The sequence below is a fragment of the Ursus americanus genome, chromosome 1 (genome assembly GCF_024610735.1).
Source record: "Ursus americanus isolate L20-20 chromosome 1, mUrsAme1.1.p, whole genome shotgun sequence".
In the NCBI taxonomy this organism is placed as follows: Eukaryota; Metazoa; Chordata; class Mammalia; order Carnivora; family Ursidae; genus Ursus; species Ursus americanus.
The window spans coordinates 48,907,920-49,196,277 of NC_142127.1; the positions used below are offsets into that span (position 1 = coordinate 48,907,920).

Sequence of the window (288,358 nt, forward strand, 5' to 3'; positions counted from 1 at the left end):
TGACATCGCTCAGATGGTGACCTATCCTCGATCTTGTTCTCATAATTAGGAAGGCAAAAATAGAAACAGAAAGTTTTCCTTTATGAAATTGAGTTAGGTGAGCGGATGCGGGATTCAGAGAGGCACCATCACCTTCTCTACAATCTGGGACAAGACCTATAAACATGGAGAACAGAGAGCTGTTTTTACCCATCCCTATTCTTTTCAGTAGCAGCCCTTTCCCTGACACTGGCCACCAGGGGGAGCTACGACAAAGCAATCGTTCCTTCGGGCGAGCGGGAACGCGTCTAGATAAAGTTTGTCCAACCCAAGGATCCGTAGCAAGATGCCGAGGCTGTACGAACTGTATTTCTGCTGTTTCGCGAGCACGAGTAAGCCCCTCCCCGCCCGCGCGTGTTCAGGGCCCTTCCGGTGATTTGCGGCAGGTGGCGCTGTCTGCGGCGTCGCAGCGGCCGTGGGTGCCGCGGCGACGCTCTCCCGGCGGGCAGTGCGGCCCGGCTCTCCGGCGGCAGCGAGTGCCACGTCCCAAGTGCTACGCGGAGGAGCGGAGCGGACGGTGCGCCGGGGGCGGGGAGCAGCTCGGATCCGGCCCGGCCGCACTGATTGCCCGCCGCCATGGGGTCCTCGCAGAGCGTCGAGATCCCTGGCGGGGGCACGGAAGGCTACCACGTCCTGCGGGTAAGGGCTCCGACACGGCTTAGGAAAGGCGGGCTGGAGGCGGGGCCCGGCCGCAGGGAGGCAGAGGCCCCGACGGGCCCCTTCCCGGGACAGCCAGGCCCGACCCCGAAGGAGAGCGGCGACCGCCGGCGCTGCATTAGCCGAGGCCGGTTCAGGAGGCCTCTCGCATCCCGCCTTCCCGGAGCGCTCCGGGCCCTGGGTGCGCCGCCCTGGGAGGACGGGGTGGAACCGGGGCGACAGCCGGCCACTTAATCGGGGGGCGGCCCAAACATGGGGGGCGAGGGGACAACATTTTTCTCCTCACGGCCTTCTCTGTTCCCTCTCTCTTAATTCTTAGCTTACAAAGTTAGGAAAGGCTTGGGGGCAAAATCTGCAGAAGAGGTGATGATAAAGGTAGCATTTGAGTTTCCTGAGAAAATGAAGCCTGGAGCTCGCAAGCTAGAGGCAGGGGATGCGACGGCAGGTGTTTATTCGGCGCTGTCTGGATGTGCGGAAAACCAATTAGGCAAACAGAAAATGAAATGGTCCAGAAGTAGGTTTGACGGACTTAAATTTACTTGATTTTGCAGGAGTTTTTCCTCTCCCGGGTCGCTCCTGACCTTTCCAACCCTCCTTTTCCACATTTCCTGGTGGGGGGGAACTTCCGTTCTGTTCTGAGACTGCTCAGGGTGTGGTGGAGATTAAGGTTTAGATCCACAGTGGTAGAGGTAATGGAGAGGAACGTTGAAAAAAAAAAAATCTAGGTAAATAAAGGAAAGCAGCCTCAGTCACCAGAATAAAAACATAGTGTCTCAAAAAGCTTTAGGTAAGCCCCTGCTTATGAGCAACCTAAGTTGTTGCAAAGCGTGTGGTATACTTACAGAACTGGAAGTCTTTAAAAGTAGCATTGATGGTTATGTGCTGTGACACCTGCGTGAGGGCAACATGATGGATTGTCAGCAAAGTGGCCCCAATCTGTTGTACCATTTCAGGACGTAATAGAGTGTCACTAAGTAGCTGTTCACAGGCAAGAACATTTTCACTGAAAGTGAGAACGTGTACTTTCTGGTGAGTATAGTCATTTTCTGCCTTAGAGCCCATGTTTTAGGTGAGACAGCATTCTTAAAGTGAATTACCCATATATGGGTGTGATAGCACTGTGATCGATCACCTTTCTCATCATCAGGATTAGCATGTCTTGTCTCTCCACTCTACTAAAAATCTCTCTTGAAGCCACACTGTTGGTAGGAAAGGATGATTTTCCCAGAAGATAAACAAAGCATATTTCCTTCAGCTAAGCCAACCCCAAGAGCCGCACGGATGGGAGAAATTGGAGGAGAAAGGTCAGATCCAAATGTAAAGTGAAAGTTAGTGGCAGTATTTTTCTATCATCTGGTTTGATTTTGAGTATTCTACCCTGGGGCGTGATATCCGGTATTACCAGCTGATTCTCACCGTGGCTGATTGTGACCATGAATCTTTGGAGATTCATGATATTTTAATGATACATGCACTCAGTAAAACAGCATAATTGAGTTTTAAAAGTCTGTTAGAAAGATGTACACATCAGAGTGGTTGCAGTTGAATGACTTCTGTTAATGACTGTGCTCCATGTAAAATAAGTTGAAGTATATTTTCTTTACATAGGAGCACCTCAGTAATTCAGCACTCCTACATATTCAGTAGTGCAGATGTGTTATTAATCTATAAATCTGATTTTCAGAAGCACTAGGGACTACCTTAGTTTCCAGTCTGCATCTGGAGCATAAATGTTGCAAAAGATGAAATCTTATTCAGGTTTTATTAGAGGGAGCTTTAAAATAGTAGTGACCATCTAACTTAGGAGAATTTTTAAAATGTTTTTGAGTTCCTAACCCACTCTGTCCCTGATTCTGTAATTGGTTTCCAGTTACCTTTGTTTTTAGAGGGGAAGTACTGTGTTAAATCTGAGCATATAGAAAAATCTTCCTTTCATTTATTATGGCCTAAATATACAGTGATATATTCCACTGCTGGATTACTGAGCTAGTAAACTAGAATAAATATGGTAAGATAACCTTGGAATAAAATCACTCATGTTAACAAATTCTAGAATGATTTGATGAGCTGTTTGTTTTCTTTATTAGTTGATTCCCTGGCCATTTCCTTGTTAGTAATTAAAACTTGTTTGGGTTTTGAAATAACAATTACAGTGACACCCATATTCACTGCTGTTTTATTATTGTTTTTTTCCAAGTCCTTACAATTCACATAGATTGAACTTTACATTTTTTCTCTTTTCCATATCCATTAGTAGATTCTGCTTTTAAAATTTTTTAGGGGACAACCTTGAAATAGTTTCAGATTTTCTGCTGTGAGGGGTGTACTTTCCTTTTTACGTATTATGCATTTATGTATTAATGAACTTTTTCAGGTTGTGATCATACTTTATATCCAATTCCCCATTCTTACCCTAGAAGTAACTACTATAGTTTCTTAAGTATCTTTTCAAAAATGTTTTATGCATGTAAAAAGAATTCTGCTCCCCTTTACTCTTTCTGTTTCATATTGTAACTGTTGGAATCATAAGATACATACTGTTACTCCCCTCTGGTCTTCTTATTTGATAATCATCTTGGCAGTCTTTCCATAGCAGCACATAGAGATCTGCCTCTTGGTTTCACTTAGCTCCGTAGTAGTTTGTTACACCATAGTTTAGTTAAACAGCACCTCCTGGTGATGGACATTTGGTTTTTCTAGTCTTTGCTGTCACCAGTACGTGTTCACCTTAACTACCTTTGTTTTCACTTAAAATACATTTTCTCAAGTTATTGAATCTTAATGTTGTTTATTTATACAAACGATCTTCATTTTAGTAGATTACTACATTGTTTTCTGATCAACACCTGTTCATTACAGACCTTTTAAATAAGTTAAAAAAGTATAACAAAGAATCTAAATTATCTGTAATTCTGTCATCTGAAAGTAAATACTGCTAATGTATTTTTCCTGTGCCTAATCTTGCCCCTTACCCATTTTTCACAAAGATTTTGAATGTGAGACATTTCGAGTACAGTATGGTCTGAAGTTTTATTAAGATGTTGATTACTACCTAAATATCCAGTTGCTGAGGAACTGGTAAATAAATCAGGCCCTAACCGCGATTGGAATGCTATACATTCATGAAAACGGTGTTTCAAAACACTCCGTGGCCGTAGGTACCTCTCTGTGTAGGTGCATGTACAGTTGAGTGTCCAGGAAAATAAAATGGAAAGATAATCAGCCAAGATATTAAAAAGGGTTATTGGTGAATGGTGACATTTTTATATTCCTTTTAAACTTCAGTATATTTTCTAAAATTTCCACACTGGTCATGAAATACTTGTATATTCACAAAAAATAATTAAAGGATATTTTTAAAAGGTGGACTCCTATTGGAAATTTTTAAATTTGTTCAGAAGCCTTTTTTTAAAAAAAATTATTTATTTGAGAGAGAGAGAAAGACAAAGCATGAGCAAGGGGATCTGCAGAGGGAGAGGAAGAAGCAGGCTCCCCACTGAGAAGGGAGCCTGATATAGGGCTTGATCCCAGGAACCTGAGATCATGACCTGAGCCAAAGGCAGACGCTTAACCATCTGAACCACCCAGGTGCCCCCAGAAGCCTTCTTTTAAAAATAGCATCGTATTTCAGATTCTCTTATGCAGTAAGTCCAATTGCATGTTCATCATGAGTACCACTTTTATTCCCACTCTCCAGTCTTAACATTTAGGCAGGAAAAATGTTAGCCAGGGCTTCTTAGATTTGTTAGAAGTTACTGTAAGTTACTGCAGTTGAACTATGTTGAATACAGAATTCTTGCCTAGGTTCTCTCTTAATGACCAAGTAAACCGCACAAGGTCATTTTCAGAATTACATTTTTGGAGTTGCCTCATTGATGCCCATTATAAGATTTGTTTCTAAATTTAAATATTCAAATTAGTTGCATTCTACACTTAATATTCTTTGAGATGGGGTTATCTGAGGAAATTCTGGAACCAGTGTTCACACCACTAGGGGGACATGGAAAATGTCATATTCACTATTCCTTGTCATTTCCTTCAAGAGAGATTCTGAGTGATGGATGTTTTGAAGGAAAGGCCATTGAGATGAAGTATGTCTCCAGTGTAATAATAGGCCTTTATCTCCAGAGCTATTTGATGCAGACTGGGCAGCATTAAATACTCTTCTTAGAGGAGAAAGTGACAGTAGAATTATTTCCATAGAATATGGAGGGTGCCTGAGTAGCTCAGTCTGTTGGGTGTCTGCCTTTGGCTCAGGTCATGATTCCAGTGTCCTGGGATGACTCCCATGTTGGGCTCCCTGCTCAACATGGATTCTGCTTCTCTCTCTCCCTCTGCCCCTCCCCCTGCTCATGCTTCCGCTCTCAAATAAAATCTTTAAAAGAAGAGAAAATGGGATACTTAGAGCTACTGTTACATGGATCTGTCCTTTTTTAAATGGTGCGTCACTAATCTACGTGAAATCCTGTAGGATTTCAACTTGGTACTTATTTTGAGAAAGGGAATTCCTAATATTTGATAGTCATAATTTTTTCTATTAACACACTGTTCTCGATCTTTTTAAATTCATTCCCCCATTTGAAAAACAAAAGTCTCACTACCATGCTCTTCTCTCCTCACTCATTCTGAAAACAGTGGGTATAAAAAGAAAACAGGTGGGTTATTTGATGTTTTTCAAATACAAAGTTATACTCGAAAAAGCTTTGTAAACACTCACCTAAAGATAATGATCTCCCAAAATTGATCTCTCCTACTAAAAGACTGTGAATACGGGTACCTGGCTGGCTCAGTCTACAGCATGTGACTCTCAATGTCAGGGTTGTGAGTTCGAGCCCCACGTTGGGCAGTTAGGGCACCTGGCTGGCTCAGTTGGTAGAGCATATAACTCTTGATTCTGGGTTGTGGATTTGAGCCCCACGTTGGGTGTAGAGATTACTTAAAAATAAAATCTTTAAAAAAGACTATGGAGTAGTTTAATAACCATTCTTTGAAATTCCTTTCAAGTGTAGGAATCAGATTATTTCAGTTCATAAATGCCATGGAATACAATGTATGTGAACTTTACATACTTTTAGGAATTGTAATTATCATTGAACATAAACTTTTCCTGATATTAATAGACCTTGAACAAATCAGTGTTAGACTGTTTATTACACTTTCATATTTTGTGATGAAGTGTGTTTTAATGTATGGACTGTCATCCTCAGGATCCTTACTTGGGGAAACCCGTTGGTGTGTAATTACAGTTTCTGTTCTGGTCAGTAAGTAGTAGAGTGCACAGCACTGGCTGTAGTGTTTTCTGGGTCAGATAGTGACAGGGCTTTTTTTTAATAATACCGCTGAAATTTTCATAAGAATAGAACATAGGGAAAAAAGAATTGACCTTAGAATAACCATTAATTTCAGTACATTTATTTTGCTGGCTTTAATACTGTGCTGAAAGGATTATGTTATTTTGATTGATTCACTAATACTAGTTAATCTAAACTACAAAATATTTATCTCTAAAGGTTTTATATGCACTTCAGTATATAACTGTAGATTGCCTTCAGAGGTGTGATTGAGTAAGATGACTTTTTTTTTCCTCCAAACAGCAGGCAGAACCAAAATAGTTACTCTCAGAGACTGTACATTGTCCCTCTTGGCATTGCAAATAAATTTACTGCAGCATGAAGAGAATGATGCAAAGGATTGTTTTTGTTTTAAGAACCAATGAGAGAGCATTCCAGCACATTATCAGCAATAAGGAGCCTTGTCATCTGGTAGACATGAATATATTGAAAGACTTCAGAGTACACCACCAGTGACTACTCTTGGGAATCACTGGATCCTCGTTGTCAGCTCCATCACTGTGTTTTCTTGGGCAAACCTTTGAACTTCTTTGAGCTCTATTATTTTTATCTGAAAGTGAGGGTAATAGTAGTGCCTCCTCCACCTTTTGTACTAAAAACCATATTAGATATTGTATATGAAATATTTTGAAAAGAATTGGGTACAGTAATTTTTTTTTCTTGGCCTGCTGCCACCTTACAGAAGGCCTAGCCCTTAAACTTCTTTATTAAAACAGTGCTGTCACTGGGTATTATATAAGACTGATGAATCACAGACCTGTACCTCTGAAACCAATAATACATTATATGTTAATTAAAAAATAAATAAAAATAAATAAACAAATAAAAAGTAAAAAATGAAAAATAATTTAAAAATTAAAATAAAATAGGAAAACGTGAAAAAAAATAAAACAGTGCTGCCTACCTCATTGGTTATCATCCCAAGGATTAAATGAGATATTCCATAATAAAGCATTTAGCATGTGGTCTGGAATATGATAAAGACTCAATAAATGTTAGCAGATGCCGTTATTAGCATCTGCATTATTGTATCACCCATTGAGAACCACTGTTGTAGTGGCAATACTAGTTAAAATAGGCCTCCAAGCATACTAGGTAGCATATACATTTACTTGATAATTCAGTAGCTGCTTCTTGTTTATGTACCTAACCCTGTACTTTACTGCTCAAGTTTTGGGGCACCTGGCTGGCTCCAGTTGGAATAGCATGCAACTCTTGATCTTGGGGTCGTGAGTTTGAGCCCCACTTGGGGTGTAGATATTGCTTAAATAAATTTTTTAAAAACCTGAAGCATAAGTTTGGGATCATATCCGACCCATTGATTTTATTAATGTGCCTGCTAATTTTTAAGGATCCTCCTTTTTTAGGAAATTTTGTCTTTTTTAAAAGGGAGGTGGGTACCAATGTCCCTTTTATTGCTTAGCATCACAGCGATGCTAAACATGTTGATTAAAGTGCCTAAAAGAGTCTGTGTAATGAAATACTGTTGTTGGGTTTGATGTACACCGAAGCTGTAGAAGCTGTAGCTAGCAGCATTTAGACTTATTTCATGGTGAGTCATTCAGTTTTAGAAACTGTCTTGTCAACCTCCTCACTTTACAGCTAAATGAAAAGGAGCACAGAAGGATTATTGCCTAAGGTCACGAAGCAAGTTTTCTTTCCCTAAGAAACAAATACCTAAGTTGGTATTTGAAGATTATAAAATTAGGTGACAGGTTGTCATAATTGTTGCTTCTTTTGGAGCAGACTTCAGTTTCTTTCAACGTCATTTTCCTGATACACAGACCTTTTCTAAGAAGGTACTGTATACTGATAGGTTTTAATTTCCTTTATTTACCATTAGAATTTTATTTCAAATTGCTTCATATGTTATAAATTACATCATAGGGTCAGTAAGAAAAACATGCTCTTCGAATTATTTTGGGAAAACATTTGAGAATGTTTTAGCAAGTAAAGCTTCTACTGCAAAATAATTTCCACATATTTGTGTCAAGTCCCAGATAGGAAAACTGGCCCTTTTCAGACACAGAAGAACACCCCCACCCCTCTCCAAAAATGCCTTTTTTTTTTTTTTAAAGATTTTATTTATTTATGTGACAGAGAGAGACAGCCAGCGAGAGAGGGAACACAAGCAGGGGGAGTGGGAGAGGAAGAAGCAGGCTCATAGCGGAGGAGCCTGATGTGGGGCTCGAACCCAGAACGCCGGGATCACGCCCTGAGCCGAAGGCAGATGCTTAACCACTGCGCTACCCAGGTGCCCCCAAAAATGCCTTTTTTTATAACTGAAGGATTTCGGGTTTATTTTTATTATATCACATTCCCAAGTCTTTTCCCGTCATTTTGATCACCCAAGCATATACATATAACATGAGGCTTTATGTGTGTAGTTGGAATGAGTCATCATTGATACTTGGATTGAACTTAATTTTTAGTCTTATTTAACATCTCTGCTGTTTTTAAAAATAGTACAAAAGTGAGTGTTAACATTAAATTGAGAGCTAGAGAAGATGATGGTGTAGACAGAAAGTCATTCAGAGGTACTTAACTACCTTTGATGTGTGAAGGAATTGGTGGTGCAGTAATAAAGAGGAGACAGTTACACATTCCACTGAGCCCATTTTATGGAAACATCTCCATGGTTAGAGAACTTAAGAGAAATAATTCACATAGTAGCCAGAAATGTGGGTAAGCGTATCTTTGTATATCACCTTATAAAGTGCCTACTTTGATGATATCCTGTGTCCAGGAAGTAGCTTTGCAATTTCCTTTCTGTGTTACATTAAGGTGGCAGTTCTGTACTCCTCAGCTGGAAATATGTAAATGACCGATGGAGTTGGGAGAATGCCTTCCCCTGACTCCACCCAAACTTTTCTTCTCTGCTGTTGCTCTGTCCCCAAGCCAAGATTTAAAAGAGAGGGTGGTTCATGTGAAATAACCCAAACCTAGTAGAAAGTACTATTGCACTTTTAATCCCAGAAGACGAGATGGATGCTTCACTGGAAAGCAACCAGTACAGAACAGTTAGGTCTGTACACAGAGAAAACATGCTAAATCTGGTAATACTTGCTAATGATGCAGGATCAGAAGGTGGGAGAAAAGCCAAAAGTTGAATTGCGTTTAGTATCTGGAGGTTGTTTGGACAAAGCAGTTAATGGCTGTTTTTCAAACTTTATTTTTATTACAGATCAAAGTAAGCAGTTTATTTTCCCTTGCAACTAGTGTGTCCTAGTACATTTCACGAAAAATAATGACTTATTAAGTCATGAGTTTTTTACATTTTATCTATTCTGATATTTTCTTATTTTGACATTTGTTTTATAATGACCCACTAAATTAATTTCAGAACCCACTGAAACTCCCTGTAGTTGAACGACACCACTTAAAGAAGAATTTCTATATAGTTGGTGATTCCAAGTCCAGCTTCTAATCATGGTTGCTAATTTCTTTTTATGTAATGAGGATGGATACCCCTTCACTGTGTAGTTTCTGCCATAGGTTCTCATTTTTTGCTTCTTGAATAAAAGTCTCACAGATTTTGTCTTGCTTATTGTAGCTGTTTTTGTCTAGAGTGTTTATGGAAGAAGTATTTCTTTCATATTGTGATTTTTATTTTGGTAAGATAACCTCCATATGTAAAGTTCAACTCCTGTAAGTGCCAGTAATTGTGTTTATAGTTTATTCTACCTGTCCATGTTTTGGTAACATTTATTTTTATCATTCATTTGTAAGCATAAGTACTCTTTAGTATTTTTAGCTGCTGCATTGTATTTCTTAATTGTTCAAAGTAAACCATGAGGCCTGAGAAAATTGGAAAAAATGGAACTTCAGCATGCTTGTTCGAGCTCTCAGGGAATGGATTTGTGTAGAGTCAATTTCTTACTTAAAATGGATTATTTACTGCCTTCAGTATCAAGAATATGTCATATGCAAGCCTATTTTTAAAATGTATTTCATGCTTCCCAGCACCATTGACAGATGCTGAATATATTTTAGCCTTTTCATATCTTAATTGTTGTGATAACATCCATATGCTGTATTATATTTGTATTGGAATACAAATCATGTGCTTATGACCTAGACTTTTGGTGTCTAGTATGGTAGCCTCTAGCCACATATGGCTTTTTAAACTTAGATGTAAATTATTTAAATTAAATGAAGTTAAAAATTCAGCCCCACAGTCACACGAGCCACATTTCATGTGTGACTAGTGGCTCCTGTATTTGGACCACACACATACAGATTTTTATAATTGCAAGAACTTCTAAAATCAGCTTAATTGCAGAGACCTTTTTTTTTTAATCTTTGCATTCCCTACAACAAGACACAATCACAACTTTTTTTTTTTTTTTTAAGATTTATTTATGAGAGAGAGTGTGCCCACGGATTGGGATGGGGAGAGGGAGAGAGAGAATCTCAAGCAGGGCATGGAGCCTGACACAGGGCTCAGTCTTACAACCCTGAGATCATGACCTGAGCCGAAATCAAGAGTCAAACACTTACTCAACTGAGCCACCCAGGCACCCCACAATTACACCTTTTTCATAAGTGCATAGTCCATACTTACTATATAGAATTTGGTAAATGGCTTAATGCTGGTGCTTTTTTCTTCCTTTTGGTTTTTGATTTTTGAAATTTTTGTTCTCATTTTCTGCCAGCTGTCATTTTTTGCTATAATCAAGTGGCAGTAGAACCTCTTTCAATTCTTTTGGCTCATCTCTGTTTATTGGTGGCTTGGAAATCAGGTAGCCAAACCATATAAATGTAAATAGACTATAAGAGTGGTCCTGAAACTAAAGAGCAACCTACTAAAGAATGAATGGGTCAACCAGGAAAGTAAAGAAGAATTAAAAAAAAAAATTCATGGAAACAAATGAAAATGAAAACACAACTGTTCAAACCTTTGGGATGCAGCAAAGACAGTCCTAAGAGGGAAGTATATAGCAATACAAGCCTTTCACAAGAAAGATCTCAAATATACAACCTAACCCTACACCTAAAGGAGCTGGAGAAAGAAAAGCAAATAAAGCCTAAACCCAACAGGAGAAGAAAATTGATAAAGATTACAGCAGAAAGCAAGGAAATAGAAACCAAAAGAACAGTAGAACAGATCAGTGAAACTAGGAGCTGGTTCTTTGAAAGAATTAATAAGATCGAAAACCCCTGGCCAGACTTACCAAAAAGAGAAAAGACCGAAATAAATAAAAATCGTGAATGAAAGAGGAGAGATCACAACCAACACCAAAGAAATACACACAATTACAAGAACATCATGAGCAACTATATGCCAACAAATCAAGCAATCTGGAAGAAATGGGGACATTCCTAGAGATGTACAAACTACCAAAACTGAAACAGGAAGAAATAGAAAAGCTGAACAGACACAAAAACAGCAAGGAAATAGAAGCAGTAATCAAAAATCTCCCAACAAACAAGAGCCCAGGGCCAGATGGCTTCGCAGGGGTATTCTACCAAACATTTAAAGAAGAGTTAATACCTGTTCTTCTGAAACTGTTCCAAAAAATAAAAATGGAAGGAAAACTTCCAAACTCATTTTATGTGGCCAGCATTACCTCGATCCCAAAACCAGACAAAGACCTCGCCAAAAAGGAGAATTACAGTCCGATATCCCTGATGAACTTGGATGCAAAAATTCTCACCAAGATACTAGCCAATAGAATCCAGCAGTGCATTAAAAGGATTATTCACCATGAACAAGTGGGATTTATTCCAGGGCTGCAAGGGTGGTTCAACATCTGCAAATCAGTCAGTGTGATACACTACATTAATAAAAGAAAGGACAAGAACCATATGATCCTCTCAATAGATGCAGAAAAAACATTTAACAAATACAGCATCCTTTCTCGATTAAAACTCTTCACAGTGTAGGGATAGAGGGAACGTACCTCAAGATCATAAAAGCCATATATGAAAAGCCCACGTGAATATCATTTTTAGTGAGGAAAAACAGAACTTTTCCCCTAAGGTCAGGAACACAGCAGGGATGTCCACTCTCACCGCTGCTGTTCAACATAGTAGTAGAAGTACTCAGCAATCAGGCAACAAAAAGAAAGAAAAGGCATCTAAATCGGCAAAGAAGAAGTGAAAATCTCACTCTTTGCAGATGACATGATACTCTGTGGGAAAACCCAAAAGACTCCACCCCAAAATTGCTAGAACTCATACAGGAATTCAGCAAAGTGGCAGGATATAAAGATCAATGCACAGAAATTCGTTGCATTTCTATACACTAACAGTGAGGCAGAAGAAAGAGGAATTAAGGAGTCAATCTCATTTACAATTGCACCCAAAACCATACAATACCTGGGAATAAACCTAACCAGAGAGGCAGAGGACTGTACTCAGAATACTATAGAACACTCATGAAAGAAATTCAAGACACAAAGAAATGGGAAAGCATTCCATGCTCATGGATTGGAAGAACAAATGTTAAAATGTCCATGTTACCTAGAACAACCTGCACATTCAATGCAATCCCTATCAAAATACCAACTTTTTTCAGCTGGAAAAAATAATCCTAAAATTTGTGTAGAACCAGAAAAGATCCCGAATAGCCAAAGGAATGTTGAAAAAGAAAACCAAAACTGGTGGCATCACAATTCTAGACGTCAAGCTCTGTTACAAAGCTGTGATCATCAAGACAGTATCGTTTGTACTAGTACAAAAACAGGCACATAGATCAATGGAACAGAACAGAGAACCCAGAAATGGACCCTCAACTCTATGGTCAACTAATCTTTGACAAAGCAGGAAAGAATATCCAGTGGGAAAAAGTCTCTTCAACTAATGGTTTTGGGAAAATTGGACAGCCACACGCAGCAAAGGAAACTGGACCATTTTCTTACACCATACACAAAAACAGACTCAAAGTGGATGAAAGACCTAAGTGTGAGACAGGAATTCATCAAAATCCTAGAGGAAAACACAAGCAGCAACCTCTTCAACCTCGGCTGCAGAGGCTTCTTGCTAGACACTCTCCAAAGGCAAGGGAAACAAAGGCAAAAATGAGCTATTGGGACTTCCTCAAGATAAAAAGCTTTCGCACAGCAAAGGAAACAGTTGACAAAACCAAAAGACAACAGACAGAATGGGAGAAGGTATTTGCAAATATCAGATGAAGGACTAGTATCCAAAATCTATAAAGAGCTTATCAAACTCAACACCCCAAGAACAAATAATCCAATCAAAAAATGGGCAGGAGGGGCGCCTGGGTGGCACAGCGGTTAAGCGTCTGCCTTCGGCTCAGGGCGTGATCCCGGCGATCTGGGATCGAGCCCCACATCGGGCTCTTCTGCTATGAGCCTGCTTCTTCCTCTCCCGCTCCCCCTGCTTGTGTTCCCTCTCTCGATGCCTGTCTCTATCTCTGTCAAATAAATAAATAAAATCTTTAAAAAAAAAAAATGGGCAGGAGACATGAACAGACATTTCTCCAAGAAGACATACAAATGGCCAACAGACATATGAAAAAGTGCTCAACATCACTCGGCATCAGGGAAATACAAATCAACAAGTCAGGAAACGACAGATGTTGGCGAGGATGTGGAGAAAGGGGAACCTTTTACACTGTTGGTGGGAATGAAAGCTGGTGTAGCCGCTCTGGAAAACCGTATGGTGGTTCCTCCAAAAGTTGAAAATAGAGCTATCCTACAACCCAGCAATTGCACTACTGGTTATCTACCCCCAAAGATACAAATGTGGTCCGAAGGGGTACCTGCACCTCAGTGTTTATAGCAGCAATGTCCACAATAGCTAAACTATGGAAAGAGCCCAGATGTCCATTGACAGATGAATGGATAGAGAAGATGGAAGTATTATGCAGCCATCAAAAAAAAAAAATGAAATCTTGCCATTTGCAACGATGTGGATGGAACTAGAGGGTATTATGCTAAGTGAAATAAGTCAATCAGAGAAAGGTAATTATCATGATCTCACTGATGTGGAATCTAAGGAACAAAACAGAGGATCATAGGGGAAGAGAGGAAAAAATAAGAAAACCAGAGAGGGAGACAAACCATAAGAGACCCTTAAGCATAGGAAACAAGCTGAGGATTACTGGAGAGGAGGCAGGGATGGGGTAACCCTGTGATGGACATTAAGGAGGGCATGTGATGTGATGAGTACCGGCTATTATATAAGACTGCTGAATCACTGAACTTTATATGTGAAACTAATAATACATTGTAGGTTAATTAATTGAATTTAAATTTTTAAAAAATGATCCTCAAATACTCTGAAGAAGAATGAGCATTAGAGTAAGTTACTTTGTGGCCTTTGCACTGAGTACTCAGACTTCTTTTAGATTCAATTGCTGGCTTTCAAACTGTGTTCTCTGTAGGTGAAATATTGGGTATATTCTTAGGTTGTAATTTCATTTCTGCTTTTTGGATAGAGGGAGTATGTATATGTTAAAGCTTGTTAAAGTGCACGTAAGTGTACCGCTTGATGAATTTTCACAAACAACATTCTTCTGTAACCAACATCCATCCCTTTCCAGGCACACTGACTACCCACCAACCCCCCAGAGAGTATACTGTCCTGATTGCTAACATCGTAGATTAATTTGACCTGTTCTTAGCTTTATATAAATGGAATCATATGTACTCATTTGTGTCTGGCCTCTTTTTCTCAAATACTGCTTGTGAAATGTGTGTTGTTGTAGGTCTCTCGTTTTATTAATGTATTTTATGCCATTGAGAGAATATACCAGGATTTATTTATGTATTTTGCTCAACATTGTATAGTTTTTAGTTCAGGGCTAGTACAAATAGTGCTGCTGTGAACATTAACTGTGTTGGAGAACATATGTGTACCCATTTTTCTTGGGTATAGTAGAGTGCAATATTTGGTCAAATATTTCAATATTAACAGATACCGCCAAATAGTTTGCTCATGTATATTCCCACCAGCAGTAATTGAGGTTTCCAGTTGTTCTGTATCATCACTAACACTTGGTATTTTCCGTCTTTTTTATTTTGGCCATTCTGGTAGGTTTGTAGTGGTATCACATTGTGGTTTTAATTTGCTTTAATTTTCTTGATGACTATTGAATTGAGCATATTTTCATATTTATTGGCCACATCAATATCCTTTTTTCTTAGGATCAGCTAAACTCTTTCTCTGTTTCCCCATTAGGTTATGTTTTGGGTTTGTTTGTTTAGCAGCTTCATTGAGATATAATTTACCTACCATTAAATTCAACCTTTTAAATATAGTTCATTGTTTTTTTAGTGTAGTCACAGTTATGCAATCATCACCAATCGTTAATTCCAGAACCTATTTATTACCCCCAGAAAGAAACTCTGTACCCATTAAGCTACTTCCCATTCCTCCTACCCCTAACCCCCAGCAACCACTAATCTACTGTCTGTTTCTGTGGATTTGCTGCTTCTGGACATCTCATATAAATGGAATCATACAATCTGTGGTCTTCATGATTTAGCGTAATGTTTTCAAGATTGACTCATGTTGTAACATGAACACTTCATTCCTTTTTATTGCCAAATAATATTTCATGGATGTACCACGTTTTGTTTATTCATTCATCAGTTAAGGGACATTTGGGTTGTTTCCACTTTCTGGCTGCTATGAATAATGCAACTATGATATTTCTGTACAGGTTTTTATGTGGACGTGCTTTCATTTCTCTTGTTTATATATCTGGGAGTAGAATTGTTGGGTCAGGTGATAACTTGTTAACATTTGAGGATCTGCCAAACTATTTCCACAGTGACTGCACCATTTTACATTCCCACCATTAATATATGAGGGTTTGTTTCCAACCTTTGTTATTGTCTTTATTTTAGCCAACCTTGTGGATGTGAAGTCTTTTTTTTTTTTTTTTAAAGATTTTATTTATTTATTTGACAGAGATAGAGACAGCCAGGGAGAGAGGGAACACAAGCAGGGGGAGTGGGAGAGGAAGAAGCAGGCTCATAGCAGAGGAGATGATGTGGGGCTCGATCCCAGAACGCCAGGATCACGCCCTGAGCCGAAGGCAGACGCTTAAGGACTGCCGCCACCCAGGTGCCCCTGAAGTCTTATCTCATTGTGGTTTTACTATCTCTTTCTTAGTGATTTGCAGTAGTTCTGAATCTGTTCTGAATACAGTTCCTTTGTTGGGTGTGTATTGTATCTTGTCAGTGTCTTAATTGTGTCTTTTGACGAGCAGAAATTTGTAGTTTTAGTATAGTTCAGTTCATAAGTTTTTTTAGTTTATGATTAGTGCTTTTTGTATCCAGTTTAAGAAGTCTGTTCGTATTTGAAAATCTGAAAGATATTCTCTTTATGTATTTCTCTAAAGGCTCTATCATTTTACCTTTATGGTTTTATTTTTTTATTGTTCCTTTTTGTTTTATTATTTGATCTTCAAATCTATTGTCCATCCGGAATTGATTTTTGAGAGATTTATTTTAAAAGATGTTTTTTCTCCTCTTGCTAGTTAACATTTTATGTCTTTTTCTTTTTTTCTTTAAAGGGGTGAGAGACAATTAATACATGGTTATAAAAATAATGTATTGTCCAGGAATTCATTGGTTATAAAGATTTGCCCTCAGATGGTGATTGCAGAGTTAGGAACAGGAGTTTAAGATTTGTAGGACTCCGGGGGTGCCTGGCTGGCTCAGTCAAAAGAGCATGTGACTCTTGATCTTGGTGTTGTGAGTTCCAGCCCCACGTTGGTGTAGAGATTACTTAAATATAATAAATAAACTTAAAAAAAAAAAAAGATTTCTTCCAAGCATCAAACATGCCAGGTACACCATTAAAAAAAAAAAAAAAGGTTTGTAAGACTCCTATCATATATCAGAGTCTTAGCTCAGCGTTTCGTAATCTCATTCAATCTCTACAGTATTCTTGTGAAGTAGATGACATTATCTTTTACTTGCAAATGAAAAAACTGAGGCCCAGAAATATAAATACACTTTCCCAAGCTCACACAGCTAGTAAGTAGGTAAAATCATGCCTCAAAACCAAATCAGTCTGGCTCTGGAATTCTATTATCTTTTCATTGTGCATTTTTTCAAAATCTTGTAAAATCTTAACTATTAAACTTTCCAGTTTAACCTATTCATCTTAAATTGCTGTAATATTTGGCCCAATAATAAATGCTAATGACCTGTAGAACCAGGTAGGTTTGTAGATAGATAGATGGGTTTTTGTTTAAGGTGGTTTGAAGGAAGCTGGCAATGAATCAACAATTGAGAGATCTTAAAGTGGACAGAAAGAATTGAAGTAATAATATGATGCTTGAAAGATTAGGTGCCTAAGAGATTCTTGTCAGTGGATAATATTGCCAGAGAAACTTACCTGTGTGGGTGTTTAATTTGCTGTGTTGTAGGTCTTATTTTCCATGCTATGAAATGTAGGAAATTTCCTTTATGTATATTAGGGTCAAAGAGAGCATTTTCTAGGGCTTCCTCTGCTGGCTTTCTATTAGTAATTAAGATACCCAGTTGCCAGAAAAATGCTGGTACTAATGATGTAAATAATTTAGGAAAGAAATTAATTTCAAGGTCCAATAGCGGAGATCAATGTTTGTAGCAAATGCAAATAGAAAAATAGAGAAAGGATTATTTAAGCTTACTTTTTTATTTTAGAATTCCTATTTGGCTATTGAATCTCTTTTGAGTTATGGGGAAGAATACTTCCAATGGTACTGGAAACTTTCCATTTCAGACAAATAGTAGTAAAACTTTATACTTGGAGGGGGGCATGATAAGCATTGGTGTGTGAGATCAACTTTCTGAGTTGGTGATAACATTACAAAAGTACTGTCTTTGGCCTTTTTTAACTAAGAGATAAACTCTTCGCAGCCTCAGTGGAGAATTCTGAAACTGATCAATGGACTGGTTGGTTTCTAGAGAAAATGGTCATTTGGAAATATTGAGAGAATTAGATGATTAGATAAGGACCTTACTAAATGAGAAACTCCACGGTGAGGGGGCTCCATGGGTCTATGGTAATTATCCTCTTTTCACACCCAAGGCATATCACACCTAATTGCTAGGCACCTAATAGTCATTTCACACCTAGTAGATCATGACTCTTCCCTAGCGAGTGGTGACTTGACCTCACTTTTCTTCTCATAATAGCTCCAGACAGCTACCGTTTGCCTTTCAGAGTTGCCTTTTGAGGAGAAATCTGTCTGCCACTTTGAGTTCTAGACGTTTTGCTTGGTAATATGTAGAATATAAAATATCCCCCATTTAAGAAGACTGAGTATAAAGAAATGAAGTGTGTGCTGATTACTTTCATTAGAGCCAACACTTGTAAATAATAAATCTCTTCGATGTTTAACTTTAATTTACAAAGGTGATGTAGTCCCAAATTCGCAGGAAAATTTGTGTAAAGCAAGATGAAACAGTTATAGTAAGTTGAGCTTTGAACCATCTTTATAATGGACAACTATTTCTTACTGTGACAAATGAAGAAGACCTAGTTTTACTCCTTCAGAAGCAATGACCATATAATCTGGTTTTAAATAAATAAAAGGTAGCATTAGTCCAAGAAGTAATAAATGTATTATTAATCCAAGATCAAGTATCATTAGTCCAAGAAGTCTGGTATTAGAGGGACAGATTCTGGGAACAATCTGGGTTCCGTTTTGAAAGCATTAAAATGATTTGTTACTGTGTAGATAGCTACAGATTTATGTACAGATGAATGTGTGTATCATTTGCATAACTTCAGAATGGACTATTAAAACTGTTAGGACTGTTATAGATCAGCAGCCTGCAAGTGTCAAGGCAAACCTCATTTTCATAGGATAGTTTTGACAGTATAAAATAACGTCAGTTAGAATTAAAAAGTCCCTAAAAGGTGAAAATATTTTAGAGGAAATGCAGAGTGTATTGTATAAACTTTTTGCTGTTCTGTCATATTACTACTCTTAATAGATCCTAATGTTTTTATTACTGTAAATTTAGAAAATTTAATAGTTAATTTTAGTTTATTTCAAATTTAGGATGCCAGACATTTGCGTTGTTGAGAGTCTAAGTAATTTTAATCTTCTATTTAAAGTCCCCTGTAAGTCTGGCTCCATGTTTTCTTTCCAGCCTTCTTACTGGACTAATAGTTGTAAGATACACTTATGAGTTTAACCTCTCCCATGAGCCAGCAGGACCATAGGTAAGTCATGGGATGGTTTCTTCCCCTGTAAATAAAAGAACTACACAAAATCTGTGGTTTTAGCACTTTATTTGGAGAAACCCTCTGAGAATCTAATGAAAGCTGTGGATCTTTATACCCAGAAAACTGCTGATTCATATGAAGTGTTGTGTATAACTTCAGGAGCTGCAGTGTTCTCTGAAGCCATCCACACTTGAGTTTAAAGATCCCCTGGATTGTAGATTTTTTGATTTTCAAAATATGTAATTCTTTATTTCTATCCTACACAATCCTGTTGTCTAGCTATACTATATTATAATAATATACTATTATACTCATTATTTCAGCTTTCAGTGTCCTTTCGTAGCCCCTTATCCATCCTCACCTTTAAAACCCTTGACTTAAAGCACAGTTCAGATATCTTTTTTTTTTTTCTGTGAAGCTTCTTCAGTCAGAATTAATTTTCTCCTTAGAACTTTGTACGTCCATTATAGCCCTTAAACTCGTTGGTCTTGTATTACAGTTATTAGAGGGCTGTGTGTCCTCTGTCTTCCCTTCCTCTTCTTATCTGTTCCTTAACAGATTATGACTATCTTGACATCAACAGCTATGTTCCTATTAGTTTTGTAGTTGAATGGTGCCTTACTAATAGTAGTTGTGGAATAAATGCTTGCTAAATTAATTTGAATTTGTCACTCAGTTGTGATGACTGTGTGTTACGTTATGTGCTATATCCTGGGAAAGTTGCCCCCGCCCCCTAAAAGTAGGTGGTGTGAAACAGAAGCATAGAGAAAGAACTTCATATATGGGATGAATTTAAAGAATGGATAGAATTTAGGGAGCTGCAAGGGCATTATCTGGGAGAGATGAAGAGAAATGAGAGGACTTGTGTGTTTTACCTGTATTTCCTCAGCAGTGAAATTAGTGTATTTTTACTGAAAATAGATAGATATTAAAATTTAGCTTACAGTTTTTAATTAAGCTTTGTATTTTACATTTTTGGCACTTTTGTTTTTATAGGTTCAAGAAAATTCCCCAGGACATAGAGCTGGACTGGAGCCATTCTTTGATTTTATTGTCTCTATTAATGGTTCAAGATTAGTAAGTTTAAGCTGTTTGTAGTTTCAACTAATATTTTGTAATCTTTTGAAAATATAATTTTTCAGATTATTTGGGGTGGGTGTTTATTCAATAGTTATAAACATTATATGGAGTATGATACCAGTTTATAAAAATTATGTTAGGAAACATGAAAATGTCAAATACAGAATACTATACTTCAGTGATAATCTCAGGAGAATAAAATAGCTCCCAGTGTTTTTATTAAGAGACTTTTATATGTTGAATAATTTTTTTAAGCAGAAATAAGATGAAGAAGTTTGCCTTTTCAATGATTTCAGACCTTTGTACATTTGGATTAGTAAAGACTCATTCTCAAATAACATCAGTTTGCTTGGAGCTAAATTTCATGATACATAAACAATGTTTTTAGAACTAGATAGGTAAGTCCCAAAAGTACAGAATTAAAACCGCCTTGTGTAAGTTGCTTTCAGTTTACTTATAGTAAAGTCTTGAAGGAAAAAAATTATAATTTCAGCAAAGGAAATTCTTATGACAATGGCTGTTTGGTTTTTTTTTCTCACAGCAGTTTTAAGTTTTTGTTTATTATTTATCAGCATCTTCTACATAATGGCCTTTATTCATTTATGTAATGAAATATTTAATATGCTGCTTCCGTTTTTCTTTCCTGCCAGTTCCTAATAAATAAATAAGATGTATATTTAGGAGTGCTGACCAGAATTAAACCACAACCTCAGCAAATGTTCTAGATTTTAAAATCAAAGTCATACCAACTGTGTTAATAATGTGACTTCTTGTGGAGTATTTTGGTTTTTTAACATTAAAGCCCTAGAGCACTTCAAGTAATGTAGGGTTGCAAAATCCATAATCCATAGTCAGCTTTTAGAAAAAAGTCTGAAGTTGGAAACGTAAGAGTTGTTCTTAATATTCAACATTCTTTCACTTCAAGGAACATTTGAATGTAAATGACAGCTTTACCTGTTGGATGTTTCATTTATGTTAATTATTAATATTACTCTCGTAGGGCCATAGGATGCTTAAGCTAAGATAATTAACATTAATTTTTTATTTATTAAGAAAAATGATTTCTGTGTGTTCACAGAATAAAGACAATGACACTCTTAAGGATCTACTGAAAGCAAATGTTGAAAAGCCTGTAAAAATGCTGATCTACAGTAGTAAAACACTGGAGCTGCGAGAGACATCCGTCACACCCAGCAACATGTGGGGCGGCCAGGGCTTGCTGGGAGTGAGCATTCGTTTCTGCAGCTTTGATGGGGCAAATGAAAACGTTTGGCATGTATTGGTAGGTATTAACTGTGAGCTGTTACTTATAGGTTTTGAAACGATGTAGAAGGATGCTGTCTTCATCTTAGTTGGATTGTAAAGGTGTTATTAGGCTATTTTTAGTTTCTGAAAATTAGAATTCATTGCTGTGGGTTAATAGATTTTAAAAGTTTAGGAAGAGAAGCAAAGATAGATGCCTAAGAACTATTGTTCTAGTGATTCATCCATTAGAAGGAGAAATGTCAAAGCAGATAGCTACAGATAGCTAAAATAATAAATATTTTAAATTTTTATTAAATATGTGATTTTTATGCTTGCGATTTAAATATATATTCTATAGTTTCTGATACATGTCTAACAAGATAGAAATACAAGGGTTTTTTTAAATCACTAAAATTAAGGACTATGAACTGTAAAATTTGGAAGATTATTTTATATACATTAATTTTGGGGTGTGTTTTTGTGTTATTCTAGGAAGTAGAATCAAATTCTCCTGCGGCACTGGCAGGTCTTAGACCTCACAGTGATTATATCATTGGAGCAGACACAGTCATGAATGAGGTAATTGGTGTGTTTATTAATAATGAAAGTTATAACATTTTCTCATTCATGTTTAAGTTCAGAAGTATATTTACATAGTTTACATTTAGAGTTGAGATTTAGGTGTTTGTAATCAAGATAACTGACGCATCAGGGTGTTAAACAGAACATCTGGGAGGTGGCTTATAAGGTGGAGCTGTAAGGAAGAATCCATACCGCATGGCAACGGCACAGATTTGGTGTATGAGCTACAGAAATCTCCCACAGGAGCAGCTGGGTGGCTTGGTCAGTTGAGCGTACAGCTCTTGATTTTGGCTCAGGTCACGATCTCAGGTTGGTGGGATGGCGCCCCAGGGGGTCCCTGTGCTCAGTGGGGAGTCTGCTTGAAGATTCTCTCCCTCTGCCACTCCTCCCACTCTTGTGCGTGCATGTGCGTACAGCACGCTCACTCTCTCTCGAATGAATCTTGAAAAATAAACCAGTCTCATATACCTCTAGACTAAATCAGATGCTCATTTTGGTTATTGATTTCATTTTCTCTTCCCCCTTTTAAGGGAACAAAATTGGCTCAGCTATATTAGATCCTTTTCCTTGTCTGTTAGCTAGTGGAAGTATATATTGCTAAATCGAAAACGAGAGAAAAATGAGAGACCCAGATAACCAGGTCTTAATAATGAAGAGTAGGGGCACCTGGGTGGCTCATTTCCATTGAACGTCCGAGTCTTGATGTTGGTTCAGGTCATGAGATTGAGCCCTGTGTCAGGCTCCATGGGGAGTCTGCTTGAGATTCTCTCGCACTCCCACTCCCTGTGCACGCTCACTCGTGCTCTCTCTCAAATGAAGAAATAAATGTTTAAAAGAAGATAATGAAGAGTAAAAGCAGAATATATAGAATTTGGGTGTAGAAGAGTTTTGCTAAAATTGCTGACTAGGTCTTAGGGAACTAGAGAGAAAGCATTGCACGTAGTAGATGGGTAAAATATTTGAAATCTTGTTTGGAGTATTGGTTTTAAGGAATGAATTTTATGTCTAGCAGCAGGGCCTACAGTTTGTACTAATTAACAGGTTTTCCAGGTGATTCTGATATTAGCCAGGTTTGAAACCCACTGTTCTTAAGTCCAGTAATATGAAAATGTTTTCCTCCTATGATGCTTTTGCAGTCTGAAGATCTGTTCAGCCTTATTGAAACACATGAAGCAAAACCATTGAAACTCTATGTGTATAATACAGACACTGATAACTGTCGAGAAGTGATTATTACACCAAATTCTGCATGGGGTGGAGAAGGCAGGTAAGGTCATTTTTTAGACTGTTATGATTGCTTAAACTTACCAGTAAACATTGTAAACATCATTGCTTTTATTTTGAAACAAGTTATTTATTATAAGACTTCTCTTGTGAAAAGGGAAGAGCTAACCTGGAATATTGAAACCAGTAATCCATTTTTTTGAAGCCCATATTTAGGTAGTATGGGGTGTGTGTGTGTGTGTGCGTGTGTGTGTGTGTGTGTGTGTGTGTGTAGTCCTTTAATGATCTAAGAGCAAACAGCCTTGTTTGATTTTGTTATTTTAATAAAATAGTTTTCAGTTTTATTTTCCCAGTTCCCTTCCCCAACAGTGGGACAATACAAGTGTAACTTTCTCTAGCTGTTGGGGAAATTTCTTAGCATTTTGTGGAAACTGTTGGCTTTCAAAAATGGACAGACTGATTTCAACCAAAAGTTAGACAAAATTGCAACAACAGTAAAAAGCAACTTTAGAGGGGTGCCTGGGGTGGCTCAGTCGGTTGTGTCTGCCTTCAGCTTGGGTCATGATCCCGGGGTCCTGGGATTGAGCCCTGCATCACGCTCCTTGCTCAGTGTGGAGCCTGCTTCTCCCTCTGCCTGCCACTTCCCCTGCTTGTGCTCTCTGTCTCTCTGACAAATAAAATCTAAAAAAAAAAAAAAGGCAACTTAGAGAGATTATCAAGCCAAGTAGAGAACAAACTGTAGAGAATCAGTTTTCCAGGATTGTTCAAGTCAATTCCCTAATTTCAAAAAGCCAAAGTAAAGCATGCAGACTTAACTTTGCTTCTTTAGGTCTTTCAGCTGTTGTTTAAATTGTACGAGTTTTTCATTATTTTGAAAGCCTTGTTTAATTGAGGAATTCTTGAGCATAAGCCATAATTACAGGAAAGCCTAGGATTTGGAAACTTTTCTAAATATTTTGTAAAAGTTCCAACATTTGCTGGGAAGAGGATGACTTAGTTGAGGCAGGCAGAGAAAGACCCTATGTGTTCATAATATCTTTCCCTATGCTGCCTGAGATTCTATAGCTGACTATATATTGCAACCAGAATGCTAGCTTGCTGCAATTTGAGAAAATAGAGGTATCACCTTAGAATCTGGACTGTCTGGGCAGTTCTTTTTTTTTTTTTTGAAGATTTTATTAATTTATTTGACAGAGGGACAGCGAGAGAGGGAACACAAGCAAGGGAAGTGGGAGAGGGAGAAGCAGGCTTCCCGCCAAGCAGGGAGCCCAATGAGGGGCTCGATCCCATGACCCTGGGATCATGACCTGAGCCGAAGGCAGACGCTTAACGACTGAGCCACCAAGGAGCCCCTGTGTGGGGCAATTCTTGGTCAAGTTATTGTCCAGGTTTGTAAACACGCAGAAATATGATCTTCTCAGGGCATTCAGAATTGACTCATTTCAGAAGGACTGCCTCATATAAACTAAATTTGTAGAGAAGCTGCTGTATTTATTAGAATTGCAAATTTTTAGTTTATAATAGAAACATTTCCCCTCTCCAGATAGAAGAATACTCAGGTCAGATTAGTATCACAAGAGTACTTGGTAAACACAGAATCGAAGTGCAAGGAAGAGATTCTGCTAATGGTGAAGTTCAGCTGCAAAGAACATCACTAATTCTAATAAGAAACTTGTTTTAAAATGCCCCTACCTCTGAAAGGCTATCATTGATCAGTTTAAATGATTTAATCTTACTTTTTTCCCCTAAGTCTGAGATCTAGTTCAGTGAGGATTGCAGATTTGATGGTACAAGGGACGAAAAGTAAGCCAAGGAATAAGTAATTTTGTAATACGAAGCATCATTGTAAAATCAGATTTGGATTAGAAAGAGCTGGAGTTGGCCACTGCTTGCTCTCCCAGCTTTTGGTGGTGGTAGTATCCACAGAAATAATAGATGCCTTGTCAGGAGAGAGGCACAGAGATAACTGTGCGTGGCCTTCTCAGAAAATATCAAGTAGTTTGGGAGATAAAAGCAATCACGATGGAAACCCAAGGTGGAATCATTGTGAAGGGCCTTACCATGGTCGAAATTTGGGTACACCTTGGGCAGTGGGACTGTGAAACACTGGACCCGTGGGGGCGGTCGCTGGTTCCAAGCAGTAGAAACCAACTGTTGCTGTCATAAGCAAACATGAATTTATTGCTGTGGAGTTGCTCCTATAATCAGAGAAACAGCTAAAGAATCAGACATGGGAAAGACAGGACTTAACACCATTAGGGAGTTGGAGAGGAAGGAAATTAGCAGTTTTTATTAGTATTCTACTGAAGGGATGAAGCCATTTCTGTTTTTTTTCTGTCACTCCCAAGATTTGCAGCCATGGGCAAGAGAGGTGGATTGGCCTGGTTTGGGTTATGAGCCATTCCTTGGTTTGGACAAGGCCTCTTGATGGACAGTCCCACCAGCACTGTGCACAACGTGGAGAAGTAATTCTCTAAAGGGAAGAAGGAAAAAGAAATATTGGGAGGCCGGCAGACTATGAAAAGAAGCAGTGTGATTATGTCTTATTAAAAAGATGCCTCTGGTGGCAGTGGGAGGATGAAGTAGAAGGAATCTGGATTAACTTGGATTGATTTGTGTCAGGTTCTGAAATAGAACTTGGGGCTGTGTAAATGACATCATCGTACAGAAGTGCGTGGAGTTCTTCAGTGGAAAGGCCATATGTCACTCGTTCAGCTAATAATTATTAAGTGTCTGCCAAGTGCCAGGAACTATTATGGCAGTAAACAAAATGAGGTCTCTGCCCTCAAGGACCTTAACATTTTATTGGGGGAGACAGAAAATAAATAAATGTGCAGTGTGGTAGATGCTGATAAATGCTTGAAGAAAAATAAAGGATAGTGTCTGTGGTGGAGGTCCGGGCGCTGTTTTATAAAGGGTGGTCAGAAGAGACCTCTGATAGGATGACATTATTTAAAAGAATGGAAATTGGTTTTGTATTTCAAAACCTCAGAGAAATGCAAGCTGTGATTGATGATAATAACTTTAAGAAAAAAATATTTTCGTAGCCTAGGATGTGGCATTGGATATGGTTATTTGCATCGAATACCAACACGTCCATTTGAAGAAGGGAAGAAAATTTCTCTTCCCGGACAGATGACTGGTACACCTATTACTCCTCTTAAAGATGGGTTTACAGAGGTAAGATAACTTTACTACCGATGACATCATACGGTTTCCAGTAAAACAAATCACGTGTCAGTGTGTGTGGTGGTAGCACTCGTGGAGACAGGGCAGGTGATGAGTTGAGTGTTGACCGTGATGAATTTGAAGTTCCTGTAGGATATCCAGATGAGTAGCCGATGGGCCTGGATTTCAGGAACAAGGATAAGGCTAGAGATACAGATTTGGGAATCATCAGCAAAGGGAAGGTAATTTAACCTAATCAACAGTTATAAAAATTTTCAAGGATTGGGCCTTAGTGGGTCAGAGGACTGAGACTGGAATCTTGAACATTCCTAATATTTAAATGGATGGGCAGAAAGGGGATCCAGCAAAGGGAGCACAGAAGCAGTCCAAAGGGAAGACAGAGCTTCAAGAAGAAGGGCATGTCGACTGTGAGGTACTGAGAAGGCAGGTGGGGGAGTGAGAAGCACGTGTGCTGGGCCAGAGCATTTCAGAGACTGGCGGGGTGCAGGTTCCGGTCACGGGACAGAGGGTAAGCAGTGGGTGACAAGGTGATGATGAGAGCTGGTGCTTACTATTTCCAGAAACTGCACTGGGAAAGCAGAGCAAGATGCTACGTGGGAACTGCTACAGGATCAAAGTGAGGCTTTTTAAGGAATAAGATGTTTGCACAGGCTTATAGGCTTTTACCAGGTTTTCTGTGCAAGCCTCACGGGACAGTTAACTCTTGTCTGCGTGAATAAGTAAAAACCAAACATTCAGAAAGAAAATGTTACAGTTGGAAGGGCTGCCACCACTGTCATTTTATGGTACACAGTTTGGCCATCCCCAATTCTAGAGAAAGTGAAGAGGAGCTAGAGAAGTGGAATATTTCCGCACTGTCCACCGCTGCCATTGGCCGATGGCCAGAGCCCATGTCATTACATGTTTAGATTCTTAACGCCATGTCGGCTGCTCCTCATCAGTGGTTTCTGCCCCAGATAAGCCTCTCTCGGCAGTCTGAGAAGACCAGAGGGTGAAATGGCAGCTAGGGAAAAGGGCCAGAATACAGGTTGTGTTGGAATGGCCAGAGGGCACTGGAGCCAGCAGAAGTTGGAGTTTCCAGAGGTGAAACCACCCAGCCATAGAATCCATGTAGACTTACTTATCCCTCCGCGACCCCGGAAGGTTGAGGTCTGGCTGCCACCTTCACTCACTGATGAGTAAAGATAAGATGGACTGACAAGGTTAGACATCTTGAGAAATGTCTAAGGACTCTATCATATTATGAAGACTTCGAGCTGATTTCTTCCATGAACAATGAAAGTTAAAAACTGGCTAAGAACTCAGAGAAGAGGAAAGGCGGAATAAAATGATTTGGGGACAGCTACAAAGGAGGAAAGGTAGAGTCTCCTCCTAGAACAGTGTGTGTAATGGGGGAGATGCCACGTGGCAAGAGACTGGAAGCAACAGGATAGGGAAATGTTTACAGCGCGTGGTCCCTGACATGTAACAGAAATAGGAAGGGGTGTCTGAAGGCAGAAGTGCCAGATGAAAACTTTTGACAGCTAATATGATCAAAAACGGTATCTGTTAAAAAAATAAAACAAAGGAGCAAACAAAAAGAGAGAGAGAAAGAGGCAATCCAAGAAACGGACCCTTAACTATAGAGAACAAACAGATGGTGACCAGAGGGGACGTGGGTGGGGGGGTGGGTGAAATAGGTGATGGGATTTAAGGAGGACACTTGTGATGAGCACCGGGTGATGTATGCAAGTGTTAAATCACTATTTTGTACAACTGAAACTAATTTCATATTGTATGTTAACTAACTGGAATTTAAATAAAAACTTTTTTAAAGAAGGTATCTGTAGGACCAGTGAGAGGCAATAGCTGTATGTTCTTTCAAGTAAACTTGAGTAATTTTTTCTTTCTTTCCTTTTTGGCAGGTCCAGCTGTCCTCAGTTAATCCCCCATCTTTGTCACCACCAGGAGCTACAGAAATTGAACAGGGTCTGTCTGGACTTTCTATTAGCTCAACTGCACCAGCTGTCAGTAATGTTCTCAGTACAGGTGTGCAGAAAACTCTACTCTCTTCAACCTACTTTGTTTTATATGATACAGATTTCTCTTTCTCAAGCTATAGAATTTTAAAAACTAATGCCAGTGTACTTTGAAAACTGTTCATATGCTCTGCATTTAAACCTCTTCTCGGTGTATTTTAGAGTCTAGGCTTCATTCAGCTTGGACATATTGTAGAGTCAGAACTCCACCTTTAAATTCTGTTTAATTGCTCTATTTTCTCAACAACTGTTTGCAGTATCCCCTAGGTAGTAAACACTGCAGATACAGAAGTGAGCCGGACATCATTCTCTTCCTAGGGGTTCGGTCTTGCTCAGGGGACACGTGCATGTCTTCCTCCCTTTTCTTATTTCTTGTTCTAACGAGTACTGTCCTTTTTTGTTCTGGTTTTTTTCCAACAGCTTTATCGATACATAATTCACATACCATACAAGTCACCCATTTAAAATATATAATTCAGTGGGATTTTTTTCCGTGTATTTGCGTAGTTGTGCAGCCGTGGTGTTGGTCAGTTTCAGAACACTGGATTACCCCAAAAGAAACCCTTGCCCTACAGTCACTCACTGTTTTTCCCCAACCCCTCAGGCCTAGACCATTCCTAATCTTTCTTTTTCTGTGGATTTGCCTAATCTAGACATTCCATGCAACATGCATGGTGTCTGTGACTGACTTTTTTCACTTAGAATGTTTTCAAGGTTCATTCATGTGGTAGCATATACTAGTACTTCCTTTCTTGGCTAAGTAATGTTCCATCATATGGACATTTTATTTACCCATTTTATTTATCCATTTATCAGTTGTGGGACATTTAGGTGGTTTCTACTTTTTGGCTTTTATGAATAATGCTGCTACAAACATTTGCGAACAAGATTGTTTTGCATGAAACTGTGTCTTCATTTTTCTTGATTATATTCTTAGGCCTGGGATTGCTGGGTCACATGATATAGATCTTAACTTTGTATGTTGGTAGAGTTCATTTTTCCATTGCCTTTTTAAAAACCACGTGTTTTCTGGTTTTGTTCCTTCATAATATACCAAGAGTATATAATTACTCAATAAATGTTCAGTAAGTGTAAGAAAAATACTGACATAGTTTAGCTTTATTTCATTAATACCTTTTATTCTTGAGCTCCTTTTAATATTTATGTTCACATTCCACTTTGTCCTGGAATGAATTTAAAATAGATGCATTCACCAAGATGCAGTTAAGGTCAACAGTATGATTTTTGCACTTGGTCCCCTCGGTTCAAATCCCAGCCCTTTTCAGAGTCTTAATTTTCATTCCCAAAGGTGTGTTTTTCTAGATCAAATTTAAAATTTTAGTTTTTTTAGAATTAAAAATTTCAAACATAGCCTAAAGTAGACGGCATGGTATTATGAACCCTCTCACCCCCACCCAGCCTCACTAGTTTGCACTATGGTGACCTGCTTCTCTACCCCTTGCTCTTTGCTGTGTTTTTCCTGGTATTTTTGAAATATAATTTGCATACCATAAAATTAAGTACTGAATGTATACAACTCCATGATTTCTAGTAAATTTATGGAGTTGCGCAGTCATCACCACAATCCAGGTTTAGAACGTTTCCTAGATGAAATACTAATGTCATCAATATTAAGTCATAGATACAGTTGGGAGGGAATTTAAAGTCCGTTTCATATGAGTAGTGTTGGAATCCTTTTTTATATTGTGATATTTTTCTTGGATTCCATCAGATGGTCTTCTAGTTTATTCCTGAATAGACTTAGTACAGGTGGGCTGGTGTAACGCCCACGGCAGCAGACCGTTCTGTGTCTACATAACTCTTTCCTATTTTAGAGTAAGTGTTCCAGTGCCATATCAGAGCTCTTCTGATTTTGAGATAGCTGACATCTCTCTTCAAATCTCAGTTTCTTTTTGACATTTTAAATCTTCCCTCATTACATTATAGTTATACTTGTCTTATGAGCACATGCACTGAGATCCCTGGCCTTGTTATACTGTAGAGAAATGGCTTCTTGAATATTAAAAGACAGAAATGTAAATCAGTTGCTCAGAAGAGACTGAAATCAACACTTTCACTTTGAGAAAATCAATTTAAAAATTGAATATTGCAGCAACATGACATGTGAGAACCCACTGTTTTTTTCTTACCTGTCTTTGTTTTTCATAAATTGCTGCAGAGTGGCCCAGTTAGTAACTGTAGAAACGTTAAAAGTATCTTAAAAAATATTTATATATGGATTTGAAAATTTGGGGATTATAAAATTTTAGAAAGTGGATATATCCTTTTGAAATGACATTAATCGGTATGACCTTTTTGATACACTCCTTTATGTTTCCTGTCCCCTCCGCTGCTTGATTTTTCTGCAGAGAACTCACACCATTCTACAGGCTGTGTATTTTACTTGTTCAGTATCAGTCTCCCTTTTCTTGCCCCTCATTAGAATATGTCCTCCAGGTAGTGATTTGCAATTTCTTTATGCTGTAGAGTGCATCCATGCCTAGAACAGCGTCCAGCATATAGTAGGTGTCCCCAAAAACCTCGATTGAATGAACGTAACAGTTACCCAACTTCTTTGAGAATCTGATGAAAGCAAAGACTCCTACTTTTACATGCCTCCAATTTCTGCAGAAAAGTAAATACATGAAAAAAATAAATAACTATCTGAAAAGGGTTGCTTCTTGTTTTTAGGCACAACTCATCCCTGCTACCATATTTAAGCAGTTTTCTAAAAGACAATCTGGAATCCATGTAGATACATCGTTACTATTATTTGGACAGCAAAACCTCTCGCATGAGTAGGTGGTAGACATTAATAGATACCCTTTATTGTGTAGTATCCTGAGTTACTTGCATTTGAAGAACATAACCTCCTCAAGCTAGCATCAGTAAAAAGGCTTCAAAGGAGAGTCAGGAACCTGTCCGTTTCCTGTCAAAAGGAAATGGAAATTCAGGAAGCCAGGTCATTCTCTCCATCTCTGGAGGCCCACGTATTGTCTCTTTCAGGCCATTTGCATCGCTCTCCCCTTTCACAGACCAGCATTCATGGACTCACAGGGCACATGCCCCCTTAACCCCCAGCAGCCCTAGGTTTATGTGGTGTGTAGTTCAGGAGCCTAATAGACATTGACTAGAATCCTTGAGTTGCATTTCTTTCTTTCTTTTTTTTTTAAGATTTTTATTTATTTATTTGACAAAGAGGCAGCGAGAGAGGGAACACAAGCAGGGGGAGGGAGAGGGAGAACCAGGCTTCCCGCTGAGCGGGGAGCCTGATGTGGGGCTCGGTCCCAGAACTCTGGGATCATGACCTGAGCCGAAGGCCAACACTTAATGACTAAGCCACCCAGGCGCCCCTTGAATCGCATTTCTGAACTTCTAAAACAGTTTTCTAATCTAGCTCTGCTTAGGTCAGATGTAAAACTCTTGTCCAGAAAACTTACTGGGGTGGGTTTGCAGAGCCTCCTACCCCGTTAGGCCAGACTCTGCTACAGTCTTTGTTAAAGGCCACAGGCAGAGTATGTAGACCAGCCAAGGCAGACGCTGAAGCAGCTGGAAACCAGGACTGAAATTAAGGCCTTCCCGTGGTGAGGAAGGAGGGGGCAGAAGACTGTTCTAATAAAGTCTGTCCGTTCTTTGTCAACTGAATTCGTTAGAAATTGTTTTAAAGGTCGTGGTTTTGTTTCAGGTGTCCCAACAGTACCATTATTGCCACCACAAGTAAACCAGTCCCTCACTTCTGTGCCACCAATGAACCCAGCTACTACATTACCAGGTAAGCAGCAGGAGACGAGGGATGGGTGTAGTAATAATAGCATGACTAATATTGTGCATCTTAAAAAAAAACAATGAAAATAATCTTACCCCTTTGTGGTGACTTTTTATGTCTGTTCATCTCCTTGTATCTTTGCTGTAACTTTGTGATCAATGAGAGCAGATGGCAACAGCTGTCAGTTACCGGCTGTTAGCTGCTGAACCTCTGGCTCCTTACCGTCAGCCAGCTACCCCTCAGATGCAGCTGAGGCAGGGAGAAGCAGTGTGTACAAGTGTGTCCTTCAGGGCTTCCCGAACTAGGGCTTTCTAGGAGTTGTTTCTGTGACTAGATGTTGTGTCCTGAAAGAGAGCGTTCCAGGTCTTCAGAAGCTCTAACATTCCGTTAGACTTTTGTTCATTTTTCTTACTATTCCTAGTAAAGACCACGTGTCTTTATCCATTAGATAACAATCAAATATTATTTCAGGGATCGAATATACTTGAATTGTGAGAACCTTTAATTGTAAGACTAAGGCTGCCATTACACAGACGTACTAAGCCATTAACCAAACATGTACACACACACATTGGTGAAGAAGTGTGGTAAAATGTTGACATGCGGGGAATTTGAGTGAAAGGTATATATGGGGTTTCTTTATATAAACTACTTTTGCAACTGTAAGTCTGAAGTTATTTCAGGGAAAAAAAATGAAAAAGCTGGAGGAGGGACTGTAAACCTCCGCCATCAAAGAGAAGTTGAGTTGCATTTACTCCCGCACTTGCTGAGCCCTGTCAGCCCTTTCTCCGCAGCGCTCAGGCCTTCGTCGTTCTGGCTCTCAGGTCTGGAAGTACTCGGATGGGTTTTAACCCTTACCTACTTAGCCATCTAGTCACGTAGGTACAGAAAGATGGTTCGCTGAAGTGAGCTGTTTTGCTCTTTTTCTTGTTAATGTGAGGACACAGAGCTGCCGCCCAGTAAGTGGACTTCTGGTGTTCTCGCTTGGACGTGGGTAGTATTTGTCTCAGAACACAAGGATGGAATGTGTTCCCCAGAGGAAGTGGCTTACCTTTTGTTCTCGGCCTTCTCTCTAGGTCTGATGCCTTTACCAGCAGGACTGCCTAACCTGCCTGCCCTCCCCAACCTCAACCTCCCCACACCGCATGTCATGCCAGGCGTCAGCTTGCCGGAACTCGTGAACCCGGGTATGTTGCCCATCCTGCCTTCCTAGACTCTAATAAAAAGCTTTTATCCAGGAAAGCAAATCCTCTATTGCAGTTTTTTCCAGAATGGGCAGATCAGTTTACAAATTTCAGCTGCTTCAAATAAATATTAATCTTTTTTACTTAGAAAGCTTAGAAAAGAAGAGGAAGAAGAATATTTTTGTGATTCTCCTCTGCTTGGCCGCCTCCCCTCCATTTCCTCTCCTTGCAGCCCGACAGCCCGGTAAGGGCCGGCCGCAGAGATAGAGAACAGTGTCGCGGCGCTGTCGGAGCTGGCTTGCTTGGGTGGAAGGGGTACAGTCCCCCCAGTGGAGGTGAATGAACTCACCGCCATTCTCCTGGCGCGGGTGGCTGCCACCAGCGGTGCTTGTTTTGAGTAGTCAGGCCCAGGACTTGGGCTGTGAAACCCTCATCCTTGCTCAGCTGGCTGCGTTGTTACTTGATAAATATTCTCTGTTATTAACAGATGTTTTTATAATAAAAACTGTTGAGATTTTAGCTACAAATAGTTAAGCTAGCTGATGTTCACTTCCACTCAGATTTTATCTGCTCTTCTAGTTAATGATTACCCACGTTACTTTTAACTTTGCGATGGCCACAGGTCAGGGCTATTAATTTCTAGTTTCTGTAGTTAGGCCCATGGGTGATGTCACTGAGTGTACGTTGTCATGTTTCTGTCTGGATCATAACGGCGCCTGCTGTACCACCCCCCTCTGGGTGTATTCATTATCTGTCCTCATGAACCCATTTGCTTTTCAGCACAGTGGTTTAAAAAACAAAGGAAGACTGTAAACTCTAACGTTGACCTATCTTAGCACTCCCTTTGTTTTTTTTCTTTTATGCCCTGTCCCTTTTCCCTAATTAACAGACTCTAATCTAAGCGCATTGAGGGTTTCGCCAGCCCAGGGGTTGCTCTGAACATGTACCTTCTGCCTTGCCTTTCTTAAAGAAGTAATACTCCTTCATTCTGCATTTTGAAATCATCACAATAAACCCACCAAGTGTAATGGTTACCAGCCAGTCACAGGGCTTGCAAGAGGCTGGGTACTTACAGTGGGGCTAATGCAGGGGAGGGGGAGCCTACACGACAAGCCGACAAGCCGCTCCCTTCTTCGCCTTCAGGGGAGGGCTGGCCCGTCTCCTCTTGCTGCTGTCTGTCCAGAGGGCCGCTCTGACTCGCTTGTCCCTTGCTGTGGGAATGGGAGTGCCCCGTCCAACGCCCGTGTAGCGGCATTGCCTGCTGGGTGGGCTTCTGTCTGTCCTCAGTGAGGAAAATCTCTTCTCTGAACTGGCTGAGTCACAGGGAGGTTTTGGAGTCTAGAAGCCCGGAACTTTTCCTCCTGGCCAGCTGGTCTGGCAGGGGGTGTTTAACTCTGTCCTGGCCTCCACCTGAGGAGAAGCACGGGTTGTGATGTGTGTTGCCCTTCCTGGGCTTCAGTTCCCTGGTGAAATGCAAATACGGTCATGTGATGATGACTGCTGCCTTTTTAGTGCTGGGAGGATGTGTGATCTGTGCCATTTTTGTCCTAGGTTTGCCACCTCTTCCTTCCTTGCCTCCCCGAAACTTATCTGGCATTGCACCTCTCCCCATGCCATCCGAGTTCCTCCCGTCATTCCCTTTGGTTCCAGAGATGTCTTCCGCGGCAAGCTCAGGGGAGCTGCTGTCCTCCCTCCCACCCAGCGGCAGCCCACCCTCCGACCCTGTCACGACCGCTGCAAGGGCAGACGCTGCCTCCGCACCCGCTGTGGATGAGACACCCCCCACTCCCAAGGCCCCCGCCACTGTTGAGGACAGAGTCTGCGGATCCACCCCAGCCAGCGAGAAGCCTGTCTCTGCAGTTCCAGATGCAAGTGCCTCCGCGTCACCCTAGCTTTGAACCGGTCTTCGGAGTCGGCGTGGTGGGCTTATTTAACCACGGGAGCGTGTCTGAAAATGCAAACTATCATTAATTTCATACTAGTTTGTACCGTATCTGTAGGCATCCTGTAAATAATTCTAAGGGGAAAACTAAGGAAGAGGACGTGGGCTTGTATCCTGCCAAGTCGGGGCGGGGCTCACAGGCCGGGGAGGGAAATGTCAGAGAGTGCTTGTATTTTAAAACAACCAAAAAGAATCGTAAGAGTGGCTTGCTGCCAGGTTTCCACTGCCATTCTTGGGGGTATACATCTTTGGGAAAGGGGGTGACGGGGCATCCACTGGGCTCCCTGTCCCCCTGCTGCTCCTTCTGTAAGAAAACGAAATATTTTATGCCTAGTACTCACACGCAACATTTCTTGTATTTTGTAAATCGGTTTTGAGAATGCAGACCACCTCACTAAATCGTGAAAGGAAAAACTATTTTACTTTTGGTCTCTGAGTCACATCTCTCTAAAGGTTTACACGAAAATCCCAACCGAAGATGTTGAAGTTACACAGTGTGCGCTACTAACTGACCATCTTATTCAGCCTGTACACAGATCTCTGTTTAGCGCTCTCAGAATTACTCAGACAACAGTTTGTAACTGCTGCTGTTGCTTTATACGCCCACCATAAAATGGCATTTAAAAAGAAATAAAGGAGATGTCGCACAGTTTTAAACCAGAAGGTGGCACTTTGTGGCTACTTATTCTAGCTCTGCTGGAGAAGCATAGATACAGCAATAAATTACGGTAATTTTATTTTTCTTCTTGCGGTGCATTTAAATGAGAACTAATTAACATGTATGTACTTGTGACTCTCCAGGATGTCGCACATCTTTAATGTAATTTTTCATGTCTTATGTTTGCTTTTTCCTAAGTTTTCTAAGAGATGGTAAGTTAAGTGGAATTGACTTATTGAATGAAATTAAATGCATATTATATCTGTTTTTTAAATAAGACAAAAGAGGTTCATTGGTTATTGACCTGGCAGTAGCATGACTGTTGCTTGGGGAGCAGCACATGCGATTGGGCTTCACCTCCTCAGCCCGAGACCGGGCGTAGCAGCACCGAGCCAGTGCATCTGATAGAGGGCCCAGTGCCAGCCAGTAGTTCGGTTATATCCATGTCTGGAGGGGTTTGTCCTTCAAGCTAAATGATAAAAGAAGGCTCCAGCTCTGAGCATAGCTTCTTCTGTTTGTGTTGTAAATATTTCTAGAATATTTCTCTCAATTAGCAATCCTGTTTTTTTGAAAAAGAGCTTAGGTAGGAAAAATATTCACAAGTATATTTAAATGTTAGAATTTTTTTCTTTCCAGGATAGGAGGGGGTTGAGCAAGTTGTTATTGCATTCTAGAAGTTGCTCATATTTTTTTAAAATGTCTAGGAGATACCTTCGTGGAAAGCAAATAAATATGTTTTAAGCTTTAAAAATGATTTTAAAAAAACAAAAACTAAAAACAGCAGTTCTTCCATTGCAGTGATTACTTAACTCTTTTGAGGTCACAGTTCTCATTTGAGAATGATGACCGTGCTGGACCATCTTCCCAGAAAAATATCCATAAGCATATATAAAACACTGAGCTCTGGGGAGGGAGAGATTCTTAGCACTGATTTGGAAGATGGGCACAGACTTGGCCTGTGTAGGCTCATTGGATCTTCCTGAGGTGCAGAACACTTACTTTAGATATTCTCTGCTTCCTTCAGGAAAACCAGTTTCAGTGTTAAATAGGCAGGAGTCGATCCTGCACTGGGGCCAGAAACACGGATGTGATAGATAGTGTCCCTGCCAGGAGGCCACTTACTAGGGCCATGTCAGGGAGGGAGCCTGGTGGGATCAGTCCTCCAGGCACTTGGGAAGAAGTCCTCTAACCATGGCCCTGAGCTCGGGGCAGCCCATGGTGGGGGGAATCCCATGCAGTCAGAATTACCTTTGAAGCCCCTCTATCACTCTGTGCACACAAGAAAGACAGGAGGCAGTGGTAAGGGAGGACATCAGTGTGGAATAAACTCCATTATCACAAATATTCTAAAAATAATGATGACTTAAAGTTTATTTCTCCCGTGTTCAGAGAGCCCGTTGGAGGTAGTCTGGCAGAGGCAGGACTGGTCCGTGGCAGCGTCCGAGACCAGCTCCCATCTGGAGTTCTGCAGGGTCTGCTTTCCATTTCCATGGTCCTCCCACGGACATAGATGGCAGCTGTGGTCCCAGCCATGCCATTGTGGTTCCAGCCAGAAGAGAAAGGTACATTCCCCTTTCCTTTGGCCACAAATCAGAGCAGTGAAGTCTTTTTCCTGCCACATGCTCTGCTGTTACTGAGGAGGAGGAAGAGGAACCCAGTGAGGCCCAGTGAGCAGCCCTGCTGCGCACCGTGGAGCTGGACTGAGCCCTTGGCGCGGCCCACACTCAGCACCACTGTTCGCAGCAAGCTTTGGTGGGGTCAGAGGTAGCAATGTGGTGAGGGTGCTGGGGAGTTGGACGGGAAGCTTTCTGAGAGACAACATTTGACATGAAGAATTACTTAGGCAAAGGGGGAGGGGAGCAGACACCTTCTAGTTGGGGAAGTGTTTGAGGAATGGCCAGGAGTAGAGTGCACAGGGCCCTGAGGGCCAGGCTGGGGAATGGGGCTTTGTCTTAACAGGAGCCACTGAGGGAACTCCCTGGGGGACAAGCTCAGATCTGCCTGTGAGAAACCCTGTCTAGCAGCGGGGAGGCTGGAAGGGACTGCACAGTCCCTCCAGGGGCCACCAACCCAGAAATGAGCGAAAAGGAGTGAAGAGCTTCAGGGCAGACAGAAGAAATAGACTTGTAGCTGTCATCCAGAGGAAACTTTATTTTATTTTATTTTTTTAAGGATCTTTTAAAGATTGGTTTATTTGAGAGAGAAAGAGCCAGGGGAGTTGGGGGGATGGGGTAGAGGGGGAGAGAGTGGGTCTTAAGCAGGCTCTGCGCTCAGCCTGGAGCCCAACATGGGGCTCCATCTCATGACTCTGAGATCATGACCTGAGCCAAAACCAAGAGTCTAATGCTTAACTGACTGAGCCACCCAGGCGCCCCATCCAAAGGCCCCTTTGACAGCTAAGACTGAGTGTGATGATTTCACCCTTCCCCTTTGGTTTTGTTCCTGTTTTATCCTTAGTCCCATTATTAAGCACACTTACTAAGAACAGTGAAGTTTAGCTCATTTCCTGACAATTGAAATAGGAAAGAAAATGAAAAAGACCTTCCCTATTTGTGAGACACCAACTACTGTTCAGGGATGGGCTCTGCCTCGGCCTGAAGGTAAAGGGCTCCCCTTTAATTATTTAACCACCCCGGCTACAATTGGAATCACCTCAATTAGAATACGGATTCCTGGGACCTTGGAATTTTGAGAAGCTTCCCAGGGGATGGGAACCACTAAACCTGACATTTCTCTTCCACACTGAACCCGTCCCTTCCCTGGCTCCCATTAGTGGCACCTACCCACACCTCCTCCTAGGTGGTCATTGAATCAGGCTGTTCCAGAACTTGGGGAGGTGAGAAGACAACACAAGGTCATTGTCTACTAAGACATTTTACCACTTAGCAAAGTGCACATGTTAAGAGACTATTGCTTTTATTTATTTTATTGCTGATACTTTTTGCATTAGATCTAGGAAGAACAGCTTGCCGTGTTGCTAACCAACACGTTCCTTTATAGGCTTCTTGCATATGAGCCAGTTTAAATAGAAGAATGGGGGATTAACGCCAAGGCCAGTTACTCAAGCAGCAGGACCACAGACCAGTGGAAGAGCAGGTGGGCCTGCTCTCAGACTGGTAGCATCCTGGGCACTGGAAACCATCCACTGGTGGAGGTGGGCCCCAGGGCCTTGCAATGTTCTCAGAGTTGAGGTGGTACTGTATTTCCTGGCAACAGATAAAAACAGGCCCCTGTTCCACGAAGGCCACTGGGACTCAGGATAATAACAGTACACGCTCACTGCTGGTGGGGTGAATAAGGAAGCAAAGGGCTGCTTGGCTGGCTCGGTAGAGTATGCAGCTCTTGATCTTGGGGTCTTGAGATCGAATCCCACGTAGAGATTACTTAAAAAAATAAATGAACTCTTGGTTTTCTTTAAAAAATAAATGGGGCACCTGGGTGGCTCAGTTGGTGGGGAAGCTGCCTTCAGCTCAGGTCATGATCCTGGGGTCCTGGGATCGAGCCCCATATTGGGCTCCCTGCTCAGTGGGGAGTGTGCTGCTCCCTTTCCCTCTGCCCCTCCCCTGCTTGTGCTCTCTCTCTTTCTGTCAAATAAATAAAATCTTTTTAAAAATTAAAATTAAAAAAAAAAAAGTTGCTGAGCCAGCCCTGCAAAGCCCCTTTCCAGTACAATCTGTCAAGTGAACAAGAGGTAGCAAACTGGCTTCCCTCCCAGACATGGTTCCTTTGAAGCGTTCTGTATACATTAAAATGTGAATTAATTGCCAACTTTAAGAACGTTTCACGTAAATCCAGATTTCTGGTTTCCCCCAAATCCCAAGATTTGGCAACACTGAGTAAATCCTCAGTCCCACAGGGAAACAAGGGCCACTGCGAGCCTAAGCCCTTCAGTTGGCCATATCCTCACCTGGCCCCTGGTAAGCTACCTGCCTGGCCCACCGGTGTCTGAATTTTGCAGTGTCTCAAGTATTGGAAGGGATGGGTAACAAACTGGAGGCTTTAAAAAGTTAGATGGTCCTGGGGCGCCTGGGTGGCACAGTCGTTAAAAAGTTAGATGGTCCAGAGCCCAGGGGATCCAGGATCAGAAAATAAGATGCTTCTGGGGTACCCGGGTGGCTTGGTTGAGCCTCCGACACTTGATATTGGTTCAGGTCATGATCTCAGGTTTGTGAGATCGAGTTCCGTGTCAGGCTCGCGCTGGCGTGGAATCTGCTTGATATTCGCTCTCCCCCTGTGCCTCTCCCCCTCGCTCTCAAAACAAAACACAAAAAAACCAAGATTCTTCATGGACTCCATTATTTTGGATCCATGAATCCTGGTGGAATGGACACTAGGGTTTATGAAATTTGAAGCAGTCGTGTAAACAATGATAAGCTCGGGGGAGAGATAGGTCTGGGCAGTGATTGGGACAGTGATGGGGATTTGGGTTTCACCAGCCTCTTCCTGAAGCGAATTTTGAAACCCCAAACCTATTATTTACCTTAACAACCAACTCTTGGAATTCATGATCAGTTCTCTCTCTTTTTTTTAGTTTTAAGATTTTTACTTACTTTTTGGAAATAGAGCCAGAGTGAGCAAGCGAGCGAGCACAAGCGGTAGGGAGGGGCAGAGGGAGAGGAGAAGCAGGCTCTCCAGCGAGCCGGGAGCCCGAAGTGGGACTCGATCCCAGGACCCCCAGGATCATGACCGGAACGGAAGGCAGATGCTTAACTGATTGAGCCACCCAGCCACCCCTCCGTTCTCTTTTTTACATACCAAAGAGTGGGTTCTCAGAGGTCCTGAGTTCCTGAATGGCTTTCTTGCCCTTTACTCTCTGTGACCTCAAATCCTGGTGGAAGAAAGTGGCTCACATTTGCCCAGCTCTGACCAGGGTGGCCTGGCTTGAGACGGGAACTAGTAAGTCTGCTTGAGGTTGTGGGGGAAGCATCTTTGAGAAGCATTTGAATTAGGGTGTCTGGTGGTGGGGTTATGGGAACTTCTCATTTCTTCTCTTATACACATGAGTATTGCCAGAATCTTTAAAAACACATTTGAATTACTTTTTAGTCAACAAAAACAATAGGGTGGGGGGCTGGCAGTCTCCAGCAGCATTTAAAAGGACTGTGTGGCGGGTCGTATACACAGGGAGCTTTCTATTAAGAAATCTCTAACACTGGTCCCAGATTAGAATTATCAGCGACATTGGCCTTAACAGACTCACACTGTGATCTGCAGTGTTGTATTTGTCAGTTTGGCCAGAAACGTTCCTATATTCTACATGTTCAGACAGCTGTGCTGAGCAGAGAGTCCCAAAGACTTGGCAAGATTCCGCATTGTTTTGGCATTTAGATGTCTGAAAATGTTAGCTGTCAGATACATGAAACATACGCCCTTCTACCATTGTTCCCTTTGAGATCAGCAGCTGAACAACCTGTGTGCCTTTGGGCAGTGGGGAACGGGACCGTGAGCGCATGCTCTGTTTGGTTAGGGAGCTGAAACAGGCTTCTGCTGCGTGAGTCCGGGGACTCAGAGTTCATTTAGTAAACAAGGCACTTACCCACCTTGTCCTCTGCCAAGTTTTTGTTTTTGTTTTCCTGGGATGACCAGAAATAAGGGCATGAAAACTCAATAGGCAATGAAATTCATTTTTCCAAATTCAGATCTCTACTAGGCAAGTAGTTTGTATAACCTGAGGGGAAAAACGCAACCCAGGGTCTTTGGCACTTTGGTGGTGGTGTGTTCCAGGGGAGGATAAGTGAGGGTTGATTGTACTTGGAACATGGAAAGAGGAAGAAGAGAGGAAAAAGAGGAGGGGGCCTTGGGCAAGCACAGATTCTGGACTTGATCACATGGACCCGTGTTGCCGAGTGTGACACATGAAGGAAAATTTTAATACCTGTATATTTAACATGTATTAAAAAAATAGAGTTGCTTTGGATAAGGCTAAAGTAGCTTCCTTTACAAATAAACTTTAGTGAGAAAAAGGAATCAATTTAAAGAGAAGTATTGACAGCAGGTGACAGGCGCCATGTTGGGCGAGTTTTCTTATTAATGCTCCCTGGCATCCCGGCAAGTGGCACTGATATCTCCACTTAACCGTTCAGAAACCTCCTCCAGTTCGCACAGCCGGAAAGCTATGGGATAGGAGCTGACTTCCGGTAGGTCTGTCCGGTCCCAAGGCTGTTTTGTACCCATACGGCAGGAGACCAGGAGACCGTGGTACCCAACATTGACTTTGGCCCTGGGACTCCGGTTCTCTCCACCACCCACGTGGAGAGGGAGCCCGGCCCGCAGTGCGCGCCGCGGCCACCAGGTGGCGCTGCGAGCCTGGGAGAGCCAGGCAGCGACGGAGGCCGCGGGGTCTCCGGGCCGGCCTCGCAGGGCCCCTGGGCGGGGCTGGGGCATGGCGGGAGCGGCCCCAAGGGTGGGGGCGCTTGTTGTTCGTTGGAAAAGGGTTCTGGGACTTAGTGCCCTGCTTCCTTTCCACCACAGACGTTTATCTGGGTGGTGATGCAGAAAAGCCTGGGTGCATTCTCCAAAAGGAGGCTTCAACACAATTTTAAAGTAAAAATGTCAACCTCAGGATTGTTCAGATAAGAATGAAAAGCCCTTCAGATGTCTGTGAACCTCTCAGATACTTCAAGAAACATCAGGAGTCTGAGTACCTGGGGCGGGGGGGGGAGGTCTTGCTTCCCACCATTCCCACCTCTGCTCTCCCTCCCCCTCCCCTTAGCTCCCCCACCCATTGGTAGAGCCCGGCTGCGGCTGCGGATGGCCCACCTGTGGGCAGAGCGGGCTCGAGGCCTCGCCCGGGACCGGGTGCTTCCAGCCCTGCCTCATCATCCCCGCAGCTGCACGAGGCCAATCTTCCCGCTTCACAGGCGGGCCCGAGCGCACCTAAGTGCGGCAGCTGGGTTTGGACCCGGGTGTTTCCGGAGCCCAAGGCGTTCCACCACACCGCTTGTGAGTTAGCAATTTAGTATCCAGCGTGATGAGTATAAGGGACCCGGCGCGTGGAAGCCCCAACCTTCCATCTGGGGAGGTGAAGGCAGGCTTTGAGAGACGGCTAGAGCTCCCTGGAGCGCCACGGCAGGCGGAGGGGCCGGCATCGGCACCGACAGGAGGTACGTAGCCCCGGCGTGTTCTGGAACTATGGACTGCTCTGGGAGGCTGGAATGTGAAGGGTGCAGTATGCAGTGGCCGCAGCTGCAGCTGGAGGGGTTCAGGGCCAGAAAGGCCTTGGATGCCATGCCAGGGAGCTTAGACCGTACCGTAATGGAGAGTTGATAAAGGGTCTTTTATTTTGGTTTTGGCAGGGAAGTAAAGAGCTTGCCCTTTATAAAGATCAGTGGTTTGAAAATCGTTTTTAGCAAGCAGATAGCCTTTTGAAAATGAAATATACGGAACATAGGCTTAAAAACCAGATCAAGGTGTAGCTGCCGGCCACTTCTGAGCAGGAGGAAGAGATGTGGCACCCCTGGGGAAGGGGGCCCCATCACCCCAGAACGGGGGATGCGCCAGGGAAACTTTAGGATCTCGTCTTATCCCCAAAGAAACTTCCAGAGAAGTGCTGTGATGTCCCTCCCAACCCACCTGGTCTCCTGCCTCCCAGTCCACCCCATTTCATACCCCTAGGGCCCTGCTTTTTGGTGTGGCTGGGGAGCACCTTCAGCTTCTCCTGGTCTTGGAGACGTATAGGAAGAGCCGGAAGCCCATGGGGTGAGCCCTCTTCCTCTTCTTCAGCCAAGACCTTCCTTTCTGCCTGGGCTGAGAAAAGCAACTCACCCTCCAGTGTTTCTCAAGTCTGGTTGCTTTAAAAAACAACAACAACAAAAAAAAAACCCAATGCCTTTCAATCAGGTAAAGCAGGTTGGGGGACCTTGGAGGTCTTCTCCCTCAATTCCTCATTTTATAGATGAAGACGAAATCCAGAGAGGTTGAGTGACTCTCCCTCAGGCTCCCAGCTCCCGGCCTGGCATCCAGGTGGAAACGGGAACCACTCATTTGCTCTTTCCGCGGAGCCCCAACCTGGGCCACTGGAGGATGGGGAGCGGCTCCCAGCCTGGCTGCCGGGCTGGGGAGCTAACTGTGGGAGCTAACAGGCCCTCCTTCATTGTCAGAATTTAAAATGCCAGTGATTTTCCTTTTTTTCAACAATAAGACAGTGCGGTCATCACGATGCTTAGTTGTGGTAAGAACCCAAACCAGCCTAGTCAAACGGGGGCCTTTTGAAGGCAGGCTCCTGGGGGGATCTCTGCAGTTGGAGGGGAGCCATGTGCCTGGGCTGCAGCTCTCTTTGCACACTGGTGTCTGTCTGTCGCCCCGAACTGGCAGGGAAGTGAATGAAGAGAAGATTCAGGCGAGAACTGCTACCATGCGACCCTTGAGGGATGGCCCCTGGCGTTTCACCCATTTGTCTTCTTACCTTGGTGGCCGGGACCATACCTGGTTTAACTGGCTCTGCAGCACCTGGAACATCCCTGACTGGGCAGGCCCTTCACGTCTACTGAACGATCTGTCCTCGTCTAGCTTGGAGTCTAGCAGTGGGACCCGCATGAGAGCGAGTCTGTGCGGTAAACGCAGAGCTCCCTGCCCCCACCCCTCCGTGTCCATCCCCCGGGGCCAGCGCCTCTCACCAGTGAGGAGGAAGGAGTATGCCTTCCTAGGGGGAGGACCCAGAGGGATGAGCACATCCTTCCTCCCAAGGGGAGAGCTCTCTGTGGGGTGACAGCTGTGTGCAGCAGGAGGCGTGCTGTGCGTGAGCCAGGGTGACCAAAGGCCTGGACTCTTCACACCTGCAGCTCTGCTTCCAGCAGAAGCTCTAGGCTCACTGCGTCCTAATGGGGGTCGGGGCGGGAGGAGGGTAGATTAAAGTGGGATTTTGTTTGTTTTAGGATTGGGGGCTTAGCTGTCCTGTTCAAGAGTAAACAGTAAGTTATGGGCAGGAGTTGAAGAGTCTTTGACAGGATTTTCACTTTCATTTTCAGAGCTTTATTCTTTTTACTTACAGCAAGTTGGGAGAAATCATAAAAGTTCTCTACACTGAGGGGAAAAATAAGATACTTATAATATCTGAGCATATCAAAAAACTAGCAACTCTTTGCTTTATCTTACAACGGTGCCTGGAGAAAACTGCATTTGATAAAATATTGGCAAAAGTATTAAAAGAATACTAGGGTAGTATCAATAATACAGTCATCTAGGGATTTACGAAGTTCATATGTGTAATAAAAATGACACAAACGATTTAAGAACCTTGTTAGAGAATTACCAAGGAAAGATTTTTAGCTTAAGTGATTTCCTATTTTTCAAGGCTGACATCTTGTCCAGAAGTTTCCCTTTTGAGGAGTCCAAGAGAATAGACGGGATTAAAGTGTATCTATCAGCCTCTTCAGATGAGACTGCCCTAAACACCTGGAGTGTGGCCAGCTTTTAGTGCAGATGTTCTCAGTCTGCAGCCGAGGGCGTACTTTTGTGCTTCGGAAAATTTGACTAGTCCTATTATTTCATCTCCAGAGTGAAGAGTTTTTATAGTGAAATGATGTTAGCTATTTTATGCTAGAGCCTCGTTTACCTTTGGCTTTTTCTATGGACCTCTGTTTGTTTTTAGTTTTTTAGTAGCACTTACCAGGTTATGGTCTCACCACAATTGAATCTCACATTTATTTGTGTGATTCTCTGAATTGATGCCTGTGTCCACTATTGGGCTCTGTGTTCCACATAGAGCTTCTTTCTATATCCTCAGAGCCTCCAAGAGTCTTGCATAGAATATATGCTCCATAATTCTTGTTGCATGAATGAAAGGGCCTAGGGGAAATTTTTAGGCGAGGCTAGATCAGTACTTGGTCTACAGCACCCTGAGTGCGTTCTGTTTTAAATGTTCAGAAAGCACTGTTTATAAAAAACAAAACAAAACAAAAAAACCTTGTAATGGATGGAATTTTCATTTAGCAACCTATAGCTTTTAAATGATACCTTTTCTCATTTTTAAAATCTTTCTTTGATTTATTAAATGTATTCATAGCTTAAAACCACTCGATATGTTGACCTCTTGTCTGATTTTCTCAACTTTTCCCCTTGAAAAAAATAACGTGTTTTAGACACTTTTGCCTTTATTTGCAGATGAAGACACTGGGGTGAAGTAATTTTTTTACTGAGATATAATTGACAATGGCATTAATTTCATGTATAATGATTTCATATTTGTATATATTACAAAATGATCACCAAAATATCTACTTAAAATCTGTCACCATATGTAGTTACAGATTGTTTCCTTGTGTTGAGAATTTTAAGACCTACTCTCCTAGCAACTTTGAATATTTCAATTTCGTATATAATACAGTATTAACTATACTCACCATCCTCGTGATTTATTTATTTTACAACTGGAATTTTGTACCTTTGGTCCCATTCATCCATTTCACTTACTCCCGCCTCTGGCAATCACCACTCTGTTCTCAGTATCTATGAACTTGGGGTTTTGTTTGTTTCTGCCTTTTTGTTTTGGGGGTTTTGTTTAGTTTAGATTCCACATATAAGTGAGATCATATGGTTTTGTCTTTCTTTGTCTGACTTATTCACTTACCATAATGTCCTCAAGGTTCCTCCATGTTGTTGCGATTGACAAGATTTCCTCCTTTTTTATGACTGAATAACGTTCCGTTGTGTATGTACCTTTTCTCTATCTGTTCATTCATTGATGGACACTCCGGTTGCTTCCATGTCTTGGGTGTTGTAAATAATACTGCAGTGAACGTGGGGGTGCAGGTATCTTTTCAAATTAATGTTTTCGTTTTCTTTGGATAAGTACCCAGAACTGGAATTCCTGGATCATATAGTAGTTGTATTTTTAATTTTGTGAGGAACCTCCATACTGTTTTCCACAGCGGCTGCACCAGTTTGCATTCCCAGCAACAGTGATGAGGTTCCCTTTGTTCTACACGCTCACCAACACTTGCTGTTTCTTGTCTTTTTGTTAGTAGCCCCTCTAACAGGTGTGAAGCGGTACCTCATTGTGGTTTTGATTTGCATTCCCTGATGATGAGTGATGCCGGGCACCTTTTCGTGGATCTGTTAGCTGTCTGAATGTCTTCCTTGGAAAAATGTCTATTGAGATCCTCTGCTCACTTTAAAATTAGATCAGTTGTTCTTTTGCTATTGAGTTGTATGAGTTCTTGATATGTTTTGGATATTAACCCCTCACCAGATGTGATTTGCAAATATTTCCTCCCAGTTGAGAGGATGCCTTTGAATTCTGCTGATTGTTTCCTTTGCTGTGCAGAAGGTTTGTCATTTGCTGTGGTCCCACTTGTCTGTATTTGCTTTTATTGCCTTCGTTTGTGGTGTCAGATTCACAAAATCCTCTTCTAGACCTGTGTTGAGTTGATTACTACGTTTCCTGCTAGGAATTTTCTGGTAGTAGGTCTTATGTTCAAGACTTTTGTCCATTTTTAGTTTATTTTTGTGTGTGGTGGAACAGTGGTCCAGTTTCATTGTTTGGCATGTGGCTGTCTAGTTTTCCCAGCACCACTTAGTGAAGACATTGTCCTTTCCCCATTGTTTATGGCTCTTTGTCATAAATGAACTCACCATCTATGTGTGAGTCTATTTCTGGTTCTCTATTCTGTTCTGTTGACCTATGTGTCTGTATTTATGCCAATACCAAGTGGGTTGATTTCTATGGTTTGTAATGGAGTTTGAATTCAGAAAGTGTGATGCCACAAGCTTTGCTTTTTTACTCGAGATTGCTTTGGCCATTCAGGGTCTTCCGCAGTTCCATACAAATTTTAGGATTGTGTGGTCTATTTTTGTGAAAAATGCCATTGGAATTTTGATAGGGATTGCACCGAATCTGTACATTGCTTTGGACAGTATGGGCAATTTTATGATATTTATTCTTCCAATCTGTGAGCACAGAGTATGTTTCTATTATTTGTGTCTTCATCAATTTCTTTCATCCAAGTCTTCTAGTTCAATCGACAAGTGTTTCACTTCCTTGACTAAATTTATTTCTAGATATTTTATTCTTTTTGATGTAATTATAAATGGGACTTTTTTCTTCTCTTTCTGATAGCTCATTATTACTGAATAGAAATGCAACAATTTATTTATCGATTTTGAATCCTGCAACTTTACTGAATTTGTTGATCTAACAATTTTTTGGTGAAGTCTTTAGGGTTTTTACATAGAATATGTCATCTACAAATAATGACAGTTTTACTTTTCCTTTCTGATATAGATGCCTTTTATTTTTCTTGCCTAATTGCTCTAGATAAAACTACTGTTGGGTACTTTCTGTGTTTCTCTCTCTTTGTTGAGGTTCTCACCGTGTTCGTCTATTCTTCTCCCAAGTTCAGTGAGCTGCTTTATACTCTTATTGTAAGCTCTTTGTCAGGTAGATCACTTCTCTCCATTTCAGTAAGAATTTTTTTTCTGAGGTTTTATCTTGTTCTGTAGTCTGTTTCTTCATTTTCCTTCACATGCTGTGTCTTTTTCTTTTTTCCTTTTTTTTTTTTTTTGAGATATTTATTTATTTGAGAGAGAGCGTGCGTGCATGCACAGGCAGGGGGAGGAGCAGAGAAGCAGAGTGGGAAGGTAGAAGGAATCTCAAGCCGACTCGGTGCTGAGTGCGGAGCCTGACACGGGGCTCTATCTCAAGCTCCTGAGATCATGACCTGAGCCAAAATCAAGAGTCAGACGCTTAACCAACTGAGCCACCCAGATGCCCCACTGCTGGGTTGGTTTCTATGCATTGGATAAAACAGCCGCCTCTCCTAGTTTTGAAGGAGTGGCCTCATGTAGGAGATGAACCTCATTCAATCCTGTCCTCACTCTTCATTGTCTCTCAAACCTTTCTGAATTTCCAAGCAGCCTATTTTATTTTTAATGGCTCTGAGCAGGGGAGGGTGTGCCAGGACCAGTCAGTGTCCCCAAAGGGGAGGATCTCAGCACTCAGCCAGGCCCTGAGGCAGCAGCCATTAAATTATGCAAATATATGCAGTCCTGTAGGACCACAGGCAGAAGTCCCACTGGTCACCAGTGCCAGGTGATCTAGCGGTGCCCACTGGCACCAGTCGCCCAAATTTGGGCACCAGACCCCTGTATCCTTCCTTTCCGGGAGGTCTCTGAAAAGGATTACAGTCAGCCCTTCAGTGTGTGTTTAACGAGAAGTGCGCCCCTCAGACTGCAGCTAGAATCATAGACTAATCAACCTCTTTCATGGAAAGACTGGGCTCCTGGATCTGCTGCCTCTCGTTGTGCCCTGGGAGGGGTACCCACTTAACCCTTTCTCTGTGGGGCCAACAAGTGTAAGCCCCACTGGCCACCAGGGCTGGGTGATTTCCAGGGGTCCCCTAGCAGCAGCTGCAACCGTTAGGGTGCCAGAGAAGGGGATAACTCCTTTTAGGGAGACACCAGTAAGCCAGCTGGAGCCGGGCCAAGGGAGAGCACAAGGCTTGCACGCCCTGGCCTCCATTCCCTAAGAACACCTCCACAGACCTCTCCATGTGCGCCAGACCTCAAGCCCACCCTCCCACTGAAGCTCTTGGAAAAGCAAATAGGCCTTTTTCACAGAAGCCATACCCTGAGGGCGGTAGCCAGCCAAGAACTGTCTCTCCAAATACTGTAGTCCTGTGGGGCCTAGGGTCGTAGCCCTCCTGGCCACTAAAGCCAGGGGATCAAGTGTTCTCCCCTGGGTAGCAGCCACAAAAACTGGGCGCCCAGGTAAGTGTGAACTCCTCTCCAGGAGACAGTGACCCTCTAGAGTGTGGCAGAGGGCGGGCATCCTGGCACTCACCCTCCCAGGTCATGAGAAGGGACTGCAGACCTTAGATGTGTGCTGAGGTCAAAGCCTGTCCCACAGCCTGCACAGCGTCCATGAGCTAATGGCCTGTTTCCCAGAAAGACTGGGATCCCTGGACTGTTGCCTCTCGTTCTGTGCCCTCAGGCTGGCAGCCATTTAAGATCTCTTTCTCCATCGGTTACAGTTCTGTGGGACCCTGGCCACTGGGGTCAGGGGGTCTGGTTATGTTTTCTGGAAAATTGCACATGGGTACGGTATGAAGCACTCCTTATTCCTTTGGCCCAGACAGCTTTGTTGATCCTGGAGTCAGTGCATACAACTGGAGCTCCCGTTGCTTTCACGGCAAATTTTACGATTCCTTTGCGGGCCCGAGGCGCATGCTTCTTGAAATCCACCCCATGGATGCACTTGTCACTGTCGCTGGTGTGTTCTCTGGTTACTCCCTCACCGCTGGCAGAATGGCCCTTCTTCTCGCCACCCCCCTCTGCAGGAGCCATGCTGCTGGGTCCTGGTCAGAAAGGAAGAACAATGTGTTTTTGGGCTTTTTGTTTTTAAACATTTATTTATTCACTAATTCCTTCATTCATTCAAATAAGTACTCTCAACACCCAGTGTGGGGCTTGAACTCACGACCCCGAGATCAAGAGTCCTATGCTGTAAGAACTGAGCCAGCCAGCTGCCCCAGAACAATGTTGCTTTAAACCGGAATTTGGTACTCACAGAATAAAGAAATAAGGATTTCCAATGGCATTTTACAAACTCCATTCAGAACTGGAGAGCACTACCTGTATTTTTACTCAAGTGGGTCATGGATCCCTAGTGGTAAAGCAAAACCTTTCAAATACCCCAATATAATACAATTGCTTTTCTGTTAAGGTAATTAAGTATCTCACTAAATAACTTTATAAATCTGAAAAGGTTATGCCAAAACCTGTGGAAGTCAAATGTAATTTTTCTTAGATATTCCACTGTAAATTAATCGAAGACTTTGCCCTGCTATACTTTTGTCACTTGAAAGTTTAGTGAGAAGAGCATGTTGGGGATTTTAAAGTCTCTTGAACACAAAGTTGTAAGAGAAGGATAAATTTTTTTTCTCCAGCTTTATTTTGTTTTATTTATTTGAGAGAGAGAGAGCTCTCGAGAGCATGAGTGGGATGGGAGGGATGGAGAGGGAGAAGCAGGCTCCCCGCTGGGAAGGGAGCCCAACGTGGGGCTCGATCCCAGGACCCTGAGATCATGACCTGAGCCGAAGGCAGACGCTTAGCTGACTGAGCCACCCAGGCGCCCTCTCCAGCTTTACTGAGGTGTAAATGACAAATGAAATTGTGTGTATTCCACGCGCAAAGCGTGGTGATTTGACGTACACTTTGTGACGCGACACGTCATGTTAATATTCATCTCCTCTGCAGTCGGCACAGTCTGCTTGAGACTCTCTCCCTTTCTCTCTGTCCCTCCCCCTGCTCATGCTCGCTCTCTTTAAAATAAATAAATAAAATCTTTCGACAAAATTTAAAAAATAAAAATTAGTTCTTTTTGTTCTTCAGCTTGGGTGCTTTCCTTTACCCTGTTTTCCACATGGTTCTTCTGCATCCATTATTCTGTTGATTCCTTACCATGTGTTCCTTTGGGTTATTGTGCTCTCTAACTCTGATTGGTTCTTTTTATATTTTCTCTTTGTAGATGTTCTGAGTTCTTGCCCTCCTCTCCAGTCCACTGAGCTTCTTTATGATCATTTCTTTAAATTCGCTATCAGACATAGTGCTTATCTTAATTTCATTTTGTTCTTTTTCTGAAGTTTGTCTTTTTTCATTTGGAGCTCATTCCTCTATCTCCCGGTTTTGCTTCACTGGCTGTGCTCGTTTCCTTGAATCACGTAGAACAGCTACTTCTCCTAAACTTGAAGGGATGGTCTTGTGTGTGGTTGTCCCCTGTGTAGCCTGTGTGCCTGGTGACATTCTAGGCCTGCTGATTGGAGCTGTGGGTCAGGGTTCTGGGGGCACTCTGCACGGGGGCTGCCCTGATGAGCTGGCTGGAGCCGACACGGTTGTGGGCCAGGGGAGTCCTGGGCTCTCTGCACAGAGTGTGCCTGGTAGGACAGCCGTACCTGGGGTGGGCATGGGCCAGGATGGTTCCGGGATACAGTGCACAAAGCGTGTCCTGGCAGGGCGGCTAGAGCCAAAGCAGCCGTGAGTCAGGAGTTGGCAGAGGGCTCTGAGTAGGGGGCACCTCGCAAGTGCTCTGGTGCCGAAGTGCTGCCAGCTGGAGTATTTCACAGTGCTTCGCACCTGTGTCACCTTGGCACAGCGGGGGGGGGGGGGGAGTGTGGTGAGCACTGGCCGGGGGTGTCCTGCTGCGTGTTATGCCGGGGCCACCTTGGTGTGGGGGCTAGTACTGGCGTGGGTTAGGGGCATTAGGATGGCCAGGGCACCAGGAACCCACCTTTGTCCATGCTGTCAAGGTGATGATATAAACAGTGGTGCCCACTAGCACCTGCAACCCAGAGAGTGTTCCAGCAGCTCCCTTGCCGTTTGGCAGGGTTCTAGGGTTAGTTCCTATATACCCTATCTTCTCTTTTAAGCCATGGATTTTTTTTCCTGTGCCCCCAGGACATCTGGGGCTGGTGTGGGCTAGGGGCCCAGGGCTTCGAGACAGCAGGCCAGCTATGGTGTGGGCCCTGCTCCCCTCTGTACTAGCAAGTAGAGGGGGAATGTAAACCATGGCACTTGCCAGTCTCTCTGGAGAAAGTTCTAGTGGCTCTTGCACTATTTTGTGGAGTTGAGGGCTGGATCTCTTATATACTAGCTGCTCTTTTAAACCACTGCCTTTTTTTTTTTTTTTTTTTTTTTTTTGGTGCCCTGAGGTGAATCGGCTTAGTCCCCCAGTACCATTCCTCCCCACTACAGTTTGCAGTATTGGGGGTAGGGGTTCTGTCACCACCAAGTCTCCATCTCTCTTGCTGTTCTCCATGGTGTCTATCTTTTGTTGTGCAGCTGCTGCTCAGTCAGCCCTCGGCTCTTAGGAGAAACTACTTACACATACAGATTCGCTGTGTCCATGGAGGACGTAAATTCAGTCTTCCAAATGGCCTTCTTGGACCATAATTCCAGGTCTTTAATCCATCTTGAGATTTTTTTTTTTAAAGATTATTTATTTGTCAGAGACAGCACAAGCAGGGAGAGTGGGAGGCAGAGGGAGAAGCAGGCTCACCGCTGAGCAGGGAGCCCGATGTGGGGCTCGATCCCAGAACCCTGGGATCATGACCTGAGCCAAAGGCTCAACCCACTGAGCCACCCAGGTGTCCCCTATTATTTTTATATGTGGTGTGAGAAAGTGGTAGAGTTTCATTCTTTTGCATGTAGCTGGCCAGTTTTCCCAATACCATTCACTGAAGAGAATGTCTTTTCCCTGTTGTATATTCTTGCCTCTTTCGTTGTAGATTAATTGAACATGTTAAGTGTGGCTTTATTTCTGGGCTCTCTACTCAGTCCTGTTGATCTATGTGCTCTTCGGGGGGCCAGTACCACACCGTTTTGATTAGAATTGCTTTGTAGTATAGTTTGAAATCTGGGGATGTGGTATCTGCAGCTTTTTTCTTTTTTTCTAAAGATCGCTTTAGTTATTCTAGTTCTGTTAAGAATCTATTGGCATTTTGATAGGGATTGCATTGAATCTGTAGGTTGCTTTGGGTAGTGTGGACATTTTAACAATATTAAATCTTCCAGTCCATGGGCACGGGCTATTTTCCCATTTGTGTCGTCTTCAGTTTATCAGTATCTATTAGTTTTCAGAGTACATGTCTTTCACCTCCTTGGTTAAATTTATTCCTATGCATTTTATTCTTTTTGATACAATTGTAAGTGAAACTGTTTTCTTAATTTCTTTTTGCTAGTTATTAGTGTATAGAAACATAAGCAATTTTTGTGTATTAATTTTGTATCCTGCAACTTTACTGAATGCATTTATTCTAGTAGATTTTTTTTTTTAAAGATTTTATTTATTTATTTAACAGAGAGAGAGACAGCCAGCGAGAGAGGGAACACAAGCAGGGGGAGTGGGAGAGAAAGAAGCAGGCTCCCAGCGGAAGAGCCTGATGTGGGGCTCAATCCCAGAACTCTGGGATCACGCCCTGAGCCGAAGGCAGACGCTTAATGACTAAGCCACTCAGGTGCCCCTATTCTAGTAGTTTTTGGTGGAGTGTTTAGAGTTTTGTATATATACTATCATTCCTCTTCAAGTAGTGACAGTTTAACTTCTTCCTTACCAATTTGGATATCTTTTGTTTTTCTTGTCCGATTTATTTTGACTGGGACTTCCAATACTATGTTGAATGAATGTGGTGAGAGTGGACATCCTTGTCTTTTTCCGGGTCTTTCAACTTTTAGCTATTGCGTATGATGTTAGCTATGGGTTTTTATATATATGGCTTTTATTAAGATATGTTCCGTCTGTACCCACTTTGCTGAGAGGTTTTATCATGAATGGATGTTGAATTTTGTCAAATGCTTTTCCTGCATCTATTGAGATGATCAAATGATTTTTATCCTTCACTTTGTTAATGTAGTATATCACATTGATTGGCGGACATTGAACCATCCTTGCATCCCTGGAATAAATCCCACTTGATTGTGGTGAATGATCCTTTTAATTTATTGTTGAGACAAATTTACTAGTATTTTATTGAGAATTTTACAATTGTGTTTATCAGGAATATTGGTCTATAATTTCCTTTTTTGTAGTATTTCTTCTTTTGATATCATGGTAATGCTGGGCTCATAGAATCTATCCGAATGTTATCACCCTCTTCTAATTTTTGGAATAGTTTGAGGTGGATGGGTATTAACTCTTTCTCAAATGTTTGGTAGAATTCACCTCTGAAGCTGTCTAGTCCTGGACTTCTGTTTGTTGGGAGGTTTTTGATTGCTGATTCAATATCCTAGTAATTAGCCTGTTCTCATTTTGTCTTCCTGATTTCAGTCTTGGAAGATGGTATGTTTCTAGGAATTTATCCATTTCTTCAAGGTTGTTTAATTTGTTGGCCTATAATTGTTTCTAGTAGTCTCTTATAATCCTTTCTGTGGCATTGGTTATAACTGCTCTTTCATCTGATTTTTGAGTCCTTTTTCTTGATAAATCTGCCTAAATGTTTATCAGTCTTGTTTATTTTTTTAAGAACCAGCTTTTAGTTTCATCTTTTATATTGTCATTTTCTTCTCCATTTCACTTATTTCCACATTGATTTTTTTAAACTGTTATTTATTATTTTTTAACATTTATAGTTTATTTATTCAACTATAAAGACCATGGCAATTTTTTGGTGGGTAACACCTTAGATCAACACTAATTATATTGCTATAAATTTGGTTAAGGATCAGAATAGACTTCAGGAACAAGGGAGAACAATAACAACAAAAATCTTCAAGCATTGAAACAAAGAAATACACTCCCCCCCCTTTAATTAAATGCTACTCTCCCATAGACTTTCTAGACTGGTCTGTAGTCTGTGATAGGAAACAAGGCTTTGGGCATTCTGAAGAGACCGCAGTGCCAAACAGGAGACTGAAACCCTAATCTGAGTGTCAATCTCAGGCATGTTCTGGGAGCAGAGGCAGATTCTCAAAACATTTTCTAGTTTTTATTTTTTCCTGCCTTTAACTATGGCTTGTTTTGTTTTCTGTTCCTTTAGAGATAGGGTTAGATCGTTTGAGAATCTTGTTTCTTAAGGTAGGTCTATATCACTATAAACATCCCTCTTAGAACTGCATTTATTGTGTCCCAAATATTTTGGAATATGTATTTTATCTCCACAATTTTTAAATACATACTCTTTGATATCTTCATTGACCCATTGGTTATTTAGTAGCATTTTTAGTCTCCATGAATTTTTTTTCCAGTTTTTCTTTTGATTTCTGTTTTCATACCATTATGGTTGGAGAAGATGCTTGACATGATTTCAACTTCTTACATTTATTGAGACTTGTTTTGTGACCTAACATGTGATCTATCCTGGAGAATGTTTCATATGCACTTGGAAAGAATGTATTCATTCTGTTTTCAAATTGAATGTTCCGTAAATATCTGTAAAGTCCATCTGATCTAATTTATCATTCAAAGCTACCCTTTCCTTATTGATTTTTCTGTCTGGATGATCTATCCATTGATGTGAGGGGGGTGTCAGAGGCCCTTACTAGTATTATATTATCATCAGTTTCTCCTTTTATGTCTCTTAATATTCGTCTTACATATTTAGGTGCTCCAATATTGGGTGCAGATACATATACTTGTTTATGTCACCTTGTTGGAGTGACCCCTTTATCATCATGTAATGACCTTGCCTGTTATTACAATCTTTATTTTAAAGGCTACTTCATGTGATATAAGTTTTGCTATCCTGGTTTTGTTTTTTGTTTTTTTTTGTTTTGCTTCCATTTGCATGAGATATCTTTCTCTATCCCTTTACTTTTGGTTTCTGCCTTTAGGTTTGAAGTATGTCTCTTGTAGGCAGCATATAAATGGGTCTTTTCTTTTTTCATCCATGCAGTCTCCTTACGTCTTTTGGAGCATTTAGTTCATTTACATTTAATTATTGTAGTTATGTACTTATTACCATTTTTGCTAATGTTTTCTGGTTGTTTTTGTAGTTTTCTGTTCCTTTCTCCTCTTGCTGTCTTGTTATTTGATGACTTTTTCTTATGCTTGGATTTTTTTTTAAATTATCATAGGTTTTGGTTTGTGGTACCATGGGGTTCATATATAGCACTGTATGTATATAGGAGTCTACTTAAATTTGGATGTTCAAGATTGGACACATCTTAAAAGTGCATTTTTTACTCCTCACCCCCCCATAATTTATGTATTTGACATTTTATATCCTTTAATTTTGTCTCTTGTTTTAGATATAGTTGATTTACTACTTTTGTCTTTTAAGTTTTATCACAGGTTTAGAAGTGATCTATTTCCTTAAGTTTGCTTTTACTAGTGATTTTTTTTCTTTCACATTTTTCTTCTTATAGCATTTTCTCTCCATTTAGCATTTCTTTGAAGGCCAATTTAGGGGCATTAAACTCTTTTGAGTCTTGTCTGGAAAACTCAATTTTGCCTCAATTCTGAATGATAACCTGGCCAAGTTATTGTTATTGGTGATTGCCCCTAGTGTTTTTCATTTCCGTTATTGTGTTCTTCAGCTCTGGTTCTTTTTAAATATTTTTTACCCTTTTGTTGAAGTTCTGAGTTCAACTACTCTTCCAAGTTCTGTGAGCATCCTTATGACCACTACTTTATCAGGTAGATTGCTTCTCTCCATTGTTTGAAGTTTTGTCTTGTTCTTTGTTCTTGGTTATAGGTTTTCCCTTTCAGCACCGCAAGCCCTATGCCCATTGTGGGGCTTGAACTCACAACCCCACGATCAAAAGTTGCATGCTTTACCAAATAAGCCAGCTAGTTGCCCTTCCTTTTCAGCACTTTGAATGTATCATGCTCCTCTCTTCTGGCTTGTAATGTTTCTGCTGAAAAATCAGCTGATAGCCTTATGGATATTTCCTTGCATATAATTAGTTGCTTTTCTCTTGTGACTCTTTTGACATTTTTATTGTCTTGGTGTGAGCCTCTTTGGGCTCAGTATTGTTTGAGGTTCTCTGTGCTTTCTGGGCCTGGATGTCTCTTTCCCCATTATCATTATTTCTTTAAATTTTCTGTCCCTTTATTGTGCTTGCTTGCTCTTTTCCCCTTCTGGAGCCCCTCTAATGTGAATGTTAGTATGCTTGATGTTGTCACGGAGGTCCCTTAGCCTACCCTCACAAATTTTTTTTTTTATTCAGCTTGGCTGATTTCCACCACTCCTTTCAGATTGTTCATCTGTTTTCTGTATCCTCCTCTGCTATTGATTTCCCCTAGTGTTCATTTCAGTTACTGTTCTTCAGCTCTGGTTCTTTAATATTTTTTACCCTTTTGTTGAAGTTCTGAGTGCATCTACTCTTCCAAGTTCTGTGAGCATCTTTTATGACCATTTATCAGGTGGATTTGCTTATCTTCATTTTGTTTATTCTTTGAGGTTTTTGTCTCGTTCTTACATTTTGGACCATTGGTCTCATTTTGTCTGTTTCTATGTAATACATAGGTCTGCTACATGTCCTGGTTTGGGAGGTACCCGTATGTTGGTGTCCTGTCAGGTCCAGAAATACAACTCCCCCATGGTTACCAGAACAAGGGGCTTTAGAGGTCTCCCCTGTGGGAGTGGGTGCACGTACCCTCCAATTGTGACTAAACCGACTTCTGTGGGCATGCTGATGGGTGGGGCTGACTCCCAGTGAGGGTGGTTGCCAGGCCCTGCAGTGGTTTTTGTGGATGTGGTGACACGCAGGGCTGCCTCCATCTCTGGGTCCAGAGGTACTTTAAAGGGAAACCAGTCCTGACCAAGGCTTGCTACCAGCTGTGGTGAGGTGACAGCTACTCTGGCAGGGTGCCTTGGGAGAGGTGGGCTGGGCCGGGTGGGTCAGATCTACAGGGGAATGCCAGGATTGGGCAAGTGGCACTAGCAGTGTAAATGAAGTGTCACAAGTGGCACCTGCCAGCACCAGGCTAGCAAGGCTGAAGGAGGGCAAGAAAAGTTGTGCTCATCAGTGCTGCCCTTTCCAGAGGAAGTTCCTATGGATCTGTGTCCCTCTGTCACTTGCCTTAAAATTAGTCAGTCATCTCCTTCATGTATAACCTAGGTGCTTTTCAGAGTCCAGACTGCTAACCATCATACCACAGAACCTCTCTTAACCCAGATGCTTTTCAATATGCTGCTTCTGTGCTGGGTCTTGGACTGTTATAGTGCACTGGCCCTTTAAGAGCAGAAACGTGGTTTCCTACAGTTCCCCCAGTTAAATCCAGCTGATCTTCAAAGTCAGACATTATGGGGGATTATCTTCCTGCAGATTCCAAAGACAGGGAAGGCATGCCCAATGGGCTTGAACCACTTGTTCCTCAGGGAAGACCTCTGCACCTGTGATATCCTTTTTTGCTTGTGGGTTACTGCTAAGTGCTTTTCAAGCTGCTTTTTTTTAATGGGTCTCAGGGTGAGCCAAATTACATGCACGCCCTCTAAGCAGTGATTCTGTTTCCTGTAGCGCTTTGGCACCTCCTACAGGTCAGCCCTGTTGGTTTTCCAGGCCAAATGTTCTGGCGGCTTGTCTCTCCGATGCAGACCCCAGGGTCTGGAGTGCCCAATGTAGGACACCAACCCTCTGCTTCTCCTGAGGAAGCACTGCTCTAGTGAGCTCTCTCCCTACTGTGTTGCGACGCTGGGGATTTTCTTTTTCTTTTCTTTCCTTTCTTTCTTCCATTTCTTTCCTTTCGAGACTGTGTCTCTGCCTCTCCTACCTGTTACAATGTGGTCCTTTATATCTTTTGTTGTAGCTCATCTAGTTTCCAGATCTTTTCCCAAAGGAAATGGTCCATATGTAGCAGTAGACTTGCTATGCTCAGGGCGGGGGATGAGTTCAGAATCTTTGTATAACAATCTTCCCAGCTAAAAATTAGCTGCTAAAGCACTTTTTGAATTAGACGAAGCCTTCAGAACATTTAAGTTCAGCTGTACTTAATGATCAGATAACATGTCAAAATTTAAAGTGGGACTGGAGAAAGACCTGTAGGTATCAAGGTATAAGGCTACCTTTTTCACATTTCCAACAGCACTGTAATTAAATTCTTAAGCTAAAAGGACTTCTGTCTACATTAGCACTAAACATAGCTAATAACATCTGATGTCAATCGACATTGTACTTAACATTGTACATAACACTATACTCTTTAAATGTTTTGCTAACTCTCCATCATTTTGGCTCCATGTAATGTATTTGTAGAATATGTGTTCACATTTTATGTACCATTTAAGCTGAAAGAGTTTTGTTAGCAGAAGGGGATGGCAGTCAGTAAGGATAAATAACCTTATAACCAATAAACCCGACTCTACTTTGGAAAAACAAAAATCAAAAATCGACTCAACTCACAAATTATTAGGGTGGTGTCTACACTTCCTCTCAACATGCATACACTTCAGCTAATTCACATCAAAGAAAGATGTTTAAATATATGCAAAAACTGTGTATTCTACCTTGCGTCAGTGCTGACTCCTCAAGGGAGACCCTTGGCTCATGTCTTAAGGAAAGACCTGCTTTAATTCTGAGGACAGAATTCAGGAGACCAAAACCAATGTAAGCTTCAAAAGAGAGCGAAAGATAGCCAGTGACTGAAATTATTCAGCGACAGACCCCCAATTTCCCATGTGAAGAACAGTAAATGATTCAATTTGGCTCAGTTAGCCATCTTGTACCTGTTGGGTTAGTGGCCTATGACCCAAAATCTGTAGCATGTGCTGGGAAAAACACAGGTGTGTATCTGATTTATCTCATCTCCAACTTTGATTCTAAAGGACTGCCTAAACTCAGACTAAGGAGTTTATGTTTCATGTTGTGGCTTGTTTTCCTGCATTTCCACACTAGCAGTCATTTTCATTCATTTGAAAAGAGTATGTAACACAGTGATTTAGTCGACACCACTTACTCCACCTAGTGTTAGATGTACATGTCCACTTAGTTTCTGACTGAAATATTAAAAACCGAGCATTTTAATTCAGGACTTTAAATGACAATTACTATATGAACACTGTACTTAATGATTTAGAAAGATGAAAACTCAACAAAACTGAAAAATTCGTAAGCAGCACCTAAAGCACTCAATTAATGCTAATATTTCATCACCATATCAGTATTTTTGAAAAACAGGATTTCTATCTTAATCTACAGAGGAGTAGGTACAGCCCTGAGGCCACTCCTCACTGTGCTGTGTTACTTACCCAGGATTAGAATTGATAACGGCTCTTAGGTTTACTTTAACAACTTGAAGCACTTGATACCTGTCTTGAAGTATACTTCAAGAATTTATGGAGTTGATTCTTAAGGAGCCAAGTCAATCAATATCCTAAATCTTCAAAGCTCCCTTGAAATGCAACTTTCATAGTCCTTAAATTTTAATTGTCATTGTTTATTACTGTTTTTGGCTACATTCTCTACAATTTCAGCAGCATCTTAAAGAGACAATGTGTCTATATGTACAATGAAAGACAAAATGGCTTGCAACATGAGAAATAAGAGCCACAGTTTAACTGTACAATATTAAGGAGAATCTGTGGTTATCACCTCCTTTTTCGGCAACATGGACAACTTACGTGTAAGTATCAGCATTATGAATGTGACAAATAATTACAGGAGTAAAATATAACATCCTGAAAAATAATGGTTTCTACCATACAAGGCAGTTAGAAAATGTTCACATTTTAACAAATCTGTACAAACCACAAGAAACTTATTTATGGGACCATCATCTTACCTTTCTGATAAGAACCTTCTAGAAATGTAGAATAAACATGAACAACTTATAAATCTAGTTATCTATGTGCTCCACAGCTCTAGAACCCAAGAATCTGATTGAGTGAACCCCACATGTCCAAGATGGATCATTTTTACATGCCTTGATTGTTAACGAATGCCAGCCTTTAATATCTCTCTATGATGTACAGTCAACTTGCACCTTTAAGGAGGTCATTAGATTTTTTTTTTTTAGCAAAGAAGCAACATCATTTAGCAGCAATTAAAGCGCCTTCAAGAAGACTTAAAAAAAATACAATATCCAATTAGAAAAGCCATATTTTTAAACATTTGTACAAGAATAAGCTGCTGAAACTTGGTAATTGAAATACAACATCTGTACAACAATTTACAATAGAGCTAGAAGGGAATTTATCATTATCCTGCATAGAACTGGTCTGATCTGCATTTGGCTACATACTGTCACTTGTTTATGAACAAGGCCTGGTAACAAAGGGAAGAAAATATCTAATTCAAACATGTTGAAAACACCAGAGATATTTAGTGAATTCAACTGACAAGCAGCTCCTTTTTTCAAAGGTGTAAAGTATCTAGAAACAACAACTCTCCTGGTTAACATGACTAGTGGGGAAAAAAAAAACCACCAACAACAAAAAAAACCCCGGATATGTGGTTTCGAGGTACAACCTGGTAAAAGCCAGAACAGGCAAGTGACAAAGTCTAACTTTGTCCAAAGTCCAAAGATTCTAACTCTCACATTCTACTATAAAACACAAATGTCACTGTCATTCAGTTCTTACTTTGGTTTCAGCAGATTAACTGCTGAATGCTGAAGAATGTATCCAGGCACTATAGTTCTTGTGTTAGAAATAGTTTTTCCATGTGTTTTTAAATAATGAAAAACTACCCTTCATATTAGAACTCTCTAGTAACAACCAAATGTATTTAAGTATTATAAACGTTATTTACAGTGTTCCCCCAATTTTTTGTAACATGGTATTCCTGTTTCTGTGCAACAGGCAGTCATCCTTCACTGCTCAAGGTTCTAGTCAAAGTGTACATTTTATTCATTGTCCATGATCCACTCTCATACAAATGACACTATGAAGAACTTCAGTTCACAAATAGTTCTCAACCATGTCCTGTGTGAAAAAGAAAACAACAGAAAACAATCAAACGCTCTCAAACTCAAGTGTGTATCTGGAAGCAATTCAAAGATATCATGCCAATTTTGGAGGAAAATCAGTAAGTAATTATGCTTGAAGAAGGGGGTGTAGGGGATGCTGTAAGCCCAGCCATGTGTAAGTTTCCTGAAGAATTTGATCTTCTCATATGTGGGAGAAGGTACGGGTCATTTGCCAGTTGGTGCACGTCAAACCGATCTTCTTTGCGGTAGGCCAGACAGCGTCTTATAAAGGCCTTAAAAAAAAGAGAAGTTCAGAAGTTAGAATTTTTGCCCCTTCTAAACATCAGTCAGCTGACTCCTACAGAAGGATGAACATATTTAAGATAATAAGTATATTTCACTTCATTGGCATTCAAATCTTAAAATTCCGTAGCAATAAAGTTCTTACTCCAAATTCAACTCAACTCACAGCCCTTAGTTGTTCACTTTATAGTCTAAATGATTACTGCTACCATTTAAGGTGCATTAAGGTACATCTCATTTAAAAAAAATTTTATTCCAAGAACAAAAATTAGCATTTGACTTCGAGTGTACCATTCAGTGACATTTTAAAGTACATTCACGTTGTTGTGAAACATCAATTACCCACCTCCAGATCATTTTTATCATACAAAACTTATCCAATATCCATAACAAAAGCTGAAATTTTGTACCAATTAAACAACTCCTCACCCGTCTTTCCCCCAGCACTTGGTAACCCCTATTCTGTGAGTGGAATCATACAGTATTTGTCCTTTTGTGTATGACGTATTTCACTTAGCACAATGTTTAAAGAGTCATCCACATAGCTGAATGATCAGAATTTCGTTTCTAAGGCTGAATAATATTCCATTTCATGATATACCACATTTTGTTTATCCATTTATCTACTGATTGACCTTTGCATTTTTTCCACCTTCTGGCTATTATGAATAATGCTGCTGTGAGCAATGGCACATAAATATCTGATCCCTGGACTTGCTGGATGACATGGCAATTATTTCTAAAAACTGAAGTATAACTGACATTGTTAATTTTAGGTGTATAACTTAGTATTTGTTTATTGCAAAATGATCACAATAAGACTAGTCGGTATCTATCACCACTGTTAGAAAATTTTTTTCTTTTGATAAATTTTAAAATCTATTCTTATAGCAACTTTCAAATACATAGTATTACCAATTATAGTCACCATACTGTACATTACACTCCTATGACTTATTTTATAACTGGAAGCTTGCACCTTTGACCCTCTTTGTCCATTTCACTCATCTCCCACTCCATGCCTCCCACCAGTCTGTTCTCTGTATTCATGAACTTGGTTTTTGTTTTTTTTTAGTAAGATTCTACATATAAATGAGATCATATGGTATCTTTCTCTGACTTATGTCACTTAGCGTAATGTGCTCAAGGTCTATCCATGTTGTTGCAACCGGCAAGATATCCTCCTTTCTCACGGCTGAATTATATTCCGTTGTACATATACACATTTTCTTGAGCCATTCATCCACTGATGAATGCAACAGTGCTCTATTCTCCACATCCTTGCCAACACTTATTTCTAATCATTTTTTTTAATAGCCATTCTAACAGGTATGAGGTAATACCGCACTGTGGTTTTTATGTTTTTAAAGTAGGCTCCACACCTAACATGGGGCTTAAACTCACAACCTTGAGACTTCGAGTTGTGTGCTCTCCCAACTGAGCCATCCAGGTGCCCCCTCACTGTGCTTTTGATTTGCATTTCCCTAATTAGTGACAATGAGTACCTTTTCATGTACCTGCTGGCCACGTATCTTCTTTGGAGAAGTGTCTATTCAGATATATATATATATATATATTTTTAGTAGGCTCCATGCCCAGTATGGAGCCCAATGTGAGGCTTGAACGAATGACCCTGAGGATGAGGACTTGAGCTAAGAGTCGGATGCTTAACCAACTGAGCTACCCAGGTGCCCCTTGATTGTTTTTCTGCTATGCTGTTGTACAAGCTCTTCACGGATTTTAAATATTGACCCCTTATCAGTTATGATTTGCAAATATTTTCTCCCATTTGGTAGGTTGCCTTTTCATTTTTTTTTTTTTTTTTTGATGGTTTCTTTTGCTGTGCAGGTGGTTTTTCATTTGATGTAGTCCTCTGTGTCTTTTTTTTTTGCTTTTGGTGTCAGATCAACAAATCCTCACCAAGACTGATGTCAAGGAGATTAATGGCTACATCATCTTCCAGTTTATTGGCCTCAGGTCTTATATTCAAGACTTTCATCCATTTTGAGTTTATTTTTGTGTATGGTTTAAGACAGTGGTCCAGTTTTCCCAACATCATTTATTAAGAGACTGTCCTTTTTCCCCACTCTATAATCTTGGCTCTTTTGTTGTAAATTAATCAACCATCTATGCGTGGGTTTATTTCTGGGTTCCCTATTCTGTTCCACTGATTTGTCTGTTTTTATGCCAATATCATCCTGCTGGTTGCAACAAACTGTTGGTTATAACATACAATATCAACTGTTTGGTTGCTAGAGCTCTGAGATATAGTTCAAAGTCAAGGAGTCTGATGCCTCCAGCTTTGTTCTTCTTTCTCAAGACTGCTTTGGCTATTCAGAGGCTTTGGTGGTTTCATACAAATTTTAGGATTGGGTGATCCATTTTTGTGAAAAATGCCACTAGAATTTTGATAGGAAGTGCATTCAAATTTTTAGATTGCTTTGGGTAGTTTAGATTTTTTAATATTCTTCTGATTCATGAGCAAGGAATATCTTTCCATTTATTTGCAGTGTCTTCAATTCCTGTCATCAAAGTTGTTTAGTTTTCAGAGTACACATCTTCCACCTCCTTGGATAAATTTATTCCTAGGTATTTTATTCTTTTTGATGCAACTGTAAATAGGACTATTTTCTTAATTTCTGATAGTTTATTAGTATATAGAAATGTAACAGATGTTTGTATCCTGCAGCTTTACTGAATTTGTTTTTTAGTTCTATGAGTTTTGGGTGCAGTCTTTAGGGTTTTCTATACATAATGTCATTTGCAAATAGTGACCTTTTTACTTCTTCCTTTCCAACTTGGATGCCTTTTATTTCTGTTTCTTGCCTAACTGCTCTGGCAAGAACTTCCAAATACTATGTTGAATACGGAAAGCTGCATTTCTCTTACATAATTCCAGACTTCTAGAATTTTTCTTCTGCTAAAACAACCCTCTCACCCTCCTTCCATTTTACTGTCAGTTTACTTTGGCTAGAGGATATGATGCCATTTTTTTGCCATGATTTTTTTTTTCCTTTTTAGCATAATGACTTTCTTTAGATGAAGGGAACACTAAAGTGATCCTTCTACTGGGGTTTGTTTCCTGGGTTGATATTGTAAATAATGGGACTATAATCAGTATCTTTTTTCCTTCTTAAACTGGTCCTTCAGACTTTCTATTAAAAAAAAAGTCTAACATAAGATTACACAAATCATAAGTGTACAGTACAAAACAACTCCATGTAGCTGGCAACCAGAATGAAAAGCTCCTAAGTCTCCTCATGCCCCGCCCTTGTCTAGGCTTTGGCTCTGCCCCCTACCTAGCCGGGTCATCTCTATCTATCTATTCTACTGTAGTTGAGTTTTGGTTGTTCTAAACTTAGGAGGAATTACAGCTTACGTTCTCTTTTGCCTAGCTTCTTTCACTCAATATTTGAGCGATTCATCAAATTTTTGCAACATATAAAATATTTTCAAAGGATAATTGATCGTCTTCTTTATTTACAGCAGAAATAACTTTAGCTTGTCTTGAAATTCCTAACTTCCACATACATTCATCAATTAAAAGCATTTGCAGGAAAACTACAACTAAGATATATAACTTTAAAATCAAAGCTTAATCAAAGTATTTTGCACCTTCTTTGTTTGAAATTCATTATAAGTAATTTTTTCTCTAAAAATAAACCTAGGTTTTCTTATCCTTTTCCCTTGGTTAGCTTACCAGTATTTATCAAAAAATTTTCTGAATCCTTAGGTCTTAATCGTTTTCACAGTGGTCTTTGAAACTTAAGATGGAAAAAAAAAAAAAAACTCAAGAGTGACGGATATGTTAAAGGCAGAGGAGTTTGAGAAGATAAAAAGCTGCTGACAACGAGGTTTAGGCTTTGTACTTAAGATGCCCACACCAGGTCAGTGGAGGTACTTGGTAAAGGTGTATTCTGTAAGGATGAGGTTTGGGGGCAAAATAAAACAAAAAACAATGTGCCCCTCCACCTCCCAGATCTGTGATTGTGGTGCCTATGAAGAGCCTGAGGCTAGAACCAGAGATGGCTATATGGGACTTCTTTTTGGCACTATACTCATTACTGGTCATTTTTGTCCGTTAATTTAGTTAGTTTCTGTTCCCATTGATGCTGCAGACGACAGAAAAGGAAGGCAAAATTTAGATGCTAGCATTGTCAAGTTCTTTTTAAAGAGCCATATTTACCTTATGAAAAATATGTGATGTTCTTATTCTGAAGGATAACGAATTAGCTTGTAAAAGTCATCCAGAAAACTTGCTAAAGCCAATTAAGACAAAATGAAATACTGGACTTTTTGCGATTCACAAAAACCAGTACGTTTTCAATTCTGAAGGTCACTACGACCTCAATCTCTGGCAATATCTAGCAGTGCTTATCTACATTCTAAAAATATAGAAACTATATAATGTCTGTTTGTTTATTCATACCAGAAAAGAATGGGAACTTCATGTGTTTTCTTAGGAATTTCATAGGGTTTAAAAAAAGAGAAGATTCCAACAGGGATCACAGAGAAATGAGCTTTGTGATGAGTGTAACAAAGCAAGAGTGAAAATACAAATGTGAAAGGCCAATAGGATGAGAGTAGAAAGATATTAAGCATCACAAACATTTTGCTATTAATTACAAATGCTATTCTATGTTACTAGACAGATGGATTAGAACTACGGGAAGCCATCTGTTGCTGACTCGTGGACTGCTACTTGGAAGCAGAGGTGATGAAGAGGTCAAGCTTTCTCAAGAGCTACTGTAGGACAGCGTAAGGTCAACAGTGGATTCTGGAGTCTAGCAGAAGTGAATACTTTGGGCCATAGTTCCGCTATTAACTAGCTCGTATGATTCTGGACAAGGTAATTCCTCTATGACTTAGCTGGCTTCCCTATAAAATGGTAATAATGAAGATACTGATCTATACCTCAAAAGGTTTTTAAAGGATAAAGTATCAACACAATGCTTGGCACATAATCACTAAATAAATGGTAGTTATTATTACTACTTTATTACTTCTTGTATACTTAAATATCTCCCTATTAACATAAGCTGATATATAAAGTTCTTGTGATTTTTTTTTTTCCCCCAATTTTCAAAGCAAACTGATGTGCTCAAAGAATCAGGGACTGTATTTGGGTCTTTCTTTAGAAGAAGAAAACTATGAAAACCAAAGACCTAATGGACAGATTTTATTGTGGCAGCAATCCCTTTTACTTTACTTACTAATAAGTACAGCTGACCCTTGAACAATGTGAGGGTTAGGGGTACAGTTGAAAATCCAAATAGAACTTTTGGCTCCCCAAAAAATAACTATGAATGGCCTATTGCTGACTAGAAGACTTACTGACAGCATAAACAGTCGAGTAATATATATTTTGTATGTTATCCATATTATATACTGTACTCTTTTAATAAAGTAAGCTAGAGAAAAGAAAATGTTAAAATCTTAAGAGAAAATACATTTACAGTACTGTACTATTAAAAAAAAAATCCACAATAATGGACCTGTGCGGTTCAAACCCATGTGATTCAAAAGTCAACTGTACTTACTTTAAGCACAATTTATGAAATGAAATTTACTTCACAAAACCTATTTACATAAATTTAATACCTTTGCTTCACTGCTTACAACTGGTTTTACGGGGAACTGGACTTCTGTGGCTTTTAATATTGTATTTTCTTGAAGAATGTCTTGTTGCGATTGATTGTGACCAAATGGCTTTAAAAAAAAAAAAAGTTTAGAATTTTCTCACAAAATATTTAAACAGTAATTATCAGCAAACCCCCAAAATATAAATGATTTGTGTTCTTAAAAAATCTTAGTTATTCGGAACTTGGGATGCATTCTCATAGAAACAAGGTTATAACTGATAAAAGGCTGAGTAAACCCATCAATCCTCAACATAAACGTGGTGAATAAGCACAGAAAATAATACTGTTACAAGATAATTAAATTGAAAAATTTATTTTGACTGTTTAAAATATAGGAATAAAGAAGTAAGAAGCAGTGGAAATGTCTGTGAAATTTATGAAAATTCCAAAAATAAAATACTTTGAACACGGTCCACTCCTGTTCCTAACTTGCAGTGACTTTCCATAGAAGTCCCTTAACCGCCCCCTCTCCGCACTGATGAAGGGGTTGGAAAGGATCTATGGCAGCTTGTAGTTCTGACTTCAAAATAAAGAGAGGTTTGGCAAGAATTCAGACTAAGTTTGATGGAGCTTCCCTGAGGAAGCACAAGGGGACACTATGCCCAGGCCAAACTGAGTACGTGTGAGGGGTGAGGTAGGAGTGGGGGAGACAATGTGAGCAATAGAGAGAATGGAGTGTTTTGGCTCAAGCATCCCTAAAAGCAGAAAATGTTAGCACTATTAATAGGTAGTTTCTTCTTTTACTTAAAAAAAAAAAAAAAAAGGCAGGACAAAAAGCAGATCAAGAAAGCTGCTGTGACATTAAAATAATCTGATCCATGGAAATTTTAGCAAGAAACAAAGGCCTGGCTTTCCTAAGAAGGATCTACACTGACGACAAGTTAATTAAACTTTACATTTAAGAGGGAAGATTCAGCTTCTCTCCACACAGCAGAATCTTGCGTGCTTTAACTTACCTTTCTACCATAAAGACACTGAAAGAAAATGACGCCGACTGACCACACATCAACCTTGTTGGAAATCTTTGGTGGTTCTTTTCCAACTACAAAACACTCAGGAGGTAAGTACCTACAGTTTTTTGGGGTAGAAAAGAGGAAAGGATACTATTAACAATCTGTAACTTAAGCCTTCTAAAAGTACCTTCAGAACACTCAGAATACTCATGCACAAAACCGTAGGACTTTCATGAATGAAAATCAAAATTCCGCAGCATTTACATCTTTGTATCACTTGACTCTAGAGCCAAAACATACAACTTCGTGATAAAGTATGCAATACATACATAGTATGTATATTATATATACTAAAATTATTTTTCATTTCTGTAGGTAATATACATGTATTATCAGTAGAAATTATAATGTTCTAATTTGAGTAAGCAATAATAAATGCTCTCTCATGCCCTTTTACCTGTGTTCAAACTGTAGGCAATTCTCTTCCTGAAACACCTATCTGACCAGCTGGTTCTTCTGTTTAAAAAACTGCACATCATGCACTGCCAAGGTCAGACCTCTTGTTTGTAACACAGACCCATCCTAATCTAGAAGCAACTGGCTAGGCAGACAATTCATTTGGTTCCCCACACTGCTCCCCTGCCCACCCCTACTACCCAGCATGCTTCTTAATAGGACAATCTCTAATGCCTTCCCAACCACTCCAAATTCATTTGGGGAGCATCTTTTTTCTTCATTAAGACCGACTGGACCTCCATAAACCTCTGTTCCCTCTAGGCTGAGTTCTGCTTCTTTCCCATGTAACCAGCAGATACTATGGTACCTCTATTATGGTGTTAAAGTAAAATCACACTAAACTGTGAGCAGCTCAAGGAGCTCTTCTTATTCACTGTGCAGTTTTTGAACCCTAGCAGCATCTGAAATATATTAAGTATTCAAAAATACTATTTTCTACTTTTATTTGTAAGTTTATAATTTTATATTAAGGAAAGGTAAAAATAAATTCGTCACACCTTAGGTTATAAATAAAAAGATCCATCAGGGATGCAAGCATGTCCCACCTCTAAAATTTAGATAAACTAAAAAATCCTGAAAAGGAATAATACAGCTAAATGGGAATCAAACTCTTTTCCTTTAGTTTTATATTTAAATCATTTAAATTTCAGCAAGATATGCACAGATTTCTTAAAAAAAAAACAACACAACTCTGGAACTTCTTGAAATAGAACCACCAAAGATGACCAATAACTCATTTGTAATGTAAATCCTTTCCTACCCCCCAAATCAAGTAAAAAGCCAGATTTGTTTTATGAATAAAAGTATATTATTTTGTGTAGATTTATGAAACAAGAATGGCTCTTAAATACTATGCTACCCTGTCTCTTGAGACAAAAAGCTGTAAGCAGGGAGAGGAATTGTAGGAAAGACACCAAAGCTATTTAGGAAGAAATGACCACCAGGAATTAGTGAATGGCTGCATTTGAGACCTGAGAGGGAATGAGGGACAAAACTGATTTTCTTCTAAGTGATATTAACAAATAGTTTACATGTATTCCTAAAAAACTGTACAGAAAAATCCCAGTTTACCAAATACATAGCTAAAACAGCTACTATGACTGTAGGAAACTAACCATTTTTCAAAACATGCTTCTATGAGAAATACATTCCAGGTTACTACATGGAAATGCTCCAGCCCACCTGTCAGAGGTAAATCTCCTTGCCCAGCCCTCAAACTAGCAAAGCCAGAGTGCAAGGGAAACAACATAGTGGGAGTCTCTGCAGAGGAAGGATGATCTATTATTTAGAACTATCTAAATCTATTTTAAGCTATCTTCCATGGAATCCAGAGTTCTATGAAGGAGACGTTTTGCTAAGTCTGAAGACTACTGATTGAGGATACCAACTCTTAGGGGGTTACTAGGTTGAATGACAAATTTCTTTAAATATGGGCTGAAAAATCCACAATCTTACTCATATTCCTAGAAAATGCTGCAAGCAGAATTTGGAAGTAAAATGGCTTTAAAAGAACACATGAACACGACTAATCCCTGTTCATGAAAAGTAAAGTTCATACAGACCCAGAGCATCTTGTGGAACTGTGCCTAGGTTGTGTGAAGACTGTTCCAGAAACCCCAATGTCACAGTTATGTTTGTAGTCTCCATCTTGTTAATAAAGTTGAGTACAGTTCTCTCTCCAATTACAATCTTATTCCTTTTGCTAAACTAAGTTTGTTTTGAAATTTTATAGTCTATATTCTCCATTTCAGTGAATTTGAGAGTAAGTTTTGAAAATTGACACTGAAGTGATTTTTGTCAACACCTAGGCACTCTGAAGGGAATGACATTCATTTAGACTTAGATCTGTGAAGCTACAGTTCTATCTAGAGTTTATATGTATGAAGTTATGAAAAGGGATTTCTGAGAGCCAAGTCCAAAGACTAACAATATTCCAAACTTCTTTCCCATGCATGATCAACAAAACCTCCATCTCCAATAAATACTGTAACCACAGAACCTCTACAGAGAGGACGTCATGCTTATGGCTATTGCTTGTAATAGTGAGGATGTTATCTTCATATGAGTATTTTTACCGATGACAAACATCACTTGAACATACAAAAGAAAATCCATGATTCTCCATGTGAGGAGTTCCTGGTAGATACTGAAGTGACCTGCCAATGCCAAGTTCTTCTCCCTTCACTTTACTGATATTTACAGTTAAGACCAGATGAGAAAAAGAAGACTGACAACAGTAATCTCCCTCTTGACTCAAACTTCGTATTAGTACCCTCACCATAGTAATCTCAAAGATACATGAAAATAAAAACTAAACTCTCATAAAAAGTAATCTAGACAATTTCGATATTTTATACACTTACCAGTAAGTGCCTGCCCCTTGAGAAGTTAGATCCATTCCATCTACACCATAGCTATCATCATCCATGATCTTGGATAGACCAAAATCAGTAATTTTGATTTCGCCACATGCTGTGCCATCTACCAGAAGGATGTTTCCTAAGAACAAAATATAAAGGTTTTTTTTTTTTAAATGATACATAGATGAAAAACATTTATTTACTACTTTAGCTGACACTGGGGGAACAGATATATATTTAAAATACGTGGTTAAAAATGTAAATTTAAGGGGCGCCTGGGTGGCGCAGCGGTTAAGCGTCTGCCTTTGGCTCAGGGCGTGATCCCGGCGTTCTGGGATCGAGCCCCACAGCAGGCTCCTCCACTATGAGCCTGCTTCTTCCTCTCCCACTCCCCCTGCTTGTGTTCCCTCTCTCGCTGGCTGTCTCTCTCTCTGTCAAATAAATAAATAAAATCTTTAAAAAAAACCACGATATTCTCTTAAAAAAAATGTAAATTTAAAATATAATTTTAAAATGTGGTGATTCAATGGGCATTTTAAATTCTAGTATTCCACTGACTTTAAAAAACTACACCAAAAAGCAGGTTTTCAGATAACTTAATAAATATGACTTTTAAAAACTACAGTCTTTAGAGTTTAAAAAAATTTAGACAGATTTTATTAATTACCTGGCTTAAGATCATAATGTATAATAGGGGGTTTGATTTCATTGAGATATCTTAGTGCATTTACAATTTGCATTACAATAGACCTAGCTTCCTTCTCTGACATTAATTTATGTTGCTTCAGATAGAAATCCAAGTCATTGCCTTCACAGTACTCTAACACTGTACAAAACCTACAATGAAGAAGAGAAAAAATTAGACATAAAACATCCAATAATTCATTATCACAGTGATGAAATGAAGAGTATATCATCACTACAGAATAAGGAAAGCAAAAGCAAACATATTTTTTCTTAAAAACTAAACCCTTATATTCACTTACGTATCTGTATCCAAGGAGAAATAATCATAGAGTTTAACTATCCTAGGGTGATCCAGTTCTTTGTGTATTCTATACTCTCTGCAGGCATGTCTACGGGAAGAGAGAGTATATTTATTCTCCATGACTATTAAATGTATTTTTCACTTGATAAAAACCAGAAAGTTTTAATATTTACTTGTGGTAGTTTTCCTTCTTCTCATCCCTCCAGCTTTTATTAAGCTGGTGGATCTTCACAGCAGCATATCTTTGTTCATAAAGGTCAAAAGCCTAGGATTCAAGGCATAGAAGAGTTAGGACCAAAGACCAACTGAATAGCTAAAGAGATTAAAAAAAAATTGGTGGTAATTTTTATAGTAATATGGAATTAGAACATACACTACAGTTTTTGGTCACCATCTCTGCTAGGACTATATATAGTTCAACAACACATTATCAGAAACAAGATTCCAATTCCACTATATACATCAGAGAAAACTTCAAAGTGAATTTTCACATTCAAGTTTCATAAATGCCAATACACTGAATCAAGATAAAACAATAAAGCTGTTATTTGTTTTTTTAACGTGGACCTGGCTCTTCTAGAGCAGCAAAAGCAGTAAGAAGCCAACAAAACAGATTGCTGTAGTGCATTTTTATGGGGCTGGATAAAGCAAACCTTTTTCCTCTACCTTTCCTAGCAACTCCTCACTTCTTTAAAAATAAACAAGTTCATAACAATTTCCAACTGTTTAAAAAATTCTAAACTCTAAACTTTATGAAACTGTTCAAACATAACCATACAACATTATCACACCTAACTACATCAATAATAATTCCTTAAAATCTCTTCTAATACCCAACTTGTCTTCAATTTTTACTGGTTGTCTCAAAAAAAGGTTTTACACTGGTTTGTTTGAATCATCAGCCTACTTCTTACATAAAAAAAATTAAGAATGCTTAAGTATTCTTTTAAGGTCTCAGGTAATTTACAAATTAAAAAACACCTGAATGTCATTAGAGAGATCTATCTAATAATTTAGGCTGCGGTGATTTATAGACAAAGGTGCCCCTTTAAAAACAAAACCTAAAATTTACATATTAGAAAGCAGGTCCCCAGTCTCTACTCCCCCCATCAACTTAACCTAAAAATAAACAAGAAACTGTCACAAAATCATAAAAGCCTAATAAGATCAGAAATAATATAGCATGCAGTAGTTAAGAATATTCATTTTGGAGTCAGATAAACTTATCAGCTACAGAACTCTGTGCTAATACCCTCTCTTAGCCTCAGGCTCATTTATAAAGTTTGCGTTGTTGAGAGAATTAAATGGGGTAGAACACATAAAGTGTTAAACATTAGCTAACTACATTATTAAAAGCTTAAAGAAATAGAAAGGATTAAAAAGAAAAGTTCATGTGAGAGAATGCAAAAAAGCATAAAAGGATAAAGAGAATAAAATTTTAAGTGCACTACTAATAAACATTATCGATACATATGGACTTATATATGACACATCTTTTTCCCAAGATTAGGTGAGTAAAGTATACCCACCCATAAGGCTAATATGGTCAATTACTGAGCAACTGAGTCAATATTTTCCACCTTGGTGTAGAAAAGTCTATATTTTTTGACTCACAATCTGCTGCTTTGTTTCCCAGTGGACGTGGCAACCATGAAAAGGCTTTGAAGGGGTTGGGTGAATGTGGTCTTTAGTATTTAGGTCAGTACTGAACAAAGTTATTAGGCCCCCATCTGCATTTTCTATTTCCTACATAAGCCCTTTCTTCAAAAAGAAAAGCCCCTCTTAGCCCCTGTGATATTAAAAACAGTGCAAATACTATAGGGCAGTGGCAGAAGGTTGTCACGAAAGGTCAGGACAAAGAGCCCAGAGGCTGGGCAACTTTAAGGCTGAGCGAGTGCTAACTGTGCTTCTGGTGATTTTTAGATCCAGATGAGCCACTAGGGTCTTTTTTACTCTGCGGCCTGAGTAAGGCTGCTTAAACCATTAAGTGCTTGAGGAGGAACTACTACTCGGACAGAGAACCAGGAGCTGGAAGACAGCTCACAGATCACTCCTGATGCGTGAGAAAGGTCTGACCCATGATGTGTAATGCTTGTCCAACTTAAAAACAAAACGGTTCACAGTTGAACAAAGATCAGAACTGAAGTTTTCTGCAACCAAGTCCCATTATTTTTTCCCAGAGTCAGAACTAGAATAGAATCCAGGTCTGTCTTCAGTAAACTAAGAAGGCACAGTCCTTGCCTCATTGAACAGAGAGGATGTCTAACAATAGTGTGATGAGCTTACATTTGCTAAGCACCAGTGTTCCTGTGATGCAGCTCATCCAATCAGTACAACAAGCATTACAACAACCCAGGGCGCCTGCGTGGCTCAGGTGGTTGAGTGTTCGACTCTTGGATTCAACTCAGGCTGAGCTCTCAGGGTCCTAGGATTTAGCCCTGCAAAGGGCTCCGTGCTCAGCATGGAGTTTCACTCTCCCTCTGTCCCTCTCCCCCTGCTCTCTCTCTCTCTCTCAAAAATAAGTAAATAAATCTTTAAAAAAAAAAAAAAATCTCTACAACAATCCTATGATGTAGGTAGGCACTGTTGTTATTCCCAGATGGAAGACTGAGGCAGAGGATGGTAAGTCATAAGCCCAAGTATATACAGTTAGTAAACAGTAGTCAGTACTGGTCGGGATGCAAACACAGCCTATCTGGCTTCAGAACCCAAGCTCTAAACCACTAACTATATTAATACATAACAAAACAAAGCATGAAGTGTCAAGGATGAGCTATAAAAGGGAGACCAACAGGGAAATTTTCTACAGGAATTGAGTTTCAGGTGAGGGTACGACTTTAGTAAGACTTCATCCTACTAAGCACAAATGGGAAGCCCCATTTGGGCTTATAGGCAGGAGAGTGAGATGATCAGGCTGCATTTTATCAAAAGGCCACTCCAGCCGCGGCATGCATTAATAAACTGGAGAACTCAATGAGCCCTAAAGAGGTGATCAGCTAGGAGGCTCAGGGAGCAATGCAAGTAAGGGCCAAGGAGGCCTTGAGCTAAGAGAGAGAGGAGAAGGGTCATCGCTGGATTTAAGAGAGCTTAATGACGTAAGTTAGCAGTGGGCACCAGGGACTGGTTTTATGTTGAGGGAAGGAAGTTACAGAAAAGGTGGAGCCAAGGATAGCCTCGAAGTTTTTCACTTGAGGGACTGGGCAGATGGATGGCACTGCCATGTACTGCACTGGGAGCAGTGTTAGAAGAAAAGGTTTTGGAAGAAGAGGAAGGTAACTTTGGTGTCAGACCCGAGTGTGTGAGTGCATATGAAGCATCCGTGTGAGGTAAAAGGACTACGTCATGTACACCGACAGGTGTGGAACACAGAAGGAAAGTGCAGGATGGATATTACGTACACTGCTTCAGTAAAGTCTTTTTTGGTAAGAGTTAAAATCCTCTCTGGATTTCTTTTGGTTAGGAAAAACAGGAACTAATGTATGTCTTTCGTAAAAAAGTGAAGAGGCCTAACACAAACTTCAGAAAGCAGAGGAAACCTGTATTTGAAAAGGAGAATATAGAATGATCAAAGACCTTAGGAACTACAGGTTTTTTTTTTTTTTAAAAAGATTTATTTACTTGAGAGAGAGAGAGAGAGTGTGTGTGCAAGCAGGGGGAGGAGCAGAGGGAGAGGGACAAGCAGACTCCCCCTGGGCATTAAGCCCAACCCCATGACCCTGAGATTATGACCCTGAGCCAAAATCAAGAGTCCAATACTTAATGGACTAAGCCACTCAGGCGCCCCAGGAACTACGAAATTTAAAGGTTGGGCAGAAAGATACAATGTAAAGTGAAAAAAAAGGTAAGATGCAAAACACTGAACATGGTGACTAAAAATTTTTCTACATATATACAGGTACATTTAAGAAACAATGGCCTTAAAATAGGTGGAGATTTGGGTAAATTCAGGACATGTAAGACTTGTGACACACGTTTAAATTACGGGGTACAATCTTTCCATAAATGTACTGTATTAAATGACCACCTGCCTCTCCTGATTCTAATAACCGTTATTTGTATCGGATTGGCTGCTGGTAACAAAGTACCAGACATGAGTGTGACGCAGAGTGTCTCCACTCTTGAGATAAGACAAGATAAGCTATCAGGCTCTTTAGTAACTATAGAGTTGGGACATAAAATCAGTCAAAAAATCATAAAATCAGTCAATAAAAGACAAGTACTTCTTAACCATGTACTCCTATATCTTTGCTATTATAGTGTAAGAACAGAAAAAAAATCTGTATTACCTTATACACTTCACTGAAGCCACCTCTACCAAGCAGATGAAGTAACAAATATCTTTCATTTAATGTTGGGTGATCTTTGAACCTTCAGGGTGAGAGAAAAAGACACTTAGGCACATAAAAACACATACAAAAAGGTTCCTTCCACAATAAAGTTCCACCCTCTCTTCTTCTACTTTGAGCTATTTCTTTCTCAGTTACTGTTCTGCTAATTTTGAATTCCATTCTGTATAGCTTCTCGTGCTCCACGTGCACTACTACTTGCAATCTTAACTCTCTGGTGTTCACTAAGCTTAACATTTAGCTGAACATTCAGGTTCAATAACCAACAGCGCTCTGATAAAGACGTACCTACCAACTATTGTATTTCTAAGAGCTTTATGAAATCCTACAACTACTCAGTAGGAATTATTTCCCACAGAAAAATATGCTTTTATATTGGGAGTATGGTTAATCAAGATTTTACAGTAGTACTGACATATGACTAAAAATAATTGTATAAATTGGCCTTCATACATGATTAAATTTTACTGTCTTTGGACTTCTATAAATAAAATTTCAATTTCCAATTAAAAAATGAAAGCTTTAAAAAGAACCTTAGAAAAAAAATCACTCACAGATAATACTCTTATTATTATTTAACATTTATTGCTCCTGCTATATATTAAGCATTCACATGTATTAACTCATTTATTTCTCAACCAACCCTACAAAGTAGGCCTTGCTACCATCTCTTATTTTATAGATGAGGGCACTACTGCACAGAAAGGTTAAGTAACCTTGCTCAGGTCAACAGTTAATACATGACTGGGCTTAGTGGAAAAACATGATTCCAAAATGTACACTCTTGAAATTAAAAAACAAAACAAAAACCAAAACAATGATAGCTTTATTAATTCCAGGTGTAAATATATTTTATTATTTTACTCAAAATCAATTGGCTATAGCTTTGACAATTTCTTTTCTTGAAAAATTTATTAATAAGACAGATTTCTGGGGCGCCTGGGTGGCGCAGTCGTTAAGCGTCTGCCTTAGGCTCAGGGCGTGATCCCAGCATTCTGGGATCGAGCCCCACATCAGGCTCCTCCACTAGGAGCCTGCTTCTTCCTCTCCCACTCCCCTTGCTTGTGTTCTCTCTCTCGCTGGCTGTCTCTGTCAAATAAATAAATACAATCTTTAAAAAAAAAAAAAAAGATTTCTGCTAAGTTTTTGTTTTCGCTTTTTTTTAAAGTAAACTCTACCTCCAGTGTGAGGTTCGAACCCACAACCCAAGATCAGAGTCGCAAGCTCTACTGACTGAGCCAGCCAGGCACTCCCCTGTTTAGTTTTAAAGTGAAATGTTAAAGCTTTAACAATTAATTTTCATCAAGTAGACTAAGTCATACCCACAAATAAGTCTGAACATAATTTTCAGAAGAGACAACTGTAAATTAGTTTTGTCCTATCTACTTTATTAGAATTTTCATCTGGTACATTTTGGGTTATTCCATAACTATGTTATTTCATTCACCTTATGCACAGGAAGGATCTGTATATTTATGAACATAAATACAAATGATCATGAATAGGCCTTCTTTTAAGCAAGACATTTATAGTTCATAAGAGAAACTGGCCATTTCCAATTGCAACATTCATATTAGGTCATGAAGCTTTAAATGACATGACAAATCTTATAAAGTATAAAAAGATACTCTTCCTCTCCTCTACATTAAATCCAAGTAGTGCGCTGCTTAATTTCTATCTTTGTCATAAAGCTCCCACCAGTCCACAGTTATTTTCTCTTCGAGTTCCTTAGCATTTAATATTTATGGCACTCATTCCAATAAGCAAGGATGACAGAGGCTATAACTTAAACTTCTACTACAGTTTTTGCATAAATTCAGTTAATTGAAATAATTTTTCCTTCACTATTGTAATATTAACTTTGGTATTCAGTCAACAAATATTTATTTTGGGCCTAGCATGTGCCAGGTACTGGTCTAGAATCTGGGGATATAGCAAGAATAAAACTAGGTCTCTGCTCTCATGTAGCTTACATTCTAATTGAGGAGACAGGCAATAACTGAAAAATATAACTAATTCCAGGTAGTGATAAATGCTATGAAAAAATAAAGCAAGTCAAGGATACTGAGAAGGGGATGGAGTGGAGGCGAAGACAGGTATCTTATACAGGGTGGCCGAGGGACAGCCTCTCTAATCATCATTTGCAGTGAAGTAAGGAGTAAGCCACTCAGATATTTAGAGGAAGAACACTTCGGGCAGAGGAAATAGCAAGCACAAAAGACCTGAGTTGGGATTGTGCTAAATAAACATGTTCGGGGTGGCTGGCTTGTGTACAACATATAAATGAGGGGAGGACAGCGATGGGGGTGGTGAGGGGGCCAGAGACCAGATCATACAAGGCCTTCGGAAAATGGGAAGGATTCTGGATCTTTTTCTAAGTGTTCTGAGAAGCCCCCCAACAAGGAAATATTGTGTTTACGCTCTCCACAGGGGAGAAAAAACTTTTTATCACGTAAAACTGTAAAATATGAATAATGACTTACTGCGAATTATCTTCATTATTTATTCTTTTGAGCTCTCGAATGTGAAGATTTCTGACTCTTTCCAAACGTTCAAGTTCTGCCTGGATTTCTGCCTCTTCCTGAAAATGAAGAGAGGGGACTATAACAAGCTCAATTTATTTGCAATATAAAAAAGATATTTTTACCCATGCATCAATTTTTTACAGTGACGGGAAGAATAGTATATTATAAAGTACCACTGAGTTAAAAGACCAAAGTGCACTTTCCAATGCCTGAAAGATGGAAAGAGATAAGGCAAAAGCCTATTTCAAGAAACCATCCTCCACACAAAAATCTATACCTAATGAGACGCTGAGTTTTATTCTGTACTACAAGAAATCTATTTTTATAATATCTAAACTGAAAATGACTGCAAGGTAGTTGAGGCTGACTTATAATACAAAATGAGATGAAAGTTTTATTTCTGGTACATCCCAATTTTAATTTAAGAGGGAATAATTTAATAATACAAAACAAATGAATGAAGGTATTTTACAATAGTCAAAAAAGGAAGAAAGGAAGAAGACAGAACCACCGATTATTTCTAGACCTTACAATGTTTGAAACACACACACACACACAATCTGACCACCACTGCAATCTTAGAGACTCTACAACAAAAATTATACAGATAGCTGTGGTAGATCCTCAGTTATCCGAGCAGCTCTAGGCAAATCCTAAAGAAAGTCAACATTCAATATAAACATTTTGATAAGTATTTTTCATGTCTCAAAATATACAATTTTGAGGACATTTTAAAAAAATCACACCCCAAATAACCACCTCTCTTACACATCTTTTTGTCAATATAAATTTGAATACTACATAAGGGACAGATAAGGATATACAAAATTTTGGTGGAAAATTCTAGACATGCCCAATTTTATAATATTTCTGAATATTTGTTGAGTAAATAAACAAATACAAATTGCCTTGACCTAAATGTGTATCCACTACCATTATAAATCTATACTTCATGGAACAGAGGTTGTTTTTTAATATTACACTTAAACATCTCTGTATTATATTAGCTCCTTTTCTTCTAATGATTTATCTTTGATTCAAAAAACCCTTTATCTAAAAAATAATTCTAAAGTTTACCTCAAAAATGTAAGTATCATTTCATTCCAAAGCAGATAATAAGAGGCATAAAGGGTATAACACCTTTATCTAAGGCTTAAACTGAAAGGAATTCTAAGTATGATAAAGAAAAACAAATATTCACAGATTAAAAAAAACTAAATCTAAGTATGTTGTTTGTATTCCACTTGACTCTTGAGGTTATTTTTATTATTTTAAAATGAAACTCAACCAACTACTTGTTGCACAGATATTTAATATGGAGTAGGCATCAGATGATAATAGAAACTGTCACAGTAAATTTAAATGAAGGCAAACCTTTCTAGAATTTTGGGGAGAGTTTTAAAAAAATACACTGAACAGACTGTCTTAATTTAACTGAAATTTCCTTACTTAATACAGCTTCAGTCACAAATATTTTTTATTTTAATGAAAAAAGGTAATACTCTAGGAGATTATATAAAAATAGATTAAAAACCTTTTGGAACAAGACTCAAATCACAGCTTAGTTGTCTTAATTTATAAAGATATATAAAGTAGAATTAAGAAACTGGCTATATAGGTATGTCCATGAGTATGAAAAAATTCAAATTCATTTATATTACAGAACTTACAAAGTGGTAACCTTTTCTTTCCATATTACTAATATTTGCGGTCTTAAAAACTTGCCATTAATTTGATTCTCACACACGTAGGAAGCTACTAAACACTTGGAAGGCTGGTGGAATTTTAAATATCTGATAAAACCATGAAATGTCTAATTATTAGGATACCTACTGAAATAATTGTTTTAACTTTTATTTGAAATTGTGGTATGGGGATACTATTTCAAAAGAGAAGTTATAGAAATTAAATTTTACTGAGTCAATAAATATATAATCATGAGATTCAACTAGACTATTGATACAATTACATTTGCTTAATATTTTTTGGTAATCTTCAGAGGTCTATACAATGGCGGTAACCAACACTGCAAAATAAAAACTTATTAAAGTAAAATGTAGGTCTGTGTCAGTTAAGCAAACTTTTTTTGTCCTCTACAAAACTTGACCAGATATGTCCCATAAAATCTTACAATCTAAAAGCACAGGCAAGCTGCATTTGGTTTGAATTATAAAGTTTACAGGAAAAAACAAAATGTCAGAAGCACTAAGAAGAAAAAAAAAGCTGCATCTTCTGTATTTAAGAGGAAATGTCAAGTAAAGGAACTATAACCAAATCTTTTTTTCCTAATAACCAACTCTTATATATGGATAAACATAACTCTTTCATAGTCAGTGAAATACATTTACATCTTCCATATTGTAATTTAAATACTTATTCCACACATCTTGGACCTTAAACCAAAGTGACACACTTCTGGGGGAAAGATAATTCTGCAACTCTTAAACCCCATTAGGAAAAAAAAAAAAAAAAGTATACATACTCTTATGGACTGAAGGTTTGTGTTCCCCTAAAATTCATACTAAGCCCTAAACCCTAATGTGATGGTATTTGGAGATGGGGCCTTTGGGAATTAGATTAGGTCATGAAGGTGGGGACCCTCATGATGGGATTAGTAGCTTTATACGGAGGGAGAGAGAGAGGTCTATCCCCCCTACTCTGTCCCCTCTTTGTGGGAGCACAGATAATAGGACATGTGAGGACTTGAGAAGGCAGCCATCTAAAACCAGGAAGAAATAGATCCTCACAAGAAACTGAACCTGCTGGATGGACCCTGATCTTGGATTTCCACCTTCCAGACTGGGGGAAAATTAATTTCTGTTGTTTAAGACACCCAGTCTATGGTATTTTGTTATGGCAGCCCAAGCAGATTAATACAAATACTTTCAGGGAAATGTTAGGGCAATACGGCCTAGTACCCTTTCTTTATATAAAGGGGGCAAAGCCCAGTTTTGGTATGGCCCCAGGGTGCAACAGTCTAGAATACAGTAGTCTCATCAACTGATATATATTTAGTGCAGTCATTTCCAAAGATCTATCCTGTAGACTACATTCTCCTTGCTTGAGATTGACATTAATCTCTGGGCTGTCCTCAGAAATAATCATTTTCACAGGGCTCAGGCAAAGCAAGTATAACCCAGGCTCATAACTGATCTGAGTTCATTATGAAATGGAATCCTCAAACCCATTGGCAAAACTAGGCCAGATTACTAAATACAAGAGAGATAATCCAACTAGATAGATTGGTTTAATAATACCAACTTTCAATCCTCAAGTCATCCACTAGCTGAGCAGTTAAAGCAGAGGTCTAGAAGAAACATGAGTAAGGACAGACTTTTAGAGAGAGAGGTAGGTTTGGTGATCACATACAGTAAAAGGACACAGCTCTTTTCTGTTTAAACAGGAAGATACAGCAATGGACAATTAAGCAGTATTTACTACAGCTATTTTAACAGTATTTTAAAATAAGCTCTTAATATTCTGAATTAAAACCCAAGTCATACAAGTATACAACAACAGATCTCAATACTGTCTCGCTGCTTAACCTGCAAAACATACCACCTTCCAAAACTTTTACCTTTTAAAAATTTATATGGAAGGCAAATTCCACAGCAACTTAACCTTCAGCAGAAGTTTGACACAGAAATGCTTTCTATTTGTAAGCAAAGTAATTTCTGGCAACTTAATATCCCCGTGGCTGGACTTTCTAAGCCAAAGTCAGTAATAGAAATATAGAATCTCTGTAAAAATGCCAGGTTAAAACTGGTACGTGGCTTTTTGTGCATTTCCCATAATGGCGATTTTTAAAACAGCAATTACTAAAAGAAAGGTGGGGTGTGTAGGCATTAAAGCTATAAAGCTTGAAAAGTTATAAAATGCATTTTCACATGTAAAACTGATACGTTTCCTGAAAAAATTAAACATACTAGTTTAAACTTCTTTAACAAATCTTGAATATGTTACGTTATATCCACAAAAAAAACCCCTCAATTTCAATAAAGCCAAGATAAGATAGAAAGCATTTTGATATATCATTCTCAGCTTGCCTAAAATCAATGAGAGTTGGTAAAAAGGAAATTCTATATAGTATATTATGAAGTGGTAGAAGAAAAGCGTTATCACTTCACACAGTCTATTCAACAGCACTATAACTGAACTAGGAAAACTAGTTCAGAATAAGGTTTCAAAAAGTTTAACTCCAAATTCATTTTAGTAATATGAACAATATTAATCCGGCAAAAGTTGGTATCCGCAGGTCCTCAAATTTTTTAACTTCATAAACTATAATGTCATCCTAAAAGTTTGTCACCAGGAAAGTGAAAGGTAAAATTAACAAAGGCACTATCAGAAGCTAATGGAGAGAAAGGGCAGCGCAGAAAAAAAGAAGAAGAAAATCATTAACAATTTACTTCATCTTTATCCCTGTTGCAATGTCCCCAGATTATTTCTATTACATGCTTTCAAATACTTTAAATATGGATATGAGAGATATGAACTATTGGATTTCCAACCAACAAACCAAAAAACCACACAGATAAAGCAAGTCTGAACTTCCAGAGATCAGTGTTGAAACTATTGCCCATAACCCTCTTTTTGCTTGAGTATGATTATGTAGATTGAAAACTGGGAAGGAGGAGGACAGGGGACAAAAATTATGAAATTCCTGGGGTGGGGTTGGGGGGCTGGGTCATTTCTAACTACATAATGCTCCCTCCACTCCCCTCCCCAGTCACTGAGCTGGTTATTACTGACAGGAGCATACTGTAGCTCCCTCAGATGGATTTCACTGGCTTAGATAATTATTTTAGAACCTTCATGTTTTCTTCTCTCTACATTTCCTTCTTTTTTAGGGGGAGGGTGTGGGGTGTGGAGGTGGGGGTGGTATTTTATTCTCTCTTCAAAGGCGTAAATACGTACATTAAAACCCCTAACTGAGAATAACTGTTAAAATAGGCAGGTTTTGATTCTGCCAGTTCCCCCATTCTATTTAAACAAGACAAAATAAAACCCTTCCCAGCAGTAAATAAATGTAACAATTCAACTGACTGGCAAAATTTAAATATTTAGTACACTTCTTGAAAAAGAAATTACTGCTGCTGCTGCTGTATTAGAGATTCCTTGATGTTAAGCACGAAGCAAGGTGCTGGCCCCACACCGTAGCACAGAACAGGCATCACGCCTTACAGCAGTCTAGTCCTCCGCACTGCCCGGTTCCTTTGAACCTTCTTCAGGATTTGGGTGGATTCACAGATTTTTTTTTTTAAATATGAAAAGATTTAACTTTCTACACAATGATGGAAAGAGACTAGCGACTCTCTTGACGCACCTGAATATACAGGTGACCCTTGAACAACACGGGTTTAAACTGCACGGGTCCACCTACAGGCAGATTTTTTTTCAAGAAATAACATACTGTAAATGTTATTTTCCTCATAATTTTCTTAATAACATTTTTCTCTAGCTTACTTTATTGTAAAAATACAGTATATAACACATATAATATAGAAAATTTGTGTTAATTGACTGCTTATGTTATTGGTTAAGTCTTCTGGTTAACAGTGGGCTATTAGTAGTTAAGTTTTGGGGGAGGCAAAAGTTATATGCAGCGTTTTGTGCACATGGGGGGGATGAGGGTTGGTGCTCCTAACCCCTGCATTGTTCAAGGGTTAACTGTAAATGCTCGGAGTTACAGTTCTTATTGGGAAGGGCCAGTGGCCAAGCAATTGTTTTCTTTTTTTGTGAAATAGTGATCTTTAGACTGAATTTACAAGCACGAATTAAACTCTGCTCTAACCAATGGCTAACATGACTTCTAAAATTCTCTCCAAATTAAAAAAATTCCATTCCCTATAAAACTGGATTAATATTAAACATTACAGAAGCAAAACACATTTTACCTCAAATTCTCATACTGGTAATTGAAAATCTACTACCAAGTTAAGATGTATGACTGCAAATGAAGAAACACAGAGCAAGTAATGTTTATGGATTCATAGTAAGAGCAGGAGGTAAAATTTGAACACTGGGAGTTTTCCTATCTACAGCCAGTCCCATGTTCTCTCAGCAGTCATCTTTTATAGACGACTACTCATTTTTAAAAGGGAAACAGTAGTAAGAACAGAATGTCAAGTTTAGAGTTCTAACACTCTTCTTGGCAATTTTCTTGCCCAAACATGCCAAGAAGTCAGGAACCTCATAACATTCTTCATGGGCTTCATCATGACCTTTTCTACTCTAGTGTATTTTTGCCAGACTTCTACTGAAAACTACTGCCTTATAAAAGTATCTTTTCTTATGTTCTAGAGAAATATAATGTACAGTGTGGTTGGCTTTAATTGAGAGAATTCCCAAGAGATTTCCCCTAGACATTGCCATGAATATAAAGGTGAACACACAGATTTAGAGATTAAGTCTTCTAGAATTATACTGCTCATTATTCTCATATTTTTATTCAAACCTAAGTGACAATAAATGTCACATACGCAAATTTATTCTTTGTGGTTATACTAAGGATTTGATAAATTAGATGACAATGGTATTCTAGAAAGAAAGACCAAAGGAGATATCAAACTTCAAGAATATTTGGGGGTCAATTCACCTAAAACCAATGCCCTGTATTCTCCACTGTTCAAAAGGCTTGTAGACAATCCATTGTCTTCCATTTCAACTAGTTGCATGGTCCACTGGGAAGGAGTGAGAAAAGAGCTGTGTGCTTGTTCTTGACCTGTAAAGATTTCATCATGGAAGATTAATACTGATGCTGCTGCTGCCTGTTACTGGTTGTTTCTCTTTGCAGGTGCCAATATCGGTCAGAGAACAGGATTTCAGTGGTAGAGTTGTTGCTATACTGTTATCTCTTCAGAACGGAGGCACAAGGAGAGATGAATGCCACATCGCAAGGAGCAAAGGAGAGAGAGAGAAAGAAATGGTGTCAGGTGGCATGTTGGATGTGATTTTTGTTTTAGTAGAGATTGAGATGACTGCAAATTGTTTAGCTGATTCCTTCGGTCTGCAAAGATACATTTGTGTTGGTGCTGATGATTCTTGACTAATCCTGTTTCAATCACAAATTGGTTATGTTTTTCAAAAAAAACTTCCAGCACTTATATTCAGGATTTATAAAATCTCTCTCCCTCTCTCTCTCTCTCACTCTTTCTCTTTCTCTCCCTCTCACTCACACACACAACCCAAAAAACAAACATTAAGGCCAATCCCTGTTAACACTATTTAATATTCCATACTGAGATGTCAAATTTTCTATATACATTATTTTCTTCAGCTGATTTAATCAAATATTTTAAATCTAGAAGATGACAAAACTTGAAGACTAAGTAAAGAGCAACACACATCTGCATGCTGTTCACCACACACACCTGAGTAACAGCAGTGGCAAGACATAGTCATTAGTCCTAATAACTTTCAGAATTCTTATTTCCTCATCATTTTGGGATACTATGATGGGTAACTTATATCATTTAAATACTGGCTACAGACAGAATCTATTACAAGGATGATAGTTTTTCAGGGCTTTTAAAAAAAAGTTATTTGTGTTAATTTAGTAATAATCCTAGAAAAGCGTATCCATGTAGTTTTCTTCAATTCCAGAATAATGATCTGAACTATACAAACAACAACCTAGCAGAACTCCTCACATCAAAAAGATAAATTCTAATAACTAGAATTAACCAAAGACCGGTATCAAAACAGGATCAACCATAAAAGCTAACTGGCACAGAATCTGTTAGTTTCCATAAATTCACAGATTCCACACGTGGCACATGTACATAGAATGGGATAGTTAGTAGCCTTGCCTCAAATAACCAACATTTAAAGATAGAAAAGTATTCCTGCTGCAACTATAAGCTTTTAATAAGGGATAACTGGGTAAGTTTGTACATAATCACTACCAGAAAAAAGTTATTTTTTAAAAGCTGTTTTGGGAATAATTTGCATAGTCTCCATATATTTTATTACACAGTTCTTCTCTGTTCTATTCTTTTAAATTCTTAAGCTACATAAAAGGCAAGATTATGTTACAGAGTATCTATAGTTTTTATTAAAAAATGTGCTTTTTCTGTTGATCTTTAAAAATAAATTTAGAGTGAAAAGCAATATATCAGCTAATAAGAAATATTCTAGCTGATGTAACAGTCATTAACAATACTCAAGGAAAATAACATGTGAGGGAATGAGAGTATTTGTGTGTGAAAAACTTAACTGATCTCCTTTATCTGCAATGAAAATGAAGCATGTTTCTAAAAAAAACAAAAAGCAAACACTGCCACTATTCTAAGACAGATGCAAAGAAAGCTTTAAGTGAATTAATTCTTCTGAATACGAAGAATCAACTTGCTATCTAAGTACAGCAGAAGAACTGTAGGAATAAGTGTATAGGTACTGTCACTGAAATGCGAGTGGAGGAAGGTTCATGTTTGGCTTCGCCGGTTACTAGCTTTATTAATTTTAACAAAACATAGGGAGAAGATGTTGGCATTCAAAAAGTTAATGTTAATGTTCACTCCAGAATGGTTAAAACTTCAAAGTCCATAAAATGTAGTATCATGCTCCTGAAATGGGAATTTGAATCGTGCCTGTATCAGGCAGAGAATGGAAATAAATCAATCATTTAGTGAATGAGTAAGCAATGACTTCATAAATAGAATAACTGAAAATATTAAAGAATTCTTGATATACTAAAAAAAAAAAGTGATGCTGCACAGTGATTTTCCTAATCTCAGAAGACAAAACTAATAAGCTCTTAAGCCCCAGAAACATCTATTTATGTTATCCACAGGCTTACTTTTGGAGGCTTTTGCTTAACTTTCATTCCTTACTCTATCACATTAATAGCTTTGGATTTATTATATTTCTAATATAATAGAACAGAACAGCACAGAATGTGAACTGAACTTTATGATTTATTCAATGGTAAATACGCTTTTTCATATTTCAGTTTACCTATTCAATTATTAGGATGATCTTTATAAAACACAAAGCACATGATAAATTATTCATTTCAAGAAAAAGTAAATAGGCCTTCCAGTCTTGTATGTCCAAACAGCATGGTCTTCCTCAGTGAAATAAGTTTTGGTGCCCACAAATTTAATCTAATAATTCTACTGAACTTTAAGAGTTTTTATTAAAGCCAGAGAGAGAGCAAGAGTATGCTGGGCTCCAAATATAAACCCTAAGCTGACACAGTATAGGTTAATTCCTGTGCAGGTTACAAGGACTTCAAATATTCACATATCAGAACCAGCCTATGGTAGAAACTATATAGTTACAAGTTGGGTAGAGTTCATGTCAGCTTAATAAACCCAGGAGCACAGGGAGCTGATAAGATAGAGGTGATTACATCTTTTCTCTTAACTGAAGCTTGTTCTCTATGTGTTAAAAGTATCCAATCTACTTTTTCAGAAAACAGAATGACCTACTTTAATGGCCTATTTTCCAACTGTGCTTTAGAAGGCCAAATAACTTATTTTTAAAACATGTGACTTAATGCTTATTTTTTAATTTTGCCACTCAAAAATTAATATCCAGTGGTAAGCAAGCAACTGCTATTTATTTGTGCTCTAAGATGACACTACTTAACTCAATTTTGTTCCCTGCACGTACTACCAACGACTTTCTTTATAATGCATTCATTCTTCTCACCCAAAATAGCCCTTAGAAGAGAATGTGAAAATTCAAGACATGAGAGCCTATTTCAGCATTAGTAGTTTATTCACTCTCCCAAAATATTCCATGATATTGGTCAAAGAAAAGTAATATTGTATATTGGTTAAGAAGATCAAGTTAGAAATCTAGAGCTGCTCAGTAAATCCGATAAAAGCTGAAAAAAATAAAACAGGAAAAAAGATTACGGAGGGGACAGTTATTAGAAAGAATGAGTAAATTAAAAAAATGGAGAAGTCAAACCCAGGGAAAGAGGCTAATATGGAGGTTAGAAGTGAAAGTATAGTGTTCTACAACAGCTTGCAACTGTTCACATAGTATTTAGACATTTAAGTATACCTTACTTCAGAACACTTACACAGAAGTGTTTCAGAGAAACCAAATATTTTCAATATTTTCCAGGAAAGCTTTAAAATCAACCAAGCACAACCAACCAAAACCAAAAGCAAACCCTTCTCTGAAGCTTTTCGAAAAGTGAAGTATTTTTTTGTACTACAAATGACCAATTTCTAATTTAACTGCTTTATAATTTCAGATTTTATATAAGAGGTTTTCATAAAATACGATACACATATGGTAGAATCTCATCACTAGAAAGAGTAATTTAAAATTAACTACTGTATGTGAAAGTAATAACCCTCCAGTTAAAGTGTCCCATTATCATGAAAGGCTAGTTAGAAGATAATTTATAAATCTTTACAGGGGACATCAAACATAGGTCTCTATGAGTTCATTATCAAAATAGCTTAGGTGGACACACAAATACCGGTACTAATTCTGCACTATAAAATCCTTCAAGAGTCCCACTACAACTCCATCTGTTACAGAGGACAGACTGACGTTGTCTACTGTATCTCAAAGAGCAGGAAAAATAGTAATTACAACAAAAGAAAATACACCTTAAAAAAAAAAAAGACCAGAATAAATTATGTTAGAATTTACTGTTAAAGTAGTTTGGGGTTGAAACTTTTCTGAGCAGGGGCATAGACAGGTATGACATAGTTAAAAAAACACTAATACAAATTACATATATATATAGATTTATAGATTTATATTTATAATTTTGTTCTGTTCCCTGTAGTTGAGTGGCAGGGTTCTGAAGCACCTTGATAGTATTCCAAAAAATAAAACAGTACACAGTATGATAGCAGCTGCTACCAGAACGGGTTTCTCTGTCCTACCTCACCCCCACCCCTGGAAGACCATTTCATTGAAGCTATCTATCTTCAATTAGTTCACTAACTCAATTTAAGCAATTATTCAGCCTATTAAAAAAATATGTAAGCAATGTGACAAAAAGCAGAATAAAAAATTGGGTCAAACAAAAATAATGTTACATCTGTCAGTAACTTCATTTTGAGTGGGAAAATCTACTCTATTATTATTAATTTGAAATGGTTTGAACTAAAAATATGAACTATAAAAACAAGGACCTGATTACAATTTCAGTTTACAAATAGTACAAAGCTATACATTATAAAAATTTACTATAATAACACATAGCATTTTGATAAACTATATCACTTTATACTATTACTGATGATTAGGCTCTTTGAAATTTGCCAATGTACATATATTAATTGAAACATTTAATCAAGCATTTAATAGCTTAAAAGTTAAGCCAAAGAAACAAGTTTGTTATTAATTTATAATTATTTCAGTTTATTATAAATTGACACAAACAATATGGAAATTTACATTCCATCTTAAAAATGAAGCATTTTTACAAAAATAGTATTTAAACAGAATAATCCTAAGCCCTGAAAGTCTGGCCAGGAGTCACTTCTCCACTATAGGGACACGGTATTATCAGCATCTCAATGTTTGTAAGCTGCCACAAGGTAAAGGAATGTTATTTTAATATATTCAACTTAAAAATACAACTTTAAAGCTCCCCCCCCTTTTTTTTTTGGCTAAAATCTGGATACTTTCTCTCATAAGATGACTTCTCCAATAAGAGACTGATAATACAAACTCTCCACAACCTCTGATTACAAACTAAAAATTCAGCATATGTTTCACATACCTTTTTGAGATGTCCTAGTCTAAGTTTGAAAATTTCTTCCTGTTCATGATATTCTGCCAAAGTCAACCTGTCAAAAATGAAATTGTAATTCTAGATATTAAGATTAATAGTTATTGTATTTTATTAACAACCAGCAAAAGAAGATAATTGGAAATACTACAATGCTGACAACTTTTAGCCCAAAATATAAGCCAAAAGTCCTTTACAATATTCTTCAGAATATACCTAATACTTAGAGATGGAACAACTAATTCATAAACTCAGCAACTATTTAATGAGTGCTATGTATCAAGTGATGTTCTAGAATTTCAATCCTAAGGGTACAATGAAAAAGACATTTTCTCTTTTCATTTTAGTTTGAACTTACATTCTATAGTCTCCACTAAGGAGGCAGAAAAGAAACAATAAAGAAATAAAATAAACCCAAATAACAGTAAGCGTTATGAAGAAAACAAAAAAGAGTGGTATGATAATGACATTGGATTACAGTAATTTGTACTGAGTGAGAGGTGGTCTTGATCTAAACATCAAAAAGACAACTACAAGAGAACCTGAGCGAGTTATGTTCTAGACATAAGTTACAGCAAGTGTAAGGATGCTAAGATGGACACAGGCTGGCATACTGTAAGAAGAGAAAAAAATGTAAGCATCAAAACAGCCAGAGAAGCAGGGGCCAGCTTATGTATGGACTTCCAGACCAAGGAGTGAATTTCATTTTATTCTAAGAGTACTAGAAAATTACTGCAAGAGAGTCAGTCCAGTTGGGTACCGGTTTAAAAAAAAAAAAAAAAAAAAAAAAACCTAGGAAAATTTTTTTTTTCTGTTTCCATGTGTTAGGAAAAGGAATGCTAAAACTATAGTCAAAGCACCAAATTCTTAATAAATATAATAGACATAAGACTTTAAATCTTGAAAGTACTTTATAGTTATTTTATTAGTTGCAAATATTCATATGTAACTCTGAAATATAACTAGCTTAATACATGTAGAACCATTAAGACATAAACACTTATAACTTTTCCTGAGGAAAAAATGATTGTTTTCTGATAAAATAAAACCACTCCACAATAAAACAAGTTCCATTTCATACACCAATACTGAAGGTATTGCTTTTATCAAGCCTGTTTGCTTACTCATGTGTTCTGGGGGGTGTTTGGCAAAGCTCCTAACCTAGGTATGATTTATTTATGTTTACTCAGGTCCCTCGGCAACATTTAGTGAATGTTATTCTGCTTCAGCTAGATGTTAAATTTGCTAATTCTAAAGAAACGGTATTCAAAGGAAACAAACAAAAACCTCCAAGAAATTCAGTTAGTATTCCACTAGAAACATCTTAAGAGCGAAACATTTAAAATTAAAGCTGTCTACCCGGTCTTAGGTTAACACAACTGCTTCATTTTATTATACTAAATATAGCAACAGTGGATAGTTGTAGCAGATGCTTCAAGTAAACTTAGAGAAGTGTTACAGTGTGACTGTAGATGGAGTGAAAGGAGGGAAAGGTAATGTTAAAAGGTTTGGAAACCAAAACGGATAAAATCTCACCTAATTTAATAAACAAAAGCTACAGGAATTTTTGGCAAATACCTTCTGGATAGGCATATATGTCACCAATGAAAATTTGGTGCACTTTGAGTTTCTCAGAATTTTTGAAACTACATTCTACTAAGAAATCCAGCTCTCACGCAAAGTTGCAAAGCCCTTACATATGCAGACAGCTGGGAATTTCTGTAATTTAGAGGTAAGCATGTTTTGTTGTATCTATAGTTTTCAATAGCTACTATTCTTATGAGTTAAAAATGAATTAATATCAATTAGTTCCATGATGATTTAGTTTGTTGAATATTGTTTGGTTATCTTACAGCATAATGTAATGCATATTTGCTATTTAACTGCACTTAGTTCCAGTTGTTATTATGTTTTGTTTTGTGGTTCAAACCATCCACATCCCTACAGCTAAAGCAAATGCATACAAATACTCCCTCCCTAAATTTTCTTAGTAGAGTGATATTTCTTCATTGATTTAAAAAACTTTGGACCCCAGAGCATTATTTCATAGATCTACTCCTGATATTAAACACATACAATTCTCACTGAAGATTAATGTAACTTTCATCATCAGAACTTAGCTATTTACTTCTTGCATTTTGATTACTACTACAATAACTATTAAGCTTCAAATAAATAGTAAAAAATATATATTGACCACTTTCTCTCTGCTTGGTTTTGAAGCACTAATAAGCTAATTCTGCAGAAAGTACTAAATACTAGGCTACTCAAAGTGTCAAAGTTAAGGAATGCAATTTATGGTAAATAAGACTATTACAGGCACTTAAGAAAAAAATAGCAAGCCCATTTATTTGTATAATTTAGCAAACCTTTAGTGAACATTAAACTATGAGCTATGCACTGAGGATTAGATTTTTTAAATGAGGGAGGGTAGGACATGAGACTAGTCTGCCTTTGAAAAGCCCCCCAAAAACTAGGAATAGAAGTTCCTCAACACAATATAGGGCATTTATTAAAAACCCACAAATGACATCATACTCAAAGGTGAAGGACTGAAAGCTTTCCCCTTAAGATGAGAAATAAGACAATGATGCTTTCACCATTACTATTCAATATTGTGCTGGAAGTCCTACCAGAGGGGTTAAGTAAGAAAAAGAAACATAACATCATGCATCAGAATGAGAAAAGAAAAAGTAAAACTATCTCTATTTGCAGATGACCTTAACTCTAGATGTAGAAAATCTCCAAGAATGAAGAAAAAAACATCACCAGAGCTAATAAATCAGCAAAGTTGCAGGGTACAAAATCAACCCACAAAAATCAGTTGTGTTTCTATACACCAGCAATGAACAATCTAAAAAGGATATTAAGAATACAATTCCATTTATAATAGAATGCAAAAGAATAAAATACCTAGAAATAAATTGAACCCAGGAAGTGACTAGTATACTAAGAACTACACAACAGTGCTAAGGAAATTAATGGAAACTAATTAAAAGACTTCTATGTTCATGGATGAGTAGACTTAATGTTGTTAAGAGGGCAATCCTCTCCAAAGTCATCCATATATTCAATATAATTCTGATCAAAATACAAATGGCCCATTTTGCTAAAATGGAAAAAAAATTGCAAGGGGCCTCAAATAGAAAAAACAATATTGAAAAAGAAAAAACAAAGTTATAGGACTCCCATTACCTATTTCAAAACTTACCTTTTACAAAGTTATGGCCATTAAAACGGTTACTCTACCATAAAGACAGACATATAGGCCAAAGGAATAGAAGTGAGTACAGATATCCATGGCCAGGTGATTTCTGACAAGATGCCAAGACCACTCAATGGGGGAAAGAATAAGTCTTTTCAACAAATGGTACTGGGACAACTGGATAACCACATGCAAAAGAATGAAGTTGGACCCCTACCTCACTCTATATAAAAAATTAACCAAAAAGGGATCAATAATCTAAATATAAAAACTAAAACTAGAAAACTCTTAGAACACAGCACAGGGGTAAATGTCCTTGACCATGGATTTGGTAAGGGATTCTTAGATTTGACACCAAAAGTATGAGCAAAAAACAAAACAATAAAGTCAACGTCATAAAAATTAAAGTCAAATCAAACCAAAGGACATTATCAAGAAAGTAACACAATTTACAGAATGGGAGCAAATTCTACATATCATGTATCTGAAAAAGGTTTCGTATCTAGAACATATAAAGGACTCTTGTAACTCAACAACAATAAGACAAGCAGCTGGATTAAAAACCGAGCAAAAGACTTCAATATCTATGCTAAGACCAACAAGCACATTAAAAGACATCCAACATTATGAGCCTTCAGGAATGCAAACCAAAACCACAATGAGATGACACTTTACAGCTACTAGGATGATTATAATCAAGAAACAGAAAATAAGAAGTGTTACCAAAGATGTAAAGAAATAGGAACTCTGTCTACTGCTGGCGGGAATGTAAAATATTGCAAATAGGAAAAATAGTTTAGCAGTTCTTCAAGAATTTGAACACAGAATTGCCATATAACCTTGCAATTCTATTCCTAGGTATAGACTCAAAAAAAAAGAAAGAAAAAAAGAAAGAAAGAGAAAGAAAAAAGAAATGTCTCATTCTATCCATAGTGTGAAAGACACTAAGATTGAGATTCACAAAATGATGCTCTATTAAAAAAAAAAAAAAGGAAGGCGTTGCTGGACAACATTTTTGCTAATACTTCACACAGGTTCGAAATGGTCTTTAAAAGATTAAGCATGCAACTCACAGGTCCCCTCAGCCTTCTCAGCAGAAGCCAAAAACAGTAATGGGATTATCAAGAAAAGAACCTAGAGGATCCTCACATCTAACGGAATGAATGTGTGTGTCAGAGGGGGGAGAGCCATGAGATCTTCTGACAACTTTAAACAGAAACACTGCCAGCTTGGCATTTAAAAGGGCAGAGAGAGTACAAAATGAAAGGCTGTCAGACCTCCAAAATTCTACAAACAAGAAACAGGCTGACAAAGCTCCTCTGCTACATATACATGCTAACCTTAACAAGAAAGAAACCTTTGTGAAACAGACTCAGAGGAAAGAACCTTGAGTCCAGAAGGGGAGCCATAACCATAGAAAATTACTACCAGACTTTGAAACCAAATGGGAGTTTGACTGGATGGATTTTGAAACTATTTGGGAGCAGTGACTCCTTTCGTTTTTTTTTTTTTTTTTTTTTTCTTCCTGCTTCAACAAAATGTCTTTGTTATCCTATCCCTGTCCCCACCATCATATTTTGAGAAGTTGTTTCTTGAGGTTCACAGATTAAGAGGAATTGTGTTTTGGGTGGATTATACAGGTTCTCACCCATACCTAATTTAGATGAGATTCAGAAAGTCTGAGCTGATGAAAATTCTGATGAGATTTTGGATGCTGAGTTGATGCTATAATTGGGTTGGGATGTCACTGTAATTGAGATGTTGGGTTGATTCTTTGGGGGATGTTAGGATAGGATGAATGTATTTTACATGTGGGAAGGATGTGAATCTTGGTTCAGAGGGGAGATGGGTAGGCAGAATATCAGCTTCCAAAGATACCACATCTTAATCTTTGGAATTTGTGAATGTTACCTTACATAGCAAAAGATTAAGTAGGATTAAAGTTGCTAATTAGCTGACCTTAACATAAGGTGATTGTCCTGGATAATACAGCTATGAGTACACAGAGCAAAGAAAAAAAAATTTTATCTGAAGGAAACTAGGAAAAGACACAGAAGAGATAACATCTGAACCTGATTAAAGAGGAGCAGCAGGAAGAAGAAACAGGGCATACAGGGCACCATGGTGACTCAAGTGCACAGCATGTAGATATGAATGCAAAAAGAAAAATCAATGTACAGTATAGATTAAGGAAGTTCTTCTACTGACTGCTAGGAGTTTTAATCAAAGATCAATGCTGCAGGGCGCCTGGGTGGCACAGCGGTTAAGCGTCTGCCTTCGGCTCAGGGCGTGATCCCAGCGTTGTGGGATCGAGCCCCACCATCAGGCTCCTCCGTTATGAGCCTGCTTCTTCCTCTCCCACTCCCCCTGCTTGTGTTCCCTCTCTCATTGGCTGTCTCTATCTCTGTCGAATAAATAAATAAAAAAATCTTTAAAAAAAAAAAAAAAAAGATCAATGCTGGAAGTGCCTGGGTAGCTTGGCTGGTTTAGCGTCTGACTCTTGGTTTCGGCTCAGATCATGATCTCAGGGCCATGCCCACATCAGGCTCTGAGCTCAGCAGGAGTGCAGCTTGAGATTCTCTTTCTCCCTATCCCTACCCAACCCCTCTCCAAAATAAATAAATAAAAAAAAAAAAAGACCAATGCTGAATTTTATCTCATGTTTTTTGTTTTGGCATCTATTATCATATGATCTTTCTCCTTACATGGAAAATTAGATATTTTTTTAATGTTAAACCAACCCTGCATACCTAAAATAAACCCAACTTGGTCTTGATAAATTTTCATTTTTATATATTACATGTTTGATTGCTAATGTCTTATTTAAGATTTTTACATTTGCGTTTATAGTGAGATTAGCCTGTAACTTTCCTTCTTTGTATCATCTTTGCTAAATTCTAACACCTAGATTATGCTGGTCTCATAAAATATGCTGGAAGTATTTCTGACTTAGCTATTCCTTAAAAAAAAAAAAAGTTTTAAAAAAGACTGGCACTACTTCTTCCTTAAATGGATGTTATAATTCAAAAATGATGTCATCTATACCTGGATTTTTCATTTTTTAAAAAGATTGATTTATTTTAGAGAGAGAGAGCAAGAGAGAGAGAGGGAGAGAGAAACTTGAGCAGACTCCTCACTGAGCTTGGAGCCTGCCATGGGGCTAGATCCCACCACAAGGAGATCACAACCTGAGCCAAGAAACCAAGAGTCAGATGATCAACCAACTGCACCATCCAGGGGCCACTCGATTTTTAATTTTATAATTACAGATTCAATTTCTTTAATAGTTACAGAACTATTTAGACTTTTGCTTATTCTAGTGTCAATTCTGTTAAGATTTTTCTAGAAATTTATCCATTTCACAAAAAGTTCAAGTTTAAGCCATTTGTTATTTTGTTTTCCTTTAAATATCTATAGACTCTAATAATACCTTTTTACATTTCTGATAATGGTTGTCTTCTCTTTCAATTTTATTAGATTAGTTTTGTTTTGGAATAAAACACACATTTTTTGGATTGACTGACTCTCTGTATTGTATATGTTTATTTCCTGTACCATTAATTTCTACTTTCTTCTTCCTTCTTTGGTTAATTCTACTGCTCATCTCCTAACTTACTGAAATAAATGCTTAGTTTATAAAGTTTTCGTTTTTCTTCTTTTCATTTATATGTACATAAGGTTCTAAATTTCCCCCAGATACTGGTCAGACTTATCTCACAAATTTTGCTATATGGCACTTTCACTATCACTCATCTAAAAATATTTTTCTCATTTCCACTGAGATTTTTTCACTACTTTATTGTTAGAGATTTCTAATCTAATTCCACTGTGGTCAGAGAACATATTCTATGATTCTAATCCTATAAGTTTCACCCATGAGTTCAACCAAATATTTAAGTAAGAAACAACGCCAGTCCAAAACAAACTCTTTCGATCTCTTGAAATTTGTTGAGACTTGCTTTATGACTTAACATAATAAATTTTTATAAAAGTCTATACTTAAAAAAGAACACATATTCTGTAGATGTTAAGGGTATTCTACAAGTGTAAAGTTTGTCAATCCCACTGAAATTTTCTATACCCATACTGCGTGTCCTTTTTTTTCATTGTTTTATTTTTATCTGCATGTTCAATTACTAAGAAATGTGTGGGTTGAAATCTATTATGACTTCTGAATCTATGTCTCCTTAAAGTACTGTCAATTTTTCATTTATCTTGAGACGATGTTACCACATGCACACAAATTTGGAATTACGATATGTTCCTGGCGATTTGAGCCATTTATAGTTATGAAATAACCACTTTATTTCTTATAATTTATTTGCCTTAAATTTTACTGTGTCTCATATAATATAGCTTCCTTTGGTTGGCATTTACCTGGAATATTTTTTTCTTAACTTATATTCCCAGTATATGTTTTTCTTTTCCTTTGCCTACTTTTAAGAATTTTTTTCTGTTTGCCTTGATTTTTCTGAAATTTATGATGTGTCTATGTATTTCTATTCATTATACTTGGAATTCTCTGGCCTCTGTGAACCTATAGATTGATCTTATTCATCTGCTTTAAAATATTCTTAGTTATTTAGTCTTCAAATATTGCTTCTGCTCCATTCAAGATGGTTCTTCTATGGTCAGGTGACTTGTCTAGTAATAATTTCAAGTCAAAAGACAGTAAGACACCTTAAAATAATCACCAACCTAAAACCTAAAACCAGTAAAAACCATTCTGAGAATGAAGGCAATATAAAGTTAGTTTCATACCAAGAAAAAACTGAAAGGCTTTGTCATTACCAATAGAACCACACTAAAAAAAGAAAAAAAGAAAGAAAAAGAAAAAATTTCTAAAGGGTATTCTCGGGCAGAAAAAGCTTACTAGGTAAAAAAAAAAAAAAAATCAAAGATGTAAGAATAAATGAAGAGTAAAAGAATGATAAATATGTAAGTAACATTTAGATGAACACAGACTATACCAGACAAAGAGGTCCTCACATAGGGGACAGAAAGAGAGAGAAAATCAAATAAACAAAAACTGAGCAACCCAATAAAGAAAAAAAAGGGACAGAGATGAGGCAGGATAAAATCGATCACACAAAGATCAGATTTAAGCCCCAATAAATAAATAAATACATACATAAAATGAAAATAGATTAAATGCTCCAACAAAAGATTATTCAAACATGATTTTAAAAAAAAAAAACATTTGTCAAAACCCATAAAATGTATACTACACCAAAGGTGAATTCTGATGTGCACTATAAACTCTCGGTGATAATGATGTGCCAACGCACATCCATCAGCTGTAACAAACATGCCAGTCGGGGGCAGGACACTGACAGTGGTGGAGGCTGTGTGTGGGGACAGGGAGTATGTGTGAACTCTCTACTTTCTACTCAATTTTGCTATACACTAGAACTGCTCTAAAAATAAATTTTATTAATTAAAAAAGTCTATTATATTATTTACAAGACAAGTAATCCACTAAATAACTTCATGGTATGTAAAATATAACCTTGAGTTAAAATCAAAGCTTTAATGAGGAAACACAGTGACCTCTAAAACTTCCTTAATATAAAATAGAAGGTAAAATATTACTGTTTACTTTGCAGTCAGCCTCTGTGAAACATGAAATACATAAATAAAATCAAAACGTAATTTAAAATATATTTAACATGAGGCCAAAATCTTGATTAAAATTAATAATAATTAACGCAAGGGTCATTTAGACATCCATAGATAATACTTTCTATGCAAACTACTCTGAAAAGAAGTGTATGTGACTAAAAGTAGGACCTACTACCTAAAAACCTCACCGAATCTTGCTGGTAGTTAAAAATTAGTTAAGAACCAGGAACCATGCAAGTACTTTAACATGCATTACCTTGTATCATCCTTTCGATACTATGATATAGGTACTTCTGCAAGTGAGGAAATGGAGACTCAAAGAAGTTAAACAGCTTACCAAAAATAACAACCTGAAAGGGTCAAGGATGGATTCCACATCTGTCTGTCTACAATGCTTAAAGTCCTAACCACTACATAGTAGTAACTTCATTTTCTTTGTTAATTTCTTGACAGAAAAATACAGATTTAAGGTTTCTATTCTAATTATACTAGATGTTCTGCACATACACTCTAGTTGTTCTAGTTACCACCAGTGATTCGAAAGGAATTTTTAGAAGACAGTTCAGAGAAGAGCCTCTAAAATATAATAATATATAAACCAAAGTGATTCTGGGGCACCTGGGTGGCTCAGTCAGTTGAACATCCAACTCTTGATTTTGGCTCAGGTCATGATCTCAGGGGCCTGGGATCAAGACCCCCATCATTCGAGACTCCCGCAGCGGGGAGTCTGCTGGAGATTCTCTCTCTCCTCTCCCTCTTCCCCCTCCTTCCCCTGCTCTCATGCATGCTCTAATAAATAAATAAATCTTTAATTAAAAAAAAAGTGCTTCTATGGCTTTTTTCCCTATTTAAATCTGCATTTGTATAAGGATACAGTCAAACTATTATGTAGTATCACTTCATCTGCCATTCCAAGAACACACAGAAGTTTAACTTCACGGTTAGTTCTCTGTCAACATATATAATAAAGTGGGGTGGAAATAAGACAAGTCTATGACTATTGAACTATAGGTAGGGCTGTTAAGTATCTTGGAAGACAAGTAAGCAAAATACCTGTGACAAACTTGAAAAATGGAGAAACTAGTGAGAAGGAGAAAAATGAAATTCAGTCAAATGCTTACGTGACAATATTTAGCATTTACTGACCACTTTCCATATGTCAGAAAACTGTGCTGCATATTGGGAATATAGAGATAAAACTCTGAGAAAAATGCTACATACAGAACAGGCACGTACAAAAGGCTATGGGCATCTAACCTGAGGGGAAATGGGGGAGAAAATGGGAAGAAAAAAAGTTAGAGAAGGCTTCCTACTGAAACTGGTACTTGAGCCAAGCCTTAAAAGATGAACAGGCAATGACACTGGTGAAGAAAGGCAAGGAACAAGATGTATAAAGGCACAGAAACAAGAACGCCTAATCCACTTAGAGAACTAAAAGAGTTTAACATAAGATACATAGGACAGATGTTGGAGGTGAAATGAAAGAGAAAAATAAGGCCTACAAAGAGTCCTTCATGAGGGTGAATTTTATCCTGAAGGTCAGTGAAGGAGGTTAAATGTGAAACTGGCATGAAGAGACACATAATAAACAGTAATCGAGGTTAAAAAAAGAGATGAGGTCCTAAACTAAGATAGTGGCAATGCAGATGGACAAATACAAGATGCTACAGAAACAGACACAGAGAATGAGGGAAAGGGAAACATTTCAGGATGTTTCTAGTGTCATTAACAGAGTAAATGGTGATGCTGTGACTGAAGAGACAGAGGGCACTATCACATTACGTTAAATTGATAATTAACTCCTACCCTTTAGGGATCAAGGAAAAACTTTTAGGAGGAAATACCTAGTATGGGATTTAAAAGATGGATTTAAAACCATGGGTTGAAGTTTGAAAGTTGGTGGTGAAGGATAGGCACTGGTTAGTGACAAAAGATGAGGCTACAGTGATCAGAAGATGTCAGATCAAAAGTGCTTTAAGAAATCATCTTAGGACTTTCAGGGATTCTATGATTCAAGAAACAGAGCTATGTTAGGGTGATAAGAAAGAGAACAAAAGGATCATATTTTGCAAAAATGATTCTGATTGCAAAATGAAAATGAACTGGATTGCTAAACCAAAGTTGAAAGGAGAGGTAGGAGAGAAAAAATAACCCAAGTAAGAGAGGACGGTAACTTGAGTTAGAATGGTGTCAGTGGGGACTTACATAGGTGCATACACTTGAGATGTAGAAGGACTGGAGTCTCCTAGGAGTGGAATTAAAGCTTACACACACTGTACTCTATATAACCACTCATCTACCCATCTACCCTTAATTAAGCAACAAATTTACTATTTACAAATGTAAACCATTTGCTACTCTTTCTTAAAATATCAATAGCTGAATGTTTTAATTCCAATTTACAAAAGCCCCCCAAGATTAGAAAAGGTTTGAAGATGGAAGTAGATTTTGAGGTGGATTTTGAAAAATAAGCTTGTTACCACCTATTTATTAATGGAAAATGATAAAAATGGATTAAGGACAATAAATGAAATCTTGATCTAAAATATTAAGGATGATAATAAAAATCTAGCATGTGGAACTGAAAGGATGTAGTACCTTTTACTAACAGAGAAAACACAGGAAAAGGCAAAGGGTATATAAATGGATGTGTGGATGAGAGTGAGAGAGAGAGAGAGAGTGTGTGTGTGTGTGTCTGTGTAAAGAAAGAGACAGACTGGAATGGAAATGGTAATAGTAAACAGTTTTTGTTTTTTTCCATGTTTTTAGTAAATACAGTTTTGAAAAGACTATATTAGCAGCACATAAGTACTGGTAACAACCAAGCAAGGATATGACATTCAAAACTGAGATACATTTAATACTCAAGAGAGAAAAGTGGACTGGAGACAGAAACTTGGATGTCAGGAAGCATATACGTGGTAACTGAAACTCTGAGAGTAGCTAATTTTCAAGGAGAATATGTAGAGTAGGAAGTAAGATGACCAAGACAGATTCTTAAAAGACACTTACATTTTACAAATTGGCAGTGTAAATGATGTCCATAGAAAAGACTGAGAAGATGAGCCAGAAGACTTAAAATGAAAATTAGGAGATCAAGGTATTTCAAAAATAAAGGCAAGAAGGAGTCTTTTGGGGGAAAAATAAGAAGTCAACAATATTCAATGCTGCCAAGTTAAAGACTCAAATGTCTATGGCAATGAGCATCAAAAAGATAGTTAACCTTTAAAAGGCAATTTCATTTAAGAAAGAAGAAAATGGAAGGTGAGACAGAAGAGACTGCTATGAGCAAGTCTTTCAAGAAACCTGGTTATAAAAATGACAGGATATAGAGACTAGAATAGAGGGATATACAATTGAAGCAGAGTTTTTGGTTTCATTTTGTCTTCTGAAAGGAGGGAACCAGTAGAGAACAAAAGGCTGACGAAAGAAGATAATGAAGGTACCCACAGAAGAGTCCCTCATGTAGCAGGTTATGGGATTCAAAGCACAGATGAAACATTACCTTTCAACAAAGGAAAAAAAGAATGCATCCACATAACGATATCAATGTGCGTGCATGCGCGCGCGTGTGTGTGTATTTTCTACTCACAAAAATTTAAGTTCTTGCAGAACAAAAATATGTTTGGACACATCTGTAAATCAAAATTTTAATAATGGTCTTCTCTGTGGATGGGATCATAGTCTATGTTGTTCTATTATGTTTTTTCATATTTTCCCAATTTTCTATGTATAATAAGCATTTAATCATTTAAAAATCTCTTTGCCCACTGAACTATAAAGAGCAGTTCATCATTAATGCAGAAAATTCAGAAAAATAAAAGAAGGGAAAAAACAGTACCTATAATCTACCAATGTACTACTGTAGAGGTTAAGAAAATGTATGTCACAGTTATTAAATTTTCTCTCAGAAAAAAAAAACATTAATGGAAACACAGAATTGAGATAATCAAAACTGATAACCGACTCTCTCATTTAGATATGAAGAAAGAGTGGATTCCAGTTTCCTCTTAGCTGCTAAGTCATCATTTTAAAAGAAGATTAATAAGTCTCCACTTACAAAGGCTGAATTTGGGTATTTGAAGATTATTAATTTAGAGGTAAATTTTAATACTGCCTTCTTTCCTGGCCATAACTATTTTCAGTATTTAAATATTAGTGTAAATATAAATAACATCTAACATTCATGCTCACTGGCAACGATTTAGAAAAAAGGAAAATTAAAATGGAGGCTTACAGTTGTGGTAAATTTGGTCTAACAAAGGGATCATTCTCTGCTCCATTGACTGCTTTGTTTTTCCTCTGTTTTGGTTCAGAATTGGTAGAGGGTGCCTGAGAATTATTAGCTGTGGGAGGTTTACGTTTGGCTAGAAGTTTCCTTTGCCTTTCAATATCTTCCCTTTGCTGATTCACCCATTCTTGTTGCCTGTATAAAAATAAATGTAAAAAACCATATTAACTTTTCATTACTCTTTACAGTTAAAACATGAATATACTAATAAACATGAAAAAGCGTATAACAAACAAAAATTATGGTTCCACCTTTCTGAACGTATTTGTACTCACTGTCCAGGTCTCATCTGAAGCATTCACCTCTGAATTCCCTAAATCCCCTTAACTAGGGAAAGATTTGTTGCTATATTTAATCTCATGGTACCTTGTAGATCTCTAGCTCCTTCTTTCTAGTATCATTCCTTATAGATACTTGATTAGAATGTCTCTAAACTGTGTTACTCCATGAGAACGGAGACCACATCTATTTTACATCCTATTGTATCCCTAGTGCCCAGTAATCATCAGCACATATTAGGAATTCAGTAAAAACTTGCTCAATTAAACAAATGGGCTATTAAAATAAAGAACAGAGGTAAGCACAGAGTAGCTTTTAAACGCACATCTCATCACTTTGTGTTTGTAGAAAAACTTTAAAAAGACAATTTAACAGAGTGCTGTTTTCTAAATTTGTCTTTGTCAAAAAGATTTTGGGAATGTGCAAGCACTACCTTGAAATGAAACAAAAATTGACCTAAATATAAGAAAATGATGAAGAAAAGAATTTTGACAATTTGAAGGAAAAAAGAAAAAAAAATAAGGGAAACAAGAAAAATTAGCAGGGCTTTGAAAAATGAGCAATTAATAAAAGTAAAAATATTACTGCTTCCCGTTCAAGAATCTAAAGCTTACTAATTCTAAAAACTAATAAATATCATGTCTATTATAAAAATATAGGTTAGAGATTCAGCAACTATCCCATCACACAACTTGTTTGCATAGTAACCATGTTCCCTTTTAGGTCACCTCAACATGCTAAGAAAAAAATTTTAAAACTCTACATGGTTATGATACTTAGATTTAAAGCAAGACAAATGTTTCAACTCCTTGGCTCCCACTGCCGTCAAAGCAGAACTACAGAACTTCTGCTCTGCTGACCCAAAATTGGCTTTACACAAATTGCTGGTTCCTATGATTCTCGCCAGATAGTAGGAGAGTATGACCAGAATGAAAGACTCAATAGCCACCTAGGCAGAAGAGTAAAAGGGTGGAGAAAATTCAAGAACAGGAGTTTAATCCAATTTTCCTTTGGAAATAGAAATAAATAACTTCATTTTATTAAAAAAGTTAATTTTTAAAGCTAGTTTAGAGCACAATTAAGATGCTATAAATGAAAACAAATGGCAATAATCCTAGTGTTTAGAATCCTAACGGCAAGTGAAGAATTACTGGAATGAATATAAAGCTAATATCTGATTATTTAGGAATGACTACACAATTTAGGGATCATTAATTTAACATTACTAATATTTATTTCTCTTCTCATCCACCAACTACTTTGGGTTATATCGCTGATAAACTACTTAATTCACACTGATAAGCAGCTTGATTTAAAATACGCATATATAACAACACACAGGAGGCCCTCAATACAAGAAATGCAAGTGATTTTTTAAAAACAAGATTACTGTTTATTATGAAAGAATGTAACTCAGGAAGAGCCAGATGGAAGAGATGCACAGGGCAAGGTGTGGGGAGAGGGTGTGGGGCTTCCAGGCTCTAACTGCTCCACTCTCCCAAACCTCCATGTGTTCACCAACCCAGAAGCTCCAATTTGGCTCTTGACAGCTACAAACAGAGCTTATATTTTAGATTTGCATTTTTAGTTTGTATTTAAGGTTATATTATGTAGCCTATTTTATTCACTATCAGGAAAACTGTAGATCTGAGTTTAGCAGTAGAGGTTCTTACTTATTTAACAGCCAAAAATCATGGTTTCTATCCCAACTATATCTCCTAGTCTCTACTTCACTGTCAGTATTTTAGCTCAAGCCTAATCATCTTTCTTTTGAATACCTCAGCTGTCAATAATTTATCTTATTTCCAGTATTAGCCCCACATTATCACCAGTTATCTCTCTAAAACTCAATTCTGACCACACACACTACATACAAACCCTTAATAGCTCTGTATAATCCACAGAATTAATGCCAAACTCTCCAGCATCACAAGAACTAAGTTCTTCATTATGGTACACCTAGGACCCAGCAAAGCTGGTGCTGAACAAAAGCTGAATAAATCAACTGCGAGAGAGAGAAGGCCACTCTGTGCGAAGTCCTGGGAACCAGTGTTCGAAACAGCAATGTTTACATACTGAGATACAGCTTTGCCTCCAGTTTCCATATAACTCTATGATCTGAGGTAGATGTTGGCACTACTCCTGTTTTTGAGGTTTAAAAATTTTTCCTGTGAAAACAAAAAAGCAGCACAGGTCCTGGCTCCTCAATACGTAGTCAATCTATCCCTATCTACCACCATCTGAACTCAATTTCTGTTTTAAAGTTTGCCTCAGAGATGCTAAAGCTACATATTCCTCAACTGATTTATAAATTATTGTATCTGAAGCAGAAGAGAAAAAGTTCCTGTCTTTTCCACAGGAATAGAGAGCACACAAGTGCTGAGTATTAACACTAAAGTAAGGACTGGAGAATGTGGAAAAAACTAAGTAGAAAAGTCCTAAGATAGATATATATATATATCTTTTATACATATATACATGTAAAATCTCCCAATGAAAATTAAAATTTCCTCCCGAATCATCTATAAAGCTAGAAGATACATTTATATTTTGGAAAGTCATACTTAGAATAATATATCATATAGTATGGATGAATGCTAACCAATCAAGAAGTCCGCTAAAGCTGCAACTGTAATACTTTTGTTTTATGTCCCTTTCAAATGTACTAAATGCTGTGATTTCAAAGAGCAGTAAGGAGTAGAAATAGAACATAATTCCAAATCTATAATCTTTGGAAGTAACAAAAACCCAAAGGAACACCACATTTTTTAAAATGTAAGAATGACTAACTTCACAAGATTCTGAAACGCAAAACCATCTGTCCATTGTTCAGTAAATGAAGCACCATGTCTAACTGTTGTGAAGTGCCCAAGGCGTAATCGGTCTTGCATACTCTTCTCTCGGCTAGACAGTTTTTCTTGTGTACTCTGAAAAAAGGAGGAAAAAATCATCAATTTTATTCATTTAAATTTAAAATTGTACAAGGTGAAAAGGGGTCAGTGGAATGAAAAGGAAAATTCACTGAACTTTCAACTTACCTTTTCAATAAGCAGCTTCTTGCTCATTGATATGCACTTATTTAATCGTTCTTTGTATTTTTCAAGTAATTTTTGTTGTTCATCTATTTGCCGTCTGAGATCACAGTTAGCCTACAACATAAGTAAAAATAGAAAAGGTCTAGGATTTGGGTATATGAGACACTTAGGAATATTCTTACATTCTGAATAAATTACATAAAAAGAAAGGATAAAGTAAGTATCTGAGTATGATACTAAAAAAAATTTTTTAAGCATCTACTAACCATGGGATAATACTGTTAAATGCTACGTAACTGTACAGTGGAAAGTACATGGAATTTGTATCCATACACCATGGGTTCAAATCAACACCCTAAGGTATGTAACCTTGGCTAAGTCAAGCCAGTTATCTGAACCTTGGCTTATTCTTTTTATATTTCTAGAACAGGGGCAATACTATCTACTTCACTTAGTTAAAAATAACTAAAATATAGTATATAAAGTGTCTAACACTTAAAAATGAATATGAGTTCTTTTCCATCTTTTGTAACTGATAAAAGTTTTTTCTCCATTAAACTTGTGGATGGCACTACAGATGCCTACCCAACAGCAAACTATTTCCACCATCTTTCCTGGCAACAAGATATCAATTTTGTTGACTTTGTAGGAAACCATATTGCTCAGGGAAGAGGCTTTCTCTAAACTGAGGAGATTAGCTGGATTAGTCTAGTCCAGTGACAAAAGAACCTGGAGGGCTTGTTGTAATACGGATTGCTGGGTCACACTCCCAAAAGTTTCTGTGTAAGGAGGTCTGAGGTAGAGTCTGAAAATTTACTGCTAATAAATACCCCAGTAATGCTGATGCTTCTGGTCTGGGAATCAACTTTGAGAACCATAGGTCTCAATTATGGTGGAAGGCAAAAGATCGTGGCATAATATACTGCAAATGCTAGAAGAAAATACCTGCCAATTTAAATTATATACCTAATCAAAATGTTTTTCAAGGAAAAGGTAAAATAAAGAGACTCTCAGAGGACCATAGATGAAATTTAGCAAAAACAAACCCACTTCAACAAAACCCCAACAAATTGCATGTGTGACTTCAAAACTGGATTCTAACATTTCTCTATAACTACAAAGGGCCAAACATAGCCAAAAAGAGAGGATATTTCTTCAATTACAAATCAAGATTTAATATAAAGCCACAGCAATTATGATCGCCCAAATCTATTTCCTTTCTTCATTAAGTAATAAAAACCAACATTTTATTCTGGATTGGTACATACCTAGCTAAACTATCATAATGGTGACTTTAATAAATATTTTGTACCTTGATATGACCTTCAAGATAAAAGCCATACACTAAGGATAAGGGAGCAAAAAAACTAAAGGAGCCAAGATCCCCTATGAGACTGTGAAGAAATCACACCTGAGTTGCCCAGTTCTGTTCTTCTCTCAAAAAATAATATTGTATTCACTTAAAGTATTGTTGCTTATGTTATCTGTTACTAATAAAGACAATTGCTAAATGATTAAAAAAATACTGTGGTATCAGTATAGGAATACACAAATACAACATGGGACAGAACAGAGAATATAGAATAGATCTACTTATATATGGAACCTAGATTATACAATGAAACTGGCAGAAAAGAGTGGACTTTTTAAATTACATGAGCTGGGCAAATGATTATCTGTATAGAAAGAAATTAAAATGAAACTGAATTTCACACCAAACCCAAAAACAATTCCCGTGAGCATGAAAAACCAGACTATAGAAGTTTTCAAAGAAAACATCTTTTTGATCTAGAGGAACAACTTTATGATCTTAGGAGTTAAAAAAAATTAGTTCTTTTGGTATAACTTTGATAATAATTTGGTACAAACAAAACATAAACTACAAACAAAAAGACGTATTTAATCATATAAAATTTGTCAATTTGCCACTGGGAGAAAATCAATTTATATGAACAATAAAAAACTGGTATCCAAAAAAAAAAAAAAAAGCACTCCTATATACTAACAATGAGACAGAAGAAAGAGAAATTAAGGAGTTGAACCCATTTACAACTGCACCCAAAACCATAAGACACCTAGGAATAATCCTAACCAAAGAGGCAAAGGATCTGTACTCAGAAAACTATAGAACACTCACGAAAGAAATTGAGGAAAGCACAAAGAAATGGAAAACGTTCCATGTTCATGGACTGGAAGAACAAATATTGTTCAAGTGTCTATGCAACCTAGAGCAATCAACACATTCAATGCAATCCCTATCAAAATACCATCACCTTTTTTCACAGAGTGGGAACAAATAATCCTAAAATTTATATGAAACCAGAAAAGACCCTGAATAGCCAAAGGAATGTTGAAAAAGAAAACCCAAACTGGCAGCATCACAGACTTCACGCTCTATTCCAAAGCTGTAATCATCAAGACAGTATGGTACTGGCACAAAAACAGATACATAGATCAATGGAACAGAATAGAGAACCCAGAAATAGACCCTCAACTCTATGGTCAACTAATCTTTGACAAAGCAGGAAAGAAGACAGTCTCTTCAACAAATGGTGTTGGGAAAATTGGACAGCCACATGCAGAAGAATGAAACTGGACCATTTCCTTACACCATACACAAAAACAGACTCAAAATGGATGAAAGACCTAAATGTGAGACAGGAATCCATCAAAATCCTAGAGGAGAACACAGGCAGCAACCTCTTTGACCTCAGCCATAGCAACTTCTTGCTAGACATGTCTCCAAAGGCAAGGAAAACAAAGGAAAAATGAAATATTGGGACTTCATCAAGATGAAAAGCTTTTGCACAGCAAAGGAAACAGTTGACAAAAACCAAAAGACTACTGAAAGAATGGGAGAAGTTATTTGCAAATGTCTTATCCAAAATCTATAAAGAAGTTATCAAACTCAACACCCAGAGAACAAATTCAATCAAGAAATGGGCAGGAGACGCGAACAGACATTTCTCCAAAGAAGACATCCAAATGGCCAACGGACAAATTAAAAAAATGCTCAACATCACTCGGCATCAGGGAAATACAAATCAAAACCACGATGTGATACCACTTCCCACAGATCAGAATGGCTAAAATCAACAAGTCAGGAAATGACAGATATTGGCAAGGATTCCAAGAAAGGGGAACCCTCTTGCACTGTTGGTGGGAATGCAAGCTGGTGCAGCTGCTCTGGAAAACAGTATGGAGGTTCCTCAAAAAGTTGAAAATAGAGCTACCCTACAACCCAGCAATTGCACTACTAATTATCTACCCCAAAGATACAAATGTAGTGATCCGAAGGGGTACCTGCACCTCAGTGTTTATAGAAGCAATGTCCACAATAGCCAAGCTATGGAAAAAGCCCAGATCTTTATCGACAGATGGAATGGATAAAGAAGATGTGGTGTATATATATGTACAATAGAATATTGTGCAGCCATCAGAAAAAAAAAAGAAATCTTGCCATTTGCAATGATGTGGATGGAACTAGAGGGTATTATGCTAAGTGAAGTCAATCAGAGAAAGAGAATTATATGCTCTTACTCATATGTGGAATTTAAGAAACAAAACAGCGATCATAGGGGAAGAGAGGAAAAAATAAAACAAGATGAAACTAGAGAGGGAGACAAACCATAAGAGACTTAATCATAGGAAACAAGCTGAGGGTTGCTGGAGGCGAGGGGGGTGGAGGGACAGGGTTAACTGGATGATAAACATTAAGGAGGGCACGTGACAGAATGAGCACTAGGTATTATATAGGACTGAGGAATCACAGGCCTGTACCTTTGAAACCAGTAATACATTATTTGTTAAGTAATTGAATTTAAATAAAAAAATGTTTTAGAAAGTAAAAAAAAAAAAAACAAACAGCAACCCATTAAGAAAAATGAGCAAAAAACATGATCAGTTATTTCTAAGAAACACAGTTAATAAATATTTTTTAAAAGATGCTAGAAAATAAGAGAACACATAAGAAAAGATAAAAGACACTTTGTTATATCCATCAAACTGGCCAAAAAATTTATTGTATCTGATTATAATAAGCCTTAGCAAAGATAATAAGCAACAAGATCATTTACTGCCCACTGGTCATAGGAGTGTAAATTAATCCAACTGCTTTAGGGAAAATATGGCATTATAAAACAAAACTGAACATGTGCATGCCATGGACTCTGGCCATGTCTCTCTCAAGGCATATAATGTAAGACCAATTTTTCCACAATTGCCCTAGAAGACATGTACAATAATGTTCTTAGCAGAATTGTTATTAGCAAAAAGTAGAAAGAAAATGTCCACCAAGAGCAGAAAAAATATATTACGGTATATTCATATAATGCCCTACTATATATAGCATGAAATGAAAAAAGTACATGACAATTCCACATATAATGTTTAGTGAAAACAAGCAGGGCAAAAGGGTACACACAGCGTAACTTTATGGAAAGTTCAAAAATGAACTGAAGGGCGCCTGAGTGGCTCAGTCGGTTAACCATCGGCCTCTGGCTTCGGTCATGATCCCAGAGTTCTGGGATCAAGTCCCATGTCAGACTCCTTGCTCAGCGGGGAGTCTGCTTCTCTGACCCTCCCCTGGCTTGTGCACTCTCTTTCTCACATTCTCTCTCATATAAATAAATGAAATTAAAAAAAATTAAACTGAAATATGTTAAGAATGTAAAGATACATATGATAAAACCATAATAAAAGGCATAATTAATACAGAACTTAGAACAGTAGTTAATGGTAAAAGGATGTGAGAGAGTGACTGGGATGGGATCAGGAAAGGCAAACCGGATGTTTCAAAGGTATCTGTAATTGTGGTAGGATCACAGATGAGACGCTGGTTTTATTGAGTTTCTATCCCAATAGATCTCAATGCAGGCTTAAATTATAATCATCTGGAGGAGCTTTGTTTTTTTTGGAGGAGCTTCTAAAACTACCAGTGCCCAAGCCCCACATCACATCAATTTAATGAGAATCCCTCAGGATGGAGTTGAGGCATGGGTATCTTTATAAAGTGCCTCCCACCCTTCCCATTTGGTGTTCTACCGAACAGCAAGGGGTGAGAACCACTGCTTCTTACCTTACTCACATTATAAGTATTTTCTGACGTGTCCTTTTATAAAGTTTCCACTAAAAATCTCACAGGATTGCAGCAGTTACTTCATTTTGTATAATATCAAATGTCACTCAGGTTTATAACAAAATCAATTACCTTTAAAACTAACATGAAATGGCCATGTCTTATGACAGCTGATCGAATAAAAATAAATTTTACAAACTTCCCTTTATTTCTCCAACTGTTTCTCAATTCACAATTATTTATTTTTTAAAGATTTATTTATATATTTGAGAGAGAGAGAGAGAGAGCATGAGTGGGAGGGGCAGAGGGAGAGAGAGAGAGGCTCAAGCTGATTCCACTCTGAGCCCAACTCGGGGCTTAATCTCATGATTCAGAGATCAAGAGCTGAGCTGAAACCAACAGCCGGACGCTTAACCAACTGTGCCACCCAGATGTCTCCTCAATTCACATTTAAAGAGCTAATAATTTTCACTTTAAAATAGTGATTTTTCACATACTTAAAATTACCAGAAAAAGCTTATTTTTTCCCAGCTAAAGAATTTTTTATAATGCTAAGTATTTCTTCCAGTTTTATTACCGCCAAATAATTTATTCAATTTTTCCCCCCTCCATGACTTATTACTTACCCTGAGCAAGTCATCTATACGACCTTCCTTCTTTTCCAGATCCTGGTTTTTATTACTTTCTAATGCTGCTAATTTCAGCATTGTAAGATCAGTCTAAATGAAAGAAAGCTATTTTATTATCTCCATTATACATATTATTGCATGCAAATATAAAACTAGTTTAGTGCTTCTAAAAACAAAGAAAATATCTGAGTTTGTGTATGTAAAAGTTATCCCAAGAAGTCTTAGTATAGTTTTAAGTTTTAACATCTTCAGAAGTTTAAGTTCTACAAGCTTACAAAGAAACATTTAAAAAACTGATTACTAAAAGTTTTAGAATATTGTTAAGTTACTCATTAAAATTCAATATAACGACTGCTTTATGCCATCAACTGCTGCTGATTTTTGGACACAGCAAAAACTTTCATGAGCTATGTATTGACTGAAAGCAATGTACTTGTAATCCTAGCCTAAAGATCATCCAAAGAAAGAAGTTTTGATGCATGTACAATAGCCTGGACATGACCTAACAGAAAAGTCTAATGGCAATAACCTGGGGTAATAAAGGTGGCTAAGCAGAAGATCTACTCTTCCAATCCCTCTGGTCTGATATAGTAAAATCCAAAAACTGTCATATGTAAAAAGTTAAAATGAAAAACTCAGTACTCAAAATTCATAAAATCAAATAAGCATACAAGATAAATAATTTTCAAATGATATCTGTAAGTGTATAGCATATAGGAATATACATAAATATAGACACACAAAATGAACTGCTTTAATGTTCACTTATGACAAAATAATAGCTTCAGGAAAACATTGATTATATGTATTTGGATGGTATGTTAAAAAAGCAGCAGTAAACAAAACCGACATGTCACACTTGTTCTGTTTATTTAATACGCGTATAACACCTACATATTTAACCTGCACGTAACAAAGGATAAGCCGAGAGTAAATTAGGTGTTTCAATTTCTTACCCCCTACAAATTGTTTTTTTTGTTTAGCAATTAGCTTTTTTGATGTATAATTTTACCTTATGACTATGTCTAAAACAAAGAGAAGACATGTTAGTTATTTGTACTAAGTTTCTTACAAGTCATACAAAAAATTTTATTTACTATTTACCTGAGTAATTTTAAAGGATAACTGCTTTGGTTGTATAATAGGGTGGTCCCCAAAAGCTAATGCAGTAGGAGAAGGGCTATTCGGTCGGACCTCAGAAAAAGATTAAAATTTTTACATTAGCAAGAAAAACATAGGCTTTTGCTCAGCAACAACTACTTAACACTTCTCAAGTTTTTATCAAGATAACAACTGAATTAAAGCATAACTGATTTTTCAAAACTTTCAATCATCATTTATTCAAAAAGCATTCATTTTTAGAGTACCCTCCCTTACATAAGGCACAGTGAAACAACCATATATTCCCTGCCCTCGAGAAGCTTACATTCTAGAACCAAAAAAATTTTTAATGCTTTCAATATGTTATATATAATGACAAAATACATTATTTCAAAACAAAAATATTAAAAACAGATGATGATGGTTCAAGAAGTAAAACTGAAAAGATTTTAATATAGAACTACTACTACCAAGGACAATAATGCACACCCATATATAGTGTAATATCAATTTACTGATGAGTTTCATGGTTTATCTAGTTACTAGTTTTAAAACACATCATTGAAAACAGATTATATCACTGTATCAATGCCATCACTATAACTCAAAATTATTGTTGAGTCTGACACTTTATTTTGTATATGGCAATATGTTGTAGCCAAAGTACAAAAGGAGTAAGACACAACTAAGTATATGTCTACAGGCAAGCACTAAAAGGGGACACTGGAAGTAAAGCCAGGGTACTTGAAAAAAATAAGAGATACTCTGATTTTTAAAAATCTTCAATTCATTTTTAAATTACTGAAAGCCAATGCTGCTTTTCTGGTTAGACATTCAACTTTCATATAATAAAAGTAAAGAAAAGATGAAATCCAATAAGCAAAACAATGCATATAAATAAAACTAGATCTTAAAACACTAGCAACAAACCAAAAAGTTGTAAAATATTTTTTAGGCCCAAGATCCTTCTCCCACGTTGAACTAAAATGATCCAGGGATAAAGGCTGCCTCCCTTTCCCTTAAGGATTCCTAGAAAGGAATTAAGCTATACTTTAGTGGTTAAGAAATTTAATTGCTAAGAGAGTTCGAAATTAGAAACCAGTAACTGAATACGGACTGATACAAGAGTATTCGTTTTAGGGGGCGCCTGGGTGGCACAGTCGTTAAGCGTCTGCCTTCAGCTCAGGGCGTGATCCCAACGTTCTGGGATCGAGCCCCACATCGGGCTCCTCCGCTGGGAGCCTGCTTCTTCCTCTCCCACTCCCCCTGCTTGTGTTCCCTCTCTCGCTGGCTGTCTCTCTCTCTGTCAAATAAATGGGTAAAATCTTTAAAAAAAAAAAAAAAAAAAGAGTATTCGTTTTAGGCCCACAGGCTCAAAAGCATTCTTTTATAGAAACATTACTTCGTGGATATAATTAATTCAGGAAATCTTTAACTTGAAGATTAACTTGAAATCTCTCACTTGAAGAAATAAAGTTCTAACAGCATCAGATCATTACAAAGAATTTAACTTACCTCATAGAATGATTTTCTAAAAAGATAAATACAAATATGTAGAAGTTCTCAATGAAAAGTTACTCAGAATACATACATACATATACATACGTTCAGCAGACAGAAGACTACCTACAAATGTAAAAACTTACAGATGAAGAAGGAGTGGAATGTGAATGTGAATTTTGAGGAGAACGGATCGCAGGAGGTATGCCTCTTACTGGACTTGAGCCATTCCCACCTTGGTACTGAGAAAAAAAAGGAAACATCACTCTTTATTAAAATAGGTTTAGCTAGACGTTACTTTTGATATGACATTAAGAATTAATTTAAATATATCTCCTTTTAAATTAAATTCGGTAGTGATTTAAATGGGTCAAGAAAAAGCAAAACTAAGGTCAGGTACAGCCGAGTCCTAAAAGACTAGAGAGAGAATACTGATCACAGGAATGTGAAAAGACTATGTTTGGTAAGGACCTTTATTTCTTGAACATTCTGACTATAATCTGTTACTGACTCAAGATAAATAAATTTCCCCCAAACAATGAACATATATTATTTTTCCTTCTAATTTTAATACAGTTCCATCATAAATGTTTGTTGAAGCGGTAGAATCCCTAACACTCCCAAATTAACATATTTACAAGTAGGTGTTAGTGAATGTAATAAACCATCTTAAAACAGAATCATCATTTTCAAGATGTTAAAAATCCAGATGTTTGTAGTATTATATAAAAAATTTTCATAGATCAAGTCCCTTCCCTTTAACAGCACAAAATCTTATAAAAATCAATCCTTTCTTTCATGCACAACATGCATTACAGCGCATGACCTAGGTGCACATGAAGAGAAGCCACCTAATGTATTCCACAGCTACCTTTCAAATTTCTCATGTTTCTCTACCAACAATAGAAGGACAAAACTATTCACCACTACTGGCTTCCTGTCATGGTATTAAGAGAAGACAAGAGATAGGGACCTCCTAGTGTATCTTCCTGTAACCTAGGGACTTCGTCTAATTTTTTTTTTTTTTAATCTACAGTGCCTAGCAGAACTTGTGGCACTTGAGGAGCACCCAAGATTTATTTATTTGAATTGATCCAACCTTTGGCAAAGCTTGTTAATTGATATTAACACTGAGGGACTGACCTTAACTAAAGAGTGCTAGGTCAACAACACTAAGACCATGGTCTGCAACAGTTTTACCGTAGATTCTGTAAATTCTTAGCAATTAAGAAAAACAATGGATGGTAAAAAAAAATTTTTTAATGCAGCCCTTCCCCTGATTGGCAAATTCTGCTCTCACACTCAAGTAAATATAAATATTTTTCAACTGAGTAGATCCTGTTTGTTGTTTTAACAATCATATTAACATTCTGTAATGTAAAAGTGGTAGCCAAAAGTATTTCTGTGTAGAAGTAACAAAATATTCTAAACTGGGTAAGAATCTAAATTTACCACTATTTATTATTTTCAGGGGCTCTTAGATTCACACTTCTATCATTTAATTTCCATCTACTGGGCTCAAATGTTGCTGTGGTGCTATCATAAAGGCTGCAATGACAGTACAAAACAGTTCTAACCTAGAGGCTATGAGACTTTAGCTGCTCTTTTTGTTCTTCTATTTATGTTTTTTTTTTTTTTAAAGATTTATTTGAGAGCAAGAAAGAGGGTGCACACTCGCACATGCGAGCACAGAGGAGAGGGAAAGAGGGAGGAGAGAATCTTAAGCCGACTCCATGCTGAGTGCAGAGCCCTACATGGGGCAGGAACTCATGACCCTGAGATCACCACCTGAGCTGAAACCAAGAGTCGGCCGCTCAACCAACTGCACCACCCAGGTGCCCCTCTTTGCTCTCCCATTTAGAATTTGACTTTAAATAGGCAACTTTACATCTCTGGTCCTCAGTTTCCTCATCTGTAATATAGAAACACCAATACCTACTGTACCTATCTCCTGGGTTGTCATAAGAAACTATGTGAAAAAGCACTCTGAAAATTATGAGGCTCCATTCCAATGTAAAAGTAAATTTTAAAGCTCCTAGGAAGACAGGACATTACTGCTCTAATCAAGTAGATAAACAAAAGTTGACCTTGTGCTTCAAAGAAATTATTTCAGCCCATAGTAAAATTATATTAAGAACTGGAGATATTTGTTAATAAACTTACTTCAAAATAGTCACTAATTTTGTGGCCACGTCCCCCAATACTTTTTCCTAAAATATAAAAGTAAAAAATTTTTACAGATTTAAAGTTAGTCATGACTATTTATCATATACTGTATCAGAAAAAAATAATGTGTCAAACTTAATTTCTCTAATACACATAAAAATCACCTGTTTAATAAAAAAGAACATGATATTTTAGCTGGTTAGTGAGGGACATTGAAAAAATTATATTAAGAGCCCTCAAAGGGTAAGATGCCAATTTCAGAAATCCAAAAATTAAATGACATTTCAAAAGAAACATGTCAATTTTTAAAGTTCCAATGACTGGAGAATCAAATAAATAAATGACATTAAAGGATCTTGTTTTTAAAGCTACATTATTCATACTGCTTAATGACTACTAATTTCATAAAAGCTAATCAATGAATAAAAAAACAGAAGTAGCAACTGCATAACTGACACACCAATTAATACCCGTAAATAATAAAAAAGCTTTGATTAACACAAAACCATACAAACTGACAATAACATGCTTTAACATTAATGTTATTTTGTTAAATGTTTTGATTTTCTAAAAAGTATTCCCAAATTAATAAGATGTTTTTTAATAGACTAGATTTTAAATATTGCTCGTATAACCATATTGATAAAGTGGTCCAAATCATTACGTATCACAGTTCTTTAATTAAAAGTTTTGCTCCAAAATGAACTCTTCATCACTTTTACAATATTAAGAAGGTGCTAAGAAATACAGTGTTAGAGATACTTTTTTGGATGAAAGGCACCCACCCTTCAATGGAACTATATAAAATACATGATTTCTTCAATACAAAGAAAAACTGACAATACCATGAAGTCAAAAGCTTTGGATGATACAAACATACACATTTATCAATTCAATAGCGACTTATATTCATTTATTCATTTATTTTATTTAACAAATATTTGAGTGGTTACTATATGCCAGGCATTACTGAGATGAACAAAGGTTACATTTAAAAGTTCAACAACCTTAAATTCTTTTGTGGAACAAGAAAAATCAAGTTAAGTACTCAGGACTATAAATGGTACCTAGAAAGTATGAACAGTTTTGTACAGATTTACTTAGAGGTCAGAAATGATTGTAAAGGTTTTACAGGCATACCTTGTTTCATTGAATTTCACTGATACTGTGGGTTTTTGTTTTTGTTTTAAACACAAATTGAAGGTTTGTGGAAACCTTGCATTGAGCAAGTCTATAGGCACCATTTTCCCAATAGATAGCATTTGTTCATTTCATGTCTCTGTGTCACATTTTAGTAATTCTCACAATATTTCACACTTTTTCATTACTATGGCAATTTGTTATCAGTGATCGCAAAACTCACTAAGAGCTCAGATGACAGCATTTTTAAGTAATATATATATATATATTTTTAAAGATTTTATTTATTTATTTGACAGAGATAGAGACAGCCAGCGAGAGAGGGAACACAAGCAGGGGGCGTGGGAGAGGAAGAAGCAGGCTCATAGCAGAGGAGCCTGATGTGGGGCTCGATCCCGTAACGCCGGGATCACGCCCTGAGCCGAAGGCAGACGCTTAACTGCTGTGCCACCCAGGCTCCCCTTAAGTAATATTTTTAAAATTAAGTTATGTATGATGTTATTTAGACATAATGCCATTGGCACACAACAGACTACAGTATAAACATACTTTTATATACACTAGAAAACTAAAAAATTCATTTGACTCTTTTACCACAATACCTGCTTTATTGTGATGGGTCTGGAACCAAACCTGCAATATTTCTAAGGTATGCCTATAAAGCCAAGGAATTTTCCTTCCGCCTATAACAACTCTCCTGCAGATTCTGAAGAAGATGCTATTCTTTAATGAAGATAGAGATGGTTTTGGTTGCCCATCCAGAAGCTATGTCCCTAGTTCTTTTTCCCTAACTGAACACAAACTTGGCTCTGTTAACATTCCCTCCCCCTACACACCACATGTAATATCAGGGAAAGCTAACTCCTATCTGGCCTCCATCCTCATTCCCCTCCCCTCCTGACCAGAAATCCATTTTTGTTCAGGTATCAATGATCCCTTCTCCACAAAGCCTACATTTCTAAAAGGAACTTTTACCCACTTTCAATTTCAGAGATGGTCCTGGTTTTTCTAAGGGTAATAGTACATCTGTTGGACATAACTGGGTACAGAATGAATGGACTCATGACTCAATTCTGGCTGACAAGATTACAGGAGAGGTTTGCTCTGGACTTGAAGAAGCTCACCTTCAAAGAAAAGGGGGGGGGGGGACAGAATGCCAACCTCTCTATAGCAAATACAAGTGTGAAAGCTCAAACAAGTAAATCCAGTCAAAATTGGCAACCATTTTAAAAACATAAGAAAAACAGGTAATTCTTGTGGATAGCAGACCACAAAGAAATAAACATAAAGAAATAAACATGGATTCTTAAAAACATAGGTTGAACCAACCAACCCAGAAGTCCCACCCTAATTTGGGACCTGCTTTTAAGTGAGTTTTTAAATCTAAAGTTAAAACTATCAGAACTAATGTAGCTTTACACTAAATAAAGCTCCAAGTCCACTACCTACAACCCAGTGCACCAAAATTGAGCTTTGAGCGGACTGAGATACAAAGTACCACACATCTACAGAAAGATGCTAGAGTGACTTAACTTCTTCCTTCCACACAGATAGTTGCTGCAAATATACTCCTTGATGCCAGTGCCACATGTAAGTACTAGTAAGCCATGGGTTCCTGGCCCTAGTCCTTAAAGCTAAAGAGTGGCTCTAAAACATGTAATCATCTGTATAAAGTCATTATATATGACTTAAGAACCAATTTATTGTATTTAATTTTGAGCAGGCAAATTAAATGACAATACTATTTTGTTGTCCATTGTAAGAGTTTTGGAGATGACTTGAAAATCATCTTCTTAACCTATATCACAAAGGGTAGGTATGCAAGAAAGAATGAAGAACAGGTATGGAAAGAAAAAGATGATGCTTTAATAAGCATCTCAATCATTTTTATACATTTTTTCTTTTTTAAATAAAAGAAATAAGCAAGCTTTCAGTACCTGCACTTTAAAGTGACATCTAAAGTTCTTATTCAAAGACAAGAAGCCATTTCAAAACTGTAATTCAGATAAAGAAAAATGAAAGGTGATAAGGTAACGTTTGCCAGGTTTGGACAGGATATTTGCCTTTCTAATGCCCAGGTAAGTAAGCAAACAAACAAAGGAAATGTCAAAAAGCCTACAAACAGTAACCATACACTACCTGTGGTACAAAAGATTTCAATTTCATATTATTATTATTTCTTATAGAAAGTACATTTATAAACTATTATTAACGCATAAATTTATAACAGCTATAGAAATGATAAAAACACAATATTATTTTTACAGTTAAGTTATTAATTGACTAAAAATCAGATTAATTATAAATACTTATTTGGCTCTGAAAGATTTTGCTTCACTTACCCTGACTACTTTCATTCTGGTTTTCTGCTTTTCTCTTTCTTCCTCTGGATGATTCCGATTGTTTCTTCTCTGGTGTCTACAGAAAGCAAGTTAACAGAATTTAAAGTTACAGTTTTTACATACATAATTATTACAGTCAGTATAAAAATTATTTTTATTTTTAAAACAAAAACTATTTTGTTCAATAGTGCTCATGCGATATAAATGTATAGTTACCTATATACAATTTAAAAGATAGAATTTCCTACTACGTAAATTTTAAATATTCAAAGTATAGAAGTCCTTGGACACATTACTTGAAATTCACATTTACAGAATTTGACCTGAGATGGATGAAAAATCTGAGAGTAAGCAACCTTATAAAGCACCCTTCAAATTCTTAACTGGATGGGCAAAAAAACAATAAAAACAAGTAAAGAAAAAAACCTTCTGTTTTTCCTATTAGTTTTCTATTATTCACACATATTTAGTCTATAAAAGTAAACTTGGATGAAAAATAAACGGAGAACTCAAACCCCAATATATATACAATCCCTACAATTATTATCTAACAATTACAGCAAACTCATAGATTATGCTCTAAATCAGGGGGCAGCAAACTACAGCCCAATGGCCAAATCTCGCTAGCCACCTGTTTTTGTAAGGCCCATTATCTAGGCGTGACTTTTACATTTTTAAATAACTGAAAAATTTAATAATTAAAAAATACTGTGATATGAAAATTTTAAGAAATTCAAATTTCAGTGTGCATAAATAAAGTTTTGTTGGAACACAGCCACACTCATTCATTTATGTACTGATATGGCTGCTTTCACACTATCACTGCAGAGTTAGTTCCCAGAGAGACTATATGGTCCACACAACCTAAAACATCTGGCCCTTTACGGAAGAAGTCTGCAGATCCCCAACCCTAGATGACTGCTTGTTCTCAAATAACCATTTTCATCAGGCTAAAATAACAAGTAATTTTTGTGGAGTCTGACAAACTGTTGTGCTTGGTTAAAAATTAAAACTAAGAGCAAAAAGCACAATGCAATGGCACAAGGCCCTCAAATTCTAGAAGCTTGGCAAGTATGTCTGGTGGCAGAACAGAGAATGTTTGAATGAATGAAACATCAAGGCAACTTAAAATAAATCTCTAAAGGCAATGCAGTCCCCAAACAAGAAAGGGAAATAATCCATATTTTGTCGTCTCTGAGTAGTCTATGATTAAACAGTATCAGTGACAACACATAACCTAACTTGTGTTGAGCATCTATGATTCCTCTTCAGTATGATCATGGGGATTTTAAGTTCTCTCACCCCAGTTTGTCAACATGATAACAGATTCAGATCAGAGAAGATGAAGTGAATGTTCTAGTGTCTGTATTCTTTAACAACAGGAGTTCTATCATCTCACATCTCACCCTCCCATTTCCTCATGCCTAGCATACAGTTATCACTTAATACATTAATATTAAATAATTTACTCAAGGTAACCAGGATTTAAATCAAATTCAGTTCTGTATTTCCAAGTCCTAAATGCTCTTTTTATCTCTATATGACATGCTACGTGCCCTATGTGAAGAACTGAATGCATCAACTACACATTTCAAAATTTTATCGTTTATAAATAGAATTATGTCCAATAACTGCCAAATGTTGTCATAACACAAAGCAGAGATCTTAAAGAAATCCACCCTAACTGGTGATCTACTCAGGAGGTACACTGATGTACTAGCAATTTAGGGTAAATAGCTCATTAGTTATCAGACTCAGACAAATAATAACCAATCTTCTCTTTTCCTCAAAATAAAAACAACACCAAATTAAAAATTCTAACCTAACATTTTTATATAGAACCCTAAAATCTATCTTAAAACAAAAGAGATTCCCAAACATATATTCACATACTTCCTTAATCTATGTTTAAAAAAAATGTAATTTAAGATCAAGAAAATACGGTTTTTCACAACAGTTTAATGTTGAACTAATTTTTAAGCATGGCAGGATCCCATGGGAATTCCATCTTAAATCCTAACTAGTTACTTTTGAATAAACAACAACAAAAAATCACACAGAATAATACAATTCTGAAAGTTACACTGGAAACATTTTCTACCTAAATAGTTCCATATCTTTTTCTAAAATACATTCCAAGGAACACTGGATCAGTTAGGTTGAGAAGCTACATTTTAAATGCAGAGGACAGCAGGATGGTTCAACTGGGGTAAACAAAGTTAGATTTATTTATCACAAAGCTTCTAAATGCTAACATTCAGTGGCTATCTCCAAAAGGGGAATGGGATGAAAAATTACAGTGTATGAAGAAATTCTTAAACTTATCTGGAATAACATTCATTAAACACTGTACTGGATATATATTTGAAGAAGATATTTAAGGTCTTTTTTTTTTAAGACCTATAGATTACTTAAGTAAAAACTTTGAGGCAAAATTTCCCTACCTGAATTTTAAATGTGATAGAATGGGAAAGTGGGACAGTCCTTCGAGTGAAATGTCATTTTGTTAAAAACAATAAACGAAAAAACCCAAATGCATAATTATTACAGTTAAAAAAAACTCAAAAAGGCAACAGGTTTACCTCCTTTAAAACCAGAGAAGAGTTTGAGGAAGGAGGGGAGAAAAAAAGGATGACAAGACTAAAATTAATTTTAAGGCTATATGACTAATGTGGGTAAAGAATTTGGAAATAGGTAATAAAAAACTGAAAAGTTAAACAAAATAAAAAACAAAAAAGGAAAACCAAGACATAAGTAAATTCCCCTAAAAGTAAACATTTCTATTACGAACAGACCATATTTTGTCCCATTCTATAAACCCTAATCTTTTTTCACCCATGTCGTAGTATTACCACCTCATTCCTCACTCTCACCCCAGGTTATTTTAGACTTGTTCTGTCAGCCCAAAATAACCATAATTTCCTAAAAACCAAGTACCATGGGTCTCTGAAGAAGCACCAATTGAGACTAAGAATCAAACTCTGGGTCCATATTTACCATAACTCTCATGTTATTTAATCCAAGACCCAAATTTTTGAGCAGTTTTTTTTTTTTTAATAGTCTCTATGCCCAACATGGAGCTCGAGTTCACGACCCCAAGGATCAAGAGTCACATGCTCTACTGTCTGAGCCAGCCAGACACCCTACTCTCGTCAATTCTAAATGTGGTAATATGGGTATAGGATTGTGGGGATTAAGCAAGAAACACACCAGAAACACAATACACCATCTGGAACAGTTATGTACTCTATAAATGTCAGCAAGCACCCAATAAATTTTCTTATCTGAATGGCTATCCTATTATTCCAAATACCTGCGTACTTTCCTATTTCAAAATTTCAATCATGTGTCACCCGTTAAATGATTAGCAGTTTCTTCCCTAACAGCTTATAAATAACTTGTAGGGCTTGCAAAATAAGCAATGTTTCCTCTTTAAGGTCCCATTCAACTCTCCTCAACCATAAGCCACAGAACCAGCAGTCTAGGCCCTAAATATTATATCACTAACCTCAGGAAAATGTGCATTAGTTTTTTTTGGTTTTAAATTTAAATCTGAACAATACCTATATTAAACAAACAAAAATTCTCAGTGAAGGTTACTGCTAACAATTCTCCTGAGTCACTCATTTCTACATGGCTTTGGGAATTTAGAACCTTGGGGATTTAGGATATGCAGAAATATACCAAATATTTAATCTCTAAATTGGCTCATCCGTGAAGAAAAATTCAGAATGCTGCTATCTGCAATTTTCAAACTGTACTCCAGAGATACCTTAGGAAAGGAGGTTGTGCCTCAAAAGACATTAAAGAAGAGGAAAAGGGAAGGAAGGAGCAGGTGGCTGAGCTAAGGCTCTAGCCTATCAAAGACACATCCTCATCCTATCACCACCTACGTGCTTGCAAACACAGCATCCCTCATTTTAACACACTGAGGTTCCATATTAGACTTACTTTGAAGAAAGAGTTCTATGGCTTAAAAGAGATTTGAAAAACCACTGATCTTGACCAGTGATTTCCTAGAGAATCCAAGGGTCATCAACCAGGCCAGCTTTGCATTTGCACAAGGCGTAAAATTTGCGCATATCGCGTATTTTACAGAATGTTTCAAGTTTATTACTCTTGCTGATGCGGTAATTTCTTTCTTTTCTTCTCTGTTTTTTTCCCTCGACTATTGCATTACAGTTGACCAGAAAATGAAGGCAAAATAAATATGGAAAGCAAAATAATATAATATAGCTTTATTTACTTTTAAAGATTTATTCATTTGAGAGAGAGAGCACAAGTTAGGGGAGGGCCAGAGGGGGAGAGAGAATCTCAAGCAGACACCACGTTGAGCATGGAGACTAACGCGGGGCTCCATCTCACGACTGTGATCATGACCTGAGTTGAGACCAAGAGTCAGATGCTCAACCAAATGCACCACCCAGGTGCCCCTGATTTGGCTTTTAAAGTAAAGGTGGAAAGAATACCGCAATTATAAAAAGTCAAAGAATTATGTCATACAATGAAACAGTGGTTAGGAGAAAATGATTAAAGGAGAGAGTGGTGCTATTCAAATCAATTTAGCTTTATAAATGCTCATTTGTAATCATACCAAAATCTCAATGATTACTCTGGCATTTAAACGTTCTAAGATATTAGTGAGAATTTACATGGTATTTTCTAGCAGTTGAAAAGTATGTTCAAAAAACAAAGACAAATCTAAAGGACTCAAGAGGTGATAGTGATATAATTAAACTAATGCTTCTATCTTATTTAGAATTTAAGCCAGTGATTATTAAATGAGGTTTTCAAATCTAATATGGGATCTTGTTTTATCTGGCTCCTTATTTTTAAAGTAAAAATAAATGTGTTTCTTCAATGCAAATAAGACAAAATATAAAAAAAACTACACTTTTAACACTGTCACAGAAGGAGAGAGAGAAATCAATATGGATTGTGCCATGATAACAGACACCCACCTCTATCAGCCTCCAAAGAGATATTTAAAATTATTGGCATATATTATAGGAAATTTTAACAGTATGTGAAGAGATACCATCACGAAAGAGGAGGGAATGGATATTAAAAGTTATTCTTTACCTCTACCTTAAGTAGAATTCATCAGCTCTGACTGGACAACAAAAAGAAAAGTCAGAGATCATCATCTCTACAAAATTACTACAGTTAATAGACACAGATATATTTAATCTTTTCCCATTAAATGAGAAAATACTTTAAAATAGAAAGAAAAGTGGGGTGCCTGGGTGGCTCAGTTGGTTAAGTGTATGCCTTCAGCTAATTTATGATCCCAGGGTCCTGGGACTAAGCCTCACGTTGGTCTCCCTGCTCAACAGGGAACCTGCTTCTCCCTCCTCCTCCTCTGCCCCTCCCCCCAAGGCTTGCAAGCCCGCTTTCGCGCTCTCTCTCACTCTCAAATAAATAAAATCTTTTAAAAAAACAGAAGGAAAAGTTACTTTTATTAAATAATATCCATAAAAAATATTCAATCTTCCATCTTGTCAGAATGTATTTTTTCCAACTGATTCATTTAGCTACAGACTAGTTTCAAAAATACAACTCACTGGCTATTTCCATGATTCATAGAGTTATTCAGGTATCAAATTTAAGGTCACTGTACTTTGAACAAATGGCATGACACATTTTTTTTGCCTGAAGCTGGCAATGCCAATGTTCAATTTTATTCCATATTTCTAGGCAAAATTTGTTGAACTATATGTAAGAAAGGAAAACGCTGGAGAAATCTGTTACTTTAATGGCACATATCAAAACAGCACTGAACTAGAAAGGAAAATCTGGAGCTTTATAAAAATAGTCAATGTAAAATAGATGTTCTATTCAAGAATATCAAATGTACAAGATACTGTTTCTCCCACCCTTTTGCTATAAAAATTTGGTTAGAATAATGCACTGTAAGAAAACTAAAATTCTATTGTAAAAATTTCCTTGCTGCTTTGCATTCAATTTACATTTAGATAAAACTATCATGAAACATGTACATCCTAATTCAAGGATTTTGAGCTGGCAGGACCTGAAATTCACAGTCTGTCTCTGCCCAAGAGTCAAAACTTTAATATGGAGAACGATTGTTATCTGGAAATGTTTGCTTGAATCTTTGACACCTAAAAGAAGATCTTTGCTAACATTGCTGATTTCAATATTTACTATAAAAAGTTCATGTATGCAACATTTTGGGATCCTATCATGAAATAAGAGCACTTCCTTGCTGTTTGAAGTAAATCCAATTAACACATCAGCAATTCTGAGTGTAGCCTATTTTCTGCTGTACTGCCTTTATTATTTAATAATATGTACTATCAAACATGGTAGAGAGCCAGTAAGACAAAGTTGGGTAACTACCCAACAAAAATGTATGCTGTCTTACTGTACCAGCTCACATCATTTTTAAAAGCCTGAAGGATTTTTACTCCCCTCACAAATAGACAATATCCACAAGCACATGAGCACCTAAAAGAACTGTTAATACTAATGCAATCTTACTCTCAATTTTTTTTTTTTAAAGATTTTATTTATTTATCCGACAGAGATAGAGACAGCCAGCGAGAGAGGGAACACAAGCAGGGGGAGTGGGAGAGGAAGAAGCAGGCTCCCAGTGGAGGAGCCTGATGTGGGGCTCGATCCCACAATGCCGGGATCACGCCCTGAGCCGAAGGCAGACGCCCAACCGCTGTGCCACCCAGGCGCCCCTTACTCTCAATTTTTAAAAGCTACCTTAACTTGCCATCCTCACAGCCTGACTTCTCAAGCGCCTATCATCTGGACCCATTTTAATTTGCATTCATGTATGTTTAAAGGAGCATACCAAGTCTTCAATATTGATGAAATGCAAATTTATTTACCATTTTCCTACAATTTACAAAGCGTAACTATTTCTTGGCATTTTCCCCTTCTCTGGCTTTCCCTTTAAGGCTTTATTTGTTGAACAGTATAAACCAAAAATGAAAATAAAGTTGGACTTTCTCTACTATTCATATGATCTTTTAAGTTTTCAAATCATACAATCAGAATAAAACAGACATATAGAGCAACTGCTGTGGGAGGAAAAAGCAAATTTTCAAGATAACTTATTCTGGAAATGTTGGCATTTTGAGAGTACTTACAATAGTAAAATTTAGAACAGTGATTTCACAACTTTTCTCCCGGTGTGACACTCATGATGGAATAAAACATACTCCTGTATAATATCCCTATAGACATTTCCCTGAACATGAATCCCTAGATCCTTAAAACAATTTACTTCTTTGGGACAGACACTTTTAGGTGTAAATGTTGTGTCACAGAATATGCACACTAAAAATTTTAAACGTATTGCCAAAGTACATTTTCAAAGGCAGTATCAATCTACACTTTCACTGTGAGAATGCCCACCAACCTTTAAATATCTGTCTACCTGATGTGTTTAAAAAAAAAAAAAGTGGTATCCCATTGTTATTCTCTATAGCAATACATTTATAACCCCAAAAAAGTGAGTTGTTTTTTAAAAGAAATTGTTCTATCGTTCAAATATTAGCACGGATTTTCAATGTTACAATACATCATAATCACTTACAAAGCTTTTATTTAAAGCTCATGCTGAAGTCTCCATTCCAAATTTAACCATCTCTGGAGAGAGACCAAAGGAATCCTTACTTTTAAAGAGCTCCAGGGACGCCTGGGTGGTGCAGTCAGTTAAGCGTCCAACTCTTGGTTTAGGCGCAGGTTGTGATCTCAGGGTCATGAGATGGAGCCCCATGTCAGGCTCCACGCTCAGCTCAGAGTCTGCTTAAGACTCTCTCTTCCCTCCCAAATAAATAAATAAATAAATAAATAAATAAATAAATAAATCTCATTTAAAAAAAAAAAAAAAGAGCCCAAAAGTGATGCCAGTGTATTAGCAGTAGGTAACCTATATATACAATAAGAAGTCCTGCATATTCCACATTGGAAATTGTCTAAAATTAAGAAATTATTCTTGGGGCACCTAGGTGGCTCAGTCAGTTAAGAATCTGACTCCTGATTTCGGCTCAGGTCATGATCTCATGGGTTGTGAGATAAGAGCCCAATGCTGGGCTCCGAGCTCAGCAGGAGTCTGTGGCAGAGTCTCTCCCTTTGCCCCTCCCCCCATCCACACACAAGCCCTTGGGCACTCTCTCCGTCTCTCAAATAAATAAATCTTAAAAAAAAAAGAAAAGAAATTATTCTTAATATAATCTTCTATTAAAAATTAAAGACCTAAATTGTGGCATACAGCAGAAAACTCATTAGGATATAAGAAGTCTAATGAGTTGTCATGGTTACTCAGTTATTTTAGAAAATGAGAATTAATCATACTACTATGTTCTGCTGACATAAAAATACATCTAATATTTTTAAAACTCTACTATAGTATAACATACTGAAGCCAAATTTCTCAGTAATATCAGCTTGTGCTGACTGCCCTTAAAATCCAGACTAAAAGCCGCATTTATCAGATAAAATATTTGTGAAATGCTGTTAGTCCAGGCATATCTTGGGATTGGCAAATTTGATGTTACTATAAATCATCTTAAATATAAATATTTCCAAAAAAGAATACCATTTGTTTTTCAAAAGACTAGCTAGGATCATTTAACTCATGAGTTACACACTATCGTAGTTATACAGAGAGAGCAGAGTGTAGACACAGTAGTTGAGAGCATCACTTTGAAACAAAACAGATACTTTGGAATTAGAATTTTGACTGTTAACTTACTATCCATAGGCAAATTAATTAACCTCTCCAGGCTTCTGTTTCCATACTTAGGAGCTGCGAAACTTAGAAGAGCTGTAATCTACCCTCCTACATTGTTGGTGGGAATGCAAGTTGGTACAGCCACTCTGGAAAACAGTGTGGAGGTCCCTTAAAAAGTTAAAAATTGAGCTACCCTATGACCCAGCCATTGCACTACTGGGTATTTACCCCAAAGATACAGACGTAGTGAAGAGAAGGGCCATATGCACCCCAATGTTCATAGCAGCAATGTCCACAATAGCTAAATTGTGGAAGGAGCCGAGATGCCCTGCAACAGATGACTGGATTAAGAAGTTGTGGTCCATATATACGATGGAATATTACTCAGCTATCAGAAAGAACGAGTTCTCAACATTTGCTACAACATGGACAGCACTGGAGGAGATAATGCTAAGTGAAATAAGTCAAGCAGAGAAAGACAACTATCATATGATTTCTCTCATCTATGGAACATAAGAACTAGGATGATCGGTAGGGGAAGAAAGGGATAAAGAAATGGGGGGTAATCAGAAGGGGGAATGAAACATGAGAGACTATGGACTATGAGAAACAAACTGAGGACTTCAGAGGGGAGGGGGGTGGGGGAATGGGATAGACCGGTGATGGGTAGTAAGGAGGGCACGTATTGCATGGTGCACTGGGTGTTATACGCAACTAATGAGTCATCGAGCCTTACATCGGAAACCGGGGATGTACTGTATGGTGACTAACATAATATAATAAAAAATCATTAAAAAAAAAAAAAAAGAAGAGCTGTAATCTAGCTCCATAGGCAACATGCTCAAACTATTCTCTCTCCTTCGTTAATGGGGTGGTTCTCAACCAGAGGATATTTGGCAATACCTGGAAATACTTTTGGTTGTCACAAGTGAGGGAGGGGCAGTTGGGGGGGGGGAGCGTGCTACAAATACCTAATGTGTTAGGCAGAGATGCTGCTAAACATACTACACTCACAAGACAACCCCACTCCACCTCAAGAACTATCTAACCCCAAATGTCAATAAGGTTAAGGTTAAGGAAACTTGCTTTGATGAATATGCAAGAATCCTTTGTGGTTGTTGACACAAAACTACCTGTATAGTATGCTACAAAGATGTGATGTTAGATTTATTCATTCAACAAATATTTACTGAGCATACAATATGGTCAAGCACTATACCAGGTTCCACTTTTAAAGTATCTTAGAATGACTTGGCGTTTTTCTCTTGCAATCTTATTTTCATCAATCAGCTTAGAACGTTCTTGTTCTAAAACCAACCAACCACTGACACTAAAATGCACTTGTATAAAGGGAAACATTTAACAGCTATTATTTGCCGGCTATGGGTTACAAAACATTATTTCAAGATTTCATGATTTATAAGAAAGCGAAAGATTATCTACACAGAGTATATCAGAACTTCCAAGCAGGAAGTTCTTTTTACTTTGAAAAAGCCTCCCAGTTGACTCTGACACACATATTCCTCCACCTTTATGGAAAGAGGGGCAAAGAGCCAGTATCAGACCCACATTTGATTCCCAGTTCACTTTTCCTTCTAGGAGACTAAGGACATATATATTCAACCAAGACAGACCGAGACTAAGGACATATATATTCAACCAAGACAGACCGAGACTAAGGACATATATATTCAACCAAGACAGACCCACTTCCTTTGCTGCGAACCCTATCATATAGCATATGTTAGGGTAAGACACTCTAACTTTTAGATGAATATAGCTCCTATAAGAGCATGTCCTTTAATGTATAGTGGTAGAATTAAATAAATAGAGTTTTCTCTTTTTAAATAAAAGGAAATTTTACAGAGTAATTCCAGGTATTTCACAGGAACTTTTAAAGCTTATAATTTAGAAGTATGATTATTATGTGGGAGAGGAAAAAAACAAACTTAACTCCTCTACTAAGAAAATATCTTTATTACTGTTATAAAATACACCATTTTGCATGCACACAGATTACTCTCCTTCAAGAGGACATTGTTTTTACCTATGTTTTATATTATATACAGCAACACTGTTATATACAATGTCTCAGTAAAACAATTAACATAGTAATAGTAAGATTTTTGGTTTGGCCCACCTAACACAGTAAGAAGTAATGAGAAAATACTACCAACACGAAGATAAGAAAAAGATGGAGGAACCCATCAAGTAGAATACTACCAAAATCCTTATCAGGCTAAAACATTCTAGAAAATAATGCAGGCAGCAGGATAAAAGAGTATTTCTTAAAACTGATGAGGGCACTAGATATCTAACAATCTTGAGGAGCTGAACAGATTTAAACAGAATAAAGTCAAAAACAAGGTAATTCACCTAGGGGAGGAATAGGCATGAAAATGTAACTTTCAGGGATACTTAACTACACATCACTAAATTCATTTTTCAAGTTTTCATCTTTCTTATGGGGTATTCAGACTAAGACATTAAAAAAAAAGCTCTCTCTGGGTTATAACAAATACATATAGACAACTAAAACCTTAAAGACTTTTTAAAAAAAATCTATCTAAAACCTAAAATTTAAGGTCAGTATTACCTCTATTTTCAAATAGAATCAAATTTCCAGTCAATCTTGGATACCTAAGTATGCACTGAGCAAACATTTAAGCCAAACATTATTAAGAGGTCAAAAAGTAAATATAAAAAGTAGAAATGGGTATGAGTAGAAACGAGTTAAAAACAGGAAATACTCTTACCACTCTCCTAATTCAGCAAATTTACTAATATCAGAAGATAACCCATTTAAATCAATTTATACATGTGTATGTGTAATTTTTAAACACCCTTTTCAACAAAGGAGATTTTATGTTAAAAATAACCTATTAAAGAACTCTATAAACAAATATCACTAATTCTAGAAAGGGAAATAATGCCCTTCTAAAGTCAGGTTCAACCTAGTTTTAGGTCTAATTCCCTGGTGTTCTTAATTTCTACTTCCTCCAAAATATGAAAATAAGAAACCACACATAACATGGTCCTTTGAAAATTCTTCTAAAAAAAGAACAAAGTATTAATGCTTCAAACTATCTTTAATAACATCACTTCAACTCAAATGAGAAAAAAAAATCTCATTTAGGTTTCAAGATCACTTCTAGAAACTTAATTCAAATGACAAAGCTAATCAGAACTTTCACAAAATGACCTTCATTAATCAACATTAGAGGTAAATTAAGATAATCAAAGCACCATATCATATTTTTCTCTCATTACGATCATTACAATTCTGAAAATGGATCTAAATTTAAGTGTCGATGTACAACTATCCTAGCTTCCATGTATCTATAATTAAAATCCTTAGTCCTCAAATCTCAGAAATCAAATATACTTGGACCAAAAATAAACAGTAATTCAATGCTAGTGGACAAAGGGTTAAAGAAGTGGTAATTAATTACTCAAAAGGAAGGGGGTAAAAACTGGCTCTAGAAAGAGAAATAAATTCTCTTAATATGTTCAACACTGGGGTGCCTGGGTGGCTCAGTCAGTTAAGCGTCTCAGGGTCCTGGGATTGAGGCCAGCGTTGGTCTCCCTGCTCACCAGGAGTCTGCTTTTCCCTGTCCCTCTGCCACTCACCCTGCTTGTGGTCTCTCTCTCTCAAATAAATAAGATCTTAAAATTAAAAAAAATAAAAAAATAAAAAAATATAAAAATATAAAATGTTCAACATCAATGATTCAGGTTACATAGAAGAATTATAAAAGATGAATATTAAAGATTAAATTGAGGCAAAAATAACTTGATGTGTGTTTGCTTTACCAACATTATTATGTAAGATGTTGTATGTAAGCACACAGGTACAAATAACTGTGTTTCTCCAACATTATTAAAGATGATATAATTCAATCATATTTATATTCAGTCACAAATATTTCAACCTTAGTATGAAATAAAATAAGACAGAGTAAGATAAAATACATTCTAGGACATCCAAAAGGAGAGGTGGAGGAGAGTTATGGTATTACTGTTCATTATAAGTTCCAAATGCGCTATAAGAAAATTTATCTTAGCATCTTGAGGTAAGGATGAGTGGGGACGGTAAATGCAAAGAATTTAGAGAAAGCAGAGAAGGTCTTTGTGCTTAGTTAGAGATGGGTCCTTGAAGAAGAACTGCAAATACGCGAATCAGGCAGATTTTAACTTTTAACCTGGAAAACACTGATACCCAAGAAATATGGGCTCCTTCTCTTATCCTCATAAAATAATCTGGACTTTTAGCCAGCAGACAACACGCACAGATCTTGTTTCCAACTCCTTCAGGCATTCTAAAACATTTAAAATAAGATGAATGGCCATCTCCCTTCATCCCCTGCAAACTCTCTTTCTGGTCCCTCCTATAAAATTTTTATTTTGGGAGTTTTGTAAAGGAGACAATATTCCTTAAAAAAATGATCTTCCCAACTCAGGTTCATTCCCTTCAGTTCTATCCTCTACACTACAAACTGGGGGAGCATCTTCATCTCTACTTTGCCTTTTGTTTCTCCTGTTTAAATGACTCTCCATTATCTAGACAACAAGTCCAAATTCCTTACTATGAAGCACAAGGGCTTTCAAACCCTGACTCCTACCTATCTTTCACCACTCTTGCATAGCCTACTTATACCAGAAGCCTTCAAACCAGTTGGCAGCTTGGTATGTTTTTTAAGCTTCTCAGGTGATCTAAAAGTGCAGTTAGGGTTAAGAATCACTGCCTCATGTCTACACAAAACTACCTGCTATGCTTCCATGCAAAAGCAAAAGCGTATCCTAGTCTTTCTGCCTGCCTTCTCCTCAAACTTTGCCTTTGTCTTCTGGGATGAATTCATAGCCTAAGAACTCAACTATCATCTCCACTTTAAAGGAAGACTTCACTTTTCTCCCCTCTTCTCCTTGGCAGGTAGATAGAATTAGGGGTTTCTTGCTCTTTGCTCCCATTGTACCTTGTGCTTACATCTGTTATAGCATGGTCTGCACAGTTTATGAAGCAGTTCGTTTGTCCTACTAGACAATGATCTCAACAATGATCTCATTCATGTGAAGGTAGGGATTGTATTGTATACATTTGTTATATTCTCTGTGCTTGGGCACAGAGGCTAGAAGATAACACATATGTAATAAATGCTTACCGAAAATACAGCAAATTTTTGGAATGTACTGAATACACCTAGAATGATGTAAAATCAAGCAAAAACAAGACCGACACCTTCCTACCAACTAGGCAATTTCACTAACAAAGGAAAAAACCTTTCTGTTCTACAATTCTACATTTAGAAATAAAAGGCAAATCCATGTAAGAAGTAATTCATACACAAACTGAAATGAAAAATTTCAGTCGAAGTAGATTCATTGTTGAAGTAGATTCAAATGAGTTGAATATCAGATGGTTTTCAGTTTTAAAAGTAAAAGGCTAGAAAACAGAGGGGTTCTGGGTGTAAGAGTACTGGGTGGGAGGAAAATGCCCAACTGAAGAAACAAAAGTGCAAGATATGCATATTGTTTATATTAAAATGTGGAAATAAATACCAGGAAGAAGAGCTGAAAGAATCAAGAGTGAGGTGGGGTAGAGGTGGGTGGCAGAGAACTGTTATATATATTTTTTTAAATAAACCTTCAGTACTATTTTTCATAAAAACAAAAACTATTATTTGAGAAAATGTAATGGATCAGGGGATGGAGTACCAAAAGAATAAAATGACATCAGAAGACAATGAAATACTACATAAACTTTACACTGGTGTACCAGGAAAAAAAAAGTAGTACTTCCACCCTACAACTGTTTACACCCAACAACTTTGCAATAATCTACAAATATTTGAATTTTGAGGTGTGTAAAATTTCACCTCAAGGAAATTTGTTAAAGTATCTAGTATAGAAATAAAACCTAGAAATCACTTTCCAGATAAGTAGCTTCTTAAATGGTAAGACAAAAAATTGCTTCTTCAAATCTTAAAGAAAATGTGTAAGCTATAGTTATTTCCAAAATACTGTGCCACTTAACAATTTGTAAAAATTCCTGATACTGAAATAGACCAGCAAAAGCCCCCAAATTTTTAAGATTTTCTACTGCTGCCTCAAATGTCAAAAGTTCCATACAAATTAAGCTAAGTATATACAATGGTTAACCAAATTGTACTTCACTATAAATTACGGTATGGTCTTAAAAAAAATTTTTTTTAACTAAAAATATAGTCAAAAGTGATTCTTGGAATTCTTTAAAGGGAAGTGGTACTTTCTTATAGACTGATTCCTTTGAAAAAATTAAATACTGCATCTATAGCTTATATTGGGAGCACGGGAACCTCTAAAGAACATAGAAATACATAACTGTTATAATCTAACTTTTACTAGGTTTTGCTATAAAAAAATCTATCAAAAACATCAGATTTGGTGAAGAGAAAAGGGAAATATCTAAAATTATTTTACTGCCCTTCATAACATAACAGCCTATGAAAGGAAGGGCATGTGAAATTATTAAATAGACCAAAATCTGGAAATATCAAGAAATGTTCCAAAGTCCAGGAGATATAAAGTGAAAACATTCTTGATATAGTTTCTGAAAAGCTGTACTTTGACTAAATCTAAACCTACAATTTTTAAGGCCTTAATGTAAGTATGCTAATTTGAAAAAAACACTAAACTGTGATAATCTGGTACTACAGGGGCTACTAACGCTTACCTCAAGGGAACCTACTGCAGATAAAGTCCCGTCACTTGCACAGTCCTTTCAGCTGCCTGCCAGTTGTCTCTGTGGAAGGGAAAGCCTGATGAGTGAAAACCCTATGCCACACTCCTTTGGAGTGTCAGGGTGCCTGCACAGTACTGCACAAAACTGTCTACCTGGAGATTCCTAGATGTTTTCAGTAACACAGGACTTAAAAGAATGCCACCTCTGATATTCTCTTTTCACTGAACACCAAAACCAAAGGGCTAAGAGTTACTGAATACTAACGACCTGTTGGTGTTATCGAGGGAACATATCCATACTAACCCAAGTAGAAAAAAAGACCAAAATGAATCAAAGAGAAATAAGTTAACATCGAAGGGAAAACACACACACACAGGCACACACACACACACACACACACACACACACGCATGCATTGAAAAGTAACAGAACGCTATAATCTGAGCAGAGGAAATATTACAGGTTGTAGCCACAAAAAGTCATGTTGCAGCATCAAGTGAATGCTAAAACCCAAAGAACTTCCTGTGTACAAACTTCAAACAGATGCCATCAAGTGTATCATGCTCAATGTTAACTATACTATGGATCCAATACCTACTTATAAAATTCCATGTATGTTCTTAGTGGGGTCAGTAAGTGGATAAGAGAGGAGAGGATTTTCCAGATATTTTTATATATGAAAAATGAAAACCAACAGCATGAAATTCAACAAGAAATTTCAAAAAGAAAAAAAATGTATATCTATATCTCAGGAAGTAAACAAACCCTTACTCAGAACCAAATTAAGAGGGAAGTGTAATAAAAAAAATAGAAAACTGTAGAACACAGTTCAAATTGAAAACCACTTTCATCTACTAGAATTATAAATGTCTAGTAACTGTCTTCCATTAAGAACATCTATACCACTAATGTACAAGTTCAGCTACATAACCAAAGAACCTATATTTTCTTTCTAATGCCAAATAGTTTTCAGTCTGAATACTGTGCTTCATAAGGCAGAACAAAATGTTCCTACCAGAAACTTTAGCATTAACCTTTAGCACAAGGATTGCTTGGGGTGGGGGGGAGGGGCTATTAAAAGAAAAAAGGTGATTCCAGCTTTTACTTTAATAGCACCATATTTAAGATGAAGTTACTTACCTCAGATTCTTTGTCACTTAAAGATCCCAAGCTTCCAAAACTGTGATTAGAACTTTCATTATTTGTTGAGGCCTGTTAAAAATTTTTAAAAAGGGAAAAATTAGGAGCAATTTTAAATGAAACATACTACAAGGCAAATAATCTATCTTCATAAATTAAAATAAAGTATGATTCCTTTAAGCAAGGAAGTCAAATGAAGTAAAAATGAGAAATATCAGAGTGCATGGGTGGCACAGTCAGTTATGTGACGGACTCTTGGTTTTGGCTGGGGTCCTGACCTCAGGGTCATGAGTTCGAGCCCTGCATCAGGCTCTGTGCTCAGCCCTCCGTGTCTGTTTGCGATTCTCTCTCCTTTTCCCTCTGTCCCTCTCATGTGCATGTGCCCTGTCTCTAAAATAAATAAATCTTAAAAATCAGAAATATCAACTTCTTAACACTATAAATGTCTTGGAAAGTTTTACCAAGTTAAAGATCTGTGTTTCAGATTTGTGAGCTGTTTTGGCTGATTTTTTTAGAATACCAAATTCAGGAGCAAAGGAACTGGGCTATTACCAGGATAACAAGATCCCTAAAATTACTACCCAATATATAAAAACTGATGCTTCCTTTAACCAAAAGTATTATTTGTGCTCCTTAATTCCCTTCACAATCTAATCAAATTCCATCATATCCCATTCACACCCCTCTGTCTCTCTTCATACTAACAAACTGGACAATCCCTGGTTTTTTGTTTGTTTTGGTTTAGTCTTTTCAGAAAATCTTTTACCATCCTGACCATTTTAATTGCTTCACCCAAAGAGTTTCTACATTTCCTTTATATTATTTTTAGACAGTGACAAAGTAGAAACGAGCTATCATTTTGTAGTATGACATCTGCTATGTTTCCAATATGTTTCTATGATGCTCATTATTTTGTAGACTTTTTGGACCATCAGTACACTAGATAAATGTCTTCCAGGAATGTTTAGATCAGAGGATGAGAGGCTATGGCATATACATCAAAAATGACGTATGAATGACCTTCGTGTACAGGCAGGCCACCTGATATCCCTGTTTTCCTGCAACTCGTTAAGAATAAGCGCTACCATTAGGTATTTACCCCAGAGATACAAATGCAGTGATCCAAAGGGGCACTTGCACCCCAATGTTTATAGTAGCCACGTCTACAATAGCCAAACTATGGAAAAAGCCCAAATGTCCATCGACAGATGAATGGATAAAGATGACGGGGGTGTATATATGTATACAATGGAATACTACTCAGTCATCAGAAAAAATGAAATCTTGCCATTTGCAACGACATGGATGGAACTAGAGGGTATTATGCTAAGTGAAATAAGTCTACCAGAGAAAGACAATTATCATACAATCTCACTCATATGTGGAATTTAAGAAACTAGGCAGAGGATCATAGGAGAAGGGAGGGAAAAATAAAACAAGACAAAATCAGAGAGGGAAATAAACCATAAGAGACTCTTAATCGTAGGAAACAAACTGAGGGCTGCTGGAGGGGAGAGAAGGGGGGGAGATGGGGTAACTGAGTGATGGACATTAAGGAGGGCATGTGATGTAATGAGCACTGGATGCTATATAAGACTGATGAATCACTGACCTCTACCTCTGAAACTAATAATATATTATATGTTAATAAACTGAATTTAAATTAAAAAACAAACAAATAAAAGTTCTGGAATGGGGGGGAGAAATAAGAGTAGGTGCTAATCCTACTATTAAAAGTTCGGAAGTTGGCCTATAACTAATTACCCTTAGGTTAACTTCTAAACTGATGACTCTGAGTCATTGCATGTATGTCTAGTACTATGCTGGACAACATAAAGGCTGTTTTCAACACAAACCAGCACTCATACTGATTAAGATTCAAGCACTATTTGGAGGAAGGTATAATCTTATTAGAGCAAGATTATCAAACTTGAAACAAAACACCATAAACAGCAATTAAGAAGTGATAAATTAGATTCAGGGACAACAGAGGCTGTGCCAATGTTTTTGAGCATCCCTAAACCCTCAGATAAAAATATAAATCCCATACAACATTTACAACAAAACTGGCTGACAAGAAATCTCCACAAGTTCCCCCCAAATAGCAGGTGGGGACAAATCACCAAAAACCACAGACCTGTGTAATAAGAAAGAAAGCAAAAGGAAACAGAGTATCTGACACATCTGAGAACAGAGAAGCTGAAAATAGCAATTTGAGTACATAAAGCTCTAACTCGAAGGGTTTCTCCTTTCAAATAGTGATTTAGTACAGGAGGTCCATGGTGAAGGCTGAAGAAGTTGAAGCAGTCTAGCCTCTATGAACTCTTAAAACATCCCTAAGAGTATCACAATGAGGATAAACTACTGGGTGTGGGATCAAAATTGAGCACAATAGGTACAATGAAGATAAAAGAAAGAGAATATTCAGATAAAAGCAAGAAGGGAGTAAAGTCCAGAAATTTCAGAAAGCAAATGCCACACTTTTGAAGAGTGCCCAAAAACAATAGCAGAGGGAGCTCTGTAAGAAAAGCCATTCTAAAACCACAAAAATGTAAACAAGAGAAAATGATTAAGTCAATCCCATGAAGTTATTTTAAGGAAAGAAAAAAGAAGAAAAAGAAGATATGGAATAACATCCTAATTATAAAACCACACCAGGAAAACTTAACCCACAAAACAGGTGAAAATTGTAACCTACTATTTCAAAATAAGCTAAAAAATACTACAAAAATGACTCAAGACGTGAAAAACAACATAAATCAAATTTCAAAAAACTCAGACTTAAGGTTAACAGAACTTAGGAAAACATCAGCAATGGGGGGGGGGCTTCAGAAATGAAGATTAAGCCTGAATGAACTTGAAAGAAAACACATACAACATATATCCGATGAACATTTATCCAAATGAAGGGTGAGAGAGAAGGAACAACTAATGAAGCAATAAAAAAGTCAACATTTAAGGAAAAGAAGGCTTTAAAGAGCACTACCGTAAGAAAATAGTAAAAACTATAATTCAAGAAAATGCCCTTGAAAATTAAAGAAATTCTTTGAAACTACTGACTGAAAAAGCACGACGTACATCTAATACCAACACAGAAAGCCAACATCAAACTTTTCCAAGGCAACACTATACGCCAGAAGAAAATGGAGTAACATATTTAAAATATTCAAGAAAATGAAGTGTTTTATATTTAGTAAAATTGTTCTTGAACACATAGAAAGTACAGATAAACTGTCATCATAATGCCGGAGATCAGGAAATACTGCTCCCACAAGCCTTCTAAAAGAACCTAAAAAACAAGTGTTAGATAACCAAAATGAACCTAAGAACTAACAGCAAGCAATAATATTATCTACATGTTGGTAAAGATTAAATGAGAAGTACAAGGAAGAGAGTATAAATAATGGCGTAAGTGTATGCAAAGTTGTTAATAATAAAATATTTTTTAAAATAGGGGATGGAAGTTTATGGAAAGCACAAGCAAAAAAAATTGTACCTGTTTCCAGTAATCACTTTGGTCACTGTGACAGTACAACTATTGTTATTCTGAGACTGCTGTAAGGTGCAGAAAGGAGTAAATAAATGAATCATCTGCTTTATGTCCTTGAGAACCACAACTCTTAGTATAGAAGAAAGAAGAGATATAACTAAAAACCTTGTTAGCTCTGATTTGCATTGGAAGTATTGATATAAATTCATGAAGTATTTTTACCTTTTAAAACAAACAAAAAATATAATAGAGATTCTATCACAAGTAATAGAATATCTCATCATACCAATATTCCTACAGATAACTACATATTCTGGAAAAAAAAATGAAGAAGAACTACCTGGAGGCGCCTGGGTGGCACAGTCGGTTAAGCATCTGATTCAGGGTTGTGAGGTCGAGCCCCGTGTCGGGCTCCATGCTCAGCATAGTCTGCTTAAGACTCTCTCTGCCTCTCCCTCCAGCGCTCGTGCATGCCCACTCTCTCTCCCCCTCTAAAATAAATAAATCTTAGAGGCGCCTGGGTGGCTCACTTGGTTATGCATCTGCCTTCAGCTCAGGTCATGATCCCAGGGTCCTGGGATTGAGTCCCGCATCAGGCTCCCTGCTCACGAGGGAGTCTGCTTCTCCCTCTCTGTCTGGCCCCTCCCCTGCTCAAGCTCTCTCTCATGCATGCACTCTCTCTCAAATCAATCAATCGATCAATCAATCTCAAAAACAAAACAAAACCCAACAATCTGAAGGTACTTGAGAGCAACCAAAAGTAGGCAGAATTTGGATAGGAGACAACATTTGGAAGAAGGGACTAGAACTGGGTATTTTTACAGTTTTTGCCTAAAGAAGGGTCCCTAGTCTGAGCAGCAGGGAGCAGCTTGAACTTGGATCAAAATATGCAGTCTTAGTGGCCTGAAAAACCAGAGTTTGGAGCTACTGTGCCAGCCAGAAAGTGAGAGGGCATATGCACTCTACCCATGTCTATGGCTGGTCATTAATATACACATGAGTGAAATACTCTAAGCAGTGCAAATACTTAAACAATTGAGCCAAGTAGTCAGCCACCATCCCCTGTGAGGAGAAATAGTTTGGAGTTTAGTCCTGCCAAATTAATTGTTTGCTAATAATACAAATAATAACCAAAAAATCAATACATATACCAAACCCCAGAGTCACTATAATGTATGAGTCACAATGTGAAGGATAGAATACAAAAATTTTTTTTTTAAAGATTTATTTATTTGACAGAGATAGAGACAGCCAGTGAGAGACGGAACACAAGCAGGGGGAGTGGGAGAGGAAGAAGCAGGCTCACAGCGGAGGAGCCTGATGTGGGGCTCAATCCCACAACGCCGGGATCACGCCCTGAGCCGAAGGCAGGCGCTTAACCGCTGTGCCACCCAGGCGCCCCTAGAATACAAAATTTCTAAAGTTCTCAAAGAAACAAGAAAATGTGACACACACTCAAAAGAGAAGACAATCAACAGAGACCAACCACAAGTAACCCAGATATTAAAATTAGCAAAGATCTCAAAGCAGCTACTCTAAGTATGTTCAAGATGACAAAAGAAAATATACTTGTAATAAATGAACAAATTGGAAATGTCAGCAAAGAAAAACATAAAAAAGGACCAAATGTAAATTCCATGACTGAAAAATTCACTCTCTAAAATAAAAGAATTCAGTGGATGAGCTTAACATCAAAATGGAGAAAGTACTGAAGACAGAGTTGAGAAAATTATTCGAACTAAAGAATAGAAAGAAAAAAATATTGAAAAAGAGTTGTCTGTTGGACACTGTAGCAGTCTAACATACACGTATTTGGAGCCACAGGAGAGAAAAAGGGGCAGAAAAAATATTTGAAGAAATAATACCCAGAAAATTCTAAAATTTGGTTAAAGACATAAATTTACAGATTGAAGCAGCTCAATGTTCCTCCAAGGAGAAGTACAAAGAAAATCATATCTAAGTAAAATAAGATAACACCTCATACCTATTAGAATGGCTATTATTAAAAAGATAAAAAAATAGCGTGTTGGCGAGGATATGGAGAAAAGGGACCCCCTGGCCACTGTTGGCGAGCATGTATACTGGTACAGCCACTATGGAAAACAGTATAGAGTGGGGTACCTGGCTGGCTCAGTTGGTGGTGCATGTGGCTCTAGATTTCGGGGGCATGAGTTGGAGCCCCATGCTAGGTATAGAGATTACGTAAATAAATAAACTTAAAAAACAAAACAGTATGGAGGTTCCTCAAAAATAACAAAAATACAATTACCATGTGATCCAGCAATTCCACTTTTAGGTATTCATCCAAAGAAAATCAAACACTAATACAAAAAGATATCTGCAGCCTATGTTCACTACAGCATGATTTACAATAGCCAAGACATGGAAGCAACTAAGTGTGCATCAATGAAGGACTGGATAAAGAAAATGTGGCATACATATATATATAAGGAAATATCAGCCATAAAAAAGAAGGATATCTTGCTGTTTGTTGCCATTTGCAACAAAATGGATGGATCTGATGGCATTATACTAAGTGAAAGAAGTCAGACAAAGACAAAAGTTTATGATCTCACTTATATGTGCATTCTTAAAAAACAAACAAACAAAAAAACAAAACCCAAGTACACAGCCACAGAGAATAGATTAGCAGTTGCCAGAAGCAGGGGGTGGTGGTGGGTGAAATGGATAAAAGAAGTCAAAAGATACAAACTTCCAGTTATAACATGAGTAAGTGCTGGGAGGTACAGTATGGTGACTACAGTTAATAATACTGTATTGTACACATGAAAACTGCTAAGAGAGTAAATCTTAAAAGTCCTCATCCACAAGAAAAAAGTTGTAACTATGAGCGGTGACGTGTTCACTAGAATTACTTGGTGATCATTTTGCAATATATACAAATATGGAATTATGTTGTACACATGAAACTAATATAATTTTAAATGGCAATTATACATCAATAAAAAACTAATCCACTAAAAATTTTGAAAAAGAAAAAAACTGGGGGTCACCTGACCAGCTCAGTTGGCAGAGTATGCAACTCCTGATCTCAGGGTTGTAAGTTCAAGCCCCATGTTAGGTGTAGAGATTGCTTAAAAATAAAATCTTTTAGAAAAATACATAAAAAGAAAGAAAAAGAAAAAAATCTTGAAAGCAGCCAGAGAAAGAGAACATACTGTATACATAAGGACAAAAAACGACATGACTGGCTACTATATTGTCATCATAAATATTATAGGCCAGATTTAATCTCTGGAAATGTGAGCCAGAATTATGGATTGAGGCACGTAAGGCACAGTTGAGGAAATAGAAGGTATTAAAAACAAGTCTACACACTAACTGAATAGACCTACAGCCCCCTTTCAATGCTCAAGTCTATAAAGTTAGTACCCAAACTTATACTTCATAGATAGGAAACCAGAATTTCTCTCTAGGAAAACAGCATCTCAAGATGTAAGACTTATAGACAGAAGCAATCAAACATCTCTCAGAAAAATGACCCAGCCATGTCATCCTATGCAAAACCTATTGGTCAATAAGCCCTACCTACTCACGCAAAGCTTCCAATAAGTGTTCAGTGCCTAATGCATGTACATGAACAAAGCCCAGTATCACCACCTATCTGAAGAAATACAAACAAAAAATTAAAAGAAGTCCATAAGAAATAAAGACAACCAAAGGAGCACAAAAAAAGTCACACAAAAATAAAACCATTACTAAATATCCCAATAACAGCAAACTATAAAAATGAAACATTTAGAGAACCACCACACAAAAAAAAGAAAGAAAAAAAAAACTCCAGGAAAAAGAAAATAATGATAGCTAAAATAAAAAGAAAACGAATGGACGGACTGAAAGATAAAGTTGAAGAAATCTTCCCAGAAAAAGACCAAAAAATTCAAAGAAAAAAGAAAACTAGAGAATCAGTTTAAGAGGTTCCGGTCCGAATAATGAGAGTTCCAGAAAAAAAAGTAAGAAAATCCAGGAAGTGAAATTATCAAAGAAATAATTCAAGAAACTTTTCTAGAACTGGAACGCATGAGTTTCTGCATTGAAAGACATACTTTTTTTTTTTTTAATTCAAGTTAGTTAAATATATGTTGGTTTCAGGAGTGAAAGGCATACTTTTACCAAGTACAGTGGTTCAAGATGACCCACACCAAGGCACAGTATAATAAAATATTTTAAATGACAGGGATTAAAGAAAAGATCCTAAAAGCTTTTAGGGAAGAATAAACAGGTTACTTACAAAGGATCAGGAATCAGAATGGCATTGGAATGTTCAGCAGTAACTTTGGAAGCTAGAACGCAATGGAACAATACCTTCAAAATTCTAATAAAATGACTTCCAACCTAGAATTCTACACAGACAACCAAGGAAAGGAGGAGAATATGCAAGGTCTCAAAAATGTAACTACTAATTTACCTTTTCTCAGGAAATCACCAGACAATCTGTTCCACCTAAGCAAAGGAAAAACCAAGAAAGAGGAAGAGGTGGCATACAGGAGGCAGAGCTCAAACACAGGACGGACACAAAAGGAATTCCCATGTTAGTCAAAAAAGGAGATTAGAGGATGACAGGCATCCAGTATAAAGAGAGAACAACTATCCTAAATAACAACAGAACAACAAAACTTCAGGGAGGGTCTAAAGAAAAATAAAAAAAAATGTAAGAAAAATTTGTATTTGAAAATAATGAGAGATTTGTACATCTCTGCTGGAAAGTATGTGGATGCTTCCATTGAATACTAAAAAACTAGAGACCTAAATCAACCATAAACTCCAGGGAAAACAGAAAGTTGTACCAAAGAGGAAATGTAATCACATAGTCTTCAGTATGTGTACATACTGTATGTACACACACACACAAATATATAATCATATAATCTTACTTAGAAATACAAATATTAAAAAAAAAAAGAAATACAAATAAAACATAATAAAAAGCTACAAGATTAAAAGGACTACTTCTGTGAAGAATGACTATAAGGCTGGAAGAATAGGACATAGTCCTACTAATTTTCATTATAGGCCTGGTAGAACAATTTGGCTTTTGCAGGTCTGACCATAGATTTGTGTCTTTTTCTTCTTGATCTGTAGGAATTCTTTACATAATTCTGGGTATGAATCCTCTACGATTTGCTGTTTCACTCATATTATTTACTGGTGTCATTTGAACATAATTATATTTATTAAACATTTGCTTTATGGTTAGTGCCTTTTGTGGCCCATTTATGAAATTTGTCATTATTCTTATTAAATCTTTATTGTTTTATCTTTCATATTTAGATCTGTAAGTTATCTATCATTGATTTTTGTATTATGGTAAGAGTTGAGGGTCAAGAGTGATTTTCCCCCATATAAATACTCAACCGATTCATCACCTATTATAAAAGACTACCCCTTTCCCCACTGCACTGCAGTAATACCTTAATCACATATCAAGTTACTATACATAAATGGGTTTGTTGCTAGACTCCATTCTGTTCCATTGGTCATTTTTCCTTTCCCGTGCTAATATCACAGTGACTTAATTCCACTCCTTGGTATATATCTAAGAAAACTGAAAACATAAGTGTACACAAAAACCTGTACCAGTGTTCAAAGCAGTTGTACCAGTGTGAATTCACATCAAAAAATAGAAAACCAAATGTCCACCAACTGGTGAATGGATAAACAAAACATGATACAATACAATGGAATAATCAGTCACAAAAAGGAATATAGTACCAATATATACTACGACATTCATGAATTGTGAAAACATTATGCCAGGTGAAAAAAGCCACATACAAAATGGCCCCTACTGCATGATTCCATTTATACAGATATTCAGAATAGGCAGGTACACAGAGACAGAAAGGAGACACAAAATGTCCTATTTGTATGAATCCATTTATGTGAAATGTTCGGAAGAGGCAAATCCATAGAGACAGACAACAGACTAATGGCTGCCAGGGGTAAGTGTAGAGTAGAACAGGAGAATGGGAGTTTCTGCTAATGTGTATGGGGTTTCTTTTCAGGGTGATAAAAATCTTCTGGAATTAGACAGTGGTGATGGCTGCACAACTTAGTGATATACTAAAAACCCCTGAAATATACACTTTTAAATGGGTCATTTTATGGCATGTGAACTCTATCTCAATATAAAAAGATTATAGAACTTTCCAATTATTGAGGAGAAAGGAGCACAGAGAGGGAAAGAAAGCTTGATAAAACCTAGTACATAATTGTTTATATTCGCAGATACACAGTTATGTACATATGCAAGCACACACTCAGACTTTTGAAGCCTTCCAAAAACAGATTGGGGGGGGCAAACACTCATGGGACATTTTAAAATATAAAAGCAACATAGGCACATGGAAAAAAATTTCATTAAAGAAATATAAATTTCTCCCTCCCACACCAGTCCCAATATTCAGAGGCAACCATTTTTTTTAACTGCTTTTAATGAAATTTTTGAATAGGCAATACAAATAGGCTACTTCACTTTGTTTTTATCTTTCTAGAGGCTATATGTCTACACTAACAAATGAAATATACAAACTTGGTTCCTTTCTTCTTATTCAAAAAAATAACATTACGCAGACTGTCCTGCATTGCTTTCTTTTCTCTTAATATAAGTTGGAATATTCCAAACCAACATATAATAGATTCTCCATTCCTTTTTTCCTTTGCTAATTCCTTTCTTTCAAACATGGTGCAGAGTATTCTACTCTATGTACTATATTTCAAAAAGTTCTTTATTGACTTAAAGATGAAGAATTTATTTATTTTTGAAGATTTTATTTATTTATTTGACAGAGACAGAGCACAAGCAGGGGGATCAGGAGAGGGAGAAGCAAGTTCCCTGCTGAGCAGGGAGCACAATGCAGGGCTTGATCCCTGGACCCTGGGATTATGACCTAAGCCGAAGGCAGACACTTAACCGACTGAGCCACCCAGGTGCCCCGAAAGATGAAGAATTTAGTTCACTGGAATCACAGCGTCCCCTTCTTCCTGATACATTTATCTTTTTTATTTTAAATTCTTCAAATAGTTACCTTACCAAAAATACATAATTTTTAAATTCTTTAAACCATGTGTGATTCCTCATTATGTAAGAATAGGAAAATGAATCTTTATATTTAGCTCCTTTTCCCAACGTGACAGCTACACAATAACTTTTACATCAGTATTCTTTATAAATATTTAGCTTTACCTTCTATCTGTAATCCTACAACGGAGCCACAGACCCATGCCAGAAGGATATGGGGCAAGTAAAAAATAAACAGGCAAAGCAGGCTTGGGGTAAGATAAAAGAAGTGGCATATGATAGAATAAAAGTTTCTCTCTCTCTCTCTCTCACTTTCTCTCAATTTTTGTTATTAGCTGTGAACACTTAAATGAGTGAATGCTGCTAAGTCATTACCATTCAGGGAAATACACAGGGTCCTGCAAGCTTCCCATCACGTTTTTTGTTAACCAACTAATATATAACCTTGTTCTGTGTAAAAGTGTGTTTGTTTTAAGATGTCTTCTTTAAAATATGTATTGTTGATTCATTCACACTGAATTCATAGCCAAAAGCACTATAACTCATGCCTGAACAAAGCTTACAGAACACACATATTTTCTCCCTAAGGCACCTCACAGCCTTCTTGTGCTCAGAACACTAGACAGCACCTCAGCACTACTAACCTTGAGGACCATTTTAAAGAGCAAAATTACCAATAAAAATCACAAAAAAGTGAAAAACATGGCACTAAGTAAATGGTGAAAAGAATACTTGTTTAAACTATGAGAGCTGAAATACACAGGCAGAATGTTGCTTTATTCAGCCTCCATGCGACTCAAATTTTTCAACACTGCACATGTACAGGCCCTTGAGTGACCAGCAAAAGCAATCTGAGTATTGATTTTGAGGTTACAAATAAATTTAGCATGTAGGTAAATTTGCAATTACAGAATCCTCGAATAAAGAAGATTGACTATTGTATGTGTATGTGTACCTATCAAATCAAGCCTATAGATTATACTGTGCAAATAGTAAATCCTGTATAGCCTGCTGTTTCATACATAAACAGTCAAAATTTAAGAGAATTGTATTAAAAGCCCTCACTAAAGCTGCATTTTAATAATTCATCATGTATTTTTAGACCTGCTTGACCTATAAAAGTTTATAACTGTCATATCTCCCTTACAGATTATTAGTCCTTAAAAAGCATCTATCTTTATACCATTCAGGCTTTTGTTTATGAGGAATGTTTTATTTGATATTCATTCATGCATTCAAAAATATTTATTGTGGGCCTTACTACTGTTGCACATGCTAGAAATATAGCAATGAAAAAGAAGAAAGAAGACTTAACTCCAAGGGCTCGTGGAGCTTATATTGTACAAGAAAGGAAAGAGACAAAAAAAAAAAAAAAAAAAAAAATTTAGTATTATGTAAGGAACCAATTAAGTACTTTTAGAGGAATAAAGGGAGTTGGAAGATATGACGCTTGAGCAAACATTTGAAGTATGTTTGAGGCAAGTGACAATGTGGGTATAGTTGGTCTAAAGTCAGGTCATAAGGTTTTCATGATGAAGACACTGAACTGTATTTTAAATGTGATGGGAAGTCTTTGGAAGGTTCTGAGTTAGGGAGAAACTGGCCTCAAATTTATATTAATTCTAATTTCTTCTTCTCTATGATTACCTGAAATATTTTCTTTCCAGTTATTTCCAATCTTTGTCATTTTTGGGATATGTTTCTTGTCAACAGCCTCTAGATTGGTTCTCATTTGTTGTGATAATATATACTTGGCTTTATTCCTATCATAGAATCATTTGTTTCTTCTTTCTCTCTACCTCACTTTTATTGGATTAAGTTTCTTTTTATTCTTCCTTCTACACCCTGTCACAGTAATTCAGAAGTTCTATTTATAGTATCTCTGTTGCGTGTGCTTATTACTTTACTTTTAAGCAAACATAACATACTTCATTATAGGTAATCAATTTTTTACCCTACGCTTCTAGATGATTTTCTTACCTTTCGCCCATTCCTCCTCTCCCAGAACACTGTCACTATCAGAAATTTAATCCTTGTGCTTTAAGTTCCACATTACAAACTCCTGGTTCACCATTATGAAAATCTGCTTACACAATAATACTGCATTTCACAGGCACATTATCACCACCAATTTAAATAAGACCATTATAACAGTCATTGCTCAACACTATCTTACATTCTATAGCTTCATCTACATTTTTAAACTTAAATTAATATTTTAAAAATACAAGCTTACCCAAATAGAACAGTAAACCAAAATAAATTTATCATCCAACATATAGTCCATACTCAAATTTCCTAAAATATCCCAAAAACATCCTTTACAACCATTTTTCTCCCAATCCAGGAGCAAATCAGGATTCACAGATTCAATCTGGCTATGTCTCTTTTGTCTCAACCAATCTAGAACAGTCCCTCTGCCTCCCTTTGTTCTTCATGGCACTGAACACTTTGAAGAAAGAGTCCAGGCCAGTTGTCCAGCAGGATGTTGCAGGAGTATTTTCTCATGACTAAATTCAAATCAAACACTTCCACCATGGGGACAAAAAAAACAACCAACATTTCCACCATGAAAACTATAGGTGATCTAGTTCCTAGTGTTGCCATCACCTCAGAATGAGCCTAATGTCAGACTGTTTGTGTTACTGCCAATACAAAATTTGAGCTTGCTTATTGTGGTGGTGACAAACAAATCTTTCCATTTTAAATACCCATTTTCTCTTTTGTAATAAATAACTCATCTGCAGAGTAAAACTTTGAGACCTTGAAAACAACAATAATTACAATAAATGTAATGGACTAGACCCACCTTTTAAGAGGTAAAAACACTAATATTCTATCAAAAAAGACATGTGGTCTATAAGAAATACAATTAAAATGAGCAAAAATGATAGAAAAACATATACCCATATATCTAAGATAAATATGAATGAAAAGAAAGCCAGAGATACTAATCTTAGGATTTGAAACAAGTATTTAAGGAAAAAATAATTACATAGTTATAAAAAGAAAAGAAGATGATGATGTATGTATGTATGTAAAAATACGGCCTCAAAATGTTATCAAGCAAATATTGATAACTAAAAGCTGAAAGACATAAATCAATAATCACAGCTAATGATTTCTCTTTTAGTTGAAGCACAGCTGACACACAATGTTACTTCAGTTTCAAGTGTACAACATAGTGACCGGACAACTCTATACATTATATGCTATGGTCAGGACAAGAGTAGCTGCCATCTGACACCATACAACGCTGTTACAATACCACTGATGATATATGAAATATATATATATATATTCATATTCCCTATACAGCTAAAGATTTTAATACACCACTCAGAAAAAGGTCAAGCTGACAATACAAAGAAATATTTAAGATCTGAACAAATAAAATTAAGAGCTATTAGATAGGAAATGTTTATAAAAAGGGCACATTTCAGGGATTAATGTCATACAAACTACATTTTCAAAAGAATAGCTCAAAATAACCCCATTAATAACCCCTGTCTTAAAAAGGAAATAAAGGTGGGGTGCCTGGCTGGCTCAGTCAATGAAACAAGCAACTCTGGATCTCAGAGTTGTGAGTTTGAGCCTCACACTGGGTATAGAGCTTACATTTAAAAAAAAGAAAAAAAAAAGTGGAATAAGTATTATAGTGTGTAGTTTTTTGGAGTCTGACTTCTTCTAACTTAGAATAATCCATTTACCTGAGATGCATCCATGTTGTTGCATGATATCAATAGTCTCTCACTTTTTATTGCTAAATAGTATTTCATTGTATAAATATATATATACCACACTTCTTTTTAATACATTTCTCTTAGATGAGGAACAGTTGTTTCCAATATTCTGAAAATTAGAAATTAAGCTTTTCCTTCCTTTTAGATGTGACAGTTGTTTATGTGGCATTAAATACCACTCAAAATAATATAGAATATTCCCATTTCTGAAGATCATGACCAATATAAAGAAAATATATATATATATATATGAGGTGTAAGAAATAAAACTGTCACTTTTGGAAGATAATTATTGGTTAGAGAAGCCCAGAGAATCAACAAACTGTTACAACCAAAAAAAAAAAAAAGGCCAACAGCAAGACACAGAAGCTACATATAAGACCAAACTATAAAAATCAAACACCTCCTAGGTCTGCAATAACCAACTAGAAAATTAAAAAAATATTTTAGCCACAAAAACTTTCTAGTGTCCAGAAATTAGCCAAAAGAATTCATAAAAACTAGCCAAAAATTCTTAAGATCTCTATAGGCAGAAATGAATAAATGGAGACATTGTTTCATGTATTTGGACAGGACAACCTAATCTTATAAAGATTTCACTACTCCTCAATCTATAAATGCATTCAAAATAAGAATTCTATTTGATAATTTTCTAAGGAAAAAGATACAAGTACGCTATTATAGAAGAATCTCCAAATGCAAACAAGCCAATGAAGCAATGCTCAAATTTTACACAAGGGAATAAAGAACCATAAAAAAACTAAAGCAAATTTAAAAAAGAAGATTAAAGAAGAGACTTCCTCTACCATATAAAAAAGATATACCAAAACTGCAACAGTATTTTTCAAAATGTGATACTGGTACAAGCATACAGACCAGTGGAACATAAGAGAAATTCCAGAGAGATCCACATACATATGTGGCAAATTAATATATGATAAAGGTAGCATCACCAATCAGTGGAAAAATATGGATGATTTAAGAAGCATTATGGAGCGGGGCGCCTGAGGGGCTCAGTTAAAGTGTTCCACTCTTGATTTCAGCTCGGGCCATGATCTCAGAGTTGTGAGATCAAGCCCTGCATGGGGCTCCAAATGCAGTACAGAGTCTGCTTGAGATTCTCTCTCTCTCCCTCTCCCCCGACTTGTCTAAAATAAATAAATAAATCTTTTAAAAAATGTTTTAAAAAGAGCAGCACTGTGGCGAAAACTGGTTCACCAGATGGAGAAAAATAAAACTGGATCCCTATCAATACTACATAAAAGGTGGGGCCTAACGTGCAAATATGACAGTAAAACTATAAAATAAACAGAACAATCTGCAGAATATTTTTGTGGCCCAGGGGTGGTGAAGAAGTATTTAATTCTTAGAATACCTCAGGGTCCACTGAACCCAATTTTAATGTCTGAGCTTCTTTTTCAAGCAGTTCTACCTATTTGTAAAGACTGATATTTGTCACGAGGTGGGGGAGAGGGGGGGAGAGTGGCACCTGGTGGCTCAGTCGGTTAAGGGTCTGACTCTTGATTTCAGCTCAGGTCATGATCTCAGGGTCGTGAGATCAAGCCCTATGTCAGGCTTGCGCTGGGTTGGAGCCTGCCTAAAATTCTCCCTCACCCCCCTCCCCAGTTCACACACTCTCTCTCTAAAAGAAGATTGGTATTTGGAGACTTCTATTCTTTCTTAGAGATCATTCAAAGAATAAAAATAAAGTTATTTTTAACAGAATAAAATGCATTCTATCTCGTAATTAATCACCGGACATCCAATAGACCCTTTCACAAATTTAAATTACATTATGGGATCTTATTGATCTTATTTTTCCTATATTTTGTTATTATATCATCTAGGAATTACTTCATCATTAATGATCATTGTTCATCAATTATTCCCAACTATGCTAACACCAACAAAAACTATTAAAAAAAAAAGTAGAAGAATGATGATATGATGGGCAAAATACTGTCCCCCAATGACACTCACATCCTAATCCCCAGAACCTGTGAATGTTACACGACTCTGCACATGTAAGAGGGTAAGGACTTTGAATTGGGGGAATTATTACCAAATTATCCAGATGGGCATGCACCAATCTAATCACAAGTACTTAAAATTTCTAGATTGTGGTCAGAGGGAGGTGTGACTTCCAGAGAACAGTAAAAGAGCTACATCATTGCTCTCTTTGAAGACGGAGGAAAGAGACTACCAGCCAAGAAACTGGGCAGCCTCCAAAAGCCAGAAAAGGCAAGGAAAAGGTCCCTTTCCCCCTTCCCACTGGAGCCTCCAAGAAAGAAATCAAGTTCTGCACACACCTTGATTTTAACCCAATGAGACCAATGTCACACTTCTGACCCTCAGAACTATAAGAAAATGAATGTCTTGTTTTAAGCAACTCTGCTGTAGTTTTTTATGGTAGAAATAGAAAAACAATGTAGATTTTATGACCTAAAAGAGTGATGCAATAGTGAAATAAGTGATCATGTCTCAAGTTATCTTCTTGTCTTGCCCAAAGTACTACATCATGTTTTAAGAACACGTATAAAAGACTAGAGACTGGTGCTTGGGTGGCTCAGTCAGTTAAATATGGACTCTTGACTTTGGATCAGGTCAGGATCTCAGGGTCATGAGATGGAGCCCCATGTTGGGCTCCAGGCTCAGCAAGGCGTCTACTTGGGTTTCTCTCCTTCTGCCCCTCCCCTCACTCATGCGTGCATTCTCTCTCAAATGAATAATAAATCTTAAAAAAAAAGAGATAAGAACTTAAAAAATTCATACTAGAGACATCCTTGCAGACTCATTTTAGATTGCATTGAGTCCAGTGGAGAATTAAGAAATTTTCATTTTCCACCCAAGATGGTCAAAGGAAGAAAACGACAGAGGAAGACATTTTGTAATTATTAGACAAATCAGAAAATGAATACAAAGAGATAACAACACCTCTAGACTCTCTAGACTCTAAAACTGATGGCAATGACTATATAAATGAAATCTCAGAGTCATCAAATGATATTATCCTAGATGAATTTTCTCAAATATAAGAATCAATGAATTGGAGAACATATTTCTAAGGAAAAAAGGAAACATGGTATCTTCATCAGTTAGTCATTCAAGTAAAGGACTTCATCATATAATATTCTTCTACATGAACTTTGACCACTTCATGCTCAAAGGATGCATGACAATATCCTTTATCTTTTATGATGCTTGTGCACAAGATTTACTTGATACAAAGAGGATTTTATGTTTAAATTCTTATTAAAATGTCTAATAAAGTTGTTTTTCGTTATACCTTTATTCCTACTGCTATAAATTAGTAAATTAACTTAAAATATAAAAATAGCAAAGGGATGGGGCGCCTGGGTAGCGCAGTTGGTTAAACATCCAGCTCTTGGTATTGGCTCAGATCATGATCTCAGGGTGGTGAGATCAAGCTCCATGCTCAGCACGGAATTGGCTTGGGTTTCTCTCTCTGCCCCTCCCGCTGCTTGCTCTTGCTCTCTCTCCCTCTCCCTCTCTCTCGAATAAATAAATAAATCTTTAAAAGAAAAAAGGAAAAGGATCTATTTGACCCAAATGGCTCATAGTGAGAACTGTTTTTCCTAGTGTACCAAGAGCTATTCAAAACGTCAGAGTTATAGACTATAAGGTAAAAAAAAAATTGGTGAGTTTGATTACAACAAAATTAAAGAGTCCTCTACAATAATCCTATACAATAATAGATACCATGAACAAAGGTGATAGACATGACAAACTGGGAGAAGTCATTTGCACTGTATACAACCAACATGGAATTGGTATCTAGAATATATAAGGAACATGGGAAAATCAGTTTGAAAAAGAAAGTAATCCTGATAGAAAAACAGAAAAGCACTGGAAGAATTTATAAGAGACTCCCAAAAAGCTACAAGCACATGAAGAAACGCTCAAAACAACTGGTGTTGTTTTACAACAAGTAAAAAAAAAAAAGAGAGAGAGAGAGAGATAATATTTTATAGCTGCTAGACTATTAAAAATGAGAAATCCAGATGACGCCAAGTGTTTCTGGGATGTGGGGATACATAAATGATCATGCATTTTGTTAAAAGTATGGGTTAGTCCTGTACAACTGTTCTGAATAGCAATCTTATATTACTCATTCAATTTAACTCTACATATACCCTATAACCCAGCAAGTCTGCTCCTGCGAATGTAACCTAAATAAATGCTCACAGAGGTCCATAAGAGAAAAAGTACATGAAATCCACTACAGTGTGAGGTAATGGGGAGTTAAAGACAGCATGAGGTCTATCACTGGAAGGCCTAATAGATAAACTAAAGTTTTATGCAGCAGTTGTACAAATAGGAACATACACAGGAACATACAAATGGCACCTGGGTTGTTCAGTCATATGACTCTTGATTTTAGCTCAGGTCATGACCTCAGGTCATGGGATTGAACTCCACACTGGGGTGCTCTGCACCCCGTGTTTGGCTCTGCACTCAGCACAGAGTCTGCCTGAGAGTCTCTCTCTCCCTCTCCCTCTGCCCCTCTCCCTGCTGTCTCTCTAGAGGCAAGCAAGGAAGAGACAAAGGACAGGAAAAGTAAAAATTATATAATGGGAGAAGAGCAGTTCAATCTACTAAATTAATTTTTACTCCTGAAACCTATTATGCTGTATTATAACATAATGCCCCTGAAGTTTGTTATGTTATATCAAAAATCAGGATTATAAATAGTGACTTTTCCCCTATACATTATAAAAATTACAGTAAGTGATAATTTGCTCTTAAGCACATATGTAGGATTCTTTTACAAAATATATTCTGGATGATTTAATACAAGGAAAGAATGTCAAATAAAGATTATAATTTTACTCACTTTTGCTCCAACACTGCAACTGCCAGTGCTCCCAGTGCTCCCACTTGCAACTCCTGTAAATCTAGCTTCCAATAATTCTTGCCTTCTTGGATCCAGACTATGAAGCTCATCCATTGCACCTATTAAGAAAAGGAAAATAAAACACAAATATATATCTTCATATACACAGAAACACAAAATATATAGATGTGGTTAATTGAGATGTCAATATAAACTTAATGAATGCATTCTATAAACACATTAGAGGACTTTAAAATTTTTTATCATGTCCTTCACTAATTCATCAAAACAACTGAGAGTGAATTTCCAACATTTCTGACTGCAATCCACAGTAAGAAATATGTTTTCCACCCAATTCAGTACACAGACACATACACACATGTATTAAAAAATTCCACAAATACTTCTTACTGCATTCAGTGCCTGCCAATATTTTCTAGTCTACTTTGTCCATTAGAAAAGAAAAACACTGGTTGTGAGCCATTTAAACTGATTTCGTGTGCCGTTAATGGACCACAGGTCCATAGTTTGAAAAACACCACTCTCATAGTATAATCTTAGCTTATGCAGAATTCTGATACTAAGTGACACTAGTAATTAATTATTCTGTTTATTTATACCTTATCTGACTATATTTTAAACTGGGAAAGACTGTTTTATAACATCACATCCCAAAGATTTTGGTACATTTGATTGTTTTCCATTTCATTCAGGTGGATGAAAAATATATATATCTATCAAACAGATCACTGAGGTAACAGCTATTATTAAACAATCACTGGAGAATTAAAGGGAAAAAAATCAGCATCCTTATGTAATTGCTACTATGCAGACAAAAGCACCACAAATTCTAAAGTTCAATTTTGAATTTCTTTTATTCATGTCTGACAATTCTCTACTGATAAAACCTTAGAACTGACATAAATAAGTGGTTCTCAAAAGGAATAAGGAGCAATCCCAAATCACATGTGGATCCTTTCAAACTAAACTAACTAGACCCCTTCCACATCCTCTGGCATTCCTCTATCCTAAAGGTTAACAGTTATTCCTATAGATTTTATCTTTTAAAATTGCTTTCATTACCTTTCATCTTTATCTGGACAGAGGACTGGATGGATAATGGCCATCCTTCCATATTTACTTGCGTATGTCTGTACCTGAATACATATTTTCTGCCCACTCTTTCTTCCATCTCAAAGTTACTACCTTTAAAAAGCCAAAGCCTTCAATTTTTGCTTTTGATCCCATTCCTTCTTGACATCCACGAGATCTTGCATTTGCATGTATAGACCTAAAACTATAGAACTTTAAGAAGAAAACACAGGGGAAAGCATCATGATCTTGGAGGATTTGGCAATGATTTCTTAGATTCCAAACTGGGAAAAAATGCAAGATCCCTTGCAGAATACATAAAGAAATCCTACAACCCAACAAAAACCCCCAAACAATCCAATTTAAAACATGGGCGGGGGAGAGGCCTGGGTAGCTCAGTCAGTTAAGCATCTGCCATTGGCTCAGGTCATGATCTCAGGGTCCTGGGATTGAGTCCCGCATCGGGCTCCCTGCTCAGCGGGGAGCCTGCTTCTCCCTCTCCCTCTGCTGCTTCCCCCTGCTTATGCTCTCTCACTTTGTCAAATAAATAAATAAAATCTTAAAAAAAAAAAAAGGGCAGGGGGTGGCACCTGGGTCGTTCAGTCAGTTGAGCGTCCATATGACTCTTGATTTCAGCTCAGGTCATGACCTCAGGGTCATGGGATTGAACCCCACATTGGGGTTCTCTGCACCCCATGTTTGGCTCTGCACTCAGCACAGAGTCTGCCTGAGAGTCTCTCTCTCCCTCTCCCTCTGCCCCTCTCCCTGCTGTCTCTCTAAAATAAAATAAATAAATCTTTTTTAAAAAATGGGCAGAGGACATGAACAGACATTTCACAGAAGATATACAACTGGCCAATAAGTATATGAAAAGAGGTTCAATATCAATCATTAGGGAAATGCAAATCAAAACCCACAATGAGATACCACTTCACCCCCATTAGGACGGCTACTATCATAAAACAGAAAATAAGTAAGTGTTAGTAAGGATGTGGAGAAATTTGAACCCTTGTTCAAATGTAAACTGGTGCGACCACTGTGGAAAACTGTAGGGCAGTTCCTTAAAAAATTAAACACAGAATTACCATATGATGCAGAAAGTCCACTTCTGAGTATATGCCCAACGGAAGTGAAAGCAAGGACTAGACTATATCTTTATACACCATGTTCATACCAGCATTATTCACAACAGCCAAAAGGTAGAAGCAACCTAAGTATCCATCGATGAATAAATGGATTAACAAAATGTGGTATATGCATAAAATGGAATATTATTCACCATTAAAAATGAAGGAAATTTTGACACAGGTCACAATATAGATGAACTTTGAAAACATTATGCTAAGTCAAATAAGCCAAACGCAAAAGGACAAATATTGTACAATTCCACTTATATGAGATTCCTAATAGTTAAATTCAGAAAGTAGATGATGGTTGCCAGAGACGGTGGGGTGGGGGGGGCGCAAGGAAAGAGGAGTTAGTGTTTAATGGGTATAGAGTTTCAGTGGGGAAGATACAAAAGTTCTGGAGATGGATGGTGGTGATGATAGTACAATAATGTGAATATACCTAATGGCACTGAACTGTATGCCTAAAAACAGTTAATATGGTAAATGTTATACTATGTACACTTTACCACAATTCTTACAAATAATTTTTTAAAAATAAATAAATTGGACTTCATCAAAATTTTAACTTTGCTAATTCAAAAGACATGGTTTTAAAAATGAAAAACAAGGCAGAGAGAAAATATTTACAAAATCTTTATGTGCTATATACTATTTCTACTCTTTGGCTTGGTAACTGGTTGATGGCCCACTGAAATTGAGCAGAGAAGATGAGGACCCAAGTCCCTACTTTGACCTGGACCAACTAATAATGTGGTATTTTGTCTCCCATTGCTTCTCTTAGCTATAAAGCTTCCTCTAGGACCTCAGTCCTCCCCCCATGAGGTCCTAGAGGAAGCTATACACTTGAGAAAAAACAAACAATTGGTTTCTAACCAAAACTCCTATAGTGAGCCCCAACATCACTTACAGTCCTTAACACTTTCTAACAAATTTTTACTTCATTTTAACAGCAATGTATGCAAGAACCCCAGGTATAATTCCTGGCAAATAACAGACGCTTAACAAATATTAGCTTACTTGTCTATTTTTTTTTAAGATTTTATTTATTTATTTGAGAGAGAGAGCACGCAAGCACAAGCGGGGGGGGGCAGGGAGAGGGAGAAGCAGGCTCCCCACTGAACAGGGAACCCAACATGGGGCTTGATCCCAGGACCCTGGGATCATGACCTGAGCTGAAGGCAGATGCTTAACTGACTGAGCCACCCAGGCGGCCCTAGCATACTTGTCTAAATAAAAATGTAACCTTGAATACTACTGCCTTGCTTCCCAAAATGCAGTCCATTGACCAGCAGCATCCGTTATCACCTCACCTGCTTATAAGAAATGCAAATTCTTGGGTCCCATGCCTAGACCTAGCAAATCAGAATCTGCATTTTAGTAAGACCGTTAGGTAATTATTACGTGCATTCATGTCTGAGAAAGCACTGCTATAGAATCTGGGTCCTCAAACTTTTCCTGAAAAGGGCCCAATTATATATATTTCAGTCTTTGCAGGCCAAGGGCAAAAGCATATAGATACTTACATAATGAGAGAGAAAAACTTCCTACACACTTTTTATTGACAAAATTCAAGATAAAATAACTAAGTATAATATTTTATAATATTATAAAATATAAGTCTGCTAATGAAAAAATGGAATTGGGGGGTAGCATTTGAGTTTCCTATCATCAAAATCTATTGCAAATATTCAACTGATAATGTTGATCATCTATTATGTATCTATCTTTGAAATGTCTTTTCTGACAGAAAGGTACTGGTAAATACTGGTATCGACCCACAAGTACATGACTTTAATTGACTATATTCATTACTTTGAAGGCAACTATAGAAGTGTCTTAGATTCTTTTGATATTTGCTTTTTGTTATGTCACTACACTACAGATTAATCATTTCCAATTAGAAGTTAGGTAGAAGTTCCTCAAGTGCACAATTAAATGGATTTTTGAGATATAGAAATTTTCTCTGCATTTGCATCATGTCTCAAAAATGTTGCTGGAACTATACTTTGATGATGGAAAATATATTCATGCAAATTCATATGGGAATGAAGATCTCACTTTGATAGCAGGAGAAATGTATAAAGCAGCTTGATGTTATTTGTGATTCAAACATCAGTTGTCACTGAAATGATTTAACTGCAGCTAAATTTCACATGTAAGCACTATTTTGCCTCATAATTTTAAGTTAAATTCATTTAAAATTATTTCCAAATCTTCAGAAAAAGCTGATTTCCAAAGCTAATCAGTAGCTGAAGGCCATCCCGCTTCATTCAGAAAAATTTCAATCTCAGTCCTAAGCTCAAAAAATTGTAAAAAAATTTTACTACAGGGGCGCCTGGGTAGCTCAGTCGTTAAGCGTCTCCCTTCGGCTCAGGGTGTGATCTCAGCGTTCTGGGATCGAGCCCCACATCAGGCTCCTCCACTGGGAGCCTGCTTCTTCCTCTCCCACTCCCCCTGCCTGTGTTCCCTCTCTCACTGGCTGTCTCTCTGTTAAATAAATAGATAAAATGTTTAAAACAAAAATTTTTTTTACTACTAAGCCAGTCAAGATATTCAGCTTCTACGTCCAACAAAAATTCATGCAGCTGGTGCTAATTAAATCCACGAGAGCAAATGAAGTGCACCACTGACAATACTGATTCAATAATACATGATAAATTCAAATATTTTCTGCAGAGTACCTACTGATGAATAACACAACAAATAACCATAGCTTTGAACACCTCACATTTTTACAAGCTCTGTGAAGTTACCCAACTAAGCCTTTTTCTGTTCCACACATATTTTTACCACCATCAGTTTTAACACATCTTAGCAGATTCCACTTCAGATTGCATTTAGTGTTTTCTCAACTTTGAAAATATTCTTTTGTGTAGTTGTTCTCCACAGACTATTCATAGAGTCTAACTGTTCTGCCACTTCAAATTTGGCATTGATACCTTGAATAAACAACAACTGAATGGCATCAATAACATCTGTCAACTCAGCAAGAAACAAGGAAAATCACTATAAATTATTTGCCTTGCTTTTTAATTGACTATTGATGTTGCTTCAAATGTCCTCAACTCTTAAATCAACTGTTCTTGCCAAAAAATTTATAGTCTAAAGCGAGTTTATTTTCTGGACATATTTTTTTGCTGCAATCAAACACAATTTAATTAACTCACCATGAGTAAATGGCTTTCCTTGCTTGGCTAACAAATGAGCCACTTGGAAACTTATTTTGGTGGCAGCCTCCCTTTCAATTTTTATTTTTATGAAGAAATTACGCTGTGATAAGATATTCCATTTTAAATTGACTGTTACTTTAAGAAAACAGAATTCAGAATAGTGTGGTATATGCTTAATCTAATAATGTCAACATATATTCTCTAACAGCTACAGTGTCACTGCATAATAAAAAAATGTTTTGCTCTCTAATTCAGCAAAATAATACACACTCCAATGTGCCTTAAAAGCATGGCACTCAGAGTCCATTTTTCTTTTCTTGTTTTGACATGATAGATATGCACTGGTATAAAAAAAATAAAATAAATATTGCAGGCTGGCAATACCCATGGCACTCAAAACACTGTCAAGTTGTAACAGCAACACTGAAATTTGTAGTGCACCAAAAGCTGTATGAAGTGATAAGAATGTCACACAGGTCTCCTTCACAACTACTCCGCTCTGCCATTGTAATGCAGAAACAGCTGTGTTCCAATACAACTTTATTTATGGGCACTAAAATTTGAATTTCACATATCATAAAGTATTATTCTTTCAATTTTTTTAACCATGCAAAAATAGGTACTTTGCTCACTCTCTGCTGTAGCAAACACATTTAAAAGATTTTAATTTTTTATGGAATCAAACTGTCATTTCTGACACTTATCAGAAATTTGGTCCTTAATTACAAAAGGTGAGATTTTCTGAAGAATATGTAATTTCACTATAATCCATTAAATTCTCTATTATACAATAATATACTTTTGAAAATGATTATAAAAGCCACTATAAAGACCCTATCATACTTAAAGAATACCTATCTCTAAATACAACCACCTGTCTCCTAATTATGCTACTATTCTTACTAAACTGCTCCGTAAAATGTATTATAAACCCAAAATTTCACATAAAAAATATAATGAGATGTCACTACCCAAATTAGAGATCACAGACTATTCTATAAAGAAAAATTTAGGGAAACAAAAAAATACCACAGTTTTACCAATTAGAGAAGTATGTCATGGCCCCTTCTAATAAACATTTTCTCTCGCCGTCTCCGTCTCCCTCTCCCTCTCTCTCTCTCTCTCTCTCTCTCTCTCACACACACACACACACACACTTTCACTCACTCAATAGATGTTAGTTATTATAAAACTAGCCTCCCAAAGTGACCAGTCTAAAAAAGATGCATGTATTTAGACATAGTATTAGTTCTGGTTAGTCAGCATTACTTTATAGTTATATCACCTTTTTATGACAAGGAATCTATCTTTCGTTATATCATTTTTTAATTACCTTAAGACTTCATCTTCCTTGGCAGATAGTCAAAACAAAATCACGATATCTTGAAAGTATGTTAACACCAGAAAGGTTAAAACCAGTTATCAAAAAGTAAATGAGTTTGCTCTCTTAGACCTTTCTAATAGATTCAACTTCTACTAAGCCATTGCCTTACATTTTTAAATTTAAAACTTCCTGAAGTCTGAAAATATTTTAGCTCATTCCAGATTTTAATTGTTACTTTTTATATTTCATCTGATAAGCGGATTTATACAGAACAGTTAAGGTCTTTCTTCTATTAATACTTTTCACATTATGCTTGATAAGGCAAAGAACTCTAATTAAAAACAGAAATATCATGATAAAGTTAGAAATTATTTCAACAAGATAAAACAGTCCATTTAAATCACTCCTTTTCATTAGTTTTTTAATACATTTCAAAATATAGGAAACAGAAAGAATTTAAGAAGTCTACACTGTTCAACACTCCAGAATTACTTCTGACTCTTGTCTTTAAACATCCATTTTAACATGGTTAATAGAATATATCTATTTTCATATACAGTATTTTTGTATCATGAATTTAGTAAACATTAGCATTTGGAAATTTAATCCATTTAGCATTTAATTGTATATAGCTATAATTTTTTCCAAAAGAAAATGTCATACAATTTCTCACAAATGCAACCTTTCCAACTGATGTGAAATACTTCTCTAGCCATCTATCATATTCACACATAAATACGGATCTGTTTCTGTACTTTATTCTGTTTCACTAAACTATTTGAGCTATATAGATCTATCCATCTACCTACACTTATAACTACATTCTCTCACAAACACACACCCCAAATATTTCATCTAGAATGACTGATAAGAGTAAGCATAGAAAGCGAGATTCCTGAATCTAGTATATACATTCAGTTATATAAGCCTGTGGTAAAGAGAAGACAGGTCTGATCTAGGATCACTCCAAGTCAAATTAATACCTCACCTTATCTTTAAGATACTTAGTCATTTTAAACACTTCTGTTGTAACCCTTACACAGCAAAGAATTCAGCCAAACTGAGACCAAATTATTCATATAAAGAAATATAGCTTGCATCAGAGTAAAGCAGAGAGTTCTGGTTTTTGCTTCTCTACCCTGTCACGACCTAAGAGAATTAGTAATAATTTAATTTCAATTTTATTCTTATAAATAAAAAATGTCTGACAGCTAATTTTTCCCTCATCAAAAATAAATACACAGACAAGTTGTGTAAGCATGGCCAACTTCCCTATGTTTCAGCTTCTTTATATATAAAATAGTTAATAAAAGTATGTACCTTATAGTTGTTAGAATAAAATAAGTGTATATGAAGAGTTTTAAACTAAACCTGTCACTTAGTATTCAATAAATGTGAGCATATATGTATGCAACAATACAGCTGCTCAATAAAGACTGGCATTTATCAGGTACATAATATAAGCTCCCTTCTAGCTTTCCCCCTTGGTTAGAATTTCCTGGTAGGTAAAATGGCATATACTTCAATACCTAATTTTTTTCTGTGAATGCCAAAGTAATGTAACTAACTCCTATTACTCTACCTTCTTTAAGCTTATAATAATTTCCTATTTTTAGAATCAATTTCTCTCTCATAGACACATATACATATACACACATACATATGCATATACATATGTGCGTATACACACAAACATATATATGTATTTTTATTACTATAAAAATAACATATAGTTCTCATCTTAAAGATAAAGAAATTGAGATACCGAGAGATTAAGATATATTAACTATCATTAGAACCGATATCCACTCACTAAGCACCCCTTATCCCAAAAGAGCAGCCCAGAAGAAGAGTGTGTGTGTGTGTGTGTGTGTGTGTGTGTGAGAGAGAGAGAGAGAGAGAGAGAGAGAGAGAGAGGAGAAAATGAACACGTTTGTGCTTGTACATGTAAAAAGCAATGTTCTCTAAGAAAGGTCCAAAAGAGGAATTTGATAAAACCTGGACTAGTTATCACTTTCTTATTACTACAAAGTCAACCTGTATCCTATCCCTAACCTAAGTACTAATTACTTAAGAATCTTTTTTAGTTCCGTGCTTTTTCCCCATTACTAATTAATAAATGCTGGTTGAAATAAATAATATAGAAATATAAAAATGAAAGTCCCAATACTCCCATCTCCCCAAATTCCCACTCCTCTGAGGTAACTATTTTGATGTACTTTCAAAAAGACAGTGATGATTTACTGCCCCCCAGTATTCCTTTTTGGTCTACCCTATTCAAATAGGGCAGGGTGGAAGAAGGGCTCCAGAATAGTTATCTCATACAGTCCATCTGCAGCAGGGAAGTAAATCTCTGACAAGGAAGTTGCATGTACTCTTTTGTAAGAGTCCAACTGAGCACTATCTACCTTTCACCACACTATCTGAAACAATGTATTATAATAAACAAGGATAAAATAGTCTAGATGTTTATACGGTGATTTCAACATAGGTATTATTTCACCAACATCATCTCTATCATATCTTCAAAAAGACTCTTAAAATGGATTTCTGTGGACACTTATTGTAGGGTTAAGAGCATGGGCTCTGCTGCCAGACCAAGTTCAAATCCCAGTTCTGTCCTCATCCATAAAATCTTGGTAGTAACAGAGCCTATTCCACAGGATTCTTATCAAATTCAATGAGAAGATACTGGCAAGCCCTTAGCAGGTTCCTGGAATATATAGCCTCCATAATTTTTACTTACTGAGTCCTAGAAAAATAAGCAACTTCCCCAAAATTGCATGCCAAGTAAGTGATGTGAGAAGGAAAAAAAAAAAAAGATATTAACAAACAGTAGTGCATTCCAGTTTTCTCACTTTCAATTTCACTAGCTTAAATCTTCAAACAAAGAAGAAAAAAATAAAATTTTTTAATTAATAAACCCAAAAGATTTCCAACAAAATAAACCACTCTGCTTAGGAACCCTACCTGCTCTAAATGCCCACCCACACAGACATGTCCAACATAAATTATGCTGCTCAATGAAAATAAAAACAATCTTTAACCATCACTCCTAACTCTAGATTACGGTACAACTCCAGAGAATGCCAAAAGTTTAGGTGCCAGATACATAAATGAATGCATAAAACCATTAAGATCATAATGTTCCTTTAAAAAGATACAGTTCCAAAGACCAAATAACCCAAGATACAAAATTTTTAAATTTTAGTAATATTTTCTATTACTTTCAATCTTAATAGAAATGCCAACCTGTAACTTTATTTTATACACACACACACACAAACCCCCACACCCATATATATACATACATAAATATATTTGGGGAGGGGGCAGGGAGATCCAGTATCAGAGAGGAAGAAAAGAGAGAGAGAGAATCTTCAGCAGGCTCCATGCCCAGTGCAGAGCCCAATATAGGGCTTTGATCTCAACAACCCTGAGATCATGACCTGAGCCGAAATCAAGAGTCAGATGCTTAACCAACTGAGCCACCCAAGAGCCCAACCAACTTGTAACTTCAGATAAACATATAAGTAAATCAATTTTAACAAAGGATGAGAAATTGTTATTTTTAAACAGGTTGAACCACATGAAGTTATATTCAAACATTATAAATACATAAAATAGGTTCGTATGGTTCAAACTATTTACTCGATGACCAGGATGGTCTAGAGTATAACCAGTCCCCTAGTATCTTTTTTTTTTTTTTAAAGATTTTATTTATTTATTTGACAGAGGTAGAGACAGCCAGCGAGAGAGGGAACACAAGCAGGGGGAGTGGGAGAGGAAGAAGCAGGCTCATAGCGGAGGAGCCTGATGTGGGGCTCGATCCCATAACGCCGGGATCACGCCTTGAGCTGAAGGCAGACGCTTAACCGCTGTGCCACCCAGGCGCCCCAGTCCCCTAGTATCTTAACAAATGATTATGACTGCCCTTTTACAGAAATTCAATACAGAATACAGAACTCAAAGAAACTGTGGGTCACATCATTCTCATACACTTTTAATTTGTGTATTATCTCAAAGCTGCCAAAATGGAGTGATTAATGCAAAGCCTTATTAAGTTTATACTTTATAAGGGTGACCCTCATAGTCTTCCAGCAAATCTGTATATTTAAAAAGTCTTATACCAAGATTTCTTTCAATTATAGTAATTTTCTGATTTAACACTATTTCCCAATGCCAAGTTATTTGCCTTATGAAGAAAAGGAAATGTTATCTTTACAGTGACAAGAAATAAACAATTTCACATCTTCCCCTTTTTACCATTGGTCATAAACCCCAAATTGCCAACAATAAAGAAAAATGCAAAAAATTAGAGCCTAAAAATCTCACCCATAGTCTTACTACACAAGGATAACCTAATGTCAACAACACTCAGGTTTATTTTCTTCCGGTCTTTTTCCTGTACACTTTTTTTTTTTTTAAGACTTATTTATTTATGGGGGGGGGGGCGAAAGGGAGAAAATCTCAAGCCGACTCCCTGCTGAGCACCGAGTCTGACTCCCAGATCATTCTCACCACCCTGAGATCATGACCCCAGCGGAAAACAAGTCGGACGCTTAACCGACTGAGTCACCCAGGTGCCCCATTTTTCCGTATACTTTTTAATCAACAACTAACATTCCACTTTTTATAGTAGCCCCTGGCATTCAAAGATGTTTCTACATTCATAATTTCAACCATTTCCAAAAGACCCTAAAAGTGATGACATAATAAAATTATCATTTGCTGAAATGCTGCTAAATAAGAAACTTATATAACCTCTACCCCTTCGATGCTCAGTTTGGGTTTGATTTTCCTTATAGATAGTCATATATCCAGAAAGTCATATAGTTATCCCAACCCCCCACCAAAAAAACTATTTTGTTTTTGAAAAATCTTTCCCCCGAATAAACCCAATTAATAATGTTAATGATGAAAGTGGCAGTGGCAGTTCTTTGCCATAAAAAAAACTTCAGATAAATTATAAACACATAAATTATAAAATGCATTTATATAAGTTCACTGTATATTAATGATACTACCCTATACAGTATACATGCTTTAATGAAATTTAAGTTTCCTACAAGTAACTTAAACTTTTGTATTAAAACTGATGACTGTCAAACTGTGTGATGGGTATGTTAAGGTTCATTGCAATATTCACTCTTCTTCAATAAATTAAAAAATGTTCCCATAACAAAAAGTTAACAACTTTTTATATTTTCCTACGTTTTTGTGAGGGAATTTGTCTTAAGGGCATTTGCAAATTTCAGAACTGAGAAAGCTGTCTGGTAGCCATCACTGTCAAGATTCTACACTAATTACTATTTTGTATCTTATGTTCTTACAAAAGCAATTTTCCACATTTTGACATGTTTTCATGAACACTTCACGACTACCTAACATTCCATTAAATGAATGTATAGTAATATATTTAATTATTCCCCTACCATTGGTGATTCAAGTGGTTTCTAATTTCTTGTATTAAAACAATGCTGCAACAAACATCATTCTACCTAAGATACTTTACTTGAAATTAGAATTATTTCCTTAGAATTATTTCCCAAAGCCTGGTAGGAAAAATGTTATGTATGTATTTATTTATCTCTCCCAGACCCACCTCAGCAATCTCCATCCAAAGTCAAAAGGTAACTGTGCAGAAATGAGTTAACAAAGCAAGTGTGAGGATGCTATCTTTAGTAAGCCCTGCTGCAAAGAAATTCCCACCTTTCCCTGATTGATAAGGGTGGCTCACAGTGCCTAGACTGTCCGTGGAAACAATATGGTTGGTATATGATAGGAAGAAGGAACCCCCAATTAAAACCTTGAGTCTCTAGTGAACTTCCCCAGATAGACAAATTGCACACACGCTGCATTTTCAAGGGGAGAAGAGTATGTACTCTGTGTACCCCTCTTGTGAGGGAGAGAGCATAAGGGAGCCTGTGTATGGATTCCTCCAGACTCTGCCTATGTCTTCCCCTTAAGATTCAGCTATTCCCCGTTAAGTACAACTGAACGCTGAGCCCACTAGTCTTTCTAGTTAATCTTTGAACACAGGGGTAGCCTTGGGGACACATTACACAGTATGGTCACTAGTGAAGCACCATGTTCATAGCCCAAGATTACCCTGCTATTTGAGGTTATGGAGAACCCCAGGTAAAGTTAAATTTCACATATTTCATTTCCCTGCCAAGACAGGCAAATGCTTTAGTTCTGAAACTGCCTGGCAGACACAGTAATTGAGTCTGCAACTTTATCAATGAGTTGGCATATCTTCTCTCACTAGACTATCAACTCCAAAAGAACAGGAATGGCCGGGGGGGGGGGGGTAATTTGTTCACTGAAATATCAAGATGCCTAAAAGAATGTCCAACACATAGAAGACTCTCAATAAATATTTCTTGAATGAATAAATGGATATTCTCAGGCATCCCCAAATTTTCAAACTGAAGAAACCTGGCCTAAAGGACAACCAAATCTGTAGTTCTACTCCACTGCTTTAGTAACTCTCATCCTCAGTTTCTTCATTCATACAATGAAAAGAGCCATCTAACTTATTTGCATGGAGAGGAATACAACATATGGGTAAACTCCTCCTGGCATAAAACAGACACTCAATAACATGAATAGAAGTTATTTAGAAAGTCAAGGAAGTCCAATAAGAAAATCAACATAATATAAAAAAAATTAAGGGCGCCTGGGTGGTGCAGTCAGTTAAAGCATCAGACTCTTGGTTTCAGCTCAGGTCTGATCTCAGGGTCATGACATCAAGCCTTGCATTGGGCTCTGTGCTCTGCGGGAAGTCCGCTTAAGTTTCTCTCTCCCTCTTCCTCTGCCCCTCCCCGCTACTCCCACAGCACACATGCTTGCGTTCTCTCTCTCATAAATAAATAAAGCTTTAAAAAAATTAGTTAAGTCAGGTAGAATATTAAGTTTTGTTACTTGGGAATTATTACAGCATCGGCATTTCTGCCTAATTATAGATTCAGGGTGGATTCATGGACACCAGTTAGTCGGCCAACTGTAGTGATCTAGTAAGAGAAGACACTACTTTGAACTAGTACCACATAAGATCAGAAAGGTATCTAGGAGATGAAAAAACAATAGAACTGGGTAGTAGACTGAATCTGAAAAGTAAGGGAAAGGGAAATGTTTCTGGTTTACACATGGATAACTGGTAGTAACAGTCACTATAAAAGGAACTGGTTTGGGGATATAGATCATGAGTTCCTATTTGAAGACACTGAACTTGGTGTGTTTTAGGGACAACAGTGAGCTTCTCTTCATGCAGGCCTCACTTACCTATTCACCTGACAATGAAGACTAAGACTCAGCTACCTATTTTATGGGTGATGGTTCAATTATCATTAGTAAAGAGCATAGGGTAGCAAAAAGGGAGGACAGGGACAAAGAAAGCCCAGCTCAATATACAAAAAATAAAAGTACAAAGGATGAGGAAAAACTGTTTCCACAGGCCATTTAGATATTTAAAAATTCATCCAGACTATGGATCACTTATATGATCATCTCTATTTTAAGTCACTGGGCCTAAGAGACAAGACAGTGTTCACACTATAAACTCACAATATCAATGAAAAGACAAATAATGTAGAAGAATAAAACCCGAAACGATTGTGGCCAGAACCAATTTTATGAACTACTTACCATGTATGTCTAAATACTACAGAGCTAACAACTCTCTAAACTACTTAACATACTATTTGATTACAATATACAGCAAGGTGTGAGTGAATAATTCCATATGACACATAAAAATCAATCCTATTTCTTTTCTGGTCACATTGAATGCACTTCATCTTCCCAGGCTGCTGTTCATGCACTTTGAAAACAGTTACAGACTGTTTAGGCTTCTCCATTAGACTGGCTTTCGGTAAATCAGAACTTCCCCTTACTGTGCTCCTCATTCTTGTAAGTTATTACCTTTATAAGTCATAGAAAGTTATGTTAACTTACTTATCTATACATGTAGAACACACTGCAAGAGAGGGAAAAAATTGTACTCTTAAAAATAATATGGTCAGCTAACAAATAACCTGATTTTAACATGGGCAAAGAACTTAATAAATACTTGTCCAGAAATAACACAAATGGTCAACATGCATAGAAAAAGATGCTCAATATCATTAATAATTAAGGAAATGCAAATAAAACCCACAAGATATCGTTTCACTCCCCTTAGGATGGCTACTATTTAAAATATAGAATATAAGTGTTAGCAAGGATGTAGAGAAATTGGAATGCTTGTGCACTGTGGATGAAATTGTGAAATAGTACAGCTGCAGTGCAAAACAGTATGGCAGTTCCTAAAAAAATTAAAAATAAAATTACCATATGATCCAAGCAATCTCACTTCTGGGTATATACCCACAAGAACTCAAAGCTGGGTCTCAGAGATATTTACACACCCGTGTTTACAGCAGCATTATTCACAACAGCTAAAGCATGGAAGCAAGCCAGGCAACCATCAACGGATGAACGGATAAACAAAATGTGGTATATACATAAAATGGAATATTATTCAGCCTTTAAAGGGTAGGTTACTCTGACACATGCTACCATATAGATGAACATTGAGGACATTGTGCTAAATGAAATAAGCCAGTCACAAAAAGACAAACATGTATGATTGCATTTATATGATATACCTAGAGTAGTCAAATTAATAGTGTAAAATGGCGGTTTTCAGGGGTTGGGGGCAGAGGGGAATGGAAAGCTGTTGTATAATGGGTATTACAGCTTCCGTTTTGCAAGATAAAACAGATCTGGAGTTATCTACTTGGATAACTGGTTAATTTGAAGTGTTCAACTTCCTCAGAGAAAGTTATGCTATACCAGCGATAAGGAACACCACTTGTTTTTGTACTATCCATGAACTAAAACGGTTTTTACATTTTTTTAAAAATATTTTTTTTTTAAGATTTTATTTATTTATTTGACAGAGAGAGACAGCCAGCGAGAGAGGGAACACAAGCAGGGGGAGTGGGAGAGGAAGAAGCAGGCTCCCAGCGGAGGAACCTGATGCAGGGCTCGATTCCATAACGCCAAGATCACACCCTGAGCCGAAGGCAGACACTTAACGACTGAGCCACGCAGGCACCCCATGGTTTTTACATTTTTAAATGATTGGGAAGGGGAGATCAAAAGAAGAGCATTTCATGACAAATAGAAACTGCATGAAATTTAAATTTCAGTGTCCATAAATAAGGTTTTATTGGAACAAAGCCACGCCCATTTGTTTGCATATTGCCTACGGCTGCCCTTGTAGTACTCAACGATAAAGAATAGTTCTAACAGAGACCTTACAGCCTCAAAAGCCTAAAGTACTTACTAACATGCTCTTTGCAAAAAGTTTGCCAACTCATGCTCTATACCTAATTTCAAAATAAGGAATTACGTATTAGTACAAACAAATGCAAGTAGTTTTAAAATAAGAACTTTCACAGTCCTTGTAATCAATACACACCGCAGTAAAAGCAAGCTTTGCAGTAATAAGCTGTAGTAATGGGTCCATGGTATCAACGCTGTGACCTCAGTTAATTAACTTTGCCCCCCCCTCAAAAAAACCCACCTAAATAATTTTATGATTAAGCAATTCAAAGTTGCATCCTTTTCAATAAATTTTGAGAAACTTGAGTAATTTTTAAAACACACCACAAACAAAAAAGGTAATAAACATGTGGAAAACTGCTTATGTTCTTGGTAATCAAATATATACAAGTAAAACAGGGGCGACTGGGTGGCTCAGTTGTTAAGCGTCTGCCTTTGGCTCAGGGCGTGATCCCAGTGTTCTGGGATCGAGCCCCGCATCACGCTCCTCTGCTGGGAGCCTGCTTCTTCCTCCCCACTCCCCCTGCTTGTGTTCCCTCTCTCGCTGTCTCGCGCTCTCTCTCTCTCAAATAAATAAATAAAATCTTAAACAAAACAAAACAAAAAAACCAAGTAAAACAACCTGGAATACTACCAGGCAAGCCAAACAGTTTTAAAATATACTACCACGAGAGCAGTGATGTTTTCATCAAACTGGTTCGTTCATATGTACTGCTGGTGGCACTATAAATAGGTACAATTCTTACAATACAGCAACATCCAGAAGGAAATTCATACTTTTTGACTAACTTAAATTGAAACAGTAACTGCAACATTTGAGGCATAACAATTTTCTTTTCTTTTTTTTAAAAAGATGTTATTTATTTGACAGAGAGAAACAGCGAGAGAGGGAACACAAGCAAGGGGAGTGGAGAGGGAGAAGCAGGCTTCCTGTCGAGCAGGGGCCCGATGCGGGGCTCAATCCCAGGACCCTGGGATCATGACCTGAGCCGAAGGCAAACGCTTAACGGCTGAGCCACCCAGGGGTCCCAAGACATATCAATTTTCAAAGGCATACAAAGTGTGATACTGTATTTAACAAACCTAAAATTTGGTTCCTAAAGCTAAAACACTATTGCTCAAAGGGCAATAATTTTAAAGAAGCAAAGTAACAAAGATGTGTCACATTCTTACCTATAGTGGAAAGGATTGAGAACAAAGAATTGAGAATACATCCAACCTAAAAGGAAGTGCCTATGTCTGAAGCTATTAAACTATTTTTGAAAAGGTGCAAATATTAACTATAACCTCTAAGAACCTAATCCCTGAATAAGACACAACTCCATTATGACTGTAAACTCATTAGAAAACAGTTTCTCCCAGAATCAGAAAAAAAATCATTGGAGTGGTAGGACTGTGTGCCACGTTATTTTAGAATGTTATCAACGCATTGTCCTTTCATAATAACAGAAAAAAAAGAGTCCCAGATAAATTTTACTCAACTATACATTCATAATTACTGAGAAGAGGACAGATGCCTGGGTGGCTCAGTGGGTTAAGCAAATGCCTTTGGCTCAGTGGGTTAAGCAAATGCCTTTGGCTCAGGTCATGATCCCAGGGTGCTGGGATCAAGTCCCACATCAGGCTCCTTGCTCAGCAGGGAGCTTGCTTCTCACTCTGCCTGCTGCTCCCCTGCTTGTGTGCGTGCTCTCTCTGACAAATAAGTAAAATCTTAAAAAAAAAAAAAAAACTATTGAGAGGAGGAAAAAAGACTCAAATTTACTCACAATGTTCAAACGGATTGAAGCATTAAAAATAAAAGCAAACAAGAACTCCTAGTAATGCTGATTAGGTAAATCAGACCAATATTCTGGGTCAGGAAACTTGAAAAGTTGGACTAAAAAAAATTTTTTTAAGTCTGCTATAGGTATCAGTCAATGAAAAATCATGGGGCCAAAATTCAGGAGAAGAAGAAACCCAGAGAGTTGAGTGTGGTAAATGAGGCTTCCCCAGACTCTAGAAGCATCTGCTGATGTCAGAACTAGTGACTTAAAAACTGAGATGCAACAAAACTCTGGCTGTATCACTAGGCTGTCCAGAAGAAAAAAAAAAGAAAGAAAGAAATCCAGAGCCTCCCCCAAACTTTGCACTGGGATCCCCATCTCAGAGCAAAAGTGCAGAGGATTAAGGCCCAGCCAGTTTGTAATTTCAATCCTTAAAAGTGGATCAAGAAAATCTGAGATTTACAGTGCCCCTATATTTCTGCCAAAATTAAATGTAAATCCTATCATGGAGGATTGCCATTATTCTAGGCCCCAAATGTTCTCTATGGTTTTTCATTAAAAATGCCCATATCCAATTAAAAAACAAAACAAGGGGGGCGCCACTCTGCTTCGGCTCCGGGTGTGATCCTGGAGTCCTGGGATCCAGCTCTGCATTGGGCTTCCTGCTCTACTAGGAGCCTACTTCTTCCTCACCCACTCCCCCTGCTTGTGTTCCCTCTCTCGCTGGCTATCTCTCTCTGTCAAATAAATAAATAAAATCTTAAAAAAAAAAAAAAAAAAAAAACAAGGAAAAAGAAACCCAAGAAAGTAACACATGACTGAATAGCAAATAAAACATGGAACAAGACTCAAAGGGATCTAGATAATGAAGTTATCAAACACTTCCAAATAAATATGCTGGATAGTAAGACTGAGAACTTTGACAGAGAACCTGAAACTAAGAAAGAGAACCAAATTGCTTTCTAGAACTAAAAAAAGCAAAAGGATTTAATTAAGAACTCAGTAGATGAGTTTGACACATATTAAAAAGCTTAAGAGAGAATTAATGAGGGGCTCCTGTGTGGTTCAGCCAGCTGAACGTTTGATTCTTAATTTCAGCTCAGGCCATGATCTCAGGCCATGATCTTCAGGGTTGTAGGACTGAGCCCTGAGTTAGGCTCCACGAGTGTGGAGCCTGCTTGAGATTCTCTGTCTCCCTCTCCCTCTGCCCCTTCCTTCCTCCCTCTCTCTCTAATAAAAAAAAGAGAGAGAGAGAGAATTCATGAACTAGAAGATATCTCAGAAAAATATACCTTTTAAAAGGTACATTAGGAATAAAAAGATGAAAATACAGAAAAGGGCATAAGAACATACAGCACACAGTAAAAAGATCTTATACATGTATAACTGGATTTCCAGAGAGAAGATGACAGAATAGGAGATCTGAAATATGGGCTGAAAATTTTCCAAAACTTATAAAAGCCTTCAACAGTGCTGTCCAACAAAATTTTTCGCAATGATGGACATGAAATGCTCTCCATCTGCCAAAAAGGCAGCCAATAACTACATGTGGCTACTGACTAGTGGCACTGGATAGCGCAACCACAAGTCACAGACCTAAGAAGTCCTACACACACCGAGTAGAACAAAAAAGCATTACCCATACACAGCATAATAAAACTGCTTGAAAAGCAAGAACAACCTCCCTCAACCCTGAAAAGCAACCAGAGACAGCAAAGTAGATTACCATCAAAGGCGCAACAATTAGACTAACAGCTGACTTCAGAACAAAACAATGGAAATCGGGTCTCACTGGAATAACACACAACGAGCTGAATGAATGAAAATAACGGCCTACTTAGATCATCATGTCCACACAAAAACAACAAAAACTTTTCAAGAATAAAGATGGAGGAAAGACTTAGCAGACAAGCAGTAATATAGAATTCCACATCAGATAGTTCCAAACAGAGAAAACATTAAAGGGCATTCTTTAGGCAAACGGAAAATCAACTCAAGCTTAAAAAAAAAAAAGAAGTAACTATATATACAAATATAAATGCAGAATTACTATACAAAATACTAATACTATCTTACAGGTGGTTAAAATACATATAAAACCAAACTATGCAGGGGCACCTGGGTGGCTCAGTTGGTTAAACATCTGCCTTCAACTCAGGTCATGATCCCAGGGTCTTGGGAACCCTGCACCCTCAGGCTCCCAACGCTGGGCTCAGCGGGGAGTCTGCTTCTGCTTCTGCCTCTCCCTCTGCCCCTCCCCCGACCTGTGCCCACTCTCTCCCTCTCTAAATAAATAAATACAATCTTGAGAAGAAAACAAAAAAAAAAGAACCAAACTATGCAGTAATAGTACTGTATAATTCAGGAAAGGGAACTGTACAGTTAACAGTTTCTAAAGTTGATGCATTGACCAGGAAAAGGAAAAAAATACTTACATTACGTTTTAATAAGTCAAAGAGGCATAATTTAATTTCTGGGATACCCACTAAAAAATTTAGGATATAACCCAAAATAGGATATAACCATTAAGCCACCTGTGGGGAATTATTTGAAATAAAAAATAGTAACAGTCCAAAACAAGGCATAAAAAGAGATTTAAAAAAAATTCATACAAACAGTAAATAGAACTAGAAACATCAATTTAAACCCAAATACACCAGTAAGTATATTAAATATAAATTTACTCAATGTTCCAATTAAAACAAACATGGTCAAACTAGTTATTTTTTAAAGAACATATGCTATTTTTAAGAGGCAGCTAAAATATAATAAAAGTTGTTAAGTAGAAGCCTGGAAAAAGATATACTGTGCAAGCATTTAGCAACTGAAAGCTAGTGCTATCTGTCCTAACACTAGATAAAGTACACTATAAGGCAAAACGCATTACAAAAGATAAAGAGAAACATTTCATGATGATAAAAGAGTTGATTTACCAGGGATATACAAAAATCCTTAATTTGTAAGCACCTACAACAAAAAATATATAAATACATAATACAAAAAATGACAGTATACAGAGACAAATCTACAATCACTTTGTGACTTTTTTTTAAGATTTATTTGAGAAAGAGAGAGAGAGTGTGTGAGTGCATGGGGGGGGGGGGGGCAAGCAGCCTCCCTGCTGAGCAGGGACGCAGGGCTCCATCCCAGGACCTCGAGGTCATGAGCTGAGTTGAAGTCAGATGCCCACCTGACTGAGCCACCAAGGTGCCCCTGGGACATTTTAAACCTTTAAACCTGCTCTAAGAGCAAACAAGCAAAAAAAGTAATGATTATTTTAAGAAACAAACTTGATATAACTAATATATATACTGAATCACATCTAACCACCACAGTCAAAATTTGGGAGGGCCTATACAAGGAATATACCAAGCAAGACCATACGTTGGGTCATCAAGCAAGTTTCATATTTTAAAGAACTGAAATCTTACAAATTTAGTTCTTACTACACTGGAGCTAGGTTAGAAATCAGTAAAAGCCTTTTAATGTACACAATACTTATACAAAATATGTGCTAATCAACTTTATATTATTGGTAAGGTTTCCAGCCAACAGTAGGTTATTAGTAATTAAATTTCTGGGGAGCCAGAAGTTACATGCAGATTTTCAACTGCGTGGGGGTTGGCACCCCTAACCCCCACATAGTTCAAGGGTCAACTGTACTTCTTAATAATCCATGGAGCAAGAGAAATCATGGAAACCGTAGAGTATTTCGAGCTGAATGAAATCCATACACACACACATATCAAAACCTGGGGGAGTGAACACTTTAAAAATGGTTAATTGTATGTTATGATAATTTCACCTCAATCTGGGGGGAAGGCAAAAAAAATCAAGAGAAAGAAAGCCAAACCCATGCTTAGGTAACTTTATAACCTCAAACGCATTCGGGGAGGGGGTGGGGAGGAGTGGGGAAGAGGGCTAAAATCCAAGAACTAAGCATTTGTCACAAAAGTCTAGAAAAAGAACAAATTAAACCCAAAGAAAGTCAAAGAAGGAAACAATAAAAATCAGAACAAAAACTGATCAAATAGAAAACAAACATAAAAGACAAAGAATGAACGCTAAAAGCTGGTTCCATGAAAAAACTAATGAACTGGTTAAGAAAGATCAAGAAAAAAAAGAGACAAGACACAGATAGTGACCACCTGGAATGAAAAGAGGGGGGCGCCTGGGTGGCGCAGTCGTTAAGCGTCTGCCTTCGGCTCAGGGCGTGATCCCAGCGTTCTGGGATCGAGCCCCACATCAGGCTCCTCCGCTAGGAGCCTGCTTCTTCCTCTCCCACTCCCCCTGCTTGTGTTCCCTCTCTCTCTGGCTGTCTCTGTTAAATAAATAAATAAAATCTTTAAAAAAAAAAAAAATGAAAAGAGGACATCACTATAAATCCTAAGCACAGAAAGATCACAGGGAACATTATTTACAATTTTATGCACACACACTGGAAATTTTAGATAAAATGTAGGAATTACTAGAAAATACAATTTAACAAAACTGATAGAAAAACTGAAACTCTAAAGAGTACTTTGACATTACAGAAATTGAAGTCATTATTCAAAATTTCTCCACAGAGAAAACTCCAGGCCTAGAAAGTTTCCTCAGCAACTTCTACCAAATACTTAAAGAAGCTATATAACACCATTCTTACATAAATTCTTAAGATAGTGGTAATAGAAAAAGCACTTCCCAACTCATTTTTATGAACCAGTGTTACCTTGATATAAAACCTGACAAGGACATTATGAGAAAGGAAAGTTACAGACCTAGCTCACTCATGTATGTGGGTGCAAAAATACTAAATGAAAAACCAGCAAAGTAATTCATATAAAAAAAAAACAACAACTATAGTTGACAATAAAATTGGGTTTAGTACAGGAATATAAGGTTGGTGTAATAATTAAGGAGGAATAAAATAATTCACCACATTAAAAAAAATGCTGAAAAGTTAAAATTATCCAAATAAATGCAGAAGCATTTGATAAAACTTAATACTAATGATTTAAACAAACAAAAATGAACTAGTAACCAGTAATAGAAACTTCCTTCAGCTGAGAAAGGATATCGACAATGTCTATATGCTAAACTGTAAAATACTGATTCTTACCCTACTTCCAAAATAGGAGCAACACAAGGATTTCCACTATAACCAATCTATTCAACACTGTACTGGCAGTTATAATCACTGCAATAAAGCGAGAAAAGCAAGAAGGATTGGTAAAGATGAAATGAATTTATCACTCATAAGCCATGTTTATAGGAAGTCAGTCTAGTTGAAATATATTATCAGAATTAAAAGCAAAATTGCTGGTTACCAAGGCAATATGCAAAAATTAACTGAATTTCTACATATCAGCAATAAATAGGAAATAAAAGTTAAAGAGACACTATTTACGGTAATATCAAAAAATAAAACACCAAGTGTAACAATTATGCAAGATCATCACAGAGCAAACTATAAAATAATACTGAAATGATGAATATACACAATCTACATGGATTGGAACACTCATTATTGTAAAGATATGATCAACAGATTCAGTGCAATTTCAAACCCTCAAAAGATGTTTTAGTTTTCTTTCATTTGTAAAACGTACCCAAAAATAGCCAAGGCAATTTTGAAGAAAATCAGTAAAATGTGTATTAATTTTCTATCACTGTTCTAACAAGTTACCACAAATGTAGCAGCTTGAAAACACACATGTATTATCTCCATTTTCTGTGGATCAGAAATCCCAGCACAGCATGGCTCAAGCGGTTCTCTGCTTAGAATCTCACAAGGATGAAATCAAGGTATCAGGCTGTGTTTCTGTCTAGACACTCTAGAAGAGAATCTGTTTCCAGGTTCATTTAGGATGCTGGCAAAATTCAGTTCCAAGCAATTGTAGGACAAAGGTCCCCATTTTTTCCCTGTCTGTCAAGTGAAACTTAGTCTCAGCTTCTAGAGGTCACTTACATTCCCTGGCTCACGGTCCCCTTTTAAAGGCAGCAACAGCAGGCCAAGTCCTTTTCACGTTTCTGAGCCAAATCCCTCTGACCTCTTCTGCCCCACCTGTCTTCTGCCTTTTTTGTATTTAAGGGGCTTATGTGGCTGAACTAGGCCCACCCAAATAATCCAAGGCAATCTCATCATTTTAATGTTTGTTGCTTGTAACTTTAATTACATCTACAAAATTCCTTCAAAGCACTACATTGATTAAGCATTCAATTGAATACTCGGGAGGAAAGAAATATTGGGAGAACATCTTCAGAATTCCACCTACCAAAAGGCAGGAAAGTTTGTTTTCCCAGCTATCCAGCTAATTACATTTACTAGGTATCAAGGTGATAATTAAGATGGTATGGTACTGGCACAAGAATAGACAAATGATAGAGAATGTACAGCCTAGAAACAGACCTGTTTCTGGGTAGAGACGCTTGTTTCACAAAAAAAAAAGTAGCACTGCCAAACAGTGGGAAAGAACAGTTCTTTTCAGTAAATGGTGCTGAGATATCAGGACAGCCACATGGAAATGACATTACTACCTCACACCACACAGAAAAAAAATCAACTTCAGGAGGATTATAGATCTAAGTACGAAAAGCATAATAACAACAAAGTTTCTGGAAGACAACATAGTCGAATAGGATGACTTCAGGAATAAGTGGCATGAGGAGCCAGTGGACCATCTGAAACACAACCATTTAACTGGTGAAACTTTTTTTTCTTTACTTTTTTTTTAATTTGAGAGAAGAGATCAAGAGAGTGTGTGTGCACGCACTCACACCAGGGGATGGGGGGAGTGGTAAAGGGCAAAGGGAGAAGCAGCCTTCCCGCTAAGCAGGGAGCCTGACGTGGAAGCTCGATCCCAAGACCCCTGGAATCATGACCTGAGCTGAAGGCAGACACTTAACCGACTGAACCACCCAGGCACCCCAACTTTTTTTTTTTTTTAAAGAACTGCCAACCATTTAATGTTTTTGGAGATCGTCCTAAGGGCATACAGCAAAAGGAGAAACATTTACTCAAGAAATTATACTAAACTGAGGTGAGAAGAGCAAGCATCTGTGACATCTGAGCCACAAATCACTCCCATTCACACCCCACAACTCCATGTGACAGAAGTTCTATGCCAGATGGGTGCTCCAGGAGCTCCCCCATCCCGGTCCAAGAGGATAATTTCACCCGAGGAGAAGGATGCTGGCATCTCTCACCACCACCCCTCCAGCTCCATGTCGCATTGCAGAAACTCTATGTCAGGCAGGCAAGGATGAGAAACTATGGAGTCCCTCCTCCCAACCAACTCCCACTTACGAGGCAGAAGGCTCTACTCTAGGTACAGTAGTCCAAAAATACTAGATCACAATTGCTCACTTACAAGCAAAACTTCTTTACCAGGAGGGGCAAGCTGAGAAAAGGGACTACCATCCTCACGCAGTGCCCTACTCCTACAGCTGGGTGTCACTTCAACAGAAGTTATCTCCTTTTGGGGCTCCTGGGTGGCTCAGTCAGTTAAGCATCCCAATCTTGATTTCCCGACCCGATTTTGGCATGACCTCAGGGCTGTGAGATAGGGTATAGGCTCCAAGCCCAGCATGGAATTTCTCTCTCTCTCCACCTCTCCCTAATGCCCTGCCCCACTCCCCCTCTATCAAAACAAGGGGGAAAAAAGTTAATCTCCTTTCTCTGTCTCTAACTCCACTGAAGCAAAGCAGAGGTTCTTCCCAGAGGGGGAAAAAAACAGGCCATAAGTGAATGGACTTTATCTGGCCGACTGTGGGGAAGTTCATTCCTAAGGGCATTTTCCAAAAGTATGGAGATCTTGGGAGGTCAACAACTAAAAGAACTGTGTAGTTCCATGATAGAAGTAGCAACAAGCAAAGCTACAGACTATGTAGAAGTTTAACTACTAAGAATGAGGCAAACAGAAAGGCAGTTACCTCTCAGAGAAAGCACAAGTCTCAAAAACTGGCAATCCTTAGCTTCTGCAAAACCTGACTTCATGCAGCAATCAGACTGTGGAGCAATTCATGCCCTTGGATGTTGATGAAAACAACAAAGCAATCAGCTAGCAGTTACTGGAGGCTAACAGCTAGGTGTGATAGCAATAGAAACAGACCAGCCAAAAGCTTACTGGGAAAATCAGGGAAAGAGACAAAATGAACGGGGCCAAAACCACAGGCATCTCTGGTGGTCAAGGAGACTATGCACATGCCTTTGAGAGGGCCCAGATGTTGGATTCAGCAGACAGAGTTCAAAGCAGCTATTAAAACATATGTTCGAAGAACTAAAGGAAATCGTGTTTAAATAATTAAAGGAAGGTTATTATGACAATGTCTCATCAAACAGAGAATGTCAATGAAAAGAGAGAAATTATACAAAATAATTAAATGAAAATACTGGAGTTCAAACGTACAATAACTAAAATGAAAAACCCACTAGAGGGGCTGAACAGCAGACTGGAGCTGGCAGAAGAATCAAAATCAGTTCTTCTGGCTACACCATAGAGTAATTTGAATCTACATGACAGAACATGAGTGCCAGCAAAGACGGCATAATTGCGTATTTCTTCTTAATTAATTAATTTAAAAAGTAACTGCACATACAACATGCATATAATTGTATCATTGGGCCTAAAACGCTTAGAAATGTAACATCTGACAATAATAGCACAGGGGAGGCAGGCAGAGACAAACTTTATTGAGTAAGAAAATGATACCAGATAGTAAATCAAATCTACAGAAAGAAATGAAGAGAACCGAAATGATAAGTTAGTACAAAAACTATAAATATATTTATGTTTTCCTTTCTTATCTCAGTTTCTTTAAAAGACACAGAATTATATAAAATAATAATTATAATAATGTATTTTTTGGTTTGTAACATAGCAATGTGATTTAAAGAAAAGGGAAGGATGGAGTAGAGCTAAGTAAAGTTTCAACATATCACTGGAGTTAAGTTATTAATCTGAAGTAGATTCTGGCAAGTTGTGTAATGTACACCCTCAAGCAATCACTAAGAAAATAACTCAAAAAATACTTTAAGAATCATTAAGGGAACTAAAATGTTACACTAGAAAATAGTCAATGCAAAAGAACGCAATAAAGGAGTCACAGAAAACAAAGAGAGACTTACAGAAAACAAAAAGAGACTTACAGAAAACAAAAGGCAAAATGGCAGACATCAATCCAACCGTATCAATATCATTAAATGTGAGTGGATTGAACAGTAAAATCAAGAGACAAACACTTTAAGACTGGATTTAAAAAGAACAAGATCTGACTGATGCTGTCACGCTTTAGAGTCAAAGACACAAATAGGCTGAAAAGTAAATGAATGGAAACAGACACCACACAAATAGCAACCATAACAGAACTGTAGTGTATATACTAGTATCAGACAGCCTCTAAAATGTTTTTAGAGGTGAAGAGGAACATTTTCTAACAATTAAAGGGTCAATCTATCCATAAGATACAAAAATTATAAACACATATGCACCATTTAACAGAGCCTCAAAACACATGAAGCAAAACTGACACACTCAGAGAAATAGACAACCATGCAACAGTTGGAAGACTTCAATTCTCCATTTTCAATAACAAATAGAATTAGACAGAAATTAACAAGAAAACAGAAAGTTTAAACACTATAAACCAACAAAACCTAACAGACATGTAGAGGTACTCCATCCGACGAGAACACACATTCTCCTAAAGCACACATGAACATTCTCAAGGACGAACATACGGTAGGCCATAAAACAAGTATCAACAAATCGAAAAGGACTGAAAACAGACAAAGTATGTTCTCCAAGCACAACTGAATTAAATTAGAAATCAGTTACAGAATGAAATCTGGGAAATCCACAAATATGTGGACATTAACATACTCCTAAATCAGAAATAGGTCAAAAGAAGAAATCAAAAGGAAAATTAGAAAACATCTGAGATCAATGAAAACAAAAATACATCAAAATTTGATGGACTGCTGATTGAGTGCTTAGAGGGAAATTTACAGCTGTAACGCCTACATTAAAAGAGAAAATATAGGAAAACATTTTTATGAACTTGACATACTTCTTAAATACCATAAAGAGAAGAGAAAAACAGGCCACAGAAAGGGGGTGCATATTAAAAAATAAAGAGTACTTATCCAAAATACAAAAAGAATTACTTCAAATATATTACTGTTTTTTGTAAGACAAACACCACAAAGGAAAACTGACCAAAAGATTTTAACACTTCACATACATTATTCAAAAGCCAATAAACTTGTGAAAAAAAATGGTTAACAACTTCACTCATCAGAGAAATGAAAATTAAAACCATAAATACCACCTCACAGCCATCAGACCAGCAAAAATAAATAATACTAACAATTCCAATAGTTGGTGATAATGTGGAGCAATGGGAACTCTTATAAAGTGCTCATGGGAATAAAAATTGTTACAACCACTCCGGAAAACCAGCAGTATCTACTGAAGGTAAATTCATACACATAAGCCAGTAAATTTACTGCTAGGTATATACTCAACAAATACTAAGAGTACATGCAGAGACTGGTATAAATGCATTCATACAGCATTAGTAGTAGTCAATAAGTGGAAACAAGATAACATCTATCAATAGATTTTATTAACTGTGGTATATACATACAAAGTAACAGGGCAATGAAAATCAACTACAGTTACAGAAATTTACATGGATGAATATCAAAAACATTATGTGGAGCAAAAGTAGCAAGAAATAAAATATATACTATGTGAGTCAATTTAAATACTATTCAAAAATTGGCAGTACTAAGAATAGTGATTTCTTTGGGGAGAAGAGAGAAGGTAGTGACTGATGGGAGAAGGGAGAGGGCTTCTGAAGTGCTGTCAATGTTCTCTTTCTTGACTGGTAGTTACACAGATTATGGTTTATAATAATTCACTGAGCAAAAATTTATTTGTGTGCATTTTCTATATGTTTTACACTTCAATAATGAAAAATAAAGCAATACATACAATTAAAAATTAAAATCAACTGCATGGGGCACCTGGATGGCTCAGTCAGTTAAGCATCTGACTCTTTGTTTCAGTTCGGGCCATGATCTCAGGGTCCTAAAATTGAGCCATGAGTGGAGTTCCCAGCTCAGCAGGGATCTGCTTGAGATTCTCCCTCTCCACTCCACCCCATCCCCACCCCCAGCACACAGGCTCCCTCTCTAATAAATAAATAAATCTTTAAAAAATTTTTTAAAAATGGCATCACAGTAAAATTACAGTACTTGAAATTTAGAGGCTAATAATTTTTAAAGACATGTACTTAAAAATATCACAAGGAAAAACTCGTGTTGAATTTAATGAAAAGTATAAAACTTTATACAATGAAAAATTTACAAATACATAAAAAGAAAAAAAAAGATGGAGAAAATGGTTCCATCAAATATAACAAGGACATCACTACCATATATATTCTAATGCCTAAGACACAGACTTCAAGAAAAATTAGCAATGATCTTTTGTACTAATATTAAGTTCAATCTTACTAGCAATCAAGACATACCAACTGAAACAAGAAGATACTATTTAATAGATAAATTGAAGGAAAAGTGTATAATTCCTCTAGGGAGCACTTTGTTTATACCTCTATGATAGAAATACAATTTCCTCCCTTCCTGTTTTCCTTTTTAGAGAACTTTCCTTCACAGTGGAAAGGGTTGCTCTAGGATCCACAAGAGAATCCTACCACTGTGGTTCCTGAATTTCCAGTTTCTTTTTCAGTCCCCTTGAGGCCTAACTGGGTTCTAAGATATACCCAGCCCTATATCCTTCTAACAATAAATCTGTTTTGCTTAAGTTTTCTTTCTAGCAACCAAATGACCAATGTATACTTGATATACTACATGCTACAACTATATTACAGTTCTTCTGTTTACATCAGAACTTGAGAACTGGTAACTCAGAAATTGTTTTACCAGACCCACAAGGTGTTTTTCAAAAGTATGAATTAATATTATGAATTACAGTCTTTCTCTCCAGACTGTGACCAAGCTCCTAGGAGGTAGGGACTATATCTCATGTATCTTTGCTTTCCCAGTGCTAGGCTCTAGATCCAAAAACACTTGCTGAATGAATAAACTATGCCAATAAGGTTCTATAAAACTCTAGCTCTGACAATTGATTTATATCTGAGAAGCAATAACAGACTCTAAAATCCTAGTTATACCATTGGGAAAAGAATCACAATATAAAATATAAAAATACGTAACACATAAAAATATGTCTCCTTTTGCCCAATAAACCAAATCCTTCAAATGTATACCAAAGAAGCAATTTAAAGGAAGAAAAAATATTATATGCATAACAAATGCCATAATATTATACAGTGAAAAGAAATGAGATCACAATTATGATTAAGTTTTGGTATACATACCAACTAAATAAGTTAGTATACATTCATTTAAAATATAATTATAAAACCTGTAAAATGAGAACCTATACATATGAGGGATGACTCTCTAATATGAGCTTGTTTTTTTACCCCTTTATTCTCCAAAGAAAAAATTCACCAATGCATGAACACACACAAACAACAATAACAGCAGCAGCAAGTAACTTAACCAAGGTCACACAGCTCAGAAGTGACAGAAAAAGGATATAAATCCAGGTCCATCTATAGTAAACCCACAATCCTAACCCTTATAAATTACACTACCTACACACCCATTAATAAACACGCATTATTAAGCACCTAGAGCACATAAAGCAATCTCCTTGGTACAAATAAGAACACACAAAAACACAATAAATGCCGCTTTTACAATTTTCAATGCAGTGCTTTAAAGTATATTTCTGCATATCAAAAGCAATATGAAAAGCAAGATAAAGCCTAAACACTGCTAATCCTAATCTAGTGCTTGATGCTTGCTTAAATGTTGTCAGCATGTCTCAAATTTGATCAATTCTCAATCCGCAAAGAAGTACAAGAACTAAAATAATGAAAGTAGCAATTTTAAACATCCTCTGACATCTGCCTCTGTCAGACACAACTCTACTAAATTCAACAGCCCAGGGAGACAATCCATGAGAATCAAGTGTACTCCAGCCATAAGAGACCTTTATCCAGATAACACTTTTTTATTCTTACCATTTAAACAAAGAAAAAATTTAAATTTGAAAACATCATTTTATCTACATATAATAGTAATATTTAACATATAATGACTGGTTAATATGCCACAAATTTCTCATTTAACTCTCACAACCTTGTGAAGTAGTTACTACTACTAACCCACTGGACAACCAAGAAAATCCACAGGTGAGGGGTGCCTGGGTGGCCCAGTCGGTTAGCCTCCAACTCTCAAGTTTCATCTCAGGTCATGATCTCAGGGTGATGAGATCGAGCCGCGAGTCCTGCTTCATGCTGGGCGTGGAGCCTGCTTAAGGTTCTCTCTCTCCCTCTCCCTCACCCCCCTCAAATAAATAAATAAATAAATAAAATTTAAAAAATAATGGAACCACCATATTAAAGAAAAGAAAGAAAGGAAAATCTTCAGGTGAGGCAATAAGAAGTTAGTAAACATAGTAAGTGACAAAATCCAAATGGAAGCCAGGCCTAACAAATGCATGCCTGTAACTATTACTTACGCTACACGAACTTTCTAAATCATAATGCTTTTAGCATATGGTATCAATATCCAAAAACTAAGTATAATGTTGTCAACTAGGTCAAAAAAGTAGGACACTAGGAAGAAAGAGAAGGAAGGGCCAAGAGCTTGCAGGATGCATTTAATAAACTACGTTAGATACATGTTCAGGGTCAGGTTTGCAACCTTTCAGTTAAGTGCAAAACCCTACATTAATAATATTGAAGTCCAGTATTTCCTAGGATGAGGTGAACCCTACCTGGTTCAAAAATATATGCCCACTTCCTGTATTTTTGCTACATGAGCTGAGTACAATTCGTCAAATAGTAATTTGGTAACATTCATCAGAAGTCCTAAAACTGTCATACTTTTTGCCCTGACAATTTCATTGAGAATGGTCTTTTAAAAATAAAAAAAAGCTTTTACTCAAAGATATTCATTATATCATTATCTACAATAGCCAAAAAATTAAATTTAAGTTCAAAAGAAATAAAAAGAAATAACCTAAATAACTACCTATAACAGTTGTATTTGTTCACCATAATCCCTTTCTCAGGAAAACTGTCACTCAACTAATCTGTGTGATCTTAAGGAGATTGTCAATCATGATTTTCTGTGAGTTCCCCGTCTCACCCTAACCACAACCATAGTGGCTAGCGACCTTGCAGTACTTCATCTCCCAGGTCCCAGGAATCGGTTAAGAAATTGACAATTATAATACATCGGCATCAACCCAGAACTGACATGGAGACATCAGGAAAGAGAGGTTGTCTTTCCATTGTGGTTGCTACGCTAAAAGCTATGTGTGTCTGGAAGCTCCAAAAAGAAGAGTCTAGAAGAACCCAGAAATGGAAGAAGAGGCTCAATGACATTATTTGAGATCTTGGATCAAAACTATTTTCAAATCCATTCCATCCTCCTCCACACATACAATTCCCAGTTATGTAAACTAATAAATTCCTTTTTTACCTTATCAAAGCATGTGTTAAGTTTTTATCACAGGTAAGCAAGAGAACTATGACTAACACACTACCTAAAGAACATTTGAGTAAATTATAGTACATCTATTCAACAGAATACCGTTGGCAAAACAGTGTAACTGTTAAGAGCATGCCCTTAGGAGCCTGGCTCTGCTACATACTCTTTCTGTGTTCTTCAGTAAGTTACTTAACCTCTCTGGGCCTCAGTTTCCTCATCTATAAAATAGGGGCATAATGGTACTTATATGATTGTTAAAAGTAAATGAGTTATTATTTACCAAGTGCCTAGAACAGGGCCTACCATTAACAAGTATCTGTAAAAATAAATGAGACATATAAGTAAAAAAAAAAAAAAGTAACAAAGTTGACTAAACCATATAATTACAACGGTATTTTTAAAAACTTGTGCCCAGAAAAAGGAAAAACTGTATTTTTAAAGAAGCAAACACACTATTTACCAAAAGGGAAAAAAAAAAAAAAAAAAGGAACATGCCTCAGATCTCATGAGAAACAGGATGAATCTGACTGGCTTCAAACAAATCCCCATGACCTTCCCCAGTGGCACTATATTTATCATCAGATAGGAAGCACATACCTAGCGTCAAGTGTGGAATCATGAAATCACACAATGTATCACATTTAACAATACCAGCAGATACTATTAACAATAACACTTAAAAATTTATATCTAGAAAAAGTCTGTCATTATCTCCAGCTAAATTAGTTTCCAAGGAAGGCACACATTTATGAGTATAACCAATTCTTAATAATCCATACAAATGAAGAGGAACAAATATTACAAGTCATCCCCAAAAGTCACTCATATTTGGCTTTGTAATGCATCTTTGTAGAATACAAGCATTTTTGCTTATACCATAAATATGGGTATAACCTGTCTTCTTGATATTCCCAACATTTCAGCCCTAATAATGCAGCCACATGAGAAGATTTAAGTTTCATAACCTACTCTCTGGACCAGCTCTTTGTATCTTTCCACACCATGCTTTGAATTCCCATTAACCTATTCAAATTCTGTCTCTCATTAGATTTACTAAATAATACATGTTACCAAGAGATTTGTTTTGTATGCAATAAAGTAATTAAAACTAAATGTTTTAAAAATATTTCTTATAGATGTGCCATACTGAGCTTCAAGCCTCTTTTTCCCTGCCCATGTCGAATACTAAGAACAAAGATCTGCCACTAAAGCACCTCAATTTTGTTCAGAGCCTTATGCATGAGGTTATAAAGCCTCCACAGTAAGTAATAACTCCTGTACTGACAGTGGAAAATTCTTTTTTCAAATTCTAACATTTATTTGTTATGGCTGTGTTGGGCTTATGAGGCCAAAAGAGGAAGATAAATGGCATTCCAATTTAGATTATTAAACATAAAAATAAGATTTTTCATTAGTGTACCTCTACATTTCCCATGAAAGAACTAGACAATCTGAAAAAATGAAATGTAAGATTTGCACAGCTGGTACAGCTTTCTAAATTGGGTTGTTTGATTTTGGGCTTATTGTGTGTGCTGTTTTTTAATCTTATCTTCATACATGTATAAAACTTACAAAAAAATTAATAAAAGTTTCCGGATAAACTGAATGAGCCTAAAAGACTGACTAGTAAATTAAAATTTATAAGGAAAAATAACTTAGAAATTAACCAAAACCAAATGTGTCTATCTCAGGCAATATATCCTTGTGGTTAAAACGCAGACTTTGTTCAAATCTAAGCCCTAACATTCACTACTGCATCATGGGCAAGTTTCTTCACTTCTCTGTTTCCTCATCTATAAAATGAGAATAAAAATTGTATATACCTCACAGAGTTATAAGAATGAAATGAATATATATATATGCAAACAATAAATTGTAGCTATTATTGTTGCTGCTACCCATATCACTCTCTAAAATATAACTTGCCTAAGAATTACTAACATAAGAATCTCCCAGGGTCTGAAAATATGCTCACATTAAGATATATAACCACTCCGTTTTTAAGCAAACTTCAGTCCTTCAACAAAACTTATTGTTGGGTGCCAACTCTACAGAGGACATCCTAGTATTGCTGAGAATACAGAAATGAACAAAACACAGTCTCTGAATTCAAGACTTTTCCATTAGTAGGCAACATAAATAAAACTATTATAAAAGGTAGCATGATGGAGGTGCTATGAAATTATGACAATCCTGTAAAACACTAAGAAACAGAGCACCTAAGGGGGGCAGGGGGCAGGCAACACTCCAGAAACCTAGTTACTTCATTTCAGAGTACCACTGCCATTTATGTAATTAACATAGTTTTTAATATTTGCATAACAATGTTTTAGAATGTAGATCATTAAAAAAAATCAAGATCATTCAGCACACTACTTACCACGCTCATAAATAAACTTGAAAAATTTTTTCATAATAATGAAGGCTAACCTCTCTTAACAAACCCAGATATAACCTTGAAAAGGTCACATTGCTGCTTCAGGAAACATTTTCTTCACCAATAAATAAAAGCTCCCAAATTTTCCTCCAGTAAGTTATATTAGGTCTAATGTAAAAAGAATAATATTTTTGAGCTGGTAAAGACCTTTGAGAGCCCTGAATTCAAAACCCCTACTTTACAGGTGAAAAGAAGCCACAACATATTAAAAAAAAAAGCACTAAGAGTCAGAAAACTGAATTTTGGTCCCAAGTCTCTCACAGGAAAAGCCAGGGAAAATTATCTAAGTTTCCTCATCTGTAAAATGAGAGGCTTGGACTCAATTGCTTCCAAGGTCCCTTTCAGCTCTACAATTCTCATTTTATGAAACTGAAGCAGAGATAAGCAACTTGCCCAAGGTTACACAGCTAGTTAATGGCAAGGCAGGGACTATACTTGGATTCCAATTATGATCAATATACTTTCTGATCTGTACCATACTACTTCTCCTACTTCATAACACTATTCTTTTAAATTATTCTAAGATTTTTGGAAATTATTAACAAGCATGAAGAATTTTATGAAACGAAATGACTTATTCCTATGGCTCTTCTACAGAAAATGAGCTCTAAATCCAAATGTAACAAGTACATGAAGTCTCAAGCTGTGTGTCACTATACTTAAGTTGACCTCAACAAAGTTATGGGAATTTATGCTTAAATTCCCTAAAATCTAACCTTTCAATCTCAACTCACAGAAGAGATTATGTTCCTTATAAAATTAAAATATGAATTGTTCTGGATAATGGTAAATGTTACATACATAATTCTCTGAATAAGATGAGAATTAAAATTCTTCATTTTAGTTTACGTCCTGGTTATACCTAATACGCATTTTTTTTTTTTTAAGATTTTATTTATTTATTCGACAGAGAGAGACAGCCAGTGAGAGAGGGAACACAAGCAGGGGGAGTGGGAGAGGAAGAAGCAGGCTCATAGTGGAAGAGCCTGATGTGGGGCTCGATCCCAGAACTCTGGGATCACGCCCTGAGCCGAAGGCAGACGCTTAACCGCTGTGCCACCCAGGCGCCCCGTAATACGCATTTTTAAATTCAAAAGTAATCAACTTAGACACTTTCCCTTCATGTATTCTCTTTTTCAGACTCTCTAGCTTTAAAACCATTAGAACAGATTAAGCATAGTCCTTCTGAAATCGCATAAACAATCACAAATAAAAGACTATACATGGTGATAGTTTCTCTTTCAAAACTGAAAATCAGCCCCCGCAGGATTCTAAAATTCTGTGCCCAAATATATTACAAACTCTACTAAACTGTATCACAAGCAGCATCTGATTCCCTTAAATGCCTTCAAAGCTTATTATATTTCACAGGGAATTTAGCAAGATTTCAGGAAGACTGACAGTGTTGATTCCAGAAAATACTAAGAGGAAAAGCACAATAGAAACGCAAAATAAAGTCAACATTAGTTTCACACTACTGACTGAATAGAATATTCAAAATCATTCATACATACTTAAGTATAGTTTAACTACAGTATTCAGCTATTTTCAAAAAACCCACAGAATGTTTACATTTTTAAATTGGATGGGACCCGAAGTCACTTAATCCAAAAGCATCCAAAATAAGAATCAATCTCTGCCCCACCCAAATATGTCCCTGTAGACTGCTTTAAATTCTTATCGCCATATACTTTTTTTTTTATTATTTAAATTTTGTTAGTTAACATATAGTGCAATGTTGGTTTCTGGAATCGCTAAAGACTTAAAAGTATTTAGTAAAGAGCAGTTTTTTCTACTGCTGGGAAAGTCTAGCTGCTATTCACTTCTTACATTCTGGTCAACAAAGTATACTGAATTCCATCTATGCCTTTCTAACTTTCACCTGCTGGTCTACATTCTAAAACAAGCAGAATGGATCTACTCTCTCTGCTATTTATGTTTTTGAAACACCTAAGACAGCTGTCATGCTTTTCACCCTTTCAGTCTTAGGCTATAAATGTATGGTCCACAGATTTCTTGTGGGTCTTGGAGACAATTCTGAAATACATTGTACTCCCACATTGCAAGTAACATTTTTTAAAAACCTGCCACTTGTCAAATTTTGGTGTAATATCAAAGAATACATACAATTTCTAAAAGGACTACTAAAAAAATACATCAAATTTTCTAACTACATTTCTGTGGATTCTCTTCACAATACATCAATCAAAATAAATCACAACAGACTGAGAGCAGACGCAAACTCCAGCTGTCTTCTAATAAGCCAGAAATTAAAGTGATACAAAAATATGAAACAATGCTACCAGTCTCACTAAAGTTTTTGTTTTAGAATTTTTATTCATTTAAAAATCTGTCAACAAGTAATCAGTTTATTATTTTTAGATAAGTTAATAACTTTGAAATTATTTCTAAAACAGGAAATATCAATAGACGTAACCCACATAAACAAAATCTCTGTAGAGTCTTCAGTAATTTTTAAGAAAGGGTTCCTGAGACCAAAAAACGTGTTTCCCAGGGGCAGATTTCCAGACAGCTAACTGGGATTCTCTCCTGTCTCTCTCCTCTAACACGTAAAAGTGCCTCTATAAAGGAGGCATCTACCACAGATCTATTTGTAAGCTAAAATCCATAAAACCCAGTCCTCCTCCAGCTAGTGACTTCAAGAAACTAAAAGGCCATCTGGTACACCTTTACTTTTAACAACTCCCTACAGGTATTACTCAATTATCCAGAGTCAAATACTTCAATTCTTCTAAAGGATGCAGTCTGTAAACATGAAAACAGAGCAACAGTTTAATTACACTGTGATAGTATCTTTTTAACCAAACTACTTTCACTATTTATATAAAAGTAAAGCAAATTGGGGCGCCTGGGTAGCACAGTCGTTAAGCGTCTGCCTTCGGCTCAGGGCGTGATCCCGGCGTTGCAGGATCGAGTCCCACATCAGGCTCCTCGGCTGGGAGCCTGCTTCTTCCTCTCCCACTCCCCTGCTGTGTTCCCTCTCTCGCTGGCTGTCTCTCATAAATAAATAAAATCTTTAACAACAACAACAAAAAAAAGTAAAGCAAATTATTCACATCTGGTAAGATGGAAAAGAAAAGAAAATGCAAGTCTTCTGTATAATCATTTCATTCTTAGCAATAACTAATTCAAAAGTACCCATGTACTGATAGGCCAAAAAAAACCCCATCTGCTCATCTAGCCAATATGACACTGGGTTCCTAGGTCTTAGTAAAGCAAAACTGACCTCTATTTGGAAATTTACTTAACTTCTTAACTTCCTATTTCCTTAATCACAGGATTATTAGAAGATAAAATGGGATAGAGATCACAGGTTTAAAAGATCTAACATGAAATCTAGAGCTACACTGCTGAGCACCTCTCAGGGAACTTGATTAACAAAGGAAAAGCTTTGGGACTCAGGAAAAGAAGCTGTCTACACTGTATCATACAAATTCCTAAATCTTTTAACATTTAAAGGTGTATTTTATTTGTAATCAAGTTAAACTATATTAAGATGAGAACGACAATAGGAAGCGAAAGGAAGAAAGCCAAAATATGCAGCATTGAAAATAATCAGATTATAATATTAGATTTTTGGTCTCAAATACATCAAAACTTCAAATAATAAATTCTGAATTGATGATATAATAACCCTTTTTCAAATTTAAGTTTGCTTAAAAGCAGTTTATCACGTAACTTTAAAATACATGTACAACACATATGTATCTTTTAAGTTTAAATTTTTCTTATATATTACATTAAATTGGTTCGATTTTTCAGAAAGTTTGTTCTCACCTTGATACACATATTCAAGTTCCACTAATATTAACTATTCTTACTAACAGTCACCGTTAAGTCCAAAGCTCGCTCAGCTTACATCAATTTATGTAATATGTATAGTGTGTACACCTGCAAAAGATGCTGAACACTTGTTAAAATGAAAACTGGGATCTCACTCAATAGAAAATGTCTCCATCATTATGTCTAGGGTTTCATATATGCAATTCCTGTTAGCATTAATGGTATCTGAGACTATATCTTTACGATAAATATATATATAACTCTAAAGAAGATTAACGCAGTTTTAACTTACATACTGGTTGGTCAAAAAGAAATATACCACTGTGGCCATTAGAGGTACTCGGTGAAAGGTAATGATCACAAAAGCATGTCTTATTTCATTAAAAAAGCTTCACTAATTTACTTTACATAAAAGCCTACTATAATCCAAACTTCTAGAAAGAATTCTATTTGGAAGTTCAAGCTAAATTATTTCAACCCCTCAGAATTTTCAAACATCAGGAAAAGTGCAGAATAGTACAGAAGTTTTTTTTAACTACAGCTCAAGTAACCTCAGAAACTCACAATCTAGATTCTGCAGCCCCCAAATTACTAACACTGATAATTGATGTTACAGATGAACAATTCAACACTATGTCCTCAGTATCCAGTACAGCCCCTGGCTCACAGAAATGGCTCAATAAATATCTGAGAAATGAAAGAATGAAAAAAAAGTAAAGCCTTTAAAAAAGACAGGCTTTCCCAAGACCATCATTTACTATCTATCACTCATTACACTATCACTGGTAACACTATCATTAAGCATCTTAATGAAACTACAAAAATAGAAACATGCTAAAACCACCAACTGCTCTATGTACAAAATAGATTTTGAAACATTCATTTACAAATTTTCAAGTGCAAAAAGAAAAATAGCCAGATGCACTAAATTTGAATTAGTCAATAAATAAACTTTTATCTGCTAATAATCAGAACTCAGTGTTGGGGGTAAGATGGAAAAGGGGAAAAATGTCTGTCAATGCATTCAGCATGTTTAATGGATGCCATAAATCAAACCTTTCCATGAATTTTCTGGAGCAAATTCATGCCAATCTTTGAGCCTATTGTCACTTTCACACATGCTCACAGGAACAAAATGACAAAGAATGCTATGCCTGAACCACTAGATTCAGGGCACAAAACACTTGATTAACAATTGTCAAGGCTGGGTAGTAAATATTGACAGATATTTTCAAAATAAATTAACCCCACTATTTCCTACATAAATCAAAGCTCCTGGTTTCTTTGAAGGATTCACCAGACTCTTGGACTTCCAGACATTTTTTGAAAATGTGGCTACAGTCTCCTTGTGTGACACAACTGGGAGTGAACAAACCCATTTACCAATTGTTGATGAATACCGCTAAACGTTTTCCCAGACAAAAGAGCGTTAAACGCGATTCCATGCACATTTATTCTTCCCTCATAAATGCGTGTTCTCCCAAATTTCATTTTATGTCGTATACTTAAAGTTAAATACAGCAAGTTGAAATTTTAGTCAAAAAGCACTCCTGTGTCTTACTAGCTGTGTAACTGCTACATCTGGTGGCAGCACACTTGCATGCAAGAACCAGAAAACTTAGAAAACAATTGTAACCGATCTGGTGCGTGTTTGCATTAACCTTTACGCCGATATTTCCCACAAACCCACGACCCTGTCAGAGAACAGTAGCCTACTTGCAGAAAAGAGAGAACGTACAAACACGCAGAAGGTGATGGCGAAGGAGAGAAAGTTGCGGCCATCTGGAGGGGGTGGTTTTAAAAGCCTGCCCACGAGTCAGTCTGTCGTTTAAACTGCTCTAAGGGGCCAGGCAGGGGATCAAAGTAGGCTTTGATAATTTAAGCGACTCTCCCCAAAGGGCAGGGACCCTGCTAGCGAGGGCATCCTCCAGGTCCCAGGCTGCAAAGCTCGCAGAGCGGGGACCGCCTTTATGGGAGGAGTGCGCGAGGGAAGGGGAGGGGGCTCAAGGATGAATGCTTCAACGAGAGGGAAAACCCACCAGAGACCGGAGGCCAGGAGGTTAAGAGTACTGAGTGTACTAGCAAATGGAGCAGAAAGGGGCTGGCGTCCGGGGGGAGGCTTCCCAACCTCGCAGTACTGGCTCTTAGGAACCCCATACGAGTCTGCGCGCCTCGCCCCGTCCCCTCCAGCGCGCACCCCCTCGTCCGTCTCCGCCGCCACCCGCGAACCACCACCCACAGCCAGCGCACTACCTCCCCGAAGCCGGGTGGCCTCGCGTCCACCTCGCCACCATCCCCCACCCTGGGGTCGGGGGAAGAGACCCGGGGGGGCGCGGGGGCTGCGGCGCGGGAGAGGAGGCCCGCGAGCGGGCGCGGGCGCGACGGCGCTTACCTTCCCTGGGCCTCCCGGATGGCGGCGTGTGATTCAGCAGGGACCTGGCCGCCGCCGCCGAGCCCGGGGTTGGAGACGTGGAGAGCTGGGACCAAGATGGCGGCCCCTCCAAACTTCCACTGCTACTTTGGACACTCATCAAGCTACTTTCTGGGAACCCGACTCCCCCCCTGCGACGGCAGCGGCGGCAACGGCACCGGCACCCGCCTCCGTCATGGCGGGGGCCGCGCTGAGGGCGAGCGAGGGAGCGAGGGCAGGGAGGGGAGAGTCAAGGGGATGGGGGAGGAAACCGAGAAGGGGGGAGGTAGGGAGGGAAGAGGTGAGGGGAGGAGAGGGGACGGGGAGGAGGAAAAGGGGGAGAAGCGAGGGAGCAGGCAGGCGCGCCGGGGAAGAGGCGGAGGGAAGGAGCGCGGCGGCGGAGGCGTCGAGGGGGCGCCCGCCGTAGTGCAGGCGGAGCGCGGGCTGCGCCGGCCGAGGAGACTTCCGCGAGCGGAACCTGCCGGCACCTCTGCAGTGCGTCGGCCCCCGGCGTCGCCTGGGTGGCGGCGGCGGCGGGCGGTGGGTGGCGGCTGAGGCGGCGGGGTAACCTCTGCATCAGTTACAGGCGGCGGCGGCGTCACGCGCCGCCTGTGCAAACACTATCGCGAGGCTCCTGCGCCTCCGGTAGCGGCGGCGGCGGCGGCCGCGGGAGCAGGCATGGGGGAGGGACCTGCCAGGGGTTGGGGGGGGGAGTGGAGAGGGAGCCAGCGAGGGAGGGAGGAGACGCGGGCGCCCCTGGCGCACCCGTGGATCGCAGCGCGGCGCGGCAGCCCGGGGCTGGCCGACTCGCGTGCGCGGGGGCGACCTCGCCGCACCGGCCGGAGGGAGGCGCACCCCGCACGCGCCCCCACCGCGTAGCTTGGGCTCCGGCTCCTGCTCCGATGCCACCTGACTCCCCCCCCCCACCCTTCCCGCGGAAGCGCGCCTGGCTCCCGACCCACACCCAGCCTGGGGAGAAATGCTGCTGCTCTTGCTGGGTTGTCGTTCTCGGGAGTTCGATGTGATCATTTCTCAAAATGGAACTGAAAAGTTAAGAGTTGCGTCTTTCTTGCCCCTCTGTACTGTGCAAAAAAACCTGCGTGCGTCTCCCCGTCTGCAGAATGGGAGTGATTACCGAATAAAAGAGCTAAGAAACTAAGTTGGGAGCGAGGGTGGGTGAAAATAAAACTTAATGAATGTTTTCTAAAGAGTAAGAATCTTTACCGGTGTTGTGCACGCTGATGGAATAGCAGTTTAAAAAAAAAAAAAACAGTAAATGGACCATCTAAATTGAAAATTTTGATTAATTCCCATATTTAGGGAAACTCTCCCACGTTCATCTTGTGGAAGAGGGGATGGTTTCTAGAAAGTTCCAGTTTGTTTCCATGCCTCTGCTGAGTCCCAGCTAGAAAATCCCAAAGCAAATTACAGCATTTGTTAAAATTTATAGATACAGTGTAGCTTTCTACACACCTACACACCCACACACGTAAAACACACCAGGGATTGGGCATCTTGTTCATAAAAGAGCAGTCTAATAGTTCAGGAAAAATACAACAAGGTTATTGCTCTCTAAAAAACCAAATTGAATAGAACACTAAACAGATTATGATATAGAGCAACTGCATAGACAGGAGGAAATGGTATGATTACCAGGGGAACAAAAATGTCATTTCTATTTTTTATTTTTATGACTTTGCATTTCTCACAGTAATGTTGTGTGCAGATAAACTATCATACTAGAATAGAACCTTGGTTGTCAGTTATCTCCAGAAGTAATTTTAGGTTTCTTATGCTTCAGATTCTTCAGTGAGTTTTTAGTCATGTTCTGCTTTTCAAACTTAAGAGGCAGATCTCACAAATTAAACAACTTTTGTGAAGCATAACTGACATACAATAAACACATATTTAAAGCGTACAATGTAAGTTTTGATGTATATACAACCTGGAACCAACTCTACAATCAAGCTAATGAATATATTCATCAGTATCCACAAAGTTTCCTCTACCCTGTTGATGTTCCTCTTGCACTCTGACCCCATCCCCAAGTAACCACACATTTGCTTTCTGTCACTTAGTTTGCATTTTCCAGAATTTTAGGTAAATGTAATCGTACAGTCTGTACTTGTGTAGCTTCTTTTTCTCAAGATAATTGAGTTTCATCTACATTGTTGCACTTCATAGTTTTTTTTTTTTTATTGCCCAGTATTCCGTTGTATGAATATACCCCTCTTTGTTGATCCATGCACCTGTTGGTGAACGTTTGCACTGTTTCCACATTCAGGCTATTAAGAATAATGCTACTGTGAACTTCCCCCTCCTGTAGAAGTGTTTGTGTGGACATATGCTTTCTTTTCTCTTGGATACATACCTAGGACCTTACTATTCAACTTTTATACCAAAGTACATACACTGTAAGGGGAAGCAAAAGTTTCTATAGAGGACATGTAGATAAATGTATGATCTTTCTGTATTTTAAGAGTAAGCTTAGCTGATTGTTGTGAAATGAGCATAGGGCAGAGGAAGTCAAGACACCTGGGTATTAGTCTCAGCAGGTAACAGTCCCTCTTGATTCAATTTCCTCACCTGTGAAAAAGAGGTTAGCATCTCTAGGTGATCTCTAAAGTGCCTACTAATGCCTAGACTTCATACAGAGCTTAGCTCCTCTCCTGTAGTAAACAAAACCCAACCAAAGAGATTTGATGGTAGATTTATCTTCCAACCTTCTCCACAGCTTCAGGTTATCTTTATACCAACCCAGGTTACATCTTTGGCAGAACTGCTCCTTTTATTTTAAATGGTAAATAGAGGATCACAGCATAAACATAGTTCAATTTAGATATTGTTATGAGTCCTGCCTAGGAAGGACAATTAAATGATTGGTTCCTGCTTTCTTGTGGTTTATGTTAAAGATCATCAACACTAACTCACTTGTAAAGAGGCTACTGCCAGCACTAGGGAGCTAATTAAACTGTGGCTTAGCCTGAAAATGGAATACTATGCCATCATTTAAAATCAGGTTTTCAAAGAATACGAAAGAGATCATAGAATTTTCACACTGTAGTAAGTGAAAAGGTGCGTATGATCAATTTGTGTATAAGCATACATAACAAATGACTACAAGGATGTACCCCAAACAGTTAATAATAGCCAGCCTTGGGTTGTGAGATTAGATAATTATTCTTTCCTCCTTTATGATTTTCCAAACTTGGTACGATGGATCATTTTTAAGTAATTAAAACTAAAATTATACAAACACGTAATTTTATGAAATGATTATGATAAATGACAACTCCAAGGGTGAGTAGAAGCTCCTACTACATCTTGCACATTGGCTACTATGTAGGCATTCAAAAATTGCTTGATAGTGATAGATGGGATGGCTAGAGTGATAACTTGCACAATAGGACAAGATACGGAATAGTCAGGAAAGTCCAGATTCAGACAGCAAGGAATACCTGCCACTCTGGGAAGGAGAAATTGAAAGAAAAGCAAAGAAAGATCATTGAAAGGGGGGTTTTGGCAAGGTTCTTTGGGAAAATATTCCCAGAGGGAAAGCCAGCATGAGAACACAGGAGTGAACTGAGCAAGTAAAAGGAGAATGCAGTAAACCTGCCCAGAAAGAATCTGGATGAGCTGGGGGAAATGTTCTCTCTGTGAACTGAGTGCTCGATGAGGACAGACTCAAGCCCTTACTACCCTGCTTGGCACAGACCAAGGGCTCTGTCAGTGTTTGTGGAAGGAAGGAAGGAAGGAAGGAAGGAAGGAAGGGAGGGAGGGAGGGAGGGAGGGAGGAAGGAAGGAAGGAGGGGAGGGGAGGGAGGGAGGGGAGGGGAGGGAGGGAGGGAGGAGGAAGGAAGGAAGGAATGATGAAGATCAGTAAACTGGGATACAGGTGAGGGAGTAATGCAGGAAAAAAGGTCTTCAGGGGTCTCCTGATAGGTCATATACAAAGGGAATATCTGAGCCCTAATCTATACACTGATCATAATTTACAACTATGTTTATTAGACTCCCATTTATACTTCATAGTAAAAATCTTTGCAAAGTCGACAATACTATAGATACAATAAATGCACTTTATACCTCTTACCATTTGATTCCTTCTAAATTTGAGGAAATACTGCCTAAGTTCCTTTCCCCCAAACCCACCAGAAATGAGCCTAGAGAATGGGTAAAGTGTCGTTTCTAAGTATTCCCGCATATAGTGGGGTGCTAGAGTCAGTGCACAATGCCCAGAGAGCAGATTGTGTGCATCTCTCCCCAACTCAGTTCAGTGATGTAACACTGGTAGCTTGAAATCGGTATTTACAACTCCAAAGTCATCAAAAGCTACAAATCAGGGCTCCTCAGCAGCATACTGCTGCTCCCATAGTGCATATATCATTTCCTTGCTGTCTCTTTCCTTGCCTTGGCTAAAAGCCTAGGAAGGACAAGGACCTTGTCTGTCATGTTTATAGTTGTACTCCCAATGTCTAGCACCTGCCTGGCATCAGGTTGATGCCGTATACATATTGGTTGAGCCAACTGATTACCTGCATACTGGCTAGCAAGCATTTGAGCCCTCTGAGCTAACAACTGGGTTGGCTGTTCTGGCAGAGGAAGAAAGGACCAAATACTCTACCACCCCCTCACACTTTATTTGGCCAAAGTTTGTGATTCGGCAAAGTTTACTGACCTTGTTAGGGTTGCTAGATGAAATATAAGTTTTGTATAGACCATACTAACACTAAAAAAGTATTGGTTGTTTATGTGAAATTCAACCCTAGCCGTTCTGAACTAAGCAGAAAACAGTTAATGAGTTATCACCTAGTAAAGTTAAATACTATGACCTGGAAATTCCATTCCAAAGAATATATCCTACAGGAATTCTTGCTCGTGTGCTACAGGACATAAAGACAAGAATGTCCATAGCAGCCAAAAACTGGAAACCACCCAGATGTGCATCAACGAGAATGGATAAGTAAACAGTTATGTATAGTCACACAATAGGACACTACTCAACAATTAAAATGCTCACAAACATAATGCTGGTTTAAAAGGATAAATTAAAGAAGGATGTAGTCTGTTTGACTCCATATATAAATATTCAAAAACATTCAGACTAAATAATATGTTGTTCAGAATGGATATATGGCAATACTAGGAAGAGAGAAGGAAAAGGGACGAGAAGCCAAAATCAGAGGATTACTTCTGTCAGGGAGAAGGGGGGGATGTGACCGTGGAGAACTGACAGGGGCTTCAAAAGCATCAGCATATGTATGTGCTACTTGTTAAGTTGGATGGGAGGATGGAGATATGTTTGTCTTATTCTTTTTCTTCAAGCTACTCGTGTGTATGAGTTACTCTTATTTGTATGAGATATTATCTTATAAATGTTTAAGACATGAAGAAAGCTGTGCCTTCTTTATCAGACTGAACTTAGATGCCCTCTTTGTCTCCTCTGCTTGGACTCATCCCCAGATTTGATTTCCTTCTGTGTCCAAATGTATGCACACAGATGGGAGTTCTAAAGATGCCTATCCTACCATTGCAACATCCCACCTCAGTAGTCTTTTTGGTAGATGCTTAAACAAACGGCTCCATCACATTGGATTATGAAGAATTCTCATTTCACTGAGTTTGCTCCTACTACGCTGCACAATTCACAAAGTCTGCTTGAAGATTTTGGTGTCCATATTCCTATAGAGATAATTCCAAGGTTTTGTACATAATACACTAGGTTATACTTTCTCTGCTCTCTCTACCATTGGAAATGGTTTCCTTCGGGATTATCAACTCATGGGGGAGAAGGGTTGATCTATATGTAACAAAACTGGAATTACTAGATTCTCAAATCTGATTCATTTTGCCTGAGGTTAAAAAATCGTAATGAACTTCAGTGCAATATTACCTCCCCAGAGTGTACTAGAAGCTGTCCTCCAAGGACATGAGTATTACGACATGTTTACAAAAACAAAGTACAACAAGCAAACAGTGCTCATACAGCAGATTTAAAATCAACAATATATCTCTTAACAAAGCAGTGTACTTAGAAAAGTGATTAAGAAAACATATAAAACCAAGTAGTCTAGTGTTCCACTTCGCTCATCCTAAGTTTCACTGATTAAATTGAAATATAAATTCATCACATTAGAAGGGAGATGAAAGATTCCCAAAACCTTATACTGAATTGCTTCTGCAACGTGAAATTTTTTGTAGGCACAGAAATTGATGTTACTTTTAATAAAAATTTATATCATTCTTGATTTTTGACAATATCTTTCCAACGACACAGTCTAAAGACTTTCAAAATCACTTAATGCTTTTCCAGGAAATATAAAGTGTTAAATCTTTCTTAATTAGATACATGACAAAAATAAGTAGAGATGTCTATAACCTCATACATATTTAGAAACTCTGAAACAATATAGAAATGTCAAATCTTGATGAGAATTTCTTCCCCCTCCAAAAAAGAGTAAAAATGCCACCATAAAGCAAGTGGAGGCTTTCTGAGATGCAAGTAATATTCTGTTCCTTAAACCAGGTGCTGGTTAGAAGTGTATGTTAAACAGTTTGTGAAAATTCATCAAACTGTACACTTACAATAAAACGTTAGACAAAATGTAAAAAAAAAAAAAAAAGCCAACCCTGGCATTTGTGATTGTAAGTAAATGCATATACACATAGACACACATTTAAGGGAAAATAAATTTGTTTAATGAGACAACGAAAAAGAGGGGTTTTTTTAAAAGGAAAATGTTGTTAATATGAGGGGATATGAATGGTGGTTTCTTATGGGAAGAAGTTAAGAAAACGATATCTTAAAATCAATATACATACAATAAAATTTCTCAAACTACCACTATGAGAACATCCTCAAGTAAATATCTACTTCACTATTGTTCATTTCTTGTACTTGGTAAAGAAAGTTGTTTGGCAATGGTTGATGACTTGTACATCCATCAGTAAAAACAGTTGTGGACTGAAAAACATTTATTTCAGGAAATACTTGTTGAGTACCTACCCTGCACACAGCAACTTGCCAGGTGCTGTGGGAGTACAGAGGTGAGTCAGACATGGAGCTTCGAGGTGACAGCAAAGAAGAGTCAGGCAAATGACTACCATCCAAAGTAAAAATGAGCCGTGCCAGAGGTAAAGTATAGGTAAATGGGAGAATGTAGGGGCAGGAGAGATCACATTGGAGACTTCCTAAAAGAGTAGCAATTTTAGCTGGGCCTTGAAGTGCAGCAAAAAGTGATCTAAATTGTTATTTCCTTTCAACATTCAAAACTTAACCATCAGAATCTGGGTCTATTCCATAGACAAACCTAAGGCTCTCTTCTATTGTTCTTATTGTATCTTCAGTTTCATACAGTCTTAAACTTTTAGTTCAATTTTCACTTTTTTCCCTTTTGTTGCCTTGTTCAGAGGCCTCTACATACTTTCCAATCCCTTGTAGAACTGCATCTTTTAATTTAGCATTCTCTTTGCTCTGTGGGTTGGGATGGGTTGAGAGAGAACAGGGACACTAGTAACAAAAGTAATTTTCCCCAGTGAAACTAAGTCATCTATTACTCAACATGCAGAGGAGAAGCCTTCCAATTAAGTCAAAAGCATTACATTGGTAATCAACAAAAAACCATACAGGAACATTCTCCTATAAATTGACACAATTTGATGAATCATAAAATCATGAATCACTGAATCATAAAAAGAACTCATGATTTGGAAGATAGGGGTTGGAAAGAATTGGCGGAGATACCTAAAACAGACTTTAGCTACACACATAAATTAATATAAACACTAATAATGAGAGATGAATTAGTACTAAGTCTAAAATGCTAACTGAACTATAGTAAAATATAATTATATTGAGATTTTATTTATAATGATGGGATTTCTTTTGGGAGGCAATTTAGCAACATGGATCAAGAATCTTTTTAAAAAAATTATTCCTGGGGTGCCTGGACGGCTTAATGGGTTAAGCGTCAGACTCTTGATTTTGGCTCAGGTCTGCATATCAGAATCATGAGATGGAGCCCCTCCTAGGGCTGTCTGCACTAATTTCATCTGGGAATCTATTCTAAGAAAATAATCTCTCTCTCTCTCTCTCTCTCTTTTTTAAGATTTATTCATTTATTTTGGGGGGAGAAGGGAAGTGGGCAGAGGTAGAAAAAGAGTCTTAAGTAGACTCCGTGCTGAGTGTGGAGCCCCACCGGCAGCTGGATCTGAAAACCCTGAGGTCAGGACCTGAGCTGAAACCAAGAGTCTGGCCCTTAACCAACTGCACACCCAGGTGCCCCTCTAAGAAAATAGTCTTAAATTAGAAAAAAAATGTGAGTTTTCTCTTTCTGCACAAAGATAATCTTTCAACATTATTTATAATAATAAAAATTGAAAATAACCTAAGTACAATAATGAGGCTATGTAATGACTTATGGCTCATCTACTTTATAGAATATAATAAAGTCATTAAAATGATCGTGAAGGGGTCCTTGGGTGGCCCAGTTCGTTAAGTGTCCCACTCTTGATTTCGGCTCAGGTCATGATCTCAGGGTCATGAGATTGAGTCCCAACTCCTGCTCTGCGCTAAGGGGGGAGTCTACTTAAGATTCTCTCTCTTTTGGTCCCTCCCCCCTCAGAGAAATAAATAAATCGTTTAATTAAAAAAAAAGATTGTGAAGATTTTACAATAACCAACAACTGATTCATTGATTTCAGTGAATAAAGCAGCATATAAAAACTATATATACAATGTAGTCTCAATCATATAAAATGTGTAAAAAAATTGAAAGGAAATACACTAAAATATTAATAGTGGTTGTCGTGGTGTGATAAAATGATGGCAGATTTTTGTGGCTGGCCTTTGTACTATTGGGTATTATCCAAATGTTTTATAGGAATAACAATTACTTTACAAGAAAAAAAAAAACCAAACCTGTATATTTTCAAATGACTGGATTTACTACCCCAGATTAGATTAATAAAGAACAACAAAAGGAAGTATTAACAGGAGTTGAGGGGGAAAATATTTGGTGCCTCCTTTCCCATAGAGCTTCCAAGTGTTATTGTTTGACTTTTTATTGGTACAATTAAACAAATATAGATTTTAAAAGTATTTGTTTAAAACTTTCAGGAACCCACCAGCAGAATCAGAGGAACGCCGACCTTCTAAAATCACAGCAGAAAATAAGAGCAAACAAAACCAAGTCTGCAGAGCAAATGACAAAACTGAAAAGAAACAGCATGCACACATGAAAACAAAGGCATGGAAACATGGCAATAGAGAGGCTAAGCATTGTAAGTTTAGTTATTAAATTTAGATTCCCTATTAATAGAAAAAGCTTCTCAGATTGTTTTAAAAATTAAAATCCAATACTTTGCTGCTTATAAAAAATACATCTAAATAAAATAACACAAGGAGACTAGAAAGGAGAGAATGGGTAAAAAGGTGGTAAGCAAGCTTGCAATGTATTAGAGATAGCATTACTGAGTTGAAATAGAATTCAAGGCAAGAAATATTAAAGGTTATTTTGATGTAATATAAACATTAAATACTCCTTATACGTGTGCCATAGACACCAGCAACTTACAAAGTGGAAAATATGATTCGTTAATTATGGGAATGTGGTGGAACCACTACCTCTCCATCCTGAGCACAAAGGAAAATTTTTCCCAGGTTCCTTTCAGGGACAAGGGGCCATGTTACCAGGTATAGGCAACAGAACACGAGCAAATTTGGGTGTGTCCCATCTAGGACAGGATTTGAGAGTCTGTGCGCCACCAACACACTCTTCTCTTTTAACAGGGATCACAGAAGCCACATAATAATGTGAAGCCACACGACAAAAGTGACCTGGATCTCCCAGTCACTGCAGGGAGACCAGCTGCCTTAGAAGTTGGCCCACTGGCACTGGACTTTGGATGAAGAAAAAAAACCTATGTTGTTTTAAGCGTCTGAAATTTGGTGCTTTATTTGCTATTTATAGCCTGTCCTGTCTTAATTAATACAATAGAAAAATGTCAAACTGCCCAAATAATCAAAAAATTCAAATTAAACAAAGAAGTACCACTTTCCATATGTTAAACTGGAAAAATAACAACAACAACAACAAACCTTAAAATATTAATACCCAGTGCAGTGGGGGAAAGGATAATCTTTTCCTTTCCTTTCCTTTCCTTTCCTTTCCTTTCCTTTCCTTTCCTTTCCTTTCCTTTTTCTCTTCTCTCCTCTCCTCTCCTCTCCTCTCCTCTCCTCTCCTCTCCTCTCTTTTCTTTTCTTTTCCTTCTTTAAGTAAGCCTAGTGTGGGGCTTGAACTCACACCCCTGAAGTATGAGTCATGTGCTCTACTAACTAAGCCTGTCAGGTGGCCCAAGGATAATCTTTTCAATAAATTCGGCTGTCAAATGTATATCCACATGAAAAATAAATGCCAGGTGGATTGTAGATTTAAATATGAAAATAAAAGCTCTTAAAAGAAAACATGGGGTGGGGGGCACCTGGGTGGTTCAGTTGGTTACGCATTTGCCTTCGGCTCAAGTCATGATCCTGGAGTCCTGGGATCGAGCCCCATGTCAGGCTCCCTGCTCAGCAGGGAGTCTGCTTCTCCCTCTGCCCTTCACCTTGCTTGTGCTCACTCTCACTTTCTCTCAAATAAATAAAATCTTTAAAATTAAAAAAAAAGAAAGAAAAAGAAAACATAGGGAAATATCTTCATGATCTACAGGTAGGCAAAGGTTTCTTAAATAGGACACAAAATGTGCTGACCATAATGAACAAATTTGACAGATGAAACTATTATTAATATAATCTAATTGCCAAGAGACTTGATTACCAAAAGATTTGATTTAAGAGAATGAAAGAAAACATAGAGTGGGAAAATATATTTGCAATACATATATCTGTAAAGGACTTATATTCAGAATATGAAAAAGAAATGTCCTACAAATCAATAAGGAAAAGACAAACAAAATAGTAGAAAAGTGGACAAAAAACCGGAACAGCTACTTTACAAAAGAGAACATCCAAATTGCCAAAAAATATATGAAAAGATGTTAAACATCTTTAGTTAACAAGGAAATGCAAATTAAAGCCAAACGAGATACCACTCACCAGAAAGGCTAAAGTGAAAAAGATAAAATGTCAGCAAGCGCGTGGAGCATTGGGAACTCCCATACACTGGCGGGATTGAAAAGTGACACCCTTAGAAAACTGAGGGCAGTATAACTACCAAAACTAAACATATACATATGTTATGATCTGTCAGTTCTATTCTTTTTTTTTTTTAAGATTTTATTTATTTATTTAACAGAGATAGAGACAGCCAGCGAGAGAGGGAACACAGCAGGGGGAGTGGGAGAGGAAGAAGCAGGCTCATAGTGGAGGAGCCTGATGTGGGGCTCGATCCCATAACGCCAGGATCACGCCCTGAGCCGAAGGCAGACGCTTAACCACTGTGCCACCCAGGCGCCCCTGTCAGTTCTATTCTTAAGTATATTCCCAACAGAAATGCATACGTATATTCATCAAAAGACATCAACAGCAATTTCATAAAGCAGCACTGCTCATAGCAGCCCCAAACTAGCAACTACTCAAATGTCCACCAGAATAAAAACACTGGGGAACATTCACCCAATGGAATACTATACAGAAATGAGAATTAATGAATGACTACACACAGTGACAATGGATGAATTGTACAAACACAATGCTGAACAAAAGAAGATCGACAAGAATGATTACATACTACATGATTCCATTTATATACAGTTCAAAAACAGGCAAACCAACCTATGGTGTAAAAAATCAAGACAGTGATTACTTGGGGGGGGGTGTGAGGGAGACTTCTGAGATGGTGGTAATGTGTTGTTTCTTGATTTAGGTTCAAGTTACATAGTGTGTTCACTGTACACTTAGATTTGTACATTTTGGTGCACATATATTTTGCTTCAGTAAAATGTTTTATATAATAAAAATATATATATGCCACAAATATATAATACCAACTTATGGCAAGTACCTAGTTAAACTTATATTCTTTTTTTAAAGATTTTATTTTTAACTAATCTCTACACACCATGTGGGGCTCGAACCTACAACCCCAAGATCAAAAGTCGCACATTCCACTAACTGAGCCAGACAGCAGCCCCTAAACTTGTATTCTTACACATTGTTTTGTATCAAGGAAAAACTGGTACAACCATTTTGGAGAGTAATTTAGATATACATGTACGACACACATTAACTATATAACACACAAATATTTTCTCATTTCTGAGAATCTTTCCTAAGGACAAAAACTCAAAACGTGGGGGGAAAATTATGAATAAAAATGTTTATCACAGAGCTAAAGTCAACTGTAACTATAGCATTTCCTCTTGGTATATTTTTAAGCCACAGTTATGACCACTTTGAAAGTTCTAGTAAAACATGACAAAAGCTTTTGGTATAATATCAGGTAAAAAAGGAAAATGAAAATTCTGTATACCCAATTATTATAATTAAAGATATGTTAGAAGAAAATAACTAAAAGGAAAACACACAAACCATACACATACAACTTCCCTGCCCAGTCTCATCTACTCATGGAATTCCAAGAATCACATATGTAATGATGACTCTTAAGTCTGTATCTCCAGCCCACACATCACTCTTGAGCTCCAGGATATTCAAACTGGTCATTACACATGTCCCCTTGGATATTCCATGAGCTCCTCAATTTCTTCCTCCCACATTTGTTATCTTGGGTAGAAGGGTGGCCAGGCATAAGAATGGGGACAGCGATTCAGTTACCCAAACAGAGATCTGAGAGTCATTCTTTTTTCCCCCCATTCCTTATACCTTTACCATTCCCTAAGTCCACACTGTCTCCTCAAGAGCCCTTTGAATTCATCCCATCCATTCATCCATCCTTCTGCCACTGCCTTTATCATTTCCCACCTAGATTATTGCAAAGCTTTCTAACTAGTGTTCCCACCTTCAGTTTCAGCCCCTGTCAGTCCAGCTGCTATGGTTATATTTGTAATATGACCAACTCTGAGCATGCTTTTCCACTTTAAAATTTTTCTGTGTCTACTCATAAGTGATTGGATAAAGTTCAAGCTCTCTAACATAGTTTATGTGATTCTTTTTATCTTTTTTAATCTTGTTATCACCTGCCTGTCTTTCCAGTTTTATGCCTGGTTACTCCTTCATAGGAAGCCCACACTCGTCACACCAAAGCTATTACAGTAGCCAAACAGGCTCTACACTGTGCTTCACTTCTCTTGCCTTTTTCCAGCTCAGAACTCTCTTTTGTCTCCCTCCCCCTTTTTCCTGCCCTTATTTGCCAGCCCATCGTCTAAGACTCAATTCAAGCCTTTCCTTGACTGGGAAATCTTCAGGGATCACATTTTTACAGGGTTAGAATTACAGGGTACACCCAACTTTCCATCTTGTTTTTCTCACTAAAATTAAAACATGAGCAATTTTCTAGTTTGCCAAGGTCCCCTTCATAATTATCGTTTAACACCCAACGTTAAGTTCTCTAGCTTCTCTGCTCCCTCAATGTACTGCATATAACCGTTATCACATCACTTACCGCTTTGTTTTATAATGTTTTTTTAATGTGTTCATCTCCTCCACCAGCCCCTGAATTACTCAAGGGTAAGGATTTGTGCTGTGTTTATTTTTATGTCCCCAGCACAGAGTCGTCAGCAGTGTCAGAATTCACTAAATGAAAGTGAATGACTGAGTAAATAATGGTGGTTGTGCTAGTACAGTAGAGTATGAGTGATAGTTTTTTGCTTTTTCTCAAGTGCCCAAACTACCTATTCATTTAGATTCACCATCTTAAAAAAAAAAAAAGATTTAGAATACAATTTTCAGTAATATTATATCACCTTTACCATTACCATCTTTAATTATTTTTTAATTTTCTTTGATTGAGCAAACATCTTATGGCTCCCAATTTTGCCTAATATGTATATATACAATGAAGAAAGACTGGAAGAGCATTTATTATCTCCTGTTCTGTTTGCAACACAAACATCACGCCTAATTAACAGTTAACGCTCAGTCCTTATCTTACTAGTTCTAGCAGGATTTGACTCAGCTGATTACTCTCTCCACCTTGCACTTCTGTCTTATTTTGACCTCTAGGGCACAATCTTCATTTCCCTCCTACCTTGAGGGCTTCATTTGATCAGTCCGGTTTCCAGACTCCCTGCCTCCTCTTCTGAGCCACTAAATGTTGGAGCCCACCAAGGCTTAGTCCCTTGATCCCTTTCTCTTCCTGTCTCACCCCTTCTCTTCCTACCACCGGCTACTTCATTTCCTTTGGTCCCGGCTCTCAAGCCTGGCTACACATTTGAATCACTGGAGAAGCTTTTTAAGACATCTCAAATCCAGGCCCTTTTTGAGTCAGAGCCTCTGTGGGCAGAGCCAGGATTTCAGAAGTTTTAAAGCTCTCTGAGTGATTCTAATGTGGAACCAGTATTAAGGATCACATTGAGCGGTTTTAAATACCCTCCCCATGCAGAGTAGTTCAAAATACATGTCCCCAGCCCCGACCTCTCTTTCAGCTTCAACCTCGAATATCCAACTGGTTCATAAAAGCTTCCCTTGGCCTATCTAAGAACTAGCATATCCAAAACCAAACTCTTGATTTTTGCCCCCAAACCCACTCTTTCCCCAGTCTTCCCATTCTGTAAGTGGTCCCACCATTTAGTAGTTGTTCACACCAAAACCCTGGGGATTATTTTTGATCCCACACTCTCTTCACTTTCCACATCCATACAATTCAGTCCTGATCTGCTGTGCACTAGAACAGTGCTCCAAATTTTACCATTTCTCCTTTTCTCCAAGGCTACTGCCCTAGCCTAGGCTATCATTATCTCCTATTGGTAATCGGGATCCCTGCTTCCGCTCCTGGATTTCTACCGTCCGTTCCCACACAGTGGCCATAGAGATCTTGAACAGATATAAAGTTGATCATATCATTCTCTTGCTTAAAACCCTTCAGTAGCTATCTTCATGCTTCAAAGAAAATCCATAACCATTCAAATCATTAGTCCACAAATGACCCAGTCCCTGTCTACATGTCCAGCCCTCCTTCTGATCCTCTATGCCTTGTGTGCTCTGCTTCACCACATTGGCCTTCTTAAAATTCTTCCTCAAAGAGACCTAGCACACGCCCAGCTCAGGGCCTTTTTCTTTTACTGCAAACTCCTCCCCCAACGTGGGGCTCACACTCACCGCCTGGAGATCCAAGAGTCACATGCTCTACTGACTGAGCCAGCCAGGCACCCCCCACCTCAGGACTTTGCACTTTGTTTCCTCTGCCTAGAAAGCTCTTCCACCAGACCTTGACATGGCCTGTTTCCTCACTTCATTCAGGTTTATGCGCAAATGCCTCTTTCTCAGAGAAGCCCGCTTCAACCACTCCATCTATAGTATAGTTCTCCCTCTGACTAGCTTTATTTTTCTTTATTTTTTAAAATATTTATTTTAGTGGGAAAGAGAGAGTATGCGGTGGGGGAGGGGGGAAGAGGCAGAAGGAGTGGGAGAGGGAAAGCAGACTCCCTGCTGAGCAGGGAGCCCAGTCAGGACCTGAGCCAAAACCAAGAGTCCGATGCTTGACCAACTGAGCCACCCAGGCGCCCGCTTTATTTTACTCCCTAGCCCTTCATCACCACCTGATATTACATTACATATGTGTATCCTTTCTTTGTTAATACTCTGTGTTTTTCAGTCTAGAATGCAAACTACCCGAGGGCCAACTTTTATTTGTTCACATCTGGTTTCCCAGCACCTGTTTTTAACCTTTAACATGTCTGAAATTGGGATGCCTCTGACAATTAATGGTGTGACAAAGAGAAATTAGCAGGGCTTCTTTCTTTGTTTGTATGATATAAAATAAAAGTGAATGTTATAGCCAATGTATTTTACTTTCTTTCCTTTCAATTTTATTGAGATGTAATTGACATATAGCACTGTAGAAGCTTAGGGTATACAGCATAGTGACTTACATATAGTGTGAAATGATTACCACGATAAGCTTAGTTAACTATCACTTCATATACTTACTAAAAAGACAGAAAGAAAAAAAAAAGAAAGAAAAGGGAAAAAAAAGTTTTTTCTTGAGATGAGAACTTTTAGGATCTACTCTCTTAGCAACTTTCATCTATATGATACAGCAGTGTTACCGTGGTCATCATGTTGCATTTCACATCTCCAGTACTTATTCATCTTATAATTCAAAGTTTGTACCTTTTGACCCCCTTCATCCAATTCCCCCATCCCCACCAACAGTCAATGTATTTTAGACTCAGTGAAATATGGTGGTAGGCACTCAGTAAATAATGCAATGGGCTGGGAGCACTGAATAAGCATATAAATAATTAGAATGAATGTTTCATTCCCCCTTCTGAATGAAACAATGAGAGACTATGGACTATGAGAAACAAACTGAGGGCCTCAGAGGGGAGGGAGGTGGGGGAATGGGATAGACTGGTGATGGGTAGTAAGGAGGACACATATTGCATGGTGCACTGGGTGTTATACGCAACTAATGAATCATCGAACTTTATATCGGAAACCGGGGATGTACTGTATGGTGACTAACATAACATAATAAAAAATTATTATTAAAAAAAAAAAGAATGAATGTTAGTATACCTGGGCCCAAAAAATTATATCCTGGTTACCATATACATAGAAGGAAGGCACCATAGAAATAGGAGATTTTCATTGGTGCAAAGGGGACAAAAAACCCTAGGTTGTGGCTCAAACACTGTTGTGGGATCCCTTGGCATGCAGAACCCTAGGTGGTCTTGAGGGTCGAGGGAGAGTCACTGGAAAGAGAAATAAAATTTGAAACAGAACTGGTCATCAAAGAAAAAGAAGTGTCAAAGATACCAGAGAAAGCTTTGTCCAAAACCTTTCTCTTCTCAACTAATAAAGTGATGCAAGTACAGCAATTCTTAGGCTCCATGTCATTTCTGAATTAGGCCCCCAAAAGCGTATGGGAGCATCTCCTCCCAAGGGTATAGTGCATTTTTCAAACAAAAATATTTATAGGGGTGACTGGGTGGCTCAGTGAGTTAAGCATCTGCCTTCGGCTCAGGTCATGATCTTGGGGTCCTGGGTCATGATCTCGGGGTCCTGGGATTGAGCCCCACATCGGGCTCCCCGCTCAGAGGGAAGTCCGCTTCTCCTCTCCCTCTACCCCATCCCCATTCATGCTCTCTCTCTCAAATAAATAAATAAATAAATAAATTCTTTAAAAAACATTTTTATATTAATAGCACCAGTGTTTTATTAGCTAGCATTTTTTTAATGCTTACCATATTCTGGGCATCACATAGTATTTACAGGCATTATCTAATTTGATCCTAACAATAAACTCTATGATATAAGTACTGCTGTAATCCTCATTTTACACGTGAGAAAGCTGAGGCTTGGAGGGATTAAGAAATTTGTCTAAAGTCACATAGGGATTAAAGGAAGAAACCAGAATAGGAACCCAGGTCTGCTTGAGGCCAGGGTTCATGCTCTCAACTGCTCTGCACACTGACTTTCATTTTTTTCCATTTCCAAAGACTATGCTTCTTAATTTCTGGATGGAATGGCATGGAGCTTTTGATTACAGACAGGAGCTGAAGGGGGTGTGTGCTCTCACCCTGTCCTACTTCCTGACTGTCTTTCTTCTTCCTTAAAGAAGAAACATCAGAGAAGGCTTGGGTGCAGACAAACTTTGTGACGACAGTGGTAACAAAAGCTCTAGAACAGGCAAAACAATGGTAAAAGAGAACTCCAAGGCTGACAAAGTAACCAAGACATATTTAAGCAAATCATTAGCAGAAATGGATTGAAAATCAGTCAGCAAAAGGGAAAACTATTGAGAAACCTTAGCTCTTACTTATCTAAATGGAGTCAAACCAAGCTGCTGTAATGTATATTGCTTTTATTCGTTTTGTTAAACATTTATAGACTTATTAAACTAAAGAAATATAAGGTGGGTTTAAGTTTTGTACCACTTTCCCGGCTTGGGGTATCAATTTAACTAAACATTATCAAAACAGTCTTAATTTTCAAGTATTATGGACTTTTACACTGATGACTATCAAATTTTATATGTACTTTTTATTGCATTGGATCATTCAGTGGATTTTCAGTGCTGTAATACTGAATGGCGCTTTCCAAGGTTCTGAGGTAGCTTGCCCCTGCTCTAGTTACAGCTTTTTATAGCCTCATCTAAAGATGGATTTGAAGATTATTCTAATATTTATTGTTATACCGGAATGGGTCTTATATACCATGTAAGAAGATATGGAATAGGAATTACCAACTGTATAGTGAAATTGGCAATGATACTGTGATGACAAGCACAGTTGTAGTCGTGTGACCGATTTATTCATTTCCTTAATAACCTTCATAGTTGTAATGAGTCATCCCTGTCTCTTGTTCTAAATTATAGGGCACCCTTTTATTCCCAAACCAAATGAATATACATGATAACATTTTTTTTCTTTCTCGCTCTCATTTCAAAGACCTAATTTTTCATAATCTAGCAGTTAAGAGAATCAGACAGATATGAGTTGGAATCCTAGCTAAGAGGAAGAAAAGGTTAGAGAGGTGTGGATTCCTCCACTGCCCCCAACTTGTCCTCTAGACATCTTTCAGAAGCTTTGAAACCTGGCCTGGCTCTGTTGCTATGAGTCTGACATTTAAGCAGCTAGCTCCTTCCATTCTTTTATGACAAAAGAAGGAGGAGAAGATGAAGTAGTTTTTGGTTTGACAATCAAGCTGACAGTGTTTTTCTACACATCAGTTTCATTATTCACAAATTAAGGAATTTTTTTTTAAGATTTTATTTATTTCTTTGTCAGAGAGAGAGAGAAAGCACAAGCAGAGAGTGTGGCAGGCAGAGGGAGAAGGAAAAGCAGATTCCCTGCTGAGCAGAAAGCCCAACATGGGGCTTGATCCCAGGACCCTGAGATCATGGCCCAAGCCAAAGGCAGACACTTAATCAACTGAGCCACCCAGGCGCCCCAAGAAATGAGGAATTTTTCAAGGAACCATTAAAGAACAGTCATCTGAGAAGGCAGGGGAACACATCTACCTTCCAGGCCCCAATGTATTAGTAAGTGGTATTTGTCATAGAAATTAAAATGCTGAGCCAATGAGAGAAAAAGCCCCAACATAGCCCCGTTGTATCCATACTAATATCTTTCTTCTTGAGTATAGATCGTTGAAATCACAGACTAGTAACACAGTAGTGCTGCAAACTAAGGAGACGCTTGTTTTCTCCTATGACTCCTGGAAACAGAGGAGGAACTGTCTGGGCTGCGAAGATTGCAACATGTCTTAACTTGTTGCTTCAGTAGCACACAAGGCTGTTCTACAGTGGCTTAAAAATGAGTGACTGTTATTTAGACAAAGACTTGAAACCAAATTTTCAGTCATGTAAATTCTGCAAGTGAGTCACTTGACATGTTAGAAAGAATATGTGGATATGAAAACAATGCTGAGAAGAAGTATTTTTGACTTTAACAGAAAGTCCAAAGTTAGAGAAGATGCCCTTCATGAGATATAAAACTATAGGCCTAATGAAAATGTTGAAAAGTTCAGAGATGATTAACTCTGATAATGAGGATTGAGGAGTTATATTTAGACCAAGGAACAGATTCATTTTGTAAGAAACCTTGAGCACAAGGAAAGTATTTGTTTGGGTTGTAAACAAAAACAGTAAAGGTCTGCCATTTGTTCTGATCTTTCAACCAGAAGACTTACTGTCTCAAAAAAAAAAAAAAAAAAAAAAAAAGAAGACTTACTGTCTCATTAAGGAAAATAGTAGCTGAAACAAAATGTGGTGTTTCTTTTACGAACTGGAAATAAAACATCAAAGTTGGTGGTATAAAACTATAACATCACCAAGACCCCCAAATTGCCAGATTCACAAGTGAAGGCAATGTTGATTTGTTTCTTGACTTCAATTAGTATGAATCATTCTGTGTGCTTAAGCAATGAGGTGTAAATATAAAGACTCTGAAGCATTAATGAGCATTTGAGAAATCCAAGGTTGAAAACTGAGCCAACGTATGAACCCAAGTGCTCTGAAGTTTTTGTATGTCTTCAGAGCTGCTCTTCCACCATGTTAACAACATGGTTAACTTCAAGGTTCTGGGTCTTCAACTCTTGCCATTTCTTCCTAATCAGTCGGCTGTCTCTGGTTTCATTTCCTACCTTGTCCAGCCAGGCCCCACAATCTATCCCTTCAAACCCACTCTTGCCAAGGCAATTAACTTCATTATTTTTTTGAACAGTTATTTGCTGAACCCATTCTGGATCAATCCAACCATTGGTTTCTCCCTTATATACCTGAATGTCTGGAGAAAAAAAAAATCACCAGACTATCAAAAATTAATGTCAGTCATCGATATCTCTGGGGACATTTCACTCTTTGTAATAATAAATGTAGAAGAAATGATGGAATTAGAAAAAAATCACTTTTTGGCAATTAGCATAGTAACAACTCAGGCAAGAGGCATCAATGGATGCTATTACAAAAGGGTGAAAGCGGAATGAGGGACATTTTACACAGTCTCAAAGTGCCTCCCTCGAATAGTAATTATAAAAGGGTGGAGGAGTAATTTTTTTCTCGAGAAACCTGGCAGGTACCATCTTAAGCAACTGATCAAATTAATGTCATCAGAAATGGGACAAATTGACATTGTGGGCTACCTATTGGGATTCAATAAGAAAAATCCAACTTCACTTCTATGATGTTCCACGATGATCTGGGTCTGATTATAAGGAAACTTCAAATAAACCTATGTTGAGAGATATTTTACAAATTTATTGGCCTGTAGTCTTAAAAAATGTCAAAGTCATGGAATTAAGGAAAGACTGAAGAACTCTTTCAGAGTGAAGGAGACTAAAGAGATGTGACCACAGGGTACAGCACTACAATATATGTTTTTTTAACACCATGAAGCAACTACCTCAGTTCCAATGTGGAGATAGTGTCAGACCCCACAAGTTAAGGGCTCAGTCTGACAAGACTGCCTCTCTCCATTCAGAGGCCAATCACAAGTCCCGGTTGTTACCTGTACTTCTGACCAACTGACTATAAATCAGAGGTTCCCACAACCTCTTCCTTAGGTTTGATTACTTTACTAGAGCAGCTCACAGAACTCAGAGGAACATTTACTTATGTTTACTAGTGTTTTTTTTTTTTTTTAAGATTCTATTTATTTATTTGAGAGAGAAAGAGAGCAAGCACAAGCAGGGGGAGCAGCAGGCAGAGGGAGAAGCAGGGTCCCCGCCGAGCAAGAAGCCTAATGTGGGGCTCGATCCCAGGACCCTGGGATCATGACCTGAGCTGAAGGCAGACGGTTAACCAACTGAGCCACCCAGGTGCCCATTTACTGGTGTATTATAAAAGGATAACAGCCACACGGAAGAGAGACACATGCAAGGTATGAGGTAAGGGGCAAGAAGCTTCTATGCTCCCTAGGAGTGCCACTCTTTCCTCATCTCTATGTGTTCACCAACTGAACTCCATCCTGAGTTTTTATGGAGGCTTCATTGCATAGGCATGACTGATGAAATCATTGGCCACATTGGCAATCAATTCAACCTCTAGCCCCTCTCCTAAAAAGAGGTCAGAAAGGTGGGACTGAAATTTCCAACCTCCGAACTATATGTTTGGTTCCCCTGGCAACCAGTCCCCATCCTTAGGGGCTTTCCAAGTCACCTAGGGTTGAAACGGGTTTGTAATGAATATCAAGACACCTTTATCGCTCTTATGACTTAGGACATTCCAAGGGTTTTAGGATCTCCATATCAAAAATCAGGATGAAGATCAAATAGGTATTTCTTATTATAAATCCTAATATCACAAACACATAAGCCTGGAGTGGATCCTTTGCTATAAAGAATATTATTGGGACAATTGCCAAACTTGAATTGGGTCTCTGAAAAAAAGATATACGGGAGTTCTTTGCACAATTCTTGCAACTTTTCTGTAAGTTTGAAATTGTTTCAAATAAGTTGTTTCAAAATAAAAAGTAAAAAAAAATACAAAGCCCCCAAACCCTGTTTTTCCATTTTTTAAATCATAAATCATTGGATACATACACACACAAAAATAGGTTTAAAATATATATAAATTATGACATTAAAAATAAAAATGAGTGTCTATGAATTTACCACTCATTTTGAGAAATAGAATATCAATAATGTTAAAGTTCCCAGTATGCTCCTCTCTACCTTACCCCAGGAAACATTACCCTGAATACATTTCATCATTCCTTGCTTTCTTTAAAGATTTAGCACATATATAGAAATTCCTAAATAATATTAGCTAATAACTAAAGAAATTTAATTTTTCCCCCTTACTTGTTTATTGATTACTTTTATTTCTTCTTTAAATCATCTGTTTTACTCTTTGCCCATTTTTCTATCAGGTTGGGTTTTTTCCTTATTGGTTTGGAAATGATCTTTACATACTATGGATATTATCTTTGCCTGTTGTATACGTTGCAAGTATTTTTTTCTAGTCTGATCCTTGTCTCTTAACTTTGTAGCTTTTTGTGGTGACTTTTATTGTACAGATGTTTTAAATATTTATTGAGTCAAGTCTGCCCCATAAATTTATTTATGACCACTGAGTTTCTTATCCTACCCAAGAAGGTTTTCTTGTTTAAAGATATCCTCCTATGTTTTCTTCTAATACTTTGGTAACTTTGTTTTTATGTTTAGATCTTTAATCCATAAATAATTTATTCTTTGTTTATGGTGTGAGGTAGGGATCTAAACTGGCATGTTTTTTTTCCCCTGTGATAGGCAGAATAATGGCCCAGAAGAGATGTTGACACCCTAACCCCAGAACTTAAAAACGTTACCTCACAGGGCAAAAGAGATTTTACAGATGTGATTAAGGTTATGGAATTTGAAATTAGGAGATTATCCTGGATTATGTGGGTGGGCCCAATCTAATAACACGAATCCTTAAAAATGGAGAATTATACATGGCTGTGGTCAGAAGGAAACATGACTGTAGAATGGTTAGAGAAATGCAATGCTGTTAGCTTCAGTGATAGAAGAGGAGGCCCAGAACCAAGGAATAAGGGTGGCATCTAGAACTTGAAAAGGCAAGGAAATAGATGCTTACCTATAGCCTTCCAGAAAGGAATGCCATCTTGCTGACACCTCGATTTTAGCCCACTGACACCTGTGTCAGACTTCTGACCTAGACAACTGTAAGATAATGAATACGTATTGTTTAAGGCACCAGGTTTTTGGTAACTTATTAATCAGAATTAATATGCCCCCTAGCCAACATCTTTTATCAAATATTCCATCCTGTTCTACTAAATTAAAATGCCATATATACTGCATAAATAATTCCCATGCACCTGTTGGTTTCTGAACTCTCTATTCTGATTCACTGGTCAGAACGGATCTCTTTTCCTGATCAAGAACCATATTGTTTTGATTACTGTTACTTTATAATTTTTTTAATGTCTTTAATCCTTGCTCTTCTTTTTTTAAAAATGGGCTCCATGCTGGGCATGGAGCCCAGCGCCAAACTTGAACTCACGACCCTGAGATCAAGACCAGAGCTGAGATCAAGAGTCAGATGCTTAACTGACTGAGCCACCCAGGTGCCTTTTAATCCCCATTCCTACCTCTTTATTTAATATCTCATCATTTCTCTCTTTCCTCACATATTAACGACTTTCTGTCTCCGATTTTACCCTCCCCCAGATCATTTTCTACTATATTACTAGCATGATTTAAAATAAAGGTATCATCAGATTTCTACCCTTTAAGGCCTTCATGGCCATCCTTCATCTTCAATACAAAGTCCAAATTTCTTGCTAAGGTGCATAAAAATGGTATGATGAAGGATGCTGCCTGTCTCGCCAGTGTCATCTCCTGCCCCTTTGCTTCAGACATCAAAGAACTTGAAGTTCACAGAGTGAACCACACTTTCAACCCATTGTATCCTTGGATATGTTGCTGCCGCTACCTGGAATGCCTTCCATTCCTCCTCTGAGCCAATCAGCACTGTACATTCAAAACTCAGAGAGAGCATCAAATTCCCTCGGCAAACTTTCTGCATTCCTTACTGTTAGACTGAGCTGGTGCCCCTCCTTTGCACTCCCATAGCAGCACAAATATATCTCTTGCACTTATCCATTTTGCAACTGCAATTGTTGATTTACTTGTTTACCTCCCTCACTAGATAGCGATCTCCTTAAAGGCAGAAACTGTCTTTTGTTTATGTAACCACAGTGCTTAATAGAGTGCTAACAATCTTGTAATAATAATACAAATATGAAAAATAATGAAATAAGTGGTACCTCTTATTAAAACCTGGGCTAAGTGGTTTTCATAATTCAATAACCACTAAGTGTCAGCTCATAATTTTATGTTCTGTGAAACTGTTTTTACCTAAAAATAATATTGTCCAGCTTGTTCACTCGTCTTTATTCACAAGACTTGGCTACAAGCAACTTTGGGATGTTTCCAAAGGAAGAAAGTTTCCTACGTTGAACAAATTCAGAAGAACATGACTCAGGCTCTAAAAGTAATCCAGAAAAGAATTTCTAAAATATTTTGAATAGGAATGGTATTATTGGATTATTTTGATAGGAATAACCCTTATTTAAATGCCTGTGAGAACCACCAGATTTGGTTAGGCGCCCCTCCTCTGTGCTCCCATATCAATGAACACAAACATTTAGCCAAGCACATGTTATGTCGTATGGTAGTGATGTGTTAAATATATTTTTTCCCATTACCAGTGGTTTTCAATCAGGAGGACAATGCAGTCTCCACACCCCCAACCCCCTTGTAGGGGTATTTGGGGAAATTTTTGATTGTCATAATGATGGGAGGGAGGCACCCCTTTCATTTAGTCTCTAGAAGCCAGAGGTCCTGAATATCCTACATTGAGTGGGACAGTCTAGTACAGCAAAGAATTATCCTGCCCAAAATGCCCATGGCGACCTCATAAAGAAGCTGACTTCATTTATCTTTGACTTTCCATTGGCTAGGAGAAACCCAGCACTAAAAGTCACTCTGAACTGAAACCGCAAAGTAATGGGAGGCATGAACACCTTGTCATAATGTGTAGGTTATTGGGCTTAAATAATCAGATTACTTTGTAATCACCATTCATAGTTACTTCCACACTTCTGTATTATAGAATTGACCAAAGGTGAATGAATGCTAAGAGAATAAAGTCATTAAATCCAGATATTTCTTTTCCTTTTTTCTTTTCTTTTCTTTTTTTTTTTTTTTTTTTTTGGTCCAGGTAAGGTTAGTTCTGATAGAAATAACAATAAATAAATAAATAAATCATCTTTAGTATTTTCTTCCATCAATCCACCCATCTCAAGGAGTCTCCTTCATATTTTGGCATCCACCTCCAGAAACTTCCCCAGTTTGGCACCACGTAGGAAAGACATCCTGGCCTGGGATATGTATACCTGATATTCTATTCAATCAGGGTCCAGGGTCTAATTGTTTACACTGATAATCAAGGAGGATCCCAGATAATATGGTTTCCACATTATCTCTAAATTCCTTTCCAATTTTAACATTCTATAATTCAAACCCATTAAAAGTCTATAATATTTGACAAGTCCTTCCTAAGTCTATTCATGACTCTAACCTATTAATGAGCACTTACAGTTGTGGCAGTGCCATAAATTGAAGGGCAAGAGAAAATTTTAAGGAGAAAGGGGCACAAGACCATTTCAGTCAAGTGGGAGATATTTTCTGGGCTGCTGGATTCTGGGTTACTCTGATCATGATTTTTAGGAAACCAGTTTCCACCATACCCTAGCTCCATTCCTAGCTGTAAAACAGCATTGTTTATTGTCCACTTTTGCTAGAATGTCAACTTCATAAGAGCAAGATCCTTGTCAGCTTTATTTGTACTGCATTCCCAATGCCTAGAACCGTATCCATTATATTGTGGCACTCATTAAACATTGTTGAATAAATGAATGAATTAATAAGTAATTTACCATAAGTAGAGTTTTTTTAATATTATTTATTTATTTGAGAGAGAGAGCCTGAGCAGGGGGAGCAGCAGAGGGAGAAGGAGAAGCAGGCTCCCCTCTGAGCAAAGAGCCAGACGTGAGGCTCGATTCCAGGACCCTGAGATCATGACCTGAGTTGAAGGCAGACACTTAACCAACTGAGCCACCCAGGCATCCCAAGAGATTTAATAAAATAAATAAAAGAATAGAATAGTGTATTCTACAACAAAAGGAAACTTCATGTTGTGGGACAACTGTGTGACAGATTGTAAACTCTGGACTGAATTGCAAAGTCATGGGAGGGGCAAGGAACGTACACGCATGACATGAAATATAAAAACAGATATGGCTGAGTTACAAGGAGCCCTTCAGCCTGGTACGAAGGTCAAATGAAATTCATTTAACCCCTCAAGTCTGCCCTGGGTGAAGAATACCTGATAGGCTCTAGGCAAAAATAAGATCAATTCTCAAGTGTTACCCTGAAAAGTCCGAAGGCCATTAGCTTAACCAATAATCCTGAACACACTTAAACCCTTATTTTACAGGATCCTAATATGCACATTAGGAACCAAGCAAAATATCTCATAGGAGTAATGTTTAATACCTATCAGTGGCATACAGAGAAATGACAATACATTTACATCATTTGTGTTTAATAAGAACCAGTAATTATTTCCATTTTATAAAAGGACAAAATAAAGATATATGAGATACATGTCAAACATGGCCCATGAAAACCACCTTAAATCAATACCATATCCCATGCAAAATTTCTATGCAACCAGACCAAAGTAAGAGAATTTAAATAAAATTTAAAAAAACAACTCAAACATTGACAGTATCATAATTTTAAGACTTCAAATATTTCTTGATTTTAAAATGTCAATGAGAAATATGGGAAAGACTTGTGAAAACAATGCGCATTATTCATTGCATAAGCTAACAAATTTTTTAAATGTTCCAAGTCCCACGGAGGGTTGCGAAAGAAATTCTGTCTCCTGGATCCTTAATTCAAAATCACTACCATGGGAAGTGTTTCAATTTGCAATTGTATTCAGCAGCAAATATCAGAAAAACATCACAATGTTCTCTTCATGTAACAAGGAGTGTGAGGGTAGACAGTGACATCAGGCTAGAAGCCTTCCCTTCTATCTTTCTGCATCTCTATCTTAGCATACAGTGTTTTGCCCTCCTGTTATTTTGTGGTCACAAGATGACTGCTCCATGTCTGGCATTGCACCTGAATTCCAAGCAGCAACAAAGTGGCAAAGGGCAAAAGGTATGTGCTAGCTAAAACTTGGAAGAGATTTTTCAGAAACCTCTATTCAGTGACTTTTCGCTCATGTCTCCTTGACCAGAACTGGTCTCACCTGGCCACCCCAAGCTGTAAGGAAAGCTGTGAAAGGTACTGTTTTGCTGGCCCATTGCCTTACTCTTGGTTTCTGTAGGATACATGTATACCAGACTGTTCAAGTTAATACAGTATTGAAGATCCAACTCAGAGACACTTGGTTTTGGAAGGGTGTGAACCTCATGGGTAAATTTCCCCTGATGCTGAAATGAAGCTTACACGTCAGCTTCCCTCACTCATATGGACCCCTTGAAGGCCCTGGGAGAAATCCTGGACATGTGTTCACAAGGTGATATATTTTTGTAAAATTTGCACGATTAAGGTATTTTAATGGCAATTAATTCATATCATTGCTCTTGCCACGCTGACCTTCCCACCCTCAGGACAGGTGAGTGTTGTTGGAATGGCCATGGGTATTTGGGGAATCAGGCTAAGTCAAAGCTAAATGGAGGACACATTCAGTTTGAATTGAATGGGATATATTAAGGAGGTTCACACATTAAGGAGGTTCTGTATATAGTTGAGTTATTGCCAGCGCAGGAATTGTTTCCAGGAATACTCTTGCTGCCCGCTATGCTAATTCACCTGGCACCATGATGCGAAGGTACAGGACTCAACATCAAGCTTGTTGACAAGCCACTACAACAGGGCATTGGTGACAAACTATTCAGTGAGCGTCTTCAACTCAAAGAGTAGTCAATTAGTCACTGACAAGAACATCTGAAATGCTCTGAAATCTCATACATGAAATAAACTAGGTAAAAGTTCCTAAAATTTGACAATAATCCTAAAATTTTACCTGACATTTCTGATACGTTATGATGCTGAAAGAAACTTCTCGAAATTTTAAATAACAAATTTCAAGCTTGCTAGAGGAAAGCCTGGATTATCTTTCTAGTCTACGTAAAATCTTTGAAACCTTCCTACGAAGAGGCAAACAACAAGCATGCAGCAAAAAATTATACTTTAAAAATAGAAGTATGTCAGGCAGTTCATCAAATTTGTGTTGTTTTCCCTAGATTTTGTGATATTCGTGGTATTTGTCAGTTTAAAAAATCTAATTTGTTGTGATTCTTTTCCTCATGTTAAATAGCCACTTTTGTTCCTAATTTTGTATTCTTTCTATTAACAAGTTCTCTCTACCTACAAATTGGGTAACTTTCAAGCCTCATGGAGCCAGGATCTGCCCTTGAGCCTCAGGAACCCTGTAAGTCCCCCAAAAAGAAGTAATCTCTAAGACCTTCCAGATTTACCTTTACATCCATTGGGGGGAAAAGAGTGTAAGTAGAGTAACATTCTCCCCTCAAGTCAGAATCACAGCTGGCTGCAGATGTCCACTTGACGTGTCCTTTCCCCTGCACTGTACCCTGAATTCACTTGGTCTTCTTAAGTGAAGATCACTGTCAGGCACCCCTCAGCAGCCAGGAGAGGGCCACAGGAAAAAGCAAAAGGGAGTTGAGTTGTTAGTTCTCTTATTCTTCCCATGGTATCCTTAAGAACTCCATTTGTCGCGTATCCATATTAACACTCTTTCTGCTTGGATGTTAGAAGGGGTTTACCTGGCAAGGCCAACACACTTCCCTAAACATGTCCGGTAAAATATCAGTCTCACAAATCTGTCCTTCTTTGGTAGGATACATTGGGGGAGGGCTGCCTATTAGACTCTTCTCTGAAGATTCCCAATGCACACCAGCACTTTCAGAGCTTTGAAAAGTGCAGGTGGATTGACTTTGATTCCATCATTTCCCAAACTAATTTAATCACAAGATCCTATAAACCCTTGAATACATCGAGAATTTTTGCTCAAAATGGATGCACAAACATTTTATTCATAATAGTGTTATTTTCATAACACAGATGTCAAGGCTCCAAAGGGCATTTGGATTTTTAAAGAGCTCTTGGTAACAGACGAAACCAATCTGTAACAATGGACTTTAAGGTGTCATGGTCCAAAGAGTAGATATAGTTTAAGACAATGTTAGGGGACCATCTGTACACACTTCAAAATCTGACCTGTTGATGACTATTTTTCTAGCCATTCATAAGGCAGTTCTTGAAGCTGTTCACAAAAGAGAAGATTATAACGGAGGATGTTGTTACTTGATTATGTTTCCATGCTGTATTCTCAGATTTGGAATTAGTTGCCATCAATAACACTTTAACACAGCCCTGTTCAGTTTTTAGTTACAGAATCCGTGGAATGATTAAGGTATAAAAGCTGCTAATTTTCCTTGGTTAATAATAAAGCCAGTTTGGATTGCCATAAGAAATCTTGTTTAGGGGCGCCTGGGTGGCTCAGTTGGTTAATCATCTGCCTTCTGCTCAGGTCATGATCTCGGGGTCCTGGGATCAAGCCCTGCATCAGGCTCCCTGCTCAGCAGGGAGTCAGCTTCTCCCTCTCCGTCTGCCTCTGCCCCCCACTTGTGCTCTCTCTCTCAAATGAATAAATAAAATGTTAAAAAAAAATCTTGTTTAATTTGCTCTTTAAAAACATTCTGCTCAGGTATAAACTTGTATCGACAACCAAGCATTTGATCAAAAAAGGGAATCTGTGAGCTCAGCCATATGCTAAGATAAATCAGGTGCATGAAGTTAGGAGCCATGCTTAGAAATACCAATCCTAACAGGGATGAAAGGCCTACTTAAGGAGAAGAATCACTACTGCCATGACTTCATCAGTGTTATCAAAACCCTGTGTCTTAAATGACACAAGAAACATCTCCATGATGACTTTGAGTTTTCTGTTTGCTTTTATTATGTATTTATTGTTTTAATAATGCAATTGCCTGGTCTTGCCATATTTGGGGTTTTTTGTTTGTTTTTTATCTCTTGTGCTAAAAGCAAATGTCTTACATGCCCGTGTGTGGAGGACATAACTGGGGCTCTCCATTGATGAAATATATTTCATTGGTTTCTATTCATATCAGTCTGTAAACACAAAGTCCAGGAAATGTAGGAAAATCAGCTTCTGCAATCAGAGCTGCCACATACGGTTGTGCAGGTTGTGGACTGTACAATCTGCACAACTATATACAGCAGCTTGTGCTGTAATCTTCCATACTTGCAGAAGTAAGTTGACTGAAGAAGAGGAGTATGTAAAGAAATCTTATGAAATCCTGTGATTTTTTTTCACACATGAAGCAAAGTTGACAATTTATTCTTTAACTTTGAGTTCCATACTCTTTATTATGAAGTAAATTTTTGCAGTTGAGAGAAAAGTTCAGTGAAATAAAATTTGAATAAAAATTAGAAGTGGGAGCGCCTGGCTGGCTCAGTTGGAAGAGCCGGCAACTCTTAATCTCAGGGTTGTGAGTTTGAGCCCCACGTTAGGTGTAGAGATTACTAAAAAAAAAATAATAAATAAACTATTTTAAAAATTAGAAGTGAAAGTCGTAATTATTTTCTATTAAGAGAAAAACACCCATTTTTAATATTTTAATTGAAGTGCAAGGTTCTTGGCAACCACTGCATGAATCATTATTCTGCTCTTTTTCTGCTCCTTTTCTAACATACTTCTTTCCTCAATCAGTTCAAAATGCAGAATGTCTATGGCCGGCAAGTTGGAGTCAGTAGCAACACTTCCCTGAACTGCATTTTTGTATATTTGCTGTTAGCAGAGATTGAACTAGTGAAATTCTTCCAGCCCTTAACATTAAAGACATGAAACGCTCTTCACAAGCCCAAACACCCTTTTCCCAACAAGATAATGTCAGACACTAAGAAGAAAACAGTACCTGAACAAGATCTATAGTTAAACCATTTTCAAGGGGGCAATAATTAAATATATACTCATATTTTGCTCCTGAAATTATGTATATTGTCCCTGGAAAATTGACACTGTTCATTTTGTAAGATATTGTCTCCTTGGATCTCTTTTTGGTGAATAAATGTCTAAAAATGATCGCTCTTGTGAGATTTTCCATTGAGATTCCCAATTAGTTCAAAGGTATTGTAGCTGCTCTAAGAGAGCCATGGTGGGACTATTTCATTTTATTTAAATGTAATGTGGATAACTGTCTCCTGCTTATTAAAAAACATCACATACATTTTTTAATGCTCTCAAAAGTTGACATATATATGCCATATATGGTTATATATATATAATAGATGGCAGCCAAGTAACTGTCAACTTATGTATGTATATGCATGTCCTTAGTTGCATGGGCAGAGTTGGTAGAGAAGTAAAACAATGAATTTCCTCTCAGTAAGGTGAGCAAGGCATCCCTCTAAGTGTCTCTAAAAGACTAAGTTACTTGCAGTTGAAATGCAAAAAAAAGGTGTACAAGAAAGGAAGCATTCTGGCTGTAGGAGAGACTTCACAGTGAGTTGGAAAAGAAAGTTTAAGACGGACTGGGGAGTGAGTGCGGCAGGCAGGGGGTGGGGCCTTTCCCTGATCAAACTCAAAATACCAAATTTTAAGAGAAAAATACCAAATTCTACACAGCCATCACTGTTAGTAATTAGGAAACACTGTCAAAAGTGTTTTTTCATGTAGTCATATTATGTAGTCATATTATGCTTTTATCCCCCCATTCGTACTAATATATGCAAATGTCATTGCCCCTCTACTTTCTTAAATCATTAAGGAAATTTGGAACTACAGAATTCTACTTTCCCCAAATTTTCTTGTTTTGGTGAGACAAACTGAAAAAAACTACTGAAACATTAAAGTATAAATAAATAGGCCTCTAAAGACTCACTTAGTGAGGTTATTTAATGTTTTGCTTTGTTAAAACACATATTTGGGGAGCCGGGGTGGTGCAGTTGGTTAAGTGTCTGACTCTTGGTTTTGGCTCAGGTCATGTTCTCAGGGTTGTAAGACTGAGTCCCACGAGGGGCTCTGTGCTCAGTGTGGAGTCTGCTTAAGACTCTTTCTCCCTCTCCTTCTGCCCCTCCCCACCTCAAATAAATAAATAAAACCTTAAAAAAAAACTTATTTCCATAATCTCTTTCAAAGTAGTGGGGATCTGGCTAAAAACTATATCTCAAGCAAATCATAATTTAAGCCTTTAGTTCCACTAGAAGAATGAAATGTTCCTCTCCTCCTGAAAGCAGGAGACCCTACGTGCAGGAAAAGGATCTATAAAGCAGACTCAGAGTAGTAAACTTGGAAATCTAAATTTCTACAAAGTGATAACATTGTTATAAGGTATTTAATTGTACATTTTAATGTTGGGGGAAAAAGATACATGATAAATTTCTAGGATTTAGGCAACGTATTTATACTTTTAATCTTCTTGTACTTAACTGGTAATCTCAGAATATGAGATTTCTTATTTTAAATATGATAGAAAAAAACATGGAAAAGGAAACTGGTTAAATAACATTTTCCTTGAAATAGCATTTTTTAAAAGATTTTATTTATTTATTTGAGAGAGAGAGAGAGCAACACATGAGAGAGAGCGCAAGCAGAGGGAGCAACAGAGGCAGAAATAGAAGCAGGCTCCTGGCTGAGCAGGGAGCCCGACATGGGGTTCGATCGCAGGACCCAGGGATCATGACTTTAGCAGAAGGCAGATGCTTAACTGACTGAGCCACCCAGGCACCCCAAAATAGCATTTTTTTAACTTCATAACAGTACAGAACTACAGGCACAAATATAAAACACTCAAAAGAATTTAATACTGTGTTTTAAAAGTGTTATCAATGGATGGCCTACATCAGAATCACTGGCAGGACTTGCTAAAATGCAGATTCCTGGGCCCCACCCCAAACTTTTAAAATTGGGGTAGATGAGAACTCCAGAATCTGCATTTAAACTAATACCCTCACATGACTCCGAAGAACGCTAAGGTATGAGAACCACCGCACCAAGTTTTCTTGTCAATAGAATAGACATCGTGTGCCCATTTTTTATCCTTAATACCTAACCTGCCACCTGGCCCAGAGCAGATGGTCAATAAATGTTTACATAAGCAACTTCTATAGGGGAGATGATCTTTCTCCTCTTAAATCACAACTTAAGTCCAACCAAGAGTCTACCTAAAGAAAGTATTCATCTAGGGGCGCCTGGCTGGCTCAGTCCGTAGAGCACGCGACTCTTGATCTCAGGGTTGTAAGTTCCAGTACCACATTGGGTGTAGAGATTACTTAAAAATAAAATTATTTTTTTAAAAAAAGGGGTATTCATCTATGTTCTATAGTTACCAGGAAAAAAGAAGTACAAAAAAAAGTGAGAGGCAAAGGACGTAGGCTGGCCAACTGGAAATACATTATGAATGTATTCGATGCGCATATTTAATGTGTGATATGAATGCATAGGCTCACTTAATGTGCTATACATGTGTCAGCTCAATCAATTAAAGCATGGAACTTTTTTGCTCAGAGGCACCATTTAAGAAATAACAATGGATCAACAGAGCCCCAATATCTCAACTGCAAAAAAGATGTAAAATTCTTGCATCTTATGGATAAGTAGAATAATTTTCGATATAAAAATTTGCACATTTAAAACTGCAGTGGACAAATCTTAGAATGAATGTGCCAAAGTAGAGGATTGGAGTGGGTTTGGATAGGATGTATAAAAGGGCCATTAGAACTATTGAATGAGCAGGTTATGAGAGTAGCTGGGCTGGATAGAGTTGGTGGTTGGGTTGGCGGTGATGAGAATGGGAAGTTAGACCAGTATCCAAAGATGCCTCAGAAGTAGGTCTGATTGACTAAGGGATGGAAATGAGAAATGATTACAAATGGCCATCGAAACCCTGCATGATCAGAAAATCTGATCCTAATAAATTTATCCTTCAATCTGGATAAGAAAATCTTTGCTTATTTTAGCTCTTTAGTGATTGTAACCTAAAGTCTTTCATATCTATTTACCTACTGATCAATTCTAATGCAAATTTATAGCACATTTCTGTATTTCAGTACCTTATTTAATTGATTAAACAGAACAAAGCATGGCTCTGATATCACCAGAATCAACATTTTTGGCAATATGTAATGTAAATTATTAAAAAATAAATCTCAAGTCCTGCTCATCCAGTAAGTTTCTAATGAAAGGGCCATGTACCCAAATTCATTTTCAAAATAATGAAAATGTTGTTTTCCAAAGAAATCTGTAACTAAATTGTTTGCTACTGGAAGTATTTCTCTTAGAAATAGTCTTTTATTAGCAGTATGTATATGTGTCTTTTAGATTGGTTTTCTAGGCTAGCCCAAATCATGCTAGGGTCTCTCTGAACTCAAAAAGCCCCAAGAACAATGAGTCTTTCTGAGTCTTGATATCTAAAGCCCAGAGTCACTCTGAAGTTCGGAGAATCACCCAGCCAGTGCATTTTCCTATATGTTTGTTTTGGGAGTGAGGCCTAGCAAAAGTGGTAGATCCAGTGGTCGTCTTTGTTGGGGAAGTGTTTTTCAGTCATGAGGGAGGGTTATCTTGCACATTCAAAATAGAACCTGTACATTTCAGAGACTAATCTCTTGAAAAGGTTCTACACAGTAGAAATCGTGGAATTTGAGGTTTGGTACTTCTGCGTCTTCGTCGTACAGAATGCCAGTGAACAAGTGACCTGAAATGTGGTTGTTATTTTAAACAGAGAGAGTCTAAGGGGGAAGAAAGCTATCCCCCCCAGTGAATAATTACTAAGTGCTGAGTAGAGGGCACACCTTTGACACAGCTGACAATAATGGCTCACGGACTCCCTTTCCCTAAAAACATAGGCGCCACTAGGATGAGTGTATAAGACAGGGAAGAGAGGCCAATGTGGCAAGAGCTTTTCCCCCTCGTTAAATGAGAACCATGCTAGTAGACAGTAAAATCCCATTGAAACATGCAAATGAGCATGCTGCTTCTTTGGAAAACACAATGGAAATAGAAATAGTGGGCTTCTTCCTCTCCTATTGCTATTTCTCAGCACCCCACAGGGACATTGTATTATTTAAAATACCTCAGTGCCTCCTTCAGGTGTTTCTTTTGCCAGCCGGTATGCTGAGTAGTTAAATTTCAGCTGAGTGATACGATACCATCACATAAAGGAGTTTTAAATTTTGGTGTGTGCAACAATAATGATTTGAACATACTTTTATTGTATGACTGTCTGGAAGCTATGATTCTTTTCTCTACATACCATTCTCTGTGACTTAACATAGCCCACATTCCACAGTCCTGGAGTGATGTGTAGGGATCCACAAAGGTAGGCTTGAGCTTAGAAGCTTTAAAATTCAGGCAAGCTAAATTGGACAAAATCAGAACTATTTGGGAGAGTTATATCAGGTACTAATCAGCATCAGAAATAAATGAGGATCAATCAGTTTCAGTCTGTATTATTTTTTATGTATCTAAATCCCTTAAAAATTGCTTCTAGGGGCGCCTGGGTGGCACAGCGGTTAAGCGTCTGCCTTCGGCTCAGGGCGTGATCCTGGCGTTATGGGATCGAGCCCCACATCAGGCTCCTCTGCTAGGAGCCTGCTTCTTCCTCTCCCACTCCCCCTGCTTGTGTTCCCTCTCTCGCTGGCTGTCTCTATCTCTGTCGAATAAATAAATAAAATCTTTAAAAAAAAATTGCTTCTAAGTCACATTAGGCACTCAGCTGAAACCCCATTTTATATTATCTGCCTTCCTTATCCTAATTTCATCATAAAAGCCTGCACATTTATAGCGTAAGTTTGTGATTAATTTTAAATTCACTTTACCGGGGCACCTAGGTGGCTCAGTCATTAAGCGGCTGCCTTCGGCTCAGGGCGTGATCCTGGCGTTCTGGGATCGAGCCCCATGTCAGGCTCTTCCGCTGGGAGCCTGCTTCTTCCTCTCCCACTCCCCCTGCTTGTGTTCCCTCTCTCACTGGCTGTCTCTCTCTCTGTGTTGAATGAATGAATAAAATCTTTAAATAAATAAATAAATAAATAAAAATAAATTCACTTTACCAATGTTTGTCGATTAATTATGATTTAATGGCCGTCTCACTGTTTACAGATGTATATGCAATGTTTCATCACCAGTCATTGAACATTCTTTGAAATCACTGGATGGAGAGCCACTGTTTGGAAAGAGCCACATTATCAACACTAACTCTGCCTAGCCTTACTTCATTCAGAGGATTTGAGAGGACAATAGGGCCATATATACAACCTTTCCAGTAGGAAATCACCTTTGTGACACTTTTGACAGAAGTCATCCAGCCACGGTTGGTGAGAAACTCAACCGCTCTTCAGGTTTTAGCTTACTGGATTATAGACTGATCTAACCCTTGAGCATTTTCCTCACAGTGGCCTCATAGCTGCTTCAAAGTCACTCTTCCACTTTGGTTCTAATCTTTGCTCTGGGACAACTCTCAAGAAAATTAAGTGGTTCTTTAAAGGGAGCTTTTCAATCACGTTGAAGTCATATCTTTTCTGCTCAAGTCCTCCTGACTTTTACTCCAGCTTAATCAGACCAGAACAAATGAGACTCTCAGCTTCCTTGGTCTGGACTTCACCATTAATTTAGCCTAAAAACACTTATACCAATCTATCTACCAATCTGTCTATCTATCTATCCATCCATCCATCCATCCATTCATGTATTTAAACAACTTAACCTCACACTGAGAACTCACATAGAAGCTAGAGTTTGGGACTATTATTGGATTTTTTTTAACATTTATTGAGGTCCTCCTTTGCCTAAGGCATAGGGTTGTCAGATAAAATATAGGACACTCAATTAAATTGGAGTCAGATAAATATTTTTTTAGTATAAGTATGTCCCAAATATTAAATGATTATACTTATAGTAAAAAATTATTTATTGTTTATCTAAAATTTAAATTTAACTGTGTGTCTTCTAGTTTTATTTGCTAAGTCTAGCAACCCTTTTAAGACATTAACTTATTGTACCACCATAATAATATGGTGAAATTGGGTACAATTTTACTCCCATTTTATAGATGAATAATCTAATGCTAATAGAGCCCCCCAGCTAGTGACAGGGGAGAGGGGATTCAATTTTAAGCCGTCTAAAACCACAGTGCTTAACCCAAAACAAAGGTTAGTTAGAAATAACTGTTGAACTTCAGAAAAATACAGATGCTAGGGCCTATCACAGACCTACTGAATTAGAATCTTCCATGGACTAGACCAGGCATTTCTATGTTTGGAGAGAGCTGCAGATAATTCTGTTGTGTAGCTGGGGAGAGAAAGTTGTTCCTACTGCTCCCAGATGTTTTCATATGAAGTGCTATTAAGCTGGTGTTCTGCTTGAGAAATTAATTTTTTTTAACATAAAAGCAAAATTTTATATTTACCTATTAGATTATTAGATTTGGTCTATTTTGATAGCATTTTAAATTATTTTCAAATCTTAATTGTGGCACTTTTGAAGATTCCTGTTTCTGCAGAATACTAGTCTGAAGCTTCTTTTAGAGTCACATAGATTTTGGGGAATTTGACATAAGCTATAGATTCTCTCTCGGGGAGCAGGAAACACATATTAACATCCCTGGGATTCGCTACACAATCTCAGGGGTTCTGCAACCTGTTGATAGATCTAAAAATCCATGGACCTCCAGGTTAAGAATCCATTCTTAGAGGATTTTTCACTCTTCACTGCAAAATTTACTAAAAGTGCTAGTAATATATTGTTAAATATTGTTAATTCTTCCAATGAACTTCATTAAACTTTGAAAAACAAAACTAGTTGCTTTTGCATTGTAAATGTAATTTTAGGAGAAATAAGTACTCCTATACCCTACTGATGAAAGTATAAATTAATTTTTTTTTTTACTTTTGGCAAAATACACTTAACATAAAATTTACTATCTTAACCATAGTTAAGTAGTGTTAAGTACATTCACATTTCTGTGTAACCAATCTCCTGAACACTTTTCATCTTTCAAAACTAAAACTCCATACCCATTAAACAACAGCTCCCCATTCCTTCATTCCTAGCCCTGGCAACCACCATTCTACTTTCTGTCTCTATGAATTTGACTACTCTAGGTAACTCATAGAAGTTGAGTCATACAGTATTTGTCTTTTTGCAACTAGCTTATTTCATCTATGTTGTAGCATAGATGTTGTCAGAATTTCCTCCGCTTTAAAGTTAGAATGATATACTATTTTATGTATATACCACATTTTGTTTATCCATTCATCTGTCAACGGAGACTTGAGTTGCTTTTTGCTCTTTTGTGAGTAATGCCACTATGAGCATGAGTGTAGAGAGGGGATTTAGCAGTGTCAATAAAGTTACTACAGATTAGTGAATGATAAAATACATAAGGATTATAAGAGAGGGGACAAGGGGCGCCTGGCTGGCTCAGTTGGTGGAGCATGTGACTCTTGATCTGGGGGCCATGGGTTCAAGCCCCATGTTGGGTGTGGAGATTACTTTTTTAAAAGATTTTTAAATCTTCTTTAAGAGGAGATGATAAAATTATAGTTAAGTGAGAGGTTAAACATTTAAGTAGGTATGTTGTATAGAAAACAAATTTAAAATTTCTATACTGGGTCGGAATTTAGAGGGATGAAAGTTAGATTGGAATATTACCGTTAAAATGCGGAAATCAATGTCAACTCAAGATTATCAAGAGAAATATTTTTTTCCAGCTAGGCCATCAAAGTGGCCCAGCAGAGTTAATGTCCCAGCTACACGGGTCATGGAATCTAACATGGAATCTAATTTGTAACCCTAGGTGTGTGCTCAGATTTTGATCTTTAATTCTAGCAGCCATTAAAAATATCTAATCCCATGTCCTATAATAGAGAAAAAAATCAAGATAGGCTTAATATACCTTAATAAGCACTTTCAGAAAGCAAGGATGTTTGTAAAATGTCAGGGTGATGTCAAAAGGACAATGGAGCCAACCTAAGGAAAAAAAGACACTTATGGCTAACTGAAATGAGTTTCATCTGTGAAAAGCCATGAGTCTTTAATGATATGCAAAAGGGAAAAGTCTACATATATTGTATAAAATAGAAATTATAACCTAAAAAAGGTGAATGCAATAGAATATGCTTAATTTTTAATAAACAGGGCAATGTTGACATTTATGGAGTTGTATGTTTTTCCTAATGGAAAATGACGATTAATAAATTATAGAAACATATTTATTGATTCTAAGACAACTTTTTTTTTTAACACATTTGTTACATCTCTAAAATTGTGCTTCTACTGTGGATGGCTTTTTTAAATTGCTATTAGTGAAGAGCTGTGTGTTCATACGTGGTCACAGCTGTTCATAATGTTTCACTTTCATTGAGCAATGTACATTGTTGGTATTTCACAGGTTGAATTTAACTGTCATTTGAAATGTCTAAAAAAAGTTTCTTCTGTAATTCTGGCATTTGTTGAAATGAGGTATTGTGTACACAGAAAGCCGATGAACAGAGCAATGGAATGTGCATTTGATATTAGTGAGGCCTTCATATTCAGGGAATGTCAACATATTTTCCATATTTTTGTTCAATGAAACAACCAAGTGCTTTATGGAAACTGAGAAAGAAAAATACCCACAAATAGATGGAGCTATGTCATATTTTGTTACTAAGATGCAAAAAAAAGATTCTTATTACACACCAAGAAATACAATTGAAGGCAGGAAAAATTGCCAAACCCCTTGAAAGAAATAAAAAAATTTCAGTGGTGAGAGGCTAGTTTAACAAATTCTTAAGTCATCCCAGACTATTGTTAAGGTATTGTGTATAGGGGTGCCTGGGTGGCACAGTGTTTAAGCATCTGCCTTCGGCTCAGGGCGTGATCCCGGCATTATGGGATCGAGCCCCACGTCAGGCTCCTCCGCTATGAGCCTGCTTCTTCCTCTCCCACTCCCCCTGCTTGTGTTCCCTCTCTCGCTGGCTATCTCTGTCTCTGTTGAATAAATAAATAAAATCTTTAAAAAAAAAAAAGGTATTGTGTATAGTTTAGTAAGATTTTTCTTTCTTCGGGGCACCTGGGTGGCTCAGTCAGTTGAGTGTCCAACTCTTGATTTTGGCTCAGGTCATGATCTCACTCATGACTGTTGGGTTTCATGCTCAGCACAGAGTCTGCTTGAGATTCTTTCTCTTTCTCTCCCTTTGCCCCTCTCCCTGCTTGCACTCTCTCTCTCTAAATAAATAAAATCTTTTTTAAAAAGGTTTTTCTCTTTCTTAGAGGTTTATAAAATAATGACACAGCTGACAATCAATAGCATCTTATATTTGATAAAATATGGTATGTATTTTTCTCTCTTTGATTAAGAAGGAAAAGGGAAAGTCACGGAACTATAAGATTAGCCAAATAAATGAAAAAGTAGAAATTCTACCAAGGATAGGAATAAGTAGGAAACGAGGGTCCAAGAGAGGGTGGAAAGATGGTGGATTGGCCACATGCTCTAAAGAGGAAGGAGGCAATACAATCTCTCTCCCTTGTCTCCATGGAGATGAATCTTTGGGGCTTTTGTTTGTGTGGGTTTATTTTTGTAACATTTATTTATTTGTTTGTTTGTTTGTTTATTTGTTTATTTATTTATTTTTAAGTAGGCTCCACGCCCAAAGTGGGGCTTGAACTCATGACCCTGAGATCAAGAGTTGCATGCTCCACTGACTGAGCCAGCCAGGCACACCTCCATGGAGATGAACCTTTAGAGGGTCTATTATTTCTAAGGCCTAGTAAAACTTACCTAGTTTCCCTATGATGCTAGAAGACAAGGACTTAATACTCAATACATAATCGGGACGTGATACTGGCTTATATAATGGTGATCAAGCAAACAAAAAAAAAGAACACGTTATTTCAGGAAAAGAGATCATCTTGCAAGAAACTAAAATCTATGTGAAAGTGTGGACATGAAAAGCCTCCTCAAAGTGACTAAAACCTAACTATTAAAAAGGAGCCTATCTTACCAAAGAAGACATACAGATGGCAAACAATCATAAGAAAAGACGTTCAGCATCATATTTCATTAGGGAATTGAAAGTTAAAGCACAATGAAATATTACTACACACCTATTAGAATGGCCCGAATCCAAAACACTGACAACATCAAGCATTGGTGAGGATGTGGAGGAACAGGAACTGTCATTCATTGCTGGTGGAAATGCAAGATGGTACAGCCACTCTGAAAGATAGTTACAGGTTTTTTACAAAATTAAACACACTGTCGCAATGTAATCCAGCAATTATGCTCCTTGGTGCTTATTCAAATGAATTGAATATGTATGTATGTATACACAAGAACCTGCACACTGATGCTATAGGTGCTTTAGGTAGAGTTGCCAAAACTTGGAAGTAACCAAGATGTCCTTTAGTAGGTGAATGGATAAGCAAACTGTGATACATCCAGGCAATGGAATATTATTCAGCACTAAAAAGAAATGAGCTATCAAACCATAAAACACAGAGGTGCCTGGGTGGTTGAGTCAGTGGGGTGTCCGACTCTTGATTTCAGTTCAGGGTCGTGAGAATGAGCCCTGCATAGGGTTCTGTGCTAGGCGGAGCCTGCTTAAGATTCTCTCTCTCCCTCTCCGTCTGCCTTCCCCCCACCCCACGCGCTCACACACACTCTCTCTCTAAAAAAAGAACCCAAACAAATAAACACCAAAAAAAAAAAAACAAAACCTCATGAAAGACACTGAGGTGGGGAGCCTGGGTGGCTCAGTTAGTTAAGGGTCTGCCTTAGGCTCAGATCATGATCCCAGGGTCCCGGGATAGAGTCCCATATTGGGCTCTCTGCTGGGCAGGGAGCCTGCTTCTCCCTCTCCCTCTGACTGCTGCTCCCGCTGCTTGTGCATGCTCTCTCTCTCTGTCAAATAAATAAAATCTTAAAAAAAAAAAAAAAGACCCTGGGGAACTCTGAGTGCATATTATTAAAGGAAGCCAGTCTGGAAAGGCTGAATACTGTGTGATTCCAACTCTATGACATTCTGGGAATGGCAAAACTGTGGAGATAGTAAGAAAAGATCAGTGTTGCCAGGGCTTAGGTGGGATGGGAGGATGAATAATCAGAATATAGGGGACTTTTAGGGCAGTGAAATTATGCTGTATGATACTATAATGATGGATTCATGCCATTAATTTGTCCAAAGCTATACAATGTACAACCAAAAGTAAACACCAAGGTAAACTATGGACTTTAGGTCATAATGATGTGTCAGTGTAGATTCATCAATTGTAACAGAAGTACCACTCTGGTGGGGGATATTGATAGTGGGGGAGGTAATGCATGTGTGGGGACAGGGAGAATACAGGAATTCTCTGTACTTGGTGCTCAATGTTGCTGTGAACTTGAAACTGCTCTAAAAAAGAAAGCCTATTAAAAGAAAGGGGGCAGAGGGAGGAGAAGTATTCTGATGACAGATGTTTTAGGTTTGAATCACCTTGGAAAATAAAACTGCAGGTCAACGAAATTGATAATTCAGGCTCTCTGACCTGGTCTGAAGCAGTCTATTTTCTTTCTTTCTTTTTTTAAATTTGACTCTCAGAAAATTACCAGAAAAGTATAATCCCAGGAAAATTTAGAAATTAGTATTGTTGCAACCTTGGCAGGTGTAAGAACAAGTATAGAGATAATTTTTAAAAATGAATTGGGGGCACCTGCCTGGCTCAGTCGTTAGAGCCTGCGACTCTTGATCTCAGGATCATGAGTTCGAGTGCTGCATGGAGTATAGAGGTTACTTAAATAATTAAAACTTAAAAATAAAAAAATAAAAATAAATCTTTTAAAAAGCAAAAATAAAATAAAAATGAATTGAACTCATGGTGTTGCTGTTTTAAAATTATAAATATGTTTGTTTAAAACATTTGAAATATCCTAAATAATCCTTTATATTAAATTTGTAATTAAATTTTAAATCATTGAAGAGAATCAATGTTTAAATGCTTACAGAAAACTGATTTTCTAGTTTTGTTTATTAGCTATGTAAGCTTAGGACATGAATGACAGGAGTGGAGACTGCTCCCCTCCACACTTCAAAGCCCATGAGACCTCAAGAAGCCCCAAAATAAGTACAGATAAAAATCCCTAAAAATGCAGATACTCCTGGAATAATGTAATCAACTTTGAGAAATTTAAGGGAATAATTAAAATATGAGTTGAAGGTAAAGCTATAAGGATATTGATCATAGTGTTATTAAGTGTAGCAAAAGTGGAAACAATTTAAATGTTCAAAAATGAGGCATTTGATATTGATAAATATCCAGAAGTTTGCAGCTCATCCTCCTAGAGAGGCTGTGAAAAATTAGCTGCTGTTCACAGAATGGTGCAGCCCCTCTGCAGGGCAACTTGGCAGTGTCGACCAAAACTACAAAGGCATTTTGACTCAGCAATCCCACTCCTAGGAATTTATCTTAGCAATACACCTGTAATTGTAGGAAATGACATATGTATAAGTTTATTCTTTGCCCCTCTGCATGTAATAGAAAAAGATGAGAAATAACCTTCCATAGAGGACACTGGTTAAATAAACTATGGTTCATTCACACAATTGTATGTTTTGTGGCTGGAGGAGAGAATGAGGATGCCCTTGCAGTACTAATAATGGGGAGGCTCTAGAAATATATTAGGTAAAAAAAAAAAAAAGAGATGCAGAGCAGTGTAAACAGTGTGTTCTCTTTTGTGTAAGAAAGCAGGGGAAATAAGAATGTATATTTGCATTTGGTTTTATTTGCATAAGAAAACACTGGAAGGAGACACAAAAAACTAATAAAAAGAGTTACTTATAAGGAAAGGGGGGTAGGACAGGAATGAGACTTCTTAGTGTTTATCTTTGCTATACTGTTTTTGATTTTTCAATTGCATGAACGTATTTCTTATTCAAAAAACTGAATTAAAACTAAAAGAATTGCTAACTAAATTACAATGTGTTTGTATGACTGCATACTGGATAATGATTAAAACTGATGTTGTAGGTGTTTAAATACATAGAGAAATAGTCAAAATACAGAATGGGTAAGAAAAACAGGTTATAAGAAAGTAATATATGATCCTATAATTTGAGGAATTATATTTGCCTCTTTAGGAACGCTTTCTAAAAGAATAACTGTAGTGTCCCTTTTTAAGTCTATTTGTTGAAGTCCTAACCCCAGTACCTCAGAATGTGACTGTATGTGGAGACAAAGTCTTTAAAGAGGTAACTAAGTTAAAATGGGGTCATTAGAGTGGGCCCTAATCCAATATGACTGATGTCCTGATAAGAAGACAACATTTGGACACAGACATGTACAAAAGGAAGCCTATGTGAAGACACAGACAAGATGGCCATCTATAAGCCAAGGAGAGAGGCCTCAGAAGAAACCACTGCTGCCTACATACACCTTGATCTTGGACTTCTTCCAGAATTACGAGAAAATAGATTTCTGTTTTTTAAGATCCCTGGCCTGGGGGACTTTGTTACAGCAGCCCTAGCACACTAATACACCACGAGCCACATTCTCAAGACTTTCAGGCGCTTGTAGCCATCGGTGGTATATGACAATGCCTGTGTCATGCCTTCTACTAGCTAATTAGGTAAGTCAAAATATGCTGTCAGGCCCTAATTTGCATTTTTTTCCATTTTCTTTGTACTAAAAAGTCCTATTACTGTTCTTCTGAATTTGAATGTCACTCCACTGCCATGATCAGTGAACCACCTGATTATTCTTAGATGAATGAAGCTGTGCTGGACTGTGGTGACCAGGGTGCATATTTATAGTGCCCTCCCGATGGTCAATATTGTTTCCTCTCTGCCGAAGCGTCCTAGCTGGGCTGCTCCACTCCATCTCTCCTCTCGCCACCGCCCAGGCCTCATTATGACTGCCGTTTTTCCAGCTTTAACACCAGTTCTCCCAGAGACCACACCTAGGCCAGTATGTGCGACAGGCAAGTATTTCAATCCCAGAAATAATCAGAAGCATCTCCATAATGAGCACATCTAATGCACTGAGCACCTCATCCAGAAAGACAATTCCCCTGTACAAGAACCAAGCAAAGCAAAGCTTATATTGGAATCATCTAGGGACTAAACTACGATGCTTTACACGGAAGAACTTGCTGCCTCATTAAGTTGGGGCAAGGTTAATTCACTGACGGTGCCATGAAACGTAAAGAGGGAAGCTAGGAAGTGCTCACAGGAAATAGTTTTTCTGACTTACCAGCAGGAGAAAGGAAGCTGCATGTGAACCCAAATGCCTCCCGGAGGCTGTTGAGTAACTTCTCCCAGCAGATAGATGCAGCCCGGCCTAGCAGGGAGAGCACTTATGACCAGCGATGCCAAAGGCACTTCTAGAGACGGTCTATCTCGTAAGATCTTTGTGGCGACCTCCTTTGGGCACATGAAAACCTTACTTCTGGTTGATTTCTCTACTTCCTGCCCCATGTTACATTCTTAGAAACCAAAAAGTGCTCGAAGACAGATGTTCAACAATTCAGAGAATTCAAATCTTGCACAACTGCTAGCACCTGTCACACAGTACATACGGCCACCAAACGTTTCATGCAACAGAAATTTAAAGCGTTGTTTTATTGCTTACCTGGCTCGCCTTGTGTAACAGATTTTGGTTGTAGGAAGCCTTTTGGTTTTCACCACAAATTATTTCAAACTATTTGTCATGGTAAATTCACTTCCTCTTCCTTTTTTTGCACAGTTAAACTCATTTAAGATGCCACAGTGTGGTTACCCCGTATTTTAACACATCAGAAATATGACATATAAACATACTTAGTTGATGTGCACACCAAAGTTTAATTTTTCAATACTGTTTTCTGATGGGTGAAACAAAGGCAAAAGAAATATTAAATTTCCTTACTACTTACAGCCCAAAGACAAGTCCTTGAAACAGAGTGACGTTCCTCTGGGAGCTCAGCTGCTTGGATGCTGACACTTTGCTAAAGGCAAAAGGCAATCTTAGCCTGACCCCCAAGGATCCTATGAGTCTATTTTAAAAATATAGAAATTCCTCTGGAAACTTCCTTTATCCCTACGCCCCAAGATATGTTAGCATTTATCCTCCAAGCTTTGGCCCACCGATATACATCTGAAGGGCCTCATGACTGAGTTTTTACTAAACAGTAATACATGACATTTTCCTAACAAGAGCTAGCCCCCTCAGGGTCCTGGAAACCTTGTTTCCAAAATACCTTGGAGGCTTGTGCTGTCCCTAACCCCCTCCCAACTGGAAAGTATATAATCACCGCCCCTCAAAACCCCAGTGCAGCTCTTCCTGCCCATGAGTCCTGTCCTGTGCTTTAATAAAACTACCTTTTTGCACCAAAGACATCTCAAGAATTCTTTCTTGGCTGTCAGCTCCAAACCCCAACTTTCTACATCATTTTCCACTGACCACTCTCAGTCCAGTGTGCTACATCACGAATGTATCCGGTTGATATAGGAGTTAAATGGATCCTCCTTTCCCTTTTCCTGTCTGTTTAAAGCCTGTCTAACAAGCCTTGCCAGTTTGGAACTCCAGAAATTGATTGGCATCTGCGTAAGTTCAGCTTGGCCAGAGGTTGTGTTTTATCACACAAAACATTTCTGGTTCCCTCCCTGCAAACTCCACTCCTCCTAATACTGTCTTCTTGCCACTTGAACCTAACATTCCCAAATTTCCTGAGATCTCTTGGGTTATTATCTTTAAATATTGTAAGAAGTCCTGACGTTTGATTTTATCATATCTTTCTTGCCTGGGTAAATTAATATGTTCCCTCCAGCGAATAAGAGACATCCTGTTAGACTTCTTTTATCAACATCAGTGCGGTCTAAGGGAGAAGGATTCAGAACCAGGAGATAGAAGATTTCAGTTCCAGCACCAGTTCTTTTTATAACTGGTTACGTGACCTTGGAAAAGCAATTTAAGTCCTCTGTTCTTCTAACACGTAGTTTCCCAACTGTAATAAATATTATAAATCCATTCTCTCCTCATCACTTTTATCATCAAAGAACATTTATCACATTCCTACTTGGTGATGGCATCTTGCAGGGTGAGTCAGGTAGTCAAGGCCCCCATTAGTCAGGGGTCTAAAGGCAGAGCATTCCAGCTTCACATGTGGCTTTGTTCAGATGAGGCTCCTATGAGCATCTGTTCACAAAGTTTTACTGCTTTGGGGGAATAAGAGAAAAATACAGAATAAAAACCTTTTTTTAAATAGCCAAATTTATTTAATATTTTTAAAAATCTATCCTTTATCTTAAGATTATACCTAATATTTTATTTTGGTATAAAAAATATAACTTCTTTTATGAAATTGTGGACATAGTTGATGCTACTTTCTTTTCTTTCCTTTTCTCTTTTCTTTTCTTTTCTTTTTTCTTTTCTTTTCTTTTTTTTAAAGTAGGCCCAGCATGGAGTTCAATGCGGGGCTTGAACTCATGACACTGAGATCAAGACCTGAGCTGATATCAAGAGTCAGATGCTTAACCGACTAAGCTACCCTGGTGCCCCAGTAGATGCTACTCTCTAAAATTGTATTCACCAAAATAAAAAAATTTTCCTTTAAAAAAAATGTTTATCTCCAGAAATGTTGCTAATAGTTGAATTCCAAGTCCAAGCTCTGGACTGAGCCACATCTCTCTTGAGAAAGGGTTTGCATCCCACCTCTAGCAGCCAACATTCCCTTCCAGACTCTGTGGTGTAGTTTTAGAACATTCTAAGCTGGTGGTCGCTGGGCAGATTGAGGCCTACTGTCTGTACTACCTTGTAGTGTCCATGCAATGTGGGTAAGTCCTTTAACCCTTTGCATCTCAGGCTCCTCATCTGTAAAATGGAGTCAAGAGAAGTGTTGGGGAGGGGAAATTTTCCTCTTTCTTCTCTTAGTTCTTTTGGCTGGTTGAGTAATTAAGATGACATAAAACTGATCAAGAGGAATAAAACAAATTTAATTACATACTTACCAAGAATCCACATAAACATGTGAGATTCCAAGAGAGTCAAAATAAGGTAAATAAGTCATCTTGAACTAAGGAGAAGTGGATAGAGGTCTGAGACTTCAAACGGAAGGAAGACAATTCACAGGAAGATGAAAAAGAGTAAATGTTTGCTAAACAAATGTTTACTGGACTATACAGGAGCAAGAGGACACAGAAAAGAATTTAAACAAACAGATTTTGCTAAATTCCTCTCTGTCCAGCTCATATTATTCTGTAGTTATAACACAGTCTGTCCAGCGCATATTATACTGTAGTTACACACAGTCTGGAAGCACGTCCTCTCTCTAAATTCTTCTAGGCATTTAGGGAAAGGTCAAAGTTTCTTCCTGAGCCTTCTGTTTCTTAAATATAATCAGCCTAAAATGAGCCATATGCCAAAGACATATTTTGGGGTGGTAAATTTTACTTCCCTACAGTGGTCACCTTTTATCCTAATGAATGACAAAGACTTTCTCCTTCACCTAACCATACTCTGGCTCCTCTAAACTCTCAAGGCCCTGACCTTGGGCTCTGTCTTTGAGCCATTAGTCCAGTTTTAGTAAGAATCTTTTTGGATCAGTTTAGCTGAAAATCTCCCATCCCTAATATCTGATCAAATTCTTCATCCACCTCCCTCAATATCTTATCACTTGGCCTGCCTTCAGCAAGAATCCTATTCAGTCAGTCTAGCAAGAATCCCATTAGCCTTAATTTTCCATATCTTTGGCTATAAATCTCCACTTGTCCTTGTATTCAGAGTTGAGCCAGATTTTTCTTCCCTGCTATAAAGCCCATTGTAGTAGTCTCCTTCAGTAAAATCTTACTATTAACAAGTGTTATGAATAATTTTTTAAAAAGACTTATTTATTTGAGACAGAGAAAGAGTGCATGCAGTAGGGAGGGGCAGAGGGAGAGAGAGTCTTAAGCAGACTCCACACTGAGTCCAGAGCCCAGCGTGGGGCTCCATCTCAGGACTCTGAGATCACTACCTGAGTCGAAACCAAGAGTCAGCTGCTCTACTGACTGGGCCACCAGATGCCCCAATAATTCCTTTTTTAACATGGGCATGACATGTGCGTACACATAGCTCTCCGTGCCCCCTTCCCTGGACACTAGTTGCAGTATACATCTTCACCCCTTTCACTCTCCTTTGATAAGGCACATCTGGATGCCAGGTGAGTTAAATTAATGCTGCTTTGACAATGGTTCTCAAACTGGAGTGGACCTCAGAATAACCTCCAGCACTTGTGGATCACAGGTTGCCAAGTCCCACCTAGAGCCTCTGATTCAGTAGGTCTGGGGTATGACTTGAAAGTTTGCATTTCTCTTAAATGCAAATGATGCAAATGTTGCTGCTGGTGGTCCTGGAACCACACGTTAAGAACTATGGTAGGAGAAGAACTTTGAATCTGCTAGAATATTGTAATCAACCAATCAGTCAGCCAATCATTCACAAACTGCACTCATTTGTAATAAATCACTTTCTACATTTTGGTTTAACTGCTGAGTTAGCAACCTCTCAAGGGTCTTCCAGCTAAAAAATTCTATGATGTTTAAGTGAAGCAAGACAATGAGTTCAACAATTGAAGCCTGGCTCCCACTGCAGTCATATCCTCTTTCAATTTTTTCTGATATCTCCTCCATCCCACCTGCCTGAAGACTCTAACACTCAGTGTCATAGGGACCAGGGACAACACACTGTGGTTTAGTTTCCTGCATGAATACAGAACAGAGTACTCTCCTATAAGTCCTGGCAGTTCTGATGAGAATCCTTTATTCACCTCAGGCATCTAAGGAGATCAAATCTACATTCTGACTTTTCTGGGGCTGAAGGGAGGTCATTCTAGCCCTAACAAATGCTGCAATTTGTTTTTAAGAATGTCCAAGACAGTGATGCATTGCCTTCAGGTCATTTTAAGTTGAAATCCAAAAGGAAACAAAGAGAATTAAAAAATATATATATATAGATATATATATATATATCTATATATATATATATAGGCTTTCCTAATAGTGATTTATTTTCTGTGGAAACATTTCAATCAATTGTTCTTCAGAGGTTGATTGTCCAAGGAAAGAAGAAATGCTTCTCTGGAGGTTTTGGAAGTCTACTGGCTTTATGGGTCTGCAAGAAGCCAGGAAAGGCAACTTAGCAATATACGGAGTGAGAAGTACACTGGGCAGCTGCCCCTACATCGGTGCAGTTAGAAGGAGGCTCTGATAGGGATGCCTGGTGGCTCAGTCAGTTAAATTTCCAAATCTTGATCTCTGCTCAGATCTTGATCTCACAGTCATAAGTTCAAGCCTGGCATTGCGCTCCATGCTGGATGTGGAGCCTACTTTAAAAAAAAAAAAAAAAAAAGGAGGCTTTGATAGGTACATTCACACAGTAGAACGCTATTCCCTTAGGCTTTTTTACAACATAGCCCACCACCACACCTTTCTAATGGGAACTGATTATAAGAATAGTCAATTCGGGACCTGCCCGGATTAGTCAGTAGAGCATGTGACTCTTGATCTCAGGGTTGTAAGTTCAAGCCCCACACTGGGTGTAGAGATTACTTAAAAATAAAATCTTTAAATGGGCACCTGGGTGGCTTAGTTGGTTAAGCATCTGACTCTTGGTTTCAGCTCAGGTCATGATATCAGGGTCATGGGATCACCCTGTGTTGGGCTCCATGCTTAAGATTCTCTCTCCCTCTGCCCCTGTCCCTCCTCCCCACATTCTCTCTCTCTCTCAAATAAAATAAAACAGGGTTTAAAAAAATAAGAATAGTCAATTAATGGTTACTTATTTTTAATTTAAAATGCTGACATGGCATGTATCAAGGTGCTCAATGTGGCCGGCATTATTATAAGGACTTTCCTCATATTAATTCATTTAATCCTTATAAATAGTCCCATAAGTACTATTATTATCTCCATTTTCCAGACAAAGCAACTAAGGCACAAAGAATTATTAATTTGCCCAAGGTCATACCAGTTAGTAAGAGGTAAAGATAGAATTAAAACCAACTCTGGTCTTAGAGTTGCATTCTATGTTGCATTTTTTTTAAAACAGAGAACAACAACTTTCTAGATTAATTAAATCCATAATTCAAATGTTTTACTGAACCATTCAACAATCAGAATCTGTTATGGGTTGAATTGTGCCCCTCCTCGAAAAGATATGTTGAAGTCTTAACCCCCAGTATTATAGAATGTGATCTTCTTTAGAAATAGGGTCCTTGCAAGTGTAATTAGTTACTTCCTACTGAAATAGAGTAGGCCCTTAATCCAATATGACCAGTGTCCTTCTAAGAAGGCCATGTGAAGACAGAGACACATAGAGATGACACTAAGTGACTACAAAGGTAGATACTGAGGTTAGCCAGCTGCAAGACAAGGAATTCCAAAGACTGCCAGCAAATCATCAGAAACTAGGAAGAGGCGGGGCGCCTGGGTGGAGCAGTCGTTAAGCGTCTGCCTTCGGCTCAGGGCGTGGTCCCAGAGTCCTGGGATCGAGCCCCGCATCAGGCTCCTCCGCTATGAGCCTGCTTCTTCCTCTCCCACTCCCCCTGCTTATGTTCCCTCTCTCACTGGCTGTCTCTCTCTCTGTCGAATAAATAAATAAAATCTTTAAAAAAAAAAAAAAAAGAAACTAGGAAGAGGCAAGAAAGGATTCTCCTACTGAGTTCAGAGGGAATGTGGCCCTGCCCCAACACCTTGATTTTAGACATCTAACCTCCAGAACTATGGAGACAATAAACGTTTATTATTTTAAGCCACCCAGTTTGTGGTTACCTTGTTATGGCAGTCCTAGGAAACTAATGCAGAACAGATAACATTTTTTTTCTCCAGTTTCTTCACCTCTCCCTACTTTCAACAGGAATGCCCTAAAATAGCAGATCCACTTGGTAGGACAAAAGGCAAATATCTGAGTTGTTCATTCATTCCGAGACTGCCTGGCACGATTCCCAGCACATCGTAGGTGCTTAATAAATGTTTGTTGACTGGATGGATTCTTCTAACATGTACTAAAGGACCACTCCTTGGCCTGATTATCTAGAAATGGCACAAGTCCTAAAAATCAAGAATAAGCAGTTAGTTACATTCCTCCTTTCAAATTCACAGATGACTTGATAAAAATTAGCCACCACAGTGTCTTCCAACTATCCCTAACACAAGTAAAAATGACTGTTAAAATTTTGTTTCTGGGTCCTCTTGTTCCATTGATCTGTGTATTTTTGAGTAATGCTTCACCTTTTTTCCATTTTCTTGCCCTCCTCTGGTGGAGGTGCTAATGAATGGAGAAAGGTATGAAAAGCAGACAGCAGGAGGGAGAAGTACAACTCCAAACCTAATCATGAGGGCTTGGATAATTGAGAGAACACCACTGTCAAACTGTAGAAAAAGCCTTCTGAACACATTTTAGCCATCAGTATTTAACGAAGTCTCATAAAGTTACTTTTAAAAAGGTTTGCCCAAAGACAAAGAATGAAATGATTTTTCTGAAAGTAAATTTATTAAAGATGTTGAGTGAAAAGAACAAAAGTATATGTAATATAGTCTTATTTTTATAAAAGAATGACAAAAATCCCCGTGTATATATGTGTGTATAAAACTGTTTATGTATATACTGGGATATAGTTGTTTCTAGGCATCGTCAATGGATAAAGCTGAGTTTTCTGTTATTAGTTTTAAGAAATAAAGCGTCCTAATTTATAAACTTGTAAGATACTCACCCACTCACTCATTCTCCCCTTCCCCAGTAGTCTCCCATGAGTGCTTATGGATTTCCATTGGTTAAGTCCCACATACTAGAGCCCCAAGGAAATAAATGGCATGGTCATTTATGGAAAATGTTACATGCAGTGAGAATAAGAAATCAGCTTTTGTTGTTATAGGCCATTGAAATCTGGGGTCATTTGTTGCAACCATAGAATCTAACCTAACCTGTTACAGTAATTACACACAAGGCACTGGGCTAGGTACAAAGAGTCATTTTATTTTATTTCTCAATTTTGTTTTATTGTTTGAGAGAGAGAGAGAGAGAGAGAGAGCATGCACACAAGTGTGGAGGCAGAGGGAGAGTAGAGAGAGAGTTGTTTTTTTTTTAAGATTTTGTTTATTTACTTGAGAGAGAGCATGAATGAGAGAGAGAGCACAGAGGGAGAGAGAGAAACAGACTCCTTGCTGAACAGAGAGTCTAATGCGGGGCTCGATCCCAGGACCCTGAGATCATGATCCGAGCCGAAGGCAGATACTTAACTGACTGAGCCACCCAGGCACCCCCAGAGAGAGAATTTTAAGCAGGCTCCATGCCCAGCACAGAGCCTGACGCGGAGCTCGATCTCACAACCCTGAGATCATGACCTGAGCCAAAATCAAGAGTCAGACACTTAATCAACTGAGCCATCCAGGTGCCCCCAAATAGTCATTTTAATAGAAGTGGCAAGAAGTATTAGGAAATTAAAATAGTGTTTGCTTTCACATAAATCGGTAAGCCATCAACAGAGCAGAAGACCTATTAGAAATTTAAAACTGGCCAAATTTTCTAAAAGGCATCTGGTACTCAATTCTGATATAATAAGGGCCAGTCTCTCTATAACACAGGTTAAAAGCCCAAGAGAAACAGAGTAACAAGGGTATGTTTTCCATATAAAAATCACTGCACTCGAATATGAGGACTCCATGTCACTGTACAGATTTATGAAGAAAACAGAATTCTTAATAGAGCCTCGGGCATCTGCTCCTATCATGGAGGGAAAGCACTCCCAGAAGCAAGTAGACAACATTTGCCTAGAACCTGCTATTATTACACTCTGTGCATATGGTAGCTAAAAACTCATTAGTTCTATAATTCTGGCTGAAGTCGGCAAGCCACCTCCAGAAATATTTCATACAAGCAAAGTGACAGATGGCAATTTCCTTTGCTATAGGATGAGCCCGTTAGGGTAGTGGTCACATACAAGTCATCTAGATAAGAGTGAAACTACTCTTAAGTAATTTATCTGCAACTTCTCATAAGTCAATCTTCATAAAACCAGCCTCATTTTCGTCATCCAAGAATACGTTATTGGTCAGACTTACATAATTTCTTTCAAGTAGAATTAGAAAATATATTTCAGTGGACACTGTGAGGTAGATATATAATTATTTGTAGCAGCAAAAAACCAGAGGGTAGCCATATTGTTCTATTTTTCCTCCACAGCTGCAGTTCCTTCTGTAAGGGGTGTTTGTTTGTTTTCCTCTCCAACATACCATCCCCATCCTCCTTCTTTTAGTAAAAATGTACTATGCAATACTATACAATACAGTACAATAAGACTTTTGAGGCTCCCTACCAGCCCTCCATGTGCTTCAGGTAGAGCTGACCCCCACTCCCATGCCCACGCCCTACGTGATGAATATATAACCCAAACCTGTTCAGTCACAATACTGTATCTCCTGCCCTTACGATTTATTCAGAGATGGACATGTGACCCAGCTTGGGCCAATGAGAGTCTTATTCCAGTTTTGTGCTGGCACTGTTAAGAAAGACCTATTCCAGGGGCGCCTGGGTGGTGCAGTCGTTAAAAGTGTCTGCCTTTGCCTCAGGGCGTGATCCCAGCGTACCGGGATCGAGTCCCACATCGGGCTCCTCCGCTGTGAGCCTGCTTCTTCCTCTCCCACTCCCCCTGCTGTGTTCCCTTTCTCGCTGGCTGTCTCTGTCACATAAATAAATAAAATCTTTAAAAAAAAAAAAAAAGAAAGAAAGAAAGACCTATTCCAAGACCTATTCCCAGGTCTCCTGGGTGGCCCAGTCAATTAAGCATGGGACTTAAAATTCTGGCTCAGGTCTTGTTTTCATGGGTCATGAGATCAAGCCCCATGTGAGCCTCTGTGCTCAGCGGGGAGACTGCTTGTGATTCTCTCTCTCCCTCTGCCCCTCTCTCCCTTCCCACTCTCTCTCTCTCTTTCTCTCAAATAAATAAATCTTTAAAAAAAGAAAGAAAGAAAGAAAATAAAGAGATATTCTCTTTCCAATGGATAGGATGCAAGCCTAAGTTGTTTTTGGAATCTTTGCTGCCACTTCAGGAGAGCCTATCAGACAATGCAGACATGCAGAGGAAAGCAAAATCAAGAGAATCCTGGCTTCATGTTTTGTGTACATGGGTCCAAATAATCTTAAAGCTACCATGCCCTACACTTTTTCATTTACATGAGTCAGTAAATTTCCTTTTTTGCTTTAAGCCAGTTGGATTTTTTTTTCATTTGCAACCATAAGAGTTCTGACTAATGCACTCACTATCATAGGACATTTTGTGTTTAGTTCAAGTCACCAACTTAAACTCACCCTTCCCTCTCAGTGCCATCCTTTTGAGAAACTGTGGTGTCCTATTCTATGGGAGGACAGGACCACTTGGTTGATACTGATAGGCTACTGGAGTTTAATTCTAAGGAAAAGTGGATTGGTGGATGGAGGTCTCTAGTCTCTTTCCCAGGAAGTCCCTTCTTTGAGAGAAAGGATGCCAATGACCCTAATATTTGCATAAATAAGTTGGGGGGCAGCATTCAAAGGATTCCTTTCACAATGATGAAACTCTGCTCCTGGATCTGTTACTTTCTCTACCTAAGAACACAGACACCTCTAAAAACATTTTCTAAAACTGTACCTCACCAGGCATCATCTGCCATCTTGGATCAGAGGCATGATGAGTTAGCTAGTAGAAGAAGTTGTCTGATGAGCCAGACAGCGAGAGGCTTTCTGACTTTGCATAAAACTCCCTGTTCTACTGTGCACAAGGCCTTGGTGTTGTTGCCTTCCCTTAGGTTCTGCCCAGGTTAGGGAAGTGCCACCTCCATTTAGTAGTTCATGTTGCAGGTCAAGTTTGTGTTCCAGGAAAATGCAACTTAACAGTTGCATACTTAAAGGCTAATAAAGGGTGATTATTTTTATAACAATTTTATAACAATTAATAAGAAAAATTAATATACACTTCCAGAAGCTCACCATCTAACTCTTTATCCATTAACTGCTATAAAACACATTAGCACTTCATTAGCATAAATAATAGAGAAATAATAAAAGACTGTGTAATCATTCTTAAAAGTGTTGGTGCTGGGCTTGATGCAATAATTCTTTAATTGTTCTATGGAGCACACCAAAATCAAGGACTATAAACACTTTTTGGTCAAATGGCTGGAATTAGGCAAAAGAGAAATGGAGCAGAGGACTGACTTTATTCTCCACTATCAAGTCTGCATGTGTATCTGGAGCCAAAAGCAGCCAGGAGACATGAAGGAACATTTTATCATAGGCTTGACAGGCCTCTCCTTCCTACTTATATAGCATTTATACACACTTTTAAATTATGAGGTATTTGAACTGTATAGAAAAATACAGTGGTTGGTGCGTTGAGCTCTGAGGCTCTGACAGCTGGCTGCATCCCTTCCCTGCCACCGCCGCCATGTTGTGGACCTTCAAGGAGGACCACTCGCTGGAAGACAGATGCATGGAATCTGCAAAGATCTGAGCAAAATATCCCAACTGTGTCCCAGTGGTTGTGGAAAAAGCCTCAGGCTCTCAGATTGTTGACACTGACAAACAGAAGTGTCTGGCTCGATCTGACATCACTGTGGCTCGGTTCACGTGGATCATCAGGAAAAGGATGCAGCTTCCTTCTGAAAAGGCAATCTTCCTGTTGGTGGATAAGACAGTCCCACAGTCCAGCCTACCTACGGGACAGCTTTATAAGAAAGAAAAAGATGAAGACGGATTTTTGTAGGAGGCCTACAGTGGAGAGAACACTTCTGGCTTCTGACAGCCAATGCTGGGCTAGGTTCACCATTGTGGCTTGTGTGTCTTGTAAATAGCCAGCCATTTTCAGTTACCAGATATCTTCACATAGACCTATTTGTGCATTTGTAACTGGATTTATTTCTTAATATATTGGAAGGTTTTATTTCCTTAGATTAGTAAATTATCACACAGAGTTTTAAGTTTTTCTTTTCATGCACTGTCCTCAGGGCTGTACTCCAGGGAACTTGTTCCTCTGAAGATCATGTTTAATGAAGATATTTCCATATTAAAGTGAGGTAGTGATGTAGGAAAGACGTTAGGGTTCAAAGCCAACGGCCAAGAAAGAATTCTTAAGACGTCTTTGGTGCAAAAAGGTGGTTTTATTAAAGCACAAGGACAGAACCCATGGGCACAAAGGGCTGCACCAGGGTCATGAGGAGTGGCCCATTATATACTTTCAAGTTGGGAGGGGCTTAGGGATAGCGTAAGTCTCTAATGAATTTTGGAAACAAGATAGGACCTTAAGGGGGTTCGCCATTATTGGGAAAGGGTCACTTATTACCGTCTAATAAAACCTTAGTCATGAGACCCTTCAGATGTATATTGGTGGGCCATATGCTTGGGGGATGATTGCCAACACATATCTTGGGGGGTTTAGAGATAAAGGAAGTTTTGAAAGGAATTTTTATATGTTAAAGTAGACTTACAGGATCCTAGGGGTTGGGCTAAGGTTGCCTTTTGCCCTTAGCAAAGTATTAACATCGAGGCAGCTGAGTCCTTAGAGGAATGTCACTCTGCCTGTTTCAAGGGCTTGTCAGTGGGTTGTAGGTAGTAAGAAAATTTAATAATTTCTCTTCTGCCTTTGTTTCCCACATCAGGTAGGTGGGGTATTAAAGTGAAAGGGAGGGAGATGATGCCATTCCTCTGGATTAAGTTTGAAGTGTTAAAGATGGGTAAGTATTAAAAGCACCCAAATTAAATCCTTAGCTATTAGAACACTTGCTTCACTAGATTTTACCAACTGCCAATCATGTTGGATTGAGCTAATCTGTTTCTCTTTCTGAAACTATTAAGGTAAGTAATTAACAATAAAACTTCTTCTTATAAAGGAAAAAAAGAGAGAAAGAAAGAAAGAAAGAAAGAAAGAAAGAAAGAAAGAAAGAAAGAAAGAAAAAATGCAGAGACTAATACCCAATAAATCTCCAAGCTTTGACATATTTTAACTTTCTGCACTATTGTATTAGTTTCCTGGGGCTGCTGTAACACATTACCACAAATTTGATGGCTTAAAACAACAAAAATTTATTCTGTCAAAGTTGTGGATGCCAGAAGTCCAAAACGAAGATGTTACCATGGTTGGTTCCTTCTGGAGGCTTTGAGGAAGAATCTTTTCCATCTGTCTCTCCTAGCTTCTGGTGGCTGCCAGCAAACCAAGATGCTATGTATCTTCTCCCCTTCTCTCCTCTTCAGAAAGATACTTGTCATTGGATTTAGGGCTCACCCTGATTCAGGTTGATCTCATCTCCAGATCCTTAATTACATCTGCAGAGACCCTTTTTCCAAATAGGGTGATATTCATAGGCTTTTGATGGGACATATTCTTTTGCAGGCCACCATTCAACCCAGTACAACAATTTACTTTAACCCTTACAAACAAAATGGTGTAGGTGTCATTGAAATTCCCTCCCAACCCCTTTCTATTTTGCCTCAGCCCCAGACGTAACAACTATCCTAAGCTTCACTGCCATGTATACTCTAGTACTTTTACTACCTTTGTATTCATAAAGAACGTAAAGGTGTTTATATACAGACATTATCATTACAAGACTAAAAGATTTCTGTAAAAACTCTTGGGGCGCCTGGGGGGCTCAGTCGTTAAGCATCTGCCTTTGGCTCAGGGCGTGATCCCAGTGTTCTGGGATCGAGCCCTGCATCAGGCTCCTCCACTGGGAGCCTGCTTTTTCCTCTTCCACTCCCCCTGCTTGTGTTCCCTCTGTCGCTGGCTGTCTCTCTCTGTCAAATAAATAAATAAAATCTTAAAAAAAAAAAAAAGACTAAAAGATTTCTATAAATGCTATCACCCAGTACATTTTCTTTTGCAACTTGTTTTTTTCACTGTAACTTAATATTTTAAGATTTACTTATGCTGATACATGTAGCTCTGATTTATCTATTTTGACTATGCTATGACTATCCCACGATTTATTTATCCAGGCTTCTGTTGAAAGGGATTTAGTCTTTTATGATTGGGGTATTATAAACTTCATGGTCATGATCAGCCCAGGATGCATCACCCTATCCTCATACACATACACGAGTGAGAATTTTTTTAGGGTGACTACCCTGAAGTGGAACCAATAGCTTTTTCTTCCCCCCTATTTTTCTATTCTCTAGAAGAGAATAGGTAAATATTAAATGTTGTTCTTAAAGGTTTGCTACATTAAGCTATAAACTGTCTGGGCATCATTCTGTTTTGGGGATGGAATTTTTTTCACTATAGTTCGATTGCTTTAATGATTACAAGGATATTAAAGTTTTAAAATTTCCTTTTAATATAATTTTGGTCATTTACATTTCTCTAGAAAATTATACACTTTATGTTTTTGTGTTTTCAAATGTTTGGGCTTATGGTTGTTTATAATAACACATACATACTCTCTCTCTCCCTAAAAATAAATAAATAAATAAATAAATAAATAAATAAATAAATAAATAAATAAGGGGGGGTGCCTAGGTGGCTCGGTCAGTTAAATGTTCGACTTTGGATTTTGGTTCAGGTCTTGACCTTGCGGTTGTGAGATGGAACCCATGTAGGTCTCCCTGCTGGGCATGGAGCCTGCTTAAGGTTCTCTCTCTCCCTCTCCCCACCTCCTTCTCTAAAATAAATAAATAAATAAATAAATAAATAAATAAATAAATAAATAAATAAAATAACATCAAATCGTGGTTTTTATAAGGTCAAAAGTTTGAATATTGGCAATTTATATGACTTAATTGACAAAATTTCTTGTGGCTTTAAATGTTCCTTCTTTATCTATAATTATAAACTCTTTCAATCTTAGTATCATTGTTTGTATTTCCTGTATGCTTTTAGTTTATCACCAAACATTATTTTATTAGTGTTTCAAAATATGGTTATCTCATTTTTTATTTAATGAATTTCTACTTTTTAAAAAATTTCTTCTTGATACCTTTGAATTTACTCTGCTGCTGTTTTTCCAACTTATTGAACTGAACATTGGAGCCATGGATTTTTAATACTTTTATATGGGATATACATACATTTAAGGCTATACTCAGATGTATCCAAATTCTAATTAGTAATATTTTTATTGTCATTTATTTCTACATATTTATTTCTATCTTAATTTTTCACTGAAAAGTAAATTATTTTAAAATGTACTTTTTAGTTTCTACAATACATGTGTTTATTTATTCATTTATTTGCCATCTTTTTAATAATTCATTTCAAATTGTATTACTTTTTTTCAGAGAAAATATATCAATTTTCTGAAATTTCTCTTCTTTTATGGCCTAACGTATGATTTATTTTTGAAAGAGTTTACGTGTGTTTGAAAGGAATGGGCATGTTACCATTTTGATGGTAGTGTTTTTATATGAAGCTCATAATTGTGTAATTCAAGTCTTCTAGAGGCTTGCTGATTTTTTTTTTGACTATTTGATCTATCAGTTTTGGATAGATGTATTAAAATCTTCCACTACGATTTCCATTTGTAAAATTTTCTTGTGATCCTGTTTATTTTTGCTTTTTATATTTTGGCTTGGTTATTAGGCATATACAAAGACGGCAGTTATTTTCTCTTAGTGCTTTTAAAACATTAATTTCTTTTGCCTCTGACCTCTATTTTGTTGTCTATCCAATTGTTGATCTAATATAGGTAATCCGTCTTTCCTTTCAGTTTGTTTTTTAAGATGTTTCTCCTTGTCGTTGACACTCTACTAGTCGATCATGATGTTTCTAGGGAGATTCCTACTTGGAAATCTTATAGAGTCCCAAGGCTGCAACGGTGCTGCCACTCAACACCCACACCTTAGGGCCAATATCCTGGTTTGGTATTACCCTGAGCTATTGGCAAATTTTGTATTTTACTACTCTGGCTTCAATTTATTTCATTTCCAGAATTAATTGTTTTTTCTCACATTTTTTTCTTTATTCACTTCTTCCACTAATGAAGGATTTAGTAGGGGTGCCTGGGTGGCTAGTCAGTTAAATGTTTGCCTTTGGTTTGGTCATAATCCCAGGGTCCTGGGATTGAGCCCCAAGTCAGGCTCCCTGCTCAGCCAGGAGCCTGCTTCTCCCTCTCCTCCCTGCTCCTGCTGTCTCTCGATATCTCTGTCACTATATCTGTTTCTCAAATAAATAAATAAAATCTTAAAAAAAAAAAAAGATGGATTTAGAAGTTGCACCTGGGTGGCTCAGTCAGTTAAGCATCTGACTCTTGGTTTCAGCTCAAGTCATGATCTCAGGGTGGAGTCTGCTTGAGATTCTTTACCCTTCCTTCTCCCTTCCACTCTGCTCCTTCCCCCGACTCAAGCTCGTGCTCTCTCTAGTTCAAAAATAAATAAATAAATAAATAAATAAATAAATAAATAAATAAATATATATATATATGATTTAGTAATATTTTCCCTGGTACTTCTTTGTGTTTACAGTGGAAAGAGGTGCTTTGTCAACTCTGTTGTCAATATTGATGAATTAGAAGGGTCTGGAATCCTCTTTACTCTTCTGTGAGATCATGAAGAAGCAATGAAGAGTCAGCTGCTTTCCACTGAGAACTTGGCATTGAGAATCAAGAAATAATATTCTTTCATCCAAAGTCCCTGCATGACTTAATATCATTATAATTTTCGAATATGACAAGTTGTAGATAAAAATGTATAAAATGAGAGATGCTATTGTGAAAGGACATGTTATTATTCACACTTTATAGGGAAGGAACTGAGGCTCAGAAGTTAAGTAACCTGGGGGGCGCCTGGGTGTCGCAGTCGTTAAGCATCTGCCTTCAGCTCAGGGTGTGATCCCAGAGTTCTGGGATCGAGCCCCACATCAGGCTCCTCCGCTGGAAGCCTGCTTCTTCTTCTCCCACTCCCCCTGCTTGTGTTCCCTCTCTCGCTGGCTGTTTCTCTCTCTGTCAAATTAATAAATAAAATCTCTAAAAAAAATTTTTTTTAAATAAAAATTAAAAAAAAAAAGAAGTTAAGTAACTTGGGGTGCCTGGCTGGCTCAGTTGGAGGAGCATGTGACTCTTGATCTTGGGGTTGAGAGTTTGAACCCCACATTGGATACAAAGGTTACTTAAAAATAAAATCTAAAAGAGAGGAAAATAAAAAAGAGTGGTACCTGGGTGATTTAAGTAAGTTAAGTGTCTGACCCTTGAACTCAGTTCAGGTCTTGATCTCAGGGTTGTGAGTTCAAGCACCACAATGGGCTCCATGCAGGGTGTGAAGCCTACTTAAAAAAAAAAGAAAAAGAATGCCAATAAACTAAGCAATCGGGAAGAGATGGAATCCTTCCTGGAAACCTATAAACTACCAAGATTGAAACCGGAAGAAATTGATTTCTTAAACAGGCCAATTAATTATGAAGAAATTGAGTCAGTGATAAACAACCTTCCAAATAACAAAACTCCAGGCCCGGACGGTTTTCCTGGGGAATTCTACCAAACATTCAAAGAAGAAATAATACCTATTCTCCTAAAGCTATTTCAAAAAATAGAAACAGAAGGAAAGCTACCAAACTCATTCTATGAGGCCAATATTACCTTGATCCCCAAACCAGGCAAAGACCCCCTCAAAAAGGAGAATTACAGACCAATCTCCCTAATGAATATGGATGCCAAAATCCTCAACAAGATACTTGCTAATAGAATCCAACAGTACAGGGGCACCTGGGTGGCTCAGTTGTTAAGCGTCTGCCTTCGGCTCAGGGCGTGATCCCGGTGTTCTGGGATCGAGCCCCACATCAGGCTCCTATGCTGGAAGCCTGCTTCTAACTCTCCCACTCCCCTTGCTTGTGTTCCCTCTCTTGCTGGGTGTCTCTCTCTCTCTCTAATAAATAAATAAAATCTTTAAAAAAAAAAAAAAAGAATCCAACAGTACATTAAAAGGATTATCCATCACGATCAAGTGGGATTCATATCTGGGATGCAAGCGTGGTTCAATATTCACAAATCAATCAGCGTGATACATCATATCAACAAGAAAAGACTCAGGAACCATATGATCCTCTCAATCAATGCCAAAAAAGCATTTGACAAAATACAGCATCCTTTCCTGATTAAAACCCTTCAGAGTGTAGGAATAGAAGGTACATTTCTCAATCTCATAAAAGCCATCTATGAAAAGCCTACTGCAAATATTATTCTCAATGGGGAAAAGCTGGAAGCCTTTCCCTTAAGATCAGGAACTCGACAAGGATGCCCACTCTCGCCACTATTATTCAGCATAGTACTAGAAGTCCTTGCAACAGCAATCAGACGACAAGAAGGGATCAAAGGTATTCAAATCGGCAAAGAAGAAGTCAAAATGTCTCTCTTTGCAGATGACATGATACTCTATATGGAAAACCCAAAAGAAGCCACTCCCAAACTATTAGAAGTTATAGAGCAATTCAGTAACGTGGCGGGATACAGAATCAATGCTCAGAAATCAGTTGCATTTCTATACACGAATAACGAGACCGAAGAAAGAGAAATTAGGGAATCCATCCCATTTACAATAGCACCAAAAACCATACGTTACCTTGGAATTAACTTAACCAGAGACGTAAAGGACCTATGTTCTAGAAACTATGAATCACTCTTGAAAGACATTGAGGAAGACATAAAAAGATGGAAAGATATTCCATGCTCATGGATCGGAAGAATTAACATAGTTAAAATGTCCATGCTACCCAGAGCAATCTACACTTTCAATGCTATCCCGATCAAAATACCGAGGACATTTTTCAAAGAACTGGAACAAATAGTCCTTAAATTTGTATGGAAACAGAAAAGGCCCCGAATCTCCAAGGAACTGTTGAAAAGGAAAAACAAAGCTGGGGGCATCACAATGCTGGATTTCGAGCTGTACTACAAAGCTGTGATCACAAAGACAGCATGGTACTGGCACAAAAACAGACACATAGACCAATGGAACAGAATAGAGAGCCCAGAAATGGACCCTCGGCTCTTTGGGCAACTAATCTTTGATAAAGCAGGAAAAAACATCCGGTGGGAAAAAGACAGTCTCTTCAATAAATGGTGCTGGGAAAATTGGACAGCTACATGCAAAAGAATGAAACTTGACCACTATCTCACACCATACACAAAAATAAACTCCAAATGGATGAAAGACCTCGATGTGAGACAGGAATCCATCAAAATTCTAGAGGAGAACATAGGCAGCAACCTCTACGACATCGGCCAAAGCAACCTTTTTCATGACACATCCCCAAAGGCAAGAGAAACAAAAGATAAAATGAATATGGGACTTCCTCAAGATTAAAAGTTTCTGCACAGCCAAGGAAACAGTCAGAAAAACTAAGAGGCAGCCCACGGAATGGGAGAAGATATTTGCAAATGATGCTACAGATAAAAGACTGGTATCCAAGATCTACAAAGAACTTCTCAAACTCAATACACGAGAAACAAATAAACAAATCATAAAATGGGCAGAAGATATGAACAGACACTTTTCCAAGGAAGACATACAAATGGCTAACAGACACATGAAAAAATGTTCAAAATCATTAGCCATCAAGGAAATTCAAATCAAAACCACACTGAGATACCACCTTATGCCAGTTAGAATGGCAAAAATAGACAAGGCAAGAAACAACAATTGTTGGAGCGGATGTGGAGCAAGGGGATCCCTCCTACATTGTTGGTGGGAATGCAAGTTGGTACAGCCACTCTGGAAAACAGTGTGGAGGTCCCTTAAAAAGTTAAAAATTGAGCTACCGTATGACCCAGCCATTGCACTACTGGGTGTTTACCCCAAAAATACAGACGTAGTGAAGAGAAGGGCCATATGCACCCCAATGTTCATAGCAGCAATGTCCACAATAGCTAAATCGTGGAAGGAGCCGAGATGCCCTGCAACAGATGACTGGATTAAGAAGTTGTGGTCCATATATACAATGGAATATTACTCAGCTATCAGAAAGAATGAGTTCTTAACATTTGCTACAACATGGACGGCACTGGAGGAGATAATGCTAAGTGAAATAAGTCAAGCAGAGAAAGACAACTATCATATGATTTCTCTCATCTATGGAACATAAGAACTAGGATGATCAGTAGGGGAAGAAAGGGATAAAGAAAGGGGGGTAATCAGAAGGGGGAATGAAACATGAGAGACTATGGACTATGAGAAACAAACTGAGGGCCTCAGAGGGGAGGGGGGTGGGGGAATGGGATAGACTGGTGATGGGTAGTAAGGAGGGCACGTATTGCACGGTGCACTGGGTGTTATACACAACTAATGAATCATCGAGCCTTACATCGGAAACCGGGGATGTACTGTATGGTGACTAACATAATAAAAAATCATAAAAAAAAAGAAAAAAGAAAAAAGAAAAAGAAAAAGAAAGAAAGAATTTGTCCAAAGTTACAGGGACTGTAAGTGAAAGAACCGAGATTTTAAGCTATGATTCTGAGACCAAAGCACATACTTTCCCTACTATGCTGCTTTCTAGGAAATAGTAATCTTTATAACAAGAAGAGACATATTTAAAAGGTAAAAACTAAAGAATCAGAATATATTTAAGGGCTAAAGTGTATAGTACAGAAAAAACTATAAAAGGAAGATATCAATGTGGTGTATCTCTCTCTCTCTCTTTATTCCTTTTGAGAGAAATGAAATAGCTTCACGCCAGTTGAATGCATTCCTCACAGATAGAATTACCTGTTGAGTACAGTTTTGGAGGAGCTCACCAGATGGCATTCCAAATGAGAGATGCCCACATGGACTGTGAAGGTATAATGGCTTTCAAACATCTATGTCTGTCTCTCTGCAAATAATATTGCTTTGAAAGGTGGATTTTCCCCCCCTTTTGGAGGCTATGTTCACTTGTAAAGAGAGGTACATCTGCCTTATAGTGACTGGATCTGTGTAAACATCAGATTGTGTGTGGCAGTTAAGCCAATGATATTGGGTGATTCTGACGGCAGAGGTGCTCTAGCCAATTTTATTGCCCCTAATAGTCTCATTCTTATTTCTTCATAAAACAAAGGGATATAATTTTGCAAGGAAATATGTTATTTCTTGATGTAAAATTGATGATACCTAATTCTAATGTTTTTGGCTGTATATAACAGAAAACTCAACAAAAGTGCCTTAAACAGTAAGGAATTAATTTTTCCATATAGGAGTTCTGGAGGTAGAGCGATTTCCAGGTTGGTTAATTTAAGAGCTCAGCAGTGCCATCAAAGACTCTTTCCATGAAAAATGTGGCCTCTTTCCATGTTTTCTTGCTCCCATCCCCAGTGTGTTGGTTTTCATCCTCCTGCTTTTCTCATCATGGTTCCAAGATGCCTGCCTCATCTCCAGACATCTTTCCCTCATACAGCAATGTTGAGATATCAAAAAGGGGCAGTTTTCCCTCACAATGGCAGAAAAACCTTTCCCAGAAGCTGTCGCAGAAAAGTTTCTTTCGAGTTGTGTTTGCTAGAATTACCTTACACATCCATTCCTGAACAATCAATGTTGAGAAAAATGGAATTTCCACAAAAGACTTACCACTCTTTGGAGCTAGAGAAGGTCTCCTTCACTGAGCACATGGCTATGATAAGGGTGAACCAAGTGAGGGTTCTGTTGGTAAGAAATATTGGAGGGACCTGCTGTTGATAGGCAACTAATGGTACTTGCAACATTTAAGCCCTGTTGGACAAGGGAAATGTGCTAACAGTTATTAGCTTAGTCAGTTGTTTGAAGAAGGGAGACTATCATTATTTAACCACCAAAGTGCTATGAATGACATTTTGGTTTTGACTACAAATATGTTATCTTTTTCAGTTCATGAAGCTTGAATCTATAATCTTAAAATGGTTTTGTCTGCTCAAAATATCATTTCCCCTCCTTTCTTTCTTTTCTTAGATCAAATTTTTCACCACTCCAAACAAATGAAGCTTTTGGGCACTGCTAATCCCTTTACCTCCTTCCCTAACCATAGAACTGAGCATGTGACTCAGCATGGGCCAAATATATGCATCTCTCTGGACAGTGATTGGTTTCTGATGGGCACATGTCCCAGACTAGGTCACTGTCTTTTTCAAGATTTATCTAACTGGAGATGAAAGAAAAGAATAAGTTTTTGAGTGTTGGGGTAGAATTCAAACACAATTATAAGCCTACACACAAAGGCAGCCATGATTCTAGATGCATAGTTATGGCTGGCTTGAAACAATGAGTGCACATGCAGAAAAAAACAAGCGAGATATGGAGTAGTGAGAGGGAGAAAGAAAGGACAGAGACAGAGACATGGTAGCATTTAATTCCCTAAACCCCTCATTTCTGCCCCTCTTAAGACTTCATAATTTGAACTTATGAATTCTTTTTTGTTTAAGCTAATTTGAATGAGATTACTCTTAATTGCAACAAGAAGAGTCCTAATTGAACAGAGTCTTTAATTACCTAAAGTATAGTTAGTTAAACTATACTTGGGGAGGATCCATTGTACAATGGAGGAACTGTATCAGTCAAGATTCAATGAGGAGGTAGAAACCACACAGTAATTTGAACAGAAGAAGTGTAATATAAAGAAATATTAACCATAACAGAGAATCAGAATAATGAAGGAATGGCTAGTAAGAAGTAAAGGGAGCTCTAAATAATATAGGAATAGCAGCTATCATGGAGCAGCCCCTACCCCAAGGGTCGAGATAGGGTAAATGTGGAAGAATCTCCTAGTCTGTCTAGGTTTAGAGCCAGAACTTGTTGGAGTGGGTGGGGCAGGGAACTCACTGAAGGGCAGAGAAGTCTCTGTGGTGCCATGTTAGTGCAACCTTCTGGAAATATACCCTGCTAAGAAAAGCTGTTAAAGAAAAAGTATCTTGCTGGAAGCATTCCACTACAAAACCACCTGAGTGGGATGCCAAGGGAAGCTGCTGGCTACTAGGTACTGCTGACCGCCGTGCCCAGCAGTGATCTAGTTCTGGAGAAAACTCATGTATTGCTGGTTGCCAAAGTTGCCACCTACACCCCAGGAGCCTGCTGCAAGGCACACAGAAACTGGGAAGGAAAACAGCTTCTTCCTGCAATGTCTCTCCAGCAGTTCCTGCTGTCAAAGCTTGATGTTGTGTCAATTGGATATATATATATATATATATATATATATTTAAAATATTTGAATAATAAAAATTGAATAGTAAAAAGATCAGAGCCTGATAGGAATTTTTATTAGGCTTTCTTCCCTAAGTTAAAATGAAACCATGTACCCAGAGGGAAAGAAAAACCTTTCGAAGCCTTTATGGAAGAATTTACTAAAACATTCAAAAGACAAACGGCTCTAAATCCAGAACACAGAAGTCCTTTGATTTCCATCTTACTTGGAAATCATCTACCTGATATAAAGAAGCAAGCTGAGGATAATGTAATCGGATGGGTGGATCAACGTGTGATGTGATATAAGTAGAAACCAAATTCCTGGAGGAATTGAAATCAACTATCCTTATCTTACAAATCTTTACAGAACCAGAAATTCAGCTCCAGACATTATTCAAATTCTGCCTATCCTTTTTACCAAAGCCAAAACCTCCCCTACTTATCTCAAAAGGCTTGTAAAAATTCTGGCCTTTAGGAAACAAAAATTCTTCCCCCAGGAACTGGCATTCTTTCCCTGTGCCTTTGAGATGTAAATGTTCTACCTGGTCTTCTCCAGCAACTCTTATCTAGGTCATCTCTTTGAAATACTAACTTCAGAGAGATAATCCTTATCAGAAGGAAAACAATTGGGAAGTTGATGCAAATGAAAAATCTAAAGTGTCCTCTTCACAAATAATAGAAAAAGCTTTAGCCATCGAGCAGGTTAACTTATTCCAACTGTTCTTTTTTTTTTTTTTTTAAAGATTTTATTTATTTATGTGACAGAGAGACAGCCAGCGAGAGAGGGAACACAGCAGGGGGAGTGGGAGAGGAAGAAGCAGGCTCACAGCGGAAGAGCCTGATGTGGGACTCGATCCCGGATCACCAGGATCACGCCCTGAGCCGAAGGCAGACGCTTTAACGACTGCGCCACCCAGGCTAATGAGTTTTAAAAGCTAGTGAGTTTTGCATTATCATACATGTCTCAGGGCTAGAATTTCAAAATGAAAACTATAAGGTCTCTATATCTGTCTGCATGTTTAAATGTATCTCTATACATGTGTTGCAAATGTGTGGCATTTTCTACTTGGGATTGAACTGTTAAAATTAATTTGTAGAAGAGCTCTGTTTAATTGGCTTAAAGAAAACTAAGTGCTTATATGAATTGAGTATTCAAAAAATTCTCAAGAATATAATAGAAACTAACCCAAATGCTTTCCTGGTTCATGTGATATCGGAAATATTTGGTATTAAAGCTAATCTAAGTTTGTTGGTTTAATTAAAATAAATATGTCTCTGGAATTATTAACATTAAATATAATGCAGATACCCAACTTTTATTCTACCTGGATTTATGAGTCAAATAAGTTCATGTTATCACTTTTATGAAATTTGTCATCAAGAAAAATAACACTGTTTATGATATGCTTAAGTTTAAAAAGTTTCCAAATCTTTTTGGTAACCTAAAACTTCAAAGTTTTCTAAATTAAGTTAAATGACAGATAGCTAATGAATGTCTATATAATTTCCAAGTATGATAAAATACTGAAACCCTAATTCCTGAACATAGGTTTATCCACTTTTGGTTTTCTTCTACAGACAAAACAAAAAATAATTTATATTAGGAAACATGTCAGGACACCTGGGGGTTCAGTCAGTTAAGTGTCTGCCTTCGGCTCAGGTCATGGTTCCTTGCTCATTGGGGAGCCTGCTTCTCCCTCTGCCTGCCAATCCCCCTGCTTGTGCATGCTCTTTCTCTCTGACAAATAAATAAATAAAATCCTAAAAAAAAAAGAAAGAAAAAAGGAAAGAAAGAGAGAGAGAGAGAGAGAAAGGAAGGTATCTAACACACTAATACTGGGAAATGTACAAGTGAGTATGCATTTCTAAAAATTATAGAAAGAATTTACAGGTCTGCCAATCCACAGACAGCTAATGTTAAGAGATAGCTCACCGTAGTTTTCTTCTTAATTTCCACTAGAAATTAAGGTTTTTAGGGGTTAAGAATTCTAGTATATGCAATTAAAGCTACTAGAAATATTAGGGGAAACATCTCTATATGCAAGAATCTGTGTTTTCAGTAAAAGAAATGATGAGGAATGGAGATGTGTTCTTGCCAAGGGAAAAGAATGTAGATTTGTCCTAAAGTAAAACTGGTTATTTCAGAATGTGGAAGAGGAGAATAAAATACAATGGTATAGAAAATTAGGAAGAAAGGGGCTCCTGGGTGGCACAGTTGATTAAGCGATGGACTCTTGGTTTTGGCTCAGGTCGCGAGTCCTGCATCAGGGTCTGTGCTCAGTGCAGAGTCTGAGTTTCTCTCTCCTTCTCCCTCTGTTCCCCAAACCCCTCCCCCCACCATGCTCTCTTTCTATAAATAATTTTTTTTTAAAAGAAAGGAAATTGGGAAGAAAGAATTTTATCTTGTGAAGTCAAATTGGCTAAAAATGGAATTTTATTATAAGGGTTTAAAATATAAGCTTTAATATCAACAGTGTACTTGTATAAAACTAAAATTTTATTTTTTCCTTTTTTTTTCAAGATTTTATTTTTTTAAGTAATCTCTACACCCAAAAGGGGCTCAAATCACAACCCCAAGATCAAGAGTCGCATGCTCCCCCAACTAAGCCAGCAAGGAGTCCTTAAAACTTGATTTTCTTTAATTTGCAAAAAGGACAGTTTTCTTGGGCAATTGAGCTGTTCCTGATAAGAGATTGCAAAAGGTTTCTCTTTGCCTTTTAAGTAATCTGCCTAGAAAACAAAGAGTTTGTGTTTTGTCAAAATAATTTCCTATACTTTATCAGGTCTCTGGTTAGTTTTGCTCACAAGTGTGTAACCTTCTGTATTTACCTTTGAAGTCTTTTATTGTCACTTTGGTTGAATAGATGATTACATACTGTTTCATAAATCTGTAATCCTAATTAGTCCTATGTCCAAATCCTTTCGATATTTTTGACAAATTTCCCAAATTCAAATTCTAAATGAAGTCCTTTTGACCTCAAACTAACTGGGAATTTAAAGAGCCTGTCCCTGGAACATCTCAAAAGATTTTTTCTCCCTCTTCATAAAAGAGAGATGCTAAACAAATTGGCTTAATTGATATGATAAATTATGTTAAAAGCTTTGTCAATTAAGTATGCTAACCTTTAGATTCTATTTGTGTAGATATATGTGTCCCAGAAATTGAATGAAATTCTAGAAACCTGATATGTCCTGGTACAATGTTTTCAGTCATAATTTTAGTACTATCTTATGATGTTGTATGTCACAGAAATAACCAAATGTCTTTGTCAATTGCATTGTAATGAACTCTAATCAGATCTTTAACTGTGGCCATTTTTAAGTCTTTGTCATTTATAGAAGTTAATGTTTTACTCTGATGTTTTTGCGGGTGTGTTTCATCTTCAGAGAGAGGTTCCTAGAAAGGACCCTCCTGAGTACAGAATTCTCGTACCTTTAAGATCATCCCATTGAGCTGAGTAAGAATTTACAAAACTCTAAGGGAAAACTTGATTCATGGAACTGCTAGCAGCAGAACAAGAGTTAATAACATGGGATTGAATGGACTGATTGAGGATGATTATAACTTGTTATGACTTTTTGTTTGAAACACTGCTTCTGATCCTTTAATGTTTTGTTTTTCCAGATTTAAGGAAACTTTTTTCTCTTTTCTCTTAACCTATCTATGACCTACAGCAATTTGGTAAAGTATACCTTTGTGAAAAAAGATGAAATAATTACTTTTTCCCCACACCTGATCCTCCAGAACTCAGAAACTAAGATCTTAATGAGTATTCTTATTTTTCATGTCAATATAGTTATTTGCATAAATCAATAAGAATCTGTTCTCCTTGTAATGGGACACAGTTGGAAACATTGGTTATATTACCAAGGCTTTGGATGGAATGGCAAATTTGAAAATGATGTGCATAAAATCAGATACGATCAGTTTAAATAAACCAAGGTTGACTTTACAGAGCCAATAAAGCCACTTGGAAAAACAGGCTTGTATCTTGCTTACAGAGTTCTCGATAGCCTTACCAGGTGAGTAAGAAAGGTCACTTCCTGGCAGATGCAAGAACCTCAGGATATTTGGGAGACCATGAGCAGAGAGAAATTCACCCAAATTATAGGTATTGCAGCAAAATCTAATGGCAAGTCCTTGGCTTCCTAACCTCAAGAGACTTTAAAAAGACCAATTTGGGATTCCTTACGAAAAGTTCCAGCAAAGCAGATTTAAAAGAATCTATACAGGGATGCCTGGTTGACTCAGTTGGTAGATCATGCAACTCTTGATCTCAGGGTCATGAGTTCAAGTCCCATGTTGGGTGTTAAGCTTACTTAAAAAAAGAAAAAGAAAAAGAAAAAGAATCACTATTCTTGCTGCACTCATGTAAGTAATTGGGATAAGTTTATTGAAACTAGACTTCTTTTGTAAACAAATTTGTCTTAATCTGGCTATCTCTGGTAGAAATAAGGGTGGTTTTAAAGAGAAAAATTATGTTTCAGTACAAACTATAACACATACTTGTGGCCAAGTAGATTTAGATTCCAGTTCTGTTCATTGTCTTCAAGACTTTTTTTCCTGCCTGTAAACTGAACTGGATCCTAAATTTTAGTTTCCTCAAATATCAGGCTACAACTCTCCAAACTAGCGTTTCAGTTTGCTCCCATCGTTCTGATTTGGAATTGCTACAAACAATGACTGCCCTTCAATCTCCTAGGATGGTGCTATATCAGTTTTCCTCACTACCCAAATGGCGGCCAACCTCAGGGACTTGAGCCATGGTTATACGTCTCGCAGTTAGAAAAGGGTCCACCTGACATCTAGTCCTGTGTGGACACCAGAGACCTCCAAATCACATTGACTAGGAAGAGAAGTAAGTGACATCAATGTAGCCCTCTTCTACACAAGATGCTGGGTCAAGACTTCATACTTCAACTAAACACAAAACCCTTTCTTTTTCTTTTTTCCTTTTACTCTGGCATTGGCCTGAAAAGATCATGTCATCGTCTGTATCTCCCAGACCGTTGCTAAGGGGAGTAACCCTCAGACTGCTGGATTTGTCTCCAAAAACTCTGATCTGTCCATTAACAGTATCACCTTAGTGGAAGTGGTTTGTGCCCTGACAGGATTTATCTTTGTCTGTGGTGGTTATCATTCTCCTTGGGCCTATAAATGCCTTGATGACTGGTGCATAACTGGGCAATGCCTCCTAGGTTGCCTCACTGTGTCCCTAACCATTTGTAGACAAAGACAGCTTTCGTCAACTCCCCTAAATTTACATCGTCAAGTTAGAAAAGACCTACCAGGAGACACTCGTGATTCAGGATTCACTTCCTTTGCCAGGGCTCTATTTCCTTTGTTAGGAACAAATGTAAATGAGGCTATGATCAGGAACTTCTCCCAAACTTTTGAAGATATTGCAGCATCTGCTACAAAAGCAATAGCTACCCAATAAAAATCCTTAGACTCTCTGGCCAAAGTTGTTCTTGATAATAGGATAAGTTTTGATTGTCTTTTAGCTGAGCAGGAGGTGTCTGTGCTATGGTGACCACCACCTGCTTCACCCGGATTAACACGTCTGGGGAAGTTGAGACTCACAGAAGATGACTGAGCAAGCCACGTGGCTTAAAAAGGTGACTCTTTGAACAAGATCTTTCTTTGACTTTTTAATTCTTTAAAAACAATTATTTTTAAGTACTCTCTATACCCAGTGTGGGGCTCAAACTTACAACCCTGAGATCAAGAGTTGCAGGCTCCACCAACTGAGCTAGCCAGGCACATCTGATTTATTTGATTTATGATTGATTTGAGTCTTGGAGACCATGATTCTGAAGCACACTCTAGACATTGTGAATTATCTTTCTTACAACACTCATAGTAGATCCCCTGGTGAGCTGTATTTTCTCAAAAATTTTAAATGTGAGATGCCTGGGTGGCTCGGTCTGTTAAGCTTCTGCCTTCAGCTCAGGTCATGATCCCGGGGTCCTAGGATCGAGTCCCACATTGGGATCCTTGCTCAGTAGGGAGCCAGCTTCTCCCTCTGACTGCAGCGCCCCTGCTTATGCTCTCTCTCTCTGACAAGTAAATAAATAAAATCTTTTTTTAAAAAAAGAAAAGTTTTAAACTTATGTTTGTAGCTGCTGATCACCAAGCAAGTGATCTCCCTAAGACTGGAACATCAGAAAAGGAATGAAGAGAATCACTGCCTTAAAAAACATGTGAACATGAAGTCAAACCTTAGAATACCACAGAAATTCAACAAAAAAATTGCCATGAACTGTGAATACCACACAAAGGATCAGCAAAAACTGCAAAAACTTCAGAGTGGTAGCTGAGAATGGTGCTAATGCCTTAAATTTTGATCACATCTCTCAGTTATGCTGAGAGTTTGATCAAAAGGCAGGAATTATTTAAAAAGAGATAACAGGTCCAAAATGGAGTCACTTGTGCTAAGCCCCCCATGCCAGCAAATCAAGACTTAATACCTGACCTAACTGCAGTTTCAGCACCCCCCCCCCCAGAATATAGTCTTAACTAGTCAATCTGGAATTACCTGATTAGCACTAGTAAGGTAATCTGCCTGATAGATGGCCTTCTTCCCCCAAAGGAAGGTGACCTTGCCTGAAATAATCCACTGTTTGCTAGAATAACTTCCTTGCTCTGCCTCTTTCTGCATATAAAAGTCTATAGAAATTGTGTACAGCTCCTTGGAGCTCCTTTCTATCTGTTAGATGGGATATTGCAGATTCATGAATTGTAGAATAAAGCCAATTAGATCTTCAAATTTACTCAGTTGAATTTTGTTTTTTTTTAACACTATGTAATGGACATTGTGCAGGATCTGGAGTTGGATAGCCTGAGTTTGAATTTTCATTTGGCCCTTTACTAGCTATGCACAATACTCAACCATTCCCTTCCCTATTTCTTTCATCTATTAACTGATGATAATAGTACCTCCCTCAATGGTTGGTTTGAGGATTGGGTAAATTAATATGCTCAATTGCTTAGAACAATTCCATGCCTCATACTTAGTATGGGGGAGGAAAAAGAATTTTCCCTCTACCCTTCTAGATTCTTGGCTGAGACATCCCTGTGATAAAAAGTCAGATTAACAGGAGAAAAACAAATAAAGGTTTAATAACACACATACCTCCTGTGTATGTAGGATAGAAATCCAGGAAAACTGAGTAACTCTCTGAAATGACCCAGGCCATCACCTTAAATGCCATCTTCAACTGATGACAAAAGAAAGACATTGGGGTTGAGGAGCCACTAATGGTAGTTTACCAGGAAGGCACAGTAAACAAGGGTACGGTTGCTAAGCATATTTGTCTCAGTCCCTTCTCCATCAATAAGAGTCTCCAGAGATTTGGTCATCTCCCTATTCCTGGTTCGGACACCCTCACAAATGGAGATTTCCCTTATACATGTAAATGTCTTTTACAAAAGGGTAACTTCTTGGTTTTCAGAGCTTCTTCCATGTCTATTTTTTTTTAATAACCAGCTTAAAATAATCAATATGCCAAAGCATATTTTGGCATGACAAATTCTGCTTCCCTTCAGTTGATTTTATTATGAAAATCAAATCCTGGAAAATACAACCACCAGAGGCCTATAAAAGAAGACAAGGCTGAATTATTTGCAAACCCAAATCCTCATGTGCTCTAATTCTTGACACTTTCCTCTACCAAAAGAGCTTTCCTAAGTGGGTAAAACAAAGAAAGAATAGAGGAGACAAGAGAGACAGACAGATAAAGGGAGAGACACTGCAGGCCCCATTCATCAAGCGTTTTCTCAGTCCCTCAGTAACCAAGTGACCAGTTTCTGCTCTATCCTCCCATGCTCCTGATTAGGCTCTACTTGACTGAAGAACCCACCATTCTTTGATTTCTATAGTGAAGGCTGGGTCAGTGGCAAGAGGAGTCCATGCTCTTTGGTTGATGCTTTCTTAGAGAAGCTCTGTTCTGATTTTATTACGTAACAGATAATTGATAAAGTGAATAGTCATCGTGTCAGTTTAAATTATGCCTTCTAGCCTGACCCTAACCAAAAATTTGCAAAAGATCCTCTCTTCAAATTGCTATGATCAGAAGTGTCCTCTCTGTGAGGCTTTCCCTTCTATTCACAGGCACCAAAATGGAGCAGTGGGACTGGGGGGTGGGGGAGGGGTGGAGGGAAAGAGCCTGGAAAAGCGTAGGCCTATGGTAGTGGGGGCAGGGCCTATTTGCAGACTGAAACAAGACAAGGACTGACTGTACAAATTCCAGTTTGCAGAACGAAGACCCAAGAGTAGAAGTGAAGAACAGATTTTGACTGAATATAACGTGAAATTTCCTAATAGAGTCACTCTAAAACAAGATAAGCCATCACACTAAGTAGTGATTTCTCCAAAGTAGACATGTTCGAGCTCAAGTAATAGATCTTGTAAAGCAGATTCTTGCTGAGGTAGGAAGAATGGACAAGGTGACCTCTAGTCTTTCTGTGATTCCATGGCACTTGATGTTACTGAGTTAAGGGACAGGTGGGGCTAGGTAGGGAGAAATAGATAGGGGTCTAGGTGATCAGGCCACAGAAATCCCAAAAATGTGGAGGTGTGGGGAAACCAGAGATAAGGGAATAAACCAGACCACCCTGTCTGAGGCATGTGGGGTAGGTGTCTTTTTTTATAAGAGTCACCTGTGACCAACAAAGAATAATAACCAGACCTTAAAAAGAAGTAAGCCATTAAAGATGCTATCATCAGTCCTTACTCAAGCCAAGACATCACAAGAATGATAAGGCCACAAGCTCCTTGGTCAATTCTAAATAGCAGACTGTCAGCGGAGGCCCACATCAACAACCTGTCCAGACCCCTCTCACTCTTGAGAGCTTTTTCTGTATCCTCACATAATAAAACTCTGTAGCTTTACTCACTCTCCTTTGTCCACAAGATTCATTTTTCAACTCCATGAGACAAGAACCTTGCTCCCCTGCTTCAGATCAAAGGGACAGCTATGCCCTGAGAGTCAAACTTATAGAGAGCTACCTGGCAATGGTCACTTGTTCAAAAGCTCAGCCATAAACTGATTCTCATCTGGGTATCCTGACTCACCAGACATCCTCAAGGCTCTCATTATTCAATCTTCTCAGCAAGCCAGGATCAATCATTATGCCATTTTTACAAAATAAGCAACTAAGGCTCGGAGAATTTAGGTTGCCAATCTCAGTTAGAATCCAGTCTTGTCTGTCTTTGAAGATTGTGTTCTTAAACACTTTAATAAACTGAAACACTGGTAGCAAAGGTGTAAACAGATTTTCGACGCTATACAAAATTCAAGCAAACTTGAAAGGTAGTCAAACAAGTTGAGGTATTAGACATTGTTACTAACTATGCCCTGAACAGCCACCCTTGAACAAAAATCTTGATTTTTCTCTTCTGCTTTTCAGAAAACCTTCCTGTCCACCACCCCCAACCCCAGTTTTACAGCTTCCAGGCCAACGGCATGCTTTGAATAAATCACTCTTTAAAGGTCATCATAGACATTACAGGGCTTCTCCTTTTGTGTACGTTAATTTAGAATTTTGAATAGTAAGACTTCCGTGTCTTTAATGACATTACTGTTGCTCTTATATCTCCTGTCTTTGCCCCTTCTAGAAGGTTCCTGTTTAGAAAAAAAGTCATGTTCTTATCAAACCTTCTAGGCTCTGTGGCTGGTCTAAGAATTCAGTTTGACATAAAGCAGATTAACAGGGGTGGGGGTGAGGTTCTTAATTACAGGCAGGGGAGCCTCCCAAGGATAAAAGACTCAGCAGGCAGCCAGGTGACTGAGACTTGTATACCATCCCCATCCCGAGCTATGAAAAAGGATTAGGGTTTAGGGCTTCTAGGTGGTGGGGGTGTGGGGAGGCAATTTATGGGAAGGTGAGAGGAGGAAATGCAGGGTAAGATACCTTGTTATGCAGATAATTCTCTCTGGGGGGGAAAAAAGTTATCTCCGGTAGTAACTCTCTTCCTGGTTCAGGTATCCTTTCTAATGGAAATTTCTTTTATAAATGTAGATTTGCCCAACAAATGGGGAATTTTATATATACTTTTCAGCAGTTCAGAAGGAGATAAAAAGCTTCTAAAACTTCTGGATCTTCATTCTCTTCAGTTCAAAATAATCCATAAACCAGACTGGTATGTTTTGGGGTGGCATGTTCTGGTCACCCTTCCCTTTCCTCATTTTTTTTTCCTTCTACTACTGTCCAAAGTCTGTCTAACCAATTTGTTTCCTTTAAACCAGGAAAAATTTACTCTAGTAACCAAGTTACTAATTCACTCAATTAACTTCCTCCTTCATCACTTCCCAATTAGCTTAAGTGACTTCTTCGCTAAACCCTGTGGTTTTACAATCTGCTCTGGCCAACCTGAATCTTCAAAGAGACTTTTTTGCTTAATTAAAATACTTTAAATACTTCTCAACAGAATAGAACCATTTAAAAGATAAGTTATGCATGGTAAAGGTATAGGGATAGGTAGATCTATACACCTCATTTGATTTATATTCTCAAAAATGATGCTGTCAGTAAAAATGATGTAAGTTGAATCTGATTTTCCCCTCGGAAGCCATAGGAAGGAGATGAAGCATCTGACTAAGGGCCTGACGCCCATGATTTAATGAACGCTAGGAATTCATTAAAATGAAAGAAGTGAGAAACTAGAAGGAATTTTAAAAATCAACCAGAGACTCCATTTCTTCTATTTTACAAATAAGAATAGCAACCTCACACTCCACAGTCAATAAATCATATATTTAATGCTGAATAGTGTATAGTTTTCAAAAATATATGTAATCCAAATACAAATTCATCACACACAACTTCAATTTTCACGATAATAACATATGAACATACTATAAAGTCTTTTTTAATATTCTTCATAATTTGTTCCTTATTTTTACCATAGCAAAGCAGAAATTGAAGATCATTACACCTTGAGCCAAGGAACTAAAAACAATTTCTAAAGGAGATGTTGAGAAAGCTTGGGAAGGTAACTTTGGGGAATATTTGGGGGAGAGTTTTAGGTACATGGTTTAGGAAAGTTTGTTTCATTGTCTAACTTCGTAGCTTTATAACTGAAATTAATGGTGTTAGACTGAAGTACAATAATAATATATATTTGGTCTTTGCCCTCAGTTCCTGGCACAGATCTCTTAAAACCCTTGGTATTTCCTGAGTGACGGGAGTGTCTTTCGTTGATCATAAGGAGCCCCTTTTAAACATATCCAAGTATATGCTAACGAAATGAACGCCAGGTGGAAGCCCCTAGAGAGCTTCAGGATGGGGGCTGGTCACCAGAATGAAGAAATGTGTGATTAAAGACTTAGAACTTTCAGCGTCCCCTCCTTTCTTGCGAGGGGAGGGGCTGGAGATTGTCACCAATGGCCAGTGATTTAATCAACCACATCTACCTAATGAAACTTCAATAAAAACTTTTTTTTAAAGATTTTATTTATTTATTTGACAGAGATAGAGACAGACAGCGAGAAAGGGAACACAAGCAGGAGGAGTGGGAGAGGAAGAAGCAGGCTCCCAGTGGAGGAGCCTGATGTGGGGCTCGATCCCATGACGCCAGGATCACGCCCTGAGCCGAAGGCAGACGCCCAATGACTGAGCCACCCAGGCGCCCCGAAACTTCAATAAAAACTCTTGAACAATGAGATTTAGAAAGTTTTGAGTTGGTGACACCAATGTGCGGGGAAGGACAGCATGGGAGCTCTACACTGACACCCATTCACACCTCCAGAACCCTTCCATATGTATCTCTTACATTTGGCTGTTCCTGAGTTGCATCCTTTATAATAGACCAGTAAACATAAGTAAAGCTCTTTCCTAGGTTCTATGAGTTGTTCTAGAGTATTATCACACCTGAGGGAGGGTTACAGGAATCCCTAAATTTGTAGCCAAGTTGGACAGAAGTGCAGGGAGCTTGGGGATCTAGGACATTTGACTGGCATCTGAAGTGGGTAGTCTTGTGGGACAGAACACTCTGGGTGATGATGGAATTGAATAGAATTGCAAGACACTGAATTGGCACGAGAAAATTGGAGCACTGGTGTTGGAATAATGCATTTGCTGTTGAAAGAACCCATAGGTTTGGTGTCGGAAAAAACACACATGGGTAAATGCAAGGTTAGGACCTATTATGGGCTAAATGTTTGTGTCCATGCAAAATTCATGTTGAAGTCCTAACCCTGCGTGTGATGGTATTTGGAAATGAGGCCTCTGGGAGGTAATTAAGTCATGAGGGTGCTGCCCTCATCAATGGGATGGGACTAGTGCCCTTTTAAGATGAAGGGACCAGAGCTTTCTCTTTTAGCCACGCGGGGATACAAAGAGAAGTCAGCAGTCTGCAACCTGGAAGAGGGTTCTCACACTGGCACCCTGATCCCAGACTTCCAGCCTTCAGAACTGCGAGAAATCAATTTCTGTTGTTTATAAACCACCTAGTCTATGCTACTTTGTTATGGAACAGATTAAGACAGATTCCGTTTTCTCTCCCAATTGGTCAGATGATGCTACATTGCAGCACTTGTAACACGGTGTTGAACCGCTTGTTTCTTTGTCTGACCTCCTACACTCTGAGCACTTGGAAATGCATCTGTGTTCCAAAAGCCGCAAGCCAGAGGCAAATCTAAGTTCTGTGGACCTAAGGCTTATGTGGTTTGTGGAGGGGAGGATCCTTCAAAAGAATGCAAAAGTAGGTGGGAAGAAATCACAACAAACTACAAATACTAAGATCTGATTAAGACCACAAAATTTATAAAAATGAAATATTTTTATGTAACTGCACAACAGCTCTATAATGCATTTTTTCCCACTTTTTTGACTCATACTTTTTGATTGCCCCTTAGGACAATAATTTAGAAGTTCATTTTCTATATAGGGATTAGATAGTTCTTGCTTTTCTCTAGGATAGTTGATCAATAGGTTTTCTATTACTGATCATTTTAAAAAGGTGCTTTTGGTTTCCCAACTCATTAATGACAAGTCATATACATTTCTAAGAATGTTGGCTAATTTGGGAAAACCTCTACCATAGCTTCTTTCAGCTATGGGCTGATATTTCAGGCACTTCAAGTTTTGTTGGGCAGTGACTAATCTTAATTATCGTTTGAATTGACCATACTCTCATTTACCAGTGTATGTATCATCAGTGGCCCTGTACCTTCAGGTCACAACAAGTAAGCTGGCACACTAAAGGGAAGGAATATTCCTACAAACCATTCCTAAGCTGGGATGGCCAGCAATAACTGAACTATTCACAGAAATGACTGCCAAGTGCATAAAGCTATCTCACTAAACTCAAACAAAATGTATTCCTAACATAACTTCCCTTAGATGGGTCCCTGAAGTGACCACAGATTCTGTAAGGCCATCAGACACAAGGGGAAATTATGGTATTAGACTGAAAAGAGATAACAACCCTAACCAATTGTGGTTAAAATGTTTTACTTTTGCAAAGTTTGCAAAAACATATGATCATGTGAATATATTGCTAGGTGCCCCATGAAAGAATGAGTCCCTGAAGAGCAAGTTTTTTGGCTTCACATCAAATTCTCCTCTCCCTCACACAGTGCCAGGCACAAAATTGGTACCTAATAAGTACTTGAAAACTGCATCAATGAGAGAGGTCACCTGTGTGCAGCCTGTCTAAGGGCAGTAACTACAACATGGGGAAGGGGAGGAGGAAGTAAGTGCTTTGAGTTCATTATTCTAAGTGAGGACTGTCTGAGCTTTCCTTTTGAACATTTGTTCCAATGTAGTAAAAAATATAATAGGTTCCTCTGGTTGAAAACAGTGAAACGATCAAATCCCAACAGCTCTGAAAATAACTTTCGCAGCACATACCTCATGTTCTCTTCTTGCTGCGTAAAAGCAAAGAGACGGCGGGCAAGTCCTTTGGGGGATAGGGAGCTCCGCCACGTCCCTGCTGCCCTGATTCTGAATATCCCTCTAATCACTTAGCCTCATCGCCCTGGTGAGTATCACCATACTTTGGGGCAAAGTTCTTTAAAAATTTTGATATGATAAGTTCCTCCTCATCTTCAGATCAGGGCTTACATTTTATGTTCATCAAATAAAAATGTGAAAAGAAGTTTTTAAAAATTTAATTGGCACTCAGGCACCAGCAGGAAAATGCCTTCACAAACTGTTTAGGTAACATTTCTGATCATGAAAATAGCAAACATTTCCAAAGTTCGAAAGAATAACTTTAAGAGTTTCTATAAAAACGTACCCCATCCTAATCATCTGGGCCACTTATATCCTAGATGGAAAATGAACTACATGCTAATATTATGGAGTATGGCAAAGGTCTATATTACTGTGTAGCTTATTGTTTCTCTTACAGCCTCAATTCTGGGTTGTGCCCCAAGTTGTGACTTACGGGTACAAACAGTTGTGGCTTCATTGGGAATCAGACAGGGGCGTCAGACTGGCAAGAACAAGTCCAACGTTGGAGAAAAGTGAAGCTAATAAAAATAGGCTATATAAAGGATAAGAAGTCACAGATAGGAACCCTGGGAACATACCCAGTTAGGGGCCAATCCTGTTGGATGTTAATCTGTAGTTTCTCCAACATTAGGGAGGCAATTCCCCTTAAAAATTCTACGTAGGAGATATTTACTATTGCTGGGCTACTACTCAGCATCTGAAACTCCTTCCTGTATGTGCGGAATGAACGTCACTGTATGAGTTTTGGTGGGAAACAGTGCCTACTTCTCACTGTAGAAGCAGAAAATTCCAGGCGCTCATTTCCCAGTTTCCTTGCTGGGAGGTTGTGTCACAAAGTGGGCAAGGCCAATGAGAAATACCTGCTTTAGACTTTGAATCAGTGATGGAAAACATACATATTGTAGAGAATCTTTGTGTGTGTGTGTGTTGGGGGGTGAGGGGTGGAAATGTCACCAGCTAGACCGCACAACCTGGCCTTTACCATCCACCTGCTTGTACTCACCTTTGTCCTACATTTTCCCCTGAGCTCTTCTTAAAGGCTTTCCTCTTAACGCAGGCAAATGAAACCCCAAAACCACCCCCTGGATGATGGCAACTGCCCGGGACAAAATCTCCTGCTGGCCCAGACCACCCAGACAGTTGGACCTGACTCAAACCGGGCCTGCGCAGATGCAGCATGGAGTGACCTCTGGAATGACCTACAATTATCTTTACTTCATTATAATACTAGTATCTCCACCTAAGGACCCTCAGCCTCATTTACATAATACACTGTATGTATAGACATTTCCTTAAGGAGCATATGCGACCTTATGCCCATCTCTACATAGGAGGCCTCCCTATCTATTCATCCTAACCCTAAACAAAAGGAACCCATTCACCCTTTCTCAGGGAGTCAGGGTTTTGGAAGCCATTCTCAGCGATCTCCTTATTTGCTGCAAATAAATGTTTTCTTTGTATGACAACTCAGCCTGATGCAATTTCTGACTCATCAAGGAGCCAATTCAAGTTGGTTCGGTTACAGCAACAGTAGCAACATCAAGTGGGGGGCACTGTTCGATGACATGGTTTTGGCCATGGTCCTGGCAGCTTTGTGCTCTCCTTGTTCTTACTCATTTTTCAAGCCCCGGCAACAGTAGGAGTTATTCAATATTGTTTCAAATTTTTTTTCTCTCACGCTTCCTTAATTTTTTTTTTTTTACTTATATCACCCAGAATTACTTTCTGTTGTGTGAAACTTGTGTCCAAATTGTAGTTCTGACACCTTGTTCACAAGTAAACTGCTATTTTAGGGGGCTTAAAGGGCACTTTGAAATTTTGAATAGTTCTCCTTAAGTATTTAAATATAACTTTGTTCTGCATTTTAAACTTTAAAAAAATGTTAACATCTATTATGATCACTGACCCTCATAGTAACACCTAAATAATTGAGGCACATATTAAGAATATAACTTTACAGCTTAGGAAACTGAGGCAGAGAGAACCAAAGTGCTCTGCCCAAGTAGTAAAACCCGTTTAATGGCAAAGCTGAGAATGTTGAAATCCGGTCTTAGACCTTTCTTCCTTTTTTAAATAATCTTTATTGTGAAAGCAAAAGAAAAGCAGAGAGAACGGTGCAATATCATAACTCAATTCATGTAAAGAGCAGAAAGGGAAAGACCAGTGTCAAAATAACTTGACTTAGCTCCTTCTGTCAAGACAGCCCCCAAACTCTGAAACTGGATCCAGAAGTCAGCAGAAAGGGGCTTTCAAGTTCCTCACTTGTTTTACTGCTCAAGACCCAAATCAAGAGATTCTTCCTTTCTCCGTGGCTAGCTCAGACTGTGACCAACAGAGGAGGGCAGTCACCAGATAACCCATCATCAACTCTCTCTGTTTAAGAATGACCTCTGTAAGGTTATCTTAAGGGGAGCGATGGCTGCTAAAAACACTGCCATGGAGTAGTCATCAGAAAGGCTTTTTCTAGCACAATTCCCAAAGGAGATATTTGTACCCAGTAACATATTTAAAACAAGCCTACACTGAAGAATACATTTCAGTTCCCTCATAAATGCTTCGCTTTATATGAAACTCAACTCTGTAAAGAGTAACTTGAATAATCACAGCTCCCAGGATATCAACCCCAAACCAGTAATGTGCATTTAATGAGAACTTCAAGGAATGTTCCTTCATTTGGAAGAGATGCTGTCTACAGGCAATGGTTGTGGTTACTTCAGGCAACCACTGAGAGTTCAGCTGTTGTGTTAAAAATAAAAGGTCGGATTTCATCTTGGAGTTTCTCACAGATGATGTTCTATTCACGCTGACAAATAACAGAATGCTTTGCGAAGTTGATGCTTTTGTGTCCACTGCTTTAATTCTGGTTTTTGTCTAGATTTAGTTTAAAAATGTCTGGCTGCTCATTTATATCGTCTATTATCTAGTCGCAGAGACTGCACGGCAGATCCACCATAGCGTCCATAGCAACCGCTGCCTCTGCCTGTCGCTGGAGGGCTGGGGGAGAAGTCGAGCAAAAGGGAAAGCTGACTTTTTCCTTTTGAAGAAGCTTTTTATTTTAAAACAGCTTTAGATTGACAGAGTCATTGTAAAGATGGTACAAAGAGGTTCCATATACCCCTAACCTATTGTTAACGCCTCGTATTAGTACCTCTGTTAGAGTTAATAGACCAATATTGATATATGACTATAAAACAGGGTCCACAGTTTAGTCAGATTTCCTCTGTGTTCCCCTAAAGTCCTTTTTCTGCTTCAGGATCCCACCTAGGACACCACATATTTAGTTGTTGTGTCCCTGAGGGTCTTGGCTCTGAGAGTTCCTCAGTCCTTCCTTGCTTTTGATGACCTTTTGAGGAGTACTGGTCAGGTATTTTAGAGAATGTTCCTCAAATGAGATTTTAGATTTGTCTGATGTTTTTTCTCATGATGAGACTTGGCGTATGAGTTTGGGGGAGGAAGAACACAGAGGTAAAGGGACATATCAGGGGTACATACCATCAACATGACTTCTCGTGTTAATGTTAGGAAAGGCACACTCTTTCTTCCACTCCTCAGTACTTTTTTCCAGGTCTCCAAATAACACTGACTTGCTTTCCATTCGATTACTTAACTATTGTAATTTCTAAAGTAAAATGGAAGATCTAATATTCAAAGGTAGAGAGAGTCCCTAAGCCGGCAGGAAGTCTATAAATTCCAGACCTGCACCCAAGGAAAAGGCATGGAGAGATCTTTTTGTCTGAGCCTCTGCCTTCTCATTGTTCCCCCGACAAATCAAATCACCCCAGACTAAAGAGACTCTTCTCACGTCAGAATATAAACCAGGTGATACTGTCAGTAAAGGACAAGAGGAATTGTCAATCGTGTCAATCATATTGTCCAGTAGATTTTTATACAGCTTTAGTTTAGCTAAATATAGTTGTAATCCGTTTCTGTTGCTAAGCATCGTATTTTTATTAGGCAAGTTACTCTATTTGAAAATGCAAACAGAGTCTGGGTTTTGTAGTGAAGTGCCTGGGGGAAAAGGGGACTAAATGTCAATGACTTTGGTCAGTTTGAGCTCCCAGAATAGTGTGGTACAGTTTCCTAAATCCACCTTACAAATGAGTCCAGGGAATGACCTGCTTTCATCTTGCAGCCTACTTTATTTTATTGCCATCTCTGTATGTCTTATTTCACAGATCTTTCCTGTCAGCGACAGAAAGGCTGAGCTACGGCTATGGCTGCTGAGCTCTGTCGATCCACAGTCACGTGGTTCAGGTGACAACGAAACAAATGGCTTACTCAGATGAGCAAGGGCTCTCCAGAGCAGAGTCATCTACAGGAGAGGGAAACAAAAAGCTATTTAAAATCCTTCCTCATGAGGAGACTCTGGAAATATATTAGACAGTGCAAGGAGTCTACGGGTTGCTAAAAATTGCAGCAGGTGACCCAGGGAGGTTTATGTAGAAAATTCTTCTCTGGCAGTTGAAGAAAAGCAGAATGGGTATTTGTCTATCTCAGTGCCTTAAGAATAAGCTTCTCTTAAAACAAGCATAGACTAAATGTATTAGTCAGTGTTCTTAGTTGCAAATGAGAAACCAACAGTAGGTTGTTTGAGCAGAGAAGGAATGTTTTTACTGAGGTCAGCAAACGTGACCTGCCATTTATTTCTCAAACTAAAAATAATTTTAAAAATTTTAAGGAGTATTTCATGACCCATGAAAATTATACGAAACTCAAACTTCCACACCCATAAGTAAAATGTTATTGGAGCACAGGCACACTCATTTGTTTATATATTGTCTATAGCTGCTTTCTTGCAATAGTGGCAAAACTGAATAGTTCAGACAAAGACTATATGTCCTATAGAGCCTACGATATTTGCTAAAGTCTTGGTCAAGTTGGCTGCATAACAAAATACCACAGACTGACTGGCTTAAACAACAGAAATTTATCTTCTCACATTCTGGGCATTAAAAGTCCAAGATCAAGGTGCCAACATGTTTGGTTTCTGGTGAGTGTTTTTTCCCGCAGTCACCGACAGTGGCCTTCTTGCTGGTCCTCACAGAAAGGAAGAAGAGCAAGATCTCTGGTGTCTCTTCTTATAAGGGCACTAATCTGGTTCCCACTCTCGTGACCTCATCTAATCCTAATTACCTCCCAAATCCCAATTTGAAATATCCTCACATTGGGAGTTAGGGTTTCAACATACGGATTTTTTGGGAGGACACAATTCAGTCCACAGTCCATTCTATAAACTACCCCTTTACAGAAAAGTTATGCTCATCCCTGTATTAAAAGACATTAGGAGACACACAGATTCTCCAAGAGAGACGGAGTATCATGCTATATACACACTGTGGGAGGCAGCACAGCCAGGAAACTGGTTCAGGGAGACCCCACTTCCACCACCCCAAGAAGCTGCTAATACATGCAATGCCAGGCACTGGACAGAACTCTAGGAGCCTTGGCACTGCTGCCTCTGTAAACTAGAATGTTGCTCTTTGCACCTCACCAGTATAAATGCAGCCAGTGCTTGCTACTTGCACACAAACGTTTGATTTAAAGTCTGGTGGGGTGGGGGGAGCCTGGCTGGCTCAGTCAGAGGAGCGTGCGACTCTTGATCTCAGGGTCATGTGGTCGAGCCCCACGTTGGGTGTAGAGATTACTTAAACAAACCAAACAACCAACTGACAAACTATAAATAAATAAATATTTGAAGTCTGGTGTGGGTGGATCTGATTAGTGTGTTCCAGATCACACGTCTATTACAAACAGCTGCAAGGGAGACTGAGACAACGAGTAGTCTGGTTTTTGCAGTGATGGGGGTAGGGAATCCATAATGTGGGAATTCCCTAAATATGTAACAGTACTATCTAATAGCAAGACGCAGTGTTAAAATGACTTGCTTCTGCCTTCTTTTTCCTTCGTCATTTCCCCTGACGACTGTTACACAAGCACAAACAAATGAAGCACAACAAAACAGAAAGTTACAGTTAGTAAGTCAACAAAGGAGATAAAATGGAATCATAAAATATACTCATATAATCCAAAAGACCAAAAAAAAAAAAAAAAAGAGAGAGAGAGAGAAAAGAGGAATCAAGAATATAGGGGTCAAATAGAAAACAAATAGTGAGATAATAGATTTAAATCTAACTATGGCAATAATCACATTGTATATAATGGACTAAACATCCTAATGAAAAGGCAGAGAATGTCTGGTTGGATAAAAAAGCAAGACCTTCCTTTATGCTGCCTAAAAGGAATCTACATTACATATAATGGACACAAATAGGTTAAAAGAAAAAGGAGGGGAAATATGCACCGTATTAGCACGAGCCAAAGAAAGCCAGAGCATCTATATAAATAAATGAAACATAGATTTCAGAACAAAGAATATTGCCAAGGGTAAAGAAGGTTATTTTATAATGATAAAGGGGTCAATTCATCAGTAGGAGAAAATGATGAGCTGCAAGGAGAAATCAACAATTACATCCAGAGATTTCAATAGCACTCTTTCAATAACTGATAGAACAATACTAGCAACCAAGACTTAATTGGCATCAACAAACATCAGCAAAATAACATTCTTTTTAACTGCATACAAAATATTTACCAAGGTGGACCTTGGTATAGGTCTATAAGTTTAATAGTTTAAATGTATTTTCTCTGACCCCAGTGAATTTATATTAGAAATCAAAAAGTTCCCAAATATTTGGAAATTAAATAACATATTTCTGGGGCACCTGGGTGGCTTAGTCATTAAGCAGCTGCCTTCGGTTTGGGTCATGATCTCAGGATCCTGGGATTGAGCCCCGCATCCAGCTCCCTGCTCAGCGGGGTGCCTGCTTCTCCCTCTCCCTTTTCCCTTCCCCCTGCTTGTGCACACACTTTCTCTCTCTCCCTCTCTCTCTCTCAAATAAATAAAATCTTTAGAAAAAAAGGAAATTAAATAACATCTTTCTAAGTAACCTATGGGTCAGAAAAAGAGTCAAAAGAGAAATTAGAAAGCTATTTGACTTGGATGTAAACACAATATATCAAAATTTGCACAGTGCTGCTAAAGATATACTTAAAAGACAATTTATGGCTCCACATGCCTATATTAGAAGGGAATAAAGGACCCAAATTAACAACTTTACTTTCCACCATAAGAAATTAGGAAAAGAAGAGAAAATGACACTCAAAACAGGCAGAAAATCAGGTATGATAAAGATCAGAATGGAAATCAATGAAACAGAACACAGAAAACCAATAGAGAAAAATCAATGAAACCAAAAGCTGCTTATTATACTTACTTGAAAATAGAGTCTTGCAAATGGGATTTGCAAAGCTTATATCTGACAAAGGA

The 288,358-nt window shown here is 37.8% G+C and overlaps 2 protein-coding genes and 1 pseudogene across 2 annotated transcripts; 2 read left to right on the forward strand and 1 right to left on the reverse strand.

Moving 5' to 3' along the window:
• The first annotated feature begins 482 nt into the window (after positions 1 to 482).
• Positions 483 to 36,086, forward strand: GORASP2 (golgi reassembly stacking protein 2). Its single transcript, XM_045780006.2, has 10 exons — positions 483 to 678; positions 20,190 to 20,270; positions 21,352 to 21,555; positions 22,011 to 22,097; positions 23,237 to 23,367; positions 26,372 to 26,504; positions 28,418 to 28,541; positions 32,217 to 32,303; positions 33,374 to 33,484; positions 35,033 to 36,086. Exons 1-10 carry the CDS (start codon positions 616 to 618, stop codon positions 35,371 to 35,373), a joined length of 1,362 nt encoding a protein of 453 aa, XP_045635962.2. The 5' UTR covers positions 483 to 615; the 3' UTR covers positions 35,374 to 36,086.
• A 24,779-nt stretch (positions 36,087 to 60,865) lies between these two features.
• TLK1 (tousled like kinase 1) lies at positions 60,866 to 199,170 on the reverse strand. Its single transcript, XM_045779995.2, has 21 exons — positions 198,814 to 199,170; positions 157,788 to 157,906; positions 138,658 to 138,729; positions 122,090 to 122,165; positions 118,605 to 118,651; positions 116,588 to 116,683; positions 114,945 to 115,034; positions 113,838 to 113,930; positions 108,138 to 108,248; positions 107,890 to 108,026; positions 104,767 to 104,955; positions 91,694 to 91,760; positions 79,948 to 80,045; positions 77,405 to 77,486; positions 73,292 to 73,383; positions 73,117 to 73,206; positions 72,798 to 72,967; positions 72,134 to 72,269; positions 69,258 to 69,369; positions 68,261 to 68,368; positions 60,866 to 62,649 (listed from the first exon to the last, which is right to left on the reverse strand). The coding sequence occupies exons 1-21, from the start codon at positions 198,950 to 198,952 to the stop codon at positions 62,473 to 62,475; spliced, it is 2,301 nt and encodes a 766-aa protein (XP_045635951.1). The 5' UTR covers positions 198,953 to 199,170; the 3' UTR covers positions 60,866 to 62,472.
• A 56,241-nt stretch (positions 199,171 to 255,411) lies between these two features.
• LOC123782917 (gamma-aminobutyric acid receptor-associated protein-like 2 pseudogene) lies at positions 255,412 to 255,765 on the forward strand (annotated as a pseudogene).
• Positions 255,766 to 288,358: the final 32,593 nt, after the last annotated feature.

Coding starts and splice junctions, on each gene's coding strand:
- TLK1 (XM_045779995.2), bottom strand. CDS start 198,952: ATGAGTGTCCAAAGTAGCAGTGGAAGTTTGGAGGGGCCGCCATCTTGG. Junction 104,956..107,889: donor GCGTTTCAGAATCTTGTGAA/GTTAGTCATTCT, acceptor ATTTTTATACAG/GCAACAAGAATGGGTGAATC. Junction 69,370..72,133: donor CAAGGGGCAGGCACTTACTG/GTAAGTGTATAA, acceptor AAAAAACTGTAG/GTACTTACCTCCTGAGTGTT.
- GORASP2 (XM_045780006.2), top strand. CDS start 616: ATGGGGTCCTCGCAGAGCGTCGAGATCCCTGGCGGGGGCACGGAAGGC. Junction 679..20,189: donor AAGGCTACCACGTCCTGCGG/GTAAGGGCTCCG, acceptor TTGTTTTTATAG/GTTCAAGAAAATTCCCCAGG. Junction 21,556..22,010: donor AAAACGTTTGGCATGTATTG/GTAGGTATTAAC, acceptor GTGTTATTCTAG/GAAGTAGAATCAAATTCTCC.